This window comes from Danio rerio, chromosome 2 (assembly GCF_052040795.2).
Source record: "Danio rerio strain M-AB ecotype USA chromosome 2, GRCz13ab, whole genome shotgun sequence".
NCBI lineage: Eukaryota > Metazoa > Chordata > Actinopteri > Cypriniformes > Danionidae > Danio > Danio rerio.
The window spans coordinates 28,020,459-28,225,000 of record NC_141022.1 but is presented as its reverse complement, the minus strand read 5'-3'; the positions used below and the strand labels follow the sequence as shown (position 1 = coordinate 28,225,000).

The 204,542-nt window shown below is 35.6% G+C and overlaps 11 protein-coding genes and 2 long non-coding RNA genes across 34 annotated transcripts in view; 9 read left to right on the top strand and 4 right to left on the bottom strand.

Annotated features, from left to right (window-relative positions):
• Positions 1-3,956, top strand: part of crsp7 (cofactor required for Sp1 transcriptional activation, subunit 7) — a 5,762-nt gene extending 1,806 nt beyond the window's left edge. Inside the window, 2 exon segments of the mRNA NM_213059.1 lie at positions 1,460-1,534; positions 1,951-3,956. Of these exon segments, the coding sequence (NP_998224.1) occupies positions 1,460-1,534; positions 1,951-3,573 (1,698 nt within the window). The 3' untranslated portion in view covers positions 3,574-3,956.
• Positions 3,957-9,086: 5,130 nt separating this feature from the next.
• On the top strand, positions 9,087-15,147 carry cnn2 (calponin 2). 2 transcript variants are annotated; one of them, NM_213349.2, is given in 7 exon segments: positions 9,087-9,212; positions 9,975-10,096; positions 10,197-10,263; positions 10,414-10,551; positions 10,642-10,758; positions 10,864-11,010; positions 13,641-15,147. In NM_213349.2, coding segments are annotated over 7 exon segments (924 nt in total). In that variant the 5' UTR covers positions 9,087-9,152; the 3' UTR covers positions 13,914-15,147.
• A 2,556-nt stretch (positions 15,148-17,703) lies between these two features.
• On the top strand, positions 17,704-55,691 carry LOC137487819 (uncharacterized). 2 transcript variants are annotated; one of them, XR_015478491.1, is made up of 5 exons: positions 17,704-17,966; positions 18,046-18,123; positions 21,144-21,227; positions 35,413-35,552; positions 55,558-55,691. It is a non-coding gene; the product is annotated as an uncharacterized LOC137487819 (long non-coding RNA). The 2 variants fall into 2 exon arrangements; XR_015478492.1 differs by having other exon boundaries at positions 17,738-17,966; positions 21,144-21,204.
• On the bottom strand, positions 21,348-27,057 carry angptl4 (angiopoietin like 4). Its single transcript, NM_001256203.1, is given in 7 exon segments — positions 21,348-22,454; positions 22,538-22,816; positions 23,075-23,170; positions 23,296-23,409; positions 25,498-25,588; positions 25,687-25,797; positions 26,459-27,057. Coding segments are annotated over 7 exon segments (1,383 nt in total). The 5' UTR covers positions 26,966-27,057; the 3' UTR covers positions 21,348-22,269.
• rps28 (ribosomal protein S28) lies at positions 55,217-57,321 on the bottom strand. Its single transcript, NM_213034.3, has 4 exons — positions 57,099-57,321; positions 56,773-56,820; positions 55,591-55,713; positions 55,217-55,335 (listed from the first exon to the last, which is right to left on the bottom strand). Exons 1-3 carry the CDS (start codon positions 57,135-57,137, stop codon positions 55,591-55,593), a joined length of 210 nt encoding a protein of 69 aa, NP_998199.1. The 5' UTR covers positions 57,138-57,321; the 3' UTR covers positions 55,217-55,335.
• Positions 57,322-59,786: 2,465 nt separating this feature from the next.
• Positions 59,787-69,821, top strand: si:rp71-39b20.4. Its single transcript, XM_087240823.1, has 2 exons — positions 59,787-61,336; positions 67,138-69,821. Exons 1-2 carry the CDS (start codon positions 60,017-60,019, stop codon positions 67,435-67,437), a joined length of 1,620 nt encoding a protein of 539 aa, XP_087096949.1. The 5' UTR covers positions 59,787-60,016; the 3' UTR covers positions 67,438-69,821.
• On the bottom strand, positions 67,222-80,625 carry LOC141378156 (uncharacterized). Its single transcript, XR_015478496.1, has 3 exons — positions 80,521-80,625; positions 79,974-80,134; positions 67,222-67,500 (listed from the first exon to the last, which is right to left on the bottom strand). It is a non-coding gene; the product is annotated as an uncharacterized LOC141378156 (long non-coding RNA).
• On the top strand, positions 76,263-77,625 carry insl3 (insulin-like 3 (Leydig cell)). The gene is made up of 2 exons (NM_001115053.2): positions 76,263-76,542; positions 76,944-77,625. Exons 1-2 carry the CDS (start codon positions 76,356-76,358, stop codon positions 77,216-77,218), a joined length of 462 nt encoding a protein of 153 aa, NP_001108525.2. The 5' UTR covers positions 76,263-76,355; the 3' UTR covers positions 77,219-77,625.
• kcnn1a (potassium intermediate/small conductance calcium-activated channel, subfamily N, member 1a) lies at positions 80,585-148,491 on the top strand. Of its 13 annotated transcripts, XM_087239762.1 has the most exons (10): positions 97,931-98,989; positions 115,635-116,084; positions 125,681-125,776; positions 127,802-128,220; positions 138,594-138,735; positions 138,853-138,963; positions 139,955-140,082; positions 142,599-142,607; positions 143,798-143,867; positions 146,735-148,255. In XM_087239762.1, exons 1-10 carry the CDS (start codon positions 98,018-98,020, stop codon positions 147,017-147,019), a joined length of 2,682 nt encoding a protein of 893 aa, XP_087095888.1. In that variant the 5' UTR covers positions 97,931-98,017; the 3' UTR covers positions 147,020-148,255.
• A 4,254-nt stretch (positions 148,492-152,745) lies between these two features.
• Positions 152,746-158,209, top strand: marveld2l (MARVEL domain containing 2-like). 2 transcript variants are annotated; one of them, XM_087239749.1, is made up of 7 exons: positions 152,746-153,073; positions 153,234-153,291; positions 153,432-154,508; positions 155,916-156,121; positions 157,506-157,677; positions 157,757-157,807; positions 157,899-158,209. In XM_087239749.1, the coding sequence occupies exons 3-7, from the start codon at positions 153,477-153,479 to the stop codon at positions 158,016-158,018; spliced, it is 1,581 nt and encodes a 526-aa protein (XP_087095875.1). In that variant the 5' UTR covers positions 152,746-153,073; positions 153,234-153,291; positions 153,432-153,476; the 3' UTR covers positions 158,019-158,209.
• Positions 158,210-158,520: 311 nt separating this feature from the next.
• On the top strand, positions 158,521-175,091 carry ocln1 (occludin1). Of its 2 annotated transcripts, NM_001080004.2 has the most exon segments (8): positions 158,577-158,730; positions 162,569-163,330; positions 165,139-165,303; positions 169,748-169,881; positions 169,970-170,176; positions 172,120-172,291; positions 173,599-173,640; positions 174,193-174,433. In NM_001080004.2, coding segments are annotated over 7 exon segments (1,614 nt in total). In that variant the 5' UTR covers positions 158,577-158,730; positions 162,569-162,583; the 3' UTR covers positions 174,340-174,433.
• On the bottom strand, positions 174,504-186,529 carry nr2f6a (nuclear receptor subfamily 2, group F, member 6a). Of its 6 annotated transcripts, none has more exons than XM_087238842.1 (5): positions 185,992-186,529; positions 184,243-184,851; positions 184,069-184,163; positions 178,683-179,252; positions 174,504-176,044 (listed from the first exon to the last, which is right to left on the bottom strand). In XM_087238842.1, exons 2-5 carry the CDS (start codon positions 184,509-184,511, stop codon positions 175,770-175,772), a joined length of 1,209 nt encoding a protein of 402 aa, XP_087094968.1. In that variant the 5' UTR covers positions 184,512-184,851; positions 185,992-186,529; the 3' UTR covers positions 174,504-175,769.
• A 5,255-nt stretch (positions 186,530-191,784) lies between these two features.
• plvapa (plasmalemma vesicle associated protein a) lies at positions 191,785-195,413 on the top strand. The gene is given in 5 exon segments (NM_001114577.1): positions 191,785-192,192; positions 192,416-192,485; positions 193,271-193,983; positions 194,123-194,642; positions 194,737-195,413. Coding segments are annotated over 5 exon segments (1,743 nt in total). The 5' UTR covers positions 191,785-191,805; the 3' UTR covers positions 194,790-195,413.
• Positions 195,414-204,542: the final 9,129 nt, after the last annotated feature.

The window sequence follows — 204,542 nt, the reverse complement described above, 5'->3', positions numbered from 1 at the left end:
ACAGTAGAAAAAGGTTATTTTGATTATTAATGTTTTCATGCTAAGGTAAAAAAAACAAGGTTTCTTTTAAGAACTGATGATCTTTGAGGAAAGATTTGAAGAATCAATAACGGTTCTTTAATCTGGGATTTTGTTAAAGTAATTTTTGCAATTTGTTTGAGTGTATTGAACTTTCCAAACATACTTAAACACAGAAACATTGTTGCTAAGATATTAAGTGATAACAATGCAGAAGTCTGAATATGTCAGTATGAGTATTATGCCCAAATTCACAGTGTTTATAATCAGTTGGTAAGAAGCATCCAGATGACCTATTCCTGCGAGAATTTGTAAGTGTCCATCTGATGGACACTACTATCCCATGAGGCCCCAGGAGAGCACAAATTGCATTGAAGATCACATGACAGTAAAAATACAAAGGCTGTAGTATGTCGGAAATTCATTCATGATTCACTCATTTATACTTTATGGAACACAGTTTATTTCAAACTAAATGTAGTACCTACAATATACAAGTTTGGACACTGCAAATGTGTGATAAAATTAGCTCATAGATCAGCCAATTATGGATGGAATCATGGGCTGTTTCTCAATTCCAAGAATGCTGAGAACGGACTCTTGTTCTTGGGGAAACCGTTCTTGCTAAGTTACATCTGAAGAACGAACTCGGTAAAGTGGGAGAACACAGAAGAACAAGAGAACATGTCCTGTGAGAAATGAGATGCTTTGTTCATGCTGATGGTCACATGACCTTCACTTGTTTTTAATGGAAAATTATTTAAACATTACAGCAATCATACAACAATGTATTGTGTTTTCCCTCTTTTCACAATATAAACTATGCATAAAAGCCCTACATATGTGTTGCACAATATAAATAAACTAATTTTAATATAAAATTCAGCAAATAAACACCCTTAATGTGTTGATGACTTTATAAAGATTTTTATGTTAATGTTTATTTTCACCGTCTCATTTAGGAAAACTCCGGAGACAAATAATTTATATCTCTGAACTTTAATAACAAATCTATATGAAATGCTGCGCTTCCCACCTCCTTTATTCAGCCGCAATGACTTCTGGGATCTCTTGATCAAATTTTGCATTTAGGTCTGCATCGATGTGTCCTCGATATTAAGAATGCATCTGGGTATTTTCACGCGTCCTTCGTTCTTGCTGTCTTGTGTTTTGTAACTGAACTTTGGCAGTTGATGATGAAGTTACACGAGGAACTTAACTCGAGTCTGTGCCTGTCATATACACTGTGATGTTCTGTGAAATGTAAACACTGACTGTTAAAAATTTGTTATCAGACAATAACTTTGACCAGCAGTTCTGTAGTATATTCAGACTTCCTGACCTCAGAAAAGGATTCCAAAGTTCTTCTGTACCGATTATTTTGCATATTTTGTAGTGTCATATCAGACTGGTATTTTAAATAGTTTTTCTTCCTGAACAGATCTGTAACATGGTTGCAGTTCTTGATGTTATCACCAATTTGGAGAAGTACCCCATCACCAAAGAAGCTCTTGAGGTTAGTACTAATTTTATTGATAATATAAACTTAATCTGTTTAAGACATGGTGTAATGAATACTGTTTCTAAGTCACTGCTCTATTTCACGTGTGAATACTATCTTAGTCTCCATTTCTGTGCACTGTCCATTAAAGAAAGTACTCGTTTAAGGTACACCAGTATTTGGAAAAGATTAGTTAGCTTTTGATAATAAAAATTAGGATCATTCATTAAAAGTAAATCAAGTAATAAGTAAATTTTCATTTTTGCGTGAATGATCCTTTTAACTATGTCGTCTTTATCATTGCTCTCCATTTTTTTCCTGGAATTTAAATTAAATGGGAATGCTGTTAGTTTTAAATGGTACACACAAATAAGATGTGTGACACGACTAGTAAAACACATTTTTGAGACTTCCATTTTATTTAAATGCAGGAAACCCGCTTGGGAAAGCTAATTAACGATGTGAGAAAGAAAACAAAGGATGAGGACCTTGCCAAACGTGCCAAGAAACTCCTTCGGAACTGGCAGAAGTTAATCGAGCCTGGCCAAGGTGACACTCCGGTGAGAGGGCCGCCAAATGTCCCGGGCTCTGCCAATGGTGGTGCTCACCCCTGTCGGACAGACACTCCTCCGGCAGTCCCCCCTCCAAGCAAGGTTGCTCCCGAGCTCAAAACCAGGAATGACATCCACAACACGTACTCTCCGAAGGCGGAGAAATCCAGCAGCCGAAAGCGGCGGGCAGAGCAAAGGGATAGTCCGCATCTGCCGGCTAAAATGTCGAAAACTTCCCTTTATGAGCCGGTGTATTCCTCTTCTCCACCATCAAATGGAATAAGGGGGACCCCCGAGCCACTCCTAGAGAAAGATGATGAGGTGCCGTCTGACAGAATTCGCCTGGAGCACCTTGATAATGATAGGCACAACAAAATCCCCGTCAACGCTGTCAAGCCTCATCCAAGCTCTCCAGGACTTACCAAACTACCTAGCACTTCCTCCTTACTCAAAGCGTCAGTGTTACAGCAGGCGAGAGTGGACAGTGGTGGGCAGCATCAACCCAAAAGCCCTCGGTACTCCTCGAGTCCGCGCAGCGCAACACATGAGACGATGGCCAAGAGGTCAACGACATATGCACCAAAAGGGACTCTCTCGAGCCCATCTTTGAATTCTGCCCAAGTGCCCTCTCCTTTGCCCACACTGCAGCCTTTAACGTCGCCGGCACAAGTGTGCATCAGTGACGGACCATCATCTGTGGGGCTGGAAGGCTCGTTGCACTTGCACAGATCATCAGATAGAGTCTCTCAGCCCCAACATAGCACTGCAACACTGGAGCCGCTCTCTGGTGCCCTGCTCGCCACACACGGCCTGGAGGGTCTGGAGACCAAGGCTGAGCGGGAGGGAGCATCCTCCAACTCGGATGGCAAAAAGAGGAAGAAATACAGACCCAGAGACTATACCGTAAATCTTCAGGGGCAGTCCTCCGAGGACAGGACCAAACCACGGTTAAAAGAGCGTAGGTTAACATTCGACCCAGTGACCGGACAGATTAAGCCCCTCACTCCAAAAGAATCCCACCAAGAGGAAGAGTGCCAAGGACAGCCAATCCCTGAGCCATCAGTGAGGACTGATATCCCGCAGCAAAAGCCACCTACGTCGGTTCCCAACCCCTTTCAACAGACGAACTGGAAAGAGTTGTCGAGAAATGAAATCATTCAATCGTACCTTAACCTTCAGAGCAATGTTCTTACGTCCTCTGGAGCACAGACCCATGGGGCACACTTTTTCATGACTGAATATTTAAAACGAGAGGAACACGATGTCAAAGAGCCCCGGAAAATGCACGTTTTAGCCCCAGGCAGCTCCACAACAGAACTGCCCGGGGTGTCTCGGGACGTAACGAACGAGGACCTTCTCAGAATACACAATGAACACTGGCCGGGTGTGAATGGCTGTTATGACACCAAGGGAGCCTGGTTTGATTGGACAGACTGCATATCGTTGGATCCTCACGGTGATGAGAGCAAGTTGAACATCCTGCCATATGTTTGCCTAGACTGAGAGAACAGGGTTTGAAAAGTTTTCAATGTTCCCACTGTGAGTCCGAGGAGGTGCATCCCACTCTCCTTGTCGCTCTGTACAAGGTTCATCGTACAAGTGTAACGAACGAACCAACAGCGGCTGTTCTGAGTACGGTTTTCCATTAGAAGGAGCTGAAAAGAAGTCCTGTTTGTAATGTGCTGCTACCAACAAGAATTTGCAAACAAGGGTTGTATATAATGGCTCGCAGGGATTTAACTGGGCCAGTTCTTGCACAGTGTGTTAATAGGAGGGTCCGAGCAAGCATTGAGCAGTGCAGAAATGTTTAAAAGCAAGTTGAGAACATTTTTTGGCAGTTACGAAGAGCTTTATGTGACAAAGAATAAATTATAAAAAGTTTCTTATCATGTATGCATCTATTTATTTGAACTTTTTTTTTTTTCCATTTGTTTATTTTCTCCTAGCAGAAGGTTATCCACTAAGATGTGCAGATATGTTTGAGGCTTTTCTGTTGGCATCACACCTCTGTCCCCTTATTTGTGATGTACATGAGGCATATATAAATGCATTTCTTTTCACGGCAGTTCTCACCTTCGTGTGCTGATTGCAGTAGATACCAACATTCCATTCCGAACTCAACGTCATTTCTCGCTTAACATTTCGTTTCTCAGTTTATCTAATATATGTGATTTTCATATGAGAGAGAAGCAATCTATTTTTAGATGTGTTAAATAAAACAATATTTTAAATAAATCTGTTTGCCAGATAATTGTAAAAAGAAAAAAATATGGGTCTGTCAAAAAAAGAAAGAAGTATTCATGTGCTTGAAGGAAATGCAGTGAACGGCCACAGAGGGTGCTACTTTACATCTTCATACTGTGAGGACAGGAAGGCAGGAAAATGTTAATATGCTGGAAATATACTTGTTACCATTCCTTTAGATATTGTTTGCCTTACTAAAAAACATTCAGCAATGACTTTATTTGAAGAGCCTTAGCGAATGTACGGCATTTAGATCTTTTGTTTTGGCGGTAAAGAAGGAAATACCTCTTGGCATCTGCCATATGGTCTTTTTTTCTTTCAAATGGGCGCATTGTGCTATGAATGTGTCAATAAATATGCGCGTTATCCTGCTTGTCTGTACATACTACTTGCAATTCATGTAAAACCTTTTAAGTCTTCATTTTTTTATTTTATTTTTTTTTGTGTGAATGTAACCAATTTGGGAAGAAAATAAGCATTTTTGAGTAAAAGGCCCAATCGTTTGAGTTGCTCTTCACAGGCATCTTTAGAGTTAGGTTTATAGGCTGTAGTCCTATTCATTCTGTTTGACATCTTATTGATATTTTTTTTCTCATTCAAAATTTTTTTAACGCCTTGCCATTGTTTTGAAGAAAAAATGTCTTGTAAGGGGGATGAAACCAATTTGCTGCCGACTTGCGAACACTGTGTGCTCTGCTACCTTCGTCCTACCAATGTGCCTTTGATGTAAAAAGTTTGGAAAGGCTTCCGCTAGCTTCTTTTGGTTTCTAAAGTATGGCATATGTTTTCTTAAAACCATGTCTGATATTCCAGGGATATGCATTGTTTCTGAAGCAAAGGCCATCTAAGAGCTCAACACTTGGTTAGGGTATTGCAAATATAATTTGCGATTTAAATCTAGAGGAGAGACTTCTTTGATCATTTTTGATCAGTATATTTGTTCAGTGTTTAACATCACTCATTTGTTCGAAAAAATAAAATGATCAAAAATCTATGCATCATGGTACCCTTTCTTCCATCAAGGTTGTTTGTCCCAAACCTACACAATTGACATGCTCATGAGAGGAATGTCATTCATTTGATGATTTTTTTTTTCCTTCAGTCAACTATTTGCAGCTGATAATGAATTTCAGGTTGTATAAAGCAGGGGTGTCTAAACTCGGTCCTGGAAGACAGGAGCCCTGTATAGTTTAGTTCCCACTTCCTTCAATACAAGCTCCCTGGAAGTTTGTATACCTAGAAAGAGCTTGATTAGATTCAGGTGTCTCTAATTGGGGTTGGAACTAAACTTTTTAGGACACCGACCCTCCAGGACCGATGCTGCGTCCCAATTTGCGTACTTATTCTACGCCCTAAAAGTATGTATTTTTTGTGAAGGAAAACTATACACTTTTGAGTGTGTAACCGAAGAGTATGCAAACTTTGGGACATGCTACTCCCTCGTTAACAAATGGTTATGTTGCTTAATTATGTCCCTTCCCAAACATCTCGACACATCATCCACATTTCTTTAATATTGAAGTACCTACCTTATTGGAGAAGCGGCAGCAGGTTAATCTGCCATTCTCAAGTCTTTCATGCAGAGAAATCTCCTTAGGTCTTTGGGTAATTATGCATTCAGACGTTATTGTGCAAATATATCCTGATATCAGTTCACACTGATGTTGCAGATGAAATATTTCACGGAAAACGTGCTTTAAATATTTTCCAGTTGGCTAGATATTATTTACAGTCGTACAAACATCTTTACCGAAGCCTCTCTACTTGATGGTTGGTCTCTTGCGTTCATCATGTTTGTATTTTATTTACACTTTTCACCCACATTTGTTTGTTGTTCTAGTCCAGGGGTGGCCAACCCTGTTCCTGGAGAGCCACCTTCCTGCAGATTTCAGTTGCAACCCATATCAAACACACCTGAATGTAATTATCACGTGGTGTTCAGGTCCTGTTTAATTGGTTCAGGTGTGTTTGATGTGGGTAGCAACTGAAATCCGCAGGAAGGTGGCTCTCTAGGAACAGGGTTGTCCACCCCTGGACTAGTCGAATTCATGTCCATCACACAATGTACTGTGGGCAATATCAGTGGTTAGAGTATGAACGCTTCTACACTTAGAACTTTTACCGGAAATAGTAAACCATTTTGGAACCTTTGGCATACTCTGTTCTACATACCACAATTTGGAACATACTAATTCTAATTTCAAGTACTATTTAGGCTGGATGGATAGTGTGCGAATTGGGACACAGCATGAGTTTGGACACCACGGTATAAAGTAAAACGTGTTGTACTGCCCATGTTGTCCACCTTTTAACTGTGCTTGCTTGTTTAATGGAAACCTCCTTTAGGTATAATAACCAAAAGTAGTTGCAGTATACTTGCTTCGCTTCGAAATTTCTAAACTTATGTTATGTTTATGTCAACCGATAGCTGCATAAAACCTGTATTTTTTTCTACTTCTGAACACAAAATCATGTTTTTTGTTGATTAATTGCAGTACTGACAGTATTATGGATGTCAATGGGAACTGAAAATTTGAGTTTTGATTGTCAGCAGTAAAACGAACAAAATCAAACAATTTTGGAACACTTTGAGGAGGTTAACAGAACAAAAATATTGGCACAACTATCCTGTTAAAGCAGAGATGGCCAAACTAGGGCCCGGGGGTCAATTGTTTTTGTATTTACTGTAATAAGTTTATTATTAAATGGTAAAAAATGATGCTGTATTAGTTCACATAAAGCAGTGTTTTCTAGTTATTTTTAAATATTATTTAATAAATAAAAAAAATTCTCATGGCAACTATAATTACCTTTGGCTCAGCCTCAATCAAGTTTGGGTATTGGCCTTTTATAAGAAAAAGATTGGACACCCCTGTGTTAAAGGCTGTTTACATAGAAGACATTTTGGCATTTAAAAACAAGATGCACACAATAGAATTAGGAAATGAAATGCAAGGCCCTTTAGGTTTTATTTTTAACGCTGAATTTTTAGAATGTGCTATGTGCTTCTAAAGGGATGTTCACAGCACACTTTGAAAACAACTGGGTGGGTTTTAATTTTTTGGCTTTTTTTAGACCACAGACAATGATTATATTTAGAAATTTATTCAGTGACATTTTAATTTTGTTTAATATCAAAGAACATTTGTTTTTTAGGCAGCATAAAACTAATTTGTGAGCCTTCTACTGTATTTCTTAACTTGCGACATGCTTCCCAGTAAACAGCCTTAAAAAAAAATAGAACGAGACTTGCTTTTGTCCATCAGGCACTGTTGGTTGTCATTTGCTATTTCTTTGATAGTACATGATGCTTGATTTAAAAATTAATTAACAATAATGTGCACGTATACGTATAATAAATGCTGCAATATTCACAAAAGAATGCCTAATTCTAATTTGACTCTGAAGCACCAGGCAAAAATCTGTGGGACAGTTAATATTTTTGGCCCTTGGTTTGGACACCTTTTTGGGAGTAAATAGCCACATTTTAGGGACTTAAATAATGTATAGCTACTGCGTTAAAATATGTATAGACTATCTAAGAATTGCCCACTTGAATTTAATTGAGACATTAAAGTGGCCGACTACATGACCCTTAATTTGATTACAGATAAATGTAGTACTACACTTTTCATTTTAGGTGCTGTTATGAAAATGCTCCATCAGATTAAAAAGGTGGTTAAAATAAAATTAAAAGAATAATTCTGTGAGTAATACCCCATAAACAGTATGGGGTAACATAGTGGCTCAGTGGTTAGCACTGTTGCCTCACAGCAAGTAGGTAGCCAGTTTGGGTCACAGCTGGGTAATTTCTTTGTGGAGTTTGCATGTTTTCCCCGTGTTCGTGTGGGTTTTCTCTGAGTGCTCTGGTTTCCCCCATAGTGCAAAGACATGCGCTATAGGTGAATTGAATTAACTAAATTGGCCGTAGTGTTTGTGTGTCAATGAGTGTGTGTGGGTGTTTCCCAGTATTGGGTTGCAGCTGGAAGGGTATATGCTGTGTAAAACATATGCTGGATAAATTGACTGTTTAATATTTAATAGATTAATAAAGGGATTAAGCCAAAAGTAAAATAAATAATGTAATGCATGCAAATGTGACTAAGAATTGTCAATATAAGAATTCAATTAAGACTTTAAAGCAATAGGACTTAAAATGTTTTGGCATTTAACGTGGACACCAGTGTTTTACATTATATCATTTTAGGTCTGAGTTTAGTCACATTGCAGGGCATCAAAGTTAAAGGAGGTAATTTTTTGGTTAATTATCCTCTTTAAAAGTTTTCTACTGTCTGAAGTCACATTTACATTTGCATTACTCTCTTTAGAGCCGGGAAATACTACATTTTACTGCTGAATTGCTTTCAGTGTTGCGGCAGTAGGCTAACAACGTCATTAAATTGCTTTCATGTATGACTTAACCTGTGTTACACCAAGATATCCTATCTTACCTCGCTTCCTCATCATTTCAAGAAATATTTCACGAATGTTTGTGACATAATTCAGCAGGCTGCCGTATTCCCAGAGGTGACTCATTCCTCAGCTACCGCGAGTCTGGAATACCAGGATGGACTCAGGGAGACTCCCATTGTAAAGGAATTCGGTACTTTAGTGCCATATATGGAGTTTTTAATATCAATCACAGCCAAAAAGGAAAGAAAGGGGCGTGGTTTGTAATTAGCCAGCGCTCTCATTGGTGGACAGGAAACTCGGGGGGGAAGTACTAGATGTACCTACGCTAAAATAGTAAAGCGGACAAAACTTAAAACTTTAGCGAAGTCTTTTCTTTCAGTTCCCGTTCATCTTTTTGGTAAAGTTGGGTTCTTTTGTTGCTGATAATGTCTTCGCAGTTTAACAGAGGCCCGGCGTACGGGTTTTCAGCGGAAGTGAAAAGCAAGGTACGTTGGATTATTCATTTAAACAGTTTTAAACCTGTCATTAAAACATAAATGTATTTAATTTAGTATACTGTAACTTATAGGTACTGGAAATCGCTACTTCTAATGAATCGACAAATATTCATGAAGCTTCCTGTAGTGTTAACATGTAACACGCGTGTAACTAAACTATGATAAATGTCAGTGGCGCTTCATGTAATGTTAATACGAATTAAATCATGTTATTTAATAGAAACCGAAACTAAACACAAAGCCAGTAAAATGCTAAATAAGTCAAGGAAACTGTAAAGAAAGTTCTCCAGAGGCTCTCGGGGCGTTGCCTCTAGTCCTCAAGTATGTCATTGTAATCTGGCCTGAAAAACACACAGCTTGTGTTCACACAGTAAAAGCTGCTGCTCGTTCACATTCCTCTTCCTTATTGGTGTTGATGTGTTTGTAATACACACATTTAGTATCGGTTTACAGCCCTGACACTAACAGACACAGTTAGACTTCCTAAATCTGATGCTTGGATATTTCTAATGCAACTAACCTGTATATTATTTGAATATTGTGAAGCACTGAATTTTTTTAATCAAATACATTATCTTAAAAAAGCAACACTAAACTATTAGGCTTCTGTTGGAGTGACAAAATGATGAATATATTCTGCTTGTTGTATTGACAGATCATGAGAAAATGTATTACAGATATTAAACGCTGAGCTGTAACGTCTGATTGTTGAGTGATTATTAATCAACATCATCTTCAATCTTTCATTAGATTGCACAGAAGTATGACCCACAGAGAGAGGAAGAATTACGAATCTGGATTGAGAATACTACAGGGCGATCGATTGGAGACGACTTCCAGAAAGGATTAAAAAATGGTGTGATTCTCTGCGAGTAAGTGTGCATTTGTACATGTTTTCAAAGTTATTTCTTTTCAGAGACAGTTACACAATAAACATTTGCACAACCTTGAGGTCTTGATGTTTCCCTAAAGGCTCATAAACAAACTTCAGCCAGGCTCTGTAAAGAAGATTAACCAGTCTTCCCAAAACTGGCATCAGGTGAGCGCAACTTTTCAAAAGATTTCCCTTAAAGATTAATGGATGTTCTAACATTAAGGACACCGTGCTCGTATAAACTGATAAGATTCTGATGAGAACATGAGGGCTACATTTAGCATTTTCACATTTAACTCTTTTATTCCACTTTAGCTAGAGAACCTGACCAACTTCATTAAAGCGATCACCACCTATGGACTCAAGCCTCATGACATCTTTGAGGCCAATGATCTGTTCGAGAATGGAAATATGACACAGGTTCAGACCACCCTCCTGGCACTCGCTGGCATGGTAAGTCCTGTCCAATCATATCATTTCACAGGAGAACAGCCTAACCTTGATATTTCAGACTGTAATTATAGATTCCTGCTGTGTTTACAGGCTAAAACCAAGGGCATTCATTCGAGTGTGGACATAGGGGTGAAATATGCCGAAAGACAGGAGAGGGCATTTGATGATGAGAAAATGAAGGCCGGCCAATGTGTCATCGGACTACAGGTACGAGTCATTATTCTGAAAAGTCTCTGTCACAATTTTTTATTATTCTGTCATGTAGGTTTCCAGATCTATGACAGTAGCTCAAATATGTCGGTCACTTTGCAGATGGGAACAAATAAATGTGCAAGTCAGGCTGGAATGAACGCCTATGGCACTCGAAGACATCTGTATGATCCCAAGTCACACATTCTGCCACCAATGGACCATTCAACCATCAGTCTGCAGATGGGCACCAATAAGGGTGCTAGTCAAGTAAGTATCACCCTTCTATTGTCTTAAAGCGTAAGCATATTTATAATATAATATAAAGTAATATAATATAATATAATATAATATAATATTATACATTCCCAGTGATGGGTTGCAGCTGGAAGGACATTAGCTGCATAAGACATATGCTGGATAAGTTGGCGATTCATTCTACTGTGGCGACCACAGATTATAAAGGGAATAAGAGGAAAAGAAAATGAATGAATGTATAATAAAATACTCACATAATATAAATTTTCTACTTTATTATTCTCATACTGATTCGTTTTAAATCAGAAGGATTTTTTAACAATATGGTTTTTTTTTTTCTTTGGAATGTTGCATTTATTATTGTATATTTTTAATCAATAGACATAATTTTTCTTTTTATCTTTTTTATTAATTTAGTTTCATAATCTTTAAGTACAAAAAGATAATATATGTTCACCAGCATCTTAAATTTTCAATATTAAAAACAACATTTTATTTTGGTAACAGTCACAATAGTAACTTTCAGGCCCGGATTGGCCAATCGGGAGGACTGGGAGAGTTCCCGGTGGGCCGGTTTGTTTTTTGGCCATGAGGGCCGGTGTTTCTAGCTGTTTGAACTCTCAGCAGTCGCACTTTTTTTTCATTTATTTTTTTATTTGATCATAGCCTCACTCTTTTTATTCATCATTTTGCTGCAGCTCTGCTCTTCTAATTATTGTCTCGCAGGCCCATGAGCAAAATGCAGCCTGCACAACATTGTCGATCTGTGTTCGATCCTCCCCTAAGTAATTTTTTTTTTCATTTTTATTGTTAAGACATATAAAACTGTAAAGTTGTTGAACATTTGAAGTTCTAAAGCAGCTGTTTTCTTGAAAAAGATGTGATAGTGTCATTAGAAACTGAATTGGAAATAACCTTATTTTAATATAGTCAGTTGTGAACTGAGGTGGGCCGGTCTAATGCTTGAAACTCCAGGGCTGAAAATGAGTCCCACTCCGGCCCTGGTAACTTTGGAGCTTCAGTTTGCTGCTTGACTTTAAATCTGTGTTATTTTGGTATCATTGAGATATTGTGGGGACTTTTTTATTTTTATACCATCCTTTTTCAAATCAATTTTACTATTATCGTTTTAATTTGACTTCTTTTATTACATAAAGTTAAACTAAATGAAAATGTGAAACATTTCCTTGGCGATTATCTGAAATAGTATGAGTTTGATGTTTTGTATGTAAAAATGGTTTTAGATAACTGCTGTGATTAAAAATATAACAAAAATATTAGATGAAAGATGAAAAATGTAAAAATAATAATGTAACCAAAGTTTTGGTAGGTGAACTGAAATAAAACAAACTAAAAAAAAAGCTACACACAGACACACACACTTGTATAGTTATCTCTATGGTTACTTCCCATAGACATAATAAATTATAACCTCATCCTCACAGGAATAATTCTGCATTTTGTTTTGCGTTTTCAAAACACTTAATTCTGCATGATTTACAAGCCATTTTCCCTCATAGTGACCAAAAAAAAGTCTCCAAGGCCAAATTTTACTGGTATTGATAGGCTTGTTGGTATATTTAATCCCCACAATGTAAGGAATACAAGGTACACGCACATATATTAAAACAAGTTACAAAATAAAACAACTAATAAATAATAATAAACAAATAATAAAACAACTAATATTCATCATAAATTGTGGTGTTAAATGCTGACCTTCCTCAATTTTATTTCATATTTATATAAATTATATAACTTGTGACAATGAAAATCTGACACTTATTAAGTATGTTGATGTTATGGCATTGGTGGGATGTGTAAAGGATATTCAGTTATTGAATAGTTATTTAAATTTTGAGAAATTCACCACAAGTTGGACAACAGAGAATTCTTAGCAGCTTAACATTAGTAAGACGAAAGAAATGTGTTGTGGGACAAATAAAATACGCACATTTTGTAATCCTTTGCTAATTAATGGGGAGGAAGTTAAGCAGGTGAGTTATTTTAAATATTTAGGTTTGGAGTTTGACTTTCAATTGTCTTTTGCTAAACACTCAGAGAATGTTTTGAAAAAGGCTCTACAGTGGTTGAGTTTGTTGAAAAAACTGAAAAGTGTTAATAGTGGGATGAACATTTCGATTGTCGTATAAAAATCACTTGAGTCTGTTTTTACATTTAATATTGTAGCCTTGTTGAACTCTGTCTCTGTTAAAATCAAAAATAAAATTTTAAGATTAGCAAATGTAGCAAGTAAAATAATTGGTGAGAGCAAAAAAACCCTCACTGATTTATTTATAGCAGAGACAAAAAGAAAAACCTCCACTATTGTGGAAGACTCTTCTCATCCTTTACATGAGTCCTTTAAGTTACTTCCGTCTGGCAGATAATATAAAGTACTTTTAGCAAAAAAATCTAAGTACAGGAAGACATTTATTCCCACTGCCATTGGTTTAAACAGCATTTAAAAAAACTGTGTAAGTACATTTATGTTTGCTTGTTGTATGTGAACCGGTCTAAAGTGTGGGGCAGACAATAAAGCTTTTTGAATTGAGTTGCATTAAACCAAAAAGTAAAAACAACAATTTAATTGATTAAACAAGTACTATAATTGTAAAAAATCTCTGATGTGTTTCTTCTAGGCTGGTATGACAGCTCCAGGCACTCGCCGTGCCATCTACGACCAGAAAACTGGCACAGACAAGTGTGACAACTCCACCATGTCTTTGCAAATGGGATATTCTCAAGGTGCCAACCAGAGCGGGCAAAACTTCGGTCTTGGCCGTCAGATCTACGATGCCAAATACTGTCCAAAAGGTGGCGCTGTTGCAGCTGGAGAAGGAAACGATGGTCAGTACACAGATTACCAAGACGAGGGTTACCAGGGCTATCAGGACGACGGCCAAGATTACTAAATCCAAACAAGTCCGAATAAAAGAAGCTAAAGGGAAGTTGATACTTCCTCAAACAAAAAGACCCAAAACATGCCATCACACATCACAGTAAGCGTGCCATCTGCCGGATAGTGATGAAAGTAACCAATATAAAACATATCACTTATGTTATAAATATAGCGTTGTTTTAAATTTTTATAAACCATATGTTTTGTTGACCTGAAATCAGAGTGCCACAAAACATATGTGTGTAGTGTTATGTGTATTGATATTTCTTGTATTTTTATATGGTTCAAGTGACATTCATTTAATTGCACAACCACTATAATAATATTTAGTATTTGCGTAGTTGTTCATAGTATTTTTTAAAATTTGTTTCAAATGCTGAAACGCAAGTGTGACGGGGGTTATTGTGAAGTTGCATTTTCATAATCCCAAACGATGAATTGTATTTTAGTTCCTGCTCTAATCAAACTGTTGTGTAGAAAATTGCTGTTGAGTTAGTAAGTGGGCCTGATTTTGTACTGTTTAAATACAGAACATGCTCAGGGGTTTAAAAATCACTCTCTTTTTGTCGCTCGAACATGTGAAGGTGACTTTATGCTGTTACAATTGAAAGATGCAAGGTTAAAATAGTGAGGTTTTCATTGTAGAGTCGTTCGTCGTGTTAATTTAAGAGCTTATTTCCCCAATCGTATTTTGTTTTTGTGTTTTTAGGCTGCAAAGTGAGATCACATTCTTGACATGCACAAAAAGGAACAGCTTATCTATCATTTCAGCCGCATTTCTGCTTTCGCCATTCTAAACATTACACTTCCTCACTTAATATGGGGGGATGAATGCGGTTTGTTTTTATAATACACTTTAGTGTCTGACGTGCCGACTGTAAGGAGTCTTAAGGAGTTCATCTTTGTATTAGTGTTTCATTTCTCGTTGAATATTTTAGCGCTTGCAGAGCCAGATGAACTGGAGCGTGTCTTGTTTTTGTTGGATCTTAGTATTTTGAAAGGAAATTGAAGTATATCATTGTGAGCCTTGAACATTCCAAATTAGGAACTGGATTCACTTCTTTCATTCCACAGTATTTTATTCTCATTCCAAAATACGCTTTGTACTAGACATCGGAGATTCGAGGTCTGCTCAGATAAATTACATACATGATGGATGTATCTGTGTGTTTTTCTTGTACTTTTTTATGAAATATGATGGTTGGACATTGAAGATTGGGTTTATAATAAATGATCATGAACAGGTATTGTTGTTTGTTTAATTTGAATACTGTCATTGAGTATTTTATCTCTCATTCTTGGACATATTTTCCTTACGTCCTCATGGATCCAATATGAAATGTGGCACTTATGTTTTAACTATGTCCATGTTTACAGACAATTTGTTTGTTCATGTCAAATGAAAGCTCTAAACAGCATATCAATTAAATTTATTAATATTTCTCGAGTCTTGGACAAGAGGCTCACCTTTGAAATCTTTTGCTCACTTCTCAGTGGAAATCCTGGATTCAGTCATTCAATTAATTAGGGATATTTGAGTTTGTCTTGTAATGTAAATGTAATGTAATGTGTATTTATATAGCGCATTAATTGTGTATGGCAATACACCCAAAGCGCTTCACAATCATGAGGGGGGGTCTCTCCACACCACCACCAGTGTGCAGCATCCACTTGGATGATGCGACGGCTGCCACAGGACAACGGCGCCAGTGCGCTTACCACACACCAGCTATTGGTGGAGTGGAGGGACAGTGATAGAGCCAATTCGGTGGAGAGGGGATGATTGGGAGGCCATGATCGTAAGGGCCGATAGAGGGACTTTGGCCAGGACACCGGGGTTACACCCCTGCTCTTTCACGAGAAGTGCCTTGGGATTTTTAATGACCACAGAGAGTCAGGACCTCGGTTTAACGTCTCATCCGAAAGACGGCGCCCACTGACAGTGTAGTGTCCCCTTCACTTTTACTGGGGCATTAGGACTCACGCAGACCACAGGTTGAGCGCCCCCTGCTGGCCTCACTAACACCACTTCCAACAGCAACCTAGTGTTCCCTAGTGGTCTCCCATCCAGGTACTGACCAGGCTCAGCCCTGCTTAGCTTCAGTGAGTAACCGGTTTTGGGCTGCAGGGTGACATGGCTGTGGCTACCATCAAGCTTTTTTCAAACCTGCTTTAATTTCTGTTAAACACAAAAGAAGATATTTTGAAAAATGTAAGAAACCATTAGCCATTGACTTCCAAAGGTAAATAAATAAAGGCTTGTCAAGTTTTGGAAACACTTTTGGGTGATTTAATGTTATTATTGGTATATTGCAGTTTATGTGAGGTCACAATCAATTGGGCAAATTTGCTAGAGGGCAAATTTTGCTCTTATCAAGTTTTAGAAACACTTTAGGGTGATTTTATGTTATTTTTTGGGTGAACAATCAGCCTTTAATGAAGCTGATGTACTAATTACTCAGCAGGATGTCCTTATTTTTGGGACTTTTGGAAGAGTAGACGTAAAGGGAAATAAATCTAATTATAATCAACTTAATGCTGCCATCGTCTGGCCGTGATCGAGAATGACAGCATGGGATAATTAGATGCACAACCTTTGTGAATATTTTGTACTTGTTCATATTTGTGATTAATGCAGACAGTCATTTGCGTTGTGTTGTCGTTTGTGTATATTTGTGTGTATTTTTATTTAAATTATTATATTTCACACCCTAATTTCCTTTTGTTCGTTGTTTTGGATAGTTCCTCTATTTTCAGTGGGGTAACTATCCACACTGAAAACCCAATATTTCATCCTGGAGCAGTTTAAGCAAAGATCACATTTTCTTTGTAAACAGGTTTCTATTTTTGTGGCAAGGCTTCACATTACGTTTTGTTTTTATGTGACACTGCCCAAAATCGTAATGAATCAAAATTAATGTAGTTTCTGATCATTGACTGACCCAAAACTGAAATAAATAAATAAATTAATCCGCTTAGCCTTTATTATGAGGAAAATAATAAACATTATATATTACAATGCCCTTTATGAAAGTAAAAAATCATTTCCAGGTGGAAAATTTGCTCTTAATGGATGGTTTGAGACCCCTGTTTTAGAGGTAACTCTTAAAATATTAACTGGTTTTGTATAAAACTTATTAGAAAACTAAAATAGCCATTTTTTAAGCTAACTTTTCAAAATTACGTAATGTCACCTATCCCTATACTTTACACTGCATTCTGTTCTGTTAAACTGGTGTGTGAAACAGATTCCAGTATGCAATCCTAATGTTTTAATCTTCAGTGTGTTATGTGATAAACATACACGTGACCACCACATAAGTTTACATCATAAGAGATCTCAGAAAAAGATATCTGTATATTTATCATCACTATGTGTCATAATATTGCAAATTTTGAGTTGTAATTCACCTATCACCTGACTAATAGTAATCGCATTAAGTCATCATAATTCATAATTTAATTCAAAATAAAAAACAACTGCACTACTAAGTGAATGGACTTATTTAAAGAGAAAGAAAATACTGTAGAAGATTGTGGTTGGAGTACATACATAGTATCATTTTTTGTCATATTAAACATAATTTGTCCTTTGTTCTCTGTGTGTTTCAGGCTTAGCAGCCCTAAAAAATGTTTGTTTTTTTACATCGAAAACAAAAATCTAAATCAGGCTTAAAAAAAAATCATGCTTTTTTTTAGTTTCCATCATGACTGATGCCGGTATATAAATGTGTTAGTGGAAGTATATATATATATTCTACCTTTGACATGCACATATCTACGTGTCAATATTTTAAAATGACGACGTTGTTTTCGTCCCACCCACCAGGTGGCGCTGCTTTACAATTTCTTTCAGGTTTCACTTGGACGTTACAGTTTCTGCTGCCTGGGGATGCAATTTGGTTTTACGATCTAACTTTATCGTCACATGTGCAGATTTGTACTTTTAAGGCCTCACAAGGCCTCTTCTCATACAGACCAAATCTGACTCTCTTGTTAAATTCCAGGCTGACACGCGTATCAACTCTTGCAGACGGATTTATCTACAGGACTCCTGTTGAAGCAGGTAGACTGCAGATCAAACTGTCATTCAGACAGCGTTATGCAAACATTATACATCTATTCTGATCATTTTTCTCTTTAAGGGGAGAGTTCGTCTGAAAACAGAGAGAGAGAGTTCAGTCATCGTTTACTCACCCTCATGTCTTGAAACACAAAAGAAGGTATTTTTGAGAATGTTTGTAACCAAGCAGTTTTGGTTGCTATTGACTTCAATTGTGTGGAAAAGTGAAAGGTCATACCGGGGTTTTGGAACAACAGCAGTGAGCCAAACACTGAATGTTTACTTTTAGGTCAACTATAGATTTAAACAAATGTACTTTTATACATTATCTACCCAAAACGTCCAACTTTGCCTACAAGGTATTTACTGTCTGTAGTGTTCTGCTCCAGTGGTTCTTCTTAACATGGTAATACATTACATTAATAGGCAGGATGACTGTTGAATAAAGCCTTAAGAATCAATGGCTAAACATAATGGCTGTTGACTTATGAAACACACCTTTATGTTTGTGCAATGGCCTCATTTTTCTCATTATTCTATAATGGCCTCAGTACTGTACATAGATGAACTGTATACAGCAATCCTGTTTTATAATATCAAAAGTTCAACTTGATATATGGCAATTCATGTGCTTTTGTCAATATAGACCATTTCAATGTGGTCATGTCATTGGCCCATCAACATTTCCTGCTTGTTATTAAACTATTTCATAACTGTAAAAAGAGGCAATTTAATCATAACTTAATGTTAAAACAGCTACCATAACATTATTTAGCAATATTTGGCTGTTTTTGGATTCTCGGAAGCTATAGAAATACAAAATGTAAAACAGGAAATATGTTGGGACCATTGTTTTTGTTTACATCCCTCAAAATGGTCTATAAAGTGTGTAATCTTACTGCCATTAAACATGTGAGGAACAAACACATCTATTCGTTAAAAATCAAGTTCTCTATATCCTGAACATATATAGATTTTTAAAAAAATCACAACTCCAGTTAAAGCCCCGGTCAGATCACAGGAATTTGTCAGAATTTCGGGTTGTGCGGATTCGTTAACGACAAATTGGCGTCATGACACAAGATTCAATCATTTTTTCTTGTGTAATGTGGCATAGTTCACGACAACCTACACAATGCCTGCAACGCCTAACGACACCATCGCAGAAAATCTAGCATGTTACATTTTTTTCTCGTTCTTGGCAACGAGTTCAGTCATGTGGGAGATTTCAAAGAAAATATCTTAATATTAAAAAGGAATCATAAGTTTGATCCTATCCATGTCACAAGGAATGCCCTTAAATAATGTAGTTATTAGTTGTCTGCAAACATCAGTGTTTTTGAGATTCAAATAAGATTGAAAAGATGTAAACGATACATTAATAAGAAATATTGTTATAGCAACACTTATGACTGCTTTGGGAAATAACACTCATCGTAAACGTCACGGGATGACTGATCGCGAAGGAACGTGTAGTCTGGCACATTAATTTCCTACGACAAGTCAAGATTTTATCAAGAAAACAATTGCATAATCTGACATATTGACTTTCGTAACTGACAATAAAAATCTTGTGATCTGACTAATTCTTAACTCAGGATCTTCTGTACGATTCCTTAAAAGTTGAGAAAATAAGGGCTGCACAATATATCCTTTCAGCCTCCATATCGCAAAGTGATCATTCGCAATATACACATTGTGAGAATACCCAATGATGAGTCTAAATGATAACTCATCATTTGCATGTGTTTTTGGTGCATGTGTTTGTTTAATGATTTTAAAATCATTCAGTAAAAATAAAATGTGCCATTTGTAACTCTAACGATTAATTTTATTGAATTTTTTTTATCATTCAGTCACTGTACTTGAACAGCGTTTGACACAATAAAACACTTTATTTCAATTGTATCTTTTTCTTGATTGTATACTATATTGTAGATAGTTATGCATGGAAATACTCACAGAAATGCACTGGAAATAGCACAGACCAGATCGAAAATGTGTCGGGGGACCCCAGAAGGTTTATAGATTGTTTATTAGGTTTTAAGGAGATGCACTCCCACTGCAGAATCATCTCTGTTAATTTACATTATAAATTCTTTCCTAATAGAGATATTCAAGTTATCTAGTGAAATTGTTATTATATCGCAATATATATCGGAAAATAAAAATATCGCAATGCTAGATTTTTCCGATGTCGTGCAGCCCTAGGAACAATCATATAATGTAAATGTTAAATAGTAATATAATATAAACAATTTAAAAAAATGTTCTGTAACATGTTACTCAAATGTTATGAAAATGTTGTAAGCCATGTTATTATAACCAAAAAATGACATTATTACATTGTCTAAAAAACTGGACATTTTGAAGGCTCAGTCTCACTTTATGCAGTGGCCTTAACTGCTATGTATTTTCATCGGACATTATACAGTACCAATTGTGTTCATATGGTACTGCACAGCACTTACAGTATGGTGGTATTAAATGGATTACAGGTAAGGTTAGGTGGTATGGGTAGATGTATGGGTGGGTTAAGGTGTGAAGGATGGGTCAGTGTAATTATAATTATAATAACAGAGGTTAGTTACAATTGTAATTACACACTGATCAGCTTTAAAAAGTACAATGTAAAAACATGTATGTACGTAATTAGTACATTGTACCAACTTATTCATGTAATTGTACAAAGCACATCGTAATTACCCCCACTTAAAATAAAATTGGACTAAATGTTCTTCAAACTTTAAAAAAAAAGTTATATAACTTAATGGGAACGTTATGAGGAGGAGATGATAAGACTTCTATTATTACAGTGTGAAAAGCTGTAGCTGTTAAATACACTAAACTCATCGGGATGTAAGCACATTAGTGCCGATTTGGCATGTTAAGACGTTCTCTCAGGTGTGAAACATTGAGTGTGACACTGGCAAGCCAATGCAACTAAGTTAGTGTAGAGTCAGAAGAATAAGCTGATTTCCACTAAGTAAGGTTCACGTGTGGTTAAGACCATATGTCACCACACCTGTAGGGACACTGAAGGACATGTGCTTCAGGTCAGACTAAATTATAAATATATTTCATATGTATATGTGTGTGTTATATATACATGTTTTGACTTATGGGTATATTTGCAGCCATCTGCTCAGTTATATTCACATTCATTTATCTTGTCTCTAGGCACTTTGCAAGCTCAAGCACCGTCAGGAAATTCCAGCATCACCTGCCGTCACATGAGAGAGTGTGTATGCTTTTAACCCTGAGGTCTGATCAGAGCTGCATACATCTGCTTAACACTTCACACTAACTTGATCTAGCCAAGCTGATTCACTTTGCATTCATTTGGTGTTTGTGTTTAATTCAAGAACTCCTGAGACACTTCATTTTTTTTTATATATAAAATCCATTTTTATTGGTCTCTGTTAGACCATTTTTTTAATAAAAACAATAACAAAGTTATTTTTCTTTTTAGCAAAACATAAATTATAAGAAAAACTATAAGAAAGATATACATAATGATTTTTGTACAACATTTAAATAATATGACAATCAGAGCGCTTGAAGTAGGCAAGAACACAGCTGTAACGCTACAAAGAAAATGCATCTTATTTACAGAGACGTGACATCCACAGATGTTTAAAGGCAGTCAATGTGACTGAGAAAATCAATCCCCACAGGAACATCTCGTTTGATTTCAATACAGGAAAACACACAAGTAGACTCAGATCATCAAATCTTGTGGAGGAAAGCATGCGAGTACCACAAAATAACGTTGACGTTTGGATACTTGAATCTTGACTTTGACAGGCAACAGATCTTTCAATGTTCTGCAGATCTACTAATGTCTGTGGATAATGCCTTAATATACACAGTGCCATTATAATAAGCATTCTCAAAGAGTACTGGCTCAAGCTTATGTAGCTTATTTGGTCCGTATTTTAGTGGCAAGGTTCTTTCATTTCATCTCCAAGCCTAATAGTACACGCGATGGTGCTAAACCATCAGGTCTTTTGACGTCACCCTGCCAGATTTGTCTAAACATGTTGCAGATCCTTACAGTGGCCTGCACCATATAAAACATGCGGCTGCATGCAGAGCTCCAGGCACATTCAGTTCTTTCCAGTCTGATTGAATAAAACAGCCTATTTTTGGCCAGACTGGGATTTGTGTGTCCATCACATTCATGATTTAGACTTTGTCTGATCTGAGAAACACTCCTAATAGAGCCTTTTCAGCACCAGTTTGTTGTTTTGGCAGGTTCTAAATGGCTTTTCAGCACTTGACATTGGTTATGGTCTCATGTCCTCTATGATTTGTTGACAATCTCGGCGGGTGCAATCATCATGGTGGTGGTTTTCAGCGGATAGTAGCGCCCACGCCAGGTTTTCCAAAACACTCCTTGTTTTCTCTGGTGTCGCTGTTTTGGAGCAGGAGTAACGAAATACCTGCCGTTCAAGTTTGAGCGACCACAGTTGCTAAACCACCAACCGCCTGGAAATCCAAAAAGGAAATCGATTAAATAAGAACATCACCTATGCTAAAAAATAATTTTTATATGGGGATCGTGACGTTACCTGATAACTGTTTGGCACAGTTGAGGTCATTTTTTTGGTCGTTGTCTTTGTCGCGGGTGGAAAACGGCACTGCGGATGTTTCGGTGGGCAGAGAGCTCTCTGTGTTTCCAGCAGGACTTTCTAGGATGCGGAGGGAATAGTTGTTCTCCTGGCCGTTCAGATGGAATCGGTAGCTGATGCTTTGAATCTCATCCCGCCAATCGGAGAACTGCACCTTGAGGATATAGTTGCCACCTTTGGACACAGAATGGATCTTCTCCAGGCCGAGCCAGAACTCACCTGAAAGCAACATTGAAGAAAGATATTTAAGAAATGCGTACTAAGGATTTAGTCACTCTACAGTGAAATCATTTAAAGGCTTTAGGGATACAGGATTTGTCAATGTTTTAGGGACTGATCTTATCCTCTATCCTTAATCTGCCACTCTACATCCCTTGTTAGTGGGTAAATCGCTTTGCCTTAATTAAAGTCTACTGGCAGGAGTGGCTGTTTACTCAGAGCCATGCAAAATGGTGTTGCTTTGCATTGGATTCTTACCATTTAGGCTTCCAAAGCCATTCTGATATGCCTGCCACAATTGATCAAAATCTACAGATCCATCCTGGCGTCTCTGGATGACTGTCCATCCTCCTTCTGTGAATACATGAAGAAAGCAAGAAAATCACAAGCTGCTCAAATGATATCATAAGGGGTGAGGAGGCTCACGCACAAAGAAGCCTCAGATGAAAAGTGTAACGAAATTGGTTTTCGCCACTTACCGGGTGTCATCTCGCAGTAGACTTCAAAAGGCTGGGAGTCGCTTGGCTGGATGGTGTAGAGCCCGCTTGACGTTTCGCCCCTCAGAAACAACTCATGACAGTCAGAAGCCAAAGCTGAAAGACACAAACACATGTTCAAGCATCTGCAAATGACCTTTGCCCAAGGCTGTACCCAAACAAAGATGTTAAAGTTGCCAAAGAATTTAAATCGCTCACACGTCCAGGATAAGTGTTTATCTCATTGTTTAATGGTGTACTAAATCCTTATCTCAAACACTGGACCTTGAACATGTCACCCAAGAACCCAGAAGCCAGCATGGAGTTTGTTTTGAACTCCAGGGTATAGTTCAAATCCACTGAAGTGTTGTTAATAAACAAATGCCACGTTGGTATACTACACGCATTTTTGTATTTCCAACAGCCTACAAGGTGCGTTTGGTTAAACATCTGCTAACCGAAGGCAGATTCACATGTCAATTCTGACCTGACTGGAACAATTGAGGGTGTAAACATGACCTTTCCCCCAGTTCCCAAGCAGAGACTTTCCTCAGTCCCTCAGAGCTCTACAAGCATTCTTTCCTCCCTGCCCCCCTTTAGTCCGGCTCTCCACGCCTCCTTCACGTGCACAGCACCCCTCTGATGACATCACAATGCATGGGCAGCGAGTGATCTGGGAATGCCGTGGCTGCTGGTGCTATTTGAGGAGCAAATGCACATGCCCTCAAGGGACCATGTGGGATATGAGAAGACAGATGCCAAATAAAAAGTTTGGCAGTGGCTGTCCTGATAAATTTGGATGCCCTACATTAACTGACAAAAAATAAACAAATTAATTATTTATTTTATATATATATATATATATATATATATATATATATATATATATATATATATATAAAAGAAATTAAATTAAATAAATAATAAATAAATATTAAATTAAATAAATAATATATGTATACATATATATATATATATATATATATGAATCAGAGCCTTCATTACTTGAGCTTAAAGTAAATGGCATTAAGTAAAGTGGTCTTCTCTAATCTGGCAGGCACACGTCTAATTTGCTACAATAAAAGGGGTGGTCTGTGTGGATGAGTAGAGGCAGGGGGGTCAGCGGGGGATAGTCTGGCTCTGACAGATCTAGGCTAAAGGTTACACGTTTTTCTGAGAGAAGTGACGCTTTTTTAGAGCAAATGCCACACAACAGGGAAAGTCTGTACAAAGTTCGCAGGCCAAAAATATGCACTCAGTGCTTTATGGTTTTCACTGGATTAGTGCCAGGAAATCTAATCTAAGGTACAGGATATACTATATCTGAAAAAATAAGCCTCCCTTTGCTCTTGGCCAGATTTGAAACAATCTCTGCATGCTTGTGACCCTGATTTAACACGGTCTGAGACCGATGAACTCTCACACAATTGGAAGGCATCCAGGGAAATTGTTTCTTTTAAAGCATTCTTTGGATCCCACTGATGTCAGAACTCGTCATGAGAGGCTTTATTGTGCTGGCTTGGATGACTGTTCTGGCCCATGTGTTTCTGCTCGGTCACCTTTCACCTACTTGGAGTCAGCCATTGCTCTAATATAGTTCCCCGTACTTCAATATAATTTCCAATCCATGCACTTCTACTTCTAAATATTTGAGACCAAATGTTATTAGGATCTTTCCCCTAATTGGACATGTTCCATCATCATTATGAAGCTCATAACATCACTTAAGGAGCAAAACAAGTGGCACAAGCCTCAGCATGCACTGACAAAACTTCACCACTGTGATTTTTTTCTTTCAGTTTAGATGCAATTATTTGTGAATAATGGGACTTGTGAATTTAAGAGCGAGATAATCCCTTCGTAAATGCGAAGAGCAGAATTTGGATTTATTGTTCAATCAAAAACTAGTTAGAAATAATGCATATTTTGCATAGTAGCTTTAACCTTTTAATTGTGTTCTTGCTGTCTTCTGCGTTGTATTAAGTTAAATAAACTAAGCTAAATACGGTTTTAAAAATCATTCAGATTTTTGAGAATGGTTAACCACTAATGTTAACTACTGGTGTAAACTAGTGGTTTACATGATTTTTCTGTGATTTTCATCGCAGGATTTACCTTTAAACCAATTCGGATCAGTTTGATCTAGAATATAAAAGTTTTATCTATTTTTTAAAGATTATTATCAGCAATGATAAACTGACTTACCAACAGGGGAATCTCGCTGTTCAGTGCTCGCGTTCAGATTTACGTCTTCCTCCATCCTTTTCAGAGACAGTCGCTCGTTTTTCATCGTAATCTAAAGGACATCACATGAACATTATGGTTAAGTTTCCAGTCATTGATGTAGCTGTAATGCCACACTAAATTTGGTAAACACTAATATTTTGTGTTTACCTGATTTTGCAGGGTCCTGATGCGGATGTTCTGTTTGTCCAGTTTTTCCTGCTGTTGCTTGATGCGCTCGACCAGGTCATCAATGCGCTTATTTTGCGCCTCCAGCATCCACTGAAATCAGAAACAGTTTGAGGTCAGTCTTTGAGTCAAACTCAACAAGGGCTTAAGTCACAGCAAGGGCTAAACTCTAATAAGGTGCTGTTGACAGTTAAATTAACGTCCTCCGGTGTAACCGCTCCTGTTTAATCTGTTCAATCGACACGGCTTTTCTTCTGTACATCATTATGTAACAGTAGCGTGAACCCGCGAAACTTCGCGCTGGCTAACTAGAAACGGAAACATGCTTATGAAGTAGCCTACTTTAGGATCCGTTATTGTTGTTTCGCGCTGAAACATGATTTAAAAAGCCAAGGTAGAAACACTTCAAACTTTCTACGAGGTCAGTAATTTTTCATTGTCTCAACATGGGCATAGCAACCTTGCACGTACAACACGGCTTTGAGTCCAGTGAAGCGGCGTTCACGCCCACATGTCTGCCTATTATATGCCATTGTGTGTGGTTCAATAGTCTGTTAAAAATAGCTTTTAAAGCACTTAAACTCATTGATATCATTTTTTTTGTGGTCTAATTTAAGTATTTAGATTCTTATCTAACACTTTAAGCATATACAAACCAAACATTATCATAAGCATGTAAGACATAGGCTAACGTATAAAATAAAGACAAAACATTTCACTTGCTTTAATGCCTGAAATTGAAGTTTCTCCATACCTGAATGATTCGGGCATCACTGTAGTTGCCGTTGGCAGCTTCCAAACCCTCTCCTTGCATCAAGCCATCTACTTTTTCTTCCAGCTTATTCATCCTCTCATGGTCCTTCTGTCTGTCTTTGAGCAGCTCGTCTGTCTTCTGCCGCAGGTCCGTGGACACATTTAGAACCAAGCTCTCACTGTCTTCCAGACTCTGGGCTTTTGCTTTCAGCAGCTCATTGTCTTCTTGAAGCTGCTGAGTCAGCTTGCCGAGCTCGGATACGGTGACATTAAAGACCTTCATCTTAATGGTGATGTCTCTCACCTGGCCTTTGGTCTTGTCCACATGCTCCTTAAGTCCCTGACCAAGCTGCAGCATCCCATGTGCGAGCACGTTCACATCATCCCACGCTGCATATTGCACTCTCTTCTCTTTCCCGGCTGCAGCTCCTCTCCTCTCCATTGGGAAGCTCGTCCCGGAGCTCGCCAGGACTGTGATGCACAGCAGATTTGCCAGTGGTACCTTCATCTTGCTTGTTTTGTGTCTGTAGTGGTTTTGATAATCTGACTTGTCGTATAGACCGGTTAGCTGTCGCAGCACTCTCAAGAGCACAGGCTCATGCTGTTGAAAGGCTAACTCCTTTTTATACCCTTTGAAAGCAGCCTAGTGCGATCTCATTGGTTGGCCATCTGGAGGGAGTGTGGGAGTCTGCTCAGGTTTCACCCTCCTCCCCCTTAACCGTATTTGCTTCTAATGTGGACCATGATGTAAGAATGGACCCGGTTGCAACTAGAAAGCACGTTGATTTTTCTTCACTTTAACTTCTTATTAAAGTTGAGAGTAGAACAATAATGGACTTATGCTTGTAAGATGTCTACATGATCAATCTGACTTTTGATAAGTGGTTTCATTGATCATTCTACACATACTTTCATTACATTAGCTCAAACAAACAGCTTCAATGAAATTATTTATAATGTTAATTCAAACAAGCAAGCATGATGAGATTATTTAGGCAGACACTGAAGTAAATATTAAATTGTATTAATCAAATATGAATAACTTCAGTTTGGTGCATCCAGCATGGTCAATTTTAATGTAATGGTAATTAATGAATACACTTATATATAAAGAAACACATAGAATAGGTTGTTGAATTGGTCTGAATGGATGTCAGGGTTTTCCCGGTGTGAAGTCATTATCAGGGCAGACGCTTTGTGTGGAGCGACGAGGTGAACGTGCTGCAGTTGAGCGCTGAGGTCTGAGGTGGTCTGTTCCACTGTGAGAATTAGGGGAAAGTTCATGCTCACAAAGAGACACCATTTGCTGGGGGATTCTGAAGACTACACTCAGTTACCTTTTGAAGAGGTGTCTGGGAATTTGCCTCCCTATCGAATAGCAATACTCCTGTGGATTTCTTTCTCTTTTTTAAATTTTTGGTTGTTTTGTCTTGTGATACAAAGGACTAAGTGTTTACTTCTGTTAGGTGATATCAAAGTACAAGTGTTACAGAGTTTACCCCTCAGCATTTGAGAGCTTTTCTTTTTGTTTTTGGGGAAGAGATTTGCTTGTTTTTTTTTTTACCGTGTACTTTGCAGACTTGGTAAAAACAGGATTTAAAGGATATTTGTAAGTGGAGCAGAAGCCAGGACGTTGTTTTGTTTGGTGAAAATGATCTCAGTCACGTCTGGAATTATATGACTCATTAAGCCAACTTATAAAAATGAGTCTGTACATTATTCAAAGGTTTGGGGTCAGAAAAGGCTTTTAAAACAAAGTTCGCAATTGCTTTTGGTTTCATGAAAAATATTTAACATCCATGAAAATTTTCCATCACATAAAATGTTTCATTACAGAGGAAAGAGTGTTTTTAAATGTTTAATGTTCTTCACATTTACCTCACAGCAAGAAGGTTGCTGGTTTGAGTCCCGGCTGGGTCAGTTGGCATTTCTGTTTGGAGTTGGCATGTTCTCCTTGTGTTCGCGTGGGTTTCCTTTGGATGCTCCGGTTACCAAAGACATGCAAGACAGGTGAATTGGGTAAAAAAAATTGGCCATAGTGTATGAGTGTAAATGTGAGAGTGTTTGGGTGTTTCCCAGTACTGGGTTGCAGCTAGAAGGGCATGTACCACGTAAAACATATGCTATAATATTTGGCAGTTCATTCTGCTTTGGCCACCCCTAATAATTAAGGGACTAAGCTAAGGGATATGAATGAAAAACTGTTCATATGAATGTCTTTAAAGAACTGTTTACTAGAAAGTTGATTTGGGAATCTAAAAAGATTTAGGTAAATATTATAAGAATGCCAATGTTTTAAAACTACTCGTTTAAAATAAATAGCCTGTCTTAGGGAAACCTACTACCAAGTTTGGAAAAATATATAAAGCTGTTTTTTTTAACATCTTTTGATTGTTACAATAATCGCCAGAGTTTTGCAGCTGTCAGACCTGAAACAAAGACTGTTTTTTTCTTTATCTTTTTTCTCTTTTAATACTTGTATGTAAATTGTCTAAGCTTATTTGACAAAATTACATCCAAAGATTGGGCATGGGTTCTGGCGGTATGATAACCTTGGATTAAAAACATCACGGTTTGATGGTAATTTGATTAATGCTCTAAACTGTGTGCTTTTTAAATGTCTGGGTGCAAAACAAAAACTGTTTTCCCCCCTTGGACACAAAATATTTTATTTTGAGAAACATTTTATGTATTTTGTAGCAGTAAACAGGTCAGGCTAAATAATTAAAATTAATCATCCACTTCTGCTGTCTTTGATAGATTAAATGCCATCATTGGATACCTTTTCTGCTGGAGATAACGTAGGAACAGTATAGCATAAAATTTTGGTGGTTTTAAAACCTTGACTTTCTAAACCGCGGTATACGAAAAAACGGTTATCGTCCCATGCCTGCGAAAGATACACCTGTCCGTAGACCTTCATCTCAAAGAAATCAGAAAAGCACAAAAGAGACAGATTCCTTCCGCTGTGGCAACCCTAGATTAATAAAGGGACTAAACTGAAAAGAAAATGAATAAATGAATGAATGATGACGATTATAAATTATTATTATTTACATTAGTACTTATAGTAGTTTATTAGTATTATTAATAGTATATTTGTTTATCAAATTAATGCAGCATTGATGAGAACAAGAGTCTTCTTTTTTCAAGCACAGCAGTTTGAACGGTCGTGTATAACCCGAGCTTTACTCAAACCGGTGTTGAAAATCCATCCAAAAGCTATCCAAACAGATTGAAACTCCTTTAAAAGTCCTGAAGGGTGTTTCATGTTGGACTTACAAAGCATTTTTCTACTCTTTCCAAAGCTTGTAAACCAACTCTCAGCAGGGTGTGTTAGCTTCTCAATGCCAATGACGTGAAGCTAACAATAAAACAAACAATTATCCAGTTGTTTCAGCTGGTCACATAATACTGTGCACTCCCTTTAGTGGATCACTCTAATTGAATCACAAAACAAGGCTTTATATTTCGGCTGCACTTAAATAGTGATATCTTAAACCAGTTATTGATAACCTATAGATCTTCATAAGGATGGGTCTTAATATTTAGCGTGAAATTTTAACGTAAATATCATCAGCACGACAGTGTGCATGCATCTCTCCTAGCCGAAGTCCTTTGAGATGCTGAGTAGCCTTGAAGAAAATCATTAGCATTTGAATGACTGAGATATTCAGGATCTGCCCTGTCTACGAATTTCCCAGAAACCCCAGTGACAGCAGTTAGTCATCCGCCCATAATCGCACTGCCGGAACAGCTGCATTTTTAACTCCAATATGGTGTCACTCCTGGCGGCACGACCTTTTACCCAGATTCTAAATACACAACATCTGCATCACAGAAGAGCATCCAGATCTGTGCGAAAGAGGCGTGAGAGCTGTATAAAGCGATGGATGTTGGAGGAAATGTTCATAAATCATAACTAAATTAAACTTGTTCAACTTCTTTTATGGAAGTTATGGGACATATGGGTTTATTTTTGGTAAGAGACAATAATACACTGAATAGGTACATTTTTAGACTATACTTTAATGCCAAAAATCATTAGAATATTATGTAAAGATCACGTTTCATGCAGATATTTTGTAAATCCTATTGTAAATGTTTAAAAACTCAAATTTGATTAGTAATGTGCATATTTTCTCAATATTTCGATTTTTTGAACTCTCAGATTTAAGGCTGCACAATATAGTTTTAGCATTAATTTCGCACTGTGCGCATCCGTAATAGTCACATCACAGAGATACCAGGGTGTTCGTGGAGTCTTAAAAAGTATCAAAAGTTGATGAATCAATTTAGAGAAATTTAAGACCTGTAAAAAGCATTAAAAAGTCTTAACTTTTGAGTTGCAAGGTTTTAAAGATTGTAGCGTTTTTGATTATACAATTTATAGTTGTATGCTGGCATTCAATCTGTGAATAGTGGGATGCTGTGTAGTTTATGAAATCGATAAAATCTTGCTAGATTTGACATCAAGCTGCTTTGTTTACTGCAGTAAGCAAGGCAACACTGTTATTTTCCGCTGTTCTAAAGGCGCCAACTGCTTGATTAGCATTTATATTTAGTATATGAATGATGCTTTAGTTTAGGATTAGTTTCTTTCAATCAGTATTTAGTAAATGTAAGGTAAAATGTTGCCAATGTTAGCGGTTGAAACCTAAAAGGGCGAGAAGAGTCAAGTATCTTATCTAAACCTAAAAAAGTCTTAAAACTTATTAAATTTCGCTCTCTGATTCCTGTATATACCCTGGATACAAGGCTAAGTCTGGATTAAAGTTGATCAGGAGCTACAGAATTGTATTTAATCACTGTATTTATACAGAATTTAATTGATTTTTTCAACAAAATAATTTTTGTCTTTGTTTCTTGTCCAGATTTCTACATTTCAAAGCAAAAACATTATTTAACGTGCCACACTGGCGGATAATTTAGCTTGTTTTAGGGAAAACTTTTAAAACAAAAGCAGTATTTTTTCATGATCCCAGAAGTTTTCGCATTGCGATCATTCAATTTCTGAAAACTGTTACATGGCGACACGATGTAGGTAGTGCTTTCGCCTCACAAGCAGAAGGTCGCTGGTTCGAGCCTCGGCTGGGTCAGTTGAGGTTTCTGTGTGGAGTTTGCATGTTCTCCCCGTGTTCGCGTGGGTTTTCTCCGGGTGCTCTGGTTTCCCCCACAAGTCCAAAGACATGCGGTACAGGTGAATTGGGTAAGCTAAATTGTCCGTAGTGTATGTATGTGAATAAATGTAAATGGATGTTTCCTAGTGATGGGTTACGGCTACAAGGGCATCCGCTGCGTGAAAACGTGCTGGATAAGTTAGCAGTTCATTATGCTGTGGCGACTCTGAATCAATAAAGAGACTAAGCCGAAAAGAAAATTAATGAATGAATACTGTTAGACTCTCCAGAAAACCATCAAATAGTGCTATTCAACTATTTTGTGAAACTATATTTTTATATTACTATATTTTTGCAATATTTTTTAATGCAGAACAGTAAAATATCGCAATTTCAGATTTTTATAAAATTGTGCAACCCTACTCAGATTTCAGATTTACAAATAATTGTGTCCTGGCCAAATGTTGTCTTATCATAGCAAATCATACATTGATGGAAAGATTGTTTCTGTTTTATATAACTTCATATAAATCTTAGCTTAAACACATTGACACTATTCATCAGGGGTCGCCACAGCGGAATGAACCACCGACTTATCCAGCATATGTTTTATGCAGCGGGTGCCCTTCCAGCCGCAACCCAATACTGGGAAACACCCATACCCACTCTTTCATTAGCTGTCGCCTGACAAAGAATATTATCTACTACATTGTCTTTAAATTTTAACCTAAGATATACCTTTATTGTCTAAATCTAAAAGGTTTTTGACTTGTGAAATGCTCTGACAGTATTTCATATTTACAGTAAGTGATCGGTACTGTCTGTTTCCTTGTTAACGTTTAGTCACTGTTTTTAGATTGATTTCATCATAACAGTTGACATTTTCATATACTGTATGTTTGACTCAGTTATAACACCTGTGTTTACGATAAGAGCACTGTAAGACAGGAAATTCCTTTGTATATTGTTCACAGCTGAGAATCACTTAAACAATGGCATATGAGCACTTCTTTCAGGCTCACCAAGGCTGTTTATTTATTCATTCATTTTCATGACTTAGTCCCTTATTTATCAGGGGTCGCCACTGCGGAATGAACCAACAACTATTCCGGCATATGTTTTACCGAGTGGATGCCTTTCTAGCCACAATAAAAGTCCCTTTAAGGCAAGCAATTGAACTTGGTGGCCATCTTTGAAATTCCTCTCGTGCAGTATGCTCCAGCATACTGTTTGGGGAAACGTCAAATTCTCCAAAACTGTTTGCCAAGCATATTAGGAATCACCAATGAAATTAAACAACTGTCTCTTTAGTTTAATGTTTAAACGATCAAATCACACAAAATCTGCAGAAACTCACGTCTGGTCCGAGCTCCTCACCTAGAGAATCTTCAATTTATATCGATTGCTGATTGGCTCCTGTACGAGAAGGCGGGGCTTCATTCACCATATTGACTGTTACACTTCTCTCCATTCGAAACTATATGAGTGACATGTCTTTTGTATTCTATAGTCTTTGCCTCAACCAGTACTCTGTTTATTTGAATAATAATAATAAACAATATAATACTGTTAAATATTTTATTTTAAAATAACTGTTTTCTATGTTAATTTATAGTTTTATTTCCAGAATCATAGTCTTCAGTTTTGCATAATCCTTTAGAATGCTTACAAAAAAAGATGATTCATGTATGCTGTAGAATACTTATGCTTCAAACTAAAAATATACAGTTGAAGTCAGAATTATTAGCCCCCCTGTTTATTTTTCCCCCAATTTCTGTTTAACAGAGAGAAGATTTTTTTCACCACATTTCTAAACATATTAGGTTTAATAACTCATTTCTAATAACTGATTTATTTTATCTTTGCCATGATGACAGTAAATAATATTTGACTAGATATTTTTCAAGACACTTCTATACAGCTTAAAGTGACATTTAAAGGCTTTTTGTTCTGTAGATTATCGAAAAAAAAAAATTTGCTTAAAGGGGCTAACAATTTTGACCTTTAAAAAATTAAAAACTGCTTTTATTCTAGCCGAAATGAAACAAATAAGACTTTCTCCAGAAGAAAAAATATTATCAGACATACTGTGAAAATGTCCTTGCTATGTTAAACATCATTTAGGAAATATTTAAAAGAGAAAATAAAAATTAAATGGGGGCTAATAATTCTAAATTCAACTGTAGTTACTGTCAGTATGCTTGGTCTAAACCTGTTCTCAATCTTTTGATGCAGATAGACTTGAAAGCATTCTAGATATGCTTGGCTTGTGGTTGAGTTTATTCTGCTGCTTGAGTAGCCTATTAAATACTTTGTTCCACATAGTTTACATACTGTCTCATAAACATGCTGAAGTTTACACAGTCACAAGGAACGGAACCTGATCTTCTTTGTGTACAGAGATAATAAACCACACAGAAACAGACCAAAAATGGCAGATTTTATTGACAATTCTTTTAACATGAGCAAGTATTGAATATATTGATTTACAATGATAACAGATATGCTTGTGGGATTTTTGTTTGTGTAGTTCCTACATAGGTAGTGTATAGGAATTTATTTTGTCTTCTTAAAGTACAATTAAAGTTATATTTCATGAAAATGATATCCTGTTATGTAATACATAAGTATTAATAAGTGGCCTTAACTACTTATGGTGTTATTACGGTGGGATTAGGATAGGTAAGGATACGGGACAGGTTTGTTGGTATGGGTATAGGTTTAAGGATGGTGATGGGTCAACGGTGTAATTATAATGTTATTACAGATGCAATTATTACGCACAAATAATTTAAAATGTGTGATTTTACAGAAAACTAAAGTATTTATCCATTTAGCAAGTTATCAGTATATCTATATTTCTATCTATATGTACATATTTTTCCAAAGGTAAACTGCACTGCAAAAAAATTGACCTTAAATTCACAGTAAATTACTGGCTAATATTTGCATTTCTTTCACAGTAACATACTGTATGTAAATTCACAACAAATTACTGCAGGGTACTTCACAGTAATTTACTTAGATTTTGTTACATTAAATTACTGTGAAATTAGAGTCATATAGTGTAACTTCACAGCAGAAAGTAAAGTCCATTACTGTGACTTCACAGTATTATCTTGTAGAATTAACTATATTTTACTGTGAAGTAGGCTTTCCTCTGCTATTCATTCTGAAATTTACCCTGACTTTCAAATCATCTTGGGTGTTTAACAGTGTTTGTATTTTTTTATGAATGGTATAGTTTTATGAATGAAATACTTTTGTTCCAGTTTATTGCGTTTTTGGCTAATCACAAAGTTATGTTCATTAAAAATTATTTAATATTTTCATGTTAATCTTAAAAAATTAAATATAGGTGCAATGCACCCAAAAATTAAAATTTACTATGACATTCATGTCATTTCGAAACAGAATGATTTTCTTTCAAGTTAATTTCGAAGATGTAATCAAAGTGTTTTTGGCCCTGCAAGAACATTCTGTTAATTCTAAATATCAAAAAAGTGCCAATACGAGCATAAAATTTTATTTGTATTAATGCCTATGTTAAATAAAATAAAAAGAGTTTGAATTCCTATAACTAACATGCAAATGATATAGCTCTTTTTACTGTAATATGCTGTAATCGTGCTAATTGTATGGATTTCACAATGAAATTCTGAATGCAACACATTACTGTGAATTTTTACAGTTAAATCCTGTGAAGTGATTCTAATGTAATTTACTGTGAAAAATTACAGTAACATTTTGTTTACAGTGTATAACATTAATTTAGTGGTTATTACTAAAAATATCAATGATGAATATATTTTTATGACAAGATTTTTTTTTTCAGGATTATTTGTTGAACTGAAAGGAAGTGCAGTGTATCCTGGATCTGTGTTTGAAATGTCACTCCTTCAGTCACGAGCTCTGCATGATATTGTGAGTATCCTCTTCTGCATGTATTTCAGTGAATGGGATTTTGAGGACTGTGTGAAACCACAGCTCTTAACCACACCTGTTAAAGTGGGAGGCAATGCTTTAGGAACTTTTTTAGGACAAGGCACAATTTGTTCCTATCACACATACCCAATGCTGATGATGGTTTAGTGATAATAAAGCAATGAAGAGATACACTGAAAGATATTTTTGGTGAAAGATGAAACTCCTGTGTTAACAGCAGAATTTAAGTACTTTCTAGAACAGCTTGTTCTGGTTGTACACGAAACCACATCTGGGCATGTGTTCAGCCGTGTACGTGCTGCAAAAAAGAGCGATTTGGGACTGTCCAGAGAATGTTCTTCTGCCTCCTTGTGGCCAAAGATAGAGTTTATCTGAAATCCTGCAGATCTGTGCATGCTGTTCATCCTCAGCTCAAGGTCTGTCATTCAGACACTGACAATTTAATGGAAATGTCATCTTTTATATAGTGTAAATGGCCTGCTGACGCACATCTGTACATGGACAAAACATTAGTGCCCTTATAGAATTCTTATGGCTTATATAAGAACTTGCTTATACAATATATGCCTTTGTTTAACTTTTACATAGACACACACACTATAAGAAATGTGTGTAAAATATGCACTGTATTAATCTGAAGAAACTTTCTTTTTTTATTTTGACTTGCGTATTGCATAACTGTGCTCCTACTGGTAATTTACCACCAAGACAATTTCAGGTTATATATATATATATATATATATATATATATATATATATATATATATATATATATGAATTTTATTTATAACATATATTTAATAACAATTTTATTTAAAAAAAATATTTCCTAAATGATGTTTAACAGAGCACAGACATTTTCACAGTATGTCTGATAATATTTTTTATTCTGGAGAAAGTCTTATTTGTTTTATTTCGGCTAGAATAAAAGCAGTTAAAAAAAAAAAATTAAGGACAAAATTATTTGCCCCTTTATGTAATTTTTTTTTCAATAGTCTACAGAACAAATCATCGTTATACAATAACTTGCCTAATTACCCTAACCTGCCTAGTTAACCTAATTAACCTAGTTAAGCCTTTAAACGTCAATTTAAGCTGTATAGAAGTGTCATGAAAAATATCTAGTCAAATATTATTTGCTGTCATCATGGCAAAGATAAAAGAAATCAGTTATTAGAGATGAGTTATCAAAACTATCATGTTTAGAAAATTGGTGAAAAAAATTTCTCTCTGTTAAACAGATATTTGGAGAAAAAAACAACGGGGCTAATAAATCTGACTTCATCTGTGTGTGTGTGTGTGTGTGTGTATATATATATATATATATATATATATATATATATATATATATATATATATATAATATAGGTGGGCATAGATTTTTTTTTAATCTAGATTAATCTAGATTCAAATTACTCATTTGAATTCTGCCGAAGGCATTCAGAATATGTGTGCTACCCAAATAATAAGTCTTTGAGAATAGGTTTATCAAGCCAGGTGGCGCATTAGACCAGGGGCTCATCTCCTGTTTTCAAAATGCATCACAAACTGCTTGAGAAACTGTTCTATGATAATTGGTGATGAAAATAAATGATGTTCAATAAGAGGTACTTGTGCTAACTGCTTATTCAGTTAAACATGAATTTTAAACTGTAGGCCTACATAAGCTCGAAACAGTGATTTTTGATTACCTTAATTCGACTAAAGTTATAACTGAACTAAACAGAAATGGAATTAAGACGTGGAGTATGGATATATTAGTGGCATTTTTGAAGTAAAGACCACAAACTATTACAGTCATGTAGGACTTTTAGTGGTGGGCCGTTATCAGCGTTAACATGCTGCATTAAGCTAGATTAAACAAATGTATCTATGCCCACCTATAATATATATATATATATATATATATATATATATATATATATATATATATATATATATATATATATATATTATAGGTGGGCATAGATACATTTGTTTAATATATATATATATATATATATATATATATATATATATATATATATATATATATATATATATATATATATATATATATATATATATATATATATAGGCGACACAGTGGGACAGTAGGTAGTGCTTTCGACTCACAGCAAGAAGGTTGCTGGTTCGAGCCTCGGCTGGGTCAGTTGATGTTTCTGTGTAGAGTTTGCATGTTCACCCTGTGTTCGCATGGGTTTCGCTCCAGTTTCTCCCACAGTGCAAAGACATGCTTTGCAGGTTAATTGGGCAGGCTAAATTGTCCATAGTAAATGAGTGTGTATGGATGTAAAACATATGCTGGATAAGTTGGTGGTTCATTCTGCTGTGGCGACCCCAGATTAATAAAAGGACTAAGCCGAAAAGAAAATGAATTAATGAATATATATATATATATATATATATATATATATATATATATATATATATATATATATATATATATATATATATATAAATATATATAAATATATATATTATAAAAAAAATGTTGTTAATTCAATATTATTATCAGCAGATTACAAATACGTAAAATATTCTATATTTGCTTGGTTTCACTTTTGCTTTGCCTCCTTTGTACCACTTGTTAAATTCTAGTCTTAATCCCATAAATAAACCTTGAGCCTCAGAATTTGTATAGCTATAAATGTAAATCTTACATTTTAAAGTTTAATTATATATCTTTCCAAACACAACTCGGCAAAATATATATTCATATAAACCAGTAACATGAAAATAAATATATATTTGCATAAAGTGTAAATAACTCATAATAAATGTGGTTTTATTTAATCACATTCAATTAAAATATTTTTTTTACAAATCATACAATTCTAATCTTCAAGTTTTTCCATTTAGGATTATTTATTTATACAAAGGATTATTTGTATATTTGATTTTGTCATGCAATACCTTTTATGTCAAATAGCTTAATTTGGGCAGCACTAAATAAAGACACCACTCAAGTGTCTGCTATGTCTTTATCAACAGCTTGATTAATCAGCAGAGGACAGTCTATTGGCACCATCATTTAATATGACACTGTGATATAACAAACTGCAGCAGCTGTTGCTTACTCATGTTATGAACTCTTGAGTGTGTCTGATATTCCTTATGTCCTTATAGTTATTAGTAGGTCATATTCTGGTTGAGTGGCATTCAGAGAGGAACAGCCTGAAATGAAGTCTTGTATTCTCATTCAGACCGAAGTATGCATTATGCATAACTAGGTCTGTTATTTCAGAGCTCTGGAGACTAGGAAGGGACAGGATGTTCATACTTTGCAAATGCAGAAATGGTTTTGACTGCAGCTGCCCGTGTGCACTCATACTGATAGTCCACACAAGTTTAACTGTGAAAGTTACATATTACTGATTTTAGACACTTATACAACACTTATATTTTTTATAAAATATACAGTGCTCAGCAAATATAAGTACACCCCTCACAAATCTATCTTTTAAATTCATATTTATAATAGAAAGCTATACTATATTGTAGTTCAAGTTCAAGTTCATTTATTTATAAAGCACATTTAAAACCAGTTACAAGACTGACCAAAGTACTGTACATTAGACAAGGTAAAAAAATAAAAGACAGAATATAAAAACAGAATTAAAGCAAGAGAAACGTCTGTAGAAATGTAAAAAATTAGCGGTATAATGAACTATTAAAATAATTTTATAAAGCCAAGCTAAAAAGGTAGGTTTTAAGAAGTGATTTAAAAATGGATAATGACGGAGCCATTCTAATCTCAAGGGGCAAGGTGTTCCACAACCGAGCACCTGCCACAGAGAAAGCTCTGTCCCCTCTACGTTTCAGCCTAGACTGTGGAACTGAAAGAAGATTCTGCTCACTCAACCTAAGAGATCTCACAGGAGTGTAAGAATGAAGCAGCTCTGAGAGATAGGATGGGGCTAGATTATGGAGGGATTTATAAACCAGTAGAATCACTTTAAAATCAATTCTGAATTGCACAGGCAGCCAATGAAGGCCTCTTAGAAGAGGGGTAATGTGGTCATGTTTTCTGCTATTACAAATAAATCTAACAGACCCCAGATTAACAAAGGGACTAAGCCGAAAAAAAATGAATGAATGGATTTAGCTGGTTTTGACGCATCTTGTTAAATATCAAATAATTGTCTAAAGTGATATTTAATGAAAAAAAAACAATTTTATTTACCAGCTAGTAACCTTATCCTTATCTATAAAATGAAACTTCTGAGCCTAATCAGAGGAGCCTGATAGAAAATGCTCAGATTTACATGAAAAAAGGTCTGATGGATTTAGTGGGTTATGCATCTAAACTAAAGATGCCTAAACTAGGGCCCGCGGGCCAAAGTTGGATAATAGTAACTTTGCCATCTGAGAATGGTTTAGAGATTGTAATTTCAAATTTAACGTATCCTTATACTTGTTTGTTTTATTGTTAAGCTACAAAAAAGCTATCTGAAATAAAATGTTTCATTGTAAATGGTGTAAATAAATCAGATTAAGTTTAAAAAGTACATAGGACAGAGAGAGAACAATGCAGAGACTTTGGTGAGCAAATCAAGGTATTCAGCTTAGAACTCCACTGTGTTATGAATGTGATTATGTTTTTATTGCAATAAGTTATCATTTAAAAATGTATACTGCATTAGATAATATGATTTAAAGTAATGCTTTTATTTTTTTTAAATATTACGAAATGATCTAGAAAATTACCCATGAGAGCCGGCCCACAGCTCTCAATGATATTTGGCTGCTTGGCCCTTCATATTGTAAAGTTTGAGCACCCCGATCTGAACTCTTCTTATGCAAAATACTTTTTTATGCATGAACTGCACTTTTCTTCTGCTGGAAAATGAATCATAGGCCTTTTTAATTTCCTCTGAAACCTCTTTTAAGAAATTCGGTGTCCACAGAACCCGTATCAACCAGATACTTCTGAGGAAACGATTCGTGCTGCTCATAATGCTTCTTACTAAAACACATGCCGGATTATTCATTCATTCATTCATTTTCTTGTCGGCTTAGTCCCTTTATTAATCTGGGGTCGCCACAGCGGAATGAACCGCCAACTTATCCAGCAAGTTTTTACGCAGCGGATGCCCTTCCAGCCGCAACCCATCTCTGGGAAACATGCTGAATTAACCATTTCATAAATCATCGGCGTTTTAGTTGTAATGATCCAAAGTTTCAGTCACATTGAGCTTTTCATCTGTGTGTCTGTAAACACTCTTATTTATCTTGTACATTCAGCATGTCTGTTCTAGACTGTCACGTAAAATGCCCGCCAATGTTGTTTGATTGGATTTCAACATGTTATAAAACCCTTTTCTGGATGGGACCTATTTAACTTTGCGAACATCTGCTGTAGGCAACCCCCTGTGACTTTTAAAAATAAATAGCATTAGGGAATTGTTAACCTTGCATCCCAAAGGAGTCTTAGACAAGAGGCAAAACAAATGGAAAACTGTGAGCGTGCAGGCAGTGCATTTTTCCATGATCTGCAGAGACGATATGCCACATGTCTATACATATTCCAGAAGTGGAAAGATTTAACTCTTTGGGAACTGGAAACGTGTGCATTGCTAAGATTAATGACATGGGATGTACAGAATATTTACTTTGGATCCTGAAACACTGGTGCCTTTTTTAATGAACCCAAAATGTCTTATGAATTTCTAGTCAACAACATCTGGGCTGGAAAGTGTAAGAAATGAATCCCCCAAATTATCATTCTGTGTAATGCAGGAATTTGTAATGCACTCTTAAATTTGTGAGGATTTATAATGCAGTAAACACAGTAACTTACTGATGTCTTGTGCAAAGTATTGTTAAAGTGGACAAATAATTATGTTTTGCATTTCTTACTAAACCACCATAGACAGAGGCATCTTGTATATGCTTGGTAGGAGGCTTCACAGAACATCTGTTGCCATGTCCACTTATTACAATCATTTTTGGACTTGGTTCTTTGGGATAGACCCTAAAGCAATCAAGTGTCTTGAGTTATTAAAGTTTCAAATGCAGGCCACAATATATTTTGGTTGATTGTGGGATTGTTTTTGTTCCTTTAACAACACTAAACCCAAGACTCATACTTGATTTTGTTGGTTTTGGTAATGTGCATTTAATTACCAATACACTATTTATTCAGTTCGGTTCCATACGTGCTACAGTACATATCATTTTAATTGTCAATAACACCTGATTTTGTCACGACCTTCCGCAAGGTGCGTCTCTCACCACCAGCAGAAGTGTCTCTTCTTTGTAAGTGCACAATAACAACTAAATGCTCAGTGCAAGAAATCAGAGTGAAAGAATTACAAGCCTTGACTCTTTCTTGCTAGAAAAAAAATAGATCAAGCTCATTAACTTTATTAATCAATGTACTGCTCTCTGCATCTAGCAAGTTTAATAACTCCATAAACTTGATTGACAAAATCAACCAACAATACTAATATGTGCTCATAATGCATCATTTTAGCACTGATTTTTACTCGCTGACAGGTATTGTGAAATTGCTTACAAATCAGAGACAAATTGGTTCATGTGACTGACAGTAATCAGAAAGAATTGTCGATGTGTCATCCGATGCCCATGAAATATTTGCCAATATATCTTGACCTGTCTGTGATTTAAAATCCTGCTGTGTGTGAAAAGTTCTGACTGAAAAACACATCAGCAATAATCTACGGCCAACGAGAGGACAAGATACATGGCAAGAGGGAAGTTTAAGGAGAAGTATTAGACCACAGTATCAGGCTTCAGTTTCGAAAAAGCCTTCTGATCTGCCTTTTTAGGCCCAAGTATTGGAAGAAAGTTTGGTCAAACTCAGGTCATTTTGATGTTTTGTCTAAGCTGTACAACAACAGGGTATCATTTCCATTCCTGCTCAAGAACTCTGATTTTACGTGTGATCTTGCATTATTTCTTTACCATTTCTTGCAAGTGATTGAATTGAAGTCAGATTCAGAATGAGTTTTATTTGCTTTTATTTGCTTTTTATTTTATTTGCTTTCATTTGTCAGTGCACAGACTTTTTGGTCACACTTTATTTTGATGGTTTGTTTGTCAAATATAAGTCTACATGCCAACTAATTCTCATTAGATTATAAGTAGACTGTTAGGTTGGGGTTAGGGTTAGTGTAAGTTGACATGTATTTGTAAAGTTTCTTAAGTCAGTTAAATGTCTGTTGAAGGAGCAGTATCAACAAATATTAAGCAGACAGTCTACTAATGCTTAAATGGACCATCAATATTAAGTGTTAATGACTTTTTTGTGATTTACAGGAGCTTAGGGTGCATACATATTTACATACATATCAACACAAGAGGACAGAAGGACCTTTAAATTAGTGGAAAATAAACAATGAAATGATAAAAATTATGCATATACATATAGATCAGAGATGCCCAAAGTAGGGCCCGCAGGGTGGCCTATTGTAAGCTTTGATTTGACCCACTTTCTCATCTAAGGAAAATGAGAAAGATAGAGAGGATTGGGGCGAATGTCTTTTACAGAGATCGTCAATTCTAATTTGATGTAACCTTTTTATTTAGTTTTATTGTTGAGCTACAAAAAAAGCTAACTGAAATCAAATGTTTCAACTAGATGTTGTAAATGAATCAGATTTTAAAATGTAAACAATGTCACTCAACAGATGACTATGCAGAAGACATCGGCAAGCAAATCAGGGCAAAAACTAGTGTAACTCCATTCTGTTATAAATGAGATTGTTTTGTTTTTACTGTAAAAAGTAAAAAGTTCATTATAAAATCTTTTGAAAATTATTTATTATATATTTGTATTACTTAATTTAAAGCAATGCCTTCCAGTCATTTTTAAATATTATTAAATAAATTAAGAAATTATCCATGGTAACCTATTTACCCTCAGCCAACTAGCCTCAATCAAGTTTGGAAAAAGTTTTGGCTCACCTGATCTAGATGGTTTATATGCAACATGTGCATTGTTGCCTGTTTTAACAGTATAAATAAGAAATTAAATATATTATTAAAATATGTATCTGCAATATGTATTTGCAAAAAAGCGGTTTTAATGGTTCCAGAAACCATAAACAGTAAGGGTACTGTGTTATGACCATAAAAACAGATAGTAACTGATGTGATAGCTATTTCAGTTGGATAAAAAGGAAAAATACTATTAAAACTGTTTCTCATTTGGTTGTGGTTTTTGGACCAGACAAAAGATTCAAGTGCTTCCTCCTATGGTAAAGTTTTGCTTTGACTTGCTCAACGGTGATCTGACAACTGACAACAATCCCAGAACTGACAAAAACGATGCCTCTGTCATGTGTTCGTTTAGTTTGACGAACATGAGGAATTGCTGCAATAACATTAAGTTAGTCTAAAATTAAAGAAGCACCAAACATGTGGCTCACTTTAAGGCTGTCAGTCATCACAATTTCCAGAGCTTGTCAAATTAGTGATTATTCTGTACTACACCTTATAGCAAAGTTTTGTTAAATAAATCACTTGATCTGTCAGAACTGATTTACTTATTACTGCATAGTGTAAAAACAGTTATTAATTGATGGTTGAGCTTATGATGATGTCTGAAAGGACATTATTGCACTGCAGTGATGTTGAATGAATGAATCAATGACCATCTCTTAAACCTATTACCATACTGAAAAACTAAAAGATGTAATGTGCGGAAAGTAATAACTCCACTTCCACTGAACACAGACAAGTGAGGGAATACAAAAAATACTGCACTTACTGTTGTATAAAATAAATAGAGTATACATGTAACTTTTACTGTCAAAGTCAGTTCATTGATGCCACTTTGAGGAAACTGAAAAGAAAAGAATTAGATCAAGAACCACAACAGATGAGTTCATTGATGAGTTCATGCTGTCTGCCGTCTAACGTCTTTGTGGCCTTTGTTTCCAGTCATTTATTGCTTTTTGTGTCCAGTAACTTGTTCCTGAAAACAAAACAAAGACTGACCACAACCAAGCTCATATGTCAAATAATGAAAGAGCTTGTGTTTGACCTATAGAGTTGCATGACGTGCTATTATGCAACCGCAGACTGTGGTAAATAACTCAATTACAGCAACACACAATTGTTATCAAATTATCAATCTTGTTTTTGACACACAGGGCCAAGATGTGCCTCAACTTTTATATAAAAAAAGTCTTATATATAAGAAGTATCTTTAAATAATGTTGAGGTATATATTTTAGTATACTTAATATAGTGAGCATTCACTGTTAACTATTTCCTGTAGAATCTACAGTAACTTACTCATCTAAGGCTCATTCTATAAACGTTCTGTTATATACATTTCTGGAGATGGCGAAACACATACCAGGAGTTATGTTTTTTACCAGTTTTTGTTTTCGCAAATCCATCAGAGGCCGCTGTGTACACAATTTCAGATCTCAAATTTCTCTCCCGAGTGCCATTTGCGCCTGCTGTTCTTGCATAAATCCACCAGAGGCTGCTGTCGACTGACTGACCGACCGACTGACTGATTGATCGACTGACCCACCTTCCTCCTTCCCTAAACCTAACAAATTGTGTTTTCAAAAGTACCAACTGACCCATCCACCCATTTCCCTAAACCCAACCAACAATTTTTAAAAGCAATCCAGAAAAAGAAAATCCCTCGCCTGATTTTTTTTTTTACCATGTTTTCAGATTTTACCACATCCATACCCATGTTATTTACCTAACGCCCAATAGCGTTCGCCATATGTACTTCTGTCTACATAATTTTCAATCTCCAGAAATGTTTTTAGGGCTACATTTTCAGAATGAACCAATTTTGAACTTACTCTAAATCAATTACAGCAAAAATACTGTATTTATATTTACAACAGCATTTATCTTGCTCTATATGTATCTACAGTATTGTATCTTTACTGTAAAATATAGTCATTGTCACAAATCAGCTTTAAAATACAGTAACATACTGCATAACTGTCCTACAGTAAAAACAGTTCATAATACAGTTAATTGCTGTGGAATTTACAAAAATCCTTAACAGTTTACCAATACCTCTGTACTGCACTTGAATACTGCTTGAGACTTCTTTTTAACTCTACTGTAAGTGGAACAATAGTAAATTTAGATTTTTAATTTGTACTGCAAGTGAATTTGCACTAGTAGTTTACTATAGGAATGCTTGTAGAAGAAGTCATGAGTCATGTGGCCAAGTATGGCGTTTCATTCTCAGAATTTGGACTTTGCATTTAAATTCCGCTTAACCCGAAACTTGTTGAGACCTTTATTTCAGTACGTTGATGTACTTCCAACTGAAATTGAATGTTGAGTAGGGCCGGGGTTTTCTTTTGCGCATCCTTCTGTCATAGCAAACTTAACGGTAAGAGAGGATGTTAGTATACAGTTGCTATTGAATCATTGTCGTCAACAGGTCTAAAAGACCAAAGTTGGAAGCAAATGAACAGACTTTCACTGAAAATAAACACAACCAAGAAGTTTTGAGTGGATTAACTTGCACAGATTAATTATTCACCTTAATAATAACAATGTGAAGATTGTACATTTTGATTTCAAGTGGACTTTAACCCATCCAATCACACACAAAGTAGAAATTTAAAACACAAACAAGTATGTGATACTACAATTTCATTACAATTCAAATGTAGTACACCTTTTATTGTTCCAAAATAGGACATTTGAAGTTAACTAATCATTATCACAAGTATACTGACAATTTGTCTGTAAAACAACTAAATGTCTAGAATACAGAATTAGACTTTTAATTATATGTCAATCAACCAGTATAGGCCAAATCAGTATAAGTATAAAGTCAGTATAAAGTTTATTTCAGAGAAATAAATGAAAATAGATTGGAAGTATTTCTTTAGAGAAGAGCAGACTTGAATAAACATATTTTTGAAGGGGAAGTCATGAACTCTCTGTGAAATAAAGCAATAACAGTAAAGTGTAGATAGCAGACTTGTTTACCACAGATAAAGCCAGTATTGTGGTTCATACTTTTCTTTTGTGTAAGGCCATGTATTGTCTAATCAGTCTTGTTTGCGATTCTCAAGCCCAGCTTTGCTCACCATAACATCAGAAGTGCCCTTGAACCTTGTCTTGTTTCACAGTTCTGTTGCCTGAGCTCTGTAAAAAACAAATCGCTGTCGTCTCAAGACAAAACAACAAGTTGGACTAAAGAGCAGTGCATTAGTAAAGCAACAGTACTATACTGAGATCAAATATTTATTGACATTTTGCTGACATGACTTTTATATGCAGTTTTTATAATGTCTTAGATTGGAAGATTTTTTTTATAATGGATTTTATGTCAATATTTGATATCCCATACACCCCCTAATATGATAATTTTTCTGTGAATGCTAAAATGTCTTGTAAAAAGAATCTATTTTTAATGCAAAAATATTATTTCTACTGTACTTTAGTACTGTACTTTTTAAGTACATAATTCATTCTTTGACTACAGTTCTATTGTTATATTATTAGCTATTTTAGATCATGTTTCTTAATCTTATTTAGTCATTTTTGTATTCAGTCTTTTAGAATTTTAGATTAAGTGAATGTGCACTCATCTTAAATAATGTTTGATTATTTAATTTTTTATATTTGTTTCAACAATTGAATGAATTACTTTTTATTTAAAAATGTATGCATTTTTCTTCTAAGTTTGTTTCTCCAAATTGTTTTAATGAATAGAAAGTAAAAAGGTTCCCAGAAATAGAAATTTACTGTCTCTTTTAGGCATATAAAAGTGTAAATTACTTACTTAAATAAATAAAAGTAATGGCCCTGGTAGTATATGGAAAAAAAGCTTTCAAATATCTGAACCCAATTGTATAATATAATATAATATAATATAATATAATATAATATAATATAATATAATATAATATAATATAATATAATATAATATAATATAATATAATATAAACATAATATAATAATATATATTATAATAATATATATTATAATAATATAATAATAAAATAATATAATAAAATATAATATAATAATAATATAATAAAATATAGCATAATATAATATAATATAATATAATATAATATAATATAATATAATATAATATAATATAATATAATATAATATAATATAAACATAATATAATAATATATATTATAATAATAACATAATATAATAATATAATAATAAAATAATATAATAAAATATAATATAATAATAATATAATAAAATATAGCATAATATAATATAATATAATATAATATAATATAATATAATATAATATAATATAATATAATATAATATTACGCAATTAACTCAATGACAATGTACTCTCTTGAGATTTATTGCCCAATTTATAAAGGCCTTCTTGCACACTATTTTTTGCTAAGGTCAAAGGTTGCTCCAAACGTCCAATAGTAACCTCAGTGCTCTGCAAAATGATTAAAACTGTCCTTGGAGCCTTCGCTACTCAAAATGAACATCATAAACAAGGGTCGCTTAGGCAGTAAATCACTGTGGTTTCCTGTTGTACAGCGGCGTTATAATGTCTGTCCTGTCAGCACAAAGGAAATAGAGAAGGGTCAAACCTCTCTGCTCGCTGACCCAAGTGAAACCCAATGCTCCAGTGGCCCAGTGCTGTTATTCAGCGGATGCACAGCTGCCCTACTTACATCGAACAAAGGTTGCACGGCTGTGATGTAACAGGTCACGGTCAATTCTCATATTAATGGTGCAATAAAGAGTCTATGTTTACTTAATTACTGGAACAAAAGTGTTACTATAACTTAGAATCATTTTAAAGTTGATTTGTTGCGTTAAGAAGTGCAGAAAATCTCTACAAGTTATGCGCTACAAGTTATCTAAAATGTTTAGATATGCCAATTAAACAGTATTTATTAAATGTATGCTAATTTGCATATTTTAAAATCTCAGTATTGGATAAAATCAGATTTATTGACATACTAAAATGTTTTTACACCTGTTTTTTCACTTCATAATTCAGAAAAATAATGTAATAAAAATAAGATTAAGAGGCTTTTGCATGTGAACTGTGCATTCAGTTATTTTCATTGTTGAAAAAAATATTAATGATTGAAATGAATGAAGTGTACAGATGCAAAAGCCTCTAAATACCATTATTCATCGACTTAAAAATAAAATGTCTGATTCAACATACTAAAGTCTGAGAAAAATTATACATTATATATATATATATTATTATATATATATAATATATATTATTATATATATATACATATATTAGAAGAGCATTTCAGATGGCATTTAGAGGCTTTTGCATCTGAACTCTGCATCTGAATCAAATATAACTAGGCAAATTGTCTATAAACAAATCTATAAACTGTGTTAACACATTTAGAGTAGAGATTTGAAAAAATATATGTATTTAGATAAATAAAAGTATTTACACTGTAAAAAAATCCTGGTGGTCTTCAATTTTTAAGCTGAATCAAATTAACCTTATGAGTCCATTGAACTTACATTGTTAAACTAACTTAAAATATTAGAACATGATTAACTTAATTTATTAAGTTGCAATAGACTAAAAACATATGCTGTCAGAACTAATTGATCAAATATTTTTTATTGTAACTATTGTATTTAATTATTGTATAGTAGGGCTGAAAATTAATGGAAATCAACATTCACAACCTATAATTGGTCACATTTTTCAAGGTCAGTTTTTTCAGTTACTTTCCCTACTGTGTGTGGAGTCTTGTGAACCAACTTTGTTAAAGCTGATTCATACTCAATAAATTATGATTTATACTGATTATATTTTTCTAATATTATACTTCTGCCAAGCGTATGGTTCAGTGCAGCCTTTGCATAACTGCGCACCTCTCAAAAAAATGTAACTACACAGATCTCATTGATTCGTAGCCTAAGCTTTGTGACTGGTCAGTTTGGAGACGAGGTGTAGGTGGTGCGGAGAGTCACATTTTAGGCATTGTATTTCATTTCAGTTGTTCATCGTTGATGTTCAATAAAGACTCAGTAGATAGTTTATAAAAATTATAATAGTTAAAAATAATTTAAAAAAACGATGAACACACCCTTCATTCAGAAATCTGTCACTTGTGATATGAGCATATTTACTGTACAAAACCTGTGAGTGAACTATGAGGGCAAAAACATAAAATAAATGAATACAATAATTGTTCATTAATCCTAATTGAGGTAAAATGTTCAATTAATCGAGATTTAGATTTTAGGCCAAATAGCCCAGTCATATTGTATAGTGTATTTAAGTGCTGCTGAAGTGAAGATTTGTGGCTCAATGCAGGGGAAGTTTTAATTTAAAAAAAAGATGTATTGTAACGTTTACAAAAGTAACTCACTGTAGAAGAAACGAAACAACCTAACAATTTGGTTGTTTTCATTACACCGAAAAACAAAATAATGAAAAGCCAAACTCATTCATTCCTTGTTTATCATGTCAGTCCTTTGTTTATCAGGGGTCGCCACAGTGGAATGAACCACCAACTATTTTGGTATATGCTTTGCTCAATGGATTCCCTTCCAGCTGCAACCCAGTTCTGGGAAACTCCCATACACTCACATTCTCACACACACACACACACACACACACACACACTCATACTCTATCGTCAATTTAGTTTATACAATTTACCCAGCGCATGTCTTTGGACTGTGGGGGAAACTGGAGCACCCAGAGGAAACCCACACGAACATGGAGAGAACATGAAAAAGCTCAACAATGAAACGCCAGCTGGCCCAGCCGGAACTAGAACCGGCAACCTTTTAGCTGCGAGGCAAAAGTGCTAACCACCGAGCCACCGATTATGTCGAAAACTGACATGCATAAAAAAACTGTGTAAGCTGATGCTTAAACTTTAACTGTCAATATAACAGAACCACTTCATTATTAAACCTCAGGTTTTCTTGTGCATGTCTTCATTGTACATGAAGTTGTTTACTGCAGCTGACAAATGCTGGTGAGTTTGTCCGACAGTCACCTCAGTTTTTCCCCCCGAGAGAAAGATGAGACCTCAGGGATATGTATCAGGGTAATCTTGTGTCCGAGTAAACACTCTTCCCTGCACGTACCTGCTCTGAAGACTCCTCTATGCAGAATCACAGAGAATCAGATTACAAGAAATGATTCCCCAGTTCCTCTTTTTAGATACTGAATGCAAACTTTAATGTCTTTTGCTCAAGTGGTATGACTGACTTTTTCTTTAGCCCAACAGTCATTGGCCAACACACTAGTTTAGCTGAGTCGGGGCAATTTAAACTTGTTTTATTAAGAGTAAAGTTCATGGTTTGATACTTTAAAGGGACAGTTCACCCAAAAATGAAATTTGTGTCATCATTTACCCACCCTTTACTTGTTGGATCACAGTTTTATTGTTTCGTTGAATGCAAAAGAAAATATATTGAAGAATGTTGGAAACATGCAATCACTGACTTTCTATTTGTTTTCTGAAGAAAAAAAAGATTCAAAGGTGATTCCTTGAATTAACCAATTTTTTTAAGTTAAGTGGTTGCTGACAATTTATTTGTGCTGCATTTAAACAAACAAATTAAGTTTACTATATTAAATTTTAATTTAAATTCAGCCCATAAAAATTATTTGCAACATTTTTGCAGAAACATTTTTTTTCAGTGACAGTGGATGCCAACGGTTAGTTTTTTTTAAACATTCTTCAAAATATCTTCTTTTGTGTATAACAACACAAAGGTCAAACTGGTTTAAGACAAGTTATGGGTAGTAAATCATGACATTTAATTGAACTATCCCTTTAAATTAATACAAAAAGGTGTTTGCTTTTTCACAGTAACAATTCTTGCTGCCTATTGTTTGTTGTTGAATCTAATTAACTGTATTTTTTTATTCAAATGCAATTTTAGGGCACAGAACATTCAAGGACAATAAAATAACATTAAACTGACACCAAAATAAATACAATATAAAAAATACAATTATTCAAAGAGAAGATTTAAGGCTTTAAGATAATTAACAGTTCTTTTTGCTTTGGTATTTTTATTTTTTTAATTTTTTATCATACATAGGTGATGACCTATTTTTTAGTTCAAAGTGCGTAAAATTAGTTTTTTCACTGCCCATTTACATTTATGAATCAATACAATTTCCAAATATAATGAGCAAATTACCAAAATATACCAAATTTTGAAGTCGACTGTATTCTCAGAAAAAATAAAATGTCTTTTTTCTTTGAATTACAATGCAATATTCCTACTCTGCTTAAAAAGAAAAGATCACACCAAAATAATTAAATAAGTAATGCAACATATGTAAATACAATCATAAAATAACTGAACGATACTCTCTTCTTTATCAGTACAGAAAACACATTTTAAATCAACATCTTTACATTCATTTATTCATTCATTTTCTTGTCGGCTTAGTCCCTTTATTAATCCGGGGTCGCCACAGCGGAATAAACCGCCAACTTATCTAGCAAGTTTTTACGCAGCGGATGCCCTTCCAGCGGCAACCCATCTCTGGGAAACATCTTTACAATATTTAGCAATTACCTGTTTTACAGGATAAATACAATGAACAATTTTAAATGATACCTCTCTAATTTTATTTGTTATACAAAAACATCTGGAGACTAGTGAACTTTTATAGTCATCTCAACTTACATCTGTCAAAAAATTATTAGTAAAACTTTGTATAACTAAGAAAATTTAGTTAAAATCCAAATAACATATTAATATTAAAGTAACATAAGTTTCAAAGTAACATAAAGTAACATAAATGACTTTTTGTCATATCATTTTTAAAGTGTTCTTAAAAGCTTCATAAGTGTAATTTTAGTTTGATGAAATAAATAATATAATTTGAGTGTACTGTAATTTTCAAAGAGAAGTTAAAGGGATAGTATGTACTCATGTACTCACCCTCAAGTGTTTTTCTTTTTAGAGATTTATGAGTTTCTGTTTTATATTGAACACAAAAGAATATATTTCGAAGAATGTTAAAAGTTATTCATTTAAATAGGAAAAACTAAATACTATGGAAGTCAATGGCCAACAGTATTCAGAATTCTTCAATATACAGTTGAAGTCAGAATTATTTAACCCCCTAAAAACTTTTTAAATATTTCCCAAATTATGTTTGACAGGGCAAGGACTTTTTCACAGTATGTCTGATAATACTTTTTTCTTCTGGAGAAAGTCTTATTTGTTTGATTTTAGCTGGAATAAAAGCAGTTTAAAGTCAGTATTATTAGCTCCTTCAAGCTATATTTTTACAATAGTCTACAGAACAAACCATCATTATACAATAACTTGCTTAATTACCCTAACCTGCCTATTGTCACTTTAAGCTGTATAGAAGTGTCTTGAAAAATATCTAATAAAATATTATTTATTGTCATTATGGCAAAGATAAAATAAATCAGTTATTAGAAATTAGTTATTAAAACTGTTATGTGTAGAAATGTGTTGAAAAAGTCCTCTCTTCAATAAAGAGAAATTGGGGGTAAATAAACAGGGAGCTAATGATTGTGACTTCAACTGTATCTTCTTTTACTCACCACCTGCTTTCTCCAAACCTCTTGGGATTTCTTCAGTTAACTCCAAAAGAAGATACTTTAAAGAATGGTGGTAACGGGCATAGCATATAACATCCACATTTCTATTTAAAAACATTACTACCAAAGTCCCTCCAAATATCTTCATACGTGTTGATAAAGGTAAAAAACTATGGAAGCAGTTGGGGATGAGTACATTTAAATTATTCCTTTAAATAGTCATCATCTTTAAATGGGGCGCATTATAAAATGTGAAACAAAATATTGATTATATTAAAAGCTGTAGTCATCTCAAATCTCCAAATTATGTTGAAATGACCTAGTACTTTGGTCTCGTTGAAACCACTATTGCTTTTGAGCAAATATTACAAATGCTTTTATTTGATTCACGCTTTAGTTTGCACAAGTCATGAATAAACCCAATATTTGCTGAAATGCTATCAGTGGAAAAAGTACATTTGTACACTTTTTAACCCAAGATATATTTGAAATGAGCTAACTGTAAACTACCTAATTGCATTATTTAACTACAATAGTTGAGCTACACTGAAATGTGATGCTGTGTTTTAAGGCAAAAGGTGAAAGCTGCGAGCGCAGATGCTCCGCAAACAAACATTAAAAAATGTTTTATGTTGTGAGAAGACAGTAGGGGGTGGCTAAAACTGTAGGCAAAATACACCATGCTACTCTGACCTAAACATCTGCTAATGTGTTCAGTGGTTAAAAGCAGGATCATTATTCGACAGCTGTTTTCTTCACACCGACTGCTTCAGATTATTCTGACAAATCTGTGCAACGCCGCCCTCTGGTGGACACACAGGCAAATGTGTGTTGCATGCTCATATATTTTAGAGCAGGGGTCACCAACCCTGTTCCTGGAGAGCTATACCTTCCTGCAGAATTCAGTCCCAACCCTGATCAAACACACCTGAACCAATTAATAGTACCTAAAGCAGCACTTGATAATTACAAACAGGTGTGTTTGGTCAGGGTTGCAACTAAAATCTGCAGAAGGGTAGCTTTCCAGGAACAGGGTTGGTGAGCTGTTTTAGAGGATTACTTCACCCGAAACTGAAAAATTCATTTACTCATCCTTTACTAGTGTTTAACTTTTATGAGTGTCTGTCTTCTGTTGAAACTATAAACCAGTAACTATTGACCTCCATAGTATTTGTTTTTGGGATTAAATTAGTCTATTTGGTGGAACTAATAAAAATTCTGCCATCATTTAGTCATCTGTGACTTGTTCCAAACCCATTTGAGTTTCTTCTGTTGAACACAACTGAAGATAAGCTAAAGAATGTTGGATAAAAACAGCCATTGACTTGCATTGCATTTTGTTCCTACAATAGATGCCAACAATCTCTAGAATATCCAGAAATACATTGTTTAAAACCACTTAAGTGTAATGGTGAGTAAATTTCTGGGGAAGGGTATAAACTGAGCCAGCTTCAAATGAGTAGGACTTGAGCTCTGAGACCTACTAATTTTGGGTGACTATACATTTAACTTAAAGACACTGAGATAAACTTCAAGTACTAAACCAAAATATGCCATATTATTCTAACAATGGCTTTGGCTAAATAGGGCAGTTTTTATATTAAATTTATGTTTGGAAAATGGGTGAAACCAAATGAAAGCAAACTTTTGATGACCAACATATTTCTAAATATCTGCTTTCTTTTAACACTCATCTCACATTTGCATGAGAAAAATCAGCTTCATCTGAAATGTAGTTCACTCTTGTAAGTGTAGTTCTTGCTTTGCACATAAAATTTAGTTCACATTAGTTAAACTAGATCATTTATTTCCCACTAAACAAAAATTGTCATGATTTACAGATCCACTTGTTCCAAACTCATTTGAGTTTCTTCTGTTCGCCCCTCAGTGTCACCTAGATATACAGTAGTCAACATTTTAAGTTGTTCGAAACTCAAAGTTGTCCTAAAACTATTGAACACCCATTAAATGCTGATTACTGTACATGCACATATATGGCAGATTTTTCCCCCAGCATTCTTCTGTAAATTGTTAAATTTAAATGTTAAAACTCTCATAACAGCTTAGAAACACTTGAGTTAAATTAATTTTGGGGTGAATTATCCCTTTAAACTGGCATAATGTGCAATTAGTACAACAGAAATTAAAATATCAAATTAAAAATAGGAGAATGAGACCAACTTATTCACAAAGTCAATTTATTTCAATCTGCACCCAAATGGTATAGTACTGCCAACTGTAGAGCTGGTGTTGATCTGCTCCACGAGTACAGCTTTGGCCATTGCAGCTCTTCATGTGCACTGCAGAAACAAACAGACAAACTGTTAAAACCTGCAGAAAGCTGAAAAAAAAAAAAAACAAAAACACAAGACTGGCTGGTCAACTGACCAGTGTTATCATATTTACACAAGTTATCAAGCAAACTACAGACAGTCAAACATTTTTTTTAATCAGACATAAATGATAAGCTTACATTTTTCAGACACAATTAATTTTGTCTTAAAAAAAAAAATGATGACTAGCAATATTTCCAGCAGTGAATGTTGTTTACTGACCTAGCGAAGTCTCCTGGCCTCTCTTTCAGACTCCAGAAGTGTCAGCACATCTCCTTCTCTGACTGGGCCCTTCACGTTCCTGATGATTGATCGGTTGCTGTCATCCATGAACTCAACACGCACCTTTGAAAACAGGCACAATGCAATTTGGTTCATTTATAGCCAGAAGAGAAGCATAATTCTTTAAAAAAAAACATCCTTTAATGAATTATAAGTACTTTTAAATGCACGTAGCTTCATAATAATTTCATAATACTTTTATAATTAATAATAAAATAAGCATCATGTTCATTTGGAGTACATTCAGGGGTCAAAATGGGTTTTTTCTTTTTTTTTTAATTAAGTTTGACCAACTTTTTAATATTATTTCCCAAAAATGTTTGTACAGTATACGCTTTTTTCAACCGATCTCCCACATACGAGTGTGAACGGTTAACTAACATTAACATGTACGCCAACTAAAAACATTACAACACTATATATATACACACACACACACACACGTTTATTTTTTAAGTCTAAAATTGAACATTTAAACTACAACGCATTTTAAATCAGGTTATGATCATGTTAAACAGAAATGCATCTTCCATGGAATTTAATCTTAAAAAAAAAAAAACATAAAAAATAAAAATCACATTATATTATACACCATATTCATTTCTGAAACCCCATCAGTACTCACATTTACACGCACATCCTGCCACAGCGTTACCCTTTCCTAATCTTTACAAATTAGAATTTTAAAAAAAAGTCTACATTGAATTTCACATTGACTAATTAATAACCTGCTGATTAGATAGAATATGACTAAACTATTTTAATAACTGAATGCCTTTAGAAGCAAAAAACATTATTTCTTTACATTTTAAAATAACAAATCCCATGTGTTGTCTTTCAGAGATTGCATCAAGCAAATATGGAAAATACATGTCAATTAATGATCAAAATAATGAGAAATTGTTGTTTTGCATTTTTACTTGCCATGCTGAGCAAAATTAAAAAATATATATTCTATAACCTCTGTAGTGATGACACAAACTTCCACCTAGGTTAAATTAACAATGCTTTACCCGTTTTAGAAATCAACACAAGGTATTTTATTTCATGCTGCCAAACGTATATTCCTGAGCATCTCTGCAGCTCCACATGACTCCTAACATGTGTAGAGTATGAGCTTACCTGGGTACACTGTCCCTGGGAGCCAGTTCTTCCCAGCACTTTTGTAACCTGTAACAAACAGTTACCACATTATTAAACGTGTCAGGCGAGTAAAATTATCCTATATAAGCTGTTAGCTAAGCAAACTTTTGTATAGCATAATGCTAACGCTAACTAAAGGCCTGACTACAAGCACCGCTGTATTCCTGAGCGTGGATGTGACAGGATTTTACGACTATTAAAGAATCATTTTCCCGAAAAAGACTTCAATCTACCCGAGTTTCATCTAATAAGTTCTAAATAGCAAAATAAGAAGGTAAATACTCAATAAATTTTATTTTACTTACTCTGGCGAGCTTGATGGGCTGCACGCGGCTGGCGTCCATGATTTCAGCTTCGTTCGGAAAGGAAGTCACGTGGTCCCGGTGGAATATTTATACAAACACCCAAAATGCGTATTTTCAATTGATCGGGGTTTACTATGACTTCTATGTTGAAACAATTTATAATGACATAAGTAGACTGTAAAAATAATGACTTCTTAATTATTAAATTGTTTTTATATTTACGACAACTCATTTCCGCTTCCGGGATCATGAAAGGATTTTTTTTCAGGAGACTTTTATGTTCACTGCGGTGTTTCAGTATGACAGCAGCCCCCTTGCATTTAAACGTGAACTATAAATATTATATTTATAAAAGATTATGCGCAGGCAGATTTTGAATTAACATATACGTTATCTTTGGTTTCCATGAATGTGAAAAGGAAAATAATACTTATTTTATAAACCTTATTTTTTGTTGTTGGCCAAATCTCATTTTTACATAAGCAAGTTTTGTAAGTGTAACGTTAAACCTTTTTTCTTTCTAAATTTAAAACTGAAATTAAAATGTATTTTGAGGCTATTGTAGGATCAACAAACTTAAAAGCAATACAAACAAGGACTTGGCACTTGTCTTGGAATAAATCAGTGACTCTTAACCACGTTCCTGGCGGACCACCAGCTCACAATTTCCTTATCTCCTTAACCAAACTCACCTGATTCAGATCATCAGCTTAATAACAGAGACTAAAAGATCTGTAACGAGTGTGATAGACAAAGGAGACATCCTAAACATGCAGTGTTGGTGGTGCTCTAGGAAAATGGTTGAGAAACACTGGACTAAATGACTGAAACCCCCTGGATTGTTGTTGTTTGATCGATGACATTTGTTTTTAAGTTTTTTCAAGCATTCAATAATAAAAAAACTATAAATGTTATATTTATAAGCGCCAAACTCATTATTATAAAAATGTCCCATACGTTTGTAACTTATGTACTATTTATTATTGTTAGTATTATGTATCACTATGAGAATTTGACAATCCAGAGGCTGGAGAAAGCTGGATGTTCATTGCAGAGAAGCTGCAGGTGTGAGCTCTAGCGGGAGGTCAGGCTGGCCCACAGGACCAATGCAGAGACTTGTCTATCACTGGAATCTTTCAGGAAGATCATGCTTACCTCTCCTCCATTACCCTCACAGCGACAGCTCAGGATACAGCCTGGTCCAGGATTATGGATACCATAATAATACCAGGATCAGGATAACATAATTTCTTCACAGGTCTTGGATTGCATCAGTGGCGCTGCATAATTTCCAGAGGCCTCAGGACGAGTAACCCCAGATGGAAAAAGAGAATAAAGAAAATAATTAGCGTAGCTGCTGTTCATATGTATTTAAACACGAGATGCAAAAATGAAGTGCCATAAATTAAAATAGAAGTTAAATAAACAAAAATAGAAAGAAACAATTAACAGAACAATATATTAATGGTGTGCATGCTAAAATTCATAGTTATAGGCATCAAGAAATTAGAGAAGAACAGATACCAGGGATCTGTCAAGAATTTATATGAAATTAGCCTGTTAATTGCATAAAATGCATAAAATGATTACATTTTTACAGAACATAATGAAATTTATATTGAATTTTGCATTGGCCTAATAATTTCAATGTCAAGACAGAAATGCAACAGTTCTCACTGTACTTCAATAGTTTGTTAAAAGTTATTTGCAAGACTAATAATATATGGTCACAGCCATTTCACCCGGCAGCCCAAGAACGGTTTCTCACTGAAGCTAAGCAGAGCTGAGCCTGGTCAGTACCTAGATGGGAGACCACATGGGAAAACTAGGTTGCTGCTGGTAGTGGTGTTAGTGAGGCCAGAAGGGGGCGCTCAACTTGCGGTCTGTGTGAGTCCTAATGCCCCAGTATAGTGAAGGGGACACTAAATTTTCAGTAAGCGCCGTCTTTCGGATGGGACGTTAAAGCGAGGTCCTGTCTCTCTGTGGTCTCGTAAAGAGTAGGGGAGGAACTGGTGTCCTGGCCAAATTCCCTCCATCTCGCCTTATCCATCATGGCCTCCCAATCTTCCCTATCCACCTAATTGACTTTATCACTGTCTCTCCACTCCACCTATAACTTGTGTGTGGTGAGCGCACTGGCGCCGTCGTCCTGTGGCTACCCTAGCATCCAAGTGGATGCTGCACACTAGTGGTGGTGTGGAAAGACACCTCTCATAATTGCGAAGCACTTTGGGTGTATGGCCATACACTATATATGCGTTAAATAAATACATATTACAGTACATATGTAAATGCACTTTACGTTCGAGGTGTTGTCTAATGATATCAGTGTTAAAATGTGCCAGCAAGCACACATGGAGAGGATATAAAAGTGGAGGCAATGCTACCGAACAAGATAAGTAAATTTTGGGATTAAAGGATTTTCATATTGGATTTGCGCTGAATTGTTTAAATATCAGACTCAGCACAACGCTGCATTCCTGTTGTTTAAAAGCAACATAAACTGAAGTTTGCGGTGAGCATTTAATATCCCCACACCTGCTATTTATCCTTTGCTATTCCTCCTCCAAGGGCTCAATCCTTAAATCACGACACTAATCCTCATGACTGTATTTTTAACTCTGCTGAGGACAGAAAGAACAGCAATGGGATTATGGCTTCAGTGAGGTGGGGCAAATCCTAACTCTTGATCTTCAGTTGAGCTGAAACAAATACAGTTGCTTTTTCTTTCTGTCTTTTTTAGCTTTATTGCAAACTCTCAAAATATAGAAGCAGTGGAATATGTTTTCTCCGTTTGTTTGGACACTTCCTTGAGACTTCGAACAGGATGTGTACAATTTGACTGTGGAATCTTCCTTCTGTGGCATTTTTAAGAGACACATTACCTTCACGCACATTGTTTAAGACGTAACTGCAAAATGGATCAACCAAGAAGACATCTGAAAAAACTGAAAAAGAGACGTTCAAGTCTTTTCGCAAGCGCCAAACTCAATGCCAGCTTTTCACAGAGTATAGAGGAAGAAGAGAGTGCCTTTCCTTTTTCACAAGACAGCTCTGTGAAACCTTGGACTTCGATGGATAACCTCGACACTCCGTCACCTCAGAAGACTGACAGAAGAGAGCAAGAAAAGAGGAAAAGCAGTGAGGTCGAAGCGGCGAAGATGCCACACCGCCATTCAACTGTGATCAATGTTAATGTAGGTGGGAAAGTCTTCACGATTCCCAAACACCTGGCTGTCAGATACCCTAAAACCAGAATAGGAAGCTTAGCCCTGTGCAAAGACCCCATCAAGCAGCTCAATCTCTGCGATGACTATTGCGTGCTCACCAATGAGTTTTTCTTTGACCGAGATCCGACTTTCTTCCACTACATCTTCCACTTTTATTGTAGCAACGTATTATGGGTAATGGAGAGTCTTTGCCCTGTCAACTTTGAGGAAGAGATGCAGTTTTGGGGTTTGCATTTGAGGGACAGCCCTCGATGTTGCCGGATTCTCTACGAGGAGAAAATAGATGAAATCAGAGATCAGCTGAAAGTGAACAGGGAGCTTATGGCGGAAATCGAGCCTAGGCACAGCGAGGAGGGTTTCAAGAGTATGTTTTTAGGTGATGTTCGTAAGGTGCTATGGGACCTGATTGAGAACCCATACTCCTCGATGTCCGCTAAGGCCTTTGCTGTGTTCTCAAGCCTTTTTGTGCTCATCTCCATAGTGGCAATGACTCTCAATACTGTGAGCGAGCTGAAAGATTATAAAGTCTATGGCAGAACCTACATGGAGTGTGTGGAGATCACCTCCATTCTCTTCTTCACCTTTGAGTACTTCCTTCGCCTGCTGACGACATGCGACATTAAGCATTTTCTGAAGAGTGCACTTAATTTTGTAGACTTAGTGGCGGTCATGCCCTACTTTATTCAGCTGGTTTTTGAGGCTTTTGCAGACCAGGAGGATGTCAGTGTCCAAGATGACCTGAAAACAATGGCGAGGGTTAGCAAAGTTAGCAAAATACTTAAAGTTGTCAAACTCATGCGGATCTTTCGCATTCTGAAACTGGCGAGGCACTCGACGGGCATGCGAGCGTTTGGCTTCACTCTTCGCCAGTGTTTTGAACAGGTCTGCTGTCTGTTTCTCTTCATCATCATGGGGATCTTCACCTTCTCCGCCCTCATGCACTCGGTGGAGCAGGACGTGGCAGGAACGCCGTTTAGCAGCATACCAGATGCCTGGTGGTGGGCAGCGGTGAGTACATTTTAAATCTTCTACACCACAATTAGCAGAATTATAATAAGCATCATAAACATGAGCAAAAAGGAAGCACAGTGGCGCAGTGGGTAGCACAATTACCTGACAGCAAGAAGGTCGCTGGTTTGAGCCCTGGCTGGGTCAGTTGGCCTTTCTGTGTGGAGTTTGCATGTTTTCCCTGTGTTCACGTGGGTTTCCTCTGGGTGCTCCGGATTCCCCAACAGTCCAAAGACAGGTGAATTGAATAAGCTAAATAGTTTGTAGTGTAATGTTAGAGTGTATGGGTGTTTCCCAGTGTTGGGTTGTTGCTGGAAGGGCATCTGCTGCTTAAAACATATGCTGCATAAGTTGGCGGTTGATTGTGCTGTGGCAATCCCTGATTAATAAAGGGACTAAGCCGAAAAGAAAATGAATGAATGAACATGGGCCACACCCATGGTGTTATTTAAAGAGAACACCATACCCTAGATCAGTGGATCCCAATGTTGGGGTTGGGACCCCCTGGGAGGGTCACAGGACAATGTGGGAGGGTCGCTTGGTGATTTCCAAAAATCAAATAAATTACTTTAAACTATTAGAATTAGCATATTTTATCCACAACATACAGGAGGTAAAAATTGTGTTTACTAGTTACATAAAAAACTACAACATGCAAATAAAAAGCCACCAGCCATTTGATTTCCTTTTTCCTTAGTATTGCGAACCATGGGGTGTTCACGTTATATTAATAGTATAAATTGTAATATTTAATATTAATAGCGTCAGTTGCAGCAAATTGCTTTTACAGCACCATGGGAAATGTTGACACTTTTACGGCACTTTACATACAAAGATTCAAAACCTTGTATACAACTGAATTTAGAGGATGAATCCAAAATTAAACCAAGAATAGACTTGTGATATGCCCACCAGTCTTATTAGCAGGGCCAAACGGAAACCTTAATATGTGAAATGAAAAAAATTATATTTTTTTAACTTGTATTTAATGTATAAAATGCAAATCCAATTAGATTCACTTTATTTGGTAAACAAAGCAAGTCTCTCATATATGTGCTAAAAGACAGAAAATATTACAGTACAAACTGCATGGTCCATAAATCAGATGGAAATTTTTATATTAGTCAATAATATTACTGTAATTAATTTAAAAACGGAATAAATATACATTTACACTCATTTACTCAAGTAAAAAAACAGAATTAACGATGGGCTAAAAATCTGCAGAAAATCTGCGGAAAATCTGTGGAATTCTGTGCGCGCAGGGCCTACTCATTAGAAGAGGTTAATATTAAATGAAACAAATTCATAAAAAATACTGACAAAAAATTATTGTTAGTCTGTTGTACTTTTTTGTGTTGTGATTACATAGATCTATTAGTGTGTGCGCAAGTTTGTATGTTTATAACCACCTCTGAGGATAGTGGGGGCCCTGAGTCACTGTGATTTTTATTTTGTGGATTGCGGGCTCTAAGGTTTGGGAACCCCTGCCTTTGATAACCCCTTACACCATTTCCTAACAACACACAGCATGACAAGATTCCATTGGCAAGCATTTTGTCTGTCCGCACCTCACACGTTAAGACTAAAACATTTTAATACCAGAACCGCTCAAAAGTGCTGAATGGTGCTCTTCACTCCCAATGAAATGAACATTATTAAAATCTAATTAATACACATTTAACCTTACTCACTTTCCTCCAGATTAATCCATGCTTTATCAGGTTGCCACTGCGTAATGAACCAATTGTTCTGGATTATATCTACACACTTCACTCAATTTAGTTTATTCCGATTCCCCTTTACCACATGTTTTTAGATGGAGAGGAAACTGGAATACCTGGAGGAAACCAACGCAGACATAGGGAAAACTTGCAAATTCCACACAGAAAGCCCTCCTGGTCCACCAGCGACCTTCTTTCTCTAAGGCAATCATGCTAACCAGTTAGCCACCATGCCGCCCACATATTAAGCCTTTTAAAAATGGTGTGCACTTCGATTCACAGTTCTAATGTTCATGTTTAAACTTTATATTTGCTAGATTTCAGCCTAGCAATAAATGCACCTAAAATGATGTTAAAACTCACATCAGAAACATGAAGGAGTTAAGTTACCTTATTAGTTTTTACAAAATTAAGTAGATTGAACCTAAAACAATTAAGATGCCCCCTCCCCCCCAAAAAACTTAAGAATTGTGTTGTTTCTGCTCATTTTAAATAAGTAGTTTGAACAAACACCAAACGTAAATTATTTTGTGTACAATAATCATTTTGATAGGCAATAAACAATAACAAAAAGGAAGTTTTTAGGAAGTTTTTATTTTATTTTAATTTTAGACATAGACATTTAAGGCATGTTTATACACTGCAAAAAATAAACAAGTTAAATAATCTGCTTATGGAATAAGAAAAATAATCTTATGTTAAAGGGAAAAACAAGATCAGTTTGCTTATTCCATTTTGTTTGTGTCAAGGAAAAACTCACTTAGTTTTGGCATATTTCTGAAAACAAGACAATATGTTTTGCTTGTCTAGAAAATGTACCTTGATTTAAGAATTTTTAGATATTTGGACTAAAAACAAGTCAAAAAATCTAATTAAGAAAATTATTTTTTTGCAGTGTAAAAATGTTGTTTTTCTTGTCATGCTGTTTTATCTAAGCATTTTGTTTATTATTTGAATTCATTTGGGTTATGCTTTTCTATGAAATAATTTACACAATAACTGAGTTTGTCCATATGTTTGTCCAAAAATTAAATGAAAGTAACCCAGCATTTTTAGAGTGTATTTTGCAGTATATAGCAATAAATGCACCTAAAATGATGTTAAAACTCACATTAGTAGCCTTTAACACTGAATGAAGCACATAATCAGTACCTGAGGCAGTTGTCATTGTTATTGTAGTTTATGATGTTGTTCAGCCATGACATTGCTGAAATATAAACTTTGCATGTTACAGCTGTAGGTGGTTAATGCAAAAACTAACTTTAACATGGAAAAGACACCTTTTATCACATGTCGCAGTGTCGCGTCATGTGTAGTTAGGACACGGTGTTAAAACCCAGGCTATTATTAGGACAGTGCTGTTACAACAGCTTCCTCTATTTTGGGGAGGCTTTCAACTCAGTGTTTGAGAACATAGCTGTGGGGATTTGCTCTCATTCAGAGACAAGAGTGTCAGTGATGTCAGACACTGATGTGGGGCGATAGAGAGGGTGCACAGGGGGCCCATGGTGATCAGGTTCTGGTTTTGTATATGACTCAGTTTTTCATTCAACTCTTATATTGTTATTTAAATAAAAATAAAAAAACTGTTAAACTTTTGGTGCTTTTGGTTGTTTAAATGAAGCTCAATTAAAGTGAATTTAATTTTAATAAAAATGTTTTTAAAGAAAATTGCAGTTAATTATAACTCTATTTTTCAATTATTATGAAAGAAAATCAACAACATATCGATTTCTTTACTCTGAAGTTAAAGCACTGATATTTAATAGCCTAAACATGAATAAATATGTGTTTGAAAAAAAAACTTTCTGTTATTTTATGCTAAACAGGCAACATTTTTATTTTTTAATTGGGTAGAAAAGTCACTTAACAGAATAAAACAACATTTTTAAAAAGTTTTACTCAAAAACAAAACCATAAATAAATCCAGCCGAACCTTTCCATAGCTGTGTACTGTATTACCATTTACATGTTGTTCTTTCAAGCATTTTTTGTTGATTAAAAGATGTCTATCAGATGTCAAATAGACGTCTAAAAACATAGTCGTCTTGGCTAAAACAAGGCTAAATTTGTGCTGTCAGTGAAAATCTAATAGACGTCTAAGAATAGATATCACTGACAGCCTAAGATCAGCCTTATTTTAGCCAAGCTATCTATGTTTAGATGTCTATTAGACGTCTATTAAACACAAAATTGTTTGCTGGTTTTGTTTTGATCACTTCTGTTTTCACATTTGTAAGTTGCTTTCGATAGAAACATCTGCCAAGTGATTGCATGTAAATGTAATGTAAATAACACTAAAACTAATAATAACACTAATAATACTAAAAAAACATAGCGATAGACGCAATAAATTCAATTCTGATGCTATTTGTTTTCCGTTATACCAAAATAAAAGCTAAGTACTTTATGTAAATGTTGTCATAATTTACACCTATTAACTGAAATATTAGAATCTGTGTCTGTATGCATTGTAAGTGGGTTTTATTTTTCACGGTTATCATTATTATCATTTGCTGTGGCTGTTGTATTCTTCTATCCTCTTTAAATTGTTGGTCTTTATCCTCTGGCAGCTGTGTTTAATCTTATATAATACCTTGTAATGCCGCTCAATTGGAGGCATCCGTGCTGATTGGAAAAGTTAGATTAGTTTGTAACTTCCTGGAGGCTTACTAAGTCTTACTAAGTTGCCTTGCTTGCACAAATTTGACTTTAATCATTGAGCTAATAAACTGGAAAAATAACTCTGCTATGCCACTTTAGTTTTTATAAACAGTAAAGTCTGTTGAGTCTCTAACAAATGCTGTGCTGTGTTTCAACTCAATTTACGTCAAATATGGAAATAAATGCAAAATCTTCAGCTGTTACTATATTTATTAATATTACATTTATTTATACTTAATATTAGCAATGCAACAAAAGAATACATAGTTCTTTTAAATTTACACATCTGTTTATACTTTTCCGCCTGTAATTTATTTACCTACAGTAATTTACTGTAAAAACTATATGATCAATTAGTCACGACAGCATATTGTTTAGCTAATTATAAATTTTTAAACTTAGTGAATCATGTTTTAACTTAATTTTATGGGTTATGCAAGCTGTTTTAAGTCAATTAACACATAATATGTTTATATGACTCATAAGGTTAATTTGATTAAGCTTAAAAATATAAAGCAACCAGTAATTTTAACAGGGCAGTTGAAAAGTTCAGATGCAAAAACATGTCTGTAAAAAGTGCAATCTGACATTTTCCTCTAGAATAAGCATTTTTCTTAGGCTTCCATATGTTTATGATGAGTTAAGACAATAAAAGAAACATGTTCTTTGATTATTACTGAACCTACACAGTAAAAATGCTGGGCTCCACACAATCAATTTGTGTCGGAGAAACATGAAGGAGTTAAGTTACCTTATTAGTTTTTACAAAATTAAGTAGATTGAACATAAAACAATTAAGAGCCCCCCCCCCAAAAAAAAACTTAAGAATTGTGTTGTTTCTGCTCATTTTAAATAAGTAGTTTGAACAAACACCAAACGTAAATTATTTTGTGTACAATAATCATTTTGATAGGCAATAAACAATAACAAAAAGGAAGTTTTTATGTTATTTAAATTTTAGACAGACATTTAAGGCATGTTTATACACTGCAAAACATAAACAAGTTAAATAATCTGCTAATGGAATAAGCAAAATAATCTTATGTTAAAGGGAAAAACAAGATCAGTTTGCTTATTCCATTTTGCTTGTGTCAAGGAAAAACTCACTTAGTTTTCAAACTCACTTAGCAATACAATATGTTTTGCTTGTCTAGAAAATGTACCTTGATTTAAGAATTTGTAGATATTTGGACTAGAAACAAGTCAAAAAATCTAATTAAGAAAAAGATTTTTTTGCAGTGTAAAAATATTGTTTTTCTTTTCATGCTGTTTTATCTAAGCTATTCGTTTATTATTTTAATTCATTTGGGTTATGCTTTTCTATGAAATAATTTACACAATAACTGAGTTTGCATTTTTAGAGTGTATTTTGCAGTAAATAAATATACATTGTCTTTTTTTATGCCTTTACAGGTGAGCATTTCCACTGTGGGATATGGAGACGTGGTGCCCATTTCCTACTCCGGTCGAGTGGTGGCCTTTGGCTGCATTTCTTTTGGTATCATTTTAAATGGAATGCCAATCTCCATCCTGTTCAACAAATTTTCTGACTATTACGCCAAGCTAAAGGCTCAGGAGTGCACAAACACAAACATCCAGAGGGGTCTGAACCTCAAGAAAAGACTGCGGAAGAAATTCGACAACTGCTTCGAGCCTCAAACCGAGGAGTCTGATGAGGACAGCAGGCATCACACCGGCCAGTGTCAACACTAACCGTCCATGTTGGTCATTCTGCCTTCACTCCCCTCGAACAGTGAGCCCAGGTTCCCAGCCTGCCTTGAATGAAACAGGGGTTTAACTGATGGGTGAAATTCAGGTTAAAGGACATAAGGCCATTAGCATTAGGGTGGCTTACAAACGGCTTGGACATTTCTGTTCGTTTGTCGAAGTACGTATGTTAAATAATCATAGGGCCATTATAATGTCTGGAAAAAGGATAGAATCTGCAATTTACTTAATAAAAAGTACAAAAGCTGATATATATATATAAAGTGCTGGACAACAACAACAATAAATAAGTCTTGATGTTGGAATGAACGAGTGGTTTGGTTCACAAGTAATGCATGCAGTGTTCAATCCAACTTTTGTATCACTATAAAAGGACACGGACGCATAAACTTCATCTCCAGAGCTGCTCTAAGAATCAATTTATCTGCATTTTTACAATTTTATCTGCGGGAAACTGTTGTTATATCATGTAGACATGAAAACTGAACTATCTTCACAACAAATTTTTAACTAACTTGAAAACACTGTGACAGAAATATAATCCCAATTACTATTGTACTGTGGAATGTAAATAAATAAACAACAGGACAATTTCATAATTTGTCTTGCATAAATAATTTTTTAATAGAAGATAAATGGAAGTAGAATTTATATAATCATTTTCATGATTTCAATTGATTAGACAATTAGAGTGCTAAATTGAATTGAATCATTAAAAATGGTTTCAATTTTGAATTTGGATTCAGTTAGTAATCTGATATCTAAAACTGAAGAAATAAATGCCATTTTCAATCCTTTTATTTAACTCTATACATCTGAAGTTCCATCTGACCCACAGGCTATGATTTATTTTCTACAAAGTTTAAATGTCATCACAGTTGATTCAGATGCCACAATCCTTGATGCCCCCTAGACATTAATGAAATAAATCTGGCAATTAAAACTGTGTGCTGCATTAAAGCCCTGAGGCCTGATGGCTTTACCGTTGAAATGTTAAAGAAATTTCAGAATAATCTAACCCCCCTACTTTTACCAGTGTAGATGGAATCCCTAGAGCATGGTTACTTACCAGAGACACTCATAGTTCTCTAATTCTCCTTTTAAAAAGAAAAAAAAATCCTAATAGTCCTAATATCCTAATAATCCTAATTGTTCCTATCATTCTTTCTCTTTACAAAATGTAGATGCCAAGATATTGGCCAAAGTATTAGCCTTTCGTCTTAAAAATGTACTTCCAAAAATTGTATCAGATGAACAAACGGGCTTTATCAAAGGCAGACAATTATTATTATTTTGGACAAAGAGAAGTATTTTGAACAATCCGATTTTTCAGGTCACATGATTCATCATTGCCAAGTGGTAGAATTGCGCAGAATAGATAAACAAACTAGAATCCTGAGATTCTGTTGAAGTTTCTTCCTCAATTAATACAAATAGGATTTCCGAGGATCAAATGAGACTTATGTGGCCTTCAGATATCTTTGGTGTATTTGGAGTGTTGCTTTTACTGTTTCTGTTCTTGGTGAGGTGCTTTTAGAGACCGTGTCTTTGACTTCATAAACATGTTTCCACTTCAGTAAGCACTTTATCAACCCTTTAGATCAGTGGTTCTCAAACTTATTTCACCAAGTACCACCTCAGAAAAAAAGTCTCTCCAAGTACCACCATAATGGCAAGCATTGTGATACAGTATAGCATAGCAGGCCTAATTAAACAGCTACAGCTCTTCACAGTTTAAAATGGGGCAGATTTATTCCTATCATTAAGAATATGTATGATTGTCAGCCACTTTAAACATTATAAGTTTAAATATTAACTATTCTTGCAGACAAAAAAAAAAACTTTTCCATTTAAATTAAAATGTGCTGATAAAGGTTAATTACAAGTGGCACTGTTCTTAAAAAGTAAAAAGGAAACTGCTGTAGTTGTAAAGTATTAATCTATTCATCAAAACCTGGAAAACCTGGTTAAAAGTGTGTTCATTTTATTCTTTTATTATTCAGTGATTCTTCCGCGTACCACTAGAATGAAACCCTTGTACCACTAGTGGTACACGTACCACAGTTTGAGAACCACTGCTTTAGATGATCCCAATCTACATTTTGATCATTTCAGGATGGCCTGAAGGGTGATTTCTTTTGTTTTATCATTTGTATTTATTGTTGTTTATTAAACTGTATCTGTAGAATGGTTAAAAAATCCTGTTCCTCCATTTCCCCCTGAATCCATCATACTATCCTCATCATATTAAACTTATATACGGTTCTTTAAAACTTTTACATAACATATCCTCTTTGTTCTGTATTACATAACATGTTCCTGCAACTTGCGTGTATCAGAAAACTAATAAAAGAGCTCATAAGAAGGAACTAGTTCATCATTTGTATGTCCCCACATAAATAATTCAGTGTAATCATTAATAAAAAGCTTTAGGCTCTGTAAAACTACATGCAGAACATTTGTTTTTTTGTATTTAGCCCAAGCACAATGCAAATCTCAGAGGAGCTGCTTTCATTTGGCTCAGTATAAAAGGCTTTGTTTGAATTGTTTTCAGTGTTTTCCCATGAACATCTTCATTTTTTTGCCTTCTCGGAAAACAATCTAAACGCTAAGCGAACACGTATAAGCTACCGTCAGTGAGAAGTCAAGCGATCTGCCTTAATGTCTAATAGGATTTAAGGATCAAGAGGACTTGTGATGCCATTGTTTTAAGTGAAATGTTCAACTTCAATTAAGTGGGAGTAAAGACGAGAGCCCATAACGGCTGCTAGTGTTAGTGGCCTTTGTTGTATAGGAAAGGTCAGCAGGGAATTACTGTGTAACGGTCAATTATGGGACAATTTGTGAATTTAGACAATACTGGAAGAACTAATGGATGCATTTATTATTAATTATGTTTCCAGTCTGTCGTTTTTTACCATTGAGCTGAACTCACTCCAGCTGCCGAAACGAATAGCTAAATAATCAGTGTATCAAATTAAAAGTAATGCTGCCTAAAGGTCAATAAAGAAAGTGCACAGCACCCATTTTATCATGCATAATCTTTCATTTTAAAAAGTTATGCGTAACTGTGAGATAATGAGGGAAGTTAACTATAGGGACAGCATAAATGTGCTTTTATTATTAATACAATAAAGCCAGGGAAGGAAATTCTTCGAGAAACCCATATGTGTGTGTATCTACTCCGTAAAAAAAATGTAGGGTTCCACACAATTAAAGGGCACTTATGACGAAAATCAACTTTTGGAAGCTGTTTGGACAGAAATGTGTGTCCACAGTCATATTGGAGTGATTGAAACACAATAAGTCTCTTTTTTTAAATTTCCTGATGTTTAAATAAGATCCAAATCCCTCCTATTTTGAGGCCGACCGCAAAGTGTTGTAGGAGTCCAGTTTGCCCCGTCCACTAAATTGATTGACAGACGCCAAGTTTCTATAATATGAATACACAGAACACATCCACAGAACAATTTATTAAGATAAAACAATTTGCTTCACTCTCTGTGATTTTTTAATGTTTTATAAGTTTAAAATGTTTTTAAACAGAGCATGTTCGTAATAAATACAGTAAAATCATTCTGTAATTCTTAACCGCTGTAATCACCACGGCCGCATGGTGTCAGTAAATACTAATATGTGTGTGTGTGTGTGTGTGTGTGTATGTGTGCAAACAGCCTTTGTGAGAATCATCATTTCAGAAAGGCTTGAATACACTCCACACACACATGAAATAAACTTCCTTGGTATTTTTGACTATAGTGACCTTATTTCAGCTTCATCCGTGTCTGTCTCTATCACTGACTGCTGTTTATCTGCTGTAACAGAAGCATAGATATTTACTTTAGATGTCGCCTGCGCTGTTGTTGTCTATTGGAAGGAATGGGTCAATAGAGCTGCCATTTTAGTACAGAGTAGTGCTCCTTTGAAATGAATGTGGGACCAAGGTGTAATGAAGGACTGGCCATCTGGAACCATAGATATGTAAACATTTATACATGCATCTATGATTGGGAGTTTTCCCAGTGGCAGTTTTTAATTTATGAAAATTGTAATTTTACATCACTTTTCTACATCGATGGATAAGTGATTGCATGTGCATTACAGACTAGAGATGCGCGGATGGGCTATTATTTCATCCGCAACCGCATGACAAAATTCATCATCCGTCCGCCATCCATCCGCAGTAACATTTTTGACCAATTTTTAAAACCGCACCCGCCCGCCATCTGCTGATTGGGCTCTTTATTTGAATGGCTTATTCCTTTTTATTATTAAATGAATGTTTCCTTATTGATCATTATAGAATAGAGAATGACTTTAATGTAGACATGCAGTTAATCCAAACGTGCAAGTCATTAATTGACGACGCTTTGAAGTGACGCTAAAGATACGAGGACGTGTCTTTTCACTTGATTCGATTCCTCGGTCCTTGAGTCTTTTCCTTGCGTCCTTCCCTCGTATCCCGGTGGGGTGGAAACACGAGGAAAGAAAGCAAGGAAAGGAAACGAGGATGCACAAATAAGAAATGAGAAGCACCCGAGCTCTCAGAATATCAGCAGTGAACTCCGTCTCCAATCGGCGCACAGGGACAAAAGTAAATAAATAGCCTAAATTAAACGCACTGTACTGTACAACTTTTTTTATTGTAGCCTATAGAAAACGCATTGACACATCATTTCAACATGCTGCTATTTAGCCTACTACTAAATGCCTATTTTACTTTATTTTTTAGTAAATAGATAGAATAATAAGTCATTTACATTATAGCCTAATAATGTTTACATTTGTAGTTGTCCATAGCAACCCCAAAAACGTACCTGCTTGCCTTGCACATCTAATTAATGGGCACAGTTTTTCGACTATTTTTTTATTTTTTATTTTTTGCTGTGGATGTTATTGATCTTGTAGAAATTGGAAACAACACCAGTTCTGCGACACAGATGAACCTTTATTTATATCTCTATCAGACAATACCTATTTTATATGCCAAATGAAACAACAGGCAGTAAAAAAATATTAACATAAATATCTTAATGTAGGCATAGGCTATAGTCGCATGCTTTGGCAAACAGTTGAATTTTTTTAAAATAAAAACGTCTTATCGTGCCTAAGCCTTATAGGCTCAGTCACCCCCACAATTAGAAATTAAATTAGAAAAATAGATATGCCATCCCTTTTTGAGCGAACATAAAGTCTGACCAGGCTAAGTGCATGTATGACAAGTGCCCCAATAACCCATGGACTTAGGATCATCCCCATTCCCCTCAAACTTGAAGCATAACGAAATACTACGCCATTACAGTTGCGACAAAGAAATTCTGGCAAAATAACCTTAGTCTCAGAACGTAAAAGCGAGGCCAACATGTCTAGAATAGAATAGGCTAAATCAATATGAACGTAAAATTATCAGCTGACCGAACTCAAAAGTTTATATTGAACATATGTGTAGCCTAAATAACATAGGCTAATTGGTTTAATATGCCTGACCTTAGGTCTAGTTTGATTTTTTTTTAGCACAATGCAGGAATAAAACAGCATCTGTGTCAGGATTCAGACGGGAGCGCCTGCATAGCCACTATAATGCGCCCTGCTGCACTGAAGGAGCGCTCGCTCGCAGCACTTGTTGCTGAAATGCATAGAATTCTCTTGGAAAGGTGCTGTAGTCGTGGGAATGACTGGCCTTATTTCTCCCTAAAAGAAAGTAGATTTTCCTCTGCTGATCCGTCTATACGGAAGTTTGTAGAGGAATACTTCTGTACTTCATCCAGAATTAGTGTATCCGATTCCTCCTATTCTGTGAAGTCAGTCCTAGGCTTTTTCGTTGGTGCACCAGCTATGCCTGTAAAAACAGTACAACCGCCCGCCACCCGCCCGAATTTAATTAAAATATTATTTTTTCGTAACGTCATCCGCCCGATCCGCGGTTTATCCGCGGAGTCCGCGGCTATAACCGCCAACCGTGCATCTCTATTACAGACAAAGAGTAAGTGTTTGTGTGCATGGAAATGTATTATCTTCCCTCCCTGTTAAATTTGATCTAATTCGTGTCGTGAAACACACCCCCTCTCATGCTTACACTTCCAATGCTAACAGAGGGAGTGATTAGTTTGTGAATGAATTTCCGTTATAAACAACTCGTGTGAACCATCACTATCCTTGCGACTTAATGTGCATATCCACTTTTAAGATCTAAATGGTACATTTATAGTAATATTTCATAATTTAGGGTGGACAGTAAGCACATTAAGGTGCAGACACGGTTATGTTATTAGAACTTATAACTTACGTTCGTTCACTTAGCCAACAATAAGTTTCTGGCTTTGCAATCTTGGTGTCATATTTCATTTTCATTGTTCGCTGTTTTTATTTAACAAAACTAGCATAAGCCTAGGCTTAAGTGTGAGTTGGTGCTACTTTGCCTTATGGTCAATGCAGTAAGAGACTGTATTATCATCAATAACTTTACTTGTTTTGCACAAAAGTTTGTAACTTACAAAAACGTAAAAAAAACGAAATCCTATGTTCTGCTTTTGTGCTTTGTTTTTTTTGTTTGCTTGTTACTACATCTGTTCATAGCACTAGAGTCCACCATTTTCACATTGGCTTTAGTCTTGACTAGTGCAAATGAATGACATTTGTCCTGGGAGCACTGTACAAATTTGGCGACAGATTTGACTCATGTTCAGGGTCTGTATGGGATATCTAGTGAATATATTTATGTTACAGAAGCAGGTGTGTGGGAAGAAGCAGCTCATTTGCATTTTTAAGCCACTGGCTACAAAAACAGCTTTAGACCTTTTTCTAAGAATGAAAAATTTCCCTTTATGCTCTGCGTGTACGCGCAAGGAGAATGCTATAAGAACTTCTGGTCGACAGCTGATGCGTATAAACAGTCACATTTGGACAGCTTTGAAACGATAGTTTTAATCTATTTTACCTGCTTTTATCAACGTTGAACTAAAACTGTTGTCGATCAACACTACCTCCTGGACTGATCATTTAAAAAATATGAACTAATAGGATGGAAAAAAAACTGCTTTGAGGCATTCCCCTTGTTGTCATATGGCATCTTGTGCCGTTTAAATGAAGCCTCGTCATCACTAAAGTCAAGTTTCTCTCTTTTCAAACATTTAACTAACCCGAACAAATGTAATTCACTATAATGTTTGACACACACACACATGGGCTGTACCGTCCTACTAACACACTGATTTAATAACTGACAAAACGAAAAATAAAGTGACAATTTAAAATGACAGAAAAACACAAACTGTGGTAAATAATACAAAACACACACTAAATAAATGAAACATAAACGATTCGCGATGAATGAACATGCAAATCAGCCAGCAGAGTATCAGTAACAGACTTTTTATTGGTCAGTTTTGAAAACTGCATGACCTACATACCTGTTACGTTTTATGCCAGTAATCTGGTTTGATGCAGTAAAGTATTACGTGTGTGTGTGTGTGTGTGTATGTGTGTGTGTGTGTAGTGAAGAGCTGCTGAGCTAACAGCTGACAGGCTGGGAAAACACACACAGACACACACACTGTATCCCTGACAGCAGACATGTGAACTAGAACGTTTTTCTCTGGGGCTTGAACCACATCTGACAGATTATAACGGCTTTAACACACACCTTTCAAGTTGTGTGTCACAAAAACACCACGTAATCTACTCAAAACGCTATTGAAACCTATTTTCGGAGTGCAAATTACCAGTTGTAAACGCTGTAAACGGAAGATCTAAACATTCTACCAGAAGACGCTGGTCGCTATGGCGCCCTCCATGTAGCAGCCAAGAAAAAGGTCTCAGACACCAAAATGGGCAGATTCTGGAGACTATAATAAATAACCTGATGGGTATTTTGAGCAATAAAACTATAGACACATTCTGGAGACACTAAAGGCTTATCTTACAAAGGGTAAAATAGGTGCCCTTTAAATCTTGTTTTCCCAACACAAATCAATTAGGTTAACTATTAATGATTAAGTGGATTGACCATAAAACAATTAAGTTCTCCAAAAAAAAAAAAATCTCAAGAATTGTGTTGTTTTAGCTCATTTTAAATAAGCAGTTTGAACAAGCAGCAAAAATCTGTTTTGAGTCTACAGTTTATATATAAATCAATTAAGAGAAAGCACAATTTAATACATTTTGAGATCAATGCTTAGCCCTATTTCAAGTGATCATAACGGGAGTAAATATTACATTTAAACATGCATGCTGATCAAAATTAGTGAACACTTTCAATTCCTCTCAATTATTGGTGTTGATCTGGCACCGGAACAGAGCAAGGATCTGTAATTACCATTATATTCATTAATATTTTTAGAAGTATTTGTTTTTATAAATTTTTACATATAAATACCAGTACTAATTAGGTAAGAGGGTTGCCATTCTAACTTTATACTTCAATATCTAATTGAATGATTTCTCAAATCCTCCATAAACAAACAGATAAACAACCACATACAAAAAAGTCCATCATGAATTAAGTTAAACAGACCGCTAATATCCAATGACAGCATAAGAACGTCAATATGACACCATCCTCCACTAACATGAGACAGTAGACTTTCATTGACGCATTTCGTCAAGCCTATAAGAGATATTATAAGAAAATACGAAAAGTGTGACCACATATCACAATTTTCCTTGAACCCGAGCAATTTCATATATCACAGCTGACATGTTTTATCTGAAATCCTTGAAGGCCTGAAAGATCAGAACATGATTTTCTTCATTCAAGGCCTGATAGATTCTTGTAGAAGCGTGCACGCCAGAGGTCTGATGGGGATATAAAAACTGGCCCCCAAACTGGTTTTGATAGGTAGCTCGAAATACCCAAACACTCTCGAATACAGTGCATTTCCAGTTTGACCACCCCGAGAAACACCATGAACATTAAGTTGTTTGCATCTCTATCTTTTTTAATCCTCCTCAAGACCTCCATGGCTGAGAGTGAAGATGTGCGAGTGAAGCTTTGTGGTCGTGAGTTCGTTCGGACGGTGGTCGCATCGTGTGGGAGTTTTCGAGTCAAACGCAGCATGCCTGATTCAGACCTTCACTTCGCATACCCTTATAGTAGGTTTGACTTTTTCAGACATTCATGTTGTTGTCTGTTTGTTTACTTCATATGTTTTCATCTTATTAAGCAGTTGTTGGGTTAAAATGGAACTGAAAAGTTTAACCCAACATCTGAGTTTTGGTGTTCATTTTTGGCTCAAAATTGGGATTCAAAAATGTATTATGCACTTAAAAATACTATATGTTTTCTGATTTCTCAGTCCTGCAAGTGTAAATGCTTTGACATTGTTTATTATTGTGGAATGTGCGATACAGTTTTGGTTATCATTATGATAACAGTTGACCCACAATTTCAGTGCTAGATGTTACTCCACTGATCCAAAACAATAATAAAAGCTGATTAGAACCCAAGATGAGGGTTAATGCATCTTTTCTCATCCTCTCATGTCATTTTTCAGGGAATCTCCAAAACTGGCTGGATAGAGACCTCGTTGTGCACCAGAGAGGGTCTCCGGCTGTTGAAGATGAGCAGTGGAGGGAGCGGGACACCCCTGAGAGCGTGAGAGGGCATCCAGACCCCCGCCAGCACACAAGCCCACCAGCAGAGCCTCTGGATCACTCCACCACCATGCAGGATCTCAGTGTGTCGTCCAGGAGTCGGCGTGATGCGGGCCCAGCAGGGGTCTGCTGTACTTCTGGATGCACCATGAATGAACTGATTCAGTACTGCTGAACTCAGATCAGATGTAGAGCCTTGACGATTTTCTAAAGCTGTGGTACATTTAGTTACGCTTATTAAACATTGCATCTACAATACTTTTGCTGTTTTTTGCTGTTGCACAATGTGTAGTCATCATTATAGCACTTTACAATAAGATATTGTTTGTTGACATATTTACTCTGGAGCCGACTAACAAGTTTGACAATATAGGCTAACAATAAAAATACTTCTAAAGCATTTAAAATTTAACATTTATTTCATATCATTATTTATTAAATCCATATATTGCTATTGAATGTATTTGTTAATGGTATGTAATAGACCTGAGCTAACAGGTAGCATTTGTGGACTCATGTTAACAAAAATTAATAAATCCTGTAACAAATGGATTTCTCATCGGTAGTTAATGCATTTACTAAAGTGTAAAAGTTGCAAATGAAACAAAGGTTTTTAGAGGAAAAAACTACAGTCTTTTTCAAAATCTATATTTATCAATATCTATATTAATCTATATCTATTTATTTATTTATTATTATACATTTGTTTTTGCAATTTAAAATTATTTTAAGCATAACGCAACACTGAAACCTGCCATTATAGACATTTTTGGGGACATACACGACAGATTAAATGTTGGAGTCTGTTTTTTTTTCCAGTTTTTTTTAAAGAAAATTATTATTATTAAATGTAAATAAAAATTGTTAAATTTTTATGTGACATGGTGGCACAGTAGGTAGTGCTATCGCCTCACAGCAAGAAGGTCACTGGTTCAAGCCTCGGCTGGGTCAATTGGCATTTCTGTGTGGAGTTTGCATGTTCTCCCCGCTTTCGAGTGGGCTTCCTCCGGATGCTCCAGTTTCCCCCACAAATACATAGACATGCAGATGAATTGGGTAGGCTAAATTGTCGGCAGTGTATGTGTGTAAATGAGTGTGTATGGTTAGTTCCCAGTGTTGGGTTGCTGCTGGAAGGGCATCTGCTGCATAAAACATATGCTGGATAAGTTGGTGGTTCTTTCCGCTGTGGTAACCCCAGATTAATAAAGGGACTCAGCCGAAAAAGAAAATGAATGAATCCATGTTAAATATTTATTAAATTTTAAATAACAGTTTTTTTTTATTGTATGTAGTTTCAAATGAAATGATTACTCCAGTCATTATTGCTTTTATTGCTATTACCAATAATAATAATAATAATAACAATAACAATGATAATTATTATTAGTATGATTTCTGAAGGATCATGTGACTCTGAAGACTTGAGTAAGGAAGCTGAAAATTCATGTTTTAAATCACTAGAATAAATGAATAAATCAAATTATAATCTATTTTTGAAGTTATTTTATAGTGCAAGAACATTTCACAATTTTACTAATTTAATTTGTACTTTATTTTTGATAAAATAAATGCAGCCTTGGTGAGCAGAAGCATATTTAAAACATTTAAAAATCACACTGACCCCAAACTTTTGACCGGTAGTGTATGTGAAACTGAATGAAAAAATAAGTACTAATTGTATACTGTAGTTTAGTATAAATCAATTATTGTGTTCATTTAATTTTTTTGCAAGTGAAAGCATTTTTTAGTGTACCATGAACCCATCTTTATACATTTTGGGGACATACATTTGAAGTCATAATTTTAGCCCCCCTGTTTATTTTTCCCCCAATTTCTGTTTAACGGAGAGCAGATTTTTTCAACAAATTTCTAAATATAATAGTTTTAATAACTCAACTGATTTATTTTATCTTTGCTATGATGACAGTAAATATTATTTCACTAGATATTTTTCAAGACACTTCTATACAGCTTAAAGTGACATTTAAAGGCTTAACAATGTTATTTAGGTTTACAAGGCAGGTTAGGGTAATTAGGCAAGTTATTGAATATTGATGGTTTGTTCTGCAGACAATCGGAAAAAAATAGCTTAAAGGGGCTAATAATTCTGACCCTAAAATGTTTATAAAAAAATTTTAAACTGATTTTATTCTTGCCGAAATAAAACAAATAAGACTTTCTCCAGAAGAAAAAATATTATCAGACATACTGTGAAAATTTCCTTGATCTGATAAACATAATTTGGGAAATATTAAAAAAAGAAAGAAAATTAAAGGGGCTAATAGTTCTGACTTCAGCTGCATGAAACTAAATGCTTCTTACACTGTTGAGAAGTAAAGCTTTGTATCGGTTGGTAAACAGGTACGTATTTAACACAACCTTCTCATCATTAACTGGTGGTGATTGACTTGGCAGTAATTTTTGTGCGATTATAGTCACAATGTGCAATAAATCCGACAATTCAAAGATAATGTCTAATCTATAACTTGCAGTCTGTATAGGCCTATGTCATCAGTAAATTAACATAATTCAGAATACAAATGCAGTAAACTGTTTACTATGATTTACCACAGTTAGATTTGATGATTATTTAAATTTCGTGGTAGTGTATTTTTTTCTTGTTTTAGTTCAGCATGCTTTGTTAGAAACTTACCGCTAGAGGGCGTATGGCTAGTAATAAAATCAGCAGCTGTCATTTCTTCAAACTAACTTTTCACATAAAAAAGCATTTACTGTTTACAAAAATTTAAACCAGCTCTGTACAGATCTACGTATATACATCAGGATTGAAGCAATTTTCCTAAAACTGCTCAGAAAACAGCACAATGCAAATACCTCAGAAAAAAAACCTCTGACATGTTACTGATATCTCTAATAATGATAATGCTAATACATTTGAATACACAAGATCAGTGACCTTCTAATGGTACCTTAGATGAAAAGATGTGTATTCAGACCACATACACACTGTCAGACCAGCTGCCGTGTCACAGCTGCTCTTGATAGCATGTCTTCATCTTCTTCCTCTGGGCCTCGGTCTATTACTGTCACTTATTCAGCCGTCCAGGACAAATGAATATTATGATGTAGCCTGCAAGAGAGGGATCCGTGTAAATCGATAGTGAATGCACATATTTCCGATGCTGGGAGTGTACATTTTTGCATGTTCTGTGTATGCAATGATGAGAAATACCCAAAAAGATGTCTAAAATAGCTACCACATTATGACCACAGAGTAAACAGACTGAGATTTCACCATAACAAAAGTAGCTATTGTTGGGACCTTGGGTGTTCCAGGTATTACTTTTTAAGTTTGTATTAACATCATGGCGACTTCAGCCAACCACAAGGCTTCTGAGGTGTTGTCAATCATCCTGCGCGTTCACTGAAGCTGAAGAGCGCGAAAATAAACGTAAATAAGTTTTCACGAGGCCTATGATCTATGTCACTATGGCTACGAAGTGCAAGATTTCTTACCTGTCAATAATGGCTTACGCTGACAAACGTCCTACATTTGTAGAGACCAAAAAGCGACAAGACCAAAAGACTGTGGTAGCTGAGCTTCCTGTGGAAACGGACGCCGAGACTGTCAGGTGGGTAAAACCCTTTAATTGTTTACAGCCCCTGGTGAAAGGGACGGTTGTTTTCTCTGAAGAAGAGGACCTTTTTGCAGTTATTTGCCTCATTTTCTATTTAATTATGAGGTTTAAACAATTCGTCTTAGTGACATTTTAAGCTCTATTTTTAGCTGGATTAGCTTGTCGAATGGTCATCATAACCACACTTTTTGATGTACAAAAATATTTCCTAAATATTTAGAATAAAATTTATATTATTTTTTAAAATACAAATTTATTACATCATATATCATTAGAAAAAAATATAAGAATTTGTTGAGGTTTTACATAAAAATCTGGAGCCTATTGTCATTTATTAGGCAAATAACAAGAATTTGGACATTTGAATAAAAAAGAATTGAAACAATAATAAAATAATTGTAATGTAAAGCTTTGAAATTTTCTAGCCTCTCTTGTAAAAAAGTACATTTGAAAAGTCATGTATAACAACAACATTAGCCAAATTAGTATTCAAATTTATTTGAATATGGGCCTCTTTTGGTGCTTCACACCTTCCCATTGATCACTTTTTTTTAAGAATAAGGTCCAAGATTTAGAATAGATGTTACTTGTAAAATGTTTTCTCTATTTAAAAGCAACACAGTTGCAAAAGATGAGTTCTCTTATGTCTCTTATATTTTCTTGCACAGTTAAATGTTGGACAAAATAATAGTGTGTATTGGACTAAATGGGTTCTATTCGATGGATTATTTGCATAATTTACAATGAAATAGCAGTCAAAATAGGACAAATGAGCTCATGATTGGGACAAATTCTGGACCCTCGTCAGTAAGGGGTGCATCTTTCGAACCACCCAAACCCCTTCTGGCTACAGGCCTGGTTTACACATTTTGAAAATAAAAGGTTTCCCACGTTCCCACATTTTCCTTTGTACCCTGTCCCATGCAGTCTATTATTGCACAAGTACTTCTCTATGAGCACATAATTAGATAGATAGGTTCTTGATCATTCCTAAAATGCAAGTCAATACGTACCAGCCCTATAAAAGGAAAAACACTAATGAATACATGCGGCTTCCTGACAAAACATCTATTAAAGAAAAAACTGTTCAAAACATTATTCGTTTAAATCTACAGCCTTGGAAAACAGCTTTAAATGTGTTTATGGCTGTCTAGACTCTGGAGTACGAGCTTCCAAACTTTAGTTTTTCCCTTATTTGTTGTTTTTGTAAATGCCAGTAGCTTTTGACTGTTTAATGACTCACTAAGGACCAATGGTTTCTGTGTTTCGCTTAATTAATTTCCTCGAGACTGTGTAATATTATTTCCCAGTGATGGGTTTCAGCTGGAAGGGCATACGCTGTGTTAAACACATGCTGAATAAGTTAGTGGTTCATGCCACTGTGGCAACCCCTGATTTATACAGGGACTAAGTGTAATGTTATAAGATTTTGTATTACCCTTGCAAGATGTTCAGCTACTGATATGGAACTTCAGTCAGTCAAGACAGGGGTGGAGTTATGGTATTTGACTGACAGTTGTTTTCAACAAGATTTAGCTGTTTCAAATACATTTCATTGGATAAATATATTTATTTATACAACAGTTCTGTCTAGTTCTTGAATCTGATTGGCTGATGGCCGTGTGATATTCTGCAAATAACCGCACCCATCCAGCCTCATCACACTTTACCCTTGTGTATTACTCCACCCACATACAGTGACAAGCAGAGGACAGTTTGCCAAATATTGCAGCTGTTGGACAGCATAGTGTGCTTTTCAGGCTTTTTTAGTCGAGAATGTAATTGTTTAGATTGCAACTATGCAGTTTATTTATAAGGACAGTGCCTATTTTAAAATTTCTGTGAGAGAGTGTGTCAGTGGCCATTAGCCTGTCATTGAGCAAAGCTATAGATATAACATGAGATGTCACCTACGCTATTGTTGTCTATTGGAATGCATCAATAGAGCTGCCCTTTTAGGCAAGGCAAGTTTATTTATGTAGCACATTTCATACACAGTGGCAATTCTAAGTGCTTTACATAAACAAGAATAAACAAGACCATTTTAGGAACAAAATGCAGACAATAAAAAATGATTAAAAACAGATAAAAACAAATTAAAATGAGGTAAAATAGGTTATAAAAGAATGAAAAAGAAAACGAAAAACATAATGGTGCAATCTGTCGGACGTAGCACAGTGCTCATACAGTAAAGGCACAGCTAAACAAATGTGTTTTCAGTCTTGATTTGAACATGCCTAATGTTGGAGCACATCTGATCATTTCTGGAAGCTGATTCCAGCAGCGAGGAGCATAGTGACTGAAAGCTGATTCACCCTGGTTTGACTGAACTCTTGGAATTTCTAGTTTATATGATCCTAAAGATTTGAGTGATCTGTTGGGTTGGTATTCAGTGAGCATATCTGTAATGTATTGAGGTCCTTGGCCATTTAGTGATTTATAGACAAGTAATAATACTTTAAAATCTATTCTGAATGTAACTGGCAGCCAGTGTAAAGACCTGAGGACAGGTGTGATGTGCTCTGATTTCCTGTTTCTGGTCAGAATTCTGGCCGCAGCGTTCTGGATGAGCTGTAACTGTCTTTTTGGGAAGGTCAGTGAGGAGGCCGTTGCAGTAATCCACCCTGCTGCTGATAAAAGCATGAACAAGTTTCTCTAAGTCTTCACTGCAAACAAAGCATCTAATTCTTGCAATATTTTTGAGATGATAGTATGCTGATTTGCTAACTGCTTTGACATGACTGTTGAAACTCAGATCTGACTCCAGAGTCACACCAAGATTCTTGACCTTATTTTTTGTTGTTTGACCCTTTAAGCCAAGGTACGCATTCACCTTGAGAACCTAATCTCTGTTCCTATTCTCTGACTTCAGTTTTCTCTTTGTTTAACTGAAGAAAATTTTAGTACAGGTGAGCACTCCTTTGAAATGAATGTGGGACCCAGGAGCAGTGGAGGCCTGCTCATCCAGAGCCAGAGATTTATATACACATTTATACATATATCTATGATCGGGAGTTTTCCCGGTGGCCAGTATGCAAATATTTTTTGGAATTAAAAAAATGATAATTTTACATCACTTTTCTATATCGATGGATCAGTGACCGCCAGTGGCATAGCGGCGTGATGAGGGGGCCCCATGTGGTATTACCACTTGGAGACAAAAAACATGTGTTGTGTGCATGGAAATGTATTATTTCCCTCCCTGTTAAATTTGATCTCCTGCAACACATGTCCTCTCCTGCTTTTACTTCTAATTCTAACGGAGGGAGCGATTCATTTGTAAATGAATCTCCGTTATGAACGCCACGTTCATAGCCTCATAGCCGACAATAATACTAGTTTCTAGCACTGCAGCATCTTGTTGTCATATTTTATTTGCATTGTTTGATTATTTTATTAAAAAAAACTACCAAAAGCCGTGTATTTAGTGCGAGTTGCTGCTACTTTGCCTAATGATGAATGCAGTAGGTGACTGTATCATCATCAATAATCAATACTTGTTGAGCACAAAAGTTCATAAGATACAAAAACGTAAAATCGAAATCTTACCTATGAAATGTTCTGCCTTTGAGCTTTGCTTTCTTTGTTTGCTCGTTACTACACCCATACATGGCGCTAAGGTTCAGCGTCTTGACATTGGTTTTAATCTTGACTAGTGCGGTTTAATGACATTTGTCCTAGGAGCTAAGGCTGCTCGATTATGGGAAAAATCATAATCACAATTATTTTGGTCATAATTGTAATCACGATTATTCAAAACGATTATCAGTTGAAGTCAAAATTATTCGTCCTTCTGTGAATGTATTTTTATGTATAAATATTTCCCAATTGATGTTTAACAGAGGTTTTTTTTACAGTATTTCCTCTAATATTTTTTTCTTCTGGAGAAAGGCTTATTTGTTTTGTTTCAGCTAGAATAAAAGCAGGTTTGAATATTTTGAAACCTATTTTAATAGCTCAATATTATTGGCCCCTTTAAGCAATATATATGTTTGATTGTCTGCAGGAGAAACTACTGTTATACAATGACTTGTCTATTTACCCTAGTTAAGCCTTTGAATGTCACTTTAAGCTGAGTATCTTGAAAAACATCTAGTAAAATATAATGTATTGTCATCATAGCAAAGATAAAATAAATCACTTATTAGAAATGAGTTATTAAATCTGTTATGTTTAAACTGTGCTTTAAGCATCTTCACTGTATTTTTGATTTTATTATTGATTAATAATAAAGACAGTCGGCAGCAGCAGAAATACCGCACGCTGTCACTTTAAGAATGGTGCGGCTCTGATATGGTTTCTCTTTCTTGTGTCTTTTGATTCTCAACTTGTTTGTTTATTACACAAATGAGGGTTAATATGAATAATCACTAAACACCGCGCTCTGACACAAATGTGCATGTATTTGACCATTAAAGGGCTCACATTACATACTAGGAGCACTGTACAAATGTGGCGTCGCTATTGACACATGCTCAGGGTCTGTATGCGACATCTAATGTATATATCTATTGAGCAAAGCAAAGAAGGTTGATGTTGTCCATCCACAAGATGGCAACAGAGATTGCATAATAAGCCCATAGAGAAGAAAAACAGCTTTGTTTCTACCTACAGCTGATCAAATCATTATTAAACTGGTAAGTGACATTCTAAGTTGATCTCTCTCTCTCTCTCTCTTGTATGTTGCAGTGCTGTGTTTATACCATATAAATGTAGTGTATTGATTGTGAGATGGGACTCATATATCAGGAATGTGTGTATTTTGTGTTGGCCACTCTTTCTGTAACCTTGAGTTATTTTTTGGTTGGCCATCTGTTTGTTTCTAATGTGTCCTCTGCTTTTGTTACTGCAGACTAGTTCATTAAACAGAAAGAAAGAAGAAATGCCCGCATGCGTTTAGCATTTTTCCTTATCGCGAACACAACAGTATTCTGATAGTGTTTGTGCTGCTTTGGCTTTTTTGTGGATAATTATTGTCATCTCCCAATAGCGACAGAGAAATACTGGGATATCAGCCTTATAATCTTAAAATGTGAGCAAAGTCACCTGTTTGCTCATCTCTTTAGACATTACACTAGAGAGTCATTCAAATACTAGCTCTAAAGTGATGTTGGTGAAGTAGCCACGGTCAGCTGCAGATGTGAATGAATGGCGAAAGAAAGTAGTTCCTCATACAAAAGGGTTTCCGAGACTCTGTGTTAGATTTTTTCTTTATACACACGATTATGCCGTCAAACTGTTGTATAAACACATTATCACAGTCGTAGCAGTGCAATATGGCTGTATATCATCACTGGTGGGACAACACATATCGCACTGCTACTCGTGTGATATTGCTCGTATAATGGACAGACAGACGTAAAGGGTGCACGATTGCATTGATTTATTGGATAAAAAAAACTCCTCTAAAAAGGACACTTTAGAGTTGAGTACAAAAGGGCATGCCATACCTGTGCACACACCTGGATGCCACCATCTATGAAGTTAGGATTTACCACTGCCACTGCTCTTATATATTAGCCTGCAGCTCCTTTAATTTTCAAAGAAACAAGACATCTAGCAAATAGCCGAACACTATATTTGAAAGAATTTATCAGCTTATATGATCTCTGTTTTTCTGAATCCTACATCCCATCGGCAGCACAAACAGACTTCACCCACTCCCACTCTACACTCCTCTTATCTGCTTTCCTGCCCCTGCACTTCCCCTGTGAGTGAGTGGGTGTTTTCACTACAGCTGCCATGCATAATTAAGGCTGCAGTGGAGGTGTACTGCAGTGGTGCTGAGCTGCAACGCCATTACAGGCCGCTGCAACGTTTGCGCTTCACCAGTGACCGTGTTAAGCACTGGAGATCCCTGTTCCACACATGTATTCCCTTAGTGGCTGCTCGCAGAACAAGCAGAGGGCTGAACTGTGCTAAGCCCTGTTTAGATCGCTGCTATGTAATGCCGAAACTGCAGCTCATTGATTTCAACAAAGGTTTTGATTTTGTATACACAAACTGGCTCGCTGCCTGACACTATGACAAGCAGTAGTTGCAATTATTTAGTGCGCACACTGTGAGGGATGTCCTCGTAGGAGATCTCTTAATAGGCTGCGCTTCACCACCGAGACTTGATCTCCACGTGTGGTCCCTTACAGCAATCAAGAAAACACAATCCATTAATATTAATTGGATGCTGTCTTGCATGCATATGTTATAGATTAGTGCAGTAAGCTAATGGGGTACAGTGCTGAAAATCGTCTCATCAGTTATTACCTGATGACTCTTCCAGTTGTTGCACGGGATAAACGTTTAGCCTACAATTCAAAAGAGAAGTAAAGCTTGATGACAAACCCATTTATAATATGTTTTCTGCAAGAAACAGCTATGATTTGATGCATGATATTTCAAAAATCTGAATCAGAAAGAGCTTTACTGACGCGTTTGTTTTCATGACAGAAGTATGAACAGTGTAACAAAAAGAATACAAAATATACAAATTGACAAATAGTTCATGACTGGAGTTATTATTCAAAAAGCAGTGTATAGAGATTATATGGGTGGATTTATGTTCATATATTAGGTCTCCTTCCTTAAAGTGAACAGATTTAACAATGTATGTAACATCATTAAGTATGCATACAAAATGACATTACTGTTGCCGAGAGAGCTTAACGTGCTGCAATTTAAGAAAACACATGCAATTATAAAAAACGCCAGCAAATTTAAGAAATGATCTTCATCAGTTTGACAGCAAACATGCTGCAAATCGTCACAACACAAACAGATTTGAAAAAAAAATACGCTGGATTTAAACACACGTGTTGCATTTTCTCACAACGCATACACATTAAAAAACGTGCTGCATTTTCTCACAATACTTTCAAATAGTTCAGAACACAATGAAAATTATTCAAGAAGACCCTAAAATGTGACGGACCCGGTTATTTAGATTATGGTTATTTAAGCTAATAAATACAAAAGACAAGGGAATCTGGATGTTAAAATAAACAAACAAAAAATCTCACCTTTTAAACCTACAACTTCACTGAGCAATAGTCAGCACAGTGGCACCCGTCACATTTTTGGGTTGTCTTGAAACATTTCCTTTGTATTCTGTTGTTTTTGTGTTGGGCAATGCAGTGGTGCAGTAGGTAGTGCTGTTGCCTCACAGCAAGAAGGTCACTGGTTCAAGCCTTGGCTGGGTCAGTTGGCGTTTCTATGTGGAGTTTGTATGTTCTCCCTGTGTTCGCGTGGGTTTCCTCCGGGTGCTCCGGTTTCCCCATAAGTCCAAAGACATGTGGTACAGGTGAATTGGGTAGGCTAAATTTTCCGTAGTGTATGAGTGTGAATGAGTGTGTATGGATGTTTCCCAGAGATGGGTTGCAGCTGGAAGGGTATCCGCTGCGTAAAACATATGCAGGACAAGTTGCTGATTCATTCTGCTGTAAAAATGAATGAATGAATGTTTTTGTGTTGTTAAAAAATGCAGTGCATTTTCAGGAATTGTTTTCGTTGCGAGAAAATGCATCGCATTTTATTAATGTGTGGATTAATTGTAAGGATTTGCAGTGTGTGCTGTCAAAAAGATGAAGATATTTTCTTAATTTGTAATTGCATGTGATTTCTTAAATAGCAGCACGATAAGCTCTCTCGGCCACTGTATAAAATAGCCAAAATGATGAAAAAATCAAATGTAACCTGATTGAGGATCTGGTTTTCAGATCCTCCTTGTAGAGCATCCGCATAGAAATTTACATTTACTGTTGGCATAGTTCAATTAAAAATAAAAAATTGCTGTTATTTACTCAACCTTGGCCAATTCAAGATGTAGGTGAGCTATTTTGCTCTTCAGTAGAACATTAAAGATGATTTTAGCTGACTCTGCTGACCTTGGAGATTCATAAAGTGCATGTCAATATTTAGCAGTGCATTTTTTCATAACACATTGAGTTTTGTTTGCAAAAGCTGTGGATGAAAGTGTTGTAGATAATGTTTCTTCTTTGTAGATAATGTCACTTCATAAGAGAAGTCATTGTCAGCAAAAAACATTCTCTAACATCCAATAAAATATTAATTTAAAAAAAACATATCTTGGATAGCCTAAAGGTGTATAAATTAACAGGAAGCTTAATCTATGGGGGAACTTTCCTTTTTTGGCTGGTTACTGCATAAAAAAAACATCAACCCATAAAACAAGACTGTCTGTCAATAGTTCTTTAAAAGACATTCAGTTGCTGACATTGAGCATCGACAATGATTTGTTCCTGAGTGCTTTCTACTCAGCAGAGGTGAATTTAAAGACGGGTGATTCTCATTCTCCTTCAGGTGGGCTGTGAAAGTCATGAAGAGAGCTTAATTAGGACTTTATAAATTCCTGCGCAGTACATTCACATAATCTTGCGTGAAAGCAGATTTCACTCCAAAAATTAGAGTATTACTGACACTGAGGCTTTATGTGAGGAGAATGAGAGTATAATTCCACACACAAAAAAAGAGAACACCAACCATGACACTGAAATCCACCTGCCTAACACTGTGCAGAAGTAATGCATGAGGTCTTTTTCTCACTATGTCTTATCAGGACTAGACATAAATGTATTCGCTATTTCCCTATCCGCTTGTTAAGTCGTGACATATGAAATACTGTTTCCGGGTTCAAGCTGCTACTAATTTGAATTGAGACAATACTTGTTTATGAACACTTTTTAAGTCACATCACACATTGAAGAGAAATTTTATAAAATCATGGTGTACACATCAGTCTCTGGACTTTCAGCATCACACACATCAATATTTTAACAATTTATAAAAAAAAAATATATATATATATATTGTGATCGTGATTTTCAAAAGTGTTACATCACTTTGTAAACGCTTATTATTACCATTTGATGGAAAAGGAACCTGCTTTGCGTGGCGTCACGCTTAACAAGCAGATTGTCTTCTGATTCAGTGAGTGTCTTCACTAAAAGGAGTAAGAGCTCAAAAAGGTATTTTTATCAAATAAACAACCTGAACATTTGGCTTATTCTGGGGCAGTTAAGTTAACATCTGACTGACTTTCAATTTCATTCGCAGCCTCATCAGACAGGCACCAGGGCTGCTTCCCCTTCACAGTGTTTGCACCCTCTTTAAAGTCACTTTGAGGTTGATTAACACAAACAAAGGAATCCCATTAAACTGTGTTTTAAGTGACAAGCAGCTCATGTCAAATTATGGCTCCTGGGCAAACCTCACGCACAAAGGTTTCTAATCCACTTAAAGATAATTGAAAAAAAAAGAGTTTTGCTTCATTTTCAACACTTAAGTACCTTACACCACTGTATAAGCTAGATCGTTTCACACTTGTTGTTCGGTTCTCTTTTTATTCCAAAAAGGTATTGAACTGTCAGTAACATTGTGACTAGAATAATAAGAAAAACAAGTCACATCTTGTGATATCATGTCCAGTTTTTGCTTATTTTGACATCCTTTTCCATTAGCCTGAATACCCAAGGTTTCACTACGAAATCATAGAGCTCATGTACTGGTAGATGTCAGTCTTTACTTAGCATGGGCTGGTATAAGATTCTGACGGTATGCTAACCTTGGGTAAAAATGTCACAGTTTCACGGTATGATGGTATTGTGATCACTGCTCTAAAATATCTTCTTTTTAAATGTCTGGGTAAAAAAAACTAAAACTTTCCCTCCATCGAACAAAATACATTTTATTTTAGGAAATATTTATAATATTCTGGAACAGTAAACATGTCAGGCTAAATAATTAAAATAAATCATTGGCTGTTTCTTAATATGCATTCCTCAGCGATCTTGCGCAAAGTTCAGCTCGAAAATTTAAGACCGCAAAAATGAAGATCACACGAAATGCGTTCTTGATATCGAGGATGCACCGATGTAGCACCCAACTCACTCTAAAAGTCCAAGAAGACATTGTGGCTAAATAAAGGAGGTGGGAAGCGCAGCATTTCCTCTAAAGTTCAGAGATATAACTTATTTATCTCAGGAGTGCCCCTAAATGAGATGGATTAGTATCTTAATAGAGGCATAAACACATAAAGGGTGTTTATTTGCTGAAATTCGTATTAAAATCTGTTTCATTTGTATTGTGCAGAGTATATTAGTAAGGTTTTGTGCATGTTAGATATATTGAAAAGCAGAAAATCAACAAATCACAGTATGAATGCTGTAATGTTTAAATTATTTTTCGTAAAAATGTTTGAAGGTCACGTGACCATCTAGAAGAACGCAGAATTTGATTTCTCACAGGACCTGTTCTGTGTTCTCGCAGTCTCCTGAGTTCGTTCTTCACAAGCGTTCTGCGTTCTTGGAACTAAGAAACAACCACTGATTATGGACATTTGATAATCCCTGATCCACAGCTCTGATTATTTCGACCAACTTCATGACTAAAGAGAGCATATTTTTGCTCATTTTTTTCTCCATTCATCCAACAGCATAATGCAGTGTCCTCAGTTAATAATAATCATCAATATGAGGTAACTTATTTATATGTGCGTTCACAAATGTCCATTTATTGGTAACATCTTTTGACCTTATGTCCTGTTTTTGCTTTTTTAGATATCTTGCTTTATGTTGCATTCATTTTAATCAAACCAAGAGCCCCTTTTCAGTGCACAGTCTGTACCAAAGCAATTGGAACCGACTTCAAACTAAAGGCCTGCCAAATATGAACACATCTTAAGACAAGAAACTGAAATATTAACAGCATGTATCTGATTAGACCACAAACAGAATATGATGACTGGGCATGGATTTGACAATTTGCATTTAAATGTTAATTGCTTGGTTTCCTCCGGGTGCTCTAGTTTCCCACCATAAGTCCAAAGACATGCGTTATAGGTGAATTAGGTAAGCTAAATAGTAGTGTATGTGTGTGAATAAGAGTGTATGGGTGTTTCCCAGTGATGGGTTGCAGCTGGAAGGGCATCCGCTGCATAAAACATATGCTGATTATGTTGGCAGTTCATTCCACTGTGGCGACCCCAGATTAATAAAGGGACTAAGTCGAAAAGAAAATGAATGAATGAATAATTGTTGATTGCTCGTGCATAGTTGTCTCCAGATTAAAAAATAAAACTGTCAAGCTGCAAACAAAATGCAACATATCCATTCTTCTGAGATGTCAAGCTTGTTTCCAAACATACACTCCTGCATTGCGCACATTTACCAGCATGACGATACAGACGCCAACAGCAGCAGTGTGTATAACCTTAAAGGTTATTTACCAGCAGTTTCATGTTATAGATGATAATCAAAAAATATGGCATAAAATTGTACATTTAAGACACAATTCAAATAACATGATATTCCAAAATCCAAAATTAATATTTTTATTTAAACATGCTACTTCATCTAAAACATGTCTGTCCACGTGCTACCACAATGCATTTATTATATAATTACAGTAGCTCCATGCATTTATAAAAAGCATGAGGATGTAAAATCAACAATAGACCTCATAAGATGAACGCAAAATGGTGTCTCCATCAATGGTGCGTCCATATGTAAGAATCCTTTCATTCCGAGTCCTGCATGAGCATCTTTATATAGGATCAATTTTGCTGCGGTTTGTGCGTGCACGGGAACCCCCGAGCCCCCACCCTTTTCATCCACCCCCGCTAGTCTCTCAACAACCAGGATCTAAAAATAGCACAGGGATCCCCCCATCAATTTACAACACGTCACAAGGTCATATAACCCTCCTCTCACGATTCTCGATCAATACTACGGCGTGACGGTCCTGAGTGGATCCTGCTACCAATATTCTGTTGGCTACTCCTGAAACACATTGACGGTTCGCGCGGATTTTTGCTGTCACCTCCTCAATTAGTGTATAGTCTAATTAACTGCCAAGGAAGTGTTGTAGATTACATTGCTTTTTGAGATGCCTTTGAAAAGACAAACGTTAAATATGAGGAGATGAAAGTGAAGGGGAGACACGGAGCGCGCTCGCGCCTTCGGTCGCATGCATATTCACGCGCTGGAGGGCAAGCCCGCCACTAGACCGAGAATCTCCACACAAGAGGATTTCTGTCGGCGTGGAGCACTATGCGTTTTTATTCCGGGAAACTACGCTTGCTTTGTAGTCTGTCTCGGCGTGTATTATAGTGTTTGATATTATTTCATTTATTGCGCTGATGTCATTGTGAGGAGCGCTCAGCAGGATCCATATGAAGATGTGCGGAGTGTAAGGTAAGAAATTCTCTAACTTACTGGGCATGCAAGTTTTTAATACCACAGCTCACCACCCCACATTTGGTATTTCATATGGTTCCCTCTGTCAGTATTAGCCTTAAAATGGCAGACCAGGTGATGAAAGAAGGTTTCTCAAGGCCTTTGAAGCATATCTTTGTGATGATTTATTCTGACCTATCTTAATGTTGCCCTTTCATTTATAGACACAACCTTTGTCAGAGAAGATGAAAAATATGTGACACACCACCACCCCTCTGTAAATCCAGCCACCATTTACTACATGTTTGTTTTATAATCATCTGGTGGACTTTTTCCTTACACTTAAATGTGTTGCCTTTTTGATTTTATATTTGTTTTTATATATTTATGCTGTTAAGTAGCCTATCTCACGTATGCTGCAGCTGATCGATATAAAAGCCTTCTCTAATCATTTTTCTTGACAGCTGCAAAATGTCAAATAAATCTAAATTAATAAAATTTTACCAGGCAGACATATCTAGGCTGAAGGGGTTGTAAATGATTCAAGTTACAATGCAAATGCTACATCAAAGCTGTCTATTTAAAAAAAAATGCATATATATATATATATATATATATATATATATATATATATATATATATATATATATATATATATATATATATATATTTCAGCTTAATAGATTTCTTTTTTATACTGTCATAAAAAGTACAATATGTGCTTGGGCGAATTCAGTGTAATTTTAGTTTTAAGACGCAAGCGTGTCCGGTCCTCGTCCTCACCCACTAGGAATTTATAATCTTTATGGATCACGACTCGTGTGAGCTCAGTTAAGGTATTTCATTTCTCCTCAAAATATTCTTGCATGTGAAAGAGCTGATTTGTTGTATCATCCACATTGCTTTCCATAGATTGTATTGCCCTGCGATGCGTGCTTCAGAGGAATATGTCTCTTAGTCAATCAAGTGTGGGGGACAATAATGCATATTGAATTTTGCACATACTGTATTGCAAACTCTGACAGCAATGTCTGGCTGTTTCTTATTCAAATTAGGGGCATTTCAGGCATTACGTATGTTTGTGTTTTTGGGTGAAAGCATGAGAGAGAGAGAGATGCTACATTTTGACAAGCAGGCTGTAGAATTTTATTTTCTGTTGCAGTACAGTAAATTGACCTTGTCTGATAAATTCATTATGTATTTACTGAAGTACTAAAATGTCACTAAAATAAATTCAATTTAAACTGTGTTTACTGATAAATGGAAAGAAATAATAAAAAACTTGCAGCTTTGGTTGCAGAATAATCCTGTAAAAATAGAGTAAAAATGTAAAGCTATTTACAAGGAAATGTAACATTTACAGTATAAAACTGTATTTTACAAAAGAAAATAAAAATATAATCTAACAGCACTCACTGCATTTCAATTTTAGTCCAATATTATACCGACATCCACCAAATAGTTGCAGGTAGCAAAAGAAAAAATAAATGCACAAAAAAAATCAATGTTCATTAAAAGCATTTTCACAAGCTGTGATTTTTCATGCTAGTATAGAAGGTCCCTAGGGTCATCTACACAAATATAAAAGACCTTCATAGTAAGACACAGCACATCGAGAAGACACACAAGATATAACATAAGACCAAATGCGACAAAACAAACTTATTATTTATGAAATTTAGCTTCATTTAATATAATTTAACAAAACACCATTAGTTGTATACTGTTAAGCATGAAGGTCTCAGTAATTGTTCTTTGTATGTCTAAGAAAACAGTACAGTGCACTTTTACGTTAAAAATACATTACAATAATGTACTATTGTTCTCTCAGCCAACTAAAAAACACAGTTTTTATGTAGCAATTTAAGTATTTTATAATAAAAATGACATTAAAAAAAAATTTGTACCAGATTAATAGATTAATTGTGCAGTAGAATTTAATGCAGAACAATGATTGTGAAATACATCTGAATACATCTCGGCTAAAATTAACATTGAGAAGTTGTGTTTTTACCCAAAAGTTTTAAAGATTGAAGCATTAGACTATTTAAAATATTAAGATATGAAAATAGTAAAGTTAATTATGCAGTTTTCATTTTATTTTAGTGATACATTTTTTGTATACCAGGAATAGGCATAAGATATAAGGTCTAAGATTCTGACGATATGAAAACCTTGGGTAAGAAATATCATGGTATTGTGATTACTGCTCTAAAATATATCTTTTTAAATATCTGAACATTGAACATATTAAGATACATTTCAAATATTTTGGAATGGTAAAAATGTTAAATAAAATAAATCATTGACCTCTGCTGTCTTCATTAGTTTACGAAACAGATTTCTTTGAAAAGGCATCTTTGGATCTTTCTTTTCTTTGGATATAAAGTAAAGCCACTGTCCTGTTGAGGCACATAGCACATAGGATGCACATAGTAGCATAGGATGTTGGTTTATAGGCATAATTTGCTTGTTTGCTGACCAAAAGTTATGTGCTGACCAGTAGCTTTTTTTTAATGCAGGGGTCCTTTTCTGTTAGAGATACTCATTTATTCATTCATTCATTTTCTTTCGGCTTAGTCCCTTTATTAATCCGGGGTCGCCACAGCAGAATGAGCCACCAACTTATTCAGCACGTTTACGCAGTGGATGCCCTTCCAGTCGCAACCAATCTCTGGGAAACATCCACACACACTCATTCACACTCATACACTACGGACAATTTAGCCTACCCAATTCACCTGTAGTGCATGTCTTTGAACTGTGAGGGAAACCGGAGCACCCTGAGGAAACCCACACGAGCGCAGGGAGTACATGCAAACTCCACACATAAACGCCAACTGACCCAGCCGAGGCTGGAACCAGCAACCTTCTTGCTGTGAAGTGACAGCACTACCTACTGCACCACTTTGTCGCCTTGTTAGAGATACTGTTGCCCTAAATAACTAAATAATTGTAAAAATATGACATGTACATTAGGAACACTATAAAATATATTTTTTGCGGTTTTAAAACCTTGACTTTTCCAAATTGTGGTAAACCTTGAAAACCTTGATTGTCCCATGCCTAACCAGGAATGAGTTTTTGTTTAATTCATGCAGCTATTCATTTATTTATTCATTCAGTCCCATAGCATTTGGCCTAAATTATCAGGGTATCTGTTGTGGTAGTAGATGTCTGTCAATAATATTATCCATTTAATTGTTATTTTGTTGTGGCTGTTTAGGAATTTTCACATCTGCTTTTTATAAGAGTAAAACCTGATTATGGGCTGCATGGTGGCACAGTGGGTAGCACAATTGCCTCACAGTAAGAAGGTCGCTGGTTCAAGCTTAGGCTGGGTCAGTTGCCGTTTTTGTGTGGAGTTTGCATGGTCTCCCCATGTTCACGTGGGTTTCCTCCGGTTTCCCCCACAAGTCCAAAGACATGCGCTATAGGTGAATTGAATGAGCTAAATGGGCCGTAGTGTGTGTGCAAGAGTGTGTGGGTGTTTCCCAGTGTTGGGTTGTGGCTGGAAGCTGCTGCATAAAATATGTGCTGGATAAGTTGGAGGACCCCAGATTAACAAAGAGACTAAGCCAAAAAGAAAATGAATGAATGAATAAAATCTGATTATTGAGCTGCTTTTCATTTAGTGGCTGTTTCATGGGATTGTAGAATTTTCGTCTTTGTTGAGACATTTGATCGTCACAATCTAAGCAAAACCTGATCCACAGCTCTTATAATTGTGCGTGTTTCAGAACCAAAGAGAGCATCCTTATTTTCCCAACACTTATCTATATTCATTCAGTATAATGTAAATGAACATTGATATCAGTGAGGAAGTTGAATGTATACCTGTGCATTCACAAATGATGAATTAACCAATTGAACATTATAAAATGATCATGACTGAAAATGATACTTATCCCTTTTATTGCACAAGCTGGAGTGTGTTAAGCATTTACTCAAAGATACAAGATAACATATTGCACATTATATTTTTACAAAGTAATATTTTGCTGTTAGCCAACTTTGTCAAATTATCATATACATTTTATGAACCACTGAACTGTTTTTGATTAGTGTGTGTCCATGTTAGTAGCTCTATCAAAGCACGTGTTCAACCGAAGAGCTATTTATTATTCGTCCTTGTGTTTTTCAGGTTTGATTGATTCCACATTATAAAACAGTCGGTTCCGGTCACAAATTTGATTGATTAGATGAATGGCATTGTAGACTTGAGTGTGCTAGTGGTGCAAGAAACAGAGATTATATTTTTTTAACAATTTTTTTTTTATTTTAAACATGCAAGGTAAACATGCAAATTTGGTGATGTAAATTTAACAGAAGTTAATAAAGTCTTACAAAGTAATAAAAAAAGTCCACAGAAGATATTTTCCAAAAAACAAGTTTACTCCAGCCAATACTGTTGGTAGGCAAAAGGTCATAAACTCAGTTTAACAGATCATGCGTCTTTATTAAATATCTCTAAATTTAAACCATTTAAACATTAGTTAAACCCCTTACATATGAAGTTATTTTTGTTTCATTGTTTTATTGAGTGATGGGATGCCTATAGAAGATAAAATTTTGGCTTCCTCAAAGCACCTTTCAGGGATCAGTTAACAAACATTCTAATCATATAGCAAACCATTTCCTCTGCAAGAAAAAGACTCTTCGTTGACTGTAAATATACTTTATGAAATCTAAATGGATTTAAACAACATTCATTTTCATTTTCACTGGCTAGTTTAGTCTTCCTGTAGGTACTGAATGTGCGCGTATGATATTGCTTTATTGTCTTCAACTCATCACATTACGCCATCACAAAATAAGCCATTTCTTCCAGCGGTGCACCTGTTCCGCAAGTATTTGATTTGATGCTGTTTTTTTTTTTTTTTTTGTAATCGACCTGCAATGGCACAGGCTTGAAAATGTCAATCCTGACAGGACATTGAGCTTTCGACGCGCGCATGACCTTGCTAATACCCAATTCGCATCTCAGGTTTAATCTTATCCACTGTAAACATAAAGCGGTTTTCACACGAGGGCGGCGTTCATCTCGGCGATGACGTCACGAGGCAGGTCTCGCTCGAGTCCACCAATGAGACGAGGCAGCTCGGTTCTTTTGGGGCACATCGCAATGAATGGGTGTCGGTGCTTTACAAGGCAAAGGAGCAACCACAACAAGACGCGGATATTGAGGGGATGCGGCATCGGCACGCGGGAGCTGTCCACCAGCAGCACAGCAACGACGCGGACGCTCGTGACAGTCCAAAAGAAGCATCTTGTCCAGTCGCCCCGCTCTTTAGTCTGCCGCCCCCACCGCCATCGATAAAGGAGCGATCCACCTCCTCACATAACAACCGACATGTACAGTCCTGTCCGGACCGCGGCACCAGGAACGACGAGTGCCTGCCTTTGACCGGCCACTGCAGCCTCGCGCAGGGAGCGCGCACCGACCGTCAGCCTTACGACAACCTGCCGCATCCGTTTCCAGGGGCCTCATCTGGCTATCAGTGTCATTCAGAGGGGAGCCATTCTCCTCAGCAGAGATCTTCCGTTTCCCCGCAGCCCTCCCCATCTGAACTGCTGCCGCCGCCTCTGCCTTCGCACATTTCTAATACGCGGGATACGCGCCAAAAGAGTGCTAATTACAAACAAGACATCGTACAGCGTCGCGTCGGGGAGGGGGGGCGTCGAGACCAATACCAGTTGCTGCAGCAACCTTGTTATAATCAACAAAGGGACCCCTCCTTTGAGCCACTCTTGCCAAACTCTAGTCAAGGACACGTAAATGAGCGCGAGGAAGCCGAGAAGGAGAGGCAATTAATTGAGCCTCAGGCTCAGTTACTGTTGGGCAGCAGCTTGCCGATCAACTACTGCATCGGCGGATCGGGGCAAGTGTGCAGAAACAAGCAGGCGCCGCTGTTGCAGCATCAGCATCAGCAGGCTCGCGCGCAGGAGCACAGCCTCCAGCAGCAGCACAGTGACCGAGACAGCAGGTACCAGGAGGGGAAAATCGCGCTCTGTCAGCCGTATCGATGCGAGCGCGCGCTGGAGAGAAACTCGTCCGTGTCTAGTAGTGAAGCCAGCAGCCCCCCGTACGGCTCCAGCAGTCAACTGTGGCCAGAGCCCCACGACAAGGAGGAGAAGAAAAATCGGGCTGGCAAATACAAGGTATTTATGTATGGACAGCAGCACAGCTTTCAAATGTCACTCAAATGTATAGAATGCGCTGCGTAAAAGGCGAACCGTTTGTTTTCGTTGTTGTTGTTGATTTTTTTTTGCGCTTAAATGAATAATCGTGATGTTTAACTCATTTGATTTTCTAAAACATGTTTCAGCATGATGACATCAAGCACACTGCATCTCATGCACACACTCATACGGATATAAAAAACATCTCTGCCTTTCACGTCTCTATCTCGCGCGCGCACACACATACGCTTGTTAAATCTGACAACACGGTGCAAATACGAACTTAATAGTTCTCTTCTTGTGCATGGTCTTATTGCAGTGATCGAATCAGCATGAAAATATGAGAATTAAAATGTAACTTTGGGAAAAACTATTTAAAATGACAATTTCCCATATTAAATTCTTAGTCCTTACAGTCACACAAAGGCAGTGACTAAACCAGTGCTGAAATTGTAGAAAAAGGCTCAAATGTTTTTGATTGAATTGTGATGGATTTGATTTAAAATTTCACTCTCCTCTAACAGTACAGCCCATAGTCTAAAATGAGATCCAGTTTCACTCAAAACTCAGTTAGGTTGTCATATCCAGTTGCTTTCTTTTTGCCTTTGTACGGCAAAACCACTTGATTCTTTTTTTCTGTGCACACAATTAAAACAAAGTGAAACTGCTGCCGAAAACTCAGTGTGAATTTGTGCCACTTTTACAGCGTGCCCAAACGATGCCCTCATTATTTGTCGCGCCAGAGCCTTCATCTGCAGATCATTCAAAAGACTCGAACAGCTCCCAGGGCTCCATTTATTTTTCTGACCCTGTTATCTGATGCCACTCTCTGAAGATCCATTCATGTCTCTATTCTCCTTCATAATCTCCCAGGTCCTGAAATACCTTTTATAAGGTCGATCACAGTGGCTTATCATCTTGTGAGGTTGTAGCCAAGGCTCATAGAGTAAGGGCCTTTTCCATGATCACAGATAAATAACGTGGTGATTAAAATGTGGATTAGATCAAAATCAGCACACATCCATTTCCTGTTGTGGTGCTTTGTTTTATCATTGTCATTCATTAAGAAATATAATGTTCTTTTAATAAAACAAACCATGCCACAGGTCTCTGTAATGCAAATGGATCACCTTTTCTACGTAGGAAACATTTCATCACATTGGAATTATAAGGTTCTATCTGCACTCAATGATTTTGAGATATTGAGCTTTAAAGTTTTTGCATTCCATATAGCAAACAGTATGTGTGGAACATTTGTTTTCAAAATAAAAAGTCTTAAAATGTAAACAACTTATAAAAAACATCCCATAATGTAAATAAGTTGTCATTTAATAATACTATTTTAATAACTCAATTTTGACAAAAATGTCAGATTGAACCTTATAATTCTAACGTGATTTGTTTAAATTCAATTTTTGTACAAAGTGGTTAATAATGGTACATAAAAGGGTTGGTTCACCTCAAAACAATAAACTGTCATCATGTACTTGTTTAAGGAAGACTTTAGTTAATCTTCTGAACACAAATTTAGATTAGTCATAGTTCAAACTCGGTTCAAAATCTATACACCCAAATCACAGATGCTTCATTATTTTTTATAAAGAGATAAAAAAAAAAGTAATAATGTTTTTTTTTTCCAGAAGAGGCCCTGTGTCTTTATGTATAGAACATTTTTATTTGTTTATATTCTTGCAAAAACATTGATTAGCGAACATAAGTATCACTGTAAATTAATTTATTTGTTTAAATTTACAAACACTCAAAACATATTTTGTTGCTTGTTTAAATGAGCTTAAACAACACAATCCTTGATATTTTTTAAGACAACTTAATTGTTCTAAGTCCAATTCAATTAAATGTATTGAGTTAACTTAATCAATTTGTGTTGGGGCAAAATAAATAAATTGTGTGGAACCCCACATTTTGACAGTGGATAAAAGATCACCCGCTGCTTTATAAACGTGAGTTAAATGCACTAAACATGATTAGACTGAACCTTTTTTATAAGTAGTAAAGTCTTTATTTTGTTTAAGATCCAAAATGTGTTGATACAGTTGGAATTAAGTAAAAAAAATAATACATTAATAATTAAAATTTAAATAAATTGACTGATGTTTACAAGCCGCTACTAGTAATATGTTTGCCTGCTTGACCTGAAGATGTGATAGTCCAATATCCCCTTTACTCTTTCCCAAAATAAAATAAACACATTAATCTTTCTTATTAGTGCGATTCAATATACAAGACAGACTTTAAAACAGAATCAAAACATAAGGTAAAATTTTAAAACCCAGCAAGCATGTTTTGTTTTTAAAGATGTCCAATAGATGTCTAATAGATGTCTAAACAGTCATGGCTAAAACATGGATACATTTTGGCTGTCAGTAGAAATCTAATAAATGTCTAAGAATATCCTAATACATAGACTAGTCATCAAATAAACAGAAATAAATGACTTTAAGGGCTTTCTAATGTCTATTTGACAACTAGTCTAAGTGTGGCCTATTCTTAAACATCTATTAGATTTTCCCTGACAGCCCAAGTTTAGCCTTACTTTAGCCAAGCTGTCTCCATTTATAATTCTATTAGACGCCTGTTGCATTTACAGTATGGCCTAATAAATCGTAAATGCTTTTGATCAGTCTTAGAAAAAACATTAGAAGTGTAATGTATATAGTGTGGTACTTCAGTGTTTTTATTGCAGTGAATTTAATTACACAAGTAAAACACCTTCCTTTGTCTACAAACAAAAGAACAAATTTCTAATTCTTATTTTTTAAACGTCACAAAGATGAGCAAATAAATACAGAAATGTCAGCTTGGTGTGAACTAACCTTCACATAAAATGCGTAGATGGGTTTTCTAAGCAACAAAAATGTTGTTTTTTGCAAACAGAATGTTTTTTAGCAGTTTCAAGAGTTGGATTTAACCCAAGAACAGCACCAGTGCAGCAGGAAGAACGCTAACAAAGGAAGAAAAATAAACTGACCTTTTCAAAGAAAAAAAAAAAAAACAGTGATATCTGATGCTAGACAGTTGAAAGGAAGGATACTAATGAGAGTATACAGTCAAAGGAAATTCATTTAGACAGAAAGTCTTATCAGTTGTGCAGAATATAGTGTTGGGCAGGGTGGAGTCAGAGACCTTTAGCACTTCTGAATACTGCACTATTGTGTACAAGCTTTGTTAATGCGAGACTCGTTGCTCCAGTAACGCAAACAAAAGGACTTTTGGATTACATAAACTGTCCATTAGTTTTCATCCCAATAACTGCAGCGAATAACCTTCAATATATGTCCCACACATCTGTTTATTTATGCTCCATTTCATTTAATTGTGTCATTAAATGAAGCTTTGATCCTCAGATCACGAGTGCTTCATTTAAGACGGGTCCAGCTGTACTCTGCAGACACGCTGGCAGTTTTCCCAATTGAAAAATGACAAGATATGTGGTAGTTCTTTTTAAAAAAAATCTTAATTTGATAAAGTTTTTGTGCTCATCGGGTTAAGATCATATTACGGTGTTATTTTTCTCATAAATTATATTTTGACTGGACTGGCTATGGTAAGTTTTATATATATATATATATATATATATATATATATATATATATATATATATAATTTATTTATAGGTTGTTTTTTCCTACCAGTGCATTTGGAGCATTTTGTTTAACCACTTTGTTCTGGTTAATAGCTTAAACGAAATATTTTCCCAGAGACAGACTGATCAAGTGTATAGTTACAATATCCTGTGACACATGCTGAAACCTAATAGTAGTTTGCTATTGTGGCCAGTGTAACCCACGGGTCCACAATCATAGACGTTGTGCACTGAAAGACTTCACATATACTACTGTGTCTGCGATTGATTTGTAATACCTTTTTGTTCTTCTTTCTTTTGAGTGTTTAGAGTTAAAGTTGCTTGCTCAGTGATCCTTGCATTTCAGTTATGTCATTTGAAATATCCGATAAGCATCTCTTATACAATTATTAAACATATTATGGGATGAAAAATTAAAGACTGAAAGAAAGTGATCTGAAATTTAGTGTCCTATCTTAGTGTTAACAAAGTGTTACTGTTATCAAACTGCCGTCAATTGGCAGTGTTTGATGTTATTAGGCACCAATGGTTTAATCGTATTACTGGCATGGATTATTTTCATTTTCTAGTCTCCGCATAATGTATAACTTGGTTTATTTTGAAAAGAGAGGTTTTTAAAGTTTTGATTAATAAATTGTTTATAGCAGCATGAGTCTTTGATAGGGTAATGCACTTATTAAAGAGTGATTCACCTGTTAAGGATAAAACCACTTCACTTTACAGTAATTAAAAACATAATTTTTAGCATTTTGAAAAGGTCTGGATAAATGTAGAAAAAATGAAAACTCGGTAAACAAAACAAATTATGATAATCAAATCTAAGCTTTTAAGTAAAGGAACCAGCCATCATTATTTAAATACACACTGCAACATTGCAAATTGTTAAGTTAAATGATAACAAACCTCCTATACTAAAATATCTTTCAGATGGGGTGCTAGTGGCTGGGATGCACAAGAAAATAAACCAAAACTCTGGCAACATCTTTACATACTTTTTTACTGACAGTCTCCTCACTGCCGCTATACGGCACTCATTTTCGCATGTGTTGTTATTGTGACCTGAAGTGACAAGCGCGAGCACGTGGTTTCCTTCACCATTTTCTATGGTATCTCTCATAACTAGGCGACCATCGACAGTTCCCTCAGAGGATGACAAACGGACAAACCTGTACTGCAGTGTTTGGGTGCGCTGTGTTTGTCTGAGGTTATTATTCTGCCATTTCTACTAAAATGTGTATATTCCATACAAAGAGTGAAGCAGATTGGTTGGTTTGCTCGCAACATTCAGAAAAGTTTCGATGTTTTTTCACCATGTGCTCGTCTTACAAGTTGCGCGGCTCCATTGGAAAAGACAAACTTACATCTTAGGCTTATTGGCATTCCTTCTAAAGTGCATGCTCAGCAGCCACATTTTAATAAAACTATAGCCTTCATACCAACATTTCATGCTGAAACTTTTTTTAAATCAATATTTTATCGATATTATCGAAATACAGACACAGATTTTATCGCCCAGCCCCAATAGAAAATGAAAATATTTACAGATTACTGTACTGTTTGCTTTATATAATGTTGGAAATATTTTAAAGGGTAAATACATTGGTTAGAGTTTGAATAGAGAATGAAATCTTGATAATGATTATTTAATTAGTAAATGTATACCATATTATTAACATTATTATTAAGGATACAATATTCTGCCATATTTAGAAGATTATATTTTCTAAATAAATGTAATTATTGACAACACCTTTAATGTTTAATAAATGTGACCCTGGACCACAAAACCAGTCTTAAGTTGCTGTCTTAAGTTTAGCCAACAAATTATAGATTATTTAATTTCAGAATTCTTTTGAATATTAAGTAAAGATCGTGTTCCAGGAAGACATTTTGTGAATATATCAAAACCCAAATAAAACAAATGCATTTCTATGAACTTTTTTCTCAATATTTAGATTTTTGAACAAAAATAATTACCTCAAAATTGTATCTCAGCCAAATATCCAGAGCCTAAGAAACTCAACCCAGTCTCACAGCAATTCGTAACTTTTTGATTTAGTGGCTCAATCGGATAAATATGAAGGATCTCATTCCTACAATTCTGAATGATTTACTTACCCCAATGACATTTGGATTGAGGAGTGAGGTTCCTTTTAAAATCGTACGAATTAGCCACTAAACTTTGAGATAAGCCAATTTCCTCGTGAGATCAGGCTGAAAAACCACACATCGATAGAAGGCTGAATCAGATCGAATGTAACAAATAGATTGTTATGATTGATATTTAAAATGCATACAGTCCTTAAAAGCATAATGTCTTATTTTTATAATTATCATATCACACTTTATCTTAATGTTTTTGTACCTTCCTCCAGTTATACAGTTTTTAGTTAACAAAGAATCTTTCACTCATCAGTTTTTGAAAGAGCTGTTTTTTTCTTAGTCTAAAGTACATTTTAAAAATCTAAAGACATTTTTCCACTATAAAGAACCTTTTATTAGAATGTTCAATAGATGTTAGATTAAGCACTTTGAATTACCATTGTGTGTTAAATGTGCTATATAAATAAACTTGTCTTGCCTTCATAGTATTTTCAATGCCAAGGAGAACCTTTATTTTTAACAGTATGTTTGGCAACACGACACGTAATCTGAATGTACTGAGATAAATGATCAGATGTCAGAAAATCTGAGTCTAGAAAAGTAAAAAAATTAGGGAAAATGAAAAGGAATCCCGACCTCAGGCCTTATTCTTTTGTTGTGAAATCCAGAGAGTCTGTTTCAGAAAGACTTGAAAGAGGAAAGGGCTATCTTTAACTCTTTAGCGTCTTCTTTTATAAAAGCCTTTCTGTCCTCCTCCCAGCCAGCTCATTTCTGCTCAGTCTAAAAGGTTCATTTAAATGGGATCAGCTTGCTGTAAAGGTTTTATGGGGGACGTTCATCCACAACAGCCCATCGTACAGAAAATAATCATAGAGGCATTCAGTGTCTTTGGGCAGTGGGCACATTCTCCACATTTTTGTTTCTTTGTGCGATATAATAATGTCCAGCATCATGTTGTTTCATCTCAGCTGACCCCCACGGGCTACTGCAAAAACCATATGAATGAGCCTGCAGAAAATGGAATTATTGCTTTTCATTCACCGCTGATACCCCATGCTCTAAATGCCAGTGTGATATCAGGAAATGTGTTACACGGGGTGTTGATTGAAGTAAAAAAGATGAGAAAATGTTTCACCTCAGCTGCCATCATAAAGTTGTTTATCAGACATAATTATGCAAATAGCAAGATAAGGAAATGTTTTGATACATACATCTATAAATCTGAAGTTAAAAGGGTATAGGGAGGTATTGATTTACAGCTCTTAACGTTCACCAAGATGTTTAACTATTTTAAAAAACATTTTAGTGATCATTTTGTATAGTTTTGTTTATGTACATGGATCACATATATAGAAATACTGCTCCAAAAATAAAGGGACCAGTTGGAGTTACACTGTTTTGTTCAAGTGTTACCTTTATTTTTTAAGGTGTAGATATACACTCACTGGGCAACTTGATTAAGTACACCCTTCCAGTACTGGGTTGGACCTCCTTTTGCCTTCAGAACTGATTTAATTCTTTGTGGCATAGATTCAACAAGGTACTGGAAATACTCCTCAGAGATTTTGGTCCATATTGACATGATAGCATCACGCTGTTGCTACAGATTTGTTGACTGAACATCAATGATATGACTCCCCATGTTCCACCACATCCCAAAGATGCTCTATTAGATTGAGATCTGGTGACTGTGGAGGCCATTTGAGCTCACTGAACTCATTGTCATAGTCTGAGATGATTCGAGCTTTATGGCATGGCAAGTTATCCCTCTGGAAGTAGCCATCAGAAGGGTTTACTGTGGTCATAAAGGGATGGACATGGTCCGCAAAAATACTCCGGTAAACTGTGGCATTGACATGATGCTCAATTTGTACTAATGGGCCAGAGTGTGCAAAGAAAATATTCCACACCAATACACCACCACCACCATCCTGAACCATTGATACAAGGCAGGATCGATCCATGCTTTTATGTTGTTGACGTCAAATTCTGACCCTACCATCTGAATGCTGCTGCAGAAATCGAAACTCATCAGACCAGGGAACGTTTTTACAATCTCCTAATGTCCAGTTGTTCAATATTTTGAGCCTGTGGAATTAAGCTTTCAGTTTTTTGTTCTTAGCTGACAGCAGTGGCACCTGGTGTGGTCTTCTGCTGCTGTGGCCCATCTGCCTCAAGGTTGGACATGTTGTTTGTTCAGAGATGCTCTTCTGCATACCTCGGTTGTAACGAGTGGTTATTTGAGTTACAATTGCCGGAAGTTACTATCTATCAGCCGGAACCAGTCAGGCCTTTCTTCTCCAACCTCTGGCAACAACAAGGCATTTGTGCCCACAGAACTTCCGCTCACTGGATATTTTCTCTTTTTCTCACCATTTTTTGTAACCCTAGAGAGGGTTGTTTGGGAAAATCTCAGTAGATCAGCAGTTTCTGAAATACTCAGACCAGCCCATCTGGCACCAGTGATGCCATGTTCAAAGTCACTTAAATCACCTTTCTTCCCCATTCTGACCCACTCCCCATTCTCTCTCTCTCTCTCTCACACACACACACACACACACACACAGTCTGTGGGTTTTCCCCACAGTCCACAACATGCGGTACAGGTGAATTGGGTAGGCTAAATTCTCCGTAGTGTATGAGTGTGTGTGTGGATGTTTCCCAGAGATAGTTTGCAGCCGGAAGGGCATCCGCTGCATAAAAAACTTGCTGGATAAGTTGGCGGTTCATTCCGCTGTGGCGACCCTGGATCAATAAAGGGACTAAGCAGACAAGAAAATGAATAAATGAATGATATTATGGTGATTTTGGATGCAATTAATCACAATAAATCTTTGCCCAGCACTAAAAATAAGTTATAAAGTCAGAATTGAATGAAATACACTTGTTGAGGGATATAAATGTACAGGAAATCTTCAGTTTTTTCCCCACACAGATTTGGACACTATTGGAGTGCATGTTTAGATCTCACAATCCTAAAATTTTTTTACTTTTTTTTTAAAGAACTGTGTGTTTATATCTGCCATAATGACACCTGGCTATTTTCTTGCCAATTAAAATGATATATTTCACAGTTCTGCAAGTCAAAATTGTTTAATATATAAAATTCAGAATTGTTGAATAAAAAGCCTCACTATTGTTTACAGTTTACAATATCTCGAAGCATGTTTGTCTTTTAAATAAGCATTTTTCTCAGTAAAATATATTATTCACTAGTAAATGAATTATTAGGCATACACATCAATCAATTAATCCTTAGGATTCTAGTCTGATTAATTTGTTGAAAACTGGAAGTCGTCAAGAGAACACATCGTTTTGTAAATCAAACACAATGTAAAACAAAATTTATTAATACAATATTAATTTTTCTCTTTATCTATTACAGTGAATTCATCAAAATCCAATCCAATCCAATCTAATATATATATATATATATATATATATATATATATATGTGTGTGTGTGTGTGCGTGTGTGTGTGTGTAAATATTAAAGCCAAAGAAAGAAAACTTGTAAGATTAAAATATCACAAAATATTCTACAACTGTTATTAAATATTACTGCACATTTGCTGATAGTAATACCATAATAACATTTTTTATTTGTTATTATTAGCTTTGACCAGTACTGGATAACTAATCTTCCAATCCTTTTTGTTTTAAAATTCGGATTACAATTTTACAATACTCACTTAAAGTCAAATATTAAACAATAATAATTTAATAACACTATAAAATACTCATTAGCAAATCCTCACAAGACTATGCAATTTTGTGCTTTAAATTATGATGTAGATTCTGTATTTTTTTAATATTAGCAATATGTTGTTGACTGTTTTAACTATAATTAGAACAAAACACATACATTTAATTCTTTCTTTAGACAGTATAAAATATCACAAAATATTTTGTATAATATTTGTATATATACAACAACTCCTATTATTAAATATTACTGCACATTTGCAGATGGTAATACCATAAATGCATGCATACATTTTTTTTCATTGGTAAATCTATATAGTTGCCAGCAAAAGTAATATGACGCAGTTAGTGGATTCTCTCAAATTATAAGCTGTTTTCTCTCGAACGTTTCCTCTGTCGATATCCATTCAAATACAAAAACAGTCTCTGTTCTTTTTTCCTGTGTACTGCAGCATTAACATTAGCCGTTACGCTTGTTTCAGCAAAGGTTGCCACGTCATGTATAAGAGTCCTTCCCAAATTGGTCTACAGGTTTCATCGACCAAGTATTATCATTACAAAAACACGCATACTTACATATAGTCTAAATATAAAACATATCAAGATTTGTTTTCCACGCACTGGGATTTTGAGATATCTTTTCATTTTATTGTGCATGTTTTTATTTTTGTTTTCCTCAATAGTTTTTTGAACGTGAACCCGTCGGGTCAGTTGCTTTAGAAGGAAACACTGAAAGGTTGCATAACGCGCATAAGCATCGAAAACGGTGTGAATTTGTATAATGCACTCCGAGTACCCTCGTCTATGGTCCTCCGGTACAAAATGTGTCCTTTTTGAAGACATGTGTAGTACTGTGATGTGTGTTTTTTTGTGCATTATAGCTTTCATACAAAGGTAGATGAATGTGTTGGCATATTCTCCTGTCACTAACGCTGGAGCGCTTGCAGTGATTTTAATACCATCAGTTTCAAAGTGGCCTCTTCTGTGTTCAGAGCCTCCTATTAATAGTCCTGACATTAAAAAATTTGACACACTCAAACTTGCATTAGCTGATGGGCTGTTTGGAATATGGTGTTGTATTAAGTTCAGAATGACTAGGAAAGAAATGATAGGATATGTAACTGCAGTATTGAGTTTTATGGTAAAAATCCAGCTGTGATGTTTGGATAAAATGTATTGTTCTTTCATATTCTAATTGGTTGTAATCTCAGTATAATGTTATGTTTATATTAGTTGTATGGACTGAGTTGTGAGGACCGGAACCTACAGAAAATGAGCTTGAATGACTGTGTAGACTATATGTCTGCTGTGGAAAATGATTGGGATGAGACCACCTAATGCAGATATGAAGTGTGACTTATGGTGTGAACACACGTTTGTCATCATTTGATCATCTTTTCTTGAAGATTACAGAGCACAGTTTCAGAACAATGCAATAAATTATTGTTATATAAATATATTTATTCAGTTTTTATATTAAAGTAAGTCATTTTATCAACTAATATGCAAATATTTAAATGATTTGTTTACAATACTTTTTTTAAAGTATTATTTTCTGTGTTTTAGTAGATGTAATATATTAGAGACTTTGTTAAAATCACTTTTGTAAGGGGTTTAAACACAAATGTGTGCCAACAGTTTGTGAATATATCCTAATGCTTAAACATAACTAATTATATTGTTTATGATCACACTGAATAAAAACAGTCTGCAGAAACACTTTGACATTCTCCCTTTGTTTATGTCATCAGAGTAGGAAAAGTCATGCCCATTAGTGATGATCTCTCCCTCATTAGCATAAACAGTCCTGAGTAAGAAGCAGCCGTCTGGTGTTAAAGTTCTAAAACTGCCACTATGCTGACACATAGGCATTAATTGCCCCATCCTTTTCAAAAAGAGTGTTAGGACACGGTCTTGTTTTAATGCGACAGTCACCAAAACGACACAATTTGAATCAAAGCCTAAAAGGGGCACTTTCAGAGTTATAAAACATTATTTGTGTTGTATTTTTAGCTGAAATTTCACACACACACTCTAGGGACCTCAGAGATTTGATTTGATTTGGGGGAACCCGGAGGAAACACTAGGAGGAAACCCACACAAACACTGGGAGAACATGCAAACTCTACACAGAAACGCCAACTGACCCAGAAAAATATATGTCCCATTTAATTCAGAAACATAAATGTCAGAAACATGTATGTCCCATACATCTCAAAAACAAATATGTCCACATATATGCCAGAAACATAAATGGCACATTTATGTATAAAACACAAAATGTCTGTCCCACATATGTCAGAAACATTCATTTCCACATAAATGCAAGAAAAATATACAACCATTATGTGTATAACAAATAAATGTCCCAAATATTTCTGAGACATATATGTCCAAATATATGCTGGATACATATATATCCGATGAATGTCAGAATCATATATGTCCCTTATATTTTAGAATCATAAATGTCCACATATATGCTAGAAGCATGTATGTGTATGCATAATTTCCTGTTATTTAATCTAATTACTTATTTATTCTGATTATTTACAATAACCTTGATAATTTTAAGTAGATACATTTTAAGTAGTATAGTAAAAAATAAAAATGAATTTTGTCATTATAATAAGGAAAGTTTAAGCACATAAACCCGAGGGAAAACTCTTGGCCTTACAGTTTGACACTGTTAATTATTGCTTAGAAAAACACAAAAATGTTTATTTTATTCCTTTTGAAACAAAAATAAAGTGATATTATATTATATTATATTATATTATTCATTTTCTTTTTGGCTTAGTCCCTTTATTAATCTGAGGTCGCCACAGCGGAATGAACTGCCAATCTAAAAATATAATTTATAAGGAGCACACAGTGAGTGACATGAACAAAATAAATTAAATATATATATGAATCATCAGCACAAAAGTCATGATCTTGAGCTGGTTTTCCATCACCTGTAGAGACACAGATCCAGGAGTGCGAGTAAAAAGCAGCAACATGACTTTCAGAGAGCCCACTGCTCACTCCAGGCAAACACTGAAACGTCATTATGTCTCTCCATTTTGGGAAATTTAGCCATGAACCATCACGATTGCCGCACATCTGTTGTGTGTGGGTAATTTCTGCCATGTATTTCATCAGAGGACTAGACTTTCTGTTATTGTGTTTCAGTATTGCCAGAGTTGCACATAATAAATCTCACAGTTTGCTCATATAGAGATTTTTCAAACTAGAGGTCTTCTCGAGTCCTGAAATATAAATCTGACCCAAATTGACCCAAATCACCTTTTGCCTGAGCATAACATACCTTATTATTATTTAAATAATTATAATATTAATGTGTAAATGATGTGACCAACCTGATATAATTATATTAGGTCAAACTTGATGGCACTAAAGCCACTAACACCAAACAGTTTTTGGTATTAAACAGTGTTTGAGGCACAGGTCATCTTTTTACATGATTGTTAGCATCGGCATACATATATTTTTTGGAAGTTTATGTCCACATTACCAAAGCCTTCCAAAATATACTCTATTTAATGTGTAGATGTACACAGGCGTTTAATACACAAGCATTTCATTACCTTATAGATAATTCATAAAAATTAGTTTGATATGTAAAAAGTCTTGTTGTTGATCCCAGTGTAAGAGCAACAAAAAATAACCTGACTTCTAGAGGAGAGGGCAAATTCTTCAGCAGGATAGCGCTCCTTCTCATACTTAAGCCTCCACATCAAAGTTCCTAAAAGCAAAAAAGATCTAGGTGCTCCTATGTTGGCCGGCCCAGTCACCAGATATGAACATTATTGAGCATGTTTGGGGTAAGATGAAGGAGGAGGCATTGAAATTGAATCGTGTTGAACTCAGGGAGTCCTGCATGAACATTTTCTTTGCCATTCCAGATGACTTTATTAATAAGTTATTTGAGTCATTGTAGAGATGTTTGGATGCAGTCCTTCAAGCTCATGTGAGTCATACACAATATTAATTCTTTTTCCACTGCACCATGACTTTATATTCTAAACTGTACATTTTTTCTGTTAAGTGACCAGACTTGTGTCTAAGCAAAGTCAGACCTTACTGTACTAATTAAATAATTCAATAATCAAGGCATGATCAGATTTTATTTTGGTAAAATAATCATAATCATACCAAATGATCAAGTAGTCAGTTATTATTTGTTGTTCCTAAAACTTGCATATAGACGACAAGACTTATATTTATGTACAGTATATGTGTTTCTCTGAGTGGGCTTGAAAAACACTCTTCTTTCTATTGGCACCGGACACTTTACTTATACTCCATCTTACAAGGACTCAATGAAAACAATGTTTACCTGCACTACTTGTTTTCTTCAACCTTAAAATACCTCTTTTGCACAACATCTTGCACTGTTATTGTACTGTCTTATGTATAGTACTTGTATAGTCTGTCTATCTATAGAGTAGTAGTAAATAATGTTAGATTTCCACTGCAGTTAATTAATTATGTATAGGTTTAAAATAGCTCTTACATCCAGTGTTGTGTTCATATTTACAATTGTTTATTTATGAAGCACCGTGGTCCTGCAAGACACGACATTTCATGCTACTGTATTGGTATGACAATTAAGCTCGACTTGATTTGATTTGACTTGACTTGAGATTCCTTTTCACAGTCAATCACCCATGTATATATCCATTAATGCTGTTGCTTGAATGCATTTTGATCTCATTCATTTATGCACGTCTTCAACTCTCATTAAAATGTACACCCCAGGGTCATTGTTGCCATCTTGTGGGCAAAAAAGCAGTTAAACTCATGCAAAGAATGCAAGAATATACTGTGCATACTATTTCATAAAAATAAAAAAAGTATAAGTTAAGATGTAGGCACTAAATGCAAAGTTCACACATGCACTTGGTTTACCATGTACAAGATGGGTGACATAAAGTCAGTAGCTGCGTCCCAAATGGCACACTATACACTATGCACTCATGCACTATGTACTTATGCACTTACACACTCAACAGGATAGTATATGTATGTAGTGTTGTCCCAAATGGCACACTAATGTTTTTTTACTAAACGGAAATTCAAAGCGTTTCCCTGATGACGTTTGACAGTTGCCAAATTAGTGAAATAAACGACCGAATTATCAAATAATACCTATCGTGAGTATTGCCGCATTCACCATCGGGAGGCGATATAATCACTCTCGTAGGAGAATTTTGCTTTCTCCATCCAAAATAAATAAAGTTATCCAACATGTGCGTCCGATAGCTCCGCCCCTTCCGCTACGTAAGCAAACCTGCGGTCGTTGAGTGCGTGAAGTGTCCATCATTACACACTTCATTTTAGCGGCTGAATGAGTGCATCATCCGGGTAATTAAAGTGCACTTATTATTTTAAGAGTTTTCAGTGTGAACACACTACTTACACTATTTATACTACAAAATGGCGTAGAATAGTGCATAAGTATGCGATTTGGGACGCAGCTAGTGTTTGTACTATACAACACACTTATGTTGCCATATTGTATATGATTTAATGTGTTGAAAATTGGGGAATACATATAAATCTAATTTAGATCCTTATGCACAGTGCAGAAGAAAGTAATTAGAATGACAGAAAATTGGGCTGGGCGATTAATCGAAAAGTAATCGAAATCGACATTCAGAACCTATAATCGATCAATTTTTTCAGGACAATTTTTTTTAATTACTTTCCCTACGTGTCACATGAGGCCCCTCTGTTAGATGCTGTGGCTGATTTATTCTTCTGAGGCCACTTTGCAGCCACATCTGATCTCTGGTCAATCAGGATCCATTTTTGAGCCTTACTTTGCACTGTATTGACAATGACTGGAAGTTTCGCCAGAGATGCTGGCTAATTATTCATAACATTCAAATTATTATTTACATTAAAGTATTTGTTTACAGAAGATGCAAGAAATGCACTGTTTGAAATATTATTTACATGATATGCAAGAGTTATTTTATTTATTAGAGATTATTTTCTGCTTATTTTCTACTTTTAATATGAAAAACATTCAAAATAATTTTTTTTGTTTCCAAAAGTAAAAGTTATTTATTTTCACTTTTTATGAGTTAGAAAAAAAGGCAATGTGTATTTTAATTTTCAGATGTTCAACGGTGAAAATAAAGAATCATAGGTAGCAGATACTGTGTGTTTACTTAAAATCAAGCAATACACCTTCATTTAGAAATCTCTTACTTGTAATATGTGAGCATATTTACTGTACAAAAACCTGTCAGTAAACTGTGAGGGCAAAAAAAATTTAAATAATCGTTTAATCATTAATCGTAATCGAGTTAAAATGTTCAATTAATCAAGATTTTGATTTTAGGCAAAATTGCCCAGCAATTTTATTTGGAGCATAGAAATCCTTTATTTTTGCAGTTGAAGATACTTAAATTGAATGATTTGGTAAAATTTAAAACAGCACAAATTATGTGTAAAGTTAGAAATTAATTACTTCTGAAATGCAAAAGTTTTTTGAAGAAAGACAAGGGGGATGTAATCTGAGAGTGGAACAAAATCTTAGGAGGTTGAAAACAAGGACAACTTTTTTAAAAAATGTGTATGTGGTGTGAAATTATGGAACAGATTCTCAAACAATGTCAGGATATTAATCAATTTAAAAAGTTGTATAAAAATATATTATTAAAGGAATATAATGATTAATAGAAGTGATTGTAAAAGTAAGTGAAATGTAAAAATATATTATTAAAGAAATATGTTGATAAATAAAGGTGATTGAAAAAAGAACAAAATGCTTTAATTGTTATTGGCTGTTTGCAATTTTTTTTATGTCATTATACAAATGATGAATTAACCTTACAATACGTCAAAGATGCCAAAAGGATGAAATGTCTCATATAAAGCTCATGTATGTCTCAGGTAAAAAGAAGCGATAAGTAAAAGAAGAAATAATTTGAAGGAATAGACGAATGATGTATGTGGTATTGGGGTGGGGAAAATTATAAGCTTGTGCTTCATCCTGCTCCATTTTAATGCCTAGTTACTTTTTACTCACCTGGAAATGCTACAGTGCTACGTTTGGAAATGCTACAGTGGGTCTTCTGACGAAGTGAGCCACGGGACACTCTGCCCATGGAGCAGGGCCAAGAGAGCAGACTAATGCCAGCTTTCCGTGTATATGCTGCTGACACTTATTTGTCTGCGTTTGCTTTTTTGCTGACAGGCACATGCTGAGCGAACAAAGCTGAGCCATGCTGGATCCAAGGCCTCCGTCTCCGAGAGCAGTCACTCACTCCCTCAGATAGCCATGAACAGCTGCAAGTACAATGGAGGAGTGGTGAGACCACTGGGCAGCCTGGCGGCGTCAAGACGCAACCTGGCGGAGCATGACTCTGAGACCCAGCCGCTCCAGACGCTGCACAGCTCCGGCCTGGAAGTGGTCGTCTCCAAGGGCGGAGGCGAAGACCCCAGCAAGGCGTCCAATGAGAGCCTGGTCCGAGAGAGCGGCAACGCACCGCAGAAGAAGAATAAAGATATTGGCTACAAACTGGGCCACAGGAGGGCACTTTTTGAGAAACGCAAGCGGCTCAGTGACTATGCCCTAATATTCGGCATGTTTGGGATCGTTGTGATGGTAACAGAGACTGAACTATCCTGGGGGGTTTACACTAAGGTAGGTGCTCTCTGATTTTACACGAATATGGAAATGGTAGAATATCGTCACCTTAGAATTTTTAGAGTCTGTCTGACATTTTTGTCAATATAGAGTTTTTCACATATTCTTATTAAATGACATCTTATTTATGTGATGTTTTTTTTTTATAAGTTCGTTTACATTTTAAGACTTTTTATTTAATAAAACAAAAAAAGCTTTTATCTACAAAGCCGAACTGTAGCTTGTCTCTATAAGGTTATTTCAGTGAGCCAATCAGCATTTCGAATGCACACACGAGGACCATGTCAGCTTTCAGCTTTCTTTGTCATTTCGCTGGACTGCACCGTTGACAGCAGGAGAGACCAGAAAGAAATACAGAGTTGACTAAATAATGCCGCACTTAAAAGATGTGTGTGAATGTGATGATTTCGAAGCGCTTATTGACTTTGAGATGAAATGTAAAATTTAAAATGTGTTTATTAAACACTTTTTTTTATCGTCTGTTTTATTTTAAAGTTTTAAAATTCGACATTAAGGGCGAGTACTTAATTTCATTCATGGGGCATATAATTCAATAAATAAAATGTAATAAAAAAAGCATAAAATTCAATAACCTTTCCATATTATTTCATAAAATTAACATCTGCACTGTATAAAATACTCAGCACAGCCTTGTATTCTTAATTTGAACAAGAAACAATATTCATCCAAAAACATTAAATAAATGATATAGAAAGCAAAAATGTAACATTCACAAACATCAAAATATTGTTACATTACCATTTTATATTGTTTTGTGATTTGTATTTCTTGGAAAGTAATTCTTCAATAATAAGAGAGCAAATTTAAGAGAATTTAAATAATTTAAATTTAGAGTACATTTAGGGTCTCTGTCATGTTAATGTATGAAGGAAAACTGTTAGACGCATATTGTTTACTATATGGATTGCAAATACTTTGCAGCTCAATATCTCAAAATCATTCAGAACGCAGACAGAACCTTATAATTCCAAGGTAACGATATGATAAACAGTGGGATTGAAAAGTGTGAAAGAAATTCTGGGATTGAAAATGTTATTTGATCCTAAACTGGAAATGAAAAAATCAAAACGATTAATTTTTATCATAATACTGTAGAAAATGAGTAAAAAGTCTATGCTTAAAAATTCAGTTAATTAAAATTGCTGTGTGTCTAAAAAAGATTTGGCCATGGAATAATTAAAGGAATTGATATTATCTGGGTGTGTAATCCTTTTTTGGATTCATAGCAAATTAATTGCAAATACAGTCTTTTCTTTTTTGGAAGAAATGATTAACTTGCAGTCATGTCATGTGGACTGATGTGTGTGCAGTATCCTCAATTTGACCTTTTCTGATAATATAAAATAAATCAGGAATTTTCATATGTAAAAAAGGATAAGTTATAAAATTGGTCACATTAATCAGTTAGAGTACCACTATTAACAAAAAGAAAAAGGGACAAACAAATTGTTTTTAAAATTCCTGATCAGCTCGAACTTTTATTTTGAAAATGTTGGTATTTATTTACAATAAGGTTCCAGATGTTAACAGTTAATAAAATGAACCACCATAGACTTTAAAAAATGTATTAAATTTAATGTTTATTTCAACATTTAGTAATCCAGTGCTAAAAATTGTCTGATGATATTATTTACAGGACCTAATCTGAGATTTTCTATCCATCAATGAGTAGCTTTATTACCCACATTGGTCAAACTTTACAATAAGGTTTCATTAGTTAATGTAGCTACAAACACAAACTAACTAGTGGTATAACGGATCACAAATCCCACAGTTCTTATCACATCATGGTTTTTTGGTCAAGGATTTGATCATTTCTCAGATCAGCCAAAAAGGAGGCAGATGTCATTAGCTTTCCATTTATTACAAAAACAGCACTGCAAAAAATGCTTGGTTTCATAAAATAAAATGAAGAAATAATCAGCTGAATAAAAAAAAGTAAAATATTCAGTAACTACTACTACTACTACTACTACCACTACTACTACTAGTTACTACTTCTGTGGCTAATAACACATATACAGATGTATAAATCTAACATTATAATTTGTTTAAACCCTATTTATTTTTAGTCTCTTTTTCAATAAATGATTCATTTATTCACTCAAAACTTCATGTTTCATTGCTAGATGTATCATTTTTGAAGAATTATTTAGTGTCATATTTTTGATGGCTTTGATGGCTACCTATTGGTTAAATAATGTAGTTGCTGCCTACAACTTTAATTTTTCAAGCACATGACGGTGATTTTACTATAAACATGTTTTTTTCTAAACTATAAACTGCAGTTTATTTTAAAGATTAAAATCACCTTCATGTTATCCCAGTACTTCTGTGTTATTTGACTGTTTGTAACTTCATAACTAACTCAAAACACTAAAAACTAAATCCCTTTCTTGATTCTAGTGTTTTTTTAATCACAGATTTAAATGCAGCGGTTCGAAGGATTAATAAACATAAGCAAATCACCGTCATTTATAATTAATGTTGCGTGGGTGTTAAGATTCTGATCTTTTAATGATTAATTATGCAGCATACACTGAATGTATTTAAGCAGCCTAAACAAGTAGTGACAGAAAAGACCTTTAATAACCCACAAATTAATAACCAACACCTTCTAAGAAACCCACCACATTTCGAATAACCTACCACAACTTTTTCCGTCATCTCCTACCCAGTTATTTTTTTTCTACCACCAATTTTTTTTTCTTCCACCTATTTTTTTCCCCCACCATCATGTCCCTCCCGGGTCTCCGTGAAAGAGACAGTTCCCCCGGCTTAGGTACTGATGAATGCATTCTCCAACCCATGCAGGAGATCAGTATTTGTATCATCAGTTTTAGGCCTTTTGGCAAATGTCTCAATTAGGTTTATCTGTTTTAAAGAGTGTTTACTCATTCTGAACCTTGTGTTAAACAATAGTTATCTGAATTGTAATTTTAAGGTGCGGAAAAACTGCCAGCAAAACTAAAGCCAACAGATTTCTTTACCCATCTCCCACCATGCAAGTACATACACGCACACCTTTATTTATTCTCATTCTTTCTTGCTTTGTCAATATATCATAGTGTATATTGTTTAATAATCTATTTAAATTATGTAATAAATAAATATGGCGCCACTGCACTTAACTATCATACTTATAGGTAAATTAGCTTTTTTGCATTATAAAGCTTAAAGCATCAGAATCGGTACTCAGTATCTGCTGATCACCATGACAAGGAATCGGTAGTTGTTATTGTCTGCAAAAATCCTGATCGGAGCATCCCTACTTATACTTAATCAGGCAATGAAAATATTTTATATTCTTTTTAGTTAATTGAAACCCTGCCTCAGTATTAATGTATGCTTTAACTAATGTCAATGATTGGTCTCTTATCAAAACATGTTACAAGTATTACAAAATATAGTTGTGGTATTTTCATTAAAAATCTCAGTTTTTGAAAATCACTGTTCCTCATGAACTGTTGCATATATTTTGGCATACATCCTTTACATCATAACAAACACACACCGCACATACTGTTTCGTAATCTTGTTTTTACAAGCAGTACTGGAGGTCTAAGAGTGCTTAAAAACTCTAAACTTTGAGGTAGGCCTGTATTACAGACAACTCCCAAAGCAATCCTTAATGCAGGGTCTCCAAAATGAGGTGTTTGGTACTGTGACCACTCAGTTCCCATGAGATGTGGATTTTGTAATGGTTGTGCTATTTCTAGTCCAGTGGGAGAGAACTGCTACACTGCTACTGTCACATTCAGCTGAATTAAGTGAATTATCACATGGCTTGATCTTGCAGGAAAACAGAAAAAAAAGGGAAGGGAGGAACAATGGCATGTGAATGTCAGCTGGAAAGAAAAGCAAGGTGTTTGTCAGGAATCTGACCTTTGGAATAAAAGTAATGAAAAAGAAAAACTTCTGGTGACCAACAGGTGCATTAATTAGTTTACGGTGTAATTTGTCACACGGGAAATTTATAACAATTTCAGACCTCATTTTTTCATAGAGGGACCATTGGGAGCCAGGGTAAAATTAGATGGGGTTATGGAGAAGACTTTCTCATTTCACTGTTAAAATTAAATCTTTTAATTGCTTTTCTGTGGTTATATAAATTATGCACACTTTCTCATACCAGCAAATTTTGGTTTGGACGTTTTTGCATATAGCGTGTTTCTTTCAAAATGTCACTTACTGTAAGTCATATTTTTAGTACAAATGCTTTGCAGAGGAGTAGCCTGTTTTATGCCTACTTTAACCAAAAGTAAGGTGCAAAACTAAAAATGAAGCCTAATATAAAATAAGGCTATCTTTGGGCATATTTACTGATATGCTTGGATGGTTTAAACAGGTGTTTTATATTTTGAATCAGTGGCAAGACCAGAAACTTTTGACTGAAAAGATGGACAACAGTACCTGCTCTCAAAGTAATGTACATCATTGTACAATGCATGAGATAAAAAGAGTGAAAATCTAGGGAAGATTTATTGGACTAAATCTATTGATTTACATATACAGTATTCAGTTAGCAAACACCAAAGTAACTTAAGTATGAAGAACTATGAAGAAAAAAGAAGCACTTCAAATCACCATAGAGCAGCAATATATATATTTACATTTACATTTACATTTAGTCATTTAGCAGACGCTTTTATCCAAAGCGACTTACAAATGAGGACAAGGAAGCAATTTACACAACTATAAGAGCAACAATGAATAAGTACTAAAGGCAAGTTTCAGGTCTGTAAAGTTTTTTTTTTTTTTTTGTACAGTTAGTTAGTGTGATATTCAAAGAGGCAATTAGGAAGTGAAGTGGAGACTAAATAGTTGAGTTTTTAGTCGTTAACTGAAAGCAAGTTTAAATGTCCTACAACTTTACACAAACAGCTGGAAACAAGTCCTCAAACCATACACAACAACTGAAACAAATCTTAAATGTATAATATATAAGTCTAAGTTTAGCAGTTTTATTATTACTATTAATATAATATTTAATAAATGTTATTAATATAATTCCTTGTAGCAGAGTGTTTGTAGGGAAGTGTCTGGTGCATATGGAGAGGTAAGGGTGTGTCTGCAGGTGGTTCGTCAACCACACTGATGTTTCTGCCAACATATTATACAGTGCTTAGCATAATTAAGTACACGCCATTTTAAAATGTATATTTTTATCCATTTCCCAGTGAATATAGGCAATGTATTTTGGTGCGTTTAAACAAAACAGATTTTTTAAACAGATAGATTTATTAAAATGATATTTTAGTCACCAAACATATTTAGAAACTGAAAGATAATACAATTAAATTCAAGCAAAATATTGCAAAAATAAAGTTACAACCTACAAAATTTCAACCAAATTTTTCCATCTTTGTGCCTTTCTAGTATTTTCCTCTTTTTTACAATTTGTATTTAATATTTTTCTATAACAAAAATTTGGGAGGGCGACGCAGTGGCACAGTAAGTAGTGCTGTCGCATCACAGCAAGAAGGTCGCTGGTTCGAGCCTCGGCTGGGTCAGTTGGCGTTTCTGTGTGGAGTTTGCATGTTCTCCCTGCGTTCGCGTGGGTTTCCTCCGGGTGCTTCGGTTTCCCCCACAGTTCAAAGACATGCGCTACAGGTGAATTGGGTAAGCTAAATTGTCCGTAGTGTATGACTGTGTGTGGATGTTTCCCAGAGATGAGTTGCGGCTGGAAGGGCATCCACTGCGTAAAAATGTGCTGGATAAGTTGGCGGTTCATTCCGCTGTGGCGACCCTGGATTAATGAAGGGATTAAGCCAAAAAGAAAATGAATGAATGAATATAAATTTGTGTGTACTCGTTCCGTTATCGTAAGTTATTTTTTTTAGATAAGCTCCAGATTTGGTTTCAGTACAGACTAATCTAATGCACAAATATAAAATTGTATAGCTTCCTATTAATATGAATTTAAAAGATTTGTGAGGGGTGTACTTATATATTGTACTTACTGTATATATTCTGAACACTGTATATATTCAGCAATATATTCATTCATTAATTCTTAATTTATTTTCCTTCGGCTTAGTCTCTATTTCAGAGGTCGCCAACTATTCCTGCATATGTTTTACGCAGCAGATGACCTTCCCGTTGCAACCCAGTACTGGGAAAAGCAATATATTAGCCAAAATTAAAAATAAAATTAAAAAGTAAAAATAAAAATGTCAAATTTGTTATTTTAAGTCTGGTTTGTCACAAGTCTCAACTACAGAATACAATAAGCATAACTGTACACACAGGCTAATGGACCACATTTAGCATTGTAGCTTTACCAAACAGTAGTAAACTATCACAATCACATTCATTTTTTTAGAGTAGATGTTGTAGATTCAAACAAGCCTAAAACACAGCATAACTTAATGATTACTTGTTGTGATAAACATTGTAAGCTGAATTTCCATTACCCTTAAAATTGCAATAATTGAAATGGCAAATTGAAAACAAGGCTAATGAAAACACAGAATAAACAAAAATAAATCAAAAATGGTTTCTGTATATACACTGAACACACACACACACACACACACACACAGTTGAAGTCAGAATTTTTAGCCCCCCTGAATTATTCACCCCCCCTGTTTAACGGAGATCATTTTTTTTCAATACGTTTCTAAATATAATAGTTTTAATGACTCATTTCTAATAACTGATTTATTTTATCTTTGCCATGATGACAGTATATAATATTTGACTAGATATTTTTCAAAACACTTCTATACAGCTTAAAGTGACGTTTAAAGGCTTAACTAGGTTAATTTGGTTAACTAGACAGGTTAGGGTAATTAGGCAAGTTATTGTATAACAGACTATCGAAAAAAAGGGGCTAAAAATTTTGAGCTTTTAAAAAAATTAAAAACTGCTTTTCTAGTCGAAATAAAACAAATATGACTTTTTCCAGAAAAAAAATATATTATCAGACATACTGTGAAAATTTCCTTGCTCCATTAAACATAATTTGGGAAATATTTAAAAAAAGAATAAAAAAATCAAAGGGGGCCTAATAATTCTGACTTTAACTAATAAATATATATATAATTTATACAGTATATATATATATATATATATATATATATATATATATATATATATATATATATATATATATATATATATATATATATATATATATATATACTGTATAAATTATATATATATTTATTTGTTCATCCCTAAATTCTGAATCCACATTTCCAGAATTAAGTGTGTACTCTATCAGCCAGAAACACCTCTTATGTGACCACTATTAATGCTTAGATAATACACCTATACTGTATGTCTCATTCTTCTATAATGGAAACCAGGCTATAGAGTGGCTTGACAAGCATCTTTGATAAAACAACAGGACATTTAGGATCTGATTACCTTGCACTGTAAAAAAATTGTATGCCAATTGTAAAGTCAGTACAACAACAAACAAATAATCTTTATTTCCTTTAGCTTGTTCTTGTTCACTCAACTTTTGAAAACATCAACTGCACTGAACTAAAATTATTTGTCAGTGATAAAAAAAACATTAAGTTGGGTAAACATAAGATTATTAAATTTCTGGAGAGGTGAACTACTCTGTAACAAAACATTTTAAGTTGTTACAATTCAATATTTTTTTGTCTGTAGAACTACAGTGCCTCAAGTTGAGTGAAAAAAAAACACAAAAAAAAACGGAATCCTTATTTCCTTTAGTTTTTTCTCCTGTACTCAACATTTTGTTTTCTCACCTTTAATTGATAGGACAGTAGAGAGTATAGACAGGAAAGCATGGGGACAGGAGAGAGTGGAAGGATCAGCATTGGACCTTGAGGCAGGAATCAAACTCAGGTCGCAGGTGAACACCAAAGTGCCATGTGTCGATGGCTAACCACTACATGATTGGTGCTGCCGTGTGCTCACCTTTTGAAAACATCAGTTGCACTGACCTAAAATGTCTTAAGTTGAGTGAACAAAGAAACTCTTTTGGAAATTGGTAAGAAACAATATCAGATTATCAGAACAAAAGATAACATTATTAAAGGGCCATGAAACCCCCTCGTTTCAGCAGGGTGTTTTCACACTTCTACTTTGGAAAAAGTCAGAAAAGTGGGCGTGTCCAGCTCTGTTTAGGGGGGGAGTGTCGGAGGAACTAAAGTGGGATGGTGTGGGAGTGTCTATGTGGGTAAGTTATTGTTGTCGAGCGTCGCCTACACTGTAATCCACACGTGACTCCAGATGAGCTCTCACAGAGAGAAAATGAAAACGAAACTTAATGGCAGCAAACTATAAAAGCAACACTTCACGCTTGTTTTGCCAACACAACGTGGCGTCTCTGGGGCGTAAACACGGTGACACTAATGAATATTAATGAAGTTGCACAATAGAGCGCGCTGATTGGTTTGAACCAAGCCTTACTCATGCATTAATGCATCACACTGTAAGACGTAATAAGACTCACTCTGGCACAGACGCCCAGTCTGCACGCTGGAATACACGCTATTATGTCATGGCCGTGACGCAGCTTCAAAAATTCGTTTCAAACCGGAAGTACGAATTTGCTTGAAATAACGCAAAAACAACCAATTTACACTTTTTAGTGAAATATAGGTGTCCTAATAGTGTTTTTAGCAGTGTGGGACACATATACGACTGTCAACAGCTCAAAAAATGTGTTTTGGTGTTTCGTGACCCTTTAAAACATTGTTTTCAAAAGTGGAGTGAATAAGAAAAAGCAAAAGTAAATAAGGATTTTTTTTTGTTGTAGTACTGACCTTTTTACAGTGTGTGAAGATATGGTGGCGTTTTCCAAATTTTTTGAGAAAACATCACAAAATTCAAGCAATAGAATATGAATCCCAGAAATGGTGAGTAAAGACCAATCAAGTACTGTTTCTCAACAAGAGTGTGCTCGGACTTGACAGATCTCTCAGATTTATAGCTCTTTTATATACCTTTCTAGTGCACAACCAAAATATGCTCATCATGTCCACAAAGGTCTTATTCTTCTTTCATACAAAAAACAATGAAGCCGCACCACTGCGCTGAATCACAATCACCTTACCATTTATTATATCTTTCTCCAGTCTCTATGAAACATGCCGATCTGCAGTCCTCATTCTACTGTACAACACTAACATTTCAACTAACAAGTCCCTCAGTCCCACCAACACATTTAAGCGGAGATGACAGGACAGTGCCGAAAAACATGTTCAAGTATTCACATCATCAGATACACCCACATGCATTGCGTGATTATGCTTGTGTGTCAAAGGGAGTTTAGGCAGAGAAAAACCCAAATATCAGACTTAATCAGATGTTTTAGTACCCAAATGCACGAGGTTCATTTGTTGCTAAGGGGAATATTATGGAAAGTGATTTTTTCCCCCCTGACACAGTAGGGATTAACTCCTCCAGGGTGAAGCACTGCAGTGTTTTGTGACGCAGATGGTTTAGACACCATCTATTCAGACAAGAATGTTTCATTTAGCAAGCGAGATTTTATAACTTTAGCATAAGCTGCTAAAGGGTAAGACTGTGTGGTGGCTGTGTGTGTGTGTTCATGCTAATGGTGTGCTCTGTTTCTCTTGGTGCAGGAATCTTCATATTCATTTGCACTGAAATGCCTTATCAGCCTTTCCACTGTTATTTTGCTTGGTCTTATAATAATGTACCACGCTCGGGAAATACAGGTTAGTTCTGAAGTTTCACTTATTAAAAGTTGATTGTGTTGTGTTTGAACGATCTATTAATGTGAATTATAAGGTGAAGTGTGTAATTTATTTTTTGGTAACTTTTAACCAATCTTTTATTTAAAAATGCAAATATGTTTTGCAATTTTATTTTATGTTACAGCTGAAATCCAGTGTTGCTTTGACTGGGTTACTTTTATTTGAGTTTAAGTGTGTTGAGTTGTTCTCATATTATTTTTATTTTTGTTTAGTGTTAGTTGTTTTAGCACATAAAGTTAAAGTGAATTTTAAATATAACACCTTCCGATTAAAATTAAGTACATTTTTAATATTGTTTTTGTTATATGTGGGTTGTTTTAAGAAAGATTTTTATTCAAAAAAGTTTGTTTCAAGTTATTTCAAGTAATTTCTTTATGGTTTTGGTTAGTTCTAACAACCTAGACACTGATAAAAGATTATTCGCTGAACAAGATTCAACATTGATGGAAAACTGGAAAATTAAGTAACTCGATTTTAATCTTAATCAATTAATCTTAATCCCTTATGTTTCAATTAGATTTAAAGGGGTGGTCCAGAGTGTTTTTTTAACACTTGGTTGTGTTTATAAGATGCAAAGCAATGTGTGCTCGTGCTTCATTTGTAAAAAATCACATAGTTTTTTCATATATCTTACTTTGATTATATACAGCTACTTAGCTAACATGAAAATGACTGTCACATTTCCTAGTTCCTTCGAAAACTCACCTTCAAGAGGCTCTGATTGGTCAGCTAACATAATGTGCAGTGATTTACGGATCAACTCCACATCATTAGGAAGCGTCAGGTCCAGTCACTAGCACATGTTGTCCCTCTGTTGTGTAATTACTGTCAGTCAGTATGAGCCTGAATTAGGAATAAAATAAAGAGGACACAGCTGAACCCTTATGCCTGCTCTCTTAAATAAAATCTGATAAGTGTCTTTCACAAATATTCGGGTTATAAGCATGTTTAAGTAATATGAAACGTTCACATATCTTTTGCCAGTTCGTTATTTGAGATGTAGAACGCAAAGAAAGCGTCCGCATAACAAGACACTGCTGGGCTGGTGAAGATTGTGGCTGTTCACAGCGATTTGATGGACAAATATGAATTTGTAGCTAAATTGTTTGCGGTGCCAAACAGCATTTCCCGTTGTTTACATCCTTGTTTATGTCCTCGCTTCAACATACCATTAACGATAGACACTATGCAGGTAATAGATCAATTTTAATAAATAAAAATACAGGTTTTGGCTCAAAATCCACAGCTTGGTCTAATATGGTTGGAGCGGCTCCTTTTTTGAGGAGTTTTTAGCCGAGTCCAGCACTGAACTAGGAGAGATTCTGGAAGTTCTCCTTTGTCAAATGCTAGCTATATATTTTCTATAATTTTCTGAAACAAAATTAAACTGTAAGCACCTCTGACTTTGTTTCGTGTCGTTTGGAAGCCCCAAAACAGCAACAAAACAAGCAATGTGGAAATAGCAGCATTTGGATGGCATTTTAGCTTTCTCTGCTATATTATTATAGTGCCTCCGGCCATGCCCCTTTGCTCCACGGTCTGTATATGCGTGGTGAATGCATGTAACCTGAAGCGTTTGTGATCTCACTAGCCCAGATGTATTTTTTGTAGTCACCAAAACTTCGTTTGCTGTAGGCTTTTCTAAGCTAACTCTGTAAAGGCAAATGTCTCCCTTTGCATTGAATTTTGAGCGTCTTACATTCAGAGATGTTGTTAATGTTCACACAGCTACGTTACACATCAACTAAAGTTTAAAATATGATATCATAGTGGACCACCCCTTTAAACAATTTCTATTTTCAAACAACGTTTACACAGGAATCAACCTGTTTTTATCATACCAAAAACAGAAATACAAGAAAGGTTTTAGTAAAAGGAAAACTTTCTTTGCACACTTCACTTTTAAACCATCACTTGGCAATGCTTCCTCTTATTTGTGTTTTCCTTTTGCCAAATAACCTCTTGCTCTCTGCCTGCTCCCTGCAGCTGTTCATGGTGGACAATGGTGCGGATGACTGGAGGATAGCCATGACATACGAGCGCATCTTTTTCATTGTCCTGGAGCTGTTGGTGTGTGCCATTCACCCCATCCCGGGCCAGTACGTATTCACATGGACGGCCCGGCTGGCTTTCACCTACGTGCCCTCCGTGGCAGACGCCGACGTAGACATCATCCTCTCCATCCCCATGTTCCTTCGCCTCTACCTGATAGGCCGGGTTATGCTCCTTCATAGCAAACTGTTCACGGACGCATCTTCACGCAGTATAGGTGCCCTCAACAAGATCAACTTCAACACACGCTTCGTGATGAAGACCCTCATGACCATCTGTCCGGGCACCGTGCTGCTGGTCTTCAGCATCTCCTCCTGGATCATCGCGGCCTGGACCGTGCGGGTCTGTGAGAGGTATGGCACCACGGAGAGTGTGATCCCGAGCTACACAGCTATTCCCTTCCCCTCCACTCGTCCTCTCTCTCTCTCTCGCTCTCTTCCTCTGTCTCTCGCTCTCTTTCTCTCTGCATCTCCCACTCACTCATTCCCCTCCAGGAGCATCTCCAACAGCCTCACGCTGCCTGTATGAAGAGCTTTTCTCCCATCAGCTCTGCGATTGCACCACAAATCCCAGTCCATGTTTCAAAAGCCGTATTAGCGATTGTTAAATAATTCATGACTGCCTAATTGTTTGTTTGCGGAATGGTTTGTTTTGGTAATCTTGAGGAGCCCCGAGGATAACCCACTTCAAAAACTGCATCATCATGATCTCATCCCATGAGGCGCTGTAGATTTCGACATATTTAAGGCACATTAGGAATTGGACATACACGGTCTTGTTTGGCTGAAGCAGCACTGTGATGAATGGGTTAGATTTAAGGGACAAAGATCATTAATTGCTTTATCTGTACTGTGTCTTTGACATTCCTGCCTGCGTTGCCTGCTTCTCCTCACCTTTACCTCTCCAACATGTGTCTTATACAAGATTTAATTGAACGCGAATGAATTTTTCAAACAAGTAGAGACTTACTTGAAGCCCCATTCACACCACCAGCAACTCATAATAACAAAGCAAATTTAAGCTATGCATTATTGTGAGAGATGTTTACCTCCAGTGTTAAAACAAAGTTGATGCAAATGAGATGAGATGCAACCTGTCCTCAAACCTGTACGACCGTCCCTGAAATATGATCCACAGGAACATTTACTGAAATAGCACCTCTGCTAGGAGCAATAGTTGCTGCAAAAATAGGAAAAATAGTGTGTAAGCGACCACACATTGTATTTAAATGAAACCGCATGTTGACTAGGATAGTCATGTGTCACCTAATGACTATGCAAGTTACACAAAACTGTTTTCACGCCAGCTAGAGGGCAGTTAGCTTTAACTGTAAACTATGGGTCATAATATAGGTTGCACATTTTAGACGTCTTTTCATGTTCTAAAGTATAGATCAATACCTGATCTGAATTACTTCTTACCCAAAATTAACTGTGGCTCTTCCTTCTTCATTGCAGATGCAAATCTCATTGCATCCGTTTAATTTTGGGTTTATTGGGTCACTGGTCATCGGTAAAACATTTATTTAAAATTTATTTAAACCTGAGGCCATTAATATGGAACCCTTCAAAGTTTTAGACTCAACCCTGCTCAGAATAGGCTTCAGAGTTTCAGATCCAAGTGCCACTGTGAAAAACTCAGCCTACAGTGCTCAGCATAATTGGGTACACTCCATTTTGAAAATGAATATTTGTATCCATTTCTCAGTGAATATAGGCAATGTATTTTAGTGCATTTGAACAAAACAGATTTAATACAGATATTAATATTAATAACAGATATATTTATTAAAATAACATTTTAGTCACCAAACATATTTAGAAATTAAGAGATAATGCAATTAAATTTAAGCTAAATATTGCAAAAAAAGAAAAAGAAAAAAGAAGAACTGTCTTGAAGGAGAACAGCCTGATTAGCTGCTGTTATGTGGCAACAACCAATAAGTAGACCAATTAACTGATTAATCCCCTATGAGATCCAGTAGTTGAGTATAGATGAGATGTTAATGTCACTGAGAAAAATTTCAATGCATAATATGATACGTGCAGCAATATATTAAAAGCATAAAAATCTTTGTCAGAACCCGACGCTATTTTAAGTAACTTTTTTTGTAGCAAGAATACTGACATTTCTACTGACTGTATGTTTTAGTTGTGACAAGATTTATAAAACTTTTACCAGTTTCACTCACCAATAATATGACATGCTAATATTTTTGGCAAACAGTACAAAAAGCCGTCAGAGTGAACGGGGCACTTGAAATGCATATACAGCATAATAGGGCTAAAAAGTAGTAATTAGTAGTAAAAAGTAGTTATTTATCCCCGTTTATTGTGATTCTAACTTATTCTGCTAATTCTAATACTCTAAAGCAGGGATGCCCAAACTAGAGCCTGTGGGCCAAAGTTGGCCCATGGTAACTTTGATCTGGCCTGCCATCCCATTTAAGAAATGATTGGCATGATTTTGAAATTGTTCAAATTTAATGTAACACTTTGTTTCATTTTTAAAAGTTAAATTAAATGTTTCAATCAAATGGTGTAATTTAATCAGATTTTGTTTAAAACGTCACCTGACAATGAAGAGAATTTGGTGAGCAAAGGCAGATTCTGCTTGACTAGAATATTCAGGATTCCACTCCACTGTGTGGAAGTTAAATGCGATTGTTTATTTTTTTATTGGAATAAGTTATCATTTTAATAGCTTTACTACATCAGTAGTATGTAGATTTACAGTAATGTTTTTTATTTATTTATTTTGAAATATTATTAAATAAATTAGGAAATTACCCGTAGAAACTTTAATGTAATATAGTTTGGTATATTTACCTTTGGCCCATGGCTCACAATGATATTTGGTTTTTGGCCCTTCATTCTAGAAAGTTTGGGCACCCATGCTCTAAAGAATGTTAGTTAACATATAGTTGTAAAGTAACTTGTAATCAACAGAACATCAAAATAAATTTTATGCAATTTTACAGTATTAGTAGATTAGTTTTAGTAGCCTTTTTAATATTTGCTATCAATTTATTTTGATGCTCCAACAATGGACAATATTTGAAGTAGCTTCGCAAATAAATGCTCAATTATTCCAGTAATCCTAACCTTCATAACAGTAACCCTAACCCACATTTACCCTAACCATAACAGCCCAGTAGTACTCTGACACTTAGTTAGCATGATTTTCCAAAGTTACTTATAGTCAACATAATGTCTAAAGATAAACAAAAATAAACATAAACATAAAAAATAAGCTATAAAATGACAGATGTTGCTGGACAACAAGTATAGTTTGATACACACATGTATCCTTTAAAACAGCATGCACAAATATTGCCTTTCTTACTTTTCTTTTATAAAGATATTTAATACATATATTAGCAAAACTGGTATGTCCCCCTACTAATTGGAATTCAATTTTAAAAATTGGTCCCACTTTATATTAAGTGGCCTTAACTACTATGTACTTACGTCAAAAAATAATTACAATGTACTTACTGTGTTCACAAAGTTTTGCAGAACACTTCTGGTGCGCTTGAGGTGGGATAGAGTTATGGCCCCCTTTGGGGTAATGGGTAGGTTTAAGTCTGGTTAAGGTTTAAGAAATGGTCATGTAGGTGCCAAAAACACTTGCAAAATAAAAGAAAATTTTGCAAACAAAACATGAAGTATTAAGCAAAAAAAAAAAAAAAAAACTCAAATCTTTTATAATTTAAATAATTTTTGAGAAATAAAAATCAATTTTGCTAAAAAAAAAACTTTAAAGAGAAAATTAAGTTTTGAGAATTAAAAAAGAAATTAGCAAAAAAAAATGCAAATAAAAATCAAGCAGTGCAAAAAACAAAACAAAAAAAAACTAAAATATCTGCAATTAAAAAATGCAAAAAAGAAAAAAAGAAAAACAATGCTCACTTTTATTTGCTTTTTAGTCAACCGTGAGTTTGCGATGCTGTTTTCACTTTGCATTTCATGATTCTGCGTGTTTCTCTTTGTGGCTCTGATTTGATAAGTCAAGGGAACTTGGATTTGCCTCAATTTAAGCAACGTCATCACCTGGAGGCACAGTATCAGTAGTTCTTGTAGCCACAGTAGGTCCGGGCCTACCGTAAACGCCCAATTTCCCTTGACTCCACCCCCTTGTCAAATCAGGGCCACAAAGTAAAACGTGCACAAATGTGAAATGTAAAGTGAAAACAGCATCGCAAACTCAGATTTGCATTTATTTATTTATTTTTTGCTCAAGACTTTATTTTTGGTTTGCAAAACTTTGTTATTTTGCAAGTATATATGGCCCTAGATTGACTCCATAGTCATCAGTATAATTACAAATGTAATTACAGAAGTTAATTACAAGTGTAATTATATGCAGGTATTCAATCAATCATAATAACAAAGTAAAAACATGCATTTACACAAAAAATACATTGTAACAATTGATTAATTTCATTATAAGTATATATTAGTCAAGGCCACTTAATATAAAGTAGGACCAAATAATCTAAATTGATTAAAATTGATTCATCAACTCAAACTGAACTAAATCAATTGTTTGTAAATCTAAAAAAAAAAAAAAAAAAAACGAACCAAATTGGAAAACGTACATTAAAAGCAAGCCCTAATAAAAACAGCTTTCTATTTCCGTCCAAAGAAATGAAATCCTTTGCAAAAGAAAAGAGATGACAAGAAGAGGTGTAAGTAACTCTCATCTCTTTGTCAGAAAGACAGTTCACTCTCAAAGGCTTTTTCTTAAAGAGAGCAGTCTCTGGCTGTGTTTCCCTTTGGTGTGTTTACAAGAAACCGAACAGGCAATAATGACGAGTTTGGAGTGGTAAAAGAGGTGAAGGTTTTGATGTTACACCATACCACTTCCCAGCACTCTGCACCCCAGTCTCATCGGCTGCTATGCACGACACAATGCTGCCCACACTCTTGCGTGAGTAATTTGCGTTGCTTGTGCGTGCCTGTATGAAGGTATGGGAGGAAGCTTTCGAGTGCGTGTGTGTGTGTGTGTGACTATAATTCACTGTTGTACTTTCTATTTCCCCTCTATGCTGCTCCATAGGGATGCCATGTGAGTCCTCGTTCTCTAGCCGTGGAAAACCTATCATTGTTCATTGAGCTGGTGCCACTGCTGCTCTAAGAGGGGGGAGGGGTGGGATTCGGCAGCTCTGCCCGAAAAAAAAAAAAAGATACTCCAATAGATCAATTTTTACAGTTTAAAAACAAAACGTGTGAATGTGGCACCATCAAGAGAAGTTTGTTGATAGCAAATGCACTAATGGTTTGGAAAGCTATGATTTGCGCAGCACTGTGAATCAAGCGTCTCTTTCGAAAGTGCTCAGGAGTAGGAGGGAGGGAAGAGGAGGAGGGAGTTTGTGTTAAAATGGAGCAGCTCCTTCAAATCACCTTTACAAACAGGCCTGAGGGCAACTCTTTTTTTTCCCGATTATTCCTTCAGCAGATGTTATTGAACTGTAATACGCCCCAGCACAACACAGAGCTTCAACGATATATGCGAAACAAACCTTTGTGTTGTACATGCTTTTCTTTTGAATCTAAATCTACACTGACATAATGGTCAGGTCAGATGTTTGTTCGCATATTTGTTTCACTTAAATCTAAATGGCAACCCAATGGAAAATGTTTGCAAGTTGCTGAACAATATTGGGTTGCTTATCCAGTGAGAGATTGGGTTGGCGGTTGAGGGGGGTAATGTTAATATGGCTCCTGATCAAAGATCTGACTCTATATACTATCTAGAAACAAAAAGGTGAGATGTTACTGTCCATTCTAGCACATTCTCCTCAGAGACAAGAGAAAGCAAGGTTGTAGGATGCTAGACTACTGGGTGCCCACTTCTGGTAAACTATGAAACAGCATGGTAGTCTTCATGTTTACTGCTCTGTCGTCATTGAAAAGAGGCGCTCGTTTCTCCAAAGTGCTGCTAAATTTGGGCCTGCACTATTTTCTTTACTCTAAGCACACTGGCCAGCCCAAAGGGCAGAACGGTGTGAGACTGGACGAGCACGGAGTCCGTCTGGAATGGGAGGGATGGGAAACTGAAGGAAGGGCTGGGTCATTGGAGGAACATTGCTGCTATTCGCAACGTCGGCTTATCATTCACACTTAAGTTCATGTATACCTCCTGTTCATTGCTTCGCATCTTCCGGTCCTGTTTCCGCAACCTCCCTGCCCACTTTTCCCTAAATATTATGCATGACTAGGGTGGATTCCTTTTCTTAGGCCCTTTTCCCAAATGTACGTACAGTTCCATGCATCATTTCATCTTTATCTCCTCAAACGATAACATTTTTTTTAATGTAGTTGGAATTCTGATAACAAAAAAGCAAGAGATGCTTGGATTGGAAGAGAGCATTTGCACACTGTTGAGAAGGTGCATTGCAGTACTGTCAGGATGCTCCACGTGTATGGCGTCTTTGGTGCACACAGTTGTGTTGTTTTAAGAATGGTGATAAGAAAATAAATAGACACCAGCTCACTGACAGCATATGCCCAATTACAGACCTGCAAGAAGGACTGTTCCTACAAAACGAGCATGTTACCTTCCTCCGGAGAATTGATATATCGTACCTGAACTTTGTGTGGTTTTATTGTCACACTGAGCTCTTTAACATACAGTGTGAGTCAACAATGTAATGAGAATGGGGAGCTAAATTATGGGATAGGGAAATTTGCATTACTCTGAACATGAATATTTAAATGTAAAATTTAAAATTAGATTAGATTTTCCACCAAATATTGGTACTTTATCAGTTAACGACAGACCTAAGTGGCTTGTTTTTAACATTGTTTTTTAGTAGACTGTGATGAATATTTAATTGTCTTATTCATTACTGTTTCATCTTTAGATGTTACACTATGTGGTTGTTATACTAGGTATCAATATATATTGGAGCTTTTACATATATCAGGCTGTATAATATACTGTTATTGTGCATTCTTTCTTGGATTTTAAGTTTGCACAGTTTTTTGGTGCCATATCAGTTATCAACTGATATCAGTTTAATCATCTTAATGGTCATAACTAGGGCCAGACCGAATCTGCGGACATTTTTTGCTATTTCTGCTGAGAATTTTGTAAAAAAAAAAAAACAATTAATAAAATCTGTGGATTTATGTAGAATGATTTTAGGAGTATCACAACTAATAAGCTAATATATGAAGAAAAAAAAAAAATATATATATATATATATATATATATATATATATATTTACTTTTATTTAATGTTTACAATCCAATTAGATCCACTTATTTGGTAAACAAAGCAAGTCTCTCATATAATATCTCTACTAAAAGACAACATTACTTTACAAACTGTACTGTAAATAAATCATGAACATTTTAAAATTATTATTATTATGTCTCAATATTATCAGTGAAATGAATTTAAAAACGCAATGAATATATATTTACACACATTTAAATACATATACTCAATGATGGGCTAAAAATCTGTGGAAATCTGCGGATTTCTGCATGCACAGATTCCGTGTGGGCCTAGTCATAAAACAAAAACAGTTATCAGCAGAGGTTTGATATTGGTTTAAATGTCTTTATATTTACTCCATCACTGCATCCTCTAACCATGCAGAGTCATTAAAGGTATTTAATAGTTGATTTTTGCTACTAAGCAACCATCTGCAGAGGTTTTATGAGAAATTGGGACATGACCGGAGTATTCGGGGAAACACTTTCTCCAGATAGACTTCTTGATCTAAGTTGAAGGTGGTGCCAGCTCTTCTCCATTATATGCCAGTATTGCATACAGTATATTGAGAGCTTTAGAAGGCCAGTTAGTAGCTTTTTTGCTTTCGAGCACCAGCATTGAGGGAAATGATAATGCACTTCTACACTGTCAAAACAAAGGCCAGCTAATGACGAAGACAGTGTGCATAGTCATGATCAAACCTGCACTCCATATTCATGTTCAGGTGTGCAAACAGACAGACCTCACAGGATACGACTTCTTTGCAAAAATTGTGCCATGCGAATTGTTAGAGTTTAATAGGTTTCTCGGAACAAGCATATGGTTGAGATAATTGTTGAATGCAAGTCTGGTCTTTACCAGAGCTCTTCAAGAGGACAATCTGGGGTGTGTTTCCCAAACAACGACATAACTCGTGGCTGATATATCATAGTACGATGCATCGTTTGAAAAAAGAATGATGTTGTGACAAGTGTTTCCCAAAACCGTAGTTGCTTTGTTGCAGATCCATCGTTTGGACCACATTAGTTATAATGTAAAATGTCCATAATGACGCTTTAAGCGGGGTGGAGTAACAACTTCTTTTGAGAAAAAAAACGAACTATGCACTCGTTTTTCATATTAATTTAAATATATGTAAACGACACATATAGGACCTATATATGTTTCTTTTACAAATACTATTGAGAATATTTCATGAAAAATCACTAAGCTAACATGTATTATAATCTCATATACAATTATATAAAACGTTAGTGTTTGTAGGCCTAATTTACAGTTGGATATTTATTAAGAAATAAAAAAATCCTGCTTCATAATAATAATGATAATAATGTATTGTTTTTTTTAAGTAAATTTTTTCAAAAGTCTACTTTGACAATTTGACAATTATACACATTCAAACCACTGCAAAAATCTTCTAACCAATGGGCCCATATCAATAACCTACTATAAAAATACTATATTAAAATATTAAAACCATTAACGTTTGCTATATATATATATATATATATATATATATATATATATATATATATATATATATATTTCACAAGCTTTAGAGACATAAGATACCCTTTTCATGATTCTGGGCTGTGTTCAATATGGCTTAAATGTTTTCAAATTGCACTGCGAAGGAAGCGCAATTGTCAATATGAAGATGGCTAAAACTGAACTTTAAAAGCATATTACATCTAAAAGAGATGTCTAATTTTTTTAATGTTTATTATTATTATTATTTTATTTATTTTTTTTTTTTACTTTTTTTAATGTTTAATGTTTAAATGTTGGAATGTTTTAATGGATAGGGCATAGGGGGATAACTGGGAATAGAGCACAACCAGGAACTATGTTTCTAACTAGAGTTGTAGCTGCAAGCGGACAAGTTTGCAATGCAGTTTGTGAATGTTTGTTGGAACGACGGATTTGGGAAACGGCAAATCAACAAACTATGTTTGTAACGACTGAACTTGCGACCTTAGTTAGCTAACGATGGTTTTCGGAAACGCACCCCTGGTACACAGAGGATGTCTGAGATCTGACACCAGCTTCAAAACAGATCAGTTGCAAATGATCTTGTATTAGAATGGTATGTGCCAGCACTTTGTGTTGTTTCACAATGGTGATGTAGCACAAGGGCAGACAACATCCGAATTTTGTACATAAATAATCCCTCATTAGAACAATTCCCATAAAGCTGAATTAATTTAAATATTTTTTGTTTGTTTATTTTTTCAAATCAAAGTTGATGTTTTTTTGTCTTCATTCAATATGGTGGTCAGTTTTATTATAGGCTTTGTATATTTGCTCTCAATATACTGGCTTATTCAGCATGCAGGATGTGGATTTCTTCTTTGAAATGCCTGCATGGTCACTATGCTTTCCGCATGTGAAAATGGGGCTCTCCCACAACATTGAGCGACAAACAATCTATTACAATGCTCCTGCTCTTAGAGCATGACTGCAGAGTTGAATGGTGCTGTAGACAGGCACAACTGATAGTGGCATGACTTCTTTTGTGTTTTCTGTCTTAAAACAGGTAATTTAGGGACATTTAAAATCTGCTTGATTAGATACTGAAGTAACAATCTGGGTCATTTGTGTTCAGTCCGACTATTGAGTATGACTGTTGAAGGCCAAGGTCTGTTATTCCTCATCACAACTGTTCCCTTACTGTATTAAATGCAGACAAATGTCTTCTGACCTGTGCTTAGCTCCTCCTCGACAGGCTGCTGAAAAGGTCAACCTCCTGCAAATATGTGGATGAGCTGCTAGCAATAGTCTAGTCTCGGAATAAGGATTTATAGGCCCTTTATCTCTAAGGAGTTTTAAACAATACTTTTTGCTAAGTGTTTTTCAACCACGTTCCTGGAGGACTACCAACACTGCATGTTTTGGATGTCTCCTTTGTTTGTCACACCCATTACAGGTCTTTCAGTCTCTGCTAATGAGCTGATGATCTGAATCAGGTGTGTTTGGTTTTAGGAGGCATGAAAAATATGCAGAGATGGTGGTCCTCCATGAACGTGGTTGAGAAACACTGCTTTAGCTGATTTGGAAAATGCTTTACAATGCTTTTCACTGTCAAACATTTTATCTGACCACTTGTGATACCTATCGAAAATGAATAGTAATTAGAAGTTGAGGATATTATAAATGTTGTTTTTCATAAAGATCTTTTTTTTTCACCTTATGACAAAAATATTGCATCTGGGAAGTGTGTCTGTTCAAATACATTAGCAATAATACTAGATCCTGCATTTACATGCTTTTGGTAAGTTTTTCTATTTTGTGTTTGTTGTTTTTTACTATCTACTCTTACTATGGGCAGAAACCTGATTTTGAGATTTAAGTTCACGAAATTGAAATTTGACATAAATTCTATGTATATTTTACCTGAAATGTCTGGAAATTTGGACCAAATACTCATTATTATACTTGTAGTATTGTTTTCCAAAGCCTGATCACGGTTTTCTGCCTATTTTGTTGTTACTATTCTAGGTATCATGACAAACAAGAAGTCACTAGTAACTTTCTTGGAGCTATGTGGCTAATTTCCATAACTTTCCTATCAATTGGCTATGGAGATATGGTCCCTCACACATACTGTGGAAAAGGGGTCTGCCTTCTCACGGGAATCATGGTATGTCTTCAAATTCCAATTATGATTAAATTTCGGATTTTATTATTTCAAGAAAACTGAGCTTACTTTTTCAAAATTAATCATGATTTTTTCTCTACTCGTCATCTTTTCTTGTAGGGAGCTGGTTGCACTGCACTTGTAGTCGCGGTAGTAGCCAGAAAGTTAGAATTGACAAAAGCTGAGAAACACGTCCACAATTTCATGATGGACACCCAACTTTGTAAACGAGTAAGTTGCTAACTAACCATTTATGTCAAGCACATTATTTCTTCAAAATAAATAAATAAATTGGTGGTCAATGACAAGATACACAGTTCAGAATCTGCATCTGATTACATTTACGAAAGTTTAAAAAAAAGCCCTGACTTTTTGGGATGCTGTGTGAACATTAACAAGGAAAAAATAACTTTAATGGTTTTAGAAAAATGGCTGCAATATAATAAAAGATTGAAAAAATTTAAGGAGGTCTGAATACTTTCTGTAAATAAATAGCATATTTAATGCAAGTAAAGGAGTAAAAAAAGCAAGTAAATCCTTTTATGTTTTATATAATCTTTGTGAAAAAAAAATTAGTGAAATAATGTATTGCCACAGATATAATTATGAAAAAATGAAATAATATGCTTATTCTTATCTGTACTCATTAAATGTGTAAAAGAGTAAGTGATGATTCTACATTTATTATAGTTTAAATGATTAAAAACCCCTTTTTTTCAGACAAATGAGCAAAACCTATAATAGTGGCAAAGTATAAAGAATTTAAATGAAAATGAATTAGTATTTGTACAGTGATCCTTAAGTATTAGTCATTTAAGAGAGTATCAAAGGATTCTTGGAATATATATGTATATTTATTTATGTATATGTATGTATATGTATATGTATTTATATATATAACTATTAAACACTGAATATCAGTGGGTGTCTTTTGTAAATCATGGTAAAAGTGTATGAAAAAAGAAAGGTAGAATTAAATAGGACAAGGACAAAATAAAGATATTATACATTTATTATTTTGATGTTGGTAAAATGATTTATGTCTTTGAGCATTACTTTGTATGTTTTTAAAGTAATTTTACTGTCATTTTAAATAGTACCTATTTAAAAAAAACACTAGTAATTTTTCATGTCATTTTTCTTTTTCTTTTTTACAATTTTATTCATTGCTTTAGTATTTTCATGAAAGTGACATTTCATTGTAATGTTTTTTTATTTACAGGTGAAGAACACAGCTGCCAATGTACTCAGGGAAACATGGCTCATCTACAAACACACAAAATTAGTGAAGAAGATAGATCATGCCAAAGTGCGCAAACATCAGCGCAAGTTCTTGCAGGCCATTCACCAGTAAGCACACTCTTACCTCATTTCAGCGTATACGCATGATACTTACTTAAAATTCTAAACTGAATTTAAGATTAAAGATCTATTGAACAATATGTAAAGTTATTTAAACTAAAAGGTGTGATTACCAGTTTTGTGGATATGCATTTTAATGAATGATCAACTTTACTGCGGAGTTTGAAATTAGAGAACAACCAACGCATTCTAAAATTTTGAGGTCTGTATTTCATACCTGCAGTAGATTTAAAAAATGTGATATTTGATAAAGAGCACTGGTCAAAATTAGAGAACACTTTCAGATACTACTCTGTTATTGATGTCAATCTGGCAGCTTGTGATAAAATATCTGAAAAAGAAAACTCTGTCTTTTAATATCTCACCCTCATGTGATTCCAAACCTGTAACCCTTCATCTTTGCAACACAAATTAAGATATTTTGGTAAAATGTAAAAGTTCTCTGACACTCTATAGACAGCATGGGTCTAGAATCATTCAAAGCCCAGAAAGATACCAGGAACATTGTCAAACAAAAATGTGATTCAGTTGTAGTTTTTTTGAAGGCACAAGAATAATAATAATAATAATAATAATTTATGTGCAACTCCCCCTAAAATAACGACTATATTCAGTAGTTTCTTTTCTTCAGCACCAGTTCAGGGTCTGCATTCACAGAGCACGAGAGCTGACTTATACTTCAGATGGATCTTTACAGACATCAGGCAACCAGGGTATACATCAACAGCAAGAGGCACATGTTCTTGTGAATTTGCACTCTGTACCAGTGCTGAAGAGAAGAAACTGTTGCATAACGTTGTTATTTTTGTATTTTGTGTGCACAAAAGAATTTGTTTAGCTTCACTAAGATTTAACCACTAATGGAATATTTTTGATGATGCTCTTAGTACATTCTGGATTTTGACTTTTCAGAAAACCTACTCTTAATTTCATCCAAAATATCTTCATTAAATTTTCAAATAAGAAGGAAGGTCTTACAGGTTTTGTAATGACAGAATTGAAACTTCGCTTTACCTGGCAGCTAAAAACTTTGTAAGATGTGAGCTGTTTTGAAGTGATTGATACCCTCAGACCCTCATCTAGGTGTTCAGATGAAGGCAAAAGGGATGAGTTTCACCAAATCAATGAATACTAGAATACTGCATTTTCACAATGTCACTGACTCATTCAAGTCTCTCAAATTGATTGTCTGTCTATGTAGGCAATTAGACTCGTCACACAAACAAAATGGGTAAAGCAGTTTCCTGATAACACTCAAATAATGAAATGGCCAGTCTAGAGTTCTCTTGTAAACCTGATTGAAAATTTCTGGAAAATGAGGACAAATTTATGGCTATTAAGACTAATACAATCGCTATATTTCTTTTAGCCTTTGTATGTGAATATTTTTTATTTTGCAATAAATAAATACTTTTTATTCGAAATATCGCATGAAAAGCACTTCATGGAAACAGAAAAATGCACATACATTTTGAAAATATCTCACAACTAAGAAGGATAAACTTTATTTGATAAGACCAAATGCACATAATGCTGGAAACACATTTACCAAATAATATCCAGCATGCGCATTAAAAAGTCATGTGATTTTGTTTTCATATTAAATAAGATCAACAAAAATGGGCCAATGAGACAGCAATAATAGGGAAAGCAAAGGACATTTCCATTCTAAAATCCCTTTTCCAAAGTATTATTATATATAGTGTATTATTGCCTTCCAGAACTGTTTTAAGCAGCTGCACTTGCACCTCCACAAGCCACCATGCATTCATTATGTTCTGTTTTCGTCTTCTGAGGCGCAAGTAATTTATTATAAAATGAAAAAGGCCCACAATGACTTCTAACCATCAAATTTCTTTATTCGTTTTGATTTTTTGCACCAGTTCATCAAGAAGTAATGATTTAGTTTTCTTTGACTCACTGGATGGAAACGGTTTTATTTGCAAATGTTAAATGCGATATTCCAGTTCTAATTCACATCTTTAGATAAACATAGAGCTGATCAAGATCTCACCAGAGCATTTTTAGAGACTAGTAAAGTCCCAAGATTACTTTCAACTTTTTTTTGACTCCTGAAACTTTCAGAAATTGTTATTTTTTATATTTTTTGTGCCACAACCTTCACTGTTTTCAGTGTTTACAATTTGTTCTCTAATTTTGATCTCCGCTGTATGTTTTATTTCTAATTCAAGAAACTGAATGTTTTAAATGTTTGTCTCTTCTGAAGAACTGTTTTATACTTTCTAAAGTCATGTTGAATTTTAAGGGATGGGTATTCCCCAATTAATCCGTACTGTATTGTATGAATGAGTTCTGAGCCTTCTTAAGAAAATGGATCAGCATGTTTTTCTTTGTGATGTGATGATTGTCCTTCTCCCCTCTCCTTCCCCAAACCCTTACCTTGTGGTTATGGTTAGTGCAGTGTAATGGCTCACATTTTGTGTACATGTTGTGGTTTCTAAACTTGAACTGTGTTTTGTCTTCGTTCTGCTCTATCACTGCAGAGCTCAGAAGTAAGTTTTGTCCTCTGTGTTTTTCTCCCCACATCCTCCCTGTCTCTGTTTCATATGCATGGAGTTGGAAGCTGAATGCCGATTTTGGTTACCTATATTGCTTCTCTCCATTCTAAGTCTAGAATGAAAAAGATGCAACATTACCTAATGCTGTATGGTTTTAAGTAACCTTCTGAAGGAGAAGCATCTTTGGAACTGTTGATTTTATCCATTTGCACCGAATCCATTATCCAGAAACGTAAATCTCTGTATTAACTTGCATTGATAGCCCCTCCTTGTGTGTCCAGTGAAACAAATATGTGGGACAGGATATTCAGGACATTTACAAAGCGCACTTTAAACAATTGACTTGTAGTGCAATTACCTTCTATAAACTGGTCACAGCATGTATTTGGTCCATGACGTGTTTCCTTCCACCACAGCCACTAAATTAAAGACTTTTAGGTTCATTCAGGGCTTTGATGCAAGATGATATGGAGTTTTTGCATTAGAAAGAATGCTGACCATGTCCTGCATCTCCAGACCTTTTTGTTTTTTCTTTCCGGATGCTCCAAAATAAATCCGTCTAACTTTAAAAGTCAAAAAAATCTAAAATAATAAATTCTAATCTTAGCTAACCAATGACAAATCGGAGCAGCAGACTCGCATGTTTCTAAATTACAACACTCAATGGGCAGGATATTAAGGCAGCCTTTCTTACAATGTCTCCTCATGGTCAGAGTCATCCTGTACTCTTTCATAGTTGCTATGGCACAAATTAAAAAAAAATTCATTAACACATTCTTTTAAAATTTTGTTCAGAACCAAGCCCACAGCAAGCAATGCCATTCTCACAAGCATTTTCAGCGGTGTCACATATACCTCTACCTCAGCTGTTTGCCACTTCCTTTGACCTCATCCACAAACGAGGCTCTCGGATGGCTTTTTTTGTGAATGGTTGACGCGTGCCTGCAGGGGCAAAAGGAGATGTGTCATGTTTGAACGTTAAGTTAAGAGTTTTCTCTTCTTTACATTTCATAGATTGGGTTTGCATGACTGGTATGGCAAACAGGACTGTGAATGCTTGCATGCAGGCCACTCTCTCTCTATCCCTCATCCTTATCAAGTCTTCCTGACAGGAATCTGTTACTCTTCCCTAACGTCCCCCTCCTCCCAACCCCCCGTCCCTCCATAACCCTGCCTCCTCCCAGGCTCCGCAGTGTGAAAATGGAGCAGAGGAAACTCAATGACCAGGCCAACACTCTGGTGGACCTGGCGAAGGTATGTTAGAGGTTTTGTAGTTTGCATGATCTGCAAAAGAATCATTTTAGTAATCATAGCTAATATTATGGTCTGTTAAATGTGTTACGGCCAGTTCGCTCCCGACCGTACCATAAAAAGGATCAGACACACAAAAAGATATATAATGAAAAAAACATTTATTAAAGGGAATAATAAAGTATAACAAACTGTCTAGGGATTTGAAATAAATAAGAAATCAGGTGAAATTCTCTCAACTAATACAAAACAAACATAAGACGGCAACACAAAAGAGTTGGAGCAAAATGACCTCTCTGTGGAATAACGGTCCACCAGAGGAAGTGCCGTTCTTCACAAAAAATTCAAATATATACTTTCTCCACCCATAAATTAACTAATTAACGGTGACATCAAATGGCGAGGCCACCGAAAGGTAGGAAAGAGAAGACAGGGTCGTAACAAATGGGAAATGAAGAAGTTATGCTGGTTTGGGTTATTATGTAACACAGCACTGTGCAGAAGTCTCAGGCCACTAGTATTTTCATCAAAAAAAGGTTTAAAGTCGGTTATTTCTATATTTTTTATTTTGCATGTCAGTTTGAAATATCAGTTTACATTTACAAATATTATTTTTTGTAATTGATTTAAAATTTACAGTGAGATTATTGTTTGCACAAGGGGTCTGACAACAGCCAATACTCCACACAGAGATCTGATCTGATAATCATCCAGGGATGTGTTTCCGAAAACCGTCCTTAGCCAATTAAGGTCGCAAGTTGTGTCATTACAAACATAGTTTGTTGATTTGGTGTTTCCTAAATCCGTCGTTCCAATGAACATTCGCAAACTGCCTCGCAAACTTCCATGCTTGCAAATACATCCCTGGAGCTGTAGTTAGAAACATAGTTCCTGGCTGTGTTCTATTCCCACTTAACCATTCTATGCCCTATCCATTTAAAACATTCCAACATTTAAACTTGAAATGATTTTTTTTCTTCATGTTTACAATTGAGCTCACTTCACAGTGCACTTTGAAAACATTTTTGTTAAGTCTCCAAAGCTTGTGAAAACAAAAAACATAGCATATTTTGTTGCTTTTAATTTATAGGTTGTTTATTAAGGATCTGTACTGTATGTGACATAAGCCTGTTGGTTAGCACATTTCTGCAGTGGTTTACATGTGTCAAATTGTAAAGATTAACTTTTCAAAAAAATAAAATAAACAATATCCTACTTAATAATAATAATAATAATAATCATTATTAATATTATTATGAAAGTATGATTTTTTTCATTACCTACTAAATAATAAATATTACATTTACTTTCTTAATAAATAGTCTCATTATTTATTTATTCATTTATTTATTTATTTATATTATTTATATATGACATTAGAATACGTGTTAGCTTTTGTAAGTTATTTTATGTTTTAGAATAGAATATGTAATATTCTCAATAATATTTGTAAAGGAAACATATATAGTTCCAATTAAAGTAAGAATTATAAGCCCCCATTTGAATTTTATTTCTTTTTTTTATATTTCCCAAATGATCTTTAACAGAGCAAGGACATTTTCACAGTTTGTCTGATAATATTTTTTCTTCTGAAGAAAGTATTTTTTGTTTTATTTAGGCTAGAATAAAAGCAGTTTTAAATTTTTAAACACCATTTTAAGGACAAAATTGTTAGCCCCTTTAAGCTATATTTTCGTGTGTCAGGCCACTCTGCCATAAACTTGCCTAATTACCGTAACCTGCCTAGTTAACCTAATTAACCTAGTTAGGCCTTTAAATGTCTCTTTAAGCTGTATAGAAGTGTCTTGAAAAATATTTAATTCAATATTATGTACTGTTATCATGGCAAAGATAAAATAAATCAGTTATTAGAAATTAGTTACTAAAACTATTATGTTTAGAACTGTGTTGAAAAAAATCTGCTCTCTGTTAAACAGAAATTGGGGAATAAAAAAAATAAACGGGGGCTAATAATTCTTACTTCAACTGTATATTTCAATTAATATGGAAAACGAGTGCATGTTTTTACCAAAACCAATATTGGATTTTTTTTAAATGCGTGTGCATGTAAAACAATATTACTGTTGTGTGATACTGATCAAATTAAAAATCTGCTGTGGTTTCAACAATAAGATGCATTTACACTTGTCTAGTTGTATCTGCAATGCATCTCAAACCACCTCCTGAAGTGGTTTGCACAGTCAGATTGCACATTGGCATTTAGACCTGGAATTTTCACTTTCGCTGTTTGAAAAAACACATGAAGTGGCTTAGTAACAAACAATCACTGAGAGCTGTTCTGACATTGTGAAGTGTCCCAGACACAGCAAAGGTTGTTGTCTACTGTGAAAAACTCTATTAGATCAAATGATTGATTTTTAACTCCTGACAGTCATTATCAGTTACTAATCAATAACACTAAATACCAGGTATATAGAAGTCAACGTTTGAAGTGGATCCAAAAATTAAATCAAAGATGTCCTAAGAGAAGAACAGGTATTGTTTTGGTTTTAGGCCAACTTTGGCGAAAGGTTTTGATCAACTTTGAATGTTGATTGCTGCATTTCATAATCGTAAAATTACTTTAAATCAAGCTAATTTAAATTTAAGCATATAAAATATTTTTTCCCAACAACAGAATTGTGGCTAGTGAAAATGCCAAGTGGCTAGTAACTTTGGAAAACTACTAGGCAAAATGGGTGGGGAGCATAAAAGTTAATTTTAAACCCTCTTAAGCACCTATATATAACAGATCAGTCAAAATTTTAGTGACAATGTGAAGTCTATACCGGGAAAGTGTTTCTTTTAAAGGCTAGTATTAAATTATTTTAAATTGATTAATTGATTGAGTCTCAAACTTTTTCCTGTAGACACAGAATGTGATGTATGACCTGGTGTCAGAGCTGCAGGAGCGCAGCGAGGAGCTGGACAAGCGTATTGGCACATTGGAGGACAAGCTGGACGCAGTCACCGGCAGCCTGCAGGCTCTGCCCTGTCTGATCTCCCAAGCCATAACTCAGCAGCAGCAGGATCTTCTGGATGGCTTTGTGCACCGCTTCCGGCCCCCATCACTGGGCTCAGACCGTTCCTGGACCCCATCTAGACGGCGGCGCTCCCCCTCCACTGCCCCGCACACCTCCTCGGACAGCGGCTAACAGCGGCCTGGACAAGCTCCCCGCTTCCTATGGTCTCAGACTTCTTCATGTTTGATGATCAAGCCGAGATGGAGAACTCGTATTAATAAGTAGAGAAGATTTATCAAAAATAGTAGATATATGGTTTATGTTTAGCCATTGTATGGCTGTTCAAGTTAGCTTTTTTGTAAAGCCCTCATATATTTACAAGACTGAGTTCAGGAAGCCGGAGTGAGTCCAGGAAACTGGCCCTACAAACTGCGAGAACACAGGGTCCACGGGAAGGTAAGCAAACCGACAAAGGAGCGAAGCACCCACACAGAAGAGATTCACGGGACATCTCTGCGAGCACCTCTTGAGTGTCTGGGTGCTCGGCGATCACTTCAGTATCCAGCTGGAGACGGAGGAGCACATGACCTTACTACTGAGTAGAATAATGCAGGAATGCCAACCTTAAGGATTCAGTTCCCTTGCTCCTTCAAGGGAAATTGGGTGCAACTAATCTTTTTTTAGTTACATATTGGCATGTTATTTTTTTCAGTGCCTGAATGTATAGATTGTGGAGGGTTGTCCATTTACAAATTTTGGAGCGAGTTTTTTGTACGATGTTAACACAAGCATTGCATTCCTTTTTCAGATACATTCCTCTTGAAGACAATTGAACTCGTCTGTCTTAACAAATACCATTAACTCTGTCGCAGTCTTCTCTTATTTTCCAAAGCCTTTCAGTACTTCCACCGGTTAGGGAAGGAAGAGAGAAAGAAAGATCAAGGGAAAGACAGGCAAGAATGTGGGAAGGAAGGACAGGAAGGAAGAAATGTAGGAAGGAAGAACTTGTTTCAACTCAAGCAGGTAACACTTTCATTTGAACTAAATCTGAGCTTCCAGAAGTCTTCATATTACAGAGAGGCTGCATATTTGAATCTGAAATGACAGCACAGAGTGCTAAATGCTGTGGTAGGCACAAACGTATGACAGGACTGAGATTTAAACCTTGCATGTTTCAGTGCAATTGTGACGAATGGATTATGGATGGTTTTTTCAAACGTATGTGTGTGTCTTTTTTGTTTTTGGTTCATTTCTTTTTTTACACAAGAGATTCCTTTTTAAAAATTGGATAGTATTTTTAGAGTTGCAAATATAGCGGTGCAGTAATGTTGTAATGTTTGTTTGATGCATTCCTTGTTCTACCTATAAATGAATTCCTCGACCAAGAGATTGATGGAGTAGGATTAACTCTAAATAAATCATGAAAGCGTATTGATAGAGCAGAAAGAGATGCTTATGGAAGACATTAAAGTGGCTCACATTTGCACTTTTCTGAATATACCGTTAAGGCAGCTTAGAGCTAAAATCTGTCTTTCCTGTTCCCGTGTATTTTACTGAAATCTGTGGTTTTTGAGTAATCACATAACCTTAAAGCAACTGACAATGTTATGTGTTCGATGGTGTTGTCACAGATTAGAACCACTGGTAAATGACTGCAAATCATCTCATGGTAACTTGCTTTAGATATAAATAAATAAATAAATAAATAAATAAATAAATAAATAAATATATATATATATATATATATATATATATATATATATTGTTTTATTTTCAACCCAGGCTCATTCTGAAAACCTCTATATAAATTTCTGTAGAGCATAAAACATGTCTCATGGGGTACGTTTTTTTGCAGTTTTTGTTTTCGCGAATTCACCCGTGGCTGCTTTGTACACCTTTTCAGATCTCAAATTTCTTTCGCGAGTGCCATTCATACCTGCTGTTCTCACGTAAACTCACCAGAGGCTGCTGTTGACTGACTGAGTGACTGACTGACTGACCGATTGACTGACCCACCCTCCTCCTTCCGTAAACCCAACCAATTTTATTGATTGACCCACCCAACCACTTTCCTAAACCCAAGCAACAATTTTAAAAAGGAATCCAGAAAAAGAAAAGCCCTCGTCTGATTTTTATCACGTTTTCAGATTTTACCACACTGTTATTTACTTGTTTGTTTTATTTTTTGTATTCTGTTTTTGTCTTACCTGCTTTCTGGAACCTTTCTCCGAAGTCCGCCGACATACATGGTGAGATAACGGGACAAACTGGTTACAGAGAGAAAGCTGTTTATATGGAGGTAAGCTGGTAAGCATGAAAAGGAAAGGCGTCATACCTCCCTGTATCGTTCGTTTACAAAATAAAATGCAGCCATACATACCTCTGGCTACATAATTGGCGGTCTCCAGAAACGTATATAGGGCTTTGTTTTCAGAATGAGCCTATGTAGTTTTATTTTTTATACTCCCATATTTGCGGCATTAGCGATATATGAAAGCTTTTTTCTTTTTTTGAACACCTCAATAGGGTCAGGCAAAAATAGGATATCAATTATTTGTGCCTGATTTAATATTTAGATTTTCCTTTAGTCATTTGTTCTGCGAGACATCGGATTCTTAACCAAAGCCCATATCGTTCATTTAAAAACCCATGTCAAATTAAGTTGCACGCTCACTCAAGGACACACACAGATTTTGTGCACATTTCATGTTAGATTAAAGCCAAATTCTCCCTAAACACTTTTAATAATGCATGTTTTCTTTTATCTGATTTGCTCGAAAAGCATTTGTTAAATTATTATAAACGAGAAAACCATTTACACAATTTACCATTGAGAGATTTCATCGCAACTTCTCTCCAGCTCGTTTCAATATTCTGTTGTCAATACTGTGTTTAGGTCTTATGTATTTCCAGTACTCTGTTATCTTATGTACAAATGATGCCTAAAATTAGCAACCTTGCCAAACAATAATGTCTACATTTCAAGTGAAAACTTATCAAAGAGGGGTGGAGAATTCTCACAGCTTTGGTTGCTGCAACATACTTGACACTTCTAGCACATTTTAATAAGACGAAGATCAAAGACAAACTGAGAAAGCCAGTCGTAACGTTCAATTCCTAATGTAGACAAAAATAGAGAAGCGGACCGCTTTGTTGTTTAAGCTGCTGTTGATGAGAAATCAAGTGCAATTTGGATCCTAATTAAAACAATTTGACGTTCGACTGCGTGGTTGTAGACAAGAAGACCACGACCCTTGTTCATGCCTTTCTCTCACTCTTTTTCACCGTCAGCACAGTCTAAATGTTGTAACGTGCCAATTTCGACTCAGAGGCCTTCTGATGTCAAACTGCATACACTAGTAGATGGGACACCAAATCACTAGGACGTATTTTATTGAACTACATAATTTTATTTTCTTTCTCATTTTTTCCCTAAATGCCTTTCTTTGTGAAATACTTGTGAATGATCAAACACAGAGAGATGAACTTGCATTTTGTATCCTCCCAGGTTGACTGTACATAAAGGCATGGGTTATCATGGTCTCGTATGTTGAGATCCTCTTATTTTGTTTACATAGAGATAGCCCAACAAGCTACGGTGTGGACAAAAATCTGCCCATGTTTCAGATAATAAATATCAAATTCTTGAGAATGTCCTGTGGCGTGGTGATGTTGGATGAATGTGTTCAAATGAGGATGAAAACATGAAATTCCCGAGTACACTACCTGACAAATGTGTTGTCGTCTATCCCTGTTGTAAGAGCACCAAATAATAACTTGACGTCTAGTTGATCAGTTGGAAAAGTGGGAAAGTACTGCAGAAGACCTATTGGAACCCACATGGACCCAAGATTCTCACAGACATCTGTCAAGTTTGGTGAAGGAAAATTATGGTTTGGGGTTACATTCAGTATGGGGACATGCGAGAGATCTGCAAAGTAGATGGCAACATGACTAGACTTTTGTCTAAGCAAAATCAGACCTTGCTGGCCTAATTAAATAATTCAAAATTAAGGCATGATCAAATTTTATTTAAGTAAAGCATAATCTAGAGGCATTTCTCTTTCCTATAAGCCACTTCTGATACCAAATAATCAACTAAATCAAGTTAGTATTGGTTGTTTTCTAAGTTGGATAGGCAACAAGACTTTTGTCAGGTAGTGTACCTCTTTAGTGAAACTGTGTACTTTCTATATAACTTTTTTTTAAGGAACTGGGACAGATGTGTTAACATCTTAGCAATTAAGCCTATATGCAATGAAGATTCCTCATAAAAATAAATATAAAATCTTGATGAAGCAGGCAGACCTAGATCCTGAAGTGTGAGAATATTACAGAGGGACATCTTTGAGACAGTCCCTGAAGAGCCATGAAAATGGGCCACATCACGTTAGTAATGACAGCATGTGAGTGTAAGACATATGCCCATTAACAGTGGAGCGGACCTCATAAACATTTAATTGAAGCGGAATGAAGATAAACCACATGCAGCTATCCTGGGACAAAAACTTCCCTAAGGCCATTTTCCAAGGTGAATTCAGATGCATATTACTGAGTACCATTGGAATTTAATTTAGCTTTTTTTTAAATAGCATTTAAAAGGGCAGGTGTCCAAGTTTTTACAAAAAAACACCCTATTATAAAGGAAAGGCTTTGAGATGCTTAAAATATAGTTTGGAGCTCACTGAGCACATAATAGGCCATTTAAGGCACCCTAAATAGGTTGTCTAGAGATTCCCCTCAGGATTTCGCCATGATGTGGCAATTATGCTGAAATAAAACAATAGAAGCCTTCATAGAACTTGTGATGGTTCTGGAGAGAACTGCATTGGTTTTAAAAGAAATAAAAGTTTATGGTCCCTATGTGGGTTATTTGGTGCCTTTTATTGGCGGCATGTGAAAACCACTAAATTACAATTGAATATGTCCCAAAACACACTAATAAATATATATAAAAATACTGGTTAACAGTTGGTAATGTTTGTAGTCCAAAGCATCTTCTGTGCTGGTTTCTATTATTTTGTTAATCAGGGCTGAGAAACCAAATGGAGTATCTTTGCATTTTTAATGATTGTCTTTATGAACAATTGAACTGTTTAAATTATTCAATGACACTTAACATTTTAATTGATTCATTTGTAATTAAGATTATTTGACCAATTCAAACATGCAAGATGTCAATTACAATGCATAATACATGATGTTTATGTTAATCGAATGAATATTTCTCTTCTGTTAGTCATCATTTGTGTGATTTTACTAAGGGAAAGAAACTCAAAATCAACCCTTGATTTTTGAAATTTCAGTTTTCATAGCAGTTCTATAGAAGAACCATTTTTGGTTACATATTATTTCAATTAACAGTTGATCGACAATAACAAACTAATAATAATAAATATTAATGTGACGAACATTTAAACAAGCTAAATAATCTTATTCCCCAATAAATAACTTCTTCTTGAATTAGTTTCCATCGATCTTTAGGGGGTTCTTCATGAAATCAACAGTCACTAAAGTACCTTTTTTGTTTTTAATTGTACTGTTTAGTAGTGTCTTCATTATATGGTCTGTTAAAGGACACATCTCTGACTAATCATTTCATTAATGTATTAATATTTCAATGAATCTTCTGTAATAGCCGAATACCTAAGCAACTTTCACAGTAATCAAAATAGCTGCATCTGCACCATGAATCTCCTCAACTGCCATTTCCCTTATTTGGTTTTGGCCTATTTATAAGAGTTTGTGATTATCATACTGTTATCGTTTTTATTTTATCTATAAAAAGCAAATTACACAGAAATTGCCCAAGAAACATTTTATTTGACACTGCAGCTTTGCTAAAACTGTGTATGAGACTCTCTGCTACTCCTCTACTGCCCTCTAGTGATAAAGTCTCGAATAATACCGTCAAATATACCCATGGGAAAAAAAGTAGTTTAGCCGTCTATGAATACTCAAGAAGACACAGTGAAACAAAATAAGTTGTGTATCATTTCCTTTGAGGGTTTCAGGAATGTGCCAAGTTTCTGAGGGGAAGAAACCACTGGCAGCATGTGGTTGAATTCCTGCCTGTCTCTGTAACCAGACTCGGCCTCTGCAGGTTTAATGTTTAATCCCTGCCCTGGCTTCCTGCAGCGCCTCTGACTCACTTTTATTAGCCTTGTTTTTAATTTTCTGAAGCCATTTTAACACAGCCGGACAGCCAAACTCACTGACAGCAAACGATCCTGCTCTGAAAACAAGGTGAGTGTTTTTAATGTTTATCACAGTGTGGCTTGTTTTCAGGACTCATGTTTTTGATATGTAACAAATGCTTAGGAGAGCAAAGTTCAGCTTCCTTTTAGCTGATAATAGGCAACTGTTGTGTGTATGAATATTAATGACTGTGACTGATACTCTTTAGAAACATTTACAAAGGCCATCAGCAAAATTTTGCTTCCAAAACACAAGACCAGTGTGCAGTTATGCTAATGGTTTTTTAGCAAGCATTTCAAGTGGCTATTATAACTGTTTGTAATTCATATGCATAATTGATGAGAATGCTTACTTTACATGTTAGATTAAAACTAATTAATTAACGTTTCTTACTGTTTGCTCTTAGTTTGATATAGACAACTACAAGAGCTTTCTCAGAAGCTAAAACAAAATGGATCTTAGCAGATCATATTTGGCTGACGGCTCATCCTCACAAAATGAAGATTTCAACAGAGAACATGTGGAGGAGGATGATCATTCTGAGGACTCAAGTTTCTCATCTCATGGTCAGAACCGTTCAGCCAAACAGACAGACAACGAGGAAGCTGAGAAGACAAAAACAAGTACATTTCAGAAGCCGTGGACTGGTCTGTTAAATAAAGGGAGGAAGACTGATTCTGAATCACAATCAGGATCTTCAGGAGGAATTAAAATACTGCCTAATGGCACAAGATGTAGTCCGCCAGAGTCTCCATCACTGGACAGAAAAAAATTCAATATCTTTTCTGGTGATTTCAAGTCAGACGTCCCACCAGGTTCAGCAGGATACACATATGACACCCTTGAATCAGAACTAACCAGTATCCATCCGGCAGAGTACTATGCTGAGAAGTTGGAGGTGTACAAGTTAAAATACTCCTACATGAAGTCCTGGCCCGGTCTGTTAAGACTCCTTGCTGGTCTTCAACTTTTATTCGGCGGGATGGTTTTCGCCTGTGTGTGTGCTTATATTCAGAGAGACAGCGAGTGGTCCAATTATTACAGGCCAACCAATACGCAAGGATACCGCTACAATGGGCCCATGACGGCCTTTGTGTTGGTCATCGTGGGACTCTCGTGGATACTCACTGTTATTCTGATGGTTTTGGGATTGACAATGTACTACCGAACGATTCTGCTGGATTCCAAATGGTGGCCTCTCACTGAGGCCTTTATGAACCTAGTAATTTCGCTGTTGTACATGGCAGCGGGTATCGTCTATGTGAATGACCTGAATCGGGGTGGGCTTTGCTTTATGACGGTTGGCAACAACCCAGTCCTGTCCAGTCTGTGTCGTGTCGAGGGGGGTCAGATGGCTGGGACTGCTTTCATATTTTTTAACATGCTCATGTACTTGATAAGCTTCCTGGTGTGCCTTAAAATGTGGAGGCATGAAGCAGCCCGCCGTCAGAGGGAGGCCATGACATGTCAGCTGAGCAGCCCGGTAAATATACATTTTACACTGCACTCTACAAGATAATATTGCAAATGATCCAAATGATCTTACCCTTTAAGAAAACTTTCTTAACAGTAGATAATATATTGTTTGGATTTGTAAAATGTTCTACAATCTCAGGAAAAATTGGTTATTTTCCAACTATTCACTAAGATTCTTTGGGTAACCAAAAATTACGAGTTTACTGGCCATTTGTTTTGGGCCATTAAGATTTTTTTTTGGCAATGAAATAGAAATTTTATGAATATTACTTTTATGAATATACTGTTTTGTTTTTACTTTCTATTCATTAATGTACTCAAAAAGCCTTTTTGAAGGATCAAGTGAAACTGAAAACTTGTGTAAAAACATTGAAAATTCAGTTTTGCCAGTTTGCCTTTGCTTGATTTTAAGTTAATTATAATAATATTGATAGACATAGGGACTATGTCTCTCAGCTGGTAATGCCTCAGGATCCTCCCAGAAGAGCTGGAGGAAGTGTCTTGGCAGAGGGAAGTCTGTGGTTCTCTCCTAAGACTGCTGACCCCCGACCCGGCCCTGGAAAAGCAGTTGAAAATGAAATGAAATGAAAATAATAATATTTCAATATATTTATGTTCGCTTTATTTTAAAGGGGACTTGGTATGGACGAATCACTTTTGTAAGGGGTTTATACACAGTTGTTTGCTAACAGTGTGTGAATATAACCAGCCTCTAATGGTAAACATTAATTAATTCTATTTCTTGTAATCACACTTGATAAAAATAGTCTGCAGAAACACTTTGACATTCTCCCTTTGTTTATGTTATCAGAGGGGTAAAGCCCCACCCATTAGTGACAATCTCTCCCTTTTTAGCATAAACAGCCCTGAGTGAGAAGCAACTGTCTGCCGTTAGAGTTTTCAAACTGCCACTATGCTGACACATAGGTGTTTTTAGCTCCACCCTTTTTGAAAAGAGGGCGAGGAACACAATCTCTTTTGAATTTAAAGTGGCAGTTATCAAAGCACACAATTTGAATCAAAGCCTAAAAGGGTTGTTTTTAAAGAGTTGTAAAATATTATTTGTGTGGTATCTTTAGCTGAAACTTCAAATACACACTCTAGGGACATCAGAGAGTTATTTTACATCTTGTGAAACGGGGCATAATAGGTGTTCTTTAATAAAAATGCTGCCCTCTTAAAACTCTTTGAAATACAATTCAAAGGTTTGGGGTTGGTATGCATTAATAATGTATGTCTATATTTCATTTAAAATATATGTTTAATAAGAATTTTAATAGTTTTTTGTTCTTAAGATCATTTAAATATATTAGGGTTTTTATTTAAACAGCACTAATGAAATTTACAGTGTCTGCAAAAGTCTCACTCTTCTAAGCTTGTACTAATTGTCAGGGCTGTTATCTGTCACTCACAGCAGCAGACTCTGGAATCCACATCCAACATGGGCAGCTCCTCGACTAGATCCAAGAAAATTTCATTCAAAGATGAAATGGATGAAGGCTCTGTCAATGAGAGCAGGTCGCTGTATTTCTCAGAGAGAGCTGGAGAACGACAGATTTTAACTGGAGCCATTCCAACAGGACACATTCCTAAACCCAGGGTCATCGCGGATTACATTATGTTAGTATTCTTCACGGTGTATATCTGGTCTAGCAACAACAAATGAATTTTTTAGAACCAAAAAAATGTAGCAGGTATTGGTTATATCCAGTTGGTGTTTAAGGCTCTAATTAGTTTAGCTCCTCTAAGACACTATAAAGGCTTTTCCAGTCATCTATAAATATTTGTAGGTTTAAAAGCAACTGATTTACATGTAGACAACATTAGGAAGGGCTTTTGAAAACTGGATGGATGTTGTGTCGTGGTGTTTGACTCAAATTGCTTTTTGTTAGCAACTGCACCTGGCTGCATTCCTCATTATATCAATCCTTGGATGGGGTTTTGTGAGATTTTTGTGAGCAGAAACATTTAAAACCAGAACTCAAAATTTGCTAAGCGATAAGATCCCGCTTTATTTAATGTATTGCTTTGATTTTTTTTTTGTAGTAATATTTCTATGTCTGAACACTTAAAGGGGTAGTTCACCCAAAATGAAAATGATGTTTTTAATTACTCACCCTCATCCTGTTCCAAATGCCTGAAATCTTCGTTTCTTTTTTGGAATACAGATTAATCTATTTTAGATGAAATCCAAGAGCTCCCTCGTCCTCCATAAACAGTTCCAGACTCCTTTAAGAACCTGAAAAATCAAAACAAAGCATATTACCTCAGTGGGTTAATCAGAATATTAACAAGGTACAAGAATACTTAAAAAAAAAATAATAATAAAAAACACTTTTATTCAACTGTTTCTGTCAGTATAAGGCATTCGTGATCACTGTGCAGTGACAGTTGGAAATTTTAACCAAGTGGGAAATTCACAGATAATAAATGGATTATAACCACTGTATTTATGTAATTTAGCACTGTAAAGCTGTATCTAAATATTGATTATAATATTCATTCATTCATTTTCTTGTCGGCTTAGTCCCTTTATTAATCCGGGGTCGCCACAGCGGAATGAACCGCTAACTTATCCAGCAAGTAATTACGCAGCAGATGGCCTTCCAGCCGCAACCCATCTCTGGGAACATCCACACACACGTTCACACACACAGTCATACACAACGGGCAATTTAGCCTACCCAATTCACCTGTACCACATGTCTTTGGACTGTGGGGAAACCGGAGCACCAGGAGGAAACCCACGCGAAGGCAGGGAGATCATGCAAACTCCACACAGAAACACCAACTGAGCCGAGGTTCGAACCAGCGACCTTCTTGCTGTGAGGCAACAGCACTACCTACTGCACCAATGCTTCGCCTTGATTATAATATAGTACATTAATTTCATTGGAATACAAAAGCCACACAAACAGAACAAACACACACAAAACAAAATTCCTTAACAGAAAATGTCCCATTAATAATTAGATTGTTTAATTGATGTATTTATTTATTACAGAAAATATCCTGAAATTCATTCTTTAGAGGACAGAGAGCAATACAAAGCCGTCTTTAATGACCAATACCAGGAGTATAAGGAACTGCACAGGGAGATCACCGCCACTTTAATGAAGTTTCAGGAGTTAGACACTATGATGAGCCAGCTCATCAATAACAAGAGGAGCGCAGAGGTGAGATGTGATTCTTTCTTGTTTTACCTTTTATAAGACTACACCAACACATTGTTTTAATTGTGGATGTTTTATTCAGGACAGTAAAAGAATCAACGACTTATTAATAACATATGAGCAAAAAAGGAACGTAAGTCACCTTTTTAATCTCTTACGAAAATATAATGAGACAAAGAAATTAAACGATTTAATGTTGTTAATTTCTCATTTCCTTCTTTAAGGATCCTTACTTTCTGGAGAAGAAGGAAAGATGTGAATATCTGAAAGCCAAACTAAGCCACATCAAGATGAGAATTCGTGATTTTGAGCAAAAATTCAATGCAAAGGACAGCAATTACTGAAACATTTTCATCCATCCATTCATTTTCCTTTAGATAAGTCCCTTATTTATCAGAGGTCACCACAGCGAAATGAACCGCCAACTATTCCAGCATATTTTTTTACACAGCGGATTCTAGCCGCAACCTAGTACTGGGAAAACTAAAACATTTTTTTTTTATTTAATTTAATAAATTTTTACAATATTATCTCAGCATTATTGTTGTTATTATTTTCTCTTTTCTTTTTTGCAAAGAAATCAAGTAATTTTTCTCAAGCTAACCCACCACCTATATGTATATATGTAACCACCATATATAGATATCATATTTTATATTTTTGGTATTTAAATTTTTTTTATGTAAATGTTTTGCAGTATTATATTTAAGTGTTTTAGAAAACAAAGTAATTGTGAGAATCCACATGAAATCCTAATTTAAAGAGAATTTTTAAACAAAACAAGTAAAATCAGCCTTGCACTGTCGCTTTAAGGCACATTAAAACATTAACAATCATTAACTCGGCTTACAGTTTGACTCACTGAGACTGATAGTGTCGGTATCAAGGGTTGGATTGGGTTTAGAGTTTCAGGCCCAGGTCTTCTACTGGAGTCACCATAAGCAGCAGCTGTCACAAGTGTTCTCATCCAATGGAGAAACTCAAGCGCTAAACAACACCTGACAGAAAACTGAATGCACACAAAATAGGGAAAACACCTGCTGCTACTGAGTTACGGTAAGCTACATATGTTTTGTGCAACTTTTACATTGTGAATGATGCTTTTATAACTCATGTGATTGTATTTCTTTGAAACTTGATCAGAACACTAATAAAAATCGTTAGCTTCATCAATTTCGTGTAACAAAGCTATAAAAAAAAATGCTTTCACCTGCTTTTTTCTAAAACTCTATAATAGTCCCATTAACATGCACCTGCGAGGCTTTTCGAAGCTTGCTAGGTTGATTTTCAGCTCTTGAATTATTTATTCAGTCTTTTCAAGTTACCACAGGTGTGCATCTCACGCTCTCTCATAAGCATGATTGATTAAGTGGGTACGCTATTAGAAATACTCCTGCTAGCAGTACATCTCCTCACCTCTTTTATTCGCATATAATGACTGTATATTGCACTTGGGGGATTGAGAAGGAAAATGAACAGCACTAAACCTCCAATGTGCTCATGTTTCTCTGAATTATTCAGAGCATCTTGTCTGAGTTGCAGTTTTCCTCATGAAGGGAATGGTGTTTAACGCTGGACCGTGTTAGATGTGCTCCATCTTACTTTACAGTTAAATCTTAAAGTATTGATCTACAGGTAGAGTAATGACAACTGTGCATCTGTAATCTTAAGGGAACAAATGAAGATTTAATAGTATTATTTCAGTACACCAAATGAAATGGAATTAGCCAGGAGTGTTAAAATATACTGCACTGTGACTTTGTTTTGTGTTGTTCTTCTTCTTACACTTAAGTCTATATCAGCCTATGGAATGGTTTACATGGCAGTTATTAAAGTTGGTACATTGTGTATTGTCCTAACAGCAGTCTCAAACTCAACCTTCTTGTGCCATATAGAACTCAAAGCTGCACTCAAATTTACGCTAATAACTTTTGAACATCAATCCTAGGATTTTATTTCATGATTCTTTATGTAATTTTCTTCCACTATTTTATTAACTGATAATCTTCAGGCCACACAGACAAACATTTTTCCATTAAAGTTGATTAGTCAAACTATTCTTGATTAACGCGTTACCTGCACAGTTTTGGCATGGGTAGGATAGAGATGAGAAATATTTAAACGTTTGACATTACGAGCACTATCAATTCTAGACACTGGGCCCTATCACACACCTGGCGAAATAAGGCACAAGACGTGTTTGGCACGATTTTTTGCTGTTTTCAGACCAGTGCAACCCTAATTTTCATGTTTTGCGCCACGTTGTTTAAAAGCAAATTCATTTCCGCCACTATGTGGACTCATGGGTGTGCTGGTCTAAAATGGAGGTGTGTTAAGGTGTGCAATTTTGAAGGTCTGAATAAGGCCATGCCATTGACCAACAAAGAAGTAGTATAAAGTCCAGCACAAGTTCATTAGTTATGCACCTATGCAGGTCCAAAATGCTTACAGATTGCTTAAGACACAAAGGATGTACAACAATACACAAATATCTTTACAAATAAAAAAAATTAAGGATTAAAATGTTATAAAAAATATAATTTTCTAAATAAAAACCACTGCCTCCATGCCTTCTTCATGCCGTGGAGCTTTTTTTTGTTTATTTATGACAATTTGCATTTGTATAATGTTATTATTATTAGCACTATTATTTATTACATGTATCGATCGTGCAGATTCGCACTGTACAACATCAGAAAGGTCCGACCCTTCCTATCTGTACATGCAGCTCAACTCCTTGTTCAAGCACTTGTTCTCTCCAGACTAAACTATTGCAACTCTCTACTAGCCGGGCTCCCAGCTAGCTCTATCAAACCTCTTCAGATGCTTCAGAATGCAGCAGCATGAGTGGTCTTTAATGAACCTAAAAGAGCACATGTCACTCCGCTGCTCATCCGTTTGCACTGGCTGCCAGTTGCTGCTCGCATCAAATTCAAAGCTCTGATGTTTGCTTACAAAGCGATTACTTCCTGCGCCCCTTCTTATCTGCTCTCACTTCTGCAGATTTATAGGCCCTCCAGAAACTTGCGTTCTGTGAATGAACGTCGCCTCGTGGTTAAATCCCAAAGAGGGAAGAAATCACTTTCCTGAACTCTCGTGCTCAATCTGCCCAGTTGGTGGAATGAACTCCCTAACTGCATTAGAACGACTGAGTCACTCGCTGTCTTAAAAAAAAAAAAACGACTAAACTCATCTATTTAGTCTCCACTTTCCTTACTAATCTGCAATTCCCTCTCTGACCCCTCCACTAACTACATTAATAATAAAAAAAAATAATAATAAAAATTACTACTGTTTTGCTTCTTACACTTTCTTTGCATACCTGAAACTTGCCTATAGCACTTATTCATTGTTGCTCTTATAGTTGTGTAAATTGCTTCCTTGTCCTCATTTGTAAGTCACTTTGGATAAAAGCGTCTGCTAAATGACTAAATGTAAATGTATATTTATATTCGTTTTAATACAAAGAAGTTAAGATTTGTACATCTGTTGGGTTTTGGAGACGTATGCGTCACTATATTGGGTATAAAATAGGACGTGTGTCTGGATATAACTTAGCTCTTTGACCACACTTCATTATTATTGTTCATTTATTTTATTTGTAGCTGCCCTTTGGTTTCCATGAACGAGACAGAGAGTTTCTGACGGGTGCTTGCTTCTTTATTATGCTCAAGACGAGAGCCGTTTAACTTTTGTTGCGTAGCACCGTAAAACTACACAAAGAAACAACAAAAATCATCAAAAACAACTCGTATACAGAATAATATGACGAATAAAGATATAATGTACAGAGCGACATATGAAAATGAAACAATAAAGTATATGAAGACAGTTTGAAACAACTAATAAGAAGGCAGAGCTCACGATTAACATAAACATACATACAAACTCATGTGGCTTAAATATTAACCTCACATACCTCGCTCCGCTTTACCAAAGGGTTCTATTAAATAAATTGTGCAGGATTAAGCCTCCTTTTTCCATAAATTGCACAGCAACGGGTCTTCTCTTCGCTCTGCTAGCCTGATTAACCTATTTGTTACCTAGGCGAAACATGTGACATGCTCTGATGCTCTAAAAATATTTAAAGTGATATAGTCATTTAGTGGTCACTTACACTATTGCTGGAAACAGAATTTAGAAATAGTTTTGAAAACAAATCTTTGCGCTTAAAAAATTAAATTAAAAATATAGACGTCTTAGGTGGAGTGAGTGAGTTTCCACCGTGTCCTTATCCACAAAAGTAAAGGAGTAAAGTAAAGAGTAAAAGTAAAGTGAAATAAAGAGGCTGAAAGGAGTAGGCTCATTCTTTACCCTCACTCTGCAGATGATTTCAACTTTACATTTGGAGAGAATTAGGTACTGTTTAAAGGGAAAACTCAAGCAATTTCACAAAATCTGGCATCCTTTTAGCTTTTACCTTCATGAAGACCCTATGGACTAATGCATCATTTGTATGCGAAGAGTTCAGATGCAAAAGCTTCTAAATGCAAGTTAAGATTTTCTTCTAAAATGAGCATTTTTCTCAGGTTCCTTTGTGTAGGCTCAGTCATTTCAGATTTATGGGGAATAATAGGTTATTTTCATTGTTTTTAACACAAAATAACTGCATTTAGAGGCTTTTGCATCTGAACTCGTCATGTATTACTTAGTAGTTTAGAACAGGGCTTGTAAGGCATGCTTTGTGATGTGGATTTTTTTGGTTTGTTTCTAATTTTATCGCATTCCTTGCGAGTCTAATATGTGGACAAAATTTGTAAAACTGTGAATCCTCTTGTGAATCTTTGTCAAAAAAAAAAGACTTAAAACTTTAAACAAATGAAGCACAGTGGTTTGAATTTCATTTAAATTCCGTTCCCAGATGATCTTATGATCTAAATCTGCTCTCTTTCAGATTCTCTCATGAATCATGTACGAGACGCAGCAGTATGACAGTCCACCGCAATACAGTCCACACTACACCGCTCCATCAAATATGTACACATCCAGAAGTTTCTATTCTCAGAGGAGCGAGTTTGGCCTGTACTCTTCAGTCCCCGATGCCCCTCACGCGCTGGGAAATCCTCAGCACTTCTACAGATGGTTCTCTCCCCCTGGCATCGTCAAGACTATGGAGGGACTCACCGCTCTGCTGTGTTTCATCATTTTCGCTTGTGTTGCGTCCACTTTAGTTTGGGATATGCCCGGTTATGAGGGCAGCATCGGTGGCTATATTGCCGGATCTGGAGGTTATGGCGTTGGATCTGGGTATTATGGTGGAACCTACGGCTATCAGAGCTCTTACATGACGCCCTACTCTGCAAAGTCAGCCATGATTTCGATGGCAGCTCTTAATTTTGTGGTGTCTTTGACCTTCCTGGTGGTGAGCTTCTCAAAGATGTGGTGTGTACGCGGAAAAGCCTTTTATCTGACAGTTTTGGTGGTGGATGTGGTTCTGGCGATCCTGCAGTGTATTATAGACATCGTGTTTGTCATTGGGGTGAATCCCATGGCTCAAAGTTCACAGAGCATCTTATACAACCCCATCCTGATGATGTGTCAGAGCTCATTAGGGACTCCCAGCATCAGCGCCGGAGTCAACACTGGAGGCTTCCCTGGCGCATATCCGTCCTTCAACCGATATCTTTATCACTACTGCTTCATGGATCCTGAGGAGGTCAGTGTCACAAGACAAAAAATTAGTAGTTGTCTTCTTGTTAGTGAAATATCTCAAAATAAAAAGTAAAGTATATTCCTCAAAAATGTATTAAGTCACTCTTTAGTAACCCTGGTGTTGCTGTATGCCCATCTTTCTTTTTCGGACTCACAAAAGAAGAAATTGTCCTGCTCATTCTCTTACATGTAAAAGGAGTGAAAGGCAAGCACTTTTAAAAGGACAGAAAAGTAGTGATGCACAACATATTGCTGATCTTCAGTGCTATTGTTAATGAGGAAATAAATGATACATTATGGATTATTTCATGTCGATTGATTTACTTTCGATGCTTCTGACCATGAAGGTTTTGATTGGTTCCTTCTGCTTGACTTAACATGTTGCAAACAGTAAGCATTAGTTACGTTTCTTTAGCATTAAGGGATAATATCAGGGTGTCCACAGGGTCTTGAAATGTCTTAATTTAATAAACTAAATTTTAGGCCTTTAAAAGTCTTAAACTCACTGAAATATTGTGTTATAGGTCTTAAATGCTTTTAAACAGGTCTTTATTTGCCTATTTGTCTAAGCAAAGTTGCCCATTTTGGCTGTCACCCAGTCATCTAAATCCATCTCCGAACTTCAAAGTTTTTATTGCAAAGAGATACAATTCACAACCGCTGTTAGACATTTTTACAGCAAATTCTCCAAATTAAATTCTCTAATAAAGCGACCCTTCCCTTAACATCAGTGTCTCTCAACCACATTTCTGGAGGACCCCCAGCTCTGCACATTATCCCAACACAGCGGAATCAGATCATCAGCTTATTAGCAGAGACAGAGGGCGTACTCACGATGTACAGTTACCTTGAACCGGGCATGCTTGTTCCCCCTCCTGTCTCCCCCGATGGCCCGCACTCACATTACATTCGGGCCTGGGCACGCTTACGTCATTGATGATGCGCTGTTCAGTAAGCATTTTCGCTCAGCACAGTGGAGTTTTCTTTAGCTATATCGTTTCAGTCGTTTGGGATGTGGACTCGCAGTCGATTATTTCGGCAAACAGATCAGCCACTTGTGACGCTCATAAACAATCATAAAGTCCTCGTACTGCAGGAATTAGGAGGTTTGCTGGAGGTGCAGCTGTTGTGCAGTGAGGGGTTTGTGTCTTTAAAAAACATACCTACTCACACTATGCTATCCGAACCTTGCTCAGGCCCGTTTCCCGTATCGTTTGAGAAGTATGAGTGCTCTGAATTAGGCTCTGGCACGGTTCACTTGGGCGGCCCTGACCCGGTTGGAAGAGGTGCCCTGACCCGGTTCACTTGGGCTTTGGCGCAGTACGCTTGTGTGTGAGTGCAAAACGCGCCTGAGCCTGAAACTGAAAGCAAGACGTGACTTTTAAAGGACTGTTTGACAAAGGAGACATCCAAAACATGCAGTGCCGGTGGTCCTCTAGGAACATGGTTGAGAAACACTGCTTTACATGATCTTCCATTATTACAAAAAACTATTTACAGAAGTAACCCAGGCCATTAGAAAAAACCCTTAGTGTTTAGCCCTGTATAAGTCTAAATTTTTATTTATAATGGTCTTAAAAGTGTCTTAAAAAGTCTAAAATTTGATTTGAAGAAATCTGCAGAAACCCTGATATATATATATAGTCAAACACAAAATTAGTCATACCCATGTACATATGTGTTGAAAAAAGAACATTACCCAAAAACAAATCAGAAATAGTACTAACTAAACTTCTTTTCTTTCATTTTCTGTGGTAGAGTCACCGCAACTTTATTCATTTTGTAAACAACTTTTTCTCTACTTAATTTTAGGCTGTGGCTCTGGTTTGTGGGCTGTTTGTCATGATTGCTCTAATCATTGCAGCCTATTTTGCCTATAAGACTCGAAGCAAAATATGGCGTCACGGCAAACCTAACATCTACTGGGAGGAACCACCGATCCTCAGAACAAACCGGAGCCAGAATTCACAAGACTGGGTGAGCTTAAAATGATATGAAACTTTTTTTTTTTAAATGCTATTTTTTAAAAGAACAACTGATACAATAGCATTTTACTGTTACAATTTAAAAAAAATTCAGTGCTTTTAAAAAATGTATTTGCAATTTAAAATTTGTTGTTTTCTTTTAGTCATTATTATATTAATGTATAATTATTATTATAATGTAGCAATATTTTTTATTATATCAACACTAATCAGTTCATTTATTTATTTATTTTTGCTGAAACCTCAAATTTTTTTTCATAATTTGTGTTGCTAAAAAATTTACACTGTAAAAAATTTCCGTTATTTAAAGTTTTTTTTTTCCAGCAGCCGGGGTGCCGAAAAAAAAAAAAAAAAAAACGGCATTAAATTACAGAAATGTAACGTAAAATAACGGACATTGAATTAAATATAAATTTCCAGTAAATTTGTGTAATTTAATGTCTGTTTTTTACGGTGTGTATTATTTAAAATGTTCTTCTAATTTTTTTTTTATTTTGGCTGTGACAATATGTTTTGAGGAGGTGAAAACTACATTATTTCAAATATAGCGCAGCCTAAACCTTCAGCCGAAGTGCAGTACAATAAAATCAGTCATGTGATCTGAACTGTTCTGTGTGTTAATCATTCAATGATTTACAGTGATTCTGAAGTACTGAACAGTTGTAATTCTGTAATGGTTTTTAGAATGGCCAATACCGAATAAAGGTCAAATTGGGACCAGTCGACAGTAACGGATAGCTAGCATTTTACTCAGTTGATTCATGATGTTACTTTTATAGACAGAATTTATGAAAGCAGCTCAACCAGTTTTTCTGATTTTTCTACACAATATAGCTCATACAGAGCAGCATCTGATGTAATTATAAGAAACAATGCATCATGAAAACAGATATAAATATATATTTTAACTTGTCTCCAGCCAGGCTCATTCTGAATACCTGAAATATGTCGTGACCTTCCAGGAAATGAGCTCAGATATTGTTTGCTGCCGGTATTTTTGAACGGGCATCGGCAGGGTTTCCTGAAAGCTGGAATGATTGCGCTTCATTGGAGGAAGTCGCGCATGTTTGTGTGGGTGGGATAATTATGTTGTGATGGATTTAGTGTCTTGGTGTACTGTGTGATGTAGAACTTCTCAAGTGGGCTCTTAAGATAGAGACGTGTGCGATGGTATCTGTGACTGTCCCACCGGTCAGACAATGCTGCTTTCCCATCAGTTAACTCCTGTGTTCAGGTCATTCTGAGAAGGGCTGGCAAGGTCATCGAGTTTGTACAATATGTATAGTTATAGAGAATATGGTATGAGGCAATAGGATTTATATGATGCACAAGATAAATATGAGCATCGTTGGAGTAAAACAGAGTGAGCTGCTGCAGGCAAACTGTATAATCCAATTTATCCGAAACATTTGTCATGCTTTATGTTAGGGCTTTAAAGTAAATACTCGGTAAATATGGTTAATTTGTATAACTTCATGCACTTTTCCATGTCAGATGCTTTGTCAAACACAGGTGCTGCTGGTGCTGTTTAATGGCTTTGAGATGTGGTGTTTCCCTCAGGGAGTATCTTGATCATCAGGTATATTGATCATCTGTAGATCTTAGAATGTCATGAAAATATTTACACTTTGCTGTCAGGGGAACATGTGAGATCCCACTAAACATGCAGTGAACTAGTGCAGTAGCAATATTTCTGTCTAAGATAAACATTATTGTAAAACATTTGTTGTTGGACTGTATTTTGTGTGTATTTTTATGAGAGCAATTTTGTGTGTATTTTTATGAGAGCAGTAAATGTGCTTTCACAACAGCACTTTTGGTCCGCACCCGGGTTCATTTGAAATCAGAGTTCGGTACTTTTAGCTAGTGCGAACGATGTCTTCTGAACTCGGGTGCGCACCCCTGAATCATACCAAAGTCCACCTGAATGAGGTGGTCTGGGGTAAGGTTCGCACAAACTCTGGTTCGGTTCACTTCTCATTTGATTTTGAAGTGAAAAGCCAAAAATACAACAAACTTTAAATTTTGTAAAGTTTATTTGTTTGCAAAAAACGCTTTTCTTAGATTTTTTTGTCTTGTTTCTAGCCCAAATATCTACATATTCTTAAATCAAGAAGCATTTTCAGCCCAAGCAAAACATATTGTCTTGTTTTAAGAAATAATGAAGTGAGTTTTTTCTTAAATCGAGCTAAATAATCTGCCAATGGTAGGGATGTAACAATATTGTAAATACCGTCATACCGCAATAGTAATTTTTTTCAATATTACCGTAGGCACATCACTCAATAAATCATATCTCTCTGTCCCAGAAACCTCAGTCCCAAATGAGAGGTTTTTTTTTCTGTTGCAGGGGACATGCCCAGAGATCCCAGCTTTTACCAGATTATAGTTATATGATAATTTTCCTTAAAAAACCCATCTCTATCTAAGTGAGTGAGTGATTAAATGTTGAATGTGATGAGTTTTCAACGATACTAAATTGAAACTTTATTTTTTTTTTATATGGTTTAATAGTTTTTTGTTATTAAAATTGAAAAATTGAAGTTCCTGTTTCGAAACTTACAGTTAGATGGCTAATTTGTTTGTCATTGATATGTTCAGTGCTAAGGTAAATAAACACTTTTGGCACTTTTTTCGAGTCTATTCATTAGTTTTGTTTTTCCTGTAAATTATTCAATAAATACAGTACAGTGCCATTCATACCGAGGTATTATTGTACCGTGAAATTCTGATACCGTTACATCCCTAGCCAATGGGGTAAGCAAAATAATCTTATCACAAATCGAAAAACAGGATTATTTTGCTTACCCCATTGGCAGATTATTTTGCTTGATTTGAGGAAAAACTCACTTTATTTTGGCATATTTTTTCTTAAAACAAAACAATATGTTTTGCTTGTCTAGAAAATGCTTCTTGAATAAAGAACTTTTAGATATTTGGACTAGAAACAAGACAAAATATTAAGAAAAGCATTTTTTGCAGTGTATGTATGTTTATCAGTAATATCACCTAATGTTAGCTTGGTGATACGCAGGACTGACCCAGTGCAAACACAGTGATGATGTCTGCTTGTCTCCTCCAGAAACGACTTCTGCAGACATCACGTTATGTTCTGAACGTTTTTATTATTTTTTTTTGCGGCAAAGTGGCAAAAGGCTCTCTGTTTATATCAGTAAAAGCAGAACGACTGTGATGTAGTTACAATTTTCCATTTTGGCGCCTTAGCCTTCATGCCCATCCATCACCCAGCAACAGCCTCACACACAACAGCAGCTTGATGACGCAAGCATACCAGAGTTCAGAAGGAAAAAAGACGGTGTGAGAACAAACCAGCCGAGACGGTGGAAAGGGGGGACAATCGAACTTAGGTTCAAGCCAGGCAATTGAATTTTAATAGCTTGGTGGCTTATGGGTGACACGGTGGCTCAGTGGGTAGCACTGCCGCCTCATAGCAAGAAGGTTGCTGGTTCGTGTCCCGAATTATTTCAAGGAATAAATTACAATATTTCAAGAAAAGTTTATTAAATGAATTAAAACCAAATTACACTGAATTCATTATTTTTTGTGTGCCACCCCATGCTTTGGTGTGGCCTCTTCTGGCCACCCCTAAGAAAGTTGTCTGGGGGTGCCACTGGCCGCAAAACCCTCGCAGCCGTTAGTAAATCATTCAAAAGATGCCCCTCTCAGTGCAAAAAGCGTTAACGGACATTCGGTTATTATGAGCATCCCTTATGAACATAGTTCCATTGGATGTAATGTAATGTGTATTTATATAGCGCATTTATTGTGTATGGCCATACACCCAAAGCACTTCACAATCATGAAGGGGATCTCTCCACACCACCACCAGTGTGCAGTATCTACTTGGATGTTGTGACGGCAGCCACAGGACAACAGCACCAGTGCGGTCACCACACACCAGCTATAGTGGAGAGACAGTGATAGAGCCAATTCGGTGGATGGGGATGATTGGGTAAAGTCTGATGGAGGGAAATTGGGCCAGACCCACAGAGTTACACCTCTACTCTTTTACGAGAAATGCCATGGTATTTTTAATGACTGCAGAGAATCAGGACCTCGGTTCTCATTTGAAAGACGGCGCTCACTGACAGTATAGTGTCCCCTTCACTTTACTGGGGCATTAGGACTCACACAGATCCAAGTTGAGTGCCCCCTGCTGGCCTCACAAACACCACTTCCAACAGCAACCTAGTTTTCAAATCCAGGTTCAGCCCTGCTTAGCTTCCGTGAGTAACTGGTCTTGGGCTCCAGGGTGATATGGCTGTGGATAACATTGGCAGGATTGCACAAGTTTAACAAATAACTTTTAATCCAAATGAAAGAAACTAAAAACGTTGCTTTATTTATTTATTGTGGACTCAAATTGATTGAATACACGTTGTTTTCCATTAACACTTGTACATGGTGTGTTGCAGCGAGGCACTCAATACACCCCCACTGTGGTTTTATCAGAGAAAGCGTCCCCTCATCTGAAAGCTGAGAACAGCTTCACCTCCTACACCGAGGGAACCGTGAGCGTCTACAGCGAGGGCGGGTACAAAAGCAACGTGTAAGAGCAAACTCCTTTACGGACTTTCTTCAGGACAACAAAAGAAAAAAAACACCCAACTGGTTTTTTGTTGCATGTTGTTTTGAAGGTATTCTGAGAATGTAAAGGGTTTCAGCCCGGAGCCGCTGTACCAGAATCAGTGGAGGAGCTCCAGTCCTGTGGAGGAAGTGGAAGTGCAGAGCAGCTCAGTTGCAGAGAAAGCTGAAGTGTTTGAGGTGGAGGATGTTCTCTGTGAGACCGGCTACACCACTGCTGCAGATTCAGCCACTGAATTACACACATACGAGCTGGAGAAGTGAGTATTGAACCTGATTAATAGAGTTTAAGTACTTCATGTGAACTGGAATCCGGAGACTTTTGTTTTCAGTATGTTGATGTACTGTACGTCCAGCTGAAATGGAATAGTGAGTAGGAGGCGTAGCTTTTTGCGCATCATTCTCTTGTAACAAACTAATGGTAAGAGGGGCAAGGTTCAGAATATTGTGGATTAGTCAAACTGACATCAACAGAAAATGACAGCCTCTCCAAATGCTGAATCAAATGGTCAGATTTTGATTGAAGATCACCAAAACATGACTTTTTCAGTGGATTAACTTGCATTTAACATACAATTGTTTAGTTTAAGAATAACAATGTGTGCCAACTTAACAAACATTCTGAATTTAAATTTTTAATTACATTATAAGATTATGCTATAATAAATAATAAGTAATAAATACATATACATTTTGATTTCGTTGTTCACATAATAATAAAAACACTGGTTTAAAAAGTATTTTGTGAAACCCACGTCTGACATTAAAACGCAGGTTTATGTTTTAAATAATAACTGAATCGAATTGAGGCGTTCATTTTAGGCCCATATAAACTATAACATGTCTATGCAAATGAATGCAATACTATACGCAAAAACTAAATTATTATACACTTTTGTAGCCTATAGCCTATAAAAACGGTCAATATCTCATCTCGAGCAGCGCAAGGCCTATATAATAATAGCACCAGACCGTTTCTCAGTGTTTAACTGGTAATGTCTTTAAATAAAAAATGAGGCCAATTTAATTAATTATTAATTATTTATGTGCAGGACTTGAGACCTAAATGGGATAATAAAATATAATCCACAAAACTGTAAGTTAAAACTGTAAATAAAAAAACGTAAATGAAAAAGCTTTTTTATTGACTGTCTAAGTCTTATCACTTTAAAATAACACTGTACATCTCTCTATATTTAGGCTAAAACACTGCTTTATTTATTTATGCCTACTGTATGTTTGTACTTTCATTTTAGTTGTCTTTTTTTTTCTTTAATACTTTCCAAAATGAATCCTCGTTGCACTTAAGTTTATAATGATAATAAAGCTTGTTAAGAAGATTTTTACTTAATGAAGGAACTGTAATGCTTTGTTTCATCTTCATTTACACGTAGCAGAGTAGTTACAGCTACTGTACAGGGATCATCAAACTTGTTCCTGGCGGTCCGGTGTCCTGCAGATTTTAGCTCCAACCCTAATCAAACACACCTGAACAAGCAAATCAAGGTCTTACCAGGTATACTTAATACACCCAGACAGGTGTGTTAAGGTAAGTTGGAGCTAAACCCTGCAGGGCACCGGACCTCCAGGAAAGAGATTGGTGACCCCTGGTATAGGCTATTTCTGTCCGTTGGCATCCCGTCTCTTTGTGCCCCCTGGCGGCATCGTCGCAAACTGCGGTCATACCTAAAAACACGATTTATTCCTTTAGAGCGGTGTAAAAGGTGTGGCGGTCATTTTAAAGTGTCACCCACTGTAGTTATTTTAGGAAACTTATACTTTACCACAATGTAAAACAATATAGTGTCATTTTTACTAGAATACATTTCATAAATCTAGCCAAGTAAATGTCATTTTGAAGCAAAGAAATCATCATTACTCAGAGACACTATATAGAGTTTTGTAATTGAATCCATTAAATCGCATCACAATTTGACAGATATTGAATTTGGCAGATCTGATTGCGTCACAAGTCAGCAACTTATTGTATTAAGCAATCCGGAGTGGGTCCACAACTAATGACTCACTGAATCAAATGATCCTTGCAGAGCAAAGGATTCAAACCTTGTCAGATTGATTGAGTCTCCAGTTAACTCCTCATTGATCCGAATGATCCATTAGTCTGCATTTAATGACTAATTCAAAAGAGCTGCTGAGAGCGAGTCTCTTGTATTCAACACTTAGTGATTATTTTCTGTTACAGCACTTATTCAGAAATTACAACAGATGAACAGCGCAGACAGTACAAGAAACAGTTTGACGTCTCCTTCGCTGTGTACAAGAACCTCCGTGCAGAATTGGACGATATCAGTGATCAAATGAATGAACTGAGCCAAGAGCTGGACACCCTCCACGAGGAGTCCACCAAATTCCAGGTATACAACAAAACCTTTCATTTCATACTCTAATTATAAAAGTTCTTCAATAAAAACATTCATGTAATAACTCCATTCTACAAAGGATTCTTTGAAGGGAAATCATTTGTATCAATGTCATAAGTATAATTTGCGATTATACTTTTTATTCTTCTTAAAGCAGGATCTCAGAATGCAAGAAAGTTTATGAGTTATAATTCATTTTTGATCATTGTAGTGAAGACTTGGTTGATCGAGACTAATTTTATTTTAGAAGCTGCCAGCAAGGATACTAATTAGGACTAATTATCAACAGAATCACTCAATTGTCCATAATTATAACGTATTTTCTGTTATTTTATCCCCCTTTTTTCCAAACATGTCAACAACTGTTTAAATGATGGGTGGCACATCAAAAAAGGGGGTTATTCACTGTCTGTTTTTTGTCAATTCTAATCATGATCCCACTCTTTCATGGACAGCAGATTCAAGGACTTTCAATGACTTTTAAAGCCATGGACCATTAAAGTCCTTACTGTACTCAACATTTCATCTACACTTAATATTTCTGGTAAAGATGTCAGAATAATTTTCAAAAATTGACCCTTTTAAACAGTCACATATAAAGAACTTGAATAAACTAAATTATTCAGTACTGTTAATATTCTGAAATATTGATCAAATGTGCATTATTAGTCAGTGTTTTTATACAAGATTTAAATGTAAGAATTTCACTGTTTTTTCATTGTTTTGACACAATACAGGTTACACCGTAAACATGTTGTATTTCTAAATTAATTCAAGCACTTTCAAAGACCTGAGTTTGTTTTTAAGTATTTTTCAGGTCTTAAATTCATGTCTGAAAGTACTTTCAAGAAATGCGGAAACCCTTTCTAATAAGCTGCCTTTGAATATTTGAGAATAATGACAGCTCAATGTGCCTAGTTTTATAAACATTTTACTAAATGTTAACAGTAACTGGTTAAAATAATAACGTTTGTGTTTAATAATGACTGAAGTGTGTGTTTAAATCTCACATTTGTGACTTTTCTTTAAACATGTTAAATAAATTAACCACAGTTCTTAGAGAGAGAGAAAATAAATAGCAAGAATAGCTCAGAATTGTGAAAAAAAATACCAAGAACTCACAATTTTGGGAAATAGTTGCAATTTTGAATTGTGAAATGCTAACTCAAAATTATAAGAAAAAAAAACTTACTAGATAAATTACTAGAGTTTAAACTTGAGAAAAAATCTCCTAGTTGCCATATTACCTTCTAAAGCATTAACACTAAACTTGCTTTATATATATTTTGTCTGCATCACAGGCTGTAGCTGATGAATATAATCGACTTAAGGATCTGAAACGGGTATGGATATATACTTTTCAGTATAAATAGATTTTTACCTATGAGTAGGCCCATACGGAATCAGCATGTGCAGAAATGCGCAATTTCCGCAGATTTTAGCCCATCAATGAGTCTATGCATTTACTTGTGTAAATGTCTGTAAATTTATATTTTTATTTTTTTATTAATTTCACTAATATTATTGCGATATAATAACAATATTAAAATGTTCACTTGATTTATTTACAATACAGTTTATAAAGTAATATGTTCTGTCTTTTAGTAGTCCTATTATATGAGACTTGTGTTGCTTACTAAATAATTGGATTTGCATTGTAACCATGTATTATTTTTTATTTCATACATTAAGTTATTAGTTATGATACTCCTAAAATCATCTCGCATAAATCCATTTTTTTTTTTTTTTTACATAATTCTCTGCAGAAATAGCAAAAATGTCTGCAGATTCTGTCTGGCCCTACCTATAAGTACTGGGAGACTAAGTAGCACATTGTTTGCTGTTTCATGTACTTGTCCCTAAATCTCTAACGCCCCGTTACCCTTTCTCTACAGTCTCCAGAATATAAGGCTAAGAAGCTCCAGTGTAAGAAACTACGGCAGGAACTGTGCCGTATCAAGCAACTGGTGAAGAATTATGACCAAGGCTATAAAAAGAACATGAAGACTTATGTTGCGGATCCTCAGGATTTCTTTGTCTGAAGCATGTATACATTTTCAGTTTTTTTTTTTAAATTATTGTTGCAAAAGGTCCTGTAAATGGGAATAAATTTAAATTTTGCAATTTGAATATAAACCCACCAAAGATGATGTTTCCTTCATAATTTAATAAATAACCATCAAAAAAAAATCTCTAAAACACACAATTCGATGTATGATACTTTTTGTTTAATCAAGCCGTCATACACAAGTATTTAAAAAGACAAAGATATTAAAATGAAAACTGTACACGTTGCCGATTTGATGCATTGATGTCTATTAGACCGTCTGATATGTTTTAAAGGCCTAAATATGAGGTAATATTAGTCATTCTGATGTATGATAAGGCTAGAAAACGGACATCTCACAACAAGAGCCAATACAACATGCTGTCACCTGTGAAACGCCACACCAGAGCAATGCTCCACGAAAGACAAAACAGCCACAGCCGGTTTCCTGCTGAAAACGGCCTTCGAGAAACAAACATAACAGACAGATTGATCCAATCACTCCTCTTTAGTGTAAAGTGAGCAGCTCAAGTATGTTGGTACATAGAAAATCTGACACAGCCGTGAATGACACAGAGTCTCAACAGACTGTAGAGGTATTTCTTTTGGTCGACGTTCATAATAGGACTTCATTACCAGTGGAAGTCTGAAAAAAACTAAAAAAAAAAAAAAAAGAAACCTTTTTAAGAAGAAAATTCATTGGCGTCTGTCTGAAAAGAAAAAAAACAAGACTACTTCACCTGTCATCTATCTCAAATGAAGGGTGTGCGCTCCAGAAATATGAATCATTCTTGATGAGATGAGCCTGTACCTTAACTTAAAGTACAAATAAAGAGTACAAATAAAGTCCGCAGCTATACTTAATTCAACATAATCAGTTGCAAATTTCACTCTCTCCTCAGAAATGCGTTAGCTTTGACAAGGGTAAAAAGAGCTAAAAAATACAAGTTCTCGTTGGCATAACAAATGCCTTAGTCCTAATTCAGACTGTTTGGGTTTGGTTTGTTTGGATGTCATCGTGTCTACTTCCTCCTCCTTCAGGCTTTGTGGTGCACAAGGACAGGGCAGAGCGGAGCATGATGGGAACTTGATTTCCCAGGCCTCCGGGGACAGTCCAAAGTGACCTTCGTGTTGTTGACACCAAACTGTCAGACCTCGCCTTTTAGGGTTTGAACCCATTTCAATTAATTACAGTCTTTAAAAAATGGTACCTCACGTCTTACCTTTGGTTGGCAGATAACAAATACTTCAAGTCATGTTGAAGTTCACCGATCTGCAACATAATACCCAATTCACCATTTCCATAGTGCGACCCTTTTGCATTAGGCAATACACTGAATATCAAATGTAAATGTGTGGATATAAAAAAAACAAAACAAGTCAGACCAAGATCTTCCCGTTCAGGCTGGTCACATGTGATGAAGATTATTGTCCAGGAGCATACGGCCAACTGATGGAGCTGCCAGACAGCTGCATGTCACGGATGAGTGTCTCGATGGGCGTTTTGCCCACGAGCCGCATGAAGAAGAGCTGAGAGATGAGGCTGGCGGGCACGGCCCTCAGAGCGGGCAGTCGCAGCAGGAGCCGTCCGAAACGCTGGGGCTGCCCGGGGTACTGCATGCGCTCGTACTCGGTAAGAGCCACCTGAGCTTTCTCCTGCAGGCTTTCTACATGAGCGGGATCTGTCAGCCCACACGCATCTGAGCACAAACATCAAGAAGAGCAGATATTGATTGCAGGTCTGGAACTAGACTTTCTGTAACTCAGCTGGTAGGGCATGATGTCGGCTGTGCCAAGGTCAAAATCATTTGAATGCCCTTTGGTTTCCGCAATGCAGAAAAAGCAAATGGAATTTGCTGTAGAATTCTGGAAAATCTGTGTTTATATATTGCTTGCTTAATATAGAGATTACAATTTTCCAAATGTAACATTACACAGAATTACTTAAAACCTATTGTCATATTATGTACACACAGAAACGCAAGCGTCTTCATGACAACCTTGCAAAATAAGAGCAAGTTTGACTTCAAATTAAGACCACAATGCTTTACTACGGTGCACCAGAATGTACATTAATAGTAATAACAATTTTGATTTGATTACAAATTTAAATATATTAAATGCAATATAATGTATAGAAAATAAGCAATATACTGTAAAGAAAGGATCATTTATATTGCTTATTACTGTAAAATATTTAAGACAATAAATAATAAGACATGCTTTAAAATGTAGTTTAGAACAAAACTAAAATGAACACTGAATTGAGAATGTAAAAAGCACTTTAGATGTTCTGGGAGTGCATTAGTTGCATGCTTTTTATTAGTAACATTCTAGTTAACCGAGTGTCTACCCAGTTAAAACATGAGTGTAAGAATATAAACTGGAAAAAACCTGAATCCAGACAGATTAAAGCACAAATTGCAGTAGCATGTGCATAGTAATAAAATGTTTTATATTACATTCTAATTCTAATTTTAGCTTATTTTCAATGAGTTTGCATTAATGTTAGTATGCATGTGTATGTTTACTAAAATGCACGCTCTGTTCACTAAAGTAGATATCAACTGCGGGCAGGCATGCATCCTCTCAGTAGTAAACTAACAGTGCTTCAGCTCATGAATGATTTCTCAGCCATGAATACATCATTACATTAAGAGAGAAATTACATTTTTGGGTGAATTATATCTTATGAATACAGTATGTGACAATTTTAAGGCCATTTGGAGGTGGCGTTGCTAAGCAAAGTATATAAAACAATGTGAAGACTTGTGTGACTGCTTTTATGCTTTTCCCAAACTTGCTGAATTGTAGAGATGCTGGATTAAGATCGTGTGGGGGGTTGAATCGAGACTGTTATCTTTTGATTAATCATGCAGCCCTATGTGTAGTAATGCTTTTATATTACATTCTAACAGCTTATTTACATTAATTTTCCATTAATGCTAGTAATTGCATTTACTAACATGAAAAAACACTGAACAATAAATTTATTACTGAAAAAAGGTTGTTCGTTAATAGCGCATTATCTAATGTTAACAAGCACAATTTTGGATTTTAGAAAATTTTATAAATCCTGTACAAATATTGTTCATTCTTAGGTAGTGTAATTAAATACTATAAAATTAAAGCATACTGTAAAGTGTGACCTGTTTTATTTGTAAAACAAGCTTAAGATTAGGGCTGTGCAATATGGACAAAATAATCATATTGCGATTTTTTTGAATGAATATTGCGATATTGCAATTTTATTTGCGATTTTGGCAACTATTTTTGCTTTTTCAAACAAGCTACATACATACACTCTAAATGTATTCAGTGCACAACAAGTGCATAACAAAACATTTCACAATGAAATAACATGGTATTAAGTTTAATAAATAAAACTTTAGTAAAACTGTCTTTAAAACAGACAAAATAAAATAAATTAGGATTAAATAATCTCAACTTTAGGTAATAACATACTGTACACAGTAGTATTATCTGCTTGATAAACAAAAATGTACTAAATTGTCTTAAAAACAGATAACATGAAAAAAATAAAGATTAACTAACATAACTCAAAACCACCTATTCAGTTCTCCCGCTCAACTTCGTCATGCGCGGAGTGAGCTCTGACTGGTTAGCATCTTTCTCCCGCTCAGCTTAGCTGTAATTGCCCGGTTCGCTGTGTCAGCTCTGATTGGTTAACAAAAAATAGATAATTTCGGAATAAATTAATAGATAAAATTGCAGCCTTACGCGGTTTAGAAATTGCATGTGCTTAAATCGCTATTTTTATGCGATTGCAATTTATTGCACAGCCCTACTTAAGATTTAACAAAAATATTATACATTACATGAGCAAATAAAAACAATTATACAGCAGTCAACATTTGAAGAGGATCAAAACTCCTAAAACTATTGAACATCCATTCTTGTCTAAGGACAGTTTTGAAAAACTTTTTTTGATCCACTTCAAATATTCACTACTGGATGATAAAATTATTAAGTCTAAACTATTTCAATTACATCTATAAGATGATGGTTAATGGTTAATTTTATGAATATATTACATATTTCATGGTTACATCTCAATTCTGAATAAGACAAACATTTTGAAAAGGTTTGAAGAATACAGTTGCTGATGCGATGTCCTGCTACGATGTTGCAGGACAGAATATACTAGGCTAAAGACAGGCAGCCTAAACAGGCCTCATTTTCAAACAATGTGTGTACTTTCATCCAGTAGGGGGAGCTAGCACTACCCTAACTCCTAGCACAAAACACAATTCTACTCTCCACCATTTGGATCATTTACACATTCCATCACCTTTCACCTGGATAAATGCAGTTTACCTGGCGAGAAGAGCGCTATGGCCTTGAGACAGCTGTACTCTGCCGAATCCACCTGCAGACGCGTCAGCTTCTCCACCTGGTCCTGGAAGACGCGCACCTGGTCCATGAAGGACACCACCCTTTCCGCGGACATGGGTGAGGAGTGGAAGCCTGCGGCGGCCAGCAGCGGGGCCATGTGCAGTGGCAGGGCAGATTGAGCTGCGTTCAGAATAAACAGTTCGCTCCAGCTGAGCCGCAGCAAGGCCACCTGCTCCGATACTGGCAATTCGGGGAAGTACGGAATGTTTCGGGCCCATTCGATGATGCTAAACAGGAGTCTGGCAGCGAGCTCACAGATGCTGTCGATGCCCATGCCAGATCCACCGCCACCACCGCCTTGCATCTGCTGGTTGTACTGGTGGCTGTAGCGGCTGTTAGGGTAAGGCTCTGCCCGCAGGAGCTGGGAGATGAGCTCGGACACCGGCTGCCCATTGTAGAACTCGCTCACACCACCGCCGGCATTACCGCCTACTGGAGTTGTAGATGGGCTCAGGCTCGAATGTGAAGGTGGGATCCGTCCACGCTGAACTGCTAAAGGGGAGAAGAAGAGGAGAGAAGGGAGTCGTGATGGAGATGAAGAGCTTGAGGGATGACTTTCTTATTTGTTCATGCAACATCTGGTAGAGAGAGTATAGAGGGCTTCGAAATATCCCAAGCTTTATTATGCAAGCTTTTGGATATAAATGATGAAATGAAAAGGGGAATACTAGACAAATATAAAGAGAAAATGTAATAATATAAATAGCAGTGTGTGTGTGTGTGTGTGTGTTTATATAAAACGCTCAGTTTTAAAGGCAAAACTGTTGAGGAGATAAGATATATAGGTCATTGGGCTTTGATGCACGTTTCATCATGTGCACTGGCAATTGTGGTAAACAAACACCATCTGGGTCGGCTTAAAATAAAATACTGATCTTAGACTCTCTTCACTCTATCAGATGTAAAATGGTTTCCTTCAGTACTCTGCTTTGTAAGTTTGCAAGATTATTTGAATCTAGTAACCTATTCTATTTATTTTCATCTTATTTTTCTTGCTGCTGTAACAGACATTTCCCTACTGTGGAACTAATGAAGGTATATCGAATCTGTGTTTAAATAATTTAAAGAGCCTGTGCCTAAGAATGATATTCTTTAATAAGACTACATGGATTCTTAATGCTCTGTTTTGTTAATTTTGCAGCATGAAGTTTGTGAAAAAAGCTGTAAAAAATTAATTACCATTAATTAATAACAATTCAATTCATTTTTGGGTTAAAAAAAAAAAAAATATATATATATATATATATATATATATATATATATATATATATATTTTTTTTTTTTTTTTTAATTAAATATATTTTAGACTCATACATTTCGTATTAGTATTATTAATTAAACTGGTTATTTCTTCATTTTATTTTTTTAAACTACAGGTTCTAAGTTATGTCTGCTAAAACCATAAATTACTTTTGCATCACTGTTTTTGTAATGAATAAATGGCAAATTACATTTGTGTCCTCCTTTTTGGCTGATGCGAAAAATGGCTTGATCCGTGATTCAAAATGCGCAATGTGATCCAAACCATAAGATCTTTGATGCATTACACCACATGTGCATGACGTGTACACATACAGGGGTTGGACAATGAAACTGAAACACATGGTTTTAGACCCAATAAGTCATTAGTATAGTGCAGAGCATGGGCGTTGCTAGGCCTATTTTAGGAAGGCTGTAGCCCCCCTATATTTCTACTGAGCCCCCCTAAAACTTTTGCGATTCGCTTAAAAACTGTACACTAAATTATCGCCTCAGTCCCCTTTAAATTTGAAATGAAAACACCGGCAGAATTCGGCTCCTCCCCGTCTTTTGTTTTTCATTTGATCAGCAAACCACAGCCGTGGACAGTAAGAGAACGAGGTGCGTTTATCGATAAATTGTTATGATATCTGCTTATTTGCAGTTCTTTATCATAAGCCGCTTTTCCACTATCGTGCTGAATCGTTCTTTAAACAGAACTGTTCCATTCCGTGCCAAACCGGGCCAGACAGCACGGATACGGTTTCATTTTCCACTGTCGTGCTGCGACAAAGCTCTTTAAAACATTACACAAAACGCATCAGTAGTTGCCTTGGTAACGCAATGTAAACGGCTCCCTTTGTTCAATTAAAGTTAAATAAGAGCCGAAACTATTTATTTATTTATTTTTCATAAAAGCAAAAGCATGTGACTAAACACTGTTATGCCGCTCTATCAAATAGGGGTGCTAAATGTGCACCCTTATTTATTTATATGTTGCGCAGCTCTGGCTAAATTTTATTTGGAGGTAAAATTACCAAAATGTAACGTGATGATTAAAAATAATTGGAGGGGAAATAAATAATATTTAAAATCTCTGAACATAACAGAAAAATAAACCATGATAAGACAACAATAATAGTGCATTTGCATTATAGTGGCAAAAATATAATTTTGGACAGGCCTTGTCAAATGTGAGCGGGCACTTTCACTAATAAAAACACAGCACATAAATTATTTCATTTTTAACAATTAATTAAATTACACTGCGTATTTATATCAAAAGTTGATAATGATATAAAATATACTACATTTTGATGGTAAAATGAAACCATTTAAGCGATGGCTGTTATTTGTTTTACTATTCAAACATTAAATAACGAATGCAGCAAGTGAAAAAAACGAATATGAAACAACACATATATTGCAGGATTTAAAGCATATAAAGCACTAAAATGCTGCTTTATTATCTTTTTATTTTGATCATTTTATTTTTATTTTTATAATTATTTTTGTGTTCATAATTAACTAACAAGCTGTAGGCGAAATATTGCTAGACGTTTTAGAAAATATTTGCGTAGCTATATTAAAGATCACCACAAAAAAAAAAAAAAACACAGAAACATGTTATATGCCTCATAAATGTCATATAACTTATGTATAACTGAATCATATAATTGCCTATAGCTGAAATTATGAAAATTGCTCATTTTATTTTTATAAAACATTTGTCAAAACGTATTGATATTTTTTGAGTAAAAGCAATACTGACATTTAAGAATCCATATTTATTTAATTAATTCATTCTTTTGACTTGTTTATTAGTGCATATGCTATAATATAAATCATACAACAGTACCTTGGACAGTTACAGTGCCGCTCCGTAAAGCTTTCAAGCAAAGTCTTTTGGACGGCCGACATTACAACACGAACACGCCGTCCTTCAGGTGGTCTCGCCGGTATTAACAAGCTGTCCTGGCTTTGAATTAAAAAGTGCAATTATTTCCTCGTTGTTAAAAGAGTCTGCAAGTTCGTGTTCCATGGATATAGTGATTTTGTTGTGGAATTTGGACATCGACGATGCAAAGCGTGACTTTATTCGCTTTATTCGATGCGCAGCAGGAAAAAAAAAGTCAGCAGCGCAAGTCGCTGGCATGTCTCTCCCGGATCAGAGCGAGTTTTGTGCTGTGAAATACAGCGCTGCGTGCAATAAACTCACATTCAGCAGGCGAAGTAGGTCTGTATTCAAGTCAATAAAATAATAACTTTAATAAATAAAATATCTTCGTAAGAATGTGATGAGTTATTCACTTCTCTGCCAGAGACTGCTCTATGGTTTTAAAACCCTTTTCAAACTGTATCGTTTAGACCTGGATCATTATTTTATATTAAATATACTGTAGTTTATTGAGGATGTCTGATGACTAGCGCGCTTCTGCTGAGCCAGCTGTGGTAGCTTAGCAACCGAGTCGCGACATCAACACACAGAATCTGTCAGCACAGTTCAGCACGGTTGTCTAACCGTGCCGAGAATTCCGGGCCGAGAACGGTTTGTAATCGTGCCGCGCCGTTCCAGGCTCAGTGGAGAAACAACCGTAACCGTACCGAAGTGTTCTTAGAACGGTTTGGCACGATAGTGGAAAAGCAGCTATAGATAACCTTGTATCACCCAATGTCATGGAGGAGCAGTTGGGTTTTCTCTGTGTTCACCTCATCAGCACAGCTGTTTCCTCCAATGAAAAATGTAACTTAACGAACATTTCGCTATTTTTGTTTCAAAATGAACTATACCACTATTAAACCCTTTACAATTTGTGTGTCATTAACTATATATATTAATTAAAAATGTCTGAGTAAATGAAGCATATAACACTTATATTACACAACTGAATGTGACTGCAATTGAAGCAGATGGCAATCAGATTGTTAATTCGTAAAGTATGCTTTTTCATACTCTCCACATGTTCTTATTTACACACAATTTGGGAATATTATAACAGCAAAACAACCTATTTGCTTATTTTTATCTCCCATACAAAAGCACACACAAATAGCTATCATGCCTTGCTCTCACGTATATGCATACAGAAACTTTGCCAGCACTGAACCATGACTTAAATAAAAAAGTTTGAACCCTAAAAGCTACACAGTCTACATTATACAAACTTAACAGTTCTGCAGATCTGAACAATGTCTGGAGATGTGGCAACTGAAGTCAGAATTTCCCTCTACATCATGGTTGCATTACCATCTTAAATGTGCTGTTTGCTTCTGGTCAATTAAATATATATTCTTTATTGTAATTTTCTCAAACTTTTATCATTTTTATGCGATCCTACAAGCGTATTAATAATAAATAAAGTCACCTGAAGTTGCTGTACATTGAATGATTGTGTAAAGTAACAGCAAATCTTCATTTTGTGCGATATATCCCTTAAAACCCAATTCATTGTTAGTTACTAATTAGTAAGTCAATAATCAACCACATTTGTTTCCACAATCCACAGCTTTTTATGCTTTTAATAACTATTTAATATAAATTATATTCAAAACACAATTTCTACATTTTTTACGGAACAGCTTAACATGATAATTTTTATTCCCAACAAAAAAATTATCTTTTTTTAAATGATAATTTAAGGATTTTTGTCATTTTTCTTTTTAATATGATAGGACAGTACATAGACAGAAAGTAACGTGGGAGAGAGAGGGGGATGGAATTGGGAAAGGCCTGCGAGTTGTGACCAACAGCATACTGACCAAAAGACAATTATTTTTGACAAACCAAGTTAAAAAATATTTAAAAATCAGACATTTTCACATTTAATATTATTTGAATGAAATTTATGCCATTCATGTTTTATTCTTTTTCAAAGAAAAGAAGATTGAGAGACTTAAGAAACATAAAAAAAATCAAATAAAAAAAACTTGCCAAGCCCAGAATTTTGGTAATGTATGCTTGAAAACATTGTCTAAATCTGGACATAAGTGATACAGCTTCTTTGTTAACTATACATCTAATATTACGTTGACAAATCAGTGGATCAGTGTGTTTGCATCAAACAATTACCTTCTTTACGCATTCCCACTCGGAAACACTTCTTTAAACGGCAGTATTGACACTGGTTGCGATGATGCTGGTCAATTTGGCAGTCTCGGTTTGATCTGAAAGGCACCAAAACAGCTTCACATTAGCATGCAAAGCAACTGCATTAATAATCACTGCTTCAGTTCTGTGCATTACCTGCAGGTGTAGTTAAGGTTTCGTCTGACACTTCGTTTAAAGAAGCTCTTGCAGCCCTCACAGGTGAACACACCATAGTGTTTCCCGCTGGACTTGTCGCCGCAGACAACACAGTCCACCACACATCCCTTATCATCCTCACCGGCCTCCATGTCGCTGCCGCCTCCTTGCGGTGACCCGTCATCTTCATCTCCCCTCAGGTAACCCTTGTCACCAAGTCCATTTGTTTCCCCGTTGGGATCTCCCCACCCCCCTCTCACCATGGCCATCGCTTAGTTCTCAGCACAACCGAGGAAGAATGATACTCCCAAACGTGCTGTCGGCACAGACAGTTTCACTTGACCCCTTTTTTTGACAGCTGCGTGTTCTAAAATGAGAAGATATGAAGGCCTCTGGATCTGGTAATTGTCCGCAGCTTCGTCTGACACATTTAGGCTCAGACACGAGTTCTGAGTCACTTGTGTGTGTCTGTGTCAGTTAACTTTCTTCTTTAGCCAGCGGGCTGTACATGTTGCTTTGCCTCCTTGACTGATCATATTCATTCTTTGGATCCGCTTCTTTAGTCACACCAAGGGTAATGAGTTTGGAAGTTTATTTCCAAATAAGGACCTGTAAAAGAAGATGATACTTAATGCAACGCTCACCTGAAAATGTGCAGTTAAATTACTGACCTTCAGGTCATCCAAGATGAAGATGACTTTATTCTTTACTTAAACATCAAGAAAGATTTTAAGCTCAAACCAGGGTTTCTGATAAATCGAAAAATCAACAACTACCGGCATTTTAAAAGCCAACTGATATCTAATTACAACAGGTCTGTGACAAATTAACATTATTTTCAATATTATTACTTTTAATCAGCAGCCTTAGCACTCACTCCTGAACACAATAACAACAGTAGCTTAATAACATATTTAAAAGACGTTTGTAAGTTGGAAACTTCCAGGATTGAGTGTGTGTGCACAAATCTAATGTTATTTAACTTGTTTATTTGGGTTACATGGTAAGCAAGAATTAAGAAAATATTAAACTACTAAAATAAAATTGTGATAAACACTATGTTTTACGAATGGGCAAGGATGACAGTTTCAGCTCAATAAATTCTTTAATGTTCATCTTAAGAAATAAATTCAAGTAGTATAAACTGAATAGCCTGAGGGTGTGTATATGTATATATATATATATATATATGTATATATATATATATATATATATATATATATATATATATATATATATATATATATAAACAAATAAATGTTCCTTTTGGGTGAACTATCCCTTTAAAATCAATTAACTGTTAATTACTAATATCAACCAATAGCCAAACTTCATGGTTTCCACGCTGATTTTCATGCTTGTAATTACTTTATTAAAAATAGTACTCAAATTAAAAACCACAAAAAAAGTTACAGATCTGCTAAAAACAACATTGGTCACATGACTCACGTAACTGTTATAGAAATTTCCTTGTAAAGCATTATGGAAACCCTGACAGTTTAATTAGGTTTTCCATTACATACTGTGGTCGTGCATGTGTAGTTAATACACACATTATTCATATGAATTACTTTTTAAGTATAATTTTACTGACTATTAGTCGCCAGAGATAATTATTTGAGAAATAATTAAAACGTCTAACGTTAACCTTTCTAAATGTCCGGCCGTCCCAGTAATAAAGAACAAATATGAAACAACTTCACAAGATAGACAAATAAATGCCCTGAAAAACATAAAAGCCAATCATACACACTAATCAGAGCATCTGGGCATCAAAAGCAGCGTCTTCCTCCAGCATACTGATTGTTCAAGGAAGTGCTTCACTGCGCCTGTTTGTTGTGAAATGAGGACAGACTTTTAGAGTCCCTCCAACAGTTACCGCGGCGGCGACTGAAACGACTAAACCGAAAACGGAAGCCAAGAAACCACGTCGTAAGCTCTCGTTATTGATTTCTCCGAGATCTGGTCCTGAATGGCCGTCTCTTGGTGTTTTTATGAGAGCCAGTAACAGACATGCGGCCTAACCTCCAGCGGTCTTCATGCAGGGGGAGGGGTGGAGCCATAGCTTTAGCGACATACCTCACTCCTGACTTCGGCAAACACTCTATTCATTTACACTCACCTTTGACGCCGCGAATTAGACCTTAGCGTGCCGTTGACGGTGACAAAACCCGGGGAACGTTTCCGTATCCTTACCTGTTTTAAGAAGTGGCAGAGTCGCGCGGGCTTGAGGAGGACAAGAGAGCGCGAGCCAGTGTCCAGTAGAGTGCGCGCGCCGCGTGCCTGTGAGCGAGCGCGTGTGTGTGTGTTCATGTGAGAGGGGGTGCGGAGGGATTTGACACAGCTATTCAAGCCCACGGTTACCATGGTTTCTTCTGCCATATATGGGCAAAGAAGTCAAAGAGCAGATCTGCTGGGCACACAAAAAAGAATGTGGTGTTTTGCTCCTGAGAGATCAGTGACCTCGGGCTGCTTCAAAGGACCGCAAATATGCCTACAGGACGCCAGACCAGTAAATACATGGCAGGAGAGAGCATTTAGTGACTAGACAAGCTCAGGAGATTAATATAATATAATATAATATAATATAATATAATATAATATAATATAATATAATATAATATAATATAATATAATATAATATAATCAACTTTCTAATAATAATAATGTAATGATTAAAACACAGCAATATATTTATATTAGTTGGACTTATTTATACATATCAGGTTTTCTATATTGTGATAAATACTGAAGCTTTTCTAATTCATGGTATGAGCTTTTCACAATATGCAGCATAAAACAAGTTTAACTGGTAAATAACAACAAGACATGTTTTATAAACTTTTAGAGTAAATGGTTTAAACTAATTCAATTGCTAAATGATTTTACAAGTACATTGTGTATTTGTAAAATGCTATTTTAATTTTATCCCGATTTTACACCTTTTTAGTCTTAAATGATTTTCATTTGTAATGCTTATAGAAATAAGTTTCTTTGTACTTCATTTAAATATTTTGCAAATAAGAAACTGGAATACAACTACACTAAAATGGTAAACTATATTAATAACATTGTAATAAATATTATTTATTTGTTTGCTGCATCCATCTAATACTGACTCAAGGAAACAAATGCAGTTCACCAAGGTAACAAATGCAGTTCACTATATTTTTTTACAGTGTAGTACTAAGATGTAAATATTTCAATTATAAAGAACAAGTTGTACCTAACAAGATGCCACAGTGAAACCATAGAAATTGACAACAGTTACAGTTACGGTTAACAGAATACTAGTAAAACCATTCAATTATTTTCCTTTGACTTAGTCCCTTTATTCATCAGGGGTTGCCACAGCAGAATGAACCGCCATTATCCAGCATATGTTTTACACAGTGGATGCCATTCTAGCTGCAAACCAGTACTGGAAAACATCCATACCCTCTCATTCACACACATACACGGCCAATTTAGTTGATTCAATTCACCTATAGCGCATGTCTTTGGACTCTAGGGGAAACCAGAGCACCCGGAAGAAACTCACACCAACACAAGGAGAACATGCAAACTCCACACAGAAATGCCAACTGGCCTAGTCGAGACTTAATCCAGCGACCTTCTTGCTGTGAGGCAACAGTGCTAACCACTGAGACAGCGTGTCGCTAGTAAAACTATAACTTAATAAATATGTTTAGTTGCAAATATTTTTATGCCTAAACATTTGTTTTTGGTTACAGTGTATTTGTCAGTCAGTACTAATTTTAGTTAATCTTTGAAGTATATAACTACTCTCACATCTAACTAGTTGGCCATTAGCATGCCAATTATTAACATATTGGGTGATTACTTATTAAGTACATCGTCTACATGATTATATTCTACATCCATAATCCGATTACTAAACCCATCTACTAACTATAAGCAGACAATTAGGAATTTAGAGTCAAAATTCATAGCTAATTGTTTGTTTAATCTAGAATTGCACCTTCAACAATTGAAATTACTTTAAAAATATGTTAGTTGGAAATAATAGTTTTTATCGGAAACACACAGATCCCTTGTGGAATTCAAAATATGTGCAAAAGGTTTTTAGTTGTTGGATTAGTTACTTGTCACACAGAGCTAATTTATTTAAAGTACAAATGAAACCCACTAAGATACTTGTCACTTTCAAATACATGTATTAATTTTCCTTCAGCTTAGTCCTTTATCAGGTGTTGCCCGAACAAACTATTTCAGCATATGTTTTACGCACCGGGTGCCCTTCCAGCCGCAACCCAGTACTGGCAAACACCCATACACTCTTGCATTCACACATACACTAAGCCATTGTGCCGCCCTTTAAAATACATATCTTCACCTTGGAATTATAAGGTTCTATCTGCGTTCTGAATGATTTCGAGATATTGAGCTTTAAAGTTTTTGCATTTCATATAGCCAGCAGTATGTGTGTAACATTTGTTTTTAAAATAAAATATCCTAAAATGTTAACAACTTCGAAAAAACATCCCATAATGTAAAAAAGTTGTTATTTAATGAGAATATGTCAGTAACTCAATTTTGTCAAACATGTCAGATAGAACCTTAGAATTCTAAGGTGACGATATTGTAATTAAAAATACTGGTAATGTACAAACAGACAGTTTTAAAGAATATATCTTATGTAGTGAGATGTATTATGACCAAAGTGGCTGAAAAGGACCAAATACTGTTAGTGGGAACCTGAGAGCTCATATACAGGTAGGCTAAGATTGGAATTCAGTCGTCCTGATGTATATAGCAAGAGGTCAGAAGGTTAGAAAGACATCATTTTGAAAAATAATGATGTTTGTGCAATTATCAAACAATGCAGGTGAGCTTCACGAGGTCGCAGGTTCAGCCAGACATTTGGTTCGGCACTGTTTCCTGTATAAAAAGGATTTTAAAGTTTTTTTTAATTAGCTCTTTTTTTGCATTCAGACAATGTGAAAGCAGTCAAAGTTGTACATCTTGTTGTTGATTCAGGAGACAGCTGTCTCTTGTTTGGAGATTTAGATCTTGGCTCTCAGCTCACGTATTTATTCAGGGGTCACACTCAAGAGAAAAACATTTAATTTGCTGCCCTATCTCAACCTCTGCTTCCTTCTCCACAGTTTCTGTAAAAATCATATTCTTAGCCAACAAAATCAAAAAAAAAAAAAAAAACGGGTTACACTACCAAACCAACAGTCAACTGAGTTGGCATCAAAAGTTTATATCAAGGCTTTCTCTTTTAAAGCCTTTGGTCGTTTGTGGCAGCATGTAAATGTCTGTTTGATCATGTATGAGACAGGGAGAGAGAGGGAGAGAGAAAGAGCACAAAAGAAGAGGAGGATGAGTCTGAGAATGCATGCTCGTGTTATGTGCATTATACAAGCTGGGTGTTTATTTGGCCTTTGACCTCAAGTTTCTGGAATGTGACTGATCTCTGTTTAGGGTAGAGTTGCAGCTCCAACCTAATACTAACTTGTAGTAAGCCCCGAAAACATGGTGGAGCATACAAAAGCTTTAAAGTATTTTCAGAAAGTTTTATTTTTAAATAAAACATAAAATCCAACTTTTTCTGTATTTTTATTTTATAAATAAATATTATTATAATATTTTTCCAATTAAGAAATAATAGGTTCATTGCCTTTAAAAGGAATATCTCCCCTCAAAATATTTTAATTCAGTTTATTTGCCTTCTCGTCATCCAAGTTTAAAGTTTTCTTTCTTTCTTTCTTTCTTTCTTTCTTTCTTTCTTTCTTTCTTTCTTTCTTTCTTTCTTTCTTTCTTTCTTTCTTTCTTTCTTTCTTTCTTTCTCCATCTAATCTAAAGGTTGTGAATAAACTGTTTTATTACTCCACATTACAGAAACAAGATGACTATAGGCCTATTTTTTTAAATGACTGAACACTTAGCAGTCTAAGAACATGTGGCGGCTGGGTTAATGTGGATTTTTTTCAAACCTGCCTTTAGCAGCTAACTTTTTTGTTCGCATATAGAAATGAACAGGTTCTGGAAAGAACCTAAAAGCGTTCAGGAGGTTTTGTTTGGTTAGGGGTAAATAAAAAACGGGGACCGTGTGGGAACGACGAGAGAAGGTAAATGATTGATTTTTGACAGTCAAAATGGTCTAATTAATCACTTTTAACCTAAATTTCTCATCGAAAATAAGAAAGATAATATATCTTGGATGTCCGGGAAATGAATATTCAGGAAATTGTCATTTTGGATTGAATGCGTCAGTGGCAAAAGGCTAGATCAGGGTTATTTAAGTGTCATTTGCAAATATCCCCACCTAGTGGTGATATTCAGAGCCTCACAGGTTTTAAAGGTAACATTTTCTTTTTATTTCTATCCCAATTTAGTAGCAGAGACTGGGGCAGTCTTAGACTGAACTTTCAGAAAAATGCTTTATTTGTTTGAGCATCCGTAGGAAATCTAATAAATTTGGGGAGAACTATTGGGAATGGCATCTTAACAGTTCAGTAGCTAGCAACTGGTTAATTCGTCACCCCTAGATTACTATGGCGTCATTATTTTGACCTCATTATATAAAGTCTTTCCAGTGGATTTACATAATACGAAAGTTATAATCTTAACAAGGTAACGTGCACTTTGGGAAGTTGCCACGTTTTGGAAACATTTGAAACAACAGTGTGTGAACAAAACTTGTAAGATGATGACAATTTCAACGTCAGCCGTATTTTAGTAACAGATAAACAGGACGATTAATTCTTGATAATGTCAGCAGATGTGTATACATCTATGTTTATTGGTGATTTCCTTCATTTGTTCTGTAGTTTACCCTAGAAGTGTCCAGACAGTACCTTCTGCGTTTGTCATTCTGAGACTCAGCTGAATTACTGCTTCCTCTTGGAGTCGGGGTGGCACTTCAACAATTCCTGGCAGGAAAGCCGATTACTTTCATAATATTGTTATTCTCTGACTATTAAAATAATTAAATGTCCAAAAAAATATATGTAGCTACAGTATATATTTGCAGAAAATCACAGTGTTACTTTTTGCTTCACAACCTAAACTCTCTTTGTTGGTCAGAGATAATGTTTTACTAATGTACAATATACAAACCACATCCGCATCCAACCTATGCCAGGAAGAATTGAACCATTTAGGAAATTGGTTTATCAAATTCGATATATTTCTGAACATTTGTTACATAACAGTAACATAAACTGGTTTTGAGAGGTATTTCGCTAAATAAAAATTGTAATCAATGCCTGAGATCATCTCTAATATCTTTTCAAAACAACACGTAGTCAAACAGTCGACCACGTGCTTTCTCAAATGACAACATGCTGTCAAACAAAGGATCTGTTTTGGCAGGACATACTTATTAGAACAATGTACAGTTTGGGTTTGGGCCTCCCCCATGGCAGTGCGTGATGTTGTTCTTATCTCCAGAATCATGACCATTGGGTGGACCAGGGAAGCGTCATGCAATGGGAGGTGCAGGAAAACAATATAAACTGGCAGCGTTATGATTTTGAACATCTATTTTGCTGTTGAAGTTGTAGGAGAATAGTTTGTATTGGTTGAGTAGTGATGTACAACAATAGTTATTCTCAGGCCAACTTTGGCTTGGCTGCCAAGAAGATGCACAAGTCGAAAGGCAAGAGCTGTGGTTACTACATGAAGATTGTCTTCTTTTTCTCCTCGCTTATCCAGTCATTGATCATCGCAAGTCTGGTGCTCTTTTTGGTGTATGGACAACCTGAGCATACGGTCGAGGAGAAGAGACTGCAAGAGTTGGACCAAAGTGTCAGCAAGCTCACTATGGAAAATTTCATTCTCAGAGGGAAGGAAAAGAACCTCACCAAAGTTCTGAATGTCACTCTCACTGCAAAGCTAAGCAATGACAAGCTTGTGGCTGAATTACGCAAACTAGCAAACACCTCATCTATGACAATAAAGCACCTGCAAACAACAATGGTGAGGCTTTGGTGAAACATTTATTATTTTTGTGTTTTCAAATTACAAAAATGTATTTTTTTCTCTGAAAAGTTTTGTCAATATTCCTAAAATGTTATTTTTTAATGTTGTAAGAATGTTCTCAATTGGTTATATGATCATTCTGTATGTGTTAATGGTAATTTAGGAGTAGACAGATATTCAGAATAACATCACTATGTTTGTTGTGTGCTATGTTTTACAGTGTCGATGTGACTTGCAAAGAATGGCAGCACCTCGCGCATGCCCTCCTGCATTTTGTCCAGATTCAAATGGTGAGATGGGTTTTCAGCATACTATTATCATTTTAAAATTTACTTTACTTTTACCAGGTTGATCTGTATAAAAGTTGTGGATTTTGTTTATTTAACACACTGACTGTAAATCTAAAGTTAAATTGATAGTTCACTACAAAATGAAACTATACTCGCCATTTACTCACCCTCAAGTTGAAAGCAGCTTTTTTAGAAACATGTTTTTAAAGAAGATATTTTGTAACCAAACTGTAGCCGCTGACTTTCGTTATAGGAAAATAAACTATGGAATTCTGCTTAGTTGCTGACATTCTTCAATTTGGATATGAATTCCAATTTTTTTCAGTAATAAAATGTAAATATCCTACACTGTACAAATGCTGGCTTCCACACAATACCTTCATGTTGTCCCAACACAAATCAGTTTAGTTAACGTCAACGTTTTTACAAGTTTAAGTGGATTGGACATAAAACAAATAATTTATCCCCCAAAATCCTCAAGAATTGTGTTGATTCAGCTCTTTTTAATTAAGTAGTTTGAACAAGCAGCAAACATCGTTTTTTGAGCGTACATAGTAAAAAAATTGGGTTCCACACAATTCCTTCCTGTTGTTCAAATGCAAATTGATTAGGTTAACTTAATCGTTTTTACAAATTTAAGTGGATTGAACAAAAAACAAAAGAAAAAAACAAAAGAATTGTGTTGTTTCAACTAATTTTACAGAAGTAGTTTGAACAAGCCACAAATGTTTTTTTTGAGTGTATGTTAGCAAACATAAATTTTTTAAAACTGTTTTCTCCTCCAGAAAACAACAAACGCTTGCAAAGCATGCTGCAGCAGTCAAATGAAATATTAGAATTGATCAAAGACAACTTTACTCAAACTGTGGCCATTTTGAGATCCGAGTTAGACACCTCCAATAAAGACAAGGATGAGTTTCACTTGGACGCAATCAGACTGAGACGAGACAAGGCTTACCTTGAAGAAGAGCTCCACTTGTATGAAAAGAAGTGCAAAGAGGACTTTGTTGAATCCTTACGAGGAATCCCCAACGTCACCAAAGAATTTCTCAGAAGGATCGACGACCTCTTCTCAAAACACATTTCGTTCATGCTGACATGTGATAAACAGAGTAATCAGCTTGAAAATATTCGCGGAAACTGCAGTAGTCTTTCAAGAGAGGTCGAGAACAAGCTCCAAACATATCTGAACATAGTGGGTGACCAGTTCACAAAGATTAATGGAGAAAACGCCAAATATGTGACCCAGAACAAACGTTTGACGGAAGATGCTGAATGGTGTAACCAGAATCGCAGCGCCATGACTCGTGAACATCGCAATAGTCTTGAGCAGCTTCAGCGCAAGAACGACCAAGACAGTGAAAAACTTCTGCTGGAGAACCGAAAACTAAAAGGGGACAACGGGATGAAAGACAAACTTCTTTCTGTCAATGAAAACAAAATTCAAATGCTCACAAACACCATTGACAACCTCAATACCTCGCTTGCCAGCTGTAAGGTGAGTTTTTTAGACTTAATATAATTAATAGAATAATAATGTAATAATGTTTTAATACTGTTTGTGTATTTTTTATTTAAAAATTAAAAACAAAATGATTATGTAAATTTATTTTTTAATGACTTTCTCTACTATTCAGCGAACTAGCCCATTCATGCCAAACCCCTTTGGATCTCCTAACATCCCAAATACTGGTCTGGGCTCAACAGGAATGAGCAAACCCAACATGCCATGGTCAGGGGCCGGCTCGAGCGGGCCAGCATATCCTGGTATTACTGGGACAGGATCAAGCTCAAGATGGGGCAGCACAGGATCAGGTGTGACAGGACCACTTAATACACCTCTAGGTGGAACAGGGACCCTCCCAAGCACAGGATTAGGTGGGCCAGGATCAAGTAGAACAGGTCCAACCCAGACAGGGACTAGTAGTTTTGGTGGAGCAGGACTAGGGCTGACAGGATTGGGTAGTGCTGGAAGTTTTCCTTCAACTGGCAATACTGGAACAGGTTCAACAGCATTTGGCAGTGCAGGATCAAGTGGAGTAGGAGTGGGAAAACCAGCAACAGGAGGTTTTGGCTCAGTGGGATCTAATCCAACGGGATTTGGCGCAACTTCTGGAGGAGCTAGAACAGCAGTGGACAGTCAACCAATAAGTCAAGGTAAATTAAAGCGGAGGTAGTTTGATTCTGGACTTTTTTAATTATTGTTTATTGTGCTTTACATAACTCATGACCTTTTGTGTCTGATTTACAGCACAGATAAATCTGCATTTGAAGGAGCTGCATCGATATTCACTCCCAAACTGAGGGAGTGAACAAAGACCTGGCGAAATCCCAGGAGCGTCTGTATAAAGACTGATTCATTAACGGGTTGAAAATAGAACTCCTATATGCACTTACCACTGCGAGTCTGTATTGTGAATAATAATTATTAACATGAATAGTAATGTTATTTTGTAGGAAGAAATTGTTTGTGCCATAATTTCATTTATGCTTGTATATATTGTGTAATATATATCTTGTATATAAATACATATACAGTTGAAGTCAGAATTATTAGCCCCCCTGAATTATTAGCCCCCTGTTTATTTTTTCCACAATTTCTGTTAAACGGAGAGCAGTTTTTTTTCAACACATTTCTAAACATAATAGTTTTAATAACTCATTTCTAATAACTCAATTATTTTATCTTTGCTATGATGACAGTAAATAATATTTTACTAGATATTTTTCAAGATATTTCTAAACAGCTTAAAGTGACATTTAAAGGCTTAACTAGGTTAATTAGGTTAACTAGGTAGGTTAGGGTAATGTAGCAAGTTATAGCTATAGTAGCAAGGAATAATTCTGACTTCAACTGTATATATTAAATTTATCACTGTAATTTACTCAGTATTTTTTGTAAACTATTTATCTTTGTGCTTTGTAAAATAAAAAATCATTGAACAAAAAAAAAAGCAAACATGTTTTACTAGTCTTTACATTTCCGCCTTTTTGTTTTAGTATATTTAATGGTTGATGAAATATGTCATTTACACATATACAGTTATACATGCCTTTACAAGTCATGGTTCTCAGAGCTATCAATCAACAAAGTAAAAAATTAACTGCATTTGTTTTTGTATGGCTAAATTAGTAATAGTTGCTAAATTCTCCAATGGTCTTATAACATTTCTACTAATTTTTAAATAAATGTTTTGACATTTAGTGCTATTTTGTTCTTAAAAATAACAATTGGCCAGCATAACAAATGTTTTCATTAGTTTTGATTGAAAAACAGGAAAATTCCAACAAATACAGAATTAATTTCTTAACTATTCTGAAGTTAAAACATTTAAATTGTGTTGTTAATGAATATATAAATGTATAAATACCTGGCCATTTTTAGTTATTTTATGAACCCCAAAATGACCACACTTTTATTTTAAATTTGTAAGAAATGTCATCAAGCATCAGATAGGGCGTCATGGTGGCACAGTGGGTAGCACAATCATTGGTTCGAGCTTCAGCTGGATCAGTAGCCATTTCTGTGTGGAGTTTGCATGTTCTCCCCATGTTGGCGTGGGTTTCGTCCAGGTGCTCCAGTTCCCCTCACAATTCCAAAGACGTGGTATAGGTAAATTGGGTAAGCTAAATTGTCCATAGTGTATTTGTGTGAATGAGGGTGTATGGATATTTCCCAGTGATGGGTTGCAGCTGGAAGGGCATCCGCTGTGTACAACATATGCTGGATAAGTAGGCGGTTTATTCCGCTATGTATTGCTATACATATAATAGGGACAAATCTGTCTTAGGTATCAACTTAAAGTGACAGTTCACGCCAAAATGAAAATGACCTAATCCCAAAATTCACCCTATAATTATATGATCATTAATAATGTACTTTTATGATTCAAATAAGAAGATATTTTGAAGAATGTTGTGCACCAATTGACCTCCATAGTAGGAGAAAATATACTATGGAAGTCAATGGGTGCCAGCTTCCAGCATTCTTCAAAATATCTTCGTTTTTGTTCAACAACAACAACAACAACATCAAAAAACAAAAATTATAATAGGTCTTAAAACAATTAAGGGTAAGTAAATGATGACTTTTTGGCTGGACTATTCCTTTAATATTGCGAAACTTTCAGCTCAGCCCTGAACACAACTAGTACAGAATGTTTTGGCATTCCTTCTGCCACTTAGCAAGCCGGAAACAAATTGAACAAATGTGTTTATATTAAAATACAATGACTCCAGGCCACAGGTGACACCGATGCAGTAAAATGAACATACGCACAAGAAGAACTATCAATGAAATTTTCAATGGGTCCACTTCGCATAAGCCTAAAATAGCTCTGGCTAACCATCAGGCTATTGTCATTGTTTTGCGTCAATGGGAAGCACTATTAAAAACAGAGCCGCTCTCCAACCAAAGCAAATCCATTTAAGTGTCATGCCCAGTAATCACTCACCCAACATGCAGGAAAGTTAAACTCAGTAAAGCGTGAATCCATTCTGCTGCTAAATATGTCGGTGAATACTGTTACAATCTTGGAGTGCAAGATGGCAACATGTGCAAAGTGAACATGATGTAAAACAATGAAAATGGTTTCCCATGTCAACAAGTATCCTGGCACCAAGAATGGCAAAATGGTGAATCAGACAAAAGCCAAGAAGCAGGGCGCCAATTAATATATGGAGGCGTCACAAATAGAGCCCGCAATCCTTAAAGGATATCCTTTGTTTGACATGCTTGATTTTCCACTTAAGACAGTAAGATGTCCTGTTGTCAAACAGTGTAGACAACTACTTTGAAGATCTATGTCAGGAAAATGCAGTCGCTGTTTGTGTTCAGTGCTATTGTTTCTGAACTTGACATGAATGTGACTTATCCCAAATGATAGAAGAAAAAAGGCCACTGGATGGTCCACATGAGTTGTTTTACAACCCCAGATCACAAAAAGTTGTAACAGTATAGAAAAAAAGTAGGGATTTCTTACTTTGACTTTATTATTTACAAATTTACTTTGTATTTCATTGCAGATGATAAAACAAACAATATTGAATGTGTTCATCATGATAATTATTGAAAAAACAAACAAACAAACAAACAAAAAAAACATGTATTACAATTTTGGTTTTTGCAACAAATAAAAAAAAGGTAGAACCGTAAAGCATTTGCCACTTATAATGTTGCCATTGCTTTTCACAATTTACAAGATGTTTAGGGACTGAAGACACCAAGTGATGAAGTGTTTCAGGTGTAATTTTGTCTCATTCTTCCTGCAATCAAGTCTTAAGGCGGGCAGCAGTACGGGATCTTCATTGTCGCAATTTGCACTTCAAAATGTACCACACATTCTCTACTGGAGACAGGTTGGGACTCCAGGCAGGCCAGTTAAGTATGTGTATCCTCTTCCTTCACAGCCAGGTCTTTGTACACTCTCAGAAATAAAGGTACGTGAGCTGTCACTGAGGTGGTTCTTTTTCAAGTGTACACATTTGTATTTAAAGGGTCCATATTGGTACCTCAAAATTATATATTAGTGCCAAAAAAATTGTAAAAGGAACTCTTTTGTACTTTTTAGGTACTAGTATGTAGCCTTGAGGTATTAATATGGACCTTTTAAGTACAAATGTATACCTTTTGAAAAGGTACCACCCCAGTGACAGCTCACGTACCTTCTCAGAGTGTAATGTGTGCAGAATGTGGTTTTGCATTGTCTTGTTGAAATATGCATCGAAGTGCAAATTAACTTTGCCAAGGGCACTTGACATGACAGATCCTGGCTTTTAGACATGATAACAGTCTGGATGATCCTTTTTTCTTTGGTCTGGAGCACATAGCATCAATTTTTTTGTATTTCTTGTAACCGAAATACTAATTTATGTGACTACAGTAAACGTTTTAACTGTGTGATGGTCCATCCCAGATACCTCCAAGCACAGAGAAGTTGGCGGCTCTTCTGGACACTGTTAACATAGGGGTTCAGTGCGATTTGGTACAGTACAATTTTAACTGGCATTTGCTAAAGTAGCCTTGAGGCCATGTGGTGATATTGCTCATAAATGAATGATGACACTTGTTGCAGTGCCGCCTGAGGGATCGGCAATCACGATAGTTCACCATAGCCTTGTGCCCCTGTCCTTTATGCACTGAAATCTCTCGAGATTCCTTGAATCTTTTAATTATTATATGCACTATTAATATCCAACTTTCTTCCTAACTTTTTTGAGGAACATTGTTTTTAAACATTTCAATAATATTCTCATGTATTTATTTGCAAACTGGCGATCCTCTAGACCAATGGTCACCAAACTTGTTCCTGGAGGACCGGTGTCCTGCAGATTTTAGCTCCAACCCTAATCAAACACACCTGAACCAGCTAATCAAGGTCTTACTAGGTATACTCGAGACATCCAGGCAGGTGTGTTGAGGCAAGTTGGAGCTAAACCCTGCAGGGACACCGGCCCTCCAGGACCAGGATTGGTGACCCCTGTACTAGACCTTTCTTGGATGCTGCTTTTGTACCCAAATCAATAATTTCAATCACCTGTTGACATCACCTGTTTCAAATCACATCCTTATTTAACCAATTTACCTGCTTACTAGCCCTAAATTGCTCCTGTCCCAACATTTATAATATGTGTTGTAAGAATCAAAATTAGAATACATGTTTATTAAAAAACCCAGTAAATATCACGAGGAACACACTAAATAATGTTTGCTGTATTGTCTGTAATGAAATACAAGACAAAGTATTTAGATATCACTACTGTAACTTTTTGTTTTAATTTATGTTTTCCACACTGTCCCAACTTTTTCTGATTTGGGGTTGTATTTTCAGAATGCCCCAAAGTACGTTGATGTGTTTTTTAGGGGTTTTTTAAAAATGTGCACAGCGTTCTGCATCTTGTGATAAATATCTCTTCTCCACCCTCCACCAGGAAAAGCATAGGTGCTTATAATTCTTGCGTCCTTCCTACCTAGGTCACAGAAATCATCACCTTTTGTCTCCAAAGGCTCTCAGTCTTTGTTCCCCCAAAGCACTAATTGCATTTCCTATTTGCTTGGCCCTTCAATGCCCATAACTCTGTTAAAGACATTAAAGGCCAAAACATTTGTCTTGTTGACCTCTATACATGGTCTCTTGAGGGGGTATATTACGCAATTCTCCAAAATGAGGAAAACAGCAACTGTGGTTTAAAATGAGTTATTTGCTAACTTAAAAATGCAAATTTACACTGATTTACATGTGTTGCTAAATAAATAAAAGGAATGGTCTGGTTTATGAAATGAACTACAAACTACAAACATTTGAAATAAACAATAATGCTTTTTTGTGAATCTAGAGAGCTCAATTTTTTTATGCTGATTTGATACAGAAACATCAATAATGAAACAAAAATAGTGAAAAAAATGCTCTTTTAGAATCATAATCGGTTTTGTTGCCAAGTGTGCTTTACACACACAAGGAATTTGTTTTGGCCACAGAAGCTTCCAGTGTACATAAAGTGACAAGTGATAACAAGAAAATAAACATTGAACAGAGATGCAGTTAGCCAATAAGCTCTGTTGAATTGTATGTACAGATTTAAAATTGTATGTACAGACTTGGATTGTATGTACAGATTTCTAATAGTTCTAATAGTTTTCTAATATTTGTAGTAGATTTCTATAAATAATGTTAAAATAAAGTTAAAAGATTTCTAGTATAGTTATAGTAGAGTTATAGTATAGACTTTTATTAGGAATATATATATTTTTTTATTCCAAGAAAAGAAATTAATATAAAGTATAAAATAAAATAATTTAAGAGCACTGCAGGAAAGCCACCTAAACTTTATCAATACTCCCCAGCAAGCATTTTTTTTATAAGATGTTTGAGATAAGATGTAAACATAGTCGTCTTGGTTAAAACAAGGTTAAATTTGTGATGTCTGTGAAAATCTCATATAGACGTCTAAGAATAGGACAAAACTAGACTAGTCATCAAATAAACAGAACTGAATGACTACACATATAAACTCTGTCTATTCTGTCTATTCGGGGACTAGTCTAAGTTTTGGGCTATTCTTATAAGATTTTCACTGACAGGCCAAGTTTAACCTTGTTTTAGCCAAGCTGTCTTTAGATGTCTATTAGACATCTATTAGACTCAAAATTCTTTGCTTAGCCAATAGACAAGTTATTTAAATAGTGCCAAAAATCTGACACATGTTTAGTTGTCAGACAAAAAGATTTGAGTTGTGTCATTCAGATACTGTGGAAAAGTATAGGGATTTTCTACAAAAAAGGTAGCTTTATTTTGATAGTCAGTTTGTTAAATTTAAGTTACATTGCATATACATGCTAACTAACTAATTGTCATTAGATTATACGTAGACTGCTAGGTTGGGGTTAGGGTTAGTGTAAGTTGACATGTTCTTGCAAAGTTTCTTATAGTCAGTTAAATGTCTGTTGAAGTAGCAGTATCAGCAGATATTAAGCAGACAGTCTACTAATTCTCAAATGGACCATCAAAATAAAGTGTTACCAAAAAAAGTTGAAAATTTTTTTATTTTGATTTGTTTGCAAAATCAGACTAATAACAAATAATTTTCTTTCAAATTATAAGATTAAAAGTTAGGAGGTTTGTTAAAAAGGTTATAGATATTGACCCAAAACATCTGGACACATAAAAAAAGAATAAATGTATCAATGTGTTATCTTCTTACACAAAATATGCAGGTACTAGAAATATATATATATATATTTTTGAGCATCCGAACCAATTAGGTTTATAATTTATGAAATATTTTATTATGCACTTCCTCACTCTTCATTCATTCATTCATTCATTCATTCATTCATTCATTCATTCATTTATTCATTCATTCATTCATTCATTCATTCATTCATTCTTTCATCCATTCATTTTCTTTTGGCTTAGTATCTTTATTAATCTGGGGTCGCTACAGCGAAATGAACCGCCAACTTATCCAGCATATATGTTTTATGCAGCGGATACCCTTCCAGCTGCAACCCAGCACTGGGAAACACCCATACACTCACATTTACACTCATACTCTATGGCCAATTTAGCTTATTCAATTCACCTATAGCGCATGTGTTTGGACCGTAAGGGAAACCAGAGCACCCAGAGAAAACCCATGCCAACACGGAGAGAACATGCAAACTCCACACAGAAACGCCAACTGACCCAGCTGGCACTCGAATCAGCAACCACCGTGTCGCCCTTCCTTTTATTAGTAAGTAAATATTTATATAACAACCTTGCTTTTCCTCCAGTCTATATTATTAATGTACGCAGCCCAATGGGACCTACTTTGTGAAACAGTGATTTGTTTGCTGAAAAATGTGGTTAATATGTTTATTATTACATTCCTTTTTATAAATGCTAATGCCATCTAGCAACAAAGCTGACTTCTTATATTTTTGTGTATATTTGTGTGCATAATATATGATCATTGGCCAAGTTGTGGGCATAGCCATGGGCAGTTTATAAAAGAAGATTTCACCAAAATTAACAAATAAAGAACATTAAACCTTTATCAAATCAATTAGTATAAAAATAGATTTATTCCTAGCAACTTCTTCATTATTTAACGAGAGAGGTTTATGTAGAGAGAAGTAAATAGGTTCAAATGAAAATTTATTTTCTTCTGAATCCAGGAGTCACTACCTACAAAAATCCAATTCTTACAGCAATTTCAACATGATCAGCTATTGTTATCAATGTGAATAGCAGAGTAAAGCTGTAATACTAATGTTGTTGTTATTACCTGTAAGCAGGGGGCGCCCTACATTCTCAGGATTAAAGGAACACAACAACTTTTCAGGATCTTTCAGGTAGGCCTCATTCATTCATTTTCTTGTCGGCTTAGTCCCTTTATGAATCTGGGGTCGCCACAGCAGAATGAACCACCAACTTATCCAGCATGTTTTTTATGCAGTGGATGCCCTTCCAGCCCCAACCCATCTCTGAGAAACATCCACACACACATTCACACACACACACTCATACACTATGGACAATTTAGCCTACCCAATTCACCTGTACCGCATGTCTTTGGACTGAGGGGGAAACCGGAGCAACCGGGGAAAACCCACATGAATGCAGGGAGAACATGCAAACTCCACACAGAAACGCCAACTGAGCCGAGGTTCAAACCAGCGACCTTCTTGCTGTAAAGCGACAGCACTACCTACTGCGCCACTGCTTCGCTCCTCAGGTAGGCCTACTGCACACAATTTAGATCAGGGTGTAAATTATACATGGACTATCTGGAGGGTAAAATAAAATATATAGGGATAAAAATATTTGTATTATCCAATGCAGCTGATTTGTGAGTATCCAAACTGAGCAGTACCTAAAAGAAAATGTGTGCAGACCTGAGGCAGGTGAGCGGAAAGTTGATGTCTGGTTAACAGGAGAACTGATCTGTGATAACAAGCCCATCGTGCTTAATTAAAATTAGAAGATGTGAGGAAATTGTTTCATTTTCCATTGTATTGAAAATATTTCAGAACCTCTGAGAATCAGGACCATTACCAGCCAAATAGTGCTTAAAATAACTTGGCTTTACCTGTTTAATATATTGAGTACATTTATTTCTTATAGCCCTAAAAGACTGCCGATCAGACATATTTTTAAAAAGTCTTTGCTTAACGCCATAGAAAGTGTTTTAGAAGAGTTATAACAGAGATGGAAAGTAATGTACAAAGCCAAATGCTTTTGGTATCCTTGCTTCTGTTTTACTGACATAATGAACCTATAAAAATGATCACCCCTTTGAAATAATTGCTTGATTTTCATACAGCCAGAAATCAAATCACATTTCAAATAACTTTTCCAGCCTTTTTTTTTGTTTTTGTAGCCCTGTGCCTTGCTACAACTTTGTCGCAAAGGTCTTTTAAAAACAGAGTGTAATGTGAGTAAAGGCATAGATTTTTCATAGGATATGACTTTCTATAGACACAGTATATTGGTATATGAATACAAGACCAAACATCTGAACATGTATGTTACTGGAATATATGTAACTTTTACTTCTGTACACCCAACTGAATAAAATCTTAACATCATGTGATCACTGCTAAATCCAATTCAAACCTTACCATTTGTACTTAATAATGAAATAAAAGTGAACTTTTAAGGGATTCTTTAAAGTATCTCATGTCCAAGCTTAATATTTGTGCAGACTGTGTCCTCATGCTGGTCACATGTGTTTTTTTCTCTTACTGTTGATGTAGACTTGACAATAATTACATGCCTACGTACTTGTCATCTGCAATCCAGCCATAATGTAGCCTTTAAAGAATATTCTGACTGATGGTGACAGATGATATTTTTATAAAGGTAATATTAAAGTCAATTTCTAACTATATAACTAATATAAAATTAATGTATGTAGGCCTAATTGTGATGCAATAACATTATCTCAAGCAATAAGTAGTGACAGCTGGTCTATGACTGTGCCTCTACAAAAGTAAAAGGTGACAGTTCCATAGTTTATTTAGTCTTTAATTTAATGACATCATATTAAAGTCACTGGGGAAAAAATAATGTGGAAAGTTTCCCAAAAATCAGTCTTTCAGTTTTCAGAATCATGGTGAGAAAGTTGACTCTTTATGATCGCCCTCTACTGGGAGAATAAGAATATTAGGTAAAGTCATAAAGTAACATTAACTTGCCCTTTACTGTTGCTTTTAAAGATGTTTTTTTGTGTAAGACATTTTAAAATGGGAAACTGACACGTCAAATTATCTGAAATTACAATTATGTCTATGTAAAATCAATTATATGTTTAACAGCAATTTATACTACTAAAAATCTTCCAGTAAAGGTCTGCAGACGTATACTAATCACAAGTACACTGAATATGTTCATTCAATCATTTTCCTTCGGCTTAGTCCCTTATTCATAATGGGTCGCCACAGTGGAATGAACCCCCAACTACTTCAGCATGTTTTACACAGCGGAAGCCCTTCTAGCTGCAACCAAGTACTGAGAAACACCCATACATACTCACATTCACATACACTCATACAATATAGTCAATTAAGTTTAT

What these genes read in the sequence shown, in the direction of transcription:
- cnn2 (XM_087239172.1), top strand. Translation starts at nt 9,153, where the DNA reads ATGTCTTCGCAGTTTAACAGAGGCCCGGCGTACGGGTTTTCAGCGGAA. An exon ending in CAGCGGAAGTGAAAAGCAAG is followed by an intron (nt 9,213 to 9,974) that starts GTACGTTGGATT and finishes ATCTTTCATTAG; the next exon opens with ATTGCACAGAAGTATGACCC. An exon ending in CTTCCCAAAACTGGCATCAG is followed by an intron (nt 10,264 to 10,413) that starts GTGAGCGCAACT and finishes ATTCCACTTTAG; the next exon opens with CTAGAGAACCTGACCAACTT.
- rps28 (NM_213034.3), bottom strand. Translation starts at nt 57,137, where the DNA reads ATGGACGCCAGCCGCGTGCAGCCCATCAAGCTCGCCAGA. An exon ending in AGCCCATCAAGCTCGCCAGA is followed by an intron (nt 56,821 to 57,098) that starts GTAAGTAAAATA and finishes TGTTTGTTACAG; the next exon opens with GTTACAAAAGTGCTGGGAAG. An exon ending in CCCAGGGACAGTGTACCCAG is followed by an intron (nt 55,714 to 56,772) that starts GTAAGCTCATAC and finishes CTGTTTTCAAAG; the next exon opens with GTGCGTGTTGAGTTCATGGA.
- si:rp71-39b20.4 (XM_087240823.1), top strand. Translation starts at nt 60,017, where the DNA reads ATGGATCAACCAAGAAGACATCTGAAAAAACTGAAAAAGAGACGTTCA. An exon ending in ATGCCTGGTGGTGGGCAGCG is followed by an intron (nt 61,337 to 67,137) that starts GTGAGTACATTT and finishes ATGCCTTTACAG; the next exon opens with GTGAGCATTTCCACTGTGGG.
- insl3 (NM_001115053.2), top strand. Translation starts at nt 76,356, where the DNA reads ATGAACATTAAGTTGTTTGCATCTCTATCTTTTTTAATCCTCCTCAAG. An exon ending in TCACTTCGCATACCCTTATA is followed by an intron (nt 76,543 to 76,943) that starts GTAGGTTTGACT and finishes GTCATTTTTCAG; the next exon opens with GGAATCTCCAAAACTGGCTG.
- kcnn1a (XM_087239762.1), top strand. Translation starts at nt 98,018, where the DNA reads ATGCGGCATCGGCACGCGGGAGCTGTCCACCAGCAGCACAGCAACGAC. An exon ending in ACACCCAACTTTGTAAACGA is followed by an intron (nt 138,964 to 139,954) that starts GTAAGTTGCTAA and finishes TTTTATTTACAG; the next exon opens with GTGAAGAACACAGCTGCCAA. An exon ending in CTCTGGTGGACCTGGCGAAG is followed by an intron (nt 143,868 to 146,734) that starts GTATGTTAGAGG and finishes TTTTTCCTGTAG; the next exon opens with ACACAGAATGTGATGTATGA.
- marveld2l (XM_087239749.1), top strand. Translation starts at nt 153,477, where the DNA reads ATGGATCTTAGCAGATCATATTTGGCTGACGGCTCATCCTCACAAAAT. An exon ending in CATGTCAGCTGAGCAGCCCG is followed by an intron (nt 154,509 to 155,915) that starts GTAAATATACAT and finishes TGTCACTCACAG; the next exon opens with CAGCAGACTCTGGAATCCAC. An exon ending in ATAACAAGAGGAGCGCAGAG is followed by an intron (nt 157,678 to 157,756) that starts GTGAGATGTGAT and finishes TGTTTTATTCAG; the next exon opens with GACAGTAAAAGAATCAACGA.
- ocln1 (XM_087239722.1), top strand. Translation starts at nt 165,169, where the DNA reads ATGATTGCTCTAATCATTGCAGCCTATTTTGCCTATAAGACTCGAAGC. An exon ending in GCCAGAATTCACAAGACTGG is followed by an intron (nt 165,304 to 169,747) that starts GTGAGCTTAAAA and finishes GGTGTGTTGCAG; the next exon opens with CGAGGCACTCAATACACCCC. An exon ending in GACTTAAGGATCTGAAACGG is followed by an intron (nt 173,641 to 174,192) that starts GTATGGATATAT and finishes CTTTCTCTACAG; the next exon opens with TCTCCAGAATATAAGGCTAA.
- nr2f6a (XM_087238842.1), bottom strand. Translation starts at nt 184,511, where the DNA reads ATGGCCATGGTGAGAGGGGGGTGGGGAGATCCCAACGGGGAAACAAAT. An exon ending in AGTGGGAATGCGTAAAGAAG is followed by an intron (nt 179,253 to 184,068) that starts GTAATTGTTTGA and finishes TCTCCCCTTTAG; the next exon opens with CAGTTCAGCGTGGACGGATC. An exon ending in CATAGCGCTCTTCTCGCCAG is followed by an intron (nt 176,045 to 178,682) that starts GTAAACTGCATT and finishes GTTTGTGCTCAG; the next exon opens with ATGCGTGTGGGCTGACAGAT.